This window comes from Manis javanica, chromosome 7, assembly GCF_040802235.1.
Source record: "Manis javanica isolate MJ-LG chromosome 7, MJ_LKY, whole genome shotgun sequence".
Lineage (NCBI taxonomy): Eukaryota > Metazoa > Chordata > Mammalia > Pholidota > Manidae > Manis > Manis javanica.
The window spans coordinates 96,626,707-96,915,064 of NC_133162.1; the positions used below are offsets into that span (position 1 = coordinate 96,626,707).

Below are 288,358 nucleotides of genomic sequence, written 5' to 3' on the forward strand. Positions count from 1 at the left end.
TGGCCTTCCCCCCAAGATGTCTGGTCCCTGATCTGCAGCACTGGTTGGTTCACAGGCACTGGTTCTTGGAACACTTTTGGTTTGGTGAGAACATCCTGGGGTACCCCACACTTACTTGCATGGTTGACTCCTGAATTACTGGAGCACTGCCAAAGTGGGGAGCAGCACTTTGTGACCCCAGGTCAGGACTTGTCCAGACGGTGGGGAGGGAAGTATTGAAGGTGAGGATGTGCACAGGGTAAGACCTCCAGGCTGCTAGCAAGTTCTATTTCTAGGCATCATGCAAAGCACTTTAACCATTTTATCAGCCCATTCATTAACAAGGAAGTGTGGCTCTAAGAAGATATGTGATCTAGCACCTACAGGACTGAAGTGCGATTTACAGGTAAGTCTGTCATCACAGCCAGGTGGGACTGCCTGCCTCTTTGCCCCAGCAGAGTGTGGAGAATGGTAAGCCAAACACTTCTAGACAAAATCTTTAGTAAAAAGAAGTGATGAAGAGAGACTGGAACACAGTAAAGTATTTAAAGAACCCAGGTTACCAAATGTTTAAGTAACAAATGCACTTTTAATTACCTACAGATAGAACTACTCAGCAAAGAGCAGTAGCTACTTCAGCCCCTAATGTGTTAGAGCCACATCCTGGACAGTCTTGAAGAACTGGGCTAACTGGTTATTTTCATTATTTCATTTCATCCATAGTATTAGAAAAACAAGGCATTATATCAGTTTAGATGAGTTGTGTGGCTGGCAGTCGAATCTAGTCCCTTATATTCCATATTTTTTCTTTAGGTCTTCTACTTTGTTGATGTAAGCTTTCATGGCATCTTCCTTGGAAGTCCCTGTGAGGAATCAACAGGATTATCTGTCAGAGAGGCAGCATGGTAGAAAAACAGCAGACTTCAGAGCCCCAGACAGCTTCTGTTTAATGCTCTGGGCTCAGTTTTTCACCTATGAAGTGGGGGTTCCACTACCTCTGCTTCCCAGACCTGGCCAGGATTTGACTTGAAATGCTCCAGAGCCTGCCCGTAGTGAATGCTCTAGGAAGCTTCATGTGTGTGCAGCTGTGCTGAGGCCCCTCCCTGGCCTCTGGCCATGTGAGTACCCCAGTGTCCATAGGAAGTGGTCACTTGAGCCTCAAGCAAAGGCTGGGCACCCCAGATAGGCAGGAAATCCTAACATGGGGAGCTGAGGTGACTTCTCCAGTTCTACTGACTTTCACCGTTGCCTCTGACCTGTCAAGTGTTTCTCTGTTGGGCTTTTATCTCCCAGAGCTGTTAAGTTGACACTGAAAAAGCAAAGCCAGGCAACCTCTTCTCCGTAGAAGGAAGCTATGAGAAAAGTTTCAAGCAACTCTAGGAAAAAGCATCTGGTTCTTGGAGGGGAATAAGGCAAATTTTTGCCTTCTTGCTGCAATACATAAGTTATTGCCTCTATCCCTCAGAGACAGTAACACCCAATTTCCTGGATTCCGTGGTGCAGGGGAGATACAAACTGGGAATCAGAGTGTGCTTTGTAGCATGGGAGAGTACACGGGCCTGAGGATGGTATGGAAATGCCCAGGGAAAACAGACAGACAGGCATTCCTGTTCCAGTTATTTGCAAATCATAGGAGTGTATTGATTCTATTCTGGCCCTCTTTGAATTCAAGGGTTTCTCATTTGCAGGAAGACAGAGGGCTTATTCAGAAACTAGCCAGTGAGAGACAAAAGCTGGCAGGCATTTTACTGCCAACTTTTGGGGCTTGCTGCCACAGGTGGCATGTGATTAAGTTAGAGCCAGGATATTTCTTGGCGGCTGTTGCCTAGCATATAATAGCTCCATTCACTGTGCCAGCAGCTTGCCATGCATTTATTACCTCATTGCTTCCTTTTACTGGCCTTTCTGACTGGAAGGGACCTGAGGAGGGCTGCTTGGATGAGGGGGTCACTGCCTGGCCTAGCTGGGGAAAGATGTGGGCAGGAAACCACCCCTTATTATGAATACATATAAAGCCCATGCCAACCACATCACCTCCCAATCTGTTTTTCAGTGGCCTTGTCCTTAGTCCGTCCTCTCCAGAGATGGTGCTTGTGGAAAAGCCATAAAAGGGATTAGGAGAAAAAGTAGGTGACTTGAGTTTTTTTCTATTCTGGCACAGGTCAAGCTGGTTTCCAGTATGTGCTCATCCACTTTGTCTTCTCTCCTCACCTCTTAATATGGTCCATCAGGAAGAGTATTTCATTACTGGGTTTCACAAACCAGGGAAAAGGATTAGAACAATTACCTTTCAGTGCGTTCCAGGCATCCCACTTGGCCTTGCCTCTGAGGTCCAACAGCCCAGGCCGCTCTTACACAAGGGAAGGAAAGACATCAGATCTGCTGCAATTCTAATGTACAACTTTATCAACTATTTTTTTTTGCCAGGAAAGGCACTTTTTATTACATCTATTTCTTCTAGGCTCTGTTATGGAGTTAAATGGGTCTAGCACAGTGAGTTCTGCCTTTAGAAACCCAGATGCACAGAAATCTAAACTTAAAATCTAGAGAAAACAGGAGGAAAACTGTTTTCTTTTCCAAACAGTCCTTGCCTCACAAGTTAAGTAACTCTAAAATTTCTCCTTTTAAAAACTGTGTTTACCTTCAGCATTTTATTAAAAATAAAAATAAAAATAATAATAATAAAGGGAGAAATGTGGGATCCATATATAAATCAAGTATAAAAATCAAACGAATATTCAAATTTGACCTGATTGTTTATAGTTCATAATGCGTGATCAAAACCGAAAGTTTCTGTGATGAATGCCCTTGTACTGTTCACCATGTAAGAATTTATTCACTATGTAAGAATTCGTTCACCATGTAAGAACTTGTTTGTTATGCTTCAGAAGATTGGAGACTGACGAGAATTAGGCTTGAGATGGATTAATGATTGTGCATTGAGCATTGACCCCCCTATACAGAATTTTATTGTTGTTAACAACCATTTGATCAATAAATATGAGATGCCCTCTCAAAAAAAAAAAACAAAACAAAACCGTGTTTACATTAAAAAAATAGTGTACTACATCACTCACATGGCTTAATTTTAAATACTACAAAAGTGGATACTATAAAGTTCCCCTCTAGCCCTGTTTTAGCCACTCAATTTCTCTCTCATACATTACAGTTACCAGTTTTCTGGGTAACTTTTCTTTGAACTCTGTTTATACTCTTGCCCCATTTTTCCACCAAATTGTTAATCTGTTTCTTGTTGATTTGTGGGAGTTTTTCCGGAGGGCAAGGACTCTTCAAGGGTAAGGTATTCATAAAATACCAGGATTTTATGCTTACAGACCTGTCATTAGTTGCACTTGGGAAACACATTCACTACCTTCCTGTCGACCCGTTTCAATGCCAGGCTGAGAACAAAGCCCAGGGGAGCAACTGCGGCCCTCAGAACCTGGACCGCTGTGTCTGAGAACATCACATTTCTCCACGTGCTCTCAGGAAGCATTCCCAGGGATACCTGAGAGGAACTGCACCTGCAGAGTCGTCATCAGAGCCCTAAGGCAGCACACCCCAACAACTCTGTGTGTGATGATGGTAATGAACATTTGTACTGTCCAGCTCAGGGAACTCTTGCCACCTGGGACAACTGGGCACCTAAAATGTGGCTTGTGTGACTGAGAACTTTTGATTTTATTTTAACTACTTTCAGCTTAAATTTAAATAGCCACACATGACTAGTGGCTACCATACTGGACAGTGTCATCCTAGAGTGAGATGATATACTTCCCTGATCAAGAGCTGACAGATTCCCAAGCCAGTCTACCTAGACTCATGGGGAAGTGGGGTGGAGGCCAGTCTTAGTGAAATCTGTTTGGCAGGATTTCAGACAAGCATCTCAGTCAGACAAGCATCTTAGCCCCTCTGGTGTCCCCCACTTTATCTCTCCTTTTCTTCCCTGGTAGTATACATACAGTTTATCAACCAAGAATAAACTCACCTTCACCACAAGACCTTTCTCAACCAAGCTCTCCCTGTGAACTTTGATTTCGCATTGCCCATGATCCTTAATTCTGGGCACTATTTCCTGCATCCAGCTGGCTGGCAGCCAGTCTACCTGTTTTCACCCTTTGCTCCAATTGCTGTAGAATTGGGAGCCATGCTCACCCTCTTAAAACAGGGGCGGGGTGACGTCCTTCTATGTTGTCATGGACATCACCTCTGAGTCCCTGCAGAGACTGTACAATGCTGTTGCCTCAGTATACACACCCGAGTTTCAGGGATTTAGGGGCAGAATGAAAACTGTCCAAGGCAGGAAAGACAGTATTACAGAATATTAGTCCAAACCATGGCCTCAAAATCTGAACCAAGATTTTTTGACAGGGAACAAATGGTTTTATCAGGAGCTGTTGTCAGCAAAAATGCTTCTGACCTGCTGCTCCAGGAAGCCAGCTGTTTCTTTGCTCCTGACATCAAGTTTGGCTCCACTGCTGAGTGCTGACTTTGATCCTGCCTTTCAAACATAGATAGCAGTCTAGTTCAACAAAACTACTACTAAGCTGAGGGCATGGAGCAAGTCTCTTCCAAAGAGGATCTTTGCTTCCTCTCAAGTAGATGGGAAATGCTGGTGATAACCAGTAAAGTCTTTCCAATTTGAATTCAGGATTTGAATATTACTACCTGAGCCACCAAGAAACCAAAACAGTGCAGGGTGTGTGAACCCCATCCAGGAACATTATCTCTAGGGAGCCTCTACAAGCTTGAACTCCAGGAATGCCATGAGCCACCCCCACGTTCTGCCAGCAGAGTAGGGAGTAGGGCCTCAGGTGGTTTTGCAAGTGTGGTTCCCACAGTGTAAGAGTTCCAGCAACAGTCAAGGTTGCTGAACCTGCTTTGATGAGTAGGCCCTCCCAACCTCATCTCAGCCTACCTGTATTTATGTCACCCACAGTTGCTTGCTTGTAGTGGCCGTAGATGAACAGCATCTCATCATCTGCTGGCTTGGTCTTGAGGTTCTTAACATCCTCAGCAGCTTTGTCAAACTCAGCCTAAAAGCCAGGGAGAGGAGAGGCCTGAACTGACTCCACAATGGGGATGGACGGGCTGAAAGGCAGCATTCCTCCTGCAGTGCAGGTGTGCAAGAGCAGTGTGTCTCCCCGCTATTTCCCCAACAGGGCAGCTAGAAAGACTCCGCAGAACAAGGAGGGGAAGCACATGGGCTCACTCATCTGGTGGAAAGCTATGTATTGGGTGCTCTCTCCACACCAGGTATCAGGTGGTGGTAATACAGAAGTGAAGGAGGCAGGCTAGGGCTGCCTGCAGTGGGCATGTATTTCATGGGAAAAGCAGTGTGGTCAATCGCCAGGCCATCACCAGACCAGGCTGGGGGCCCAGCAAAGCCCTGATTTGTGTGAAGGGCTGGCACAGCTTGCTTGAAACAGCTGAAACTGGCACAGGCTTGAGTGCAGCAATGTCAGCGGCCAGAGTCTGATGGCCCCCAAACCCTGGGGCCGGGCCGTCCAGGGTCAAACTCTATTCCAGTGATTCAACAAGAGAAAGGTGAGTTGAGCCAGAGGTCGGTCCACACAACTCAGTCTCAGAAGAGAATGCATATTGGAAGGTGGTTAAAGCTTCTGGGTCACCTCTCCCCAGGCCGTGACTCTCCCTTTCCTGCACTCCCAGCACTAGGCCCTACTTCCCTTGACCTCTAAGCTCTCAGCCACTGCCTCTCCGCTTCCCCACTCTACAGGGTGCCCTACTTCTGGCCTGTCCTTCCGGATGGGGCGTCGGTCCCCTTGCTCCTTCAATGCATGCAACCCTTCACGTCCCATCTTTCAATAGGGATAGAGCCCTCGCCTCCGATCCCTATTCCTACTTTACCGTGATCTTTACCCCGTGTGCAACTTTCCAGCAGTTGCACGGTGGGTAGTGGGGATGGGGGTCCCAAATGGAAAGTTCGCTTACAAGGGTCTTTCTTAACTGTCAGGGTCGGGCAGGAATCCAAGATAAACAGTGGAGCAGGGAGGGGAAAGACCCTGCGGGGTCCTGCCTGCCGGATAATCCCCGCATCGGGCTTCAGCCCCGCTGCACTTTCGCAGCCAGGCTGGGTACCTGAGACATGCTGCTGGCGTTGCAAGGAATCCCACGAGGCCACTAAGGCACCAAGGAACAGGAAGAAGTAGTACACGATAAGACTGGCAGCGCTTTCAGAGGCGCAGCCGCAGGCCTCCCTAACTCAGCGTGGGCGAGCGACCAGCAGCCAATCAGGAACCGCTCTCCTCTGGGGGCGTGCCCAGACTATGGGGCGCGGCGAGCTTGGCCGGAGTTCGGGTGGAATTGCTCGCGCACGCGCAGCAAGGAGACGAAGGGGACGCTGGGAGCAGGTGAGCACCGCGGAAGTAGGGTGTACTTGGTCGTGAGGGCGGGTAGGGTTAGGTTGGCCCGGCGTCACCCCCGACCACTCTGGGAAAGGCTCGTGAGGCGGGCGGTGGGGGGAAGCCAAAGAGGAGAGGCTTTTAAGTTTGTTTCATTAAATCATGTGCGCGGCGTGAGGCCGGTAGTTGCACCTCTGGACAAGCACGTCTCAGGCCGTATGGGGAGCGCGAATTGTCCCCGCTCCTCTCAGGGGTATAGGGGGGACCCTCTAGGGATGGTCTCTGGAGAACTGCACGACGGCAGGAAACTCGGCCTGTCCCCAGAAAGGCGAAGCCAAGGCCTCTTTCCTTGACCTGCCTCTTGAGTTTTGGGGCCCGCCCGTAGTTTTGGTTTGCAGTCTTGTATTGTGAATTTTTGTTAATGGTGAAGTTCTTAATATGGTGCATTAAAGGCAGGGACAGTGCCTTAATTGTTTTGGTTTATAAACTTGGCCTGGACCAGGTTTCTAGCAAACATTCGATAGTGAAGAACTCTTTCATGTTAATGTGCACTGTTCTAGATCTTGGGTATACAACAGTGAACAAAATAGATAACTCTCTGCATTTCTGGAACTTAAATTGGGGATAAGAGTTATGCGATAAATGGAAAGTTTGTTAGGGGATTGGGGAGTTGGAAATTTACAGTTTTATGTGTGGGGTGTGTGGAGGGTTAAGGGAAGACAACATTTGAGAAAGCCCCTCGAGAGGATTCTAGGCAAAAAAAGTGAGGGGAAGAGGATGGAGAGTTGACGGGGTAGGCTGGCTAGGTGATGAAGAGCTTTGCTTTTATAGGGACTTTGGCGTTTATTCTGAGTGAGAAGGGAAGTCGAGTCTTGAACAGAGGATGATGGGGGGTGGGGAGCATTCTTTGCAAGGTAGTACAGAAGCTGATGTTTCCATGGGAATAGAAAGGAGCAGCACAGGTGGATGGGAGATTTGAAGTGTAATGCCTGAAACACTGAAGGGAGAATTTTCTGGCAGTGGATTACACAGAAGCTGAGTGAAGGTGGGAAATTGATGGAGAAAGTTCTCTAGAGATCTTTAAAAAAGATCAGTCCTCTCCAATTCCTGTTTTGTCACAAGAGGACTGGACTACAAATCTCCACCTTCCCCACCTGTACAATTAACAGCTGTAGGTTTTAAAAAGAAAGGACAGGTGGAAGCTTTCAGACATGACTTCCTAACTTAAGGTAGGTCAGGCTTTATAAAACCTTTGGGAACAAGTGGAGATGAAATAGGGAGCAAATCTGGAGTCTTTGGTCTATAAATTTGTTTAATAAAGCAAAGCCAAACAAATGAACAGAAATCTTGGAGTTAAATTTGGGGAAATTACATTTGAGTTGTAAGAAATTGTCTTGCCAATGGATTTTACCCCAGACAAGCTCACTAGGGATGCCATGAGACCAAAAAATGACAATGGAACCTTCCTGGGGTGAAAGGGTTTATTATCCATTACTTCCACGGTGGCTGGTCAATTACTAGAATCCCATCCACTCAGAGCAAGTTTGCATGCAGCAAGGTGGTCTCGGCCTCTGGGCCTCTCTGTCCCCACAGCTGTCTCAGTCAGTATCCTCTGCGCTGCTACCACTCCAGCCTCAGCTCTCTTGCAGCCTTGCAGCCCTGCACCCGTGCAGCAGCCTAGAGCACCGGATAGAGGCTCTTTGTGTAGAGTCAGTAACAACATATTGCCCACATGTTTGTAGTGAGCAAGCCAACCAGGACCAGGTGAGAATCCTGGGCATAGGAACCTTTATTTTCTCCACAGAAATGTAGGTTCCTTGGAGGTAGAGGGTATTATGCTCAGTGAAATAAGCCAGACAGAGAAAGGTAAGTACCAAATGACTTCACTCATTTGTGGAGTAAAAAACAAAGCAAAACTGAAGGAACAAAATAGCAGACTCACAGACTCTGAGAAGAGACTAATGGTTACTGTGGATAAAATGAAGGTTCCTGTGGCCAGGATTCTCACCTGGTTCTGGTTGGCTAGGTCACTACACATATGTGGGCAATACGTTGTTATTGACTCGATATAAAGAGCTCCGCCAGTGCTCTGCGGGACACAGTAGCGCAGCTGCAGGGCTGCACAACAGCAGAGCAGAGACTGGAGTGGTGGCAGCGCCAAGCACAGGCCTATTGAGTGGTTGCGCGGGTAGAGGCCCAGAGGCAGAGGATGGGCTTGTTGCATGCAGACTAGCTCTGAGTGAACGGGATTTTAGTGATTGTCCTGCCATCTTGGGAATAAAGTTGGGTATAACCCTTTCACCCCAAGAATGTTCTACTGTCATTTCTTTGGTCACAGTGAATCCATAGTGAACTTGTCTGGGGCTGAAACCCATTGGCAAGACAGTTACTAAAGGGGAGGTGTTGAGGAGGGTGGGTGGAGGGGAGGGAGAAGGGGATTAAGGGGCACTATAATTTTCAATCACAATATAGGCAGGTCACGGGGAAGGCAGTTTAGCATGGAGAAGACAATGACTCTATAACATTTTACTATGCTGATGGACAGTGACTGCAATGGAGGACGGTGAGGACTTGATAATATGGGTGAATGTTGAAGACACAGTGTTGTTCATGTGAAACCTTCGTAAGATTGTATATCAGTAATTCTTTAATATAAGAAAATGTAGGTTCTTCCAAAGTGGCAATTTAGAGCTGTTTATTTTTTACCCCCTGAGGCCCAGATGAAGCCTGGATTCATTTGTGCTCCATCATTTGGTGTTTATAGCTTCCTTGATGGAAATTCAGATTATGCCTGTGTGGGTCAAATTTGCAGTCAAATGAATCTTTCAGTCAGTAGGTTTTAACATTAGGTTATTATGTTTGGCACATTTGAAAAGATTAGGTACCTCTGATAATGTAATTTTCTTTATATTTCTCAAAGGTTGGTTGGTGTGATTGGGTTTTGACTGGAGTTAAACAGTGTAGAAAGTGAGCCTAGGGTTTTAAATTAACTTGGAAGTCTCTAGTTACTGGGGTTGATTGTCAGTTGCTTGTTTGGAATTCCATGGTGCTTTTATGCCCAGGTGAGTTTACAGAAGTTGCTTAAAGCAACTGCAGTATGGGACTGGTAAGGATTATGGGTTCCAGGGAGGAGGGTACTAAATGATCTTGACGAGGAGGAGAAAGAAATTTTTTTCTAGTTACAGGGCCACTATAAGCCAGTTTTCAAAGTAGCTGAAGGCATGCCCTTTGGCCTACTTCCTGCTTCCTTGCCTCACTTCTCAGTGACCCATTTTTGGTAGTCTCCACCTATGGGAATGCTGCCTTAAGCCCTTGTTTTGCCAATGGATTCCAGTCCTGGACAAGTTCACTAGATTCAGTGTGACCAAAGAAATGACAGTAGAACATTCTTGGGGTGAAAGGGTTATACCCAACTGTATTTCCATGGTGGCAGGTCAGTCACTAGAATCCTGACCACACAGAGTGAGTCTGCATGCAGCAAGCCCATCTCTGCCTCTTGGCCTCTGGGCTCTCTGCCCATGCAGCCATCTCAGTCTCTGTCCTCAACACTGTCACTACTCCAGCCTCTGCTCTGCTGTCCTGCAGCCTTGCAGCCATGTCACCCAGAGCACTGGGTGGAGCTCTCTATATAGAGTCAATCACAAGTATTGCCTGCACATGTGTAGTGATCAAGCTGACCAGGGCCAGGTGAGAATTCTAGCCACAGGAACCTTCACCGTATCCACAGCCCTCCACCTACCACCTCTACTGTAGGGAATTAGAACAGCATTTAACTTTAAAATAAAGAGATGGTAATAAGCCAGCATCTGGGATTTGATTTTTTTAAAGTAAATTTTAGAATGTATTTGGGGGTCAGTTAATATATATGTATTCTTTATGTGGATAAAGTGAAGGTTCCCATGGCCAGGATCCTCACCTGAACCTTAACTACCTGATGATGTAACTGGCTTGCTGCTAGGCTACTGCTTCCACACCCTAGACAATAAGCTATTATTGACTGAGACCATATAAAGAGCTCTGCACAGTGCTCTGGGCAGAGGCAGAGACCAAGGAGGGTTACTTGCAGACTGTTGGATGTAGATGTAATTCTAGTGCTCGACCTATCACTGGGAAAACAAGCTGGGTAATAAACCCTTTCACCCCAAGAACGTTCCATTATCATTCCTCAGTCTCACTGAATCCATAGTGATCTTGCCCTGGGCTGAAACCCATTGGCAGGGTACTGTATTTCAACATATTGGAAAGGAAATTGCTCTTCATATCTTGAGAAAGAGCAAATCAGCTCTGTTTATATCCTTGCTAGCAACTGTCACACTTGTAATTATTTCATTTACAGTTATTTTTATTTACTCTTCCATTGTCTGAGCCCCCTTCCCTACATAAACCAGGGAGGAAAAGGTTCAGTGCTCTAATTCCAATGTGGGTGAATGAGTGGAGTACACTTCTTTCTGTGAAATGTATTTCTTCTGATTAACCATGAACTTGGAAACCAACAGGTTTATTAGAACTGAAACGATGGGCTTGAGTGAAATAGAGGAACTCTTGTGCAGGGACCATGTAGTAACCTCTGTACCATTCCCAGGATGGAAATGGAACACTTGAAATGTTAAGGGAAGATGGGGAGCCTGATGAGCCAGCTAGCCAGCCTAAGTGACCTCCTCACCTCATAAGAAGCTATTGTCAGTATTGCAGCTTGCCTTCACATCCTTAGGATACCAGTTTTGATGACTCAACAGACCTCACTTGAAAAAATACCCCACAGGGTTAATTCCAGCTGAACTCACAGGTTGAGGACACCAAAAGAATAATAGTAACAAAATGTGTTCAGCCTGTTTTTCAGAGCCCAGTAAGAATTCAAGGAGCTGTGAGAAATTGCAATTGTGCCTGGAACCAGCCTAAACCAGAAACAATTCCAGATGTCTTCAATTCACCTTTCCTCATTACCATTCTAATGGAGATTGGGTTAGATGCCATTTTTAGAGAATGCAATGTATACAGTAGCATGTTAACTTTGTACAGCATTGCAAGTGTGGGGAAAATGGAAGTTCCTGTGGCCAGGATCCTCACCTGACCCTAAACTCCTTGATTATGTAACTGGCCTACCACTAGACTACTGTTTCCACACTTGTAGGCAATAAGCTATTATTGACTGAGTCACTATATAAAGAACTCTGCCAAGTGCTCTGGGTGACACAGTGGCATGGCTGCTGCACAGCTACATGGCTGCAAGGCTGCAGGAGATCAGAGGCTGGAGTGGTGGCTACGCCAAGGACAGAGACTGAGATGGCTGCAGGGGTAGAGTGGCCCAGAGGCCGAGACTGGCTTGCTGCATGCAGACTTGCTCTGAGTGGACAGGATTCTAGTGACTGACCTGCCACCATGGGAATAAAGTTGGTTATAAACTTTTCACCCTAAGAACATTCCACTGTCATTTCTTTGGTCTCATTGAATGCATACTGAACTTGTCCAGGCCTGAGACCCGTTGGCAAGACACATTTGAATAAATTTTGCACACCCTCTGAGTTCAAGGAGACAGAGCTGAGGTTTGCCTCTTGTCTCCTTCCTGGCTGGCCTCGCTATAAACCTTTCTTTTGCAAAAGCTGGTGTGCCGTGTTTGGCTTGTGGTGCATTGTGCAGCAGACCCTTGTCCGGTAAAACACTTGCTGGGTCTCAGTGTAAAGCCAGAAGGGCAAGGTCTAGTGTTGACAGAAGTGAAAAGAGTTTTTTTTGCCCAGTAGCTGTGAATAGTAGTTTAATATTAGGTTTCTTGGTTTAAACTAAACCTCTAATTTCTAAAAGTAACTTGATCATTAAAAAAATGGAATACAGTTACAGTAAAGCTTTACTAGAAGTAAGGGTTATATTATTCACAAATGATGAATTATATTCGTTCAGTATCTGTTTTCCAGTTTCCTGTAATGTGACTCCGGAGGCACGGCTCCAGCAAAGCTGGGAGGAGACTGGTGTGTTTTAAAGGGAATGAGGCGTTTAAGAAATGCTTGTAGGATAGGAGTGGGAAGAGGTGGGCAGTGTTGGGGGCCTTTGTTTTGTGAAAGCTGGGAAAAGTAAGAGCTAAAGGGATGGAATAAGAATGAACAACAGCTTTTCTCTCCTTTCCCTCTTTTTTCTTTTTTTGCCCTTTCATTCTCCTTTGTCCCTTTCCTTTTCTCATGGTATAACTGGTGATAGGAGGCCTGGCAGCTGGAGGCTTTAGCCAGCCCTTCCCCTTTGCCATTCTTTTCTTCTTTTGGGTGTTCATATTCGGAGGACTTGCAGCAAGCTAGGCTTGAGAGAAGAGTGAGTCATTGTGTGTGGTGTGTGTGATGTGTATGATTTCTCTCCTTTCCCCCATCCTGTTTCCACCCAGCCAACAGGGCGGGGTGGGGATTTGGACTGAGGTTAGATGTGGAGACCAGGGCTTGGGAGCAGTGGTTCTGGTGGGGAAGTGTTCTGCACTGGCTGAGAGCAGGAAGGGAGGACGACTTGCTTTAGAATTATTTTAACAGGTTGGTCATACACTGGTCAGGTGCTGCCTGTATTCTGTTTAGAAATACTTAGATTATGGGCAGGAGTAACAAAGTACCTTATGAAGATATCTTGAGTGTAATTCTGTAGTTCTTGTTCATCTTCATTAGAAGTATAAACTCTCTACTCCATCTACATTGTCTTCATTTTTGCCTATTTCCCCAGCTCCTAGTTACACACAATAAACCCTTGGTAAATGCTTGGAACTAGGTTGTTAGAGATGAATTTTCTAGTGAACTCTTTTACTGCCTTTTAACAGGAAAATTAGAAATCCTAAAATCTGATGACAAATGCTTTGGCTGATAATTCCTTTGGAGACAATGCTATTTTTAAAAACTTTGTTATTTTGACATAATGTCATTTGAAAAAACTTCTGGTTTTTGAGGTAATTGTAGACTTAACCTATAGCTGTAAAATAACAGATCTCTTGCACCCTTCACCCATTTTCTTCCCATAGTAACACTGTGAAAAACTGTAATACATACCACAATCAGTATCTTGGCATTGATATATTCAAGATACCATTTTCATCATCAAGGATCCCTCATATTACCCTGTGATACACAAACCACTTCCCTACTGCGCCTACCCTTCCTTAGCTCCTGGCAATCAGGAATGTTCTGTCTTTCTATAATTTTGTCTTTGAAAAAATGATATGTAAGTGAAATCATGTAGTTGGCAACTTTGGGATTGGCTTTTTCATTCAGCATAATTCTCTAGTGATTCCTCCAGATTGTTGCATGTACCAATATTTTTTTGTCATTGAAGTATAATTGACATACACTATCCCATTAGTTTCAGGTGTACATCCTAGTGACTCGATATTTTTATACATTACAAAGTGATCCCCACAATGTGTAGTAACCATCTGTCACCATAGAAAGTTACCACAGTGCTATTGACTACATTATGCTGTACATTACATTGCTGTAACTTATTTATTTTTTAACTGGAAGTTTGTATCTTCTAATCTCCTTCACCTATTTCATACGTTACCCCAGTCCTTCCCACTCATATAACCAACAGTTTTTTTTTTCTATATCTATGAGTCTGTTTTTGTTTTGTTTTTTATATTCCTTATATAAGTAAAGTCATATGGTACTTGTCTTTCTTTGTCTGACTTTATTTAGTGTAACGCCTGCTAGGCTCATCCATGTTATCACAAATGACAAGATTTCATTCATTTCTTTTTTTTTTTTTACAGGTGAATAATATTCCATTGTGAATATTTACCACATCTTTATCCGTTCATCTATCAATGGACAATTAGATTCCTTCCATATCTTGGCTATTATGAATAATGCTGCAGTGAACATGGGGGTGCACATATCTCTTTGAATTGATGATTTGTTTTCTTTGGTTAACTACCTAAAAGTGGAATTGCTGGTTTGTAGGATAGGAGCCTCCATACATTTTTGTAGTGGCTGCATCAATTTACATTCCCACCAACTGTGTGTTAGGGTTTCCCTTTTCTCCACTCCTTGCCAACACTTGTTATTTCTTGTCTTTTTGATAATAGTCTGTCTTATAGGTATGAGGTTTTGATTTGCATTTCTTTGATAATTAGTGGTGTTGAGCATCTGTATGTCTTTGGAAAAATGTCTGTTCAAGTTGTCATTGAACCTATTTAATCAGGTTGGTTTTTTTAATATTAAATTGTGTTAATTTCTTTATATTAACTCCTTGTAGGATGTATGATTTGCAGATATCTTCTCCCATTCATTAAGTTGTCTGTTTTGTTTCTTTTTGTTTTGCTGTGCAAAAGCTTTTTAGTTTGACATATCCCCTTTGTTTTCTCTTTTCTTGTCCTTGCCTGAGGAGACTGGTCCAAAAAAAAATATTGCTAAGACTGATTGCTTTGGGTAGTATGGACATTGTACTAATATTAATTCTTCCAGTCCATGAGCATGGTATAGCTTTCCATTTATTTGTGTTGGTTTCAGTTTCTTTCATCAGTGTCTTATAGTTTTCAGAGTACAAGTCTTTCACCACCTTTTGTTCAGTTTATTCCTAAGTATTTTATTGTTGTTGATGCAATTGTAAATGAGATTATTTTCTTCTCTTCCTGAAATCTTGTTATTAATGTTATAGAAATGCAAGCAGTTTCTATATGTTAATTTTGTATCCTTCAACTTCACTGAATTAATTCAATAGTTTTTTGGTGGAATCCTTAGGTTTTTCTATAGGTAGTATCATGTTATCTGCACATAGTGACAGTTTTATTTCCTTCTTTCCAATTTTGATGCCTTTTCTTTCCTAGTTACTGTGGCTAGGACTTGCAATATTATGTTGGATAAAAGTGGGGAGAGTGACATCCTTGTCTTGTTCCTGATCTTAGAGGAAAAGCTCTCAGCTTTTCACCATTGAGTATGATGTAAGCAGTGGTTTTGTCACATATGGCCTTTATTATGTAGAGGTGCATTCCCCCATACCCACTTTATTGAGAATTTCATCATAAATGAATGTTGAATTTTGTCAAATGCTTTTTCTGCATTTGATTGATTGAGATGATAATAAGATTTTGATCATAAGAATTTAATCTTGTTCTTATGGTGTATCACATTGATTTGTGCTTGTTGAACCATTTCTGCATTCTTGGAATAAATCCCACTTGGTCCTGAGGTTATAATTCCTTTTAATGTATTGTTGAATTCAGTTCACTGATACTTTGTTGAGGATGTTTGCATCTGTGTTTATCAGGAACATTGACTTGTAATTTTCTTTTTTTGTGGTGCCCTTGGTTTGGTATCAAGGTAATGCTGGCCTTGGAAAATGAGTGTAGAAGCGTTTCTTCCTCTTCAGTATTTTTGGAATAATTTGAGTGGATAGGTACTAACTCATTTTTAAATGTTTGTAAAATTCGCCTACAGAGTGATGATTCAGTCCTGGACTTTTTTAAATTGGAAAATACTGATTCAGTTTTATTACTAGTAATCCATCAGTTCAGATTTTCTATTTTTTTTCCTGATTCTGTTTTGGGAGACTATGTTTCTAGGATCTTAATCCATTTCTTCTAGGTTGTCCAGTTTGTTGGCATATGATTGTTCATAGTAAAAGACTCTTATAATGCTTTGTATTTGGTGTTGGTTGTAACTTCTCTTTCATTTATGATTTTATTTATTTAGGCCTTTTTTCTTGATGAGTCTGTCTAAAGGTTTATCAGTTTTGTTTATCTTTTTAAAGAACCAGCTCTTAAGTTTCATTGATCTTTTCTATCGTTTTTCTTTTCTTTTTCTTTTTTTAGTGTCTATTTCATTTATTTCCACTCTGATCTTTATTATTTCTTTCCTTCTGCTAACTTTGGGCTTTATTTGTCCTTCTTCCAGTTCCTTTAGATGTAAATTTAGATTGTTTATTTGGGATTTTTCTTGTTTCTTGAGGTAAGCCTGTATCACTATGAACTTCCCTCTTATACCTGCTTTTCTTCATCCCATGGTGGATTTTGAAAAGTTGTGTTTCCAATTTTACTTGACTCAAGGTATTTTTTGATTTCCTGTTTGGTTTTTTCATTGAGTCATTGATTTTTTTTTAGTCTACACATGTTTGTGTTTTTTCTGTGATTGATTTCTAGTGTCATACCTTTGTGGTTGGAAAAGGTGCTTGATACGATTTCACTCTTACTGAATTTATTAAGACTTGTTTTGTGGCCTAATGTGATCTATCCTGGAGAATGTTTCATGTGCACTAGAAAAAACTGTTCTGCAGTTTTTAGATTAAATGTTCTGTATGAACTTGTTAAGGCCCTCTGGTCTAATTTATCATTTAAGACTACTTTCCTTATTGATCTTCTGTCTGGATAATCTGTCCATTGATGTGAGGTATTAAAGTCCTCTACTATTATTGTAATACTGTCAGTTTCTCCTTTTATTTCTGTTAATATTTGTTTTACACAGCTAGATGCTCCTCTGTTGCATACATAAATATTTATGATTGTTGTATCCTCTCCTTGCATTGACCCCTTTATCATTATCTTATGCCTTTGTCTTTTGTTACAGTCTTTGTTTCAATGTCTGTTTTTTCTGATATGAATATTATTACTCCAGCTTTCTTTTCATTTGCATTTGCATGGAAAAATCCCTTCAGTTTCAGTCTGTGTGTGTCTTTAGATCTGAAGTGGGTCTCTTATAGGCAGCACATAGGTGGGTCTTATTTTTTAACCCATTTAGCTACCCTGTGTCTTTTGATTGCTGCATTTAGTCCATTTACATTTCATATAACTATCAATAAATATGCACTTTTAATGCCATTTTGTTAATAGTATTTTGGTTGTTTTGTTGTTCTTCCCTGTTCTTTTTCCCTTGGCCTCTTCCCTTGTGGTTCAATGGGTTTCTTTAGTGTTATTGGTGAGTTCCTTTCTTTGTTTGTCTATTATATGTATTTGGTTTGTTGTTACCAGAAAATTAATGTGAATTTTAACATGATAGTCATTTAAGTTTGAATGTATTCTAAAAGTTTGTTCCTTTTTATTGTTGAGTAATATTCCATGATATGGATGAACTCCTTTGTTTAATTATTCACCTGTTGAAGGATAGATATATGTATTGTTTCCACTTTTTGGCTATTACCAGCAAAGCTACTGCTAGTCACTCATTTATAGATTCTTGTGTCTTCATTTTTTTCTAGGACAAATGCCCAGGAGTGCAGTTCTGAACCATATGGTCATTCCACGTTTAGTTTTTTAAGAAACTGTCATTGTGACTTTACCATTTTATATTCCTATAAGCAGTGAAAGATAGATCCAGTTTCTCCATGTTCTTGCCAGTATTTGGTGTTATTACTATTTTTTATTTTAGGTATTCTGACAGTTGCATAGTGGTATCTCATTGTGGTTTTAATTTGAATACCCTAATAGCTAATGACCCTAAACATGTTTTTATGTGCTTATTTGCTATCTGCATATTTCTTCTGTGAAATGTCTTTTTATGTCTTTTGCTCATGTTTTAGTTAGATTTTTTAATGTTTTGAGACTTCTTTTTATGTTCTAAATATTAGTCCTTTGTTGGATATGTGGTTTGCAAATATTTTCAGTTTTTATTTTGTCTTTTTGTCTTTTTAACAGAGTCTCTCACAGAGCATACATTTTTAATTATGGTGAAATCCAGTTTATCAGTTTTTCCTTATGTGTACTGGGCTTTTGGTGTCAAGTCTAATAATTCTTTGCCTACTCCTAGATCCTATTGTCTATTTTTTTTGTAAAAGTTTTATAGGTTTGTGTTTTACAGTCAACATAATCCATTTTGAGTTGATATATGCATTGTATTTTTAATTGTATCTACTGTTCATTGTTAGTATATACAGTTGGTTTTTGGATACTTATCTCATATCCTGTGACTTTGCTCAACTCACTTGTTCTAGAAAAATTGTTATTTTTGTAGATTTCTTGGGATTTTCTGTGTAATCATGTTATCTGCAAACATGTGCAATTTGTTTCTGATCTATGTATGTATCTTTTATTTCCTTTTCTTGTTTTACTGCACTGGCTAGAACTTCCAGTACTATGTTGAAAAAGAGTGATGTGAGTGGGTAAGCTTTATTCCTGATCTTAAGAGGAAGGCAGTTTTTCACAAGTATGTTAGGTCTAGGTTTTTTTGGTAGATGCCCTTTATCAAGTTGCAGTTTCCCTCTCTTCCTGTTTTTCTGCGAGTTCTTATCATGAATGTTGTTGAAAATTGTCATATGCTTTTCTGCATCGATTGATATTAATATGTGATTTTTCTTCTTTAGCCTCTTAACTTGGTAGATTACATTGATTGCTTTTTGAATATTGAACTAGCCTTGCTTCCTTGGAAGAAACCCCACTTGGTCATAGTGGACAATTCTTTGTATATGTTGCTGAATTACATTTGCTAATGTTTTAAAGATGTTTATGTCTATATTCGTAAGGGATATTAGGCTGTAGTGTTTTTTTCTTTTTGTAAAGTCTTTGTCTGGTTTATTATTGTGAAAGTGCTAGCTTCATAAAATGAATTAGGGAAATATTCCCTCATGTTTTTTGGAAGATATTGTATAGAACTGATGTCAATTCTTTAAATGTTTTATGGAATTCTTCAATGAAAGCTGAAACTAGAGATTTCTTTTTTGGGAGTTTTTAAATTATGAATTCAATTTCCTTCATAGTTGTAGGGCCATTCAAATTATTTATTTCATATTGGGTAAGTGGTAGTACTTTGTGTTTTTCAAGAAATTCATCCATTTTATATAAGTTGTGGAATTTACATACATATATGCATTCATAGTATTTCCTTATTCTCATGATGTGTGCAGAGTCTGTGATGATATCCTCTATTTCATTCCTGATATGGGTTAATTACATCTTCTCTTTTTTTTCTTGGCCAGGCTTGCTTGCATAAGATTTGTCAGTTTTTTTTTGACATTTCCAAAGAGTCAGCTCCTTTTTAATTTATTATCTCTCTATTGTCTATCTGTTTCCAATTTTATTAATATCTGCTCTTTATTATTTCTTTCCTTCTGCTTGGGTTTGTGTTTGTTTTGCTCTTCTTTTTCTACGTGCTTGAGATGGGAGCTTAGATGATTGATTTGAGACTTTTTATTTTATGTAGTGTATGCATTTAATGCTATATATTTACCTCTTACCCCTGCTTTAATTGTGTCCCACAGATTTTGTTATGTTGTATTTTCATTCAGTTTAATGTATTTTTTTAAATTTAAAAGTTTTATTTATCTACTTTTTAATTTTGGTATCATTAATGTACAATTACATGAGCAACATTATGGCTACTAGATTTCCTCCATTATCAAAGTTTAATGTTTTTTTCTATTTCCTTTGGGACTTCCTCTTTGACCCAGGGATTGTATAATAGTCTCTTGCCTAGTTTCCAAGTATTTAGAGGTTTTTGTGATATCTTTCTGATTTTGATTTCCAATTTGATTACACTAAGGTCAGAGAATATACTCTGTATGATTTCACTTCTTTGTCATATTTTCTTATGTTTTTCTTAAGGCCCATGATATGGTTTTACTGGTATGTGTTTTGGGAACGTTTGAAAAGAATGTGCATTCTGCTGTTATCAGGGGGATGTCCTATACATGTCCATTGAATCCTGTTTATTGATGGTATTGTTGAGTTTTTCTATGTCCCTACTGCATTTCTGTCTAGTTAAATTGCTGAGAAAGACATGTTGAGCTCGCCAACTATATTGTAGATTTGTCTATTTTTCCTTTCAGTTCTTTTAGCTTTTGCTTTACATATTTAACAGCTTTATTGTTTTCATACAGAGAATTGCTCTATCTTGTTGGTGGATTGACCTTGTTGGTCCAAGTTTTTCTTTTACCATTTTCTTCTGTTTAGACATCTCTTAGCCATTCTTATATGGCAGATGTGCTGCTAAGAAATTCTCTCAGTTTTCCTTCCTCTGAGAATGCCTTAATTTCCCATCCTTTTTGAAAATGTTTTCACTAGGCCTAAGATTCTGGGTTGATCTTTTCTTTCAGCACTTAAAAAATATTGTGCTGCTTCCTTTGGCTCCCATGATTTATGATGAAAACTTCACTGTCATTTGAACGTTTTCTTCCCTGTAAGTAATGTTTTTCCTCTCTCTGGCTCTTTTCAAGGTGTTTTCTTTGTCTTTAGTGCAAAAGTTTGATTGTGATGTGTTTTAGAATAGATTTCTTTAGGTCTGTCCTGTTTGCAGTTCACATAACTTCTTGAGTCTGTAGAATTTTATATATATATATATTTACCACAATTGGAAAGTTTTTAGCCATTACTTTTTTAGCCTTATCCTTTTACCCTTTCTTTTTTGAATTCTGATGACAGGAATATTACAGGTTCTGAGGCTCTGTTCACTTACTTATTTCTAAAGTCTGTTTTCTCTGTTGTTCAAATTGGTTAATTTCTGTTGTTTTATTTTCCAGTTCATGGATTTTTTCCTTTGTTCCCTCCATTCTGCGACTGAGCCAATTCACTCAGTTTTTAAAATTTCAGTTACTGTGTTTTTCAGTTCTGAAATTTTCATTTGGTTCTTTATAACTTCCATTTCTCTTATGAGACCTTTTACTTTTTCATTTGCTTCAAGAATATTTATAATTGCTTATTGAAACATTTTTATGATGTCTGATTAAAAACCTTTGTCATATTATTCTAACTTCTGTCATCTTGGTGTTGGCATTAGTTGATTGTCTTTTTTCATTCAGGTTGAGATCTTCCTGGTTCTTGGTATGCTGAGTGATTTTCAGTCGAATCTTGGATATTTTGGGTGTTGTTTGAGATTTTGAATCTTATTTAAATCTCCTGTTTTAGTGACTGTCTCTGACACCACTCTGACAGGAAAGGGGTTGGCACTGGCATATTACTAACAGGTAGGGTTAGAAATTCTGATTCCTGATTTGGTCCATGTTGACTGACACCTGAGGTGGGGGTGGGAGTTCTGACTCCCCATCAGGCCTCCAGAGGATCCCTCCCTCTTTAGAAGGGGTAGGGGTGCCTCATTACTGCTCCCCAAAGTATCTTCCATGGACGTTGGGGTGGAGGTGGGGGTGGCCTCATTATGGATGAGTGGTGAGAGTCCTGACTTCCCACCAGACCTCTTCTGATACCGCCTGTTAAGACTTTGTTAAATTAACATTTGTTAGGCAGAGCACAGGATGCTGTATGATGAGCTCAATAAAAGATCATAAGAGAAATTGAAATAGAGAAGTTTATTATTCACAGGTCCTGGAGGCTGTACATGCCACTCCTTGAGGGCACTCCATGGTGCTCCGTGGGGAGTTCAAGGCAGAGTGCAGACAGAGAGCAGTGGGATCTGGGGCACATGCCTTTATAGAGTCTGTGGGTGCCATACTTTGGGGTTCCCAGGCTAATGCTGGAATAGTTAATTCAAACCAAAAGCACAGGTTTTGGTAAGCCTCTTGGGGGTCTTATCTAAGGGGCATGCAAGGGGAAGGTACTGGGGGGACAGGGAAGACTTGATCAGTAGAACTACTGGGGAAGCCATATCAGGAACTTAATCTGCTTATTGCCCTTCAGGCTGTTACTTAGGGCATGTGCTTTCATGAGTGCTAGCATCAGTTTAACTTCCCTGTAGGCCATTCTGGAATGCCCAGGAAGCACCAATACTAATAGTTTGGTGGAGCAGAAGGGGCCTTACCTAATTGTGTTTGGCGGTAGAAGTCCGAGCTCCCCAGGTGGTCTCCACTGCCACTGGGATATGGGAGTCAGGTTCAGTATTCCCTAACTCCCTACTGTGCATTCTCTAACATCACCATGGTGGTGGTGGGTGGGGGAGCTCCTCATTGAAGCTTGGGAAAGTAGAGGTTTAGCCTCCATCTTGGCCTTTGCCAGTGAGGGTCGGGGTAAGGCTGCAATTTTTTCTCTGATTTCTTGCAGAAGTAGAGCATTTATCATCTACAAGTTTTGCTAGGCTGCCCCTTTCTTAGTCCTGTGACTAGAGAGAGCAAGCTTTTGTTCTGGCTTTTTTTTTCTTTCTTGCACCTCGTGGTATTTGCAGGTTTGCTGACTTCCTCAGCTTCACATCTGAAATATATAAAAACCCAGGGACCTCACCATTGTGTCATTTCTTGGGTTCCCAAGATACCTAGCTGGTCTGATGCCTTCTTGCCAACTTTCAGATCTTCTTGTGCCTGTTTTATAGATAATGTCCAGGGTTTTTAGTTGTACTTAGGAAGAAGCATAGGGAAAAGTTCATCTACTCCACCTTCCCAGATGCAGAAGTATAGGACAGTGCCATAAGATTTATTATTATTATTTCTCTGTGAATTATTAGATTTGGGGCCCACCATGCTCTAGTATGGCCTCACCTTAACTAATTACATTTTCAACAACCATATTTCCAAATAAGGTCACATTCTGAGGTACTGGGTGGGGGTTAACATATCTTTTTGGGAGACACAATTCAACTCAACAGTATTCATCTTAAAACTAGAAGTAAGTGAATTGGTATAAAAACACAATCCCTCCCCTTATGTGTCACTGTCTTGTGGTGGTGGGCAACAGGAAGCAAAGAAGTTGATATACAGGACTAAGCCAGCCAGGAAAGGATCTTCTGAGGAGGTGACATTTAAGCTGAGAACAGAGAAGATCCAGTTTTAGAAAAGCAAGAATGTTTCAAGCCAGGGAGCAACCTCTATAAAGGCCAGAAATAGAATGATGTACTGGAAAGAGGGCCAATGTAATTGTTGAGTGGTGACCCCAGGGAGACAGTGTTTGGGACTAAATCATTTAGGGACTTGCTGGCAATAATAAGGAGTTTGCACTTTGTCTTAGGGACCATTGGGGGGCCTTTGAAGAATTTTAAGCAGAAGAGAGATACTTAGATTTACATTTTTAGAAGATTACTCCTGTTGCTATGTGTGGTATGGATTGAGGGGACCAGAATGGTAGTGGGAAGACCAACTGGGAGGCTTTTCCATTGTTCCAAGAAAGACACAATCGTAACTTGGATTAAGGTGGCAGTAATGGAGGAGAGAAATGGGGAAATTCAACGTATATTCTGGGGAAAGAATTGATAAGATTTGCTAATTGATTAGCCAGAGGGTAAGGGAAAGGAAAAATCCTTTGCTGATGGCTTGAGCAACTCAGTGGGTGGTTGTGTAATTACTGAGATGGGGAAATCTAGATTGTTGGTAGGGGTCATATTTAAACTGCCAGGGTCAGTTTTGGATATGTTACTTGTTAAATGTCTGGTGATACCTAAGTTAGAGTAGTTAAGTAGCCAACTTAATGTATGAGTGTTAGGGTCCAGGCCTCCGAGGCTTCTCCAGAGAACAAACTACACAGGCATAGAGATGTAAATTCAAGCAAAGTCTTTATTCAGCCAGCTAGCTGGGGTCCAAGTCAGCCTGATGCAGCGGGTCTCAACAAGGACCCCGAGCACTCAGAGCCAAGGGTTTATATAGCATTTTCAAAGCACTTAACTCATAGTAATTTTCTACAACTATACATTATTCTTGCAAGACATATATCCTGGGGTTAAGCAAGGGCAGGGTAAGACTACTCCTCAATGGTTAGGGAGGTTCTGCACGATAAGCTTGGTATGTAAGATTAACTGACCAAGGTTAGCTGACCAAGGGTCACAGCTGTCCACCACCCGGTGCTCATGATTAACTTGTTTTTCAAGGCCTTACCCAGGCCCAGGTTTTTTTGTTTTTTTTTTTCTCTGAGTCACACTCTCAGAAAATGGTTTCTAGGTTTCTAAGATGGCTATGCTTATGCTAATTTACTAATCTTACTAATGCTTAGATTCTACATTTCCCCACTTTCCTTTGACCATTCCAGTCATGGAATGTTTGTTTCTTCCTGCTGTGTGAGTGAATGATACTGTGGTCTCAGCATTAGCACCTGAACAGCACTCACTCTTTCCCTAACAAAGGCTATTAGCTGGTTTAAGATACAGGGACCTAAAGTGAGAAGCAGTATAAAAATAAGCAAGGGCCCTGCCAGGGTGGATATCAGGGTTGTAAACCATGGGGATTTAGTAAACTAGGATTCAAATAGCCCTTGGCTGGCCTCTCACTCTCTCTTCCTTTGATCTGGCCTCTCTCTAAGTTTAGACATTGAATCTCTTACTATTCCGGAATGGTCTGCTGTTAAGGTTTAGCTAAGTTTTATTAGTTCTTTTTCCTGACTCTTAATGCTCTCTGCACTCCTTTACATTTCCCCCCTTTTCTTGATTAGACTGTGGAATCTTCCACAGCGGCATCTGGGTCCTGATACCTTTGACGAAGGACTAAGAGTTGGACAGTGTCAATTCTTTCCTGCACAAACTTAACAAGCCTGTTAATTATGCACGGGCCAATCGTAAACAGCAACAGCAGGATGACGAGCGGCCCCGCAACGGCCGAGAGAAGGGTAGCAAACCAAGGCTTGTATTTGAACCAAGACTCAAACCAGCCTTCGCTACTTTCATATTCTTTACGCCTCTTCTCTAAATCTTTTTTTAGTTTGGCCAAGGAATCTCTGACTGCACCTGTTTTGTCTACATAGAAATAGCACTCTTCTCTTAAGGCTGCGCATAACCCACCTTCCTTTAAGAACAAGAGGTCCAGGCCTCTTCGGTTCTGTAGGACCACCTCGGACAAGGAGGTGAGGGATTGATCTAGGTCTGATATTGTCTGTCGGAGTTGTTCTAGGTCTCTGTCGATTGCCAGCCTCAGGGCTGTGGGCCCCTTTTCTCGAGTTACAAGGGCTGCAACCCCCGTGCTTGCCTCTGCCATCCCTAGGGTGAAGAGGGTCCCAATGGTCAGGGCGGTAACAACCTCCCTCTTGCTCCGGTGGGGGCTCAGCCTTTCTTCCCAATAAGAAAGGAGAGATTCATGAGAATGATACATTAGGCGAGGTAGAAGGGCCACCAGCACACAAAACTCACTGTTAGCATTGAACACAGAGGTGGATAGGGCCAGAGTGAGGCCTGTCTTTGAGCAGAGCCACCAGCCCGAGGAGGGTATAATCCACTTTCCCTGCTCCCATGTAGTGTTATTATAGGAGGAGCATAACTGGCTCTGGGTCGTCGGGACTGTGCCTACACACGTACCAACGACTGAGACTTGAGCGATTGTAAGTCCCCATGGTCTCCCGTCCCAGTAAGTGGGATGGGAGTTGTTGATAGTATAGGAGCCATTTATCCCGATTGCCTCATAGGAAGGGGGGTGAACCTGGGTAGCATAGCCAACAGGGATCGGTGAGGGAGGAAGTGGTGTGCTTAAGAGTCTCTACAACTGCCTGCACCATTTCCCACATGGGATTATCTAACCCGGAGGGGGTGTGCTGGGCCCATAACCCAGAGGTAGATGGACTCGGTCCTCTCGTGGGCTCTGGAGCAAGTGTTCTGGTCGGCATTTTCTCATCCTTTTTGCTCAGGCCCTTGTCCTGGATTGAAGGTTTCTGGGGATTTATAACCGAGTTGGGACCTACGGCAGCGGTGGGAGTTGACACGGTTAATTTAATGATGAGGGTCGAGCCAGCATGCCCCCCATATTTATAATACACTATTCCCCACGCTAGTCCATTTATCCAGTGCGATACCTCAGTGGTTTTGCCCGTCTCGGTGAATTGAACTCTTACCCAATCCTGGTCCGTTTTGTCACAAGCCTTGGTTTTGTAAAGGGTCATAGGCTGGTGACGAGGGATGCCCTTGTTGACATAAGTAAATTTGACAGAATCGATTTTTGTAACTGTCCATCTCCAGTCCCCATCGTTCGAGGTTACACAGTCCCAGCTGGCACAAAAGAAGTCATGCCCCCCCCTCCCACAGTGCCTTCCTTTACCTGTTCCTGGGCAAGCATAAAACCCATGGGAGCGAGCCAAATTTGGAGGGATGGATCGGTAAACGGGGTTGATCTGTCGAAAGCAGAAATACAGGTCAGGCCACCAGGTTCCGATTGGCGCACTGTGTTGTGTGGAGTTGATGACTTCCCCATTGTCACTATCAGTCAGCATCCAGGTCAGGTTCCTTGGTTGATGGGGGTTGGTGCCTCTGATCCCCACAGATGGGGCTCCCGTGAAGATCCATACTAAGGAGCTTATTAGCAGGATCTCTTTCATCTTTGGCTTAAGTGTAGTTTTAGGGGATTGGCAGGATGCTGCCGCACCTTCCACTTTTCCTTACGGGCCCCTGGGTCTTTATGAGGCAGGACTTTCCAAACATGGGTGTGGTGTACCCAGGGAGTGATACCATCAACCTTGAGAGCAGTGGGGGTGGTAAACAATACAACATAAGGTCCTTTCCACCTGGGCTCGAGAGTCTTCACTTGATGTCTTTTGACCCATACTATATCCCCTGGGACTATGCCATGTTCCGGGCTCAGAATTTTCCCGCCCTCATAATATGCTCTGATCAGGGGCCAGATTTCTTGCTGCACTTTAGCAAGAACTTGCAACACATTCAGATAGTCAGGGGCTGGGTCCTCTGCATCGGGAAGCTGCACTCGTCGAGTTATAGGTGGAGGGGCCCCATACATTATCTCGAATGGAGTTAAACCATGTACATAGGGGGAGTTCTGAGCGCGGAAGATGGCTAAGGGAAGGAGAGTCACCCAGTCCCCACCAGTCTCCAATACCAATTTAGAAAGGGTCTCTTTTAAGGTCCGATTCATTCTCTCTACCTGCCCAGAGCTTTGTGGGTTATAAGCACAATGTAACTTTCAATCTACTCCCAAAGCTAGGGCTAGTCCTTGCAGGACTTTGCTAACGAAAGCCGGGCTGTTATCGGAACCTATTGCTTCAGGGACCCCATATCTGGGGATGATTTCTTCAATTAATCTTTTTGCTACTACCTGGCTAGTCTCATGCTTGGTTGGAAAGGCCTCCACCCACCCAGAGAAAGTATCTACCATAACTAGCAAATACCTGTATCCATACTTCCCTGGTTTTATTTCGGTGAAGTCTATTTCCCAATTCCTCCCTGGAGCCCTCCCCCTTTACCGGGTACCTGCTGGGTGCAGCCCTCTTGGGGCTGGTCTTAGCATTGCACAGCTACTGCATTCTTTCATGATCTGGCGAGTCACCTCATTCTGGTGGGGAAACACCAACTGTGCAGACTGGAAAAGGCTGAGCAGTTTTTTTCCACCTAGATGGGTGGACTTATGCAGATTAGCAAGCAGGTACTGTCCTAATGCTTCTGGCAAGATCAATCTATCCTCCTGGTCCCTACCCCAATGTCCCTCTCCAAGCACTTCCCCCAGGACTTGTTTCCTAATCCACTCAAGATCTTGAGGGGAATACTCAGGTTTGGGCGGCAGTGCGGGCAGTTCAGGTATGGGTATTTCGAGGGCCGCAAGCACAAGAGAGTCCGAGAGGGCTGCCCTCTTAGCTTCCGCATCTGCATGGCTGTTGCCGATGGCCTCGGGTGTCTTCTTTGATTGGTGGCCCGGTACATGTATAACTGCTTCCGCTTTAGGTTTTTCAACAGCAGCTAATAGTCTTTGGACTTCTTGCAGATTCCTCAGTCCCTTCCCTTCCGCGGAATGAAATCCTCTTTCTCGGTAGATGGCACCGTGGACATGGACAGTGCCAAAGGCGTATCTGCTATCTGTGTAAACGTTGGCCCGCTTTCCTTCTGCTCTTTCCAGGGCCTCAGCGAGAGCAATAAGTTCCGCCTTCTGTGCTGAGGTGCCAGGGGGCAGAGCTGTGCTCCAGACAACTTCCCCGTCGTGGGTTACTACTGCTGCCCCTGCTCTCCTGACCCCCTCCTGCACAAAGCTGCTCCCATCCATATACCAATTTAGCTCACAGTTCAGTAACGGTGTGTCTTTCAGGTCTGCTCGCACCTGGATAATTTCGGAAAGGATATCTCTACAGTCATGGATGGGGGTCGTCAGATCTGGGTCCGGCAGAAGGGTGGCAGGATTGAGGGTTACCGGGTCAGAGAAGGTGATTCGGGGAGAATCTAGTAGGAGCCTTGATAGTGGGTGAGTCTTGTGTTCGTCATCCATTTTCCCGGAGGATGCTTGAGGATCCCCTCCTCGGTATGTGGGGCTGTTATTCTCAGATTTTGGCCAAAAGTCAGCTTGTCTGCCTCTTTTACCAGTAGAGCGATGGCTGCTAGGATACGCAGACAAGGTGGCCACCTGGAGGCCATTGGGTCTAGCTGCTTGGACAAATAAGCCACAGGTCTCTTCCACGGGCCCAGCTGCTGAGCCAGAACTCCTTTAGCCACTCCCTTCTTTTCATCTACAAACAGGATAAAGGGTTTTTCTGGGTCTGGCAGAGATAGGGCGGGGGCCCGGAGGAGAGCTTCTTTTAGTCTGTCAAACGCCTCTTGTTCCTGCGTCCATTGCCAGCCCGGCCCTTCTTTGGTTGCTTCATATAGCGGTCGGGCTATTTCTGCGTACCCTGGAATCCAGAGCCTGCAAAACCCGGCTGAGCCAAGAAATTCTCTCACTCCCTGGGGTGAGGAAGGGACGGGGATAGCCAGGACAGTTTGCTTCACGGCCTGTGTTAGCCACCTGGCCCCATTAGATATTTTGTACCCCAAGTAGACTACTGACCTCTGACAGATGTGGGCTTTCTTGGCGCTGGCTCGGTATCCCAGTTCACCTAGTTCAGCCAGCAAGTTCCCCGTGGCTTCTTCGCACTCTTCATGGGTTTCTGTGGCCAGCAACAGGTCATCTACATACTGCAACAACGTCACGTTGGGGTGGCTCCTGCGAAAGGGCTCCAAGTCCTGGCTTAGGGCTTCATTGAATAAGGTGGGAGAGTTCTTGAAGCCCTGAGGCAGTCTAGTCCAGGTAAGCTGCCCTTTTCTTCCTCCCCCTGGCTCTTGCCACTCAAAGGCAAACAAAGGCTGACTAACTTCAGAGAGTGGAATACTAAAGAAGGCATCTTTCAGGTCCAGAGTAGTATACCACACATGCGTGGGTGGCAGGTGGCTGAGTAAGGTGTAAGGGTTAGGCACTGTAGGATGGATGTCTTCTACCCTCTCATTGACTTTCCGCAAGTCTTGCACTGGCCTATAATCTTTACTGCCAGGCTTCCTCACTGGAAGCAGAGGCGTATTCCATGCAGATTGGCAGGTCTTAAGGATTCCTGTCTCTAACAGTCTATGGATATGGGGTGCTATCCCTTTCCTAGCCTCTTCTGGCATTGGATATTGCCGGACCCGGATGGGTAGAGCTGCGGCTTTGAGTTGAACAACAACCAGGGATAGGTGTTTAGCGAGACCAATTCCTCCGGTCTCGGCCCATGCGGAAGGGAACTTCTGTACCCAAGAGTCTATCTCTCCCCGGCCCCCCTTTTCTTGATCCGCCTGAAACAGACGATGTTCATCGGCCAGGGAAAGAGTTAACACATGCGCCGGTTGTAGGGGCTGCCCTTCTTTGTCCATGATTTTTATCCCTTCGGGTTCAAAATGAATGCGAGCCCCAACCTTGGTTAATAAGTCTCTGCCCAGCAATGGTGCGGGGCTTTCGGGTACGACCAGGAATGAGTGAGAGACCTGATGCCTTCCTACGTCCACTTTTCTGTTAGTAGTCCAGGCACATTTCCTGGACCTTGTCACTCCCTGGACTATACTTGTGCGTCCTGGGTTTAGGGGGCCGTGGGCCTGGTTGAGAACTGAATACTGAGCCCCAGTATCTACCATAAACCCAATGGGAGTCCCCTCCACACACAGGGTTACCCAGGACTTGGGGAGGGGTGCCGAGCCCCGTCCCCATCAATCCTCCTCTCCTAGGTGCAGGGTCTTAACAGGGTTCCCTCTCCCTTGTTCCCTCCTTTGGGGGCACTCCCTCTCCCAATGTCCATATTTCTTACACAGGGCACACTGATCTTGTCCTAGTCGGGATTGACGGGGTCCTGTTCCTCGAGGTGGCCTAGGGCTCTCCTTCACCCCGGCCAGGAATATCCTGGCCATCTCTTCCCTCTGCTTCTTGTTCTCCCTTTTCTGAAATTCTCTGTCTTCCTTCCTATTTTTCTCCTGCATTACCCATTTCTCTTTCCTCAGCCTTTCTTCTCTATCTTCCGGAGTTTCTCTAGCATTGAAGACTTTCTCCGCCTGCTGCAGCAGTTCCCTAATAGAGATCTCCCCTAGGTCCTCCCGCTTGTGGAGTTTTCTCCGGATATCGGGGGCTGCCTGGTTGATGAATGAGAGGACTACAGCTGACCTATGTTCCTCTACTTCTGGGTTTATGGGGTGTACTGCTGGTAAGCATCAAACAGCCTTTCCAGATACGCGGCTGTGCTTTCCATTTCCCCCTGAACAATAGTTTTTACCTTAGCCAAGTTAGTGGGCCATCTGCCGGCCGCCCGGAGACCAGTCATCAGAGTCTGGCGGTAGACCCGGAGACGCTCCCTACCTTCTGCAGTTCCAAAGTCCCAATCTGGGCGCGTAAGTGGGAATGCCTTGTCGATGATGGGGTGGAGGGTAGTGGGTCTTCCATTTTCTCCGAGGACATTTTTCCTGGCTTCATTGAGGATACGCTCGCGTTCTTCCGTTGTGAAGAGAGTGCGGAGTAATTGCTGGCAGTCGTCCCATGTGGGACGATGGGTAAACATAATGGACTCCACTAAACCTATAAGACACTTGGGGTCCTCTGAGAAGGGAGGATTCTGTGTCCTCCAATTATAAAGGTCACTAGATGAAAAGGGCCAATATTGATATTGCTGAGCAATGCCGGTACCGATGGCACGCACAGGCAGAACCGGCACTGCTCCTTCTGAGGTGGAGGAGGGAGCCTCCCCTTCTTGTTCCCTGGCCCCTCCAGACCTTAGCTGCATTCCTCCAGTTCTACCTAGCGCCCAGCGTGGGGCCAGGGCGGGGGAGTGTGAAGAAGCTCTTTCCGGCCTCCCGCCTCCCTCTGCTGAAGAATCTGGGGAAGCTGCAGCTGCCTGGTTCCCGCTGGGTTCCCTAGCCGCATTTTCTATCCCCCCGGCAGCTTCACCCCTCTCCTCTGCATACGGGGGTGGCTGCTCAATCGGCGGGAGGGAGTAAAGAGGAGAACTGTCGGGGAGGACAGGCGGCGCACTTGGGTGCACAGGATTTCTGGCCCTGCGATCAGAGGGCTTTAATTTTTCCTGGGCAACTAGGATGGAGGTCTTTTGTGGGTCAGTATGAGGTTTCTCCACCAAAAAGGGCTCCAACCAGGAAGGGGGATTCTCGGCCAAATTTTCCCAGACAAGAATATAGGGAAGTTGGTCAGGGTGGCCCTCAGGACCTGGCCGGGAGATAATGGCTTTGATCTTGCCAATAAGGTCCAAAGAAAGAGACCCCTGGGCCGGCCAGCCTACTCCGAAGGAAGGCCACTCGACTGAGCAAAAGGTGTCGAGCTTACCCTTCTTGATGCCAAGGCTCATACTTAAGGCCTGTTCCTTGACCTTGGGGAAATGGGAGAGGATCAGACTCTTAGGAGTAGCCTGAGTCTGACCCATGGTGAGAAAGAAGAAGGAAAAAGAATATGAGGGAGACAAAGGCGAAGGATGAAGATGCCACTTCAAACAAAATGACTGTTGTATGTGCTTGTGAACGAGTGCCTGTCGTTGCACAGTTTTTCTTCCACGGGGGACGCGAATTTATCTGGGATTCGCGGCTGTGACCCCCTTATCCTGTCACGGGAGTCTTCTAGTGGCGGGCGCCCTAATGGCTCTTAATTGCCTGACCCGTGCCCGCGGGGAATGATGTAGTGGCAGAAAGGAGAAACGGAGAGAGCAGGAGAACCTTAGAACAAGGAAACTTAAAATGAGAAGTGCAAAAAGAAATATAAACCAAAACCAAAACACAGTAAAACAATCAATGATAACACCAAACACACACACCACATCTGATCGCACTCATTCGGACCGGTCCTTCTCTCACTCTGGTGCGCACCACACTCACCACTTTCAGGGTCCTCAAAAACTCCCGAAGGGCGTCCACTCGGACTGCCGCAGGGTGACGAGCTCGATCTTTTCCTCCTCGGGCGCCAGTTTTCTGCCGATCGGATTTGCCTTCCTAAGGCCGAGTCACTCGGACCCTAGGGCCAGGATTGGTTACCTGGACTTTTACCCAGGGTCGCTAACCTGGGGGCCGGGACTACCAGCCCAGACTTCCTCACTCGGGACCACTAACCCGAGACCATACACGGGATGGCGACTCCCGCTTTATAATGGATTTATGCAGACACGAGGGGGCGACCCTCGAATTACACTGCCCCGTCCGGACAGTTAGACCTTGCCTCCAGCCGTCCTTTGTTCTCAGGGAAGCTGCTTGTATCCCGGACGAGCCCCCAAATGTTAGGGTCCAGGCTTCCGAGGCTTCTCCAGAGAACAACTACACAGGCATAGAGATGTAAATTCAAGCAAAGTCTTTATTCAGCCAGCTAGCTGGGGTCCAAGTCAGCCCGACGCAGCGGGTCTCAACAAGGACCCTGAGCACTCAGAGCCAAGGGTTTATATAGCATTTTCAAAGCACTTAACTCATAGTAATTTTCTACAACTATACATTATTCTTGCAAGACATATATCCTGGGGTTAAGCAAGGGCAGGGTAAGACTACTCCTCAATGGTTAGGGAGGTTCTGCACGATAAGCTTGGTATGTAAGATTAACTGACCAAGGTTAGCTGACCAAGGGTCACAGCTGCCCACCACCCGGTGCTCATGATTAACTTGTTTTTCAAGGCCTTACCCAGGCCCAGGTTTTTTTGTTTTTTTTTTTTCTCTGAGTCACACTCTCAGAAAATGGTTTCTAGGTTTCTAAGATGGCTATGCTTATGCTAATTTACTAATCTTACTAATGCTTAGATGCTACAATGAGTTTTAACTCAGGGCTGAAAATATGTTTTAGAGAGTGGTCAGTATACAGATGACAAAGCCATGGATAGGAAAGAGATGGAAGAGATCTTCTAGGGAGAGAAGAGATGAGGTGCAATGCTGAATCTAGAAGCACTAATATTTCTAGGTGTCAAAGAGGAGTGGAGCCCAGAAAACATATAGAAAAGGAGCTGTAAAGTAAGAGACAGCTGGAGAGTCCACATGGTGTTACTGAGGCAGAAAAGAATGAGCAAATTCTTTAACCATGTCGAGTGTATCTGAGAAGTTAAGATCATCTTTTATTGACCTGATGTGAAGATAAGGTGTTTTCAACCTGATATGAAGATAAGGACTGAGACATGTCCAGTGGATTTGACCTCATGTTCTTTCATCTAAGGGGTGGGTGCAAAGTCTAATTTTTAGTAGATTGAAGAGAGAATGGGAGGTGAGGGATATAGGATCAGGCATGTGTAGACAGCAATATCTTTATTTTTCTGCAGTGTGAACACACTGGCCCTTTGCTTGGGGGAGACTGTCTTATAAGGCTGGAGGCTATGCAGACATCCTAGAAGAATCAGTCCAGAACAAAGGCCACCAGTGCTCTGCTTTCAAGATGTGCAGAAACTCAGACTCAAGGAGAATTGCTTCCCACTAAGAGCTACTCCTCATTTCTACACCAGGTTCTGGTGAATAGTTCTAGGAGTTTGCCAATCTGTCTGCCACTCATATTAATTGGACTGATGGGGGCTGGGATTAAATTGGTTCTGTTAGTCTCAGCATTTAATTAGGGCTGTTCTCAGCAAGACTCCAACCAGCAGTACAGGCCAACCTGCTGTGCAGACCTCAACCATGCCCCCAGGGTCCTGATCCCAGCCAGATGAAGAAATCTCAAAAACCAGCCATGGCCTTTAGAAAACTAGGGGCCTTTGTTCTTTGTTTTCTGTTGTGATCTTCCTTCTTGGTCTGAGGCATCATTCAGATGCAAGGGCATGTATTAGTTAACACAGGTTCACCCTGAGGCCTGAGGAAGCCTAGAGCATTTCTGTAATAATAACCCTGACCAGTGAGTTGACCTTCACCGGAATGTAGGGCAAGGTGGTGTTACTCATCATTTTAGCTAAAGTTAGGAACAGGTTTCTTACTACCTCTTCTAATTCAGAAGACTCATTGTAGGGAAAGCTGCCTATAGGGTGTGCTTAAGATACTGAATCACATAAGCCTCCTGGATGCTCCCCTGAGTAACCAAGGGCAGTTTTGGAGAGATTGCTACCATTAGTCTGGTTGCTGTTGTCTGACAGTTTGCTTATGGTGTTTTCTGAAACATCTGCAGGTCTAAGTTGCAAATAACAGTGTTTTTGTGGGGGGTAGGGGGCAAATTAATACTGGCTTCTACAAAAGAATCACAGACCTGGGGTGTACATGGTGTCCTTAGAAAGACTTTACAATTTACCTCTGGGACATACATGGTTCCAAGGGCACAGGTTGTCAGGGCCTCCAATGTGACCTTTGGCTAGCTGGTAGGCTTTAGGGTTTTACTTGAGTTCACAGCACTGCATTTAGAATTTGTTTTGTAGGGAATGCCTGAGGGCGGTTGTTCTGGTCCATCCTGTTTCTGTGAACCAGGTGAGAGGCCTTTGTGTGTCTCACACAGTGCGGGAGGGATGGCTGTGGGATTGGTGGAGAAGACATCTGGAAGTGTGGGCAGGTGTTTTGCCTGGGAGGTGCAGGAGCTGGGTTATATGTTTCTGATTAACTTATTGGTGATCATATCATTGGCAGAGCCATCTGACAGAGTTGGTAGATTCAGGAGCCAGTTACATTTAAGGAGCTTAAAACAGTTTGGGGGAAGCTCACCAGGGTGTTTTGCTTCATGAGGACTGCTCCAGGGACAGTTCTGAAGGACAAAAGATCTTTAATGAGTAATCCTACTCTCTTGTGTCTCCTGGGGTGTAAGTTCTCTCACTGTTTGCTGAGGTTGTTTTTCTTTTCCACCCCCACAAAATTTGTGTCATATTCCAGTAGCTCTAACTTCACCTTTTTCTAATCAACTCCTGTTCCCTGAAGGGAAATTTTATAAAACTTAAGAGACCCATTATGTCCCCCAGTTTGGCTTGTAGTGTACTTGAGTGGTTATTATCCTTGTGATCTAGGACCTTATCAATCCAGTAAGAGAATCCAGGTAGCTGAACCAGAATTACATTCAAACCCCCTGAACCTCCTTTTCGCCACCTGCCACATGGAGGATGTACCAGGCAGGCTGGCTAGGGGCTTCTGTAGGGTAAAGGAAGAAGCATTAGGCAAAAGGATGGTTAGTGTGGAATCCCAGGATTTCACATTGGTCTGCATAATTTACCGACCCCCTCTCTGTTGGTCCTGATCATTAACTAGGAAACAGCTGACAGTGGAGGCTCCCGTTTTGGGGACAGCCATGTTCAGTGAACAGACTGCTTATTAAGTTGTGTGCCCAGGAGGAGATGAGGGAGTTAGCATGAGAAATCTTTCTGAGTTGATTTTTTAGGAGGCGGTTCCAGTTCTTAACAACACCAGGTGCCTGTGGATAGTAGGGAGGTGTGGATGGTCTACTGAATACCTTGACTTTTAGCCCATTGTTTTAGTATTTGTGATAAAAGGTGTACCTTTGTAAGACTCCAGGTAGCATGGAAAACCAACATGTGGCACAGATTTGACGAGTGAACGTACTTGGTCCTTGCGCCCTGGTTAGTCACAGACTTGGAGTCAACTCACTCCCATATGGGAGTTTTAAGCTAAAGAGTCACAGCTGTGTCAGTATTGCTTATCAAATGGAAGTAATATATTTAAGAATTGGCAAGTTGGGCACTAGAAGCATATCAGGTTGATATGGAACAGTGGCAGCTCTCCCTTTGGGGAAAACTTTTTTCTCTGCTCCACCACGTGAAGCAAAAGTTGCTGGCTCAACAGAATGTTCAGTTCACCAGGGTTCTCCTAAATAATTGGGCCTAGTTCATGAATGGTTTGGCTAAAGTGAAACCCAGTGGTGGCTTGTCTTACCTGAGGGTTTCAGCTCTAGGAAAGTTCACTACGGATTTGGTGAGACAGAGAAATGACAATGGAATGTTCTTGGGGTAAAAGGGTTTTTACCCAGCTTTAGTCCCATGGTGGTAGGTTGAGCAGTAGAGTCATTTGCATCCAGCAGTCTGCAGGTCTCTAATCCACTTCTGTGTCTCTGTCTTCACCCAGAGCACTGGGCAGAACTCTTTATAAAGTGGTTCAGTCAGTCATAGCTCATTGCCTATGGGTGTGGAAGCAGTAACCTAGCAGTAGGCTACTAGTGAAGATCCAGGCCATAGGAACTTTCAATTTCCCCACAGGGCAAAATAACACATACTCACTCACTCACTCACCCACTCACCCACTCACTCACTCACTCACTCACTCACCCACCCACTCACTCACTCACTCACACTTGTGGGGACTGGCTAAGAAAGTGCAGCCCAGAGGCAGGCAGGCAGGAAGTGCCTATGAGGAGCAGGCTGGGCCTCACAGACACCAGCTGAAGCTCATGGGCCCAGGCAGGGTCAGGGGAAGGACCCAGCGGAAGGGTGAACAGTGTCAGACCCTACTGAGGTTTGGAGTCTCCCGGGTCAGGTCAGGCCTAAGTCAAGTCTTAAAGGGCTTCTCATTGATTCAGTTAGGCCCACCCAGGAAAATCTCCCTTTTGATTAAGATCATCTGATTGTGGACTTTAATTTCATCTGCAGAATGTATGTATTATAAAACAGTCACTCCTCTGTCCTCTCAGGAGAGAGTATCTCCTGGAGCCCATTGTAACCAGAAGCATACTGGAAAGGGCACTGTGGGGATTGTAGTCCAGCCTGGCCACGCTGAACCTTCACATACCCGTCCCAGACACACACTGTCTGCTACCCAAAGGGTTCAACAAGGTGCTAGCCTTTCTTTTTGGTGATAGGTGGCTGAGGAGACTGCTATTCCTTGATGACCAAAAGGATTGGGCATTGTGAATCCGTCTACATAGTCCCAAGAAACTTTACTTGGCAAGTAGGCCTCTGGATTTTGCTGGCTGAAGTGTGATAACAGCACAGCTACTGTGATTGAGGTTTCTGACTTGCTGACCAACAGGACATCTTCTATATATTGAAAACTTTGGACATTAGAGGGGCCCAGATTGCAGAAAGTTCTGACCCACCCATTCTTGATAAATGGGAAGGGAGCTTATCCTACCAGTATTTCTCTTCCTGTAGCTCTTCCTGATGGAGGAGAATACCCTCTGACACTATGGACAGGGAAGTATAAGTATGTATAATATTTCATTGATACATTCAGTTGTTGAAACAGTAATACTTAGAATTGGCCCAAAGGACCCCAGCCTGTAGATCATGTTAGTGTCCTTTCTCCACTGTGAATCCTGTCCAAACCCCATTAGCTGAATCTGAGAACCTCCTCCCTGAACATGGCCAAGTAGAATGGTGACTTGGGTGCCTGTATCCACAGAGCCATAAAAGTTTGAATGACTCCCCTCCCTAAAGTGCCTCAGCTTACTTGGGTGCATAAGGCCTTCAAGTCTTACTTGGGGACAGGGAGACCTCAGCCCACCGCTAATCATTCTTCTCCTTAAAGTAGATGTCAGGGTATAGGGTGAGGGGAGGGATCAGGTGGTATAGAGGGGAAGCAGCTTTGGGCCAGTAAGCAAGGCACACTTAGTTTCAGGTGGCCCAAGTGGCTATTCATGTCTCAAGTTAGTGAACTTGCCAGCCAGTCACCAAAGCTCTAGATCCTCATTACTGATGTCATTTGTTTCAGCTCTGATGACTCCTTTTCTCAACAGCTGCAGCCATATAGCCTCTCTTGTGGGGCCGTGGGGCTTGCTGCCTCATTGTCATGATAACATCCCTTCCTCCTCCCATCCCAGGGAGAGTGAATAACAACCAGAGCACCACTGGGCAGTTTGTTTGAATCCTGCCTCTTGCTGCTCATCCTCTACACGTTATCTTTAGATAACCCCACACATATCACTTGGACAAGAATATTTGCTGTGGGATCTCAGGGAATCTTCTTCTATCTCCTAATTCCTAACGTTTTTTCTGTTCCAGAAAGCCATGTCTCTGCCAGTATCCCATCCTTGTCATCAATAACTTCAAGATCGGTGAAGAGTCTGAGATTTTATCCTATTTGAAAGCTGATAAGTCAGACTGTCACTGGACACTGGCACAAGACATGGGACTTCTGGGTCAGGGACAAAATATTGTATTACAGCCGAGCCAGAGCATGAGCTTACTGTTTCTGATATGCCTCTTGCCCCCTAAGTCCATAGTTACAGAACCCAGAGTTTAGGTGATCTAAATATTTTGTAAAGGGCTGTTCAAACTTAGCTCAGAGGGAGACATTATATTTATTATACAGGATGGTAAACAACCCTGCCCTCTACTCTGGAGGGAGGTAATATTGCTGTTTCTCTGGGTTGTTGACTATACACACATCCTTGAAAAGATGGTTCAGAACCGAAGCAGCCAGTGCCTCTCCTCATAAGATATGCAGAAGCCTGAGAGACCCATGGAGAATTGTCTTCCCAACACAACATACAAGGACTGACATTCTCGCTGATGATTGTGATTAAGAAAAATAGAACTATTTTTGGTATACCATATTTAAGAAGGAATGTATGTGAAATATTCTTTCTAAATGGTTAAGTTTATAACCTTGTGGAAAACTCAACTCTCCAGAGAAGTTAGTTCTCTGAAAGTCTTATCTGCCTTGAGCAGAGAAAACACATTGTGTATTTTGTGAATTTGCTCCAAATTGACGGTCACAGGCAGGTCTGTGAAGTGGGTGGTGTACTCAGGGTGAACAGCAACTAAAGGTTTATTTACTATAATTGATGATGATCTTTCCTCAGGCCAGCTGCTGATGTCATGCAATAAAGGAGTTACAACATCAGGAAGCAGCTGTGCAGTCATCAGATTTAGCTAATATTTGTTTTACACTTCCTGCATTATCTAAACATTTAAGTTGGAAAGACTTTTTTTACACTAAAAAATGGTTGAGGTCAAAGACTTTAAAATCATAAGTTCATACATTGAAAATGTCTCAAGTTTTATGTCAGTGAAAAGTGAATAAACTTAATTTTCTAGTATTGCTTCAATTTGAATTATAGGCGCACCTCATTTTATTGAACTTCACTCTACTGTGCTTTGCGGATATTGTGTTTTTTGCAAATTGAAGGTTTGTGGTAGCCATGACTTGGGCAAATCTATTAGTGTCATTTTTCCAACAGCACTTGCTCATTCCCTGTCTCTGCTACATTTTGGTAATTTGCACAATATTTGAAACTTTTTTATTATTGTGTTTGTCATGGTGATCTGTGAGCAGCTGACTTTTGGTGTTCCCATTATAATTGTTTTGAGGTACCATGAACAAACTTAATCAGTAAGTGTTTTGTGTGTTCTGACTTATCCGCTGACCAGCCATTCCCTCATCTCTCTTCCTCTCCTCAGCCTCCCTATTCCCTGAAACACAATATTGAAATTAGGCCAATTAATAACCCTACAATGACTTCTAAGTGTTCAAGTGAAAGGAAGAATTGTACATCGGTCACTGCATCAAAAGCAAGAAATGATTAAGCTTAGCAAGGAGAGTATGTTGAAAGCTGAGAGAAGCTGAAAGCTAGGCCTCATGGGCCAAATTGTTAATGAATGCAAGTTGTAAATGCAAAGGAAAAGTTCTTGAAGGAAATTAAAAGTTCTACTCCAGTAAATACAGTAACGATAAGGTGAAATAGTCTTATTGCCGATATGGATGGAGACAGTTTTAGTGGTCTGGAGAGAAGGTCAAACCGCTACAAGATAAGTCAAAATCTAATCCAGAGCAAGGCACTAACTTTCTTTAATTCTGTGAAAGCTCAGAGAGGTGAGGAAGCTGCAGAAGGAAAAACTGAAGCTAGCAAAGGTTGGTTCATGAGTTTTAAGGAAGGAAAATATCTTTACAATCTAAAAATACAAAGTGAAGCCCCAAGTACTGCTGATGTTGAAGCTGCAGCATGTTATCCTGAAGGTCTAGCTCAGATCATTAATGAGGGTGACCACATTGAACAACAGGCTTCCAGTGGAGATGAAGCAGCTTTTTATTGGAAGAAGATGCCATCTAGGACTTTCATAGCTAGAGAGGAGAAGTCATGCCCAGGCTCAAAGCTTCAAAGGACAAACTGATTCTCTTTGGTGAGTTTAAGTTGAAGCCAGTGCTCATTTACCAATCAAAATATTTTAGGGTCCTTAAGAATTATGCTAAATCTACTCTCCCTGTGCTCTATAAATGGAAGAAGAAAGGCTGGATGGATGACAGTATCTATTTACATGGTTTACTGAATATTTTATGCCTCCTGAGAAGAAAAGATTCCTTTCAAAATGTTGTTGCTCATTGGTCACCCAAGAGCTGATCACTCAGCTCTGATGGAAATGTACAACAAGATGAGTCTTGTTTTCATGGCTGCTGATACAACATCCAGTCTGTAATGACTTTCAGGTCTTATTTTTGAAGAAGAACATTTCATAAGGCTATTGCAGCCATAGTGATTCCTTTGATGGATCTGGGCAGTCAATTGAAACCTTTCTGGAAAGGATTCACCATTCTTAGAGACCATTAAGAATATTTGTGATTAATAGGAAGAGGTCAAATATCAACATTAACAGGAGTTTGGAAAAAGTTGATTCAAATCTTCATTGATGACTTTCAGGGGTTCAAGACTTCAGTGGAGGAAGTTACTGCAGGTATGGTGGGGACAGCACGAGAACTAGAGTTAGAAGTGGAGCCTGAATATGTGACTGAGTTGCTGCAATCTCATGATCAAACTTGAATGGATGAGGAATTGCTTCTTAAGACTGAGCAAAGAGAGTGATTTCTTGAGATGGACTCTACTCCTGGTGAAGAGGCTGTGAAGATTGTTGACATGACAACAAAGGATTTATAATACACATAAACTTTGTTGATAACGCACCAGCAGGTTTCATATGGATAAGACAAATTGTAAAGCAATTGTCAAGTAAAAATACTTGATAATTTTGATTTTGCATTACTTAAATTTAGGGAGTAGACATAACCTTTCAAAGTATTTTAGTTTTTCAAGATAATTCGCCCCAGGAGTCTCAAAATTCAAGTCACAGACACCACTGCTGGGAAACCTGCCAGTTGCAGGAAGGAAGCCCAGCCGTGCATTCTGCCGGCTGGTCATTAGAGAATCTCCTCCATATTAACTGCCCAGGTGTTAGGTGCTTTTCTACACTTAAAGCTTCTCATATTTAGCTCATTTTGGATTCCATTCTCTTATAAAAAGGCCAAGAGCATGCCTTCTTCAGAAACTGGGAAGTATGTGGACTTTTTTGGGGCAATACAGTTAATCCTCTTTATTTGCAAATGCAATATTTGAATTTGTTACTTACTAAAATTTATGTGTAACACCAGAAGCAATACTCAGGGCACTTCCTTGGTCATTCCCTGATGTGCAGAGCAGTGACAGAAGTGTCACTGGTGTGCATTTTCCTAGCTGACATCAAACAAGATGACCCTCTGTCGCCTTGTTTCAGCTAATACTGTAAACAAGTGTCCAGTTTGTGCTTCATCCAGTGCCATGCTTGGCACATTTTTGTGCTTTTTGTTGGTGATTTTGTTGTGTAAAGTGGCCCCCAAGTGCAGTGCTGAAGTGCTAAATTTCCTAGTGCAAGAAGGCTGTGAGTTGCTTTAAGGAGAAATACCTGTATTAGAAAAGTTTCATTCAAGCTTGGGTTACAGAGCTGTTAGCCATGAGCTGAATGTTAATGAACCAACAATATATATTAAGGTGTGTTTGAGAAGCACAGATTAAACAAGGTTATATATTGATGCATCGATGAAAGTGTTGTGAACAGAGGTTGATGAGAACCTAACTCTCTATTTCCCCAGAAACAGTGGTTCAGTATCATTAATTCAGTGTACCGACCCCTTTATAGATCATAACCACAGTGAATAACCAGAATCGGCTGCAGTTACTTTTTTTTTTTCTTTTCTTTTTGAGCTGATAGAGATGAGTCTAAAGCCAACAATCAGATGTGTTGTGAATGTGCACATTTTGGGCTAATCATAATGCTGGGCTCTGTGCCCTTCTGCCCTGTTTCTTGTTTTGCACCCCAGAAGCCTGCCCCTGCTCAGCGCTTTGCCTCGTGGAGAGGTGCCGGCTCCAGAAGGAGAGCAGTGGGTCCGGCAGAGACCTGGCACTAGGCTTGGCTTTCCCTGGCCACTCCATGCTGAGCTTCCGCTTTCCCTGTTCATGCTGCTGGAGTGTGGGCCATGGAAAGCAGCCCTGACCTGACCTGTCAGGACCAGAGAACTTTCTCCACCAGGTGCTAGCTGACTCCCTCTGGGTTCCAGTGAGGCAGCGGTCACCTGTCAGGGGCCTGTCAGGGGGCTCCTACATGAACTTGGGTTTGTTTTATTTATTTGTTTCTTGTTTTTTAAGAGTTTGGCTTTGCTCTGGATATGGCTTTTTCTTCATTAACCCAAACCAGTTGGGTAAGGTGCCAGCCAGACAGGTTTTCTTAGGCAGGGCAGTTTAAAGACCTTCCTAAGCCCTAGGCACTGTCACTTTTCAAATCCCCCCCCTACATCATATAAGATGTGCACCCATATCCTATATTATATCTGGCATTACCCTGTATTAAATCTAACATATGTAATTATGAGTAGAATTAAGTTGATGTTGAAATGTTTTGTGTTGTAGGTATTTAATTAGATGTTAATACAGATTTTTAAAACTTTTCATCTTCTAGAGCAAGAAGGTTGTTTTCAGGTTGCAAACATTTCCATGGGCCCTGGAAAGCTCATAGACCCTAGCTACCATGGCATAGTGCAGGACTGAATAGGCCAGTGTGTCCTAGCTTAGCCCTTCAGTGCTCTTCACTTCTCCCAACATTCACAGGGGCTCTGATGGGCCCCTTGGTGCACACGTTGCTGGGCCCACAAAAGTAAATGAGATGGTGCTCTTTCCCGCAAGGAGCTCTCAGGCCAGACCCCTTAACAGGTGACTTTGATAACATGTGGTTAAGTGCTGGGAGCAGAGGGGCCTTAGCTGAGCCTGGGGCTTAGGAGGAGCTGGCTTCAAAGGTGTCCTGGGGCCCAGGCTGGAAGGATGCCCACACGGTGAGGTGGTGAGGCGAGGAGCAGAGGGAGTTTGGAGAAAGGCTGGGGTTGGAAATGTGTGGCAGAGGCATGGAAACATGGTGGTATATGTGGGAAACTCTGGGCTGGCACCACTGCTGAGTGCTGTGTGGAAGGTGGGTTGTGATGGTGACACCCTGAGAGAGGCCGGGGTAGCTGGGTGTGGAGGAGGCCTTTTGTGCATCTCAGGCAAGTGTAGACTTGTTCTGGGGGCACGTGACCTGCTTCGGTGCCTCTGACTGCTGAATATTCTTTAGATTTGTTTGGTATCCTGCAATACATGTCAGGCATGTAACCAAATTTCTAACCCTCTCTATCCTCTACAGTGTTTGATAAATGCTGTATTGTTTGCTATTGTTCAGTTATTTCTTCTTAAAAGAAACAAACCTGGAAATAGCTTAGTTTTAAAAATAATTTTTGTTGGCACATAACACATCACAAAAGTGCAAATATAAGTATACAGGGAAATAATTTTAAATGCATAATCATTAAAATATCAAGCAATGTTAAAAATATGTAAAACAAGTAAGACTCTCTTGGATTTTTACCATTCATTGATAGCCACTGTCAATATTTCGGTAAACATTGTTTTGGGCTTCACTGTATGTTTATGGATACACAATGTAACAGGTTTTCTAGTTTTTTTTTTATTCATGAGTACTTCATAGCCATCATTGAAAGTTAGTATCTATGGATTTATCACCCTTTAATGGCTTCAGGGATTTTATTTTATGGTATGATGCAGTTTACTTAACCAGTTTTTCATTGATAGACATTTAGATGGATTCCAATTTTTGTTAATTTTAGAAGTACTTCAGTAAAATGCTTCCTTAAATGTTTACCTTTGTGTACTTTCCTTAAAATGTTTTTATTATGAAAAATTCCAAGCATATTAAAAAGTAGTATAAACTACTGAAGCCCACATTTTACCAGCTTCAGTAGTTAACAGTGTTCTACCATTCTTATTTATTTTATTAATTTTATTATCATTAATCTACAATTACATGAAGAACATTATGGTTACTAGACTCCCCCCTTCACCAAGCCCCCCCCCCAAAACCCCATTACAGTCACTGTCCATCAGTGTAGTAAGATGCTTTAGACTCATTACTTGTCTTCTCAGTGTTGCACAGCCTTCCCTATGCCCCCCACCCACATTACACATGCTAATCTTAAGGCCCCCTTTCTTTTTCCCTGCCCTTATCTCTCCCTCCCCCCCCCCATCCTCCCCAACCTCATACCCTTTGGTAACCGTTAGTCCATTCTTGGGTTCTGTGATTCTGCTGCTGTTTCGTTCCTTCAGTTTTTCTTTGTTCTTATACTCCGCATATGAGTGAAATCATTTGGTACTTGTCTTCTCCGCCTGGCTTATTTCACTGAGCATAATACCCTCTAGCTCTATCCACATTGTTGCAAATGGTAGGATCTGTTTTTTTTTCTTATGACTGAGTAATATTCCATTGTGTATATGTACCACATCTTCTTTATCCATTCATCTACTGATGGACATTTAGGTTGCTTCCATTTCTTGGCTATTGTAAATAATGCTGCAATAAACATAGGGGTACACCTGTCTTTTTCAAACTGGAGTGCTGCATTCTTAGGGTAAATTCCTAGAAGTGGAATTCCTGGGTCAAATGGTATTTCTATTTTGAGCTTTTTGAGGAACCTCCATACTGCTTTCCACAATGGTTGAACTAATTTGTATTCCCACCAGCAGTGAAGGAGGGTTCCCTTTTCTCTGCAACCTCGCCAACATTTGTTGTTGTTTGTCTTTTGGATGGTGGCGATCCTTACTGGTGTGAGGTGTTATCTCATTGTGGTTTTAATTTGCATTTCTCTGATGACAAGCGATGTGGAGCATCTTTTCATGTGCCTGTTGGCCATCTGAATTTCTTTGGAGAAGTGTCTGTTCAGCTCCTCTGCCCATTTTTTAATTGGATTATTTGCTTTTTGTTTGTTGAGGGACGTGAGCTCTTTATTTATTTTGGATGTCAACCCTTTATTGGATCTGCCATTTATGAATATATTCCCCAAACTGTAGGGTACCTTTTTTTTCTAATGATGGTGTCCTTTGCTGTACAGAAGCTTTTCAGCTTGATATAGTTCCACTTGTTCATTTTTGCTTTTGTTTCCCTTGTCCGGCAAGATATGTTCATGAAGAAGTTGGTCATTTTTATGTCCAAGAGATTTTTGCCTATATTTTTTTCTAAGAGTTTTATGGTTTCATGACTTACATTCAGGTCTTCGATCCATTTTGATTTACTTTTGTGTATGGGGTTAGACTGTGATCCAGTTTCATTCTCTTACATGTAGCTGTCCAGTTTTGCCAGCACCATCTGTTGAAGAGACTGTCATTTCCCCATTGTATGTCCATGGCTCCTTTATCATATATTAATTGACCATAAATGTTTGGGTTAATGTCTGGGGTCTCTGTTCTGTTCCACTGGTCTGTGGCTCTGTTCTTGTGCCAGTACCAAACTGTCTTGATTACTGTGGCTTTGTAGTAGAGCTTGAAGTTGGGGAGTGAGATCCCCCGAACTTTTTCTTCCTTCTCAGGACTGCTTTGGCTATTCGGGGTCTTTGGTGTTTCCATATGAATTTTTGAACTATTTGATCCAGTTTGTTGAAGAATGTTGTTGGTAATTTGATAGGGATTGCATCAAATCTTTATATTGCTTTGGGAAGGATGGCCATTTTGACGATATTAATTCTTCCTAGCCAGGAGCATGGGATGAGTTTTCATTTGTTAGTGTCCTCTTTAATTTCTCTTAAGGGTGTCTTATAGTTTTCAGGGTATAGGTCTTTCACTTCCTTGGTAAGGTTTATTCCTAAGTATTTTAATCTTTTTGATGCAATTGTGAATGGAATTGTTTTCCTGATCTCTCTTTCTATTAGTTCATTGTTAGTGTATAGGAAAGCCACAGATTTCTGTGTGTTAATTTTGTATCCTGCCACTTTTCTGTATTCCAATATCAGTTCTAGTAGTTTTGGAGTGGAGTCTTTAGGGTTTTTTTATGTACAATGTGATGTCATCTGCAAATAGTGACAGTTTGACTTCTTCTTTACCAATTTGGATTCCTTGTATTTTTTTGTTTTGTCTAATTGCCATGGCAGGACCTCCAGCACTACGTTGAGTAACAGTGGGGAGAGTGGGCATCCCTGTCTTGTTCCCGATCTCAGAGGAAAAGCTTTCAGCTTCTCGCTGTTCAGTATGATATTGGCTGTGGGTTTATCATATATGGCCTTTATTATGTTGAGGTACCAGCCCTCTATATCCATTTTGTTGAGAGTTTTTATCATGAATGGATGTTGCATTTTGTCGAATGCTTTTTCAGCATCTATGGAGATGATCATGTGGTTTTTGTCCTTCTTTTTGTTTATGTGGTAGATGATGTTGATGGATTTTCGGATGTTGTAACATCCTTGCATCCCTGGGATGAATCCCACTTGGTTGTGGTGTATGATGCTTTTGATGTATTTTTGAATTTGGTTTGCTAATATTTTATTGAGTATTTTTGCATCTATGTTCATCAGGTATATTGGTCTGTAATTTTCTTTTTTGGTGTGGTCTTTGCCTGGTTTTGGTATTAGGGTGATGTTGGCTTCATAGAATGAGTTTGGGAGTATTCCTTCCTCTTCTTTTTTTGGAAAACTTTAAGGAGAATGGGAATTATATCTTCTCTGTATGTCTGATAAAATTCCGAGGTAAATCCATTTGGCCCAGGGGTTTTGTTCCTGGGTAGTTTTTTGATTACCACTTCAGTTTCTTTGCTGATAAGTGGTTTGTTTAGATTTTGTGTTTCTTCCTTGGTCAGTCTTGGAAGGTTGTATTTTTCTAGGAAGTTGTCCATTTCTTCTAGGTTTCCCAGCTTCTTAGCATATAGGTTTTCATAGTAGTCTCTAATAATTCTTTGTATTTCTGTTGGGTCCGTCATGATGTTTCCTTTCTCGTTTCTGATTCTGTTGATGTGTGTTGATTTTCTTTTTCTCTTAATAGGTCTGGCTAGAGGCTTATTTACTTTGTTTATTTTCTCAAAGAACCAGCTCTTGGTTTCATTGATTTTTTTCTATTGTTTTATTCTTCTCAATTTTATTTATTTCTTCTCTGATCTTATTATGTCCCTCCTTCTGCTGACTTTAGGCCTCATTTGTTCTTCTTTTTCCAATTTTGATAATTGTGACTTTAGACTATTCATTTGGGTTTGTTCTTCCTTCTTTAAATGTGCCTGGATTGCCATATACTTTCCTCTTAAGATTGCTTTCGCTGCATCCCACAGAAATTGGGGCTTTGTGTTGTTGTTGTCATTTATTTCCATATATTGCTGGATCCCTATTTTAATTTGGTCATTGATCCATTGAGTATTTAAGAGCGTGTTGTTAAGCCTCCATGTGTTTGTGAGCCTTTTTGCTTTCTTTGTACAATTTATTTCTAGTTTTATACCTTTGTGGTCTGAAAAGTTGCTTGATAGAATTTCAATGTTTTTGAATTTACTGAGGCTCTTTTTGTGGCCTAGTATGTGGTCTATTCTGGAGAATGTTCCATGTGCACTTGAGAAGAATCTGTATCCTGTTGGTTTTGGGTGTAGAGTTCTGTAGATGTCTATTAGGTCCATCTGTTCTATTGTGTTGTTCAGTGCCTCTGTGTCCTTACTTATTTTCTGTCTGGTGGATCTGTCCTTTGGAGTGAATGGTGTGTTGAAGTCTCCTAAAATGAATGCATTGCAGTCTATTTCCTCCTTAAGTTCTCTTAGTATTTGTTTCACATATGCTGGTGCTCTTGTGTTGTGTGCATATATATTTATAATGGTTATATCCTCTTGTTGGACTGAGCCCTTTATCATTATGTAATGTCCTTCTTTATCTCTTGTTACTTTCTTTGTTTTGAAGTCTATTTTGTCTGATACTAGTACTGTACCACTTTTTTCTCCCTGTTTTTTGCATGAAACATCTTTTTCCATCCCTTGATTTTTTGTCTCTGCATGTCTTTTGGTTTGAGGTGAGTCTCTTGTAAGCAGCATATAGATGGGTCCTGTTTTTTTATCCATTCAGTGACTCTATGTCTTTTGATTGGTGCATTCAGTCCATTTACATTTAGTGTGATTATTGATAGGTATGTACTTACTCCCATTTCAAGCTTTAGATTCCTGATTACCAAAGGTTCCAGGTTACTTTCCTTACTATCTGAGAGTCTAACTTAACTCACTTAGTATGCTGTTACAAACACAATCTAAAGGTTCTTTTCTATTTCTCCTTTTTCTTCTTCCTACTTCATTTTTTCTATATTAGGTATCAGATTCTATACTTTATGTCTATCCCTTGATTCACTTTGAGGGTAGTTAATTTAATTTTGCATTTGCTTCGTAATTAGGTGTTCTACTTTCTTTACTGTGGTTATTACCTCTGGTGACAGCCATTCAACATTAGGAACACTTCCATCTGTAGTAGTCCCTCCAAAATAGACTGTAGAGATGGTTTGTGGGAAGTAAATTCTTTCAGCTTTTGCTTATCTGGAAATTGGTTAATCCTTCCTTCAAATTTAAATGATAATCTTGCCAGATAAAGTAATCTTGGTTCCAGGCCCTTCTGCTTCATGGCATTAAATACATAATGCCACTCCCTTCTGGCCTGTAAGGTTTCTGCTGAGAAGTCTGATGTTAGCAGGATGGCTTTCCTTTGTATGTGATCTTATTTCTGCCTCTGGCTGCTTTTAGCAGTGTGTCCTTATCCTTGATCCTTCCCATTTCAATTAGTATGTGTCTTGGTGTTGTCCTCCTTGGGTCCCTTGTGTTGGGAGATCTGTGGATCTCCATGGCCTGAGAGACTATGTCCTTCCCCAGATTGGGGAAGTTTTCAGCAACTACCTCCTCAAAGACATTTTCCATTCCTTTCTCTCTTCTTCTGGTATCCCTATAAGGTGAATATTGTTCCACTTGGATTGTTCACACAGTTCTCTCAATATTCTTTCATTCTTCGAGATCCTTTTTTCTTTCTGTGCCTCAGCTTCTTTTTATTCCTCTTCTCTAGTTTCTATTTCATTTATTGTCTCCTCCCCTGTATCCAACCTGGTTGTAATACCTTCTATCGTGCTCTTCAATGATTGGATCTCTGACCAGAATTCATTCCTTAGTTCTAGGATGTCTTTCCGTAACTCCATTAGAATGTTGATTTTTATTTTGAACTCCCTTTCAGTAAGAGTCACGAGGTCCATATCATTTAAATCTTTCTCAGCAGTTATATTAATAATTTTACTGTGGGCAAGGTTCCTTTGGCATTTCATGTTTGTATATGGCGCCCTCTAGTGTCCATAATCTGTAGTCTCTGGAGCTGCTCAGCCCCTGAAGCAATGTCAGGGGTTGCAGGCGACGGGTACTGGTACCTGGCGGGGAAGACCTGTTCCTCACCTCCCGGCACTGTGCCTGTCTCCACTTCCTGAGCCAGTGGGCCAGGCACACAGGTATAAGTTTTGTCCCAGAGCAGCTCGATATGGATCCCTGCTTTCCACAAGCAGCCGGAATCCCAGTCTCCCCAGGAACTCTGCCTGCACCAACCTTCCAACCCGATAGTCATGTGAGTCTCATGAAAGTACCATGAAATGTAGGTTTGTGCTCCCAGAGCAAATCTCCGGAGCTAGGTATTCAGCAGTCCCAAGCCTTCCCCTCCTTCCCTGCTCCTTTTCTCTTCCTCCCCCCCATGAGCTGGGGTGGGGAAAGGGTTCGGGTCCCGTGGAGCCACAGCTCTGGTATGTTACCCCGTTCGGTGAGATCTGCTCTTTTCTCTAGGTATGTGTAGTCTGGTGCCGTCCTCTTTCCTGTTGCTCTCTCAGGATTAGTTTCACCAATTAAATTTTCTAATTGTATGCAGTTTTAGGAGGAAGTCTCTGTCTCTCCTCTCACGCCACCATATTTAATCCCTGCCTCTACCTTTCTTTTTTAATTTATACTTCCATAGTTATTTTTTCCTCTGCCAGGGTAATTGAAAGCAAATACCAGTGATCATGTCATTTCACCTGTCAGTACCTAGGTCTTTTAAGGTAGGGATTCAAAAATGTAATGATATTAAATAAACAGAATTAACATTAATTCCTATCTAATATTTTGCAAATCAGGAGCCATGCAAAGTGTAAATGTTGCATTGATATAGATAGATCTTTTGTAAGTCTCTTAATTTATAATCTTCCTTCCCTTCTTTATTTTTCATGGTATTTATTTGTTTAAGAAATGAAGTCATTTATTTGGTAGACTTCCATACCCTGAACTTGGCTGATGGCCTCCTTGAGATGTCATTTAACATGTTCTTCCACACACTGTTGTCACCTATAAACTGGGAGTTAGGTCTGGAGGCTTGATTCATTTGGTAAAGTTGATTAGTAAGTTCAAGTCAGCCCCTGATGTATCGACTCTAAAATTTCCCATCAATCCTTTTTTTTCTTTTGGTTTCATTAATATATGCTTCATGAGCATCATTGTGGCTACTAGATTCCCCCCATTATCAAGTCCCAACCACATACCCCATTACAGTTACTGTCCATCAGCATAGTAAGATGCTATAGAATCAGTATTAGTCTTCTCTGTGCTCTACTGCCTTCTGCCTGACCCCCCCCCCACATTATGTGTACTAATCGTAATGTCCTTTCCCCCCCTTATCCCACCCTTCCCACCCATCCTCTCTAGTCCCTTTCCCTTTGGTAACTGTTAGTCCATTCTTGGGTTCTGTGAGTCTGCTGCTGTTTGTTCCTTCTGTTTTTGCTTTGTTCTTATACTCCACAGATGAATGAAATCATTTGATACTTGTCTTTTTCCGCCTGGCTTATTTCACTGAGCATAATAGCCTCTAGCTACATCTATGTTGTTGAAAATGGTAGGATTTGTTTTCTTATGGCTGAATAATATTCCATTGTGTATATGTACCACATCTTCTTTTTCCTTTTATCTACTGATGGACACTTAGGTTGCTTCCATCTCTTGGCTATTGTAAATAGTGCTGCGATAAACATAGGGGTGCATATGTCTTTTTCAAACTGAACTGCTGTGTTCTTAGGGTAAATTCCTAGGAGTGGAATTCCTGGGTCAAATGGTATTTCTATTTTGAGCTTTTTGAGGAACCTCAATACTTCTTTCCACAATGGCTGAACTAGTTTACATCCCCACCAGCAGTGTAGGAGGGTTCCTCTTTGTCCACAACCTCACCAACATTTGTTGTTGTTTGTCTTTTGGATGGTGGCGATCCTTACTGGTGTGAGGTGATATCTCATTGTGGTTTTAATTTACATTTCTCTGATGATTAGTGATGTGGAGGATCTTTTCATGTGCCTGTTGGCCATCTGAACTTCTTCTTTGAAGAAGTTTCTGTTCAGATCCTCTGCCCATTTTTTAATTGGATTATTTGCTTTTTGTTTTTTTGAGGTGCGTGAGCTCTTTGTATATTTTGGATGTGAACCCCTTATCAGATAGGTCATTTATGAATATATTCTCCCATACTGTAGGGTACCTTTTTGTTCTGTTGATGGTGTCCTTTGCTGTACAGAAGCTATTTAGTTTGATATAGTCCCACTTGTTCATTTTTGCTTTTGTTTCCCTTGCCCGTGGAGATGTGTTCATGAAGAAGTTGGCCATTTTTATATTCAAGAAATTTTTGCCTGTGTTTTCTTCTAAGAGTTTTATGGTTTCATGACTTACATTCAGGTCTTTGATCCATTTTGAGTTCACTTTTGTGTATGGAGTTAGACAGTAATCCAGTTTCATTCTCTTACATGTAGCTGTCAAGTTTTGCCAACACCAGCTGTGGAAGAGGCTGTCATTTACCCATTGTATATTCATAGCTCCTTTATCGTATATTAATTGACTGTGTATGCTTGGGTTAATATCTTGACTCTATTCTGTCCCAGTGGTCTATGGGTCTGTTCTTGTGCCAGTACCAAATTGTCTTGATTACTGTGACTTTGTAGTAGAGCTAGAATTTGGGAAGCGAGATCCCCCCTGCTTTATTCTTCCTTCTCAGGGTTGCTTTCGCTATTTGGGGTCTTTGGTGTTTCCATATGAATTTTAGAACTATTTGTAGCAGTTTGTTGAAGAATGCTGTCAATATTTTGATAGGGATTGCATTGAATCTGTAGATTGCTTTAGGCATGATGGCCATTTTGACAATATTAATTCTTTGTAGCCAAGAGCATGGGATGAATTTCCATTTATTAGTGTCCACTTTAATTTCTCTTAAGAGTGTCTTGTAGTTTTTAGGGTATAGGTCTTTTACTTCCTTGGTTAGGTTTATTCCTAGGTATTTTATTCTTTTTGATGCGATTGTGAATGGAATTGTTTTCCTGATTTCTCTTTCTGCTAGTTCATCATTAGTGTATAGGAATGCAACTGATTTCTGTGCATTAATTTTGTATCTTGCAACTTTGCTAAATTCAGATATTAGTTCTAGTATTTTTGGACTGGATTCTTTAGGATTTGTTATGTACAACATCATGTCATCTGCAAGTACTGACAGTTTGACTTCCTCCTTACCAGTCTGGATGCCTTGTATTTCTTTGTGTTGTCTGATTGCCGTGGCTAGGACTTCCAGTACTATGTTGAATAAAAGTGGAGAGAATGGGCATCCTTGTCTTGTTCCTGATCTTAGGGGAAAAGCTTTCAGCTTCTCACTGTTAAGTATAATGTTCGCTGTGAGTTTGTTGTATATGTCCTTTATTATGTTGAGGTACTTGCCCTCTATACCCATTTTTTTGAGAGTTTTTATGATGAATGGATGTTGAGTTTTGTCTAATGCTTTTTCATCACCTGTGGAGATGATCATGTGGTTTTGTCCTTCTTTTTGTTGATGTGGTGGATAATGGTGGTGGATGTTTGAATGTTGTATCATCCTTGCATCCCTGAGATGAATCCCACTTGATCATGGTGTATGATCCTCTTGATGTATTTTTGAATTCGGTTTGCTAATATTTTGTTATTTTTCCATCTATGTTCATCAGGGATATTGGTTTGTAGTTTTCTTCTTTTATGGTGTCTTTGCCTGGTTTTGGTATTAGAGTTATGTTGGCTTCATAGAATGAGTTTGGAAGTATTCCTTTCTCTTCTGTTTTTTGGAAAACTTTAAGGAGAATAGGTATTATGTCTTCTCTGTATATCTGTTGACATTCAGTGGTGAATCCATCTGGCCTGGAAGTTTTGTTCTTGGGTAGTTTTTTGTTTACCAATTCAATTTCATTCTTGGTCATTGGTCTATTTAGATTTTCTGTTTTTTCCTTGGTCAGTCTTGAAAGGTTTTATTTTTCTAGAAAGTTGTCCATTTCTTCTAGATTATCCAGTTTGTTAACATATAGGTTTTGGTAATATTCTCTAATAATTCTTCGTATTTCTATTGTGTCCGTCATAATTTTTCCTTTCTCATTTATGATTCTGTTTATATGTGTAGATTCTCTTTTTTCTTAATAGTCTGGCCAGGGGTTATCTATTTTTGTTTATTTTCTCAAAGGACCAGCTCTTGGTTTCATTGATTCTTTCTATTATTATTCTCAATTTTATTTATTTATTCTCTGGTCTTTATTGTCTCTCTCCTTCTGCTGATTTTGGGCCTCATTTGTTCTTCTTTTTCCACTTTCAGTTATTATGATTTTAGCCTTTTCATTTGGGATTGATCTTCCTTCTTTAAATAGGCCTGGATTGCTATATTCTTTCCTCTTAGAACTGCCTTCGCTGCATCCCACAGTAGTTGGGGCATTGTGCTGTTGTTTTCATTTGTCTCTATATATTGCTTGATTTCTGTTTTAATTTGGTCATTGATCTATTGAATATTTAGGAGCATGTTGTTTAGCATCCATGTGTTGGTGAGCCATTTTGTTTTCTTTGTACAATTTATTTCTAGTTTTATACCTTTGTGATCTGAATAGTTGATTCGTAGAATTTCAATCTTTTTGAATTTACTGAAGCTCTTTTTGTGGCCTAGTATATGGTCTATTCTGGAAAATGTTTCATGTAAACTTGAGAAGAATGTGTATCCTGCTGCTTTTGGGTGTAGAGTTCTGTAGATGTTTCTGTTAGGTCCATCTGTTCTAATGTGTTGTTCGGTGCCTGTGTGTCCTTATTTTCTGTCTGGTTGATCTGTCCTTTTGAGTGAGTGGTGTGTTGAAATCTTCTAAAATGAATGCATTGTGTTCTATTTCTCCCTTTAATTCTTTTAATATTCATTTCACATATGTAGGTGCTCCTGTGTTCAATGCATACATATTTATAATGGTTATATCCTCTTGTTGGACTGATTCCTTTATCATTATGTATTATCCTTTGTTTCTTGTTACTTTCTTTGTTTTGCCATCTATTTTGTCTGATACAAGTATTGCAACACCTGCTTTTTTCTTCCTATTGTTTGCATGAAATATCTTTTTCTATCTCTTCACTTTTAGTCTGTGTATGTCTTTGGGTTTGACGTGTCTCTTTTAGGCAGCATATAGATGGCTATTGCTTTTTTATCCATTCTGTTACTCTGTGTCTTTTGATTGGTGCATTCAGTCCCATTACTTTTAGGGTGATTATCAAATATATGTACTTAGTGCCATTGCAGGCTTTGGTTTTGTGGTTACCAAAGGTTCAAGGGCAGCTTCTTTACTATCTAACCATCTAACTTAACTCACTTATTAAACTATTATAAACACAGTCTGATGATTCTTATTTCTCTCCATTCTTTTTCTTCTTACTCCCATCTTTATATGTTATGTGTTTTATTCTGTACTCTGTGTTTCCATTGACTGATTTTGTGGATAGCTGATTTTATTTTGCCTTTAGTTAGTATTTGTTTGGTCTACTTTCTTTGCTGTGGTTTTATTTTCTCTGGTGACAGCTATTTAGCTTTATGCATAGTTCCATCTAGAGCAGTCCCTTTAAAATGCATTGTAGAGATGGTTTGTGGGAAATAAATTCCCTGAAGTTTTGCTTATCTGGGAATTATTTAATCCCTCCTTCAAGTTTAAATGATAATCTTGCTGGATACAGTATTCTTGGTTCAAGGCCCTTCTGTTTCATTGCATTGAATATAACGTGCCATTCTCTTCTGGCCTGTAAGGTTTCTGCTGAGAAGTCTTCTGGGTTTTACTTTGTAGATGATCTTTTTTCTCTGTCTGGCTGCTTTTAATACTCTGTCCTTGTCTTTGATATTTGCTGTTTTAATTATTATATGTCTTGGTGTTGTCCTTGGTTCTCTTGTACTGGGAGATTTATGGACTTCCGTAGTCTGAGAGAGTATTTCCTTCTCCAGATTGGAGAAGTTTTCAGCAATTATTTCTTCTAAGGCACTTTCTGTCCCTTTTTATCTCTTCTTTTTCTGGTACCCCTATAATGCAAATATTGGTCACACAGTTTTTAAAATATTCTTTCATTCCTTGAGATTCTTTTATCTCTCTCTGCCTCAGCTTCTCTGTATTCCTGTTCTGATTTCTATTCCAGTAACAGTCTCTTCCACCTCATCTAGTCTGATCTTAGATCCTTCCATTGTTTGTTTCATTCCTCTTATCTCCCTCCTGAATTCATCCTTAGCTCTTGAATTTTTCTCTGTAGCTCCATCAGCAAGCTTACAACTTTTGTTTTGAATTCTTTTTCAGGAAGATTGATGATTTCATTCTCATTAAGCTCTCTCTCTGGTGTTTGAGGGATTTGGACTGAGCAAGTTTCTTCTGCCTTTTCATGGTCATGGGAGTGGTTTCTGTCAAGTGGTATATGTGTCACCTGGAAGAACAAAGTCCATTCCTGCTTGCTGGTCACCTTGCCTGTCTTTGCTGTTTGTGCCCATTAAACTCATACAGGAAGCAGCCTCTGGATTAATCCCCTAAGCTGCCATGTGTGGGGTGGCCTTCCAGATGGCCTATGGCAATCCCAGGGGTCATAGGTCACCAGCTTGTGCTGTGCCACAAGAGCAAAGCCCCTTTGTGCCTCATGGTCTCTGTGCCTGTCTTTTCTGTCTGTGCTTGTCAACTGCACACAGGGAGCAGCCTTTGGGTTAATCTCCTGAGGTGCCATCGGCAGGGCAGCCCTTGGAATGGGTTAGGCCACTGGCAGGGCTCACAGGCTAGCAGCAGGTGTTCTGCCACTAGAATAGAGCCTCTTCGTGCTTCTTCCACTCTGCACCCATCTCTGTTGTCTGTGCCAGTCACCCGCATGCAGGGAGCAGCCTCTGGGTTAATCCCCTAAACTCCATGGGTGGGGCGGCCCTCAGAATGCCCTAGGATACTGGTGGGAGTTGTAGGCAAGTAGTGCGTGTTTTGCCTTGAGAACAGAGCCCCTTTGTGCCTTCCAGACTCTGCACCCATCTCCACTGTCTGCACCAGTCCATTGCACACAGGGAGCAGCCTTTGAGTTAATCCCCTGAACTGCCATCGGCATGGAGGCTGTCAGATGGCCTAGGCCACTGGAGGGGCTGGCAGGTGAGTAGCCGTGTTCTACCATGAGAACAAAGCTCCTTCATGGTTCCTGGACTCTGTGCCTGTCTCCACTGTCTGTGGCAATCAGCCTTGCGCAGGGCACAGCCTCTGGGTCTGGGATGGTTAGCCAGGCACAGGGAGAAGCATCTGTGCTGTGCTATGTGGTTGCTGTAGGTGGGGCTGCTCCCTGGCTGTTCTGCAGCAATGGCGGGCCAGCCTGTTTGCTTGCAGTGTCACTGGGGGGGTTGGGGAGGTAAGAGCAGCAGGCTGCTTATTGCCTCAAGGGGCTTCGGAGCTGTGTTGCCACCCAGGGGTTTAGGGTGCCTGACATTCCTTTAAGTTCCCAGCCTACTGGGCTGAGTGTTCCAGGACAATTTTGTCCACCTGTTAAACCCTTGTTCCTTTAAGACTTTTAAAGCATCCACTTTTCTTTTGTCCCAGCGGAACCAGCTGTGGGAACCTGTTTGCAGTCTCAATCTCGGACCTTCTTTTTCTTCTCCTCCAATATCCAATGCACCATGGAATGTGGGTCTGTGCTCCCGGGGGCAGACCATCAGAGCTGGTTGTTTAGCAGTCCTATGCTTCCACTCCCTCCCCACTCTGATTCCCTTCTTCCCGCCAGTGAGCTGGGGTTGGGGTAGTGCTTGCATCCTGCCGGGTCACAGCTTTGTATTCTACCCTTTTCCATGAGATGTTGGGCTCTCGCAGATGTAGCCTGGCTCCTGTATCTTCTGGTCACTTTTTTAGAAATAGTTGTACTCACTGTATTTTCAAAATATATATGGTTTTGGTAGGAGATTTCCGTCACTCTACTCATGCTCCCATCTTGAGAGTCTCCTCTTCAATCTTTTACCTGATGGTTTTGGCACCTCCTTATGATCTTTGCCTGTATTCATTATGTCAATAGAGTTTTCAAAATGAGGAGTTTTAGCAACTTTTTATTTTGCGATAATTATAGATTTATGCATTTGTAAGAAATAATAGACATTTTTTATGCCCTTCACACAATTTCTCCCAATGGTAACATCTTGCTGGAGTGTAGTCTGGTATCACAACCTGGGAACTGGTATTGAGATAATCCAGGGACCATATCAAGATTGCACTAGTTTAACATGCACTTGTGTGTATATGCATGCACATGCATATATATATTTCTTATGCAATTTTATCACATGTGTAAATAAATATGGATAATATCACAGTCAAGAATCAGAACATTTCCATCATAAGAATTTCCCATGCTACCTTTTTATAGACATAGGCACACCCTTCCCTAACCCAGGCAACAGTAGTCTGTCCTTCATTTCTATCGTTTTATCATTATAAGAATGACATATAAATGGAGTTATACAGTATGTAAGTTTGAGACTGGCTTTTTTGTTCAGCTTAATTCCCTTGACATCCATCCGCCAAGATGGTTATGTATATCAATAGTTTATTCCTTTTATTGCTGAGCAGTATTGTGTGGTGTGGATATACCACAGTTTGTTTAACCATTCATGTGCTAAAAGACATTTCTTTTGTTTCCAGCTTTTGGATATTACTACAAGCATTCATATATAGGATTCTGTGTGAACATGAGTTTTCGTTTTTATGGCATAAATGCTTAAGCATGCAATTATTGGGTTGTATGATAAACACATCTTGTTCTGTAAGAAACTGCCATATTCTTTTCCAGGGTGGCTGTACCATTTTGCATTCCTACCAGCAGTAAATGAGGGATCTAGTTTCTCTGTATGTTCACCAACAGTTTGTGCCATTCTGGTAGGCATGTAAATCATGATTTTAAAATTCTGTCTTTCAGAGCTTTGTAGCTGTAATTCTTCTATAAAAAATAATTTTGCTTCATCAGCTGTTTGGTAAACTTTAAACAATGTGTGTAAGAAAGGCATAAAATATTTGATTATTTTTCTAATTTCTATGCCCCACTCCACCTGCATAAGCCAACTTTCAGAAAATTAAGTGCCCTTTTAGCTTCCAGAGTGACTAATTGGTGATTAGATATTTTTAAAGTTATCATTATGAACTTAAAGATTTTAAAAATATTTGATGTGATTATCTTCCCAGGTTAAATTGGTAGGATTTAATTGGTAGAATTTGCCGTGTCAAATGGTAGGCAACTTTAAAATTTTGATACAGATTACCTCACTACTCTCCAAATGGCAGGGTCATTTTATGTTTTTGACAGTAGTATATAAAAATATTTATTTCTCCACATTCTGGCCAACACTGGTTTGACCAGTTTTTATTTTAAAAAATTTTACAGATCTGATGGCAGCATTAATATCTTGCTGCTTCTATTTGCAGTGCTTTAGTTACTAGTCAAGTTGATCATCTTTTCACATTACTGACTTTTTAAAAATTTAGCCAATCACCTATTAGTTACCTTTTACCCATATTTCTACTAGGATATTGTTTGTCCTTATATTTTTATATTGTTATACCCATCAACCTTTTCCTTCACAGCTCCTGATTTTTATTTGCTTACAAAGGCCTTTCTTACCTTGAGGATATAAAAATATGTACCCATTTTTCTAGTGCCTCTCTATGATCTTACGGTTGAATTTAAATATTTGTTCCATGTACGATTTATTTTTGTACAGGAATGAGGTAAGAGGCATTACTTTTTTCCAAATGTCTGACCAGTTACCAGTGACCAGTTTTCCCAACCATTTCTTAGGTAAACTATCTTTTCTTTTCCCCACTAATGTGAAATGCCACTCTTATACTACATCCTCTAATTTTGACTCTATTTCTAAGTTTTCTGTTGTGTTCCACTGTTATGTCAGTCTATCCTTGCCTCAGCATCACAGCTTAAATTATTATAGCTTGATTGTCCTTTATATTTTTTATTAGATTTTATAAATGTGTGCAAATTATGCCAGCTTATTTATGTATTACTATTATATGTCTGACTATTGCTTTATAATGTGTTTTAATAATTGGTGTTGGTGGCCTCTTTTTTCTTCTTTTATGACTGAGCTCAAAAAATTAATTCTTCCAGATAGATTTTAGAAATATTTGTGACAAGTTTCCTAAACCACCCTTTTATATTTTGATTGGTATTTTATTCAATTTATAGATTAATTTAGGGAGAATTGGTTTCTTTACAACGTTCAGCCTTCATAGTTAGGATGATCTATCAATTCATTTATTCAAATCTTCTTTTACATCCTTGGGTACTTTTTTATTTAATTTATCTGTAGGTTTATTGTTTCTGGGTTCTCTGTCCCTTCAATTGAGAAGTGCCTTTTATACTTGATCAGATTCATTTTTTTAAACTAGGTTAAACCTTCTGGGAAAATGTCAGATTTTATAGTCTGTAATATTAGCTTTGTAAACTGTCTCTTGAGTATGTCTGCCTCCCTAAACTAATAAGTTGTATTTCCCACAGTCCTTGAGGCAAAGAAGACGATGGTTTCCTTCTGATACTTATATAATAGTAGCTTCTGATAGCTACTATTATAATTTATCATTGGGTATAAACCACAACAAATTTCTGATGAAGATAACAATACATTGTTGACCAAAATTAAATATTGATGTGAATTTGGAGTTTTAAATGGAAAATTTCAACTATTTAAGTATGATATTGGGGCAGCATTTTACTATGTGAAGAAACAAACCTACAATTATGAAACAATTTCATAAGGCGTGCATGTGCCAGCCTGCCTGGCTCTTGGTTAGACCATTTATATGATTTTTTTTCATTGCATCTGGGACTACAGTATATTTATCTGCTGAGTACATGAGCTGTCTTTATGCCCAAACCTGTTTTGTTCCAGGAAGACTATTGATAAAAGCAGCAGCTATTCATTGAGATCCAACTCTGTGTTGTGGCTAAGAGGTAGAGCTGATGTTTCAGTACATCTGTCCAGTTCTAAATTACTTGGGGACATTAACTGCAGAATAGGGCTTCCCAGCATGTCAGACTCTCTGTACATGGATATGTTTTGGAGAGCTTCTTTGTTGTTTTGGGGCCTAGGTGAGAAGAGGAGTGGTCGTAATTTTAACAAGCCTGTTAACACTGCTTTAAAGTTCAGAAGTGTTTTTAATATCTCTTTTCAGGAGATAACTATTCATTAAGTATTCAAGTATATTTTAAATTGTAATTTCCTATATGTCTGCTGAACTGCTATTAATCAGAATTTTGGGGGAGCATTTGTAAACCAGATTTAATAAGATATGGTGTGATAGCTAATATTGGAATTATCAAAAGATTTGTTAATTTAAGGTCATTAAACACTAACCGAGATTATAAGGTAAATCCTTACTTTATATTAGAAGGGAGAAAATTATTTTCAGTTTGTTAAGAATCACTCATTTAAGCATAAACTCTATACTACAAATTATTTTATATATTAAATCAGCTTGAACCTTTGCTTTTCATACATAATGTGCTATCTAGTCTCTCACACTTAGTTAATTATTTGTATAAGCATTCCATGACTCAGAGAGACCTTATAGGTCAAATTAGTGTGACTTGTTTGGGTATATTATGAAATATTCCCAACATGCTGTTTCCAGTTTTGCAGTTAACAATTTTACTGTTAATGTTCTTTTACAGTCCTCTTGCACATATTTGAGAGATTCTCTAGAGATATCTATGAATGAAATTGCTGGATGGAAAGGTATGTGTATCTTCAGCTTTACTGAATAGTTGCCAAATTGTTTCCAAAAGTATACCAATACCCATTTGGAGGCCCACCTTCACTGATTACATTTCCATCATTCTTGCCAACACTAGGTATTGTGAGACTTTCTAATTTGTCAGTTGATGAGTGATATATCTCATGGTTATCTTAAATTTCTCTGACTACTAGTAAGGTTGGACATCTTATGTTTATTAGTATTACATGTGTTTTTTCCTAGTACTTACTGTATTTATGGCTGACATGTGTATGCAGAGTTGAAAATAGTATGAAGTAGTACTAACTAGAGATATACCATAACTGTATCTTTAAAACATTGGCAACTTCACAAAATTTTTAGGGAAAGTAATTTGGGGTGATTTTCTGATAGCATAAGAGAGAGCATGAACTTTGGAATTAAATTGATGCTTAAACCCTGGCTCTGTTGTTTATAGCTTTATGACATTGGGCAATTTGTGCTATTTCTCTTTTTTCCTCATTCATAAAATGAATATAATATCTCATGGTTTGGTGACAGAATGAAATAAGCTAACATAAACACCTGGCATATAGCACTAGTACATTATTCTAGGATGAAGTAGACATAGTCAAACTAAACAATTGTGTGAAAGATGGGTAATACCATGGTACAAAATTAAATCAACACTGAAATCTGGTAGCATTTGTGAGATTAAAATGTGATCTTTTGATAGTTGACTCTAAGGCAAATGGATACCTCATCTCAGGGCCTATTTAAGAGATTACTGGCATAGAAAATCCAAAGCAGTCCTTTATATGCTATGTATCTGTGTTTAGCAACCGTGTTTTTCCTATATACACAGCCACACATGCCTGTGTCGTGGGTGTGCCTCTCCTCTGCCAGTCAGAATATCCGTGGCTGTTACAGAGATATCCGGAATCATAGTGGATAGGTGGGAGTAACCTTGGGACATTCTGGCCTGGGTGTGGGACTCTGTCACTAACTGTACGGTGTGGGAGAGGTGGGCTGGGTGCCAGAGAGGTGATGGTGGAAATGCCAGGCTCATGGCTGACTGTGGTTTGATGTTATTTAGGCTGTTCTCATGTCTCTTGCCACAGGAATTTCTCCACATGGATTCCGAGGAAGTGACCATTACAGTTCGCCTCATTCGTTCATTTGAGTATCATAATTTCAAACCTGTGGTATATCACGGAGTTAATTTGGACCAAACCGTAAAGGAATTTATCCTATTTCTAAAGAAAGGTATGTGGTATCTTGATCATTTTGTTTTGGGAGTATTTTGAAAAACTAGTGGACTATTACATTGATAGTGATCTTTTACAAACATTTAAAAAAAAATTAATCTAGGTTCTGTGCCAGGTCCTTCCTGTTCTGGGCCTTGGCACCAGCAGATTCTCCTTAGCACTCACTTAGCCTCGAGTGTGCCCTCATTAAAGGTTGTTACCTTCATGTATGGCTCCTCCCCTCCTGCCCTTTTTTTTTTTAATTAAAAAATCTTAAGGTTTAGCTTTGCTTGTAATGGGTTTACATATTTGGAAGTTGATTAATAAGGGAGTCTAGCATAACTAATTGTGTTACCTGGCTAAGCACACAGAGGACCTCTTTGGGGGCATGGCAGGGAGGTGGCAGGCCTGTGTCTATACAGCCAGGAAGTCATGAGAGCTGTTGGTCATTGTAGCCACAGAAATGATGGCCAGATGCCTGGTCAAGGGCACATTTATCTTTTTGAGCTTAAAATACGTTAGGCATGAAGTTAGTTTTCATAGGTCCTTGATGGGTGTCTAACCTGTTTTTAATCATTGAAATGTTCCAATCATCATTAGACAAAACATTTAGAATAAACTTATTATTTTAATGGAAGCATAATTGATGTATGGTATAATGTACAGATCTTAGTGTACACTTCCATGAGTATTAACAAATGTACACTTTATATCTAACTTAATTTTTTTTTACTTTGACATATTTGCAGACACAGAAAAATTGCAAAAACAGGACAAAGGGTTCCTGGATGCCTTCACATGATTTCCAAAATTTCAACATTCATTACATGTCTTTTATCCCTTCCCTACCCCTACCCCCAGTTCCACTCTCCTCTCACTCTCCTCCCCCTCCCCCATGTTTTTCTAATAAACCATTTTGAAGAATGTTGCTGACACTGTTCTCCTCTACCACTAAATATTTCAGTGTGTATTTCCTAAAAAACAAGGGGTTCTCTTATGTAATCACAGTACAATGATCAAAATCAGGAATTTAATATTGGAACAATACTGTTACCTAATTTACATATTTATTGAGATTTTAATTGTCTCAATATGGTCTTTTTGTAATAGAAGAAAATCCAAGGTTCTATGCTATGTTCAATTCCTTTAATCTGAAATTAATTTCTTTAATATAGAGTTTTTGTAGTTCATGACACTGGCAGTTTTAAATAGTATACAGGCCAGTTATTTTGTAGAAGGCTCCCCAGTTAGGTTTTTCTGATGTTTTCTCAGTTAGGTTTAGTCCATGCCATTTGGCAGGGCGGCAGTGCAGTGACCCCAGAGGTGTGTGCTGCTGACCAACCCCGTGACAAGCAGTGGTTAGCATGCTGTCTGCCCACTGTCTGCAGGGTTTCTCCACTGTAAATTTTCATTGTAATTGGAAAGTAACTTGTAGGAGTATATCCTGAGACTATGTAATAAATATCTCATTACTTCTAAAACCACTTGTTTAACTGTTTAACATTCCTTGGTGATTCTTGCCTGAACCAATTATTAATATGACAAATTGACAAGTTGCAATTTTTCAAATTCTGTCATTCCTTTTACAACTATGACTAAAATTAGTTGTTTTTTTACAATAAGGAAGGACGGTCAAATCTCATCCCTGTCCTATTTATTTGATCATTTGTTTATACCACTGTGGCTTCCTGAATTCTGACTTTATTCAAATGATTATAATTCTTTATTATCATTTATTTTGATGCTCTGATTAGCCCCATTTTGGGCAGTGGTAGACCCTTAAGTCTGGCTCTGTTTCCTTTTACTATGCCCCCCTGATTCTCTGAGTACTTCCTTACTTTTTGGTGTAATGAGATGGTCCAGACTTGTCCTGTTCTTCCTCTGTCCCAGCCCTGGAATCAGCCATTTCTCTGATGGGCTCTGATTCTGTTACTGGAGAATGGTTATTGGAAAACCAAGGTCTTGGTTCATATGCAATATAAGTGTATATAGCAAACTTTCAAGAATGTAGTGAATTCTTGGCATTTTACTTCCTGATTGACTTTGTAAGTTTTCTAACTCTACTCTCCCCACCCCCACCCCCCAATTTTGGGTAGTTTTACTGCTCACTATTACCTGAGGAGGGCTTAGGTGAGGTAATAGACTCATAAAGAGATAGACTCATCAGTCTACCCTGTAGTGACTATCAAAGATTTCTTAAGGAGAACATAATTATTCCTTACAGTAATTACAGGCTTACATACAGAGCATATATTTTTATTTCTGTGTTCATAATTGTTAGGGGGAGATTGAGAGTTGGTATTTAGTTATTGCCAATTCCAGAGTGTTCTGCTTTTGAAAGGGTATCACCAAAAGCATATTTGGATTTTGAAATACAAACAAAACCCTACATTTTTAACAATCTTTATGCATATTATGGGTCACAGTGTTTCTTGGTGTAGATACAGTTAAGTGTTATGATGGTCCTGGTTCAGTGCAGAATGGGTTTTTCTTGAAGTCCTTGAGAATAAGATAAAATCTTCAAGCTGTAACAGTGGCAGGGAAGAGGTCTTCCTCCCCATGTCCTTGTGCTCTTCTCCCCCAGGTGCTGAGGAATGCATCCCTCTTAGAGCAGTGGTGTGGCTCCCAGCCAGGGGCTCAGCCACGCCTCCCTCCTGTCCTCACTGTGTTGTAATAATACATCCACTACTTGTTTCAGTTGTGCTTGTGGGAAATGTGTTCCACAGACTAAAATAAAAAGTGAGCATTTGGGGTACAGACTCTTTTGAGTTGTGGACTTTGTACCTAAGCCTGTCTGTCATCTGATTTGAGGTACTGTAGAACTTTGAAAGTTTGGTGGGCCACATATTTACCTTTTATGAACTGTGTACATAAGAAAGACCAAGTAGTTTTTTACTAAGGAATCTTTGAAAACGTTAGTATGTATTGGGCATTGTTCTAATAAATTTAGCTAGATTATCTCATTTCATCCTCACAGAATCCCTCTAAATTAGGAGCTGCTATTATCCCCATTGTACAAGTGAAGAAACTAAGGGACAGAGAGGCTAAGAAACTTTCCTGAGATTCCGTGGCTTGTAACAGGCAAAGCTGACATCCAACCAGGCAGTTGAACTGTACAACGTGTACTCTTAAAACTACACTGTTTCCTCTTTATCTTCTTTACTACCTAACTTGCTTAAATGTATCTCTGGAATAAGTGGATTCACCCAGTGTAATAGTCTTTGACTTCAGTTCCTCTTGTCCTAGTGGTGTGAACACCGAAAGCCCAGAAGGGTGGTTTGAACTTGTGGCAGAGCGAATTTGGCACACAGCCAGAAATGGTCTTTGGGAGTGATCTTTTGGGGTTATTTAGATGCTTTCTTGCCTTGCTAACTCTTCTTTTCTTATCATAGTCATTTTTTTGCCATCCATAGCTTAACCTAGTCTCCTGCCATCATTGTATTTCTCCCTTGGCCAAGAAATTTTGGTTAAATTTGATTCATTCTCCATTGAGAATCACTGGACCACACATCATGTCATTTCCATTAAAACCTAATATGTATAAGTATAATAGGTACTAAAGTTGTATAAATATAGTATATATAAAAAGTATAAGCTCATATTTATAAATAAGATAAATGTGATTATGTTTATGTGTAATTATATAAATATAAATAATACAAACCTATTATTGATATGTAGGTATTGTTTGTTTATCAGATGTTCTGATCACAGAGGTACTATATCTATTGCCTTTTATATGACTAATTTTCTAGAGTCAGAATAATCATACAAACCAGTTATCTAGATAATAGAACACATTTTAATTACTCTTTTATTTGGAAGCATTTCAATACTTTGTAAGGCTTCAGATATTGTTTCTGATTATAAAATAATTTCACTGATAAGAAGAAGAAAGCTGTGGAGATTTTGTCCAACTGTCCAGTCAAAACTTCCTTATTTATACCTTATTACTCCTGGTGATATGTTTCTTTGCAAAGCTGTCTATTCTTCTGTTGGGTGAATATTAGAATATATTTTCTTTGTATCTTTTTTTTACCTTATATATTTTTTTATGTCTAATGCTCCTACCCACACTTTCTCCTATTAACATCTTGAATTAGTTTGCTACATGTATTGCAATTAGTGAGCCAAAATTGATGCATTATTAACTAAAGTCCATGGTTTCTTCAGGTTTCCTTAGTTTTTACCTAATGTCTTTTTTCTGTTCCAGGATCCCTTCTGGGGTTTCACGCTATATTTAGTTGTCATGTCTCCCTAGGCTCCTCTGGGCTGTGACAATTTCTCAGATTTTTCCTGTTTGATGACTTTGATAGTTTTGAGGGGTACTGGTCCAGCCTACTGTAGGATACCCCTCTGTTGGAATTTGCCTGATACTTTCCTCAGGATTAGATGAGGCTATGGGGTTTTGAGAGGAAAGTCACAAAGATAAAGCATCACCTTTATCAGATCATATCATGGGTACATATTTTCTACATGATTTATGACTGCTGATGCTGACCTTGATCACTTGGGTGAATTAGTGGTAGGTCTCTCCATTGCAAAGGTACTCTTTTCTGTCCCCTTTTTCATACCATACTCTTTCCAAGGAAGTCACTCTGCACAGTCCCAGCTAAAGTAGTGGAAAGTTATGTTCCCCTTCCTTTTGGGTATAACTTCTACATAATTTACTTGAAATTCTGCATGGAAGATTTTATTTTGTTGTACAAATTGTTCCAAGAGCTCTTTGGGGTGTCACTTTTTTAGGCTCTGTCAGATGATCAAAGAAATATAACAATCTGTGTGTATACACATCTCTATAAATATTTTCATGTTACCATCTGTATCTAGATGTTCAAAGTTCTTTCTCATGTTTCCAACTCTAGTCCATTACCACATGGATCATTACAGCTTCTTCCCCCTGGGAACCGTATTCCCTCTCCAGCAGTGAGAAACCTGGCTCCCATCGTGTGCCATCCCTTTATGTGTTTAATTCTAGTACCCAGGTTGCTCATCTTTGCCCTGTGGGCAGCAACTTGATATCAACTAGAACACAGTGCTTGGGTGCCCTTCCTTTTGCCTCAGTCTTACAAAATCTATTCATCACCACAGTTACTTGCATAACACCTTTTCTTCCACTCACTTAAGTACGGTTGTTTCATACATTAGCAGTACAACTGGGTTCTCTTGTCACCATCTGTGTTCTTTCCTGGGGTCCTCTGTCCTAAGTGGCTTTCTCTTTTATACTTTGAATACATTAAGGTAAACTCTTTGTGCTGTAAAGTTCTATGGGTTTTGATAAATGAATAATGCCACCATTACAGTGTCATACAGAGGAGTTTCATTACCCCAAAAAATCCCTGTGTTTCACCTACTCATCCTCCCCTGTCAGGCCCCTGGCAACCTCTGATCTTTTTACTGTTTCTAGTTTTGCTTTTTCCAAGGTATCATATACCTGGAAACATACAATATGTAGCCTTTTCAGGTCTGCTTCTTTCACTTAGACACGTGCTTTTGAGGTTCCTCTGTGTCTTTTCATGCTAAGTCTTGTCCTCTTAATCTCCTTTAATCTGTAATAGCTTCCTCACTTTTTGTCTGTTATTGTATTAATTATTTTTAAAGAAAAATCTAGGCGTGTGTTTTTTTTGGCGGAGGACCATAATATACTAAGTGGGTTTTATTTATTTATTTATTCATTTTATTATCATTAATCTACAATTACACGAAGAACATTATGGTTACTAGACTCCCCCCTTCACCAAGTCCCCCCCAAAAACCCCATTACAACCACTGTCCATCAGCGTAGTAAGATGCTGTAGACTCACTACTTGTCTTCTCTGTGTTGCACATCCCTCCCTGTGTCCGCCCCACATTATACATGCTAATCGTAAGGCCCCCTTTCTTTTTCCCTGCCCTTATCCCTCCCTTCCCACCCCTCCTGCCTAGTCCCTTTCCTGTTGGTAACCATTAGTCCATTCTTGGGTTCTGTGATTCTGCTGCTGTTTTGTTCCTTCAGTTTTCCTTTGTTCTTACACTCCACATATGAGTGAAATCATTTGGTACTTGTCTTTCTCTGCCTGGCTTATTTCACTGAGCATAATACTCTCTAGCTCCATCCATGTTGTTGTGAATGGTAGGATCTGTTTTTTTCTTATGGCTGAATAATATTCCATTGTGTATATGTACCACATCTTTATCCATTCATCTATTGATGGACACTTAGGTTGCTTCCATTTCTTGGCTATTGTAAATAGTGCAGCAATAGACATAGGGGTGCATCTGTCTTTTTCAAACTGGAGTGCTGCATTCTTAGGGTAAATTCCTAGAAGTGGAATTCCTGGGTCAAATGGTATTTCTATTTTGAGCATTTTGAGGAACCTCCATACTGCTTTCCACAATGGTTGAACTAATTTGTATTCCCACCAGCAGTGTAGGAGGGTTCCCCTTTCTCCACAACCTTGCCAAAATTCGTTGTTGTTTGTCTTTTGGATGGTAGCCATCCTTACTGGTGTGAGGTGTTATCTCATTGTGGTTTTAATTTGCATTTCTCTGATGACAAGCGATGTGGAGCATCTTTTCATGTGTCTGTTGGCCATCTGAATTTCTTCTTTAGAAAACTGCCTGTTCAGCTCCTCTGCCCATTTTTTAATTGGATTATTTGCTTTTTGGTTGTTGAGGTGTGTGAGCTCCTTATATATTTTTGATGTCAATCCTTTATCAGATCTGTCATTTATGAATATATTCTCCCATACTGTAGGGTACCATTTTGTTGTATTGATGGTGTCCTTTGCTGTACAGAAGCTTTCAGCTTGATATAGTCCCACTTGTTCATTTTTGCTCTTATTTCCCTTGCCTGGGGAGATATGTTCAAGAAGAGGTCACTCATGTTTATGTCCATGAGATTTTTGCCTATGTTTTTTTCCAAGAGATTTATGGTTTCATGACTTAAGTTCAAGTCTTTGATCCATTTCGAATTTACTTTTGTGTATGGGGTTAGACAGTGATCCAGTTTCACTCTCTTACGTGTAGCTGTCCAGTTTTGCCAGCACCATCTGTTGAAGAGACTGTCATTTCCCCATTGTATGTCCATGGCTCCTTTATCATATATTAATTGACCATAAATGTTTGGGTTAATGTCTGGGGTCTCTATTCTGTTCCACTCGTCTGTGGCTCTGTTCTTGTGCCAGTACCAAACTGTCTTGATTACTGTGGCTTTGTAGTAGAGCTTGAAGTTGGGGAGTGAGATCCCCCGAACTTTTTCTTCCTTCTCAGGACTGCTTTGGCTATTCCGGGTCTTTGGTGTTTCCATATGAAGTTTTGAACTATTTGATCCAGTTTGTTGAAGAATGTTGTTGGTAATTTGATAGGGATTGCATCAAATCTTTATATTGCTTTGGGAAGGATGGCCATTTTGACGATATTAATTCTTCCTAGCCAGGAGCATGGGATGAGTTTCCATTTGTTAGTGTCCTCTTTAATTTCTCTTAAGGGTGTCTTATAGTTTTCAGGGTATAGGTCTTTCACTTCCTTGGTAAGGTTTATTCCTAAGTATTTTAATCTTTTTGATGCAATTGTGAATGGAATTGTTTTCCTGATCTCTCTTTCTATTAGTTCATTGTTAGTGTATAGGAAAGCCACAGATTTCTGTGTGTTAATTTTGTATCCTACCACTTTTCTGTATTCCGATATCAGTTCTAGTAGTTTTGGAGTGGAGTCTTTAGGGTTTTTTATGTATAATATGATGTCATCTGCAAATAGTGACAGTTTGACTTCTTTTTACCAATTTGGATTCCTTGTATTTCTTTGTTTTGTCTAATTTCCATGGCAGGACCTCCAGTACTATGTTGAATAACAGTGGGGAGAGTGGGCATCCCTGTCTTGTTCCCGATCTCAGAGGAAAAGCTTTCAGCTTCTTGCTGTTCAGTATGATATTGGCTGTGGGTTTATCATATATGGCCTTTATTATGTTGAGGTACCAGCCCTCTATATCCGTTTTGTTGAGAGTTTTTATCATGAATGGATGTTGCATTTTGTCGAATGCTTTTTCAGCATCTATGGAGATGATCATGTAGTTTTTGTCCTTCTTTTTGTTTATGTGGTGGATGATGTTGATGGATTTTTAGATGTTGTAACATCCCTGCATCCCTGGGATGAATCCCACTTGGTTGTGGTATATGATCTTTTTGATATATTTTTGAATTTGGTTTGCTAATATTTTGTTGAGTAGTTTTGCATCTATGTTCATCAGGTATATTGGTCTGTAGTTTTCTTTTTTGATGGGGTCTTTGCCTGGTTTTGATATTAGGGTGATGTTGGCTTCATAGAATGAGTTTGGGAGTATTCCCTCCTCTTCTTTTATTGGAAAACTTTGAGAAGAATGGGAATTATATCTTCTCTGTATGTCTGATAAAATTCTGAGGTAAATCCATCTGGCCCGGGGTTTTGTTCTTGGTTAGTTTTTTGATTACCACTTCAATTTCTTTGCTGGTAATTGGTTTGTTTAGATTTTGTGTTTCTTCCTTGGTCAGCCTTGGAAGGTTGTATTTTTCTAGGAAGTTGTCCTTTTTTTCTAGGTTTTCCAGCTTGTTAGCATATAGGTTTTCATAGTAGTCTCTAATAATTCTTTGTATTTCTGTTGGGTCCGTCATGATGTTTCCTTTCTCGTTTCTGATTCTGTTGATGTGTGTTGATTTTCTTTTTCTCTTAATAGGTCTGGCTAGAGGCTTATTTACTTTGTTTATTTTCTCAAAGAACCAGCTCTTGGTTTCATTGATTTTTTTCTATTGTTTTATTCTTCTCAATTTTATTTATTTCTTCTCTGATCTTATTATGTCCCTCCTTCTGCTGACTTTAGGCCTCATTTGTTCTTCTTTTTCCAATTTTGATAATTGTGACTTTAGACTATTCATTTGGGTTTGTTCTTCCTTCTTTAAATGTGCCTGGATTGCCATATACTTTCCTCTTAAGATTGCTTTCGCTGCATCCCACAGAAATTGGGGCTTTGTGTTGTTGTTGTCATTTATTTCCATATATTGCTGGATCCCTATTTTAATTTGGTCATTGATCCATTGAGTATTTAAGAGCGTGTTGTTAAGCCTCCATGTGTTTGTGAGCCTTTTTGCTTTCTTTGTACAATTTATTTCTAGTTTTATACCTTTGTGGTCTGAAAAGTTGCTTGATAGAATTTCAATGTTTTTGAATTTACTGAGGCTCTTTTTGTGGCCTAGTATGTGGTCTATTCTGGAGAATGTTCCATGTGCACTTGAGAAGAATCTGTATCCTGTTGGTTTTGGGTGTAGAGTTCTGTAGATGTCTATTAGGTCCATCTGTTCTATTGTGTTGTTCAGTGCCTCTGTGTCCTTACTTATTTTCTGTCTGGTGGATCTGTCCTTTGGAGTGAATGGTGTGTTGAAGTCTCCTAAAATGAATGCATTGCAGTCTATTTCCTCCTTAAGTTCTCTTAGTATTTGTTTCACATATGCTGGTGCTCTTGTGTTGTGTGCATATATATTTATAATGGTTATATCCTCTTGTTGGACTGAGCCCTTTATCATTATGTAATGTCCTTCTTTATCTCTTGTTACTTTCTTTGTTTTGAAGTCTATTTTGTCTGATTCTAGTACTGCACCACCTGCTTTTTTCTCCCTGTTTTTTGCATGAAACATCTGTTTCCATCCCTTGATTTTTTGTCTCTGCATGTCTTTGGGTTTGAGGTGAGTCTCTTGTAAGCAGCATATAGATGGGTCCTGTTTTTTTGTCCATTCAGTGACTCTATGTCTTTTGATTGGTGCATTAAGTCCATTTACATTTAGGGTGATTATCGATAGGTATGTACATATTGCCATTTCAAGCTTTAGATTTGTAGTTACCAAAGTTTCCAGGTTACTTTCCTTACTATCTGAGAGTCTAACTTAACTCACTTAGTATGCTGTTACAAACACAATCTAAAGGTTCTTTTCTATTTCTCCCTCTTTTTCTTCCTCTTTCATTTTTTCTATATTAGGTATCAAATTCTATACTTTTTGTCTATCCCTTGATTGACTTTGAGGATAGTTAACTTAATTTTGCATTTGCCTCGCAATCAGCTGATCCACCCTCCCTACCGTGGTCTTACTACCTCTGGTGACAACTATCCAACCCCAGAAACACTTCCATCTCTAGCAGTCCCTCCAAAATAGACTGCAGAGATGGTTTGTGGGAGGTAAACTCTCTCAGCTTTCGCTTATCTGGAAATTATTTAATCCCTCCTTCAAATTTAAATGATATCTTGCCAGATAAAGTAATCTTGGTTCCAGGCCCTTCTGCTTCATGGCATTAAATACATCATGCCACTCCCTTCTCGCCTGTAAGGTTTCTGCTGAGAAGTCTGATGTTAACAGGATGGCTTTCCTTTGTATGTGATCTTATTTCTGCCTCTGGCTGCTTTTAGCAGTGTGTCCTTATCCTTGATCCTTCCCATTTCAATTAGTATGTGTCTTGGTGTTGTCTTCCTTGGGTCCCTTGTCTTGGGAGATCTGTGGATCTCCATGGCCTGAGAGACTATGTCCTTCCCCAGATTGGGGAAGTTTTCAGCAACTACCTGCTCAAAGACACTTTCCATCCCTTTCTCTCTCTCTTCTTCTTCTGGTATCCCTATAATGTGACTTTGTTCCACTTGAATTGTTCACACAGTTCTCTCAATATTCTTTCATTCTTCGAGATCCTTTTTTCTTTCTGTGCCTCAGCTTCTTTTTATTCCTCTTCTCTAGTTTCTATTTCATTTATTGTCTCCTCCCCTGTATCCAACCTGCTTGTAATACCCTCCATCGTGCTCTTTAACAATTTGATCTCCCACCTGAATTCATTCCTGAGTTCTTGGATATATTTCCGTACCTCCATTAAAATGTTGATGATTTTTATTTTGAACTCCCTTTCAGGAAGAGTCACAAGGTGTATATCATTTAAATCTTTCTTGGGAGTTGTATTAATAATTTTACTCTGGACAATATTCCTTTGGCATTTCATGTTTGTATATGGCACCCTCTAGTGTCCATAATCTGTAGTCTCTGGAGCTGCTCAGCCCTTGAAGCAGTGTTAGGGGTTGCAGGGGATTGGTACTGGTGCCTGGGGGAAGAAAGAGCTTTTCCTTGCCTCCCTGTTGTTGTGCCTGTCTGCACTGCCTGTGCCATTGGGCCAGGCACACAGGTGTGTTTTTGTCCCAGAGCAGCCGGATATGGATCCCTTCCTTCCCCAAGCGGCTGCATTCCCAGTCTCCCCAGGAACTCTGCCTGCACCAACCTTCCAACCTGATAGTCATGCGAGTCATGGAAGCACCCTGAAATGTAGATTTGTGCTCCCAGTGCAGATCTCCGGAGCTAGGTATTCAGCAGTCCCAAGCCTTCCACTCCCTCCCTGCTCCGTTTCTCTTCCTCCCCTCCGCCCCCGGTGTGCTGGCGTTGGGGAGGTGCTCGGGTCCCGCGGAGCCACAGCTCTGGTATGTTACCCCGTTCGGTGAGGTCTGCTCCAGGTTTTCTCCAGGTGTATGCAGTCTGATGCTGTCCTCTTTCCTGTTACTCTCTCAGGATTAGTTGCGCCAACTATGTTTTCTAACTGTCCAGTTTTAGGAGGAAGTCTCTGTCTCTCCTCTCACACTGCCATCTTTAATCCTCTTTTTTTCCTTGTTTCTAGGCGCGTTTCTAGGGACATTTTATAGAATTTCCCACAATCTGAGTTTATCTGATTTGTTTCCTCATAATTAGATTAAAGTTACACATTTTTGGCAGGATTGCTACGTAAGTTGTCAGTCGACAAAGTATGACCTTTGGGTCAGTCTGACCTGTCATCTGTTTTTATAAATGAAGTTAATTGGAACACAGCTGAACCCATTTGTTTACATACTATATGTACTATTTTGGTGTTTCAAGAAATGGCAGAATTACATAGCTGTCACAGAGACTACATAGCTTACAAATCCTTAAATTAACTGGCCTTTACAGTTCCTCCATACTATAGCACATCAAGAAGCTTGATGTCTTTTTGTCCCATTGTTGGTGATGCTACTTCTAATCAGTCAGTTAAGGTGCTATCTACCAGATTTCTGTCATAAAAGTATTTTTCTAATTAATAAGTAACATATGGGATAATAAATATTGAGACCATATACCTATCTTGTTTCCAATAGTTTTAGTATCTACTGATGATTCTCATCTGAATTATTGATGGTTACAAAAATCAGGGTGTTTTTCACTCTTTGTTTCTTTATCTGACATTCTTCTGTAAGTAGTCCCCAGGTGCCCCTCTTTTTTAAAAAGCAGCAGGGTAATTGTATAGTAACAGTCCTCTCCATTATCACATATTACAAAGGGACTATTCCTTCAACACAGTGTTGAGATAATGCTCTTATTTGTACTACAAAATGTACTGTAGATGCTTTAGTTTGGCAGTTATGACAATATGTTAACATTTGTTAAGTTTGGTTGGTGGGTTAAATGAATATTTTATTCTATTCTCCATGCTTTTTTAATGGTTTTGTTTATTTCATAATTGAGGTAAAAAGCATCTTGATATAGCTTGACCTTGGAATCTTACTATAATGTCTGATAGGCCTCTTGTCAGGGGGTGATGTTGGCACATTGTTCTGATTAGTCTTAGGTCTTTGGCATTCTGACCCATACAGAGTAGTTAGTCATTGAGTTACTGTCTGGACAGAGTCTGTAGGCCATAGGTCAGGGCAGGGGAATCCAGGCAGAGCTTGGTGAGTTCTATGAGTTTAAGAGTCAGAGGTGGCAGTTTGAAGTAGAGCCTGGAGAGTTCAAAGCATAGAGAACTGGAACAGAGAGAACTCTGAAGATTTTCAGAGCCTTTTGAAGATTTGCAGAGCATGAGTCTTCAGTTGAATACAATCAGCACAAGTATGTAAAGCAACTACAGGGGACTGGGTAAACAGCCACCGAAAGGTATCAGAAGGCAAAAATTGTAGAGCTCATACAGGGCTGGGTTTTTATTCTCACCAGCCAGAATGGAAAACCTTGTAATTCAGAGGTTATCAAGCATCTAGAAGGATCTTGCTGCAGTAGGCAAAATTGACCCTAGAGTATGTTCTGCTCTGCTCTCACTGAAGAAAGCTCAAAAGCAAGACTCAAAAAGGCCTAACTTTCCAAGTAATTTACAAAAGCTCAGGATGTTTTTAGAAATAGACATATCCATCACTCAACAAGACAAAATGCACAATGCAGCCAATCAGAACTTACCAGTTACATGCAAAGAAGCAAGAAAATATGAACCATAATGAAGAGAGAAATCAGTCAATTGAAATCAGCTTAGAAATGCTGCAGATGATAGAATTAGTAGACAAGGACAATTAAAACAGTTATTATAACCATACTGCAAATGTTCAAGAAGGTAGAAGAAAGATAGAACATGTTAAGAGATGGAAGATAATACTTCTTTTTTAAAAGACCCAAATTGAACTAGAGATAAAAAATTACAATGTCTGAGATGGGTACATGCTGGATAGGATTAATGTGTCGATTAGATGGATCAGAAGAAAAGATTAGTAAACTTAAAAACGCAATAAAAAAAATCTAAAATAAAGCACAGAGAGAAAGAAGACTAAAAGAAAAATAAATAGAGTAGAAAGAAGTTATGGGTCAACTTCCAAATATACATTTGGAGAGGAATTGGGACAGGGTGACAGAAGACATATTTGAAGAAATAATGGTTGAAAATTTTACAGATGTGATGAAAACTATAAACCCACATATTAAATCAGTTCAACAAATTCCAAGCAAAAGAAACATGAATGATATACAAGGCACATGTTGTGAGATTGCTTACAACTGGGGTAAACATAAAATCTTATAAACAGCGAGAAAAAAGGACACATTATATAAGGAAGAATAAAGATGAAGATGTCAACAGAGTTCTCAACAGAATCAATGCATAGCAGTGAAGTAATACCTTTAAAGTACTGCAAGAAGATCAAAAATAATTCTATTTCAGTCTTTCTGAAATGAAGGCATAATACTTGCCAGACATACAGAAGCTGAAAAAGTTGGTCACCAGGTGGCCTGAACTGTAAGAAATGATAAAGGACCCTCTTCCAACAGAAGGAAAGTGCTACCAGATAGAAATCTTGGTACACAAGAAATAAAGAGTAAAGGAAGTGGTAAATGTAAGAAAATATAAAATACTTATTTTAAAAATATTTAACAAAGGTATTTGAGCATTTAAAGAAAAACAAAAACAATGCACTGTAGAGTTTATGAAAAATATGTAACTGCTATAACACAAAGGCTGGGAGAGGAAAAGGGAAGCATACTGTTATAAGATTCTTTTACCTTATATGAAGTGTTTTAGTATCACTTGGAGGTAGACTATTAAGTTAAAAATGTTTACTACACATCTTAAAGCAACCATATGCACACATATATACACCCTAAGGGTCATAGCTAATAAGCCAACAAAAGTGATAAAATGGAATCAAAAAAATTGTCAAGCAGTCCAGAAAAAGGTAGAAGAGGAAATAAGAAACAGATGGAAAAATGAACAACAAATAATAAAGTGATAGATTTAAATTCAGTCTTACCAATAATCACATTAAATGTAAATGGCCTAAATACCCCAACTAAAAGACAGGCATAAAACAGAAAGTCCCAAATTATACATTGCTTACAAGAAATGCACTTTAAATATAAAGATAAAAATCAGTTAAAGGTAAAAGGATGAAAAAGTTATACTACTAATAATGAATATACCAAGTTATACTTATTAAACAAAGCTGGAGTAACTATATTAGTATCACATAAAGTAGACTTCAGAGTAAAGAATAGTAACTAGGGTTAAAGACTATCATTTTAGAATGATAAGGCATTAATTAAAGAAGAGGACACCATGATTCTAAATGTTTATGCATATAACAACAGAGCTTCAAAATACATGAAGTCAAAACTAATAGAACTGCAAGGAGAAATAGATGAATCTGCAGTTATTGTGGGAGATTTCATCACCACTCTCAATACCTGATAGAACAAGTAGACAGAAGATCAGTAAGGACATAGAAAATTCAACAGTACTATTAACCTAAATTGACCAAATTGACATTTATAGAACATTGAACAAAAACAGAATACACATCCTTTCAAGTGCACACAGAACATTACCAAGAGACAATATTCCAAGCCATAAAATAAGTCTTGATAAATTTTAAAAGGTTTGAATCAAACAATGTTTTCTGACTGCTTTTTGGAATTAGATTAGAAATCAATAACATATATTTCTGGACAATTCCTAACTATTTGGAAAGCAAATAGCACACTTCTAAGTAACTTATGGATGAAAGCAGAGATCAAAAGGCAAAGCATTTTGGACTAAATACAAGTAAATGATAACCTTTTCAAAATTTGTGGGAAACAGGTTAAATAATACTTTGAGGAAAATTTATAGTACTAAAAATTCCTAAATGTAAAAAGAAGTCTCAAAAACCAATTATTTCAGTCTTTATTTAAGAAACTAGAAAAAGAATAGCGAATTAAACCCAAAGTAAGCAGAATTAAGGAAATAATAAAGATCATGGCAGAAAACAGAAAAACCACAGAGGAGAATAAAATGCAGCCAAAGCTGATTCTTTGATCAAGTCTAGCCAGACTAATCAGGAAAAAAAGAGCAAGAGAGAAGGCATAAGTTATCAGTAACAGAAATGACAGTTGTTACATCACTACAGAATTTCTGCAGATATTGACAGAATAATAAAGGAATACTTTAAACAACTTCATGCCATAAATATGTTATCCTAGGTAAGTGGGCAAATTCCTTGAAAGACCACTAAGGAAGACCAAAGACCACTAAGGAAGAAACAAACAAGCTGAATAATTCTGTATTTTAAAGTAAACTGTAGTTAAAATACATTTCCACGAAGAAAACTCCAGTCCCAGATGACTTCACTGGTACATTCTGTCATACATTTAAGGAAGAAATAATCCCAGTTCTACAGAAACTCTTGCAGAAAATTAAAGAGGAGGGAGTTTATCAACTCATTCTCTGAGGACATCCTTATCCTGATACTAGAATCTGAGAAGGTAATTGGAAGAAAAAGAAAAAACTATCAACCAGTATCTTTCATCTATAGAGATGTAAAAATTCTTAACCAAATTTTAGCAAATAAAATCCAACAGTATTTAAAAAGGAATAATATGTTATGGTTATGCGGGGTTTGTCCTAGGAATGCAAAGATGGTTTACCATGCAGAAATCAATGTAATTAATTATGTTAAAAGATTCAGAAAAGAAACTCATATGATTATTTCAACAGATGACAAAATCCAGCATCCATTTCTGTTAGAAGCTCTCAGCAAAGTAGAAATAGAAGGCAACTTTCTTTACTTGATTAAGGATATTTATGAAAAACTGACACCCAACATCATACTTAATGGTGAAAGACTGAGTGCTTTCCTCCTAAGATTAGGCCCAGGCAGGGGCATCTGCTTGTGATTATTTTTATAAAACATTATGCTAGAGGGTCTAGCCAATTCATTAAGGCAAGAAGAGGAAATAAAAAACATTCATATTAGAAAGGAAAAAGTAAAATTATCATTATTCATGGTGACATGATTATGTAGATAATCCTACAGAATCTATAAAACGACAACTAGAACTAATAAGCTGAGCTTAAGCAAGGCAGGAGCTTTTAAGATCAATATACAAAAATCAATTGTGTTACTAGTAATATACAGTTGGAAAAATTTAAAAAGCATTTATAATAGCATCAGAAATATGAAATACTTAGGGTACATTTGATAGAGGTGTAAGACTTTTGCACCAAAAACTCTAAAACATTGCTGAGAGAGATTTAAAATTTCTAAACAAATGGAGATATACTGTGTACCAGAATTAGAAAACTCAATATAGTTCAGATGCTATGTCTCCTCTAATGATGTATAAATTCCAATTTCAATCAAAATCTCAGCAGGCTTTTAAAAAAATTAAAGTATCAATGATACACAATCTTAAGTTGGTTTCAAATATACAACACAGTGGTTCAACAGTTACCCATATTATTAAATCCTCACTCCCTCTAATGTGGTCACTTTCTATCAAGATTTTACAGAACCATTAACTGTATTTCTCCATGCTGTGCTGCCATCCAGTGACCAACCTATATTGTGACTGTGAACTATTGGGCCCCTTAATGCTTTCCCCCTGCCCCCTTCTTCTACTCCCACACCCTTAGTAACCATTAGTCCCTTCCTGGTGTCTGTGAGTCTACTGCTATTTTGTTCCTTCTGTTTCTCAGCAGGCTTTTTTCCCCCCTTTAGATATTATCAAATTATTCTAAAGCTTAGAAATAACTTATTCCAAAATTGATAAGGAAAGTTAAAAAGACTGGTAGTCAGTATAACTCACAAAAAGAAGAAAAAAATTTGGAGAAATTGATTTTATGACTTGTACTCTAAAGATACATCAATCAAGACAGTGTGTGTGATATTGGCATGTACATCTATATCAATGTAAAATAGTCCAAAAACAGATCTATTTGGGTATGTTCATTTGATTTTTGACCAACTCATATTTTGGGGAAGAGGTGATCTTTCCAAAAAAAGTGCCAGACCAATCCAATATCCATATGCAAGTAAATAAACCCCAACTCTTATCTCCTGTCATATACAAAAATAACTCAGAATTGGTCAAGACCTCCCTGTGAAAGCTGGAACTATAAAACTGCTGAAAGAAAACACAGACGAAAATCCTAGAGACTTTGATTTTGGTAAAAATTTTTCTTAGGTTTAGCACAATGAGCATGAACTATGAAAGAAAAATATTAATTGGGCTTCATCAAAATGAAAATCTTTTGCTTTTCAGAATTCTCTGTTAAGAAAATGAAAAAGGCAAACAATTGGAGAAAATATTTGTAAAACACTTATCCAACAGGAGACTTGTACCTCGAAAAAAATAAGTACCTCTCTCTCCACCGTGCCCAATTCTTCCATTTAAATGCTGGGCAAAAGATATGAACTGATTTTTCACCAAAGAAGGTATATAATACTTGTTATCATTGGTCTCTAGTGAAACGCTAATTAAAACCATGGTGATAGCACAACACACCCACTGAAATGCTAAAATCTGAATGTTTATTACTATTAAACCAAGTTTTGGCTAGGATATAAAAGAAACTAGAATTCATATGCTCCTAATGAGAGGTGCCACTTTGGAAGATGACCTGGCAATTTATTGAAAAGTTAAACATATGCCTACCATACAATGTAGCCATTCCACTTCTAAGTGAAATTACAGTGTCCACGTGTGAATATGTATGGCCTTATGGTGCAAGATGGCAAGCCACCTTTTTCGTAAGGAAGGTGTTCTTTTTCTCTTCAGGCATTTTTTTTTATTAAGGTATCATTGATAAACAATCACATGAGCAAGATTTGGTTTCTAGATTCCTCCCACAGTCAAGTCCCTACCACATACCCCATTACAGTCACTGTCCATCAGTGTAGTAAGATGCTATAGAGTCATTACTTGCCTTCTCTGTGCTACACTGCCTTGTCCATGCCCCTCTCTACATTATGTGTGCTAATCATAATGCCCCTTATTCCCCTGATCCTGCCCTAACCACGCACCCTCCCCAGTCCCTTTCCCTTTGGTAACTTAGTCTATTCTTGGGTTCTGTGAGTCTGCTGCTTCGTTCCTTCAGTTTTTGCTTTTTTGTTATACTCCACATATGAGTGAAATCATTTGGTACTTGACTTTCTCCGCCTGGCTTATTTCACTGAGCAAAATACCCTCTAGCTCCAACCATGTTGTTGCAAGTGGTAGGTTTTGTTTTCATCTTATAGCTGAATAATATTCCATTGTGTATATGTACCACCTCTTCTTTATCCATTCATCTACTGATGGACACTTAGGTTGCTTCCATTACTTGGCTATTATAAATAGTGCTGTGATAAACATAGGGGTGCATCTGTCTTTTTGAATCTGGGATCCTGTATTCTTAGGGTAAATTCCTAGGAGTGGAATTCCTGGGTCAAATGGTATTTCCTTTTTGAGTTTTTTGAGGAACCTCCATACTGCTTTCCACAGTGGTTAAACTAATTTATATTCCCACCGGCACTGTAGGAGGGTTCCCCTTTCTCCACATCCTTGCCAACATTCGTTGTTGTTTGTCTTTTGGATTGTGGCTGTCCTAACTGCTGTGAGGTGGTATCTCATTGTGGTTTTAATTTGCATTTCTCTGATGATTAGCAATGTGGAGCATCTTTTCCTGTGCCTGTTGGCCATCTGAATTTCTTCTTCGGAGAATTGTCTGTTCAGCTCCTCTGCACATTTTTTAATTGGCTAATTTGCTATTTGGGTATTGAGGCATGTGAGCTCCTTATATATTTTGGATGTCAACCCCTTATTGGATATGTCATTTATAAATATATTCTCCCATACTGTAGGATGCCTTTTTGTTCTACTGATGGTGTCCTTTGCTGTACAGAAGCTTTTTAGTTTGATATAGTCCCACTTGTTCATTTTTGCTTTTGTTCCCCTTGCCCAGGGAGATGTGCTCATGAAGAAGTTGCTCATGTTTATGTCCAAGAGATTTTTGCCTATGTTTTTTTCCTAAGAGTTATGGTTTCATGACTTACATTCAGGTCTTTGATTCATTTCGAGTTTACTTTTGTGTATGGGGTTAGACGATGATCCAGTTTCATTCTCTTACATGTAGCTGTCCAGTTTTGCCAACACTAGCTGTTGAAGAGGCTGTCATTTCCCTATTGTATGTCCATGGTTCCTTTATCATGTATTAATTGACTATATATGTTTGGCTTCATATCTGGACTTTCTATACTGTTCCATTGTTCTGTAGGTCTGTACTTGTGCCAGTACCAAATTGTCTTGATTACTGTGGCTTTGTAGTAGAGCTTGAAGTTGGGAAGCTAGATCGCCCCCATTTTATTCTTCTTTCTCAGGATTGCTTTGGCTATTCGGGGTCTTTTTTGGTTTCATATGATTTTTAGAACTATTTGTTCCAGTTTGTTGTAGAATGTTGTTGGTATTTTGATAGGGATTGCATCGAATCTGTAGATTGCTTTAGGTAAGATGGCCATTTTGACAATATTAATTCTTCCTACCCAAGAGCATGGGATGAGTTTCCATTTGTTAGTGTCCTCTTTAATTTCTCTTAAGAGTGTCTTGTAGTTTTCAGGGTATATAGGTCTTTCACTTACTTGGTTAGGTTTATTCCTAGATATGTTATTCTTTTTGATGCAATTGTGAATGGAATTGTTTTCCTGATTTCTCTTTCTGGTAGTTCATTATTAGTGTACAGGAAAGCAACAGATTTCTGTGTATTAGTTTTGTATCCTGCAACTTTGCTCAATTCATATATTAGTTCTAGTAGTCTTGGAGTGGAGTCTTTAGGGTATTTTATGTACAATATCATGTCATCTGCAAATAGTGACAGTTTAAGTTCTTCTTTACCAGTCGGGATGCCTTGTATTTCTTTGTTTTGTCTGGTTTCCATGGCTAGGACCTCCAGTACTTTGTTGAATAACAGTGGGGCATCCCTGTCTTGTTCCCGATATTAGGTGAAAAGCTTTCAGATTCTTGCTGTTAACTATGATGTTGGCTGTGGGTTTGTCCTATATGGCCTTCATTATGTTGAGGTACATTGCCTGTATACCCATTTTGTTGAGAGTTTTTATGATGAATGGGAGTTGAATTTTGTTGAATGATTTTTCAGCATCTTTGTCGATGATCATGTGGTTTTTGTCCTTCTTTTTGTTCATGTGGTGGATGATGGTGATGGATTTTTGAGTGTTGTACCATCCTTGCATCCCTGGGATAAATCCCACTTGATCATGGTGTATGATCCTCTTGATGTATTTTTGAATTTGGTTTGCTAATATTTTGTTGAGTATTTTTGCATCTATGTTCATCAGGGATATTGGTCTGTAATTTTCTTTTTGTTGTGGGGTCTTTATCTGGTTTTGGTATTAGAGTGATGCTGGCCTCATAGAATGAGTTTGGAAGTATTCCCTCCTCTTCTATTTTTTGGAAAACTTTAAGGAGAATGGGTGTTATATCTTCTCTACATGTCTGATAAAATTCAGCAGTGGATCCATCTAGCCCAGGATTTTTGTTCTTGGGTAGTTTTTTGATTACCTATTTAATTTTGTTGCTGGTTGTTGGTCCGTTGAGATTTTCTGTTTCTTCCTTGGTCAGTCTTGGAAGTCTAGGAAGTTGTCCATTTCTTCTAGGTTTTCCAGCTTGTGAGCATACAGATTTTCATAGTATTCTCTAATAATTCTTTGTATTTCTGTGGTGTCCATCATGATTTTTCCTTTCTCATTTCTGATTCTGTTTATGTGTGTAGGTTCTCTATTTCTCTTAATAAGTCTTGCTAGGGGTTTATCTATTTTGTTTATTTTCTCAAAGGACCAGCTCTTGGTTTCATTGATTTTTTTCTATTCCTTTATTCTTCTCAATTTTATTTCTTTCTTCTCTGATCTTTATTATGCCCCTCATTCTGCTGACTTTGGGCCTCATTTGGTCTTTTTTTTCCATTTTCTATAATTGTAACATTACAATATTCATTTGGGATTGTTATTCCATCTTTAAATAGGCCTGGATTGCCATGTACTTTCCTCTTAGAACTCCTTCGCTGCATCCCAGAGTAGCTGGGGCTTTTTGCTATTGTTGTCATTTGTCTCCATATGTTGCTTGATTTCTGTTTTAATTTGGTCATTGATCCATTGATTATTTAGGAGCATGTTGTTAAGCTCCATGTGTTTGTGAGCCTTTTGTTTTCTTTGTACAAACTGTTTCTAGTTTTACACCTTCGTGATCTGAGAAGTTCATTGGTACAATTTCAATCTTTTTGAATTTACTGAGGCTCTGTTTGTGGCCTAGTATATGGTCTATTCTGGAAAGTGTTCCATGTGCACTTGAGAAGAATGTGTATCCTGTTGCCTTAGGTGTAGAGTTCTGTACATGTCTGTTAGGTCCATCTATTCTAGTATGTTGTTCAGTGTCTCTGTGTCATTATTTTCTGTCTGGTTGATCTGTCCTTTGGAGTGAGTGGTGTGTTGAAGTCTTCTAAAATGAATGCATTCCATTCTATTTCCTACTTTAGTTCTGTTAGTGTTTGTTTCACATATGAAGGTGCTCCTCTGTTGGGTGCATAGATATTTATAATGGTTATATCCTCTTGTTGGACTGACCCCTTTATCATTGCGTAACATCTTTGTTTATCCCTTGTTAGTCTCTTTGTTTTGCAGTCTATTTTGTCTGATACAAGTACTGTAACACCTGCTTTTTCTCCCTATTGTTTGAATGAAATATATTTTTCCATCCCTTCACTTTTAGTCTGTGTATATCTTTGGGTTTGTGGTGAGTGTCTTGTAGGTAGCATATAGATGGGTCTTGCTTTTTTATACATTCTATTACTCTGTGTCTTTTGATTGCTGTATTAATTCCATTTACATTTACCATGATATGTACTTATTGCCATTGCAGGCTTTGTATTCATGGTTACCAAATGTTCAAGGGTAACTTCTTTATTATCTAACTGTCTAACTTTAACTCACTTATTATGCTATTATAAACACAGTCTGATGATTTCTTATTTCTCTCCCTTCTTTTTTTCTTTTTTTTGTATTTTATTTTGGTATCATTAATCTACAATTACATGAAGGACATTATGTTCACTAGGATCCCCCCCTCACCAAGTTCCCCACACATACCCGTTCACAGTCACTGTCCATCAACATAGTAAGATGCTGTAAAATCACTACTTGTCTTCTCTGTGTTGCACAGCCCTCCCCGTGCCCCCCTCACACTATGCATGTTAATCGTAATGCCCACTTTCTTTTGTCCCGCCCTTATCCCTCCCTTCCCACCAGTCCTCCCCAGTCCCTTTCCCTTTGGTAACTGTTAGTCCATTCTTGGAGTCTGTGCTTCTGCTGCTATTTTGTTCCTTCAGTTTTCTTTAGTTCTTATCTCCACATATGAGTGAAATCATTTGGTACTTGTCTTTCTCCGCCTGGCTTATTTCTCTGAGCATAATACCCTCTAGCTCCATCCATGTTGTTTGAATGGTAGGATCTGTTTTTTTCTTATGACTGAATAATATTCCATTGTGTATATGTACCACATCTTTATCCATTCATCTATTGATGGACACTTAGGTTGCTTCCATTTCTTGGCTATTGTAAATAGTGCAGCAATAGACATAGGGGTGCATCTGTCTTTTTCAATCTGGAGTGCTGCATTCTTAGGGTAAATTCCTAGAAGTGGAATTCCTGGGTCAAATGGTATTTCTATTTTGAGCATTTTGAGGAACCTCCATACTGCTTTCCACAATGGTTGAACTAATTTGTATTCCCACCAGCAGTGTAGGAGGGTTCCCCTTTCTCCACAACCTTGCCAAAATTCGTTGTTGTTTGTCTTTTGGATGGTAGCCATCCTTACTGGTGTGAGATGATATCTCATTGTGGTTTTAATTTGCATTTCTCTGATGACAAGCAATGTGGAGCATCTTTTCATGTGTCTGTTGGCCATCTGAATTTCTTCTTTAGAAAACTGTCTATTCAGCTCCTCTGCCCATTTTTTAATTGGATTATTTGCTTTTTGGTTGTTGAGGTGTGTGAGCTCTTTATATATTTTGAATGTCAACCATTTGTTGGATCAGTCATTTATGAATATATTCTCCCATACTGTAGGATACCTTTTTGTTGTATTGATGGTGTCCTTTGCTGTACAGAAGCTTTTCAGCTTGATATAGTCCCACTTGTTCATTTTTGCTTCTGTTTCCCTTGCCTGGGGAGATACATTCAAGAAGAGGTCACTCATGTTTATGTCTAAGAGATTTTTGCCTATGTTTTTTTCTAAGAGTTTTATGGTTTCATGACTTACATTCAGGTCTTTGATTCATTTGGAGTTTACTTTTGTGTATGGGGTTAAACAGTGATCCAGTTTCATTCTCTTACATGTAGCTGTCCAGTTTCGCCAGCACCATCTGTTGAAGAGACTGTCATTTCTTCATTGTATGTCCATGGCCCCTTTATCGAATATTAGTTGACCATATATGTTTGGGTTAATGTTTGGAGTCTCTATTCTGTTCCACTGGTCTGTGGCTCTATTCTTGTGCCAGTACCAAATTTTCTTGATTACTGTGGCTTTGTAGTAGAGCTTGAAGTTGGGGAGTGAGATCCCCTCCCCCACTTTATTCTTCCTTCTCAGGATTGCTTTAGCTATTCGGGGTCTTTTTTGGTTTCATATGAATTTTAGAACTATTTGTTCCAGTTCATTGAAGAATGCTGTTGGTAATTTGATAGGGATTGCATCAAATCTGTATATTGCTTTGGGCAGGATGGCCATTTTGACTATATTAATTCTTCCCAGCCAGGAGCATGAGATGAGTTTCCATTTGTTAGTGTCTTCTTTAATTTCTCTTAAGAGTGTCTTATAGTTTTCAGGGTATATAGGTCTTTCACTTCCTTGGTTAGGTTTATTCCTAGGTATTTTATTCTTTTTGATGCTATTGTGAATGGAATTGTCTTCCTGATTTCTCTTGCTATTAGTTTATTGTTAGTGTATAGGAAAGCCACAGATTTCTGTGTGTTAATTTTGTATCCTGCAACTTTGCTGAATTCCAATATTAGCTCTTGTAGTTTCAGAGTGGAGTCTTTAGGGTTTTTTATGTACAATATCATGTCATCTGCAAATCTTGACAGTTTAACTTCTTCTTTACCAATCTGGATTCCTTGTATTTCTTTGTTTTGTCTAATTGCCGTGGCTAGGACCTCCAGTACTATGTTGAATAACAGTGAGGAGAGTGAGCATCCCTGTCTTTTTCCCGATCGCAGAGGAAAAGCTTTCAGCTTCTTGCTGTTAACTATGATGTTGGCTGTGGGTTTATCATATATGGCCTTTATTATGTTGAGGTACTTGCCCTCTATACCCATTTTATTGAGAGTTTTTATCATGAATGGATGTTGAATTTTGTCGAATGCTTTTTCAGCATCTATGGAGATGATCATGTGGTTTTTGCCTTTCTTTTTGTTGATGTGGTGGATGATGTTGATGGATTTTCGAATGTTGTACCATCCTTGCATCCCTGGGATGAATCCCACTTGGTCATGGTGTATGATCCTTGTGATGTATTTTTGAATTTGGTTTGCTAATATTTTATTGAGTATTTTTGCATCTACGTTCATCAGGGATATTGGTCTGTAGTTTTCTTTTTTGGTAGGGTCTTTGCCTGGTTTTGGTATTAGGGTGATGTTGGCTTCATAGAATGAGTTTGGGAGTATTCCCTCCTCTTCTATTTTTTGGAAAACTTTAAGGAGATATGGGTATTATGTCTTTTGTGTATGTCTGATAAAATTCCGAGGTAAATCCATCTGGCCCAGGGGTTTTGTTCTTGGGTAGTTTTTTGATTACTGCTTCAGTTTCATTGCTGGTAATTGGTCTGTTTAGATTTTCTGTTTCTTTCTGGGTCAGTCTTGGAAGTTTGTATTTTTCTAGGAAGTTGTCCATTTCTCCTAGGTTTTCCAGCTTGTTAGCATATAGGTTTTCATAGTATTCTCTGGTAATTCTTTGTATTCTTTGGAGTCTCTCGTGATTTTTCCTTTCTCATTGCTGATTCTGTTGATGTGTGTTGACTCTCTTTTTTCTTAAAAAGTCTGGCTAGAGGCTTACCTATTTTGTTCATTTTCTCAAAGAACCAGCTCTTGGTTTCATTGATTTTTTCTATTGTTTTATTCTTCTCAATTTCATTTATTTATTCTCTGATCTTTATTGTGTCCCTCAGTCTGCTGACCTTACGCCTCATTTGTTCTTCTTTTTCCAATTTTGATAAGTGTGACATTCCACTATTCATTTGGGATTGTTCTTTCTTCTTTAGATATGCCTGGATTGCTATATACTTTACTCTTAAGACTGCTTTTGCTACATCCCACAGAAGTTGGGGCTTTGTGTTGTTGTTGTCATTTGTTTCCATATATAGCTGGATCTCCATTTTAATTTGGTCATTGATCCATTGACTATTTAGGAGCATGTTGTTAAGCCTCCATGCATTTGTGAGCCTTTTTGCTTTCTTTGTACAATTTATTTCTAGTTTTGTACCTTTTTGGGCTAAAATGTTGGTTGGTAGCATTTCAATCTTTTGGAATATACTGAGGCTCTTTTTGTGGCCTAGTATGTGGTCTATTCTGGAGAATGTTCCATGTGCACTTGAGAAGAATGTGTATCCTGTTGCTTTTGGATGTAGAGTTCTGTAGATGTCTATTAGGTCCATCTGTTCTAGTGTGTTGTTCAGTGCTCCTGTGTCCTTACTTATTTTCTGTCTGGTTGATCTGCCCTTTGGAGTGAGTGGTGTATTAAAGTCTCCCAAAATGAATGTATTGCATTCTATTTCTTCCTTTAATTCTGTTAGTATTTGTTTCACATATATTGGTGCTCCTGTATTGGGTGCATATATGTTTATAATGGTTATATCCTCTTGTGGGACTGAGCCCTTTATCATTATGTAGTGTCCTTCTTTATCTCTTGTTACTTTCTTTGTTTTGAAGTCTATTTTGTCTGATACTAGTATGCAACACTTGGTTTTTTCTCCCTGTTTTTTGCATGAAACATCTTTTTCCATCCCTTGACTTTTAATCTGTGCATGTCTTTGGGTTTGAGGTGAGTCTCTTGTTAGCAGCATATAGATGGGTCTTGCTTTTTTATCCATTCTATTACTCTGTATCTTTTGATTTGTGCATTCAGTCCATTTACATTTAGGGTGATTATTGAAAGGTATGTACTTATTGCCATTGAAGGCTTTAGATTCGTGCTTACCAAAGGTTCAAGGTTAGCTTCTTTACTACCTTACTGTCTAACTTAACTTGCTTATTGAGCTGTTATAAACACAGTCTGATGATTATTTTTCTCCCTTTTTATTCCTCCTCCTCCATTCTTCATATGTTGAGTGTTTTGTTCTGTGCTCTTTTTAGGAGTGCTCCCATCTAGAGCAGTCCCTCTAAGGAACCCTGTAGAGGTGGTTTGTGGGAGGCAAATTCCCTGAACTTTTGCTTGTCTGGGAATTGTTTAATCCCTCCTTCATAGTTAAATGATAATCGTGGTGGATACAGTATCCTTGGTTCAAGTCCCTTCTGTTTCATTGCATTAAATATATCATGCCATTCTCTTCTGGCCTGTAAGATTTCTGTTGAGAAGTCTGATGATAACCTGATGGGTTTTCCTTTGTAGGTGACCTTTTTTCTCTCTCTGGCTGCTTTTAATTGTCAGTCCTTGTCCTTGATCTTTGCCATTTTAATTATTATGTGTCTTGGTGTTGTCATCTTTGGTTCTCTTCTCTCAGGAGTTCTGTGTGCTTCCGTAGTCTGCGCAACTATTTCCTCCCCCAGTTTGGGGAAGTTCTCAGCAATTATTTCTTCAAAGACACTTTCTGTCCCTTTTTCTCTCTCTTCTTCTTTGGTAACCCTATAATGCGGATATTGTTCCTTTTCGATTGGTCACTCAGTTCTCTTAATATTGTTTCATTCCTGGAGATCCTTTTCTCTCTCTCTGCATCCGCTTCTTTGCGTTCCTGTTCTCTGGTTTCTATTTCATCAGTGGCCTCTTGAATCTTATCCATTTTGCTTATAAATCCTTTCAGAGATTGTTTCACTTCTGTAATCTCCCTCCAGATGTCATTCCTTAGCTCTTGTATATTTCTCTGGAGCTCTGTCAGCATGTTTATGATTTTTATTTTGAATTATTTTTCAGGGAGACTGTTTAGGTTTGTCTCTGCAGATCCTCTCTCAGGTGTTGTCTGAACTATCTTGGAGTGGACTAAATTTTTTTGTCTTTTCATGGTGATAGCAGTGGCTGCAGGCAGGTTACGGGTATGTCAGCTGGGTGAAGAAAGTCCTTTCTTGCCTGCTGGATGCCTTGCCCTTCTCTGCTTCCTGTGTCAGTTACCCGCACTCCTGGAGCAGCCACCGCATTAATCCCCTAAGCTGCTGTGGGCGAGGTTTCTGTCAGAGCAGCGGGGAGCCCTGCGGGGAGTGGCAGGCATGCCAGGTGCGCTCCTCCACAATAGTGGCACCCTGGCCAGGCAGCTGTGTGCCAGCAGCGGCCTGTGGGTCTGGCCTGGGTGGTTATGCATTGGACTGGGATTTTGGTTGGCTTCTGGGAGCATGACTGCTCCCTCTGGCACCACTGCATGTGTGTGTGGGACTCTGCTGCATGGACCTCTCCCAGGCTCCTCTGGCACCACTGCAGCCGGCGCGCGCAAGCCGCACCCGGGCTCTTTGGTCACCGCTGCTGCGGGCTCACACGAGTCTCTCCCATTCCCCTCTGGCACCACCAGTGCATGCGATCTGCTCCTGTTCCCTTCCGGTGCCACCGCCCCCGGCACGCACTGCCACTCTCCCACTACTTGGCCAGTGTGTTGTGGTCCACGCCAGTTGGAGGAACGACTGGTAAGCTGCTTAGTGCCATGAGGGGCTTCAGAGCTGCGCTGCCTCCCTGTGGTTTAGGGTGCCTAAAGTTCCCTGGAATTTCCCAGCTGCTGACTCAGTGTGCTGGGACCACTTTGTCCAGCTGTGGGGTCCCTGTCTCTTTAAGACTTGCAGAAAGCACTAGCTTTTCTTTTGTCTCAGGGGCGCCGGTTGTGGGGGCCTGCCCACAGGTTTTGCTTTTCTGTTTCTCTAATATCCAGCACCCCATGCACCTTGTGTCTGTGCTCCGGATGCGGATTTTTAGAGCTGGTTGTTTAGCAGTCCTGGGCTTTCACTACCTCCCTGTTCCAACTCCTTTCTTCCTCCCGGGTTCTGGGGTGGGAGAGCATTTGGGTCCTGCCTAGCCGCAGCTTGTATCTTACCCCCTTCATGTGATGTTGAGTTCTTGCAGATGTAGATGTATCCTGGCTGTTGTACTGCATCCACTGGTGTCTCTTTTATGAATAGTTGTATTTATTGTATTTTCATAAATATATGTTTTGGGGAGGAGATTTCCACTGAACTACTCACACTGCCATCTTCCTGTGATCTCTCTGTCTGCTTTTAATACTCTGTTCTTTTCCTTGATCTTTGCCATTTTAATTATTATATGTCTTAGTGTTGTCCTCCTTGGGTTCCTTGTGTTGGGAGATCTGTGGGCTTCCATGGCCTGAGAGACTATTTCCTTCCCCAGGTTGGGCAAGTTTTCATCAATCATTTCTTCAAAGACATTTTCTGTCCCCTTTTCTCTCTCTTCTTCTTCTGGTACCCCTATAATGCGAATATTGTTCTGTTTGGATTGGTCACACAGTTCTCTTAATAATCTTTCACTACTAAAGAGCCTTTTTTCTCTCTCTGCCTTATCTTCTCTGTATTCCTCTTCTCTGATTTCTTTTATATTCACTGTGTCTTCTACCTTAGCTAATCTGCTTTTCAATCTCTCCATTGTTTATTTCATTTCATCTATCTCCCTCCTGAATTCATCCCTTAGCTCCTGAATATTTTTCTATAGCTCCATTAGCATGCTTGTTACTTTTATTTTAAGTTAGTTTTCAGGAATATTCATGATTTCAGTCTCACCGAGTCCTCTTTCTGGTGTTTGAGGTATTTTGGATTGAACAAGGTTCTTCTGCCTTTTCATATGTCTGGAGTGATGGGAATGGTCACTGGCAAGTGGCATGGGTGTCAGCTGGGAGGACAAGGTCTCATCCTGCTTGCTGTTCACCATGCCTGTCTCTGCTGTCTGTGCCTAACCTTACACAGGGAGTGGCCTCTGGGTTAATCCCATAAACCTCTGTGCACAGGATGGCCCTTGGGATGGCCTTAGGTGGTGGCGGGAGTTGCAGGTGAGTGGTGTGGGTTCTGCCACAATAATAGAGTCCTTTCGTGGTTCCTGGTCACAGTGCCCATCTCTGCTGTCTAGCTGGTCAGTCATGCATAGCAAGCAGCCTCTGGGTCTGGGCTGGTAAGTTGCACACAGGGAAAAGTCTCTGACTTAAGCTGTGTAGTTGCTGTAGGTGGGGCTACCCTCTGGGTGGTCTGTAGCAATGGTGCAGACAGCTGTTTTTTGTGTTGGTGCCCACACTGATGAAGGAGCAGAAGACTGCTTATCATGGTCAGGGGCTTAGGGGCTGCATTGCTAACCAGGGGGATAGGGCGCCTGAAGCTCCTGAAAGTTCCCAACCTGCTGGGTTGAGTGTGCTATGATGATTTCATCCATCTATGCCTTTTCCTAAACCCTTGCCCCTTTAGCAGCCCTCTGACTGTTGGGAGGTCCTTTAAAGTACCTGCTTTTCTTTTGTCCCAGGGCAGCCAGTTGTGGGAAACTATTCTCAGTCTTAGTCTCAGACTTTGCTTTTCAACCCCTCTGATCTCCAGGGCTCCTGTGCTCCTCTGTGCGCCTGGGGTAGATTTCTAGTGCTGGGTATTTAGCAGTCCTGTGCTTCCACTCCCTCCCCACTCTGATTCTTTACCTATTGCTGCTTATCTGGGGTGGGGGAAGTGCTGGTATTCCACTGGGTTGTGGCTTTTTATTTTACCCTTTTCCGTGAGATGTTGGGTTCTCCCAGATGTAGACTGGCTGGGGTACTGTTACTTTTGGTCACTCTTTTAGGAATAGTTGTATTTGCTGTATTTTCAAAATATATATGTTTTTGGAAGGAGATTTCTGCCACATTACTCCATTACTCACGCTGTGATCTTTTCTCCCTCTCTTCAGGTATTTTTATATGTGTTTCTATGGAAGCGGTTATCTCACCATAATGCATGTAACCCCTGGTCTGCCTTTTTTCCTGCCAGTCTTGAAGATGATCTTATTCCTGCCTTCTCTGTCCAGCAGTTTCAGAGTCAGCACAGCTGGATTCTAGTCCCCTCGGCTGACCAGCTGTCTTCTTGGGACCCCAGTCTTCTTAACCACCAATTGAAGGGATTAAGTCATATTTATTCATTCATGAGTATTTTTGAGAACCAGCTGTGTTCCAGGCACTCTTTGGGGTACTGGCAGCACAATCAGGAACATAGGCTGTGGTGCCTGCCCTCATGGAACCAGTATTTGTTAAGCTGTTATGTGCCAGATGCTGCCCTAGGTTTTGGGAGACAGAGCATAGTGTTTTAATTTCACAGAATTTGTGAATTAGTGGGAAAAGAAGCCAAAATAAGTAAATAGACGAAATTATAATTGTATAAATGTCATGAAGGAAGCTCTTTGAGGAGGCCTTTCTTGAACCTGGGCTGTCAAGGGAACTCTGTGGCTGTGACACTTGTACTGACCTAAAGGAACAAATAGGAAAGGCACTCCTGTTTATTCCTGTTATTGTTTCTTCTTTTGGAAGTCTAAATTGAACGTAAGACAACAACTTGCTCTCATTGACTGCAGACATTTACAAGTGAGAGTGGCTTCACATAGCTACCTGCTCCTTACACACCCCTTTCTTCCAGGGGTCTCATTGCCTAGTGCAGGAAATATAAATGGAGTAAATTAAATGAATTTAATTATTTTTAATGTTTAATTAACACCTGGGTCCATAATTCATAAGTGAGTGAGAAACAAAAAGGATAAAATAAAGTGTTTGTGTAGGTAAACTCTGGTAAGCCTAAGCCAGAGGGGGCAGTCTGGCGGGTAAATCCTGATTGCAGTTTCCTTTGTCCTATGGTGTTTTAAAAGTCAGGAAATTTCACCTGAAACCACAGAATTTTAGTGTTTTTGTTTAAATATTCAGGCAACCCCTTGGAACTGAGTGGCAGTGGCTCTCTTTAATCGGGTATGTGCACTTGGTTCTCACAGCCCCTCCTGTCTAGGCTGTCTCACTTGTGTCAACTGTCTGGCCCCTGTGAATTTGTTTGACCAAGAATCATCTCAGTTTTTTATTTTGTGTTTCAAACATCTCTGCCTGGGACCAGCCTGCTGGGAGTCTGATCCACTAGTGCTGGGCTGGGTGATTCTAATATGTAGCATGTAGGAGCCACACTTATAAGGCACCAGCCCTGTCTGTGAGCATACCTGTGTTATGGATTCACATGGGAGTGTTTGCTCTCAAGAGTGGGGTCTTACCTTGGTAGATTCTTTCTCACACTGTCCTGGAATACCTGGTCATAGGTACTTTAAATACTTGTAACATAAATGAATAAATCATATCTGTTTTGGTATATATTTGTCCTTTAAAAGTTAAATGTACCTTAAAAAAAGTCCTGATTCAGATGTGTGGGGTTTTAAAAAAGTTCTCTTTAGTAATAACACATTCATGTTGTTTTAAGATAAAAATAGAAAAAGGAATGCAGTGAAATCTCCTTCCCATTTCTGTTCTTTATGTGACTACTGCACCATGCTCCTCCTGTCCATGGAAGTATAAATACTTTCAAATACAAACAGATATTCTTACTTTTTCCTCTTTTTACTCAAAAGGTGTTTTACTAAAAATCATATTCTGCCTTGTGCTTTCCTTACCTTTGACATAATTGAAGATCTTATCATGTTTTTAGAGAGCTTCTTCCTCTTCCTCTTCCCTTTTTTGAGTTGAAAAATATGTTTCATTGTGTGGGCATGGTAGAATTTATTTAACAAGCACTCATTGAAGGACATTTAGATTTTTTTAAGTATTTGCTGTTGCAAGCAATGCTACAGCTAGTACGTTTGTATGTATTTCATTTCACACACACACACATACAAGAGTGTGCAAACAATATTTCTATGATAAATTCTCCATGTGGGACTGCATGGCCAGAGGGTATATGCATATGTAATCTTGATATATATATTACCAAATTGCCTTCTGTAGGGATTGTAGCATCATAGTTATTAATTAAAACTAATTCTGATATTTGGAACATTGTTTTAAAAAGAATATTTACTCTGTCTTTTTTATTTTGGTTGTTTGTTTTGTTTTCTTCACCGAGTTAGAGTAAATTGTAGGTTATCTGAATTTTGGTAAGAGTAGTAGGTTGTTCTAGATCATTAGTTTCCACTACTGGCCAAAGATCCTCAAGGGGCTGGTTCTCAGATTCATATGCTTAATGAACATCAACTATATGGAAAATAATGTCTCAAGAATGTATACCATTATTTCAAGTGTATATAGATGCTACTGTGTTTTATAAAATGCCAATTCATTTAATAGTGTTACAGAATTCTTAGTTCAGCTAGCACTTTCAACATCTCATCAGTGGTTCCATTATTTTAGATTATCCTTGTATTTTCCTGGCATGTGAGCTTCATTTTGTGCTCTATCATTTTTTTCAAACTAGCTTAGTCTGGGATGGGAGGGCAGAGCCAAAAGACTGTGCATATACTGTAGTGTCTATTTGAGTATTTTGTAATAAAAATAATCTTTATCTTACAGATGTCCCTTTAAGGACCAGTCTGCTAGCACCATTCAGAAATTATAAATATGGTAAACAATTTTTCTTACTTTTTAAAAACATATTAATAAAATTTCAGTTTTATATTGATGGGAATTTGAATTTGTTTTTCAAAAATGAGTTTACTTTCCATAAATCAAAACCAATAGGGGAGATTTCTTGTAAGATTCTTAGACATGAGATTTGAGCTGGCGGCGTGAGAGGTGAGATGGAGAATTCCTCCCAAAACCACAAATAGTATAAAATATAGTTAATTGCTACAACTAACCCTAAAACAGCAACAAGAAAGGAGGCTGAACCAGACTGCATGCAGACTTCATGAACAGAGCAGACCTCACGAACACAGTGTAACGTATGAAAGCCTTTATCAGGCTGGACCCAAGCCCCTGCCCCACCCCAGCTCACCAACAGGAGGAAGTGAAACAGAGCTGGGGAGGGGATGGAAGCCTAGAACTGCTGAACACCAAGCCCTGGAGGTCTGCTTTGGGAGCAGAAACCTACACTGTGTGGTGCTCTGAACATTGGGGAGCACAGATAGGTGGAGTGCTTGAGAGACAGATTTGTGGAGGAGGGGATCCACACCCAGCTGCTCTGGGACAAGGGAAAGGCAGGCGGTCTGAGAAGCATCACAGCAGTGAGAGTGCTGCTGAAGGAGCGGGGTTTGCACAGAGCTTGCTGTGCAGGGGAGGGGAGAGCTAGACAAGGTTGTCTGGGCATGCTCTGCCCAGCTGGTTGGGAACTTTGAGGAGCTTCAGGTGCCCCATCCCCGTGGCTTCCTACTCAGCTCTGAGGACCCCCAATGTGACACAGAGGCTGTTGCGCCTTCCTTCTGGCCTGCCTGCACTGGTTCACAAACCAGCAATCACTGCACTGGCCTCAGGCCAGCCAGAAGGAGACTCAGCCTACAGCCACTGTAGACACAAAGCACAGAGGCTTGTGTCTTGGTCCACTGGCTCTGACACTTGAGATAGGCACTGCAGGCGGGAATCAAGAAACAGATATTTCCTCCTGCCAGGTACCAGCTCCACTCCCCTATGACCCCCAACCTCACTCTAGGGGCTGAGCAGCTCCAGAGACAGGAGCTTCTGGGCACTAGTGGGCACCACACAGAAATATGACATGTCAAAAGAACATGGTTCAGACCAAAATCTCACAAACCCCAGGAAAAGGGTCTAATGAAACTGAACTCACCAATCTTCCTGAAAGAGAGTTCAAAATAAAAATCATAAACATGCTTATGGAGGTATTGAAAAATACTCAAGAACTCAGGAACAAATTTAAGTTGGATATTCAATCATTAAGAAATTCCATATCTGAAATGAAACATACAATGGAGGGATTTAAAAGCAGATTAGAAGTAGTAAACGAGGCGATAAATGGAATAGAAATTAGAGAAGAGGAATACAAAGAAGCTGAGGCACAAAGAAAAAAAAGAATTCCCAAGAATGAAAGAATACTGAGAGAACTGTGTGACCAATCCAAATGGAACAATATTCATATTGTAGGGGTACCAGAAAAGAAGAGAGAGAAAAAGGGATAGAAAGTGTCATTGAGGAGGTAATTACTGAAAACTTCCCCAATCTGGGGAAGGAGATAGTCTCTCAGGCCATGGAGGTGCACAGATCTCCCAACAGAAGGGACCCAAGGAAGACGACATCAAGATATATAATAATTAAAATGGCAAAAATCAAGGATAAAGACCAACTTTTAAAAGCAGCTAGAGAGAGAAAAAAGATCACATACAAAGGAAAACCCATCAGGCTATTATCAGACTTCTCAACAGAAACCTTACAGGCCAGAAGGCAGTGGCATGATATATTTAATGCAATGAAGCAGAAGGGCCTTGATGCAAGAATACTTTACCCAGCAAGGTTATCATTTAAATTTGAAGGAGGGATTAAACAATTTTCAGATAAGAAAAAGTTGAGAGAATTTACATCCCACAGACCACCTCTACAGTGCATTTTGGAGAGACTCCTATAGATGGAAGTATTCCTAAGGCTAAATAAAGGTCATCCAAGGGATAGACAAAGAGCACAGAATATGATTCATAACATACAAAGAATGGAGGAGGAAGAAAAAGAAGAAAAAAAAAAGAAGAACCTTTAGGTTGTGTTTGTAATAGCACATGAAGTGAGTTAAAGTAGACTCCCAGATAGTGAGAGAATTACCCTTGAACCTTTGGTAAAGCTGGCATTGGCAATAAGTACATACCTGTTGATAACCACCCTAAATGTAAATGGTCTGAAGCACCAATCAAAAGACAAAGAGACACTGAATGGATTCAAAAACAAGACCCGTCTATATGCTGCCTACAAGAGACTCACTTCAAACCCAAACACATACACAGACTGAAAGTAAAGGGATGGAAAAAGATATTTCAGGCAACTAACAGGGAGAAAAAACAGGAGTTGCAGGACATGTATCAGAAAAAATAGATTTCAAAACAAAGAAAGTCACAAGAGACAAGGACATTACATAATGATACAGGGGTGAGTCCAACAAGAGGATATAACTATAATAAATATCTATGCACCCAACACAGGATAACCTACATATGTGAAACAAATACTAACAGAATTAAAGGGTGAAATAGAATGCAATACATTCATCTTAGGAGACTTCAACATACCACTCACTCCAAAGGACAGATCAACCAGACAAAAAATAAGGAGAGACAGAGGCACCGAACAATGTATTAGAACAGATGGACCTAATGAATATCTACAGAACACTCCATCCAAAAGCAACAAGATGCCATTCTTCTGAAGTGCACATGGAACATTTTCAAGAGTAGATCATATACTAGGCCACAAAAAGAGCCTCAGTAAATTCAAAAAGATTGAAATTGTACCAACCAGCTTCTCAGATCACAAAGGTATGAAACTAGAAATAAATTACACAAAGAAAATGAAAAAGCCCACAAACACATGGAGGCTTAATAACATGCTCCTCAATAATCAGTGGATCAATGACCAAATAAAAACAGAGACCAAGCAATATATGGAGACAAATGACAACAATAATTCAACATCACAAAATCTGTGGGATGCAGCGAAGGTCGTGCTATATTGCTATATATATTGCAATACAGGTGTACTTCAGGAAAGAAGAACAATCCCAAATGAACAGTATAAACTCACAATTAATGAAACTGGAAAAGGAAGAACAAATAAGGCCCAAAGTCAGTAGAAGGAGGGACATAATAAAGATTAAAGCAGAAATAAATGAAATTGAGAAGAATAAAACAATAGAAAGAATCAATGAAAGCAGGAGCTGGTTCTTTGAGAAAATAAACAAAATAGATAAACCCCTAGCCAGACTAATCAACAGAATCAGAAATGAGAAAGGAAAAATCACCATGGACACCACAGAAATACAAAGAATTATGAGAGAATACTATGAAAAATTATATGTTAACTAACTGGATAACCTAGAAGAAATGGACAACTCTCTTGAAAAATACAGCCTTCCAAGACTGACCCAGAAAGACACAAAATCTGAATAGACCAATTGCCAGCAAGGAAATTGAACTGGTAATAAAAAACTACCTAAGAACAAAACTCCCATACCAGATGTCTTCACCACTGAATTTTATCAACATTTAGTGAAGACATAATACCCATCCTCCTTAAAATTTTACAAAAAGTAGAAGAGGAGGGAATACTTCCAAACTTATGCTCTGAGGCCAGCATCAATCTAATACCTAAACCAGGCAAAGACACCACAGAAAAAGAAAATTACAGACCAATATCCCTGATAAGCATAGATGCAAAAATACTCAACAAAATATTAGCAAACCGAATTTAAAAATACATCGAAAAGATCATCCATCATGATCAATTGGGATTCATTGCAGGAATGCAAGGATGGTACAACATTCAAAAAACCATCACCATCATCTACCACATAAACAAAAAGAAGGTGAAAAACCACATGATCATCTCTATAGATGCTGAAAAGGCATTTGACAAAATTCAACATCCATTCATCATAAAAACTCTCAACAAAATGCGTATAAAGGGCAAGTACCTCAACATAAGAAAGGCCATATATAACAAACCCACAGCCAACATTATACTTAACAGGAGAAGCTGAAAGCTTTTCCTTTAAGATCGGGAATAAGACAGAGATGCCCACTCTCCCCACTTTTATTCAACATAGTTCTGGAGGTTCTAGCCTCAGCAATCAGACAACACAAAGAAATAAAAGACATCTGGATTGGCAAGGAAGAAGTCAAACTGTCCTGTTTGCAGATGACATGATATTGTACTTAAAAAACTCTAAAGAATCTACTCCAAACTACTAGATCTAATATCTGAATTCAGCAAAGTTGCAGGATACAAAATTAATACACAGAAATCTGTCGCATTCCTCTACACTAACAATGAACTAGCAGAAAGAGAAATCAGGAAAATAATACTATTCACAATTGCATCATAAAAAATAAAATACCTAGGAATAAACCTAATCAATTAAGTGAAAGACCTATACCCTGAAAACTACAGGACACTCTTAGAAGAAATTAAAGAGGACACTAACAAGTGGAAATTTATCCCATGCTCTTGGGTAGGAAGAATTAATGTTGTCAAAATGGCCATCCTGCCTAAAGTAATCTACATATTCAATGCAATCCCTATCAAAATACCAGCAGCATTCTTCAACGAACTGGAACAAATAGTTCTAAAATTCATATGGAACCACAAAAGACCCTGAATAGCCAAAGCAATCCTGAGAAGGAAGAATAAATAAGGGGGTGTCTCACTTCCCAAATCAAGCTCTACTAGAAAGCCACAGTGATCAAGATAATTTCGTACTGGCACAAGAACAGACCCATAGACCAGTGGGACAGACTAGAGAGTCTAGATATAAACCCAAGCATATATGGTCTATTAATATATGATAAAGGAACCATGGATATACAATAGGGAAATGACAGCCTCTTCAGCAGCTGGTGTTGGCAAAACTGGACAGCTACATGTAAGAGAATGAAACTGGATTATTGTCTAACCCCATACACAAAAGTAACTCAAAATGGATCAAAGACCTGAATGTAAGTCATGAAACCATAAAACTCTTAGAAAAAATTATAGGCAAAAATCTCTTGGACATAAACATAAGTAACTTCTTCATGAACATATCTCCCTGGGCAAGGGAAACAAAAGCAAAAAGGAACAAGTGGAACTATATCAAACTAAAAAGCTTCTCTACAGCAAAGCATACCATCAGTAGAACAAAAAGACATCCTACAGTATGGGAGAATATATTCTTGCATGACAGATCCAATAAAGGGTTGACATCCAAAATATATAAAGAGCTCACACACCTCAACAAACAAAATGCAAATAATCCAATAAAAAAATAGGCAGAGGAGCTGAACAGACACTTCTCCAAAGAAGAAATTCAGATGGCCAACAGACACATGAAAAGATGCTCCACATTGCTAATCATCAGAGAAATGCAAATTAAAACCACAATGAGATATCAGCTCACACCAGTTAGGATCGCCACCATCCAAAAGACAAACAACAACAAATGTTGGTGAGGATGTGGAGAAAGGGGAACCCTCCTACACTGCTGGTGGGAATGTAAACTAGTTCAACCATTGTGGAAAACAGTATGGAGGTTCCTCAAAAAACTCAAAATAGAAATACACCTTGACCCAGGAATTCCACTTCCAGGAATTTACCCTAAGAATGCAGCAGCCCGGTTTGAAAAAGACATATGCACTCCTATATTTATTGCAGCATTGTTTACAATAGCCAAGAAATGGAAGCAATCTAAGTGTCCATCAGTAGATGAATGGATAAAGAAGAGGTGGTACATATACACAATGGAATATTATTCAGCCATAAGAAGGAAACAAATCCTACCATTTGCAACAACATGGATGGAGCTAGAAGGTATTATGCTCAGTGAAATAAGCCAGGCAGAGACAAGTGTCAAATGATTTCACTCATCTGTGGAGTATAACAACAAAGAAAAAACTGAAGGAACAAAACAGCAGCAGACTTACAGAACGCAAGAATGGTCTAATAGTTATCAAAGGAAAAGGGACTGGGGAGAATGGGTGGGAAGGGCGGGATAAGGGGGAAAACAGGGCATTACGATTAGCACACATAATGTAGTGGGGTGAGGACATGGGGAAGGCAGTATATACAGAGAAGACAAGTAATGATTCTATAGCATCTTACTACGCTGATGGACTGTGACCGTAATGCTGTATGTGGGGGGGTCTTGATAATAGGGGGAGTCTAGTAACCATAATGTTGTTCAAGTAATTGTACATTAACTATGTAAAAAAAAACCAATAGGGAAGTTTCTTTAGAGATACAGGAATCCTAGTGTGTTGTTAAAGCAAATTGTAATAGTGTAGGGAAGTGGCATGTGAGAAATAGCATGTCTGGCAAACTATCTGAAGTGAATTTCTTTGCCAGGTAATCAGAAAAGGAGAAATGATTAAATGCTGGAAATAAGAGATAACATTTTAAATGCCAATCGTTTTATTTGTTGCAATTGTTGATTTTAAAATGCAGTAGTAAGGCAAGAAGCTGGGTTTTCTTATTTTGTTTCACAATGGTACAGTTACTGGCCTTCAGCATAGTGACATTCATCAAACTTTGAGACTTCCCTTGAAAATTATGATGCACCTGATAAACCTTTCTGTTAATTGCTACTGACATTTTGAAATATAAATTTTTTATTAACTTAGATCATTTTTTGGAGTGGCTTTAAATTCTGTTCCCATTTGGTGGAGCAACTTATGACCTAAAATACTTTGAAATCACAACGTTCACCGTCTGTGTGCATCTTAATATCCAGAGACTAATTGGGAGGTCGTGAGGGGTAGTCCGGAGAAGTTGAAAGCACTGACTGGAAAGTACTTTGAGTTATTGGATTTACAGAATTTACATGCTAACTATTGAATAAGAGAAAGGAACAGAAAGCATGATTAAGTAAATGTGAAACTCCTCAATTTTGACTTTCATGGCTTTCAAAGTGTAATGCTGTGAAATATAACCTTACATTAAGTCCACCTGCAGGTGCCATTTCAAACCAGAAGTTACATACAGTTTTCCTTTTTGCGTGTGGGTGTATGTGTTTAAACCTGTATTCCATGTAAGTTGTTTTGAAAGGTAAATTTTAGAAATTGAAAGCATCAGAGTATTTGCTGCTAATCATCATGGAGGTAATGATCTTTTATATTATTTTACCTTATTAATACCATTTCATCCTAGTATTTCTATACTAATCAGATGAATAGCAGGAAAAATGAATACATTTATCTGTGAAGAAATTAGAGAATCACTAGGCTTTGATAGACTTCAAGTGACTGAGTTTGGCTCTTTAACAATCTGCTGCTTTGTGTTCTTCAATAAGAAAAGCTGAAGTGTTACTTTCTCATCTGTCACCGTCCTCCGGTATTGCTGCATGTTCTGTGGGAATAGAACTCACAGTGTGTTTGGGAGTGGAAAAGACACACCCAGTTTCAGTTTTGCTATTTGCTTCTCTGAGTACTTTAGCGAGGGCTGGGTCTCTTGGCCAGACCACTGAGAGTTTGAGATTTGTCATAGCCTCTTCCCGCTTTTAATTGGCACCTTACATGTATTATTGATTCACCTTGACCAGACTGTGCTTGTAAAGCACAGAGGATGTTGCCTTAATTTTAAATCCATATTACCTAGACATTATACATGTGTGTAAGAAGTAAGTATTGGTTGTTGTGCCGTGCAGAGCTGCTAATATTGTTGTTTCATAAGGCTGTGTGAGATTAAACAATACTGGTGCAAACATCTTAAATACTCCACAAACATATTATTCATATTTTCATGAGGTTACTCTCCTCAAGCAGTTTGCATTTAAGTAAACAATACCCACAGATGTTGTTTCTGTTCATAATGAAGACTTATTTTTGTTCAAAGCATTTCTTCTGCTGCTCAAAGATGTGTTTTTTTTATTTTTGTGGGTTTGCAGAATGCATTAGAGCAAAGATATTTCTAATTTAAGGCTCATTAGCAAAAGATAGAGAACATGATTAATATTTGGTAAGGTCAAACTACATTTTTGCAGGTTGATTGTAAGGCTGTTACAATGTGTCTGTTACAGACTTTAAGCAGTAGAAAAGCTGCTACTGTCTTCTCTAACTGGTGTCCAATAATAAACCAGTATTTATTTACAGTGAGAAATACGGTATAATACATAACTCAGAATAATAGATAATCTAAAAGTAACATTTGTTTATTTTCTTTTGTATATTGTAAGCTTATTTTTAGCAATTGTGGTATATTTAGAATCCTAATGTTATTTCTATTTCACTTGGGTTGGATTTATTTTTTTTTCCTAACAATACATGGTTATAGCCCCAGGATTAGGTTGACCTTGTATTAAAAATTTCAATAGGTAACTGAAAGTTAACTATTTAACATAATGGGTAATTCAGAGTGCTAGTTCTTAACTGGATAGGTACCCTATTCTTCTGAATTATTAAAACATAGTTAAATCAAGAACTATTTTAAAATAGATGTTTTAGTTTCATTTCACTGTTGGAGTTCCTCATTGAATTAAACAGCATGATTGATAGAAATTAATGTTAATTTAAGGTTAAGAGTTTATTCGGATACAATAATACAATGGAATCTAATACATTAATTAAATGATTAAATAAAACCAAGTGAGCAGTCGAAACTTTGAATTTAAACTTGTTGAATGCTAAGTCTATTATATAATTAATAGTGATTGTGGCAGAGTTAGAATATTACAGAATGTGGAGAAATGACATATTGGAAAAGCTGTGTGTAGCCTGACTTCAGGATAAACAGATTAAGGAGTGAAGGAGGGATACAATAAAGCAGATTAGATGGTGTGAGCCTGTGCAGTGTTTGAATACTGGAAGGCAGATTGTGGTATTCTTTGGCATTAGCAGCCTTTTTCAGATTATCAGTGGTCTTTGATAGTGTTTGAATTCTGAGAGTGATAAACTCATAGTATAATCATTTGACTTGTCACTGTATCTACTGTGAGAGATTAGTAGGTTTTCTTGAACTGTTTTTGTGAATTTCTGTCTTCATTTAAGATATTAAAAAACATTATTTGCTAATCCTAGTCTTTAGCAGCTCCCCAAACCAGATACAGTAGTATGGTTCACCTGTCTCCTATTCTAAGGGAAAATGTGCTGAGCTGACTTCAGGTTATAGCACAAACATAGTTGTGTGTGTCAGAGACAAGGCTTTAAGATATCTTTATACAGTGTTCTTTAATTTTGATAATATGTGAAAGTAATTATTCTTTTATTGTGTACTTTATTATTAAGGCAAGGACTTAAATTTCACAGCTTATTTAATTTTAAATGAAAATTTCATTTATTTCATTTTTAATAATTTGAAATGAAGTTTTAGAGTGATTGTTGTAAAAAGACAACTTGTTTTTTTCTTTCAGATAAACTAAAGATTATTCATCGAGCACATAAATCAAAGGTTTGTCTCATATGTGTGGTATCTGACACATAGCAACTAATCAGTGTTGGTTGACTTAGTGAAAAAAATGATTCAACACGTACTTCTAAAATATTTTCTATTATAATAGCATTTTTTATTTTGTAAATATCCTTTCTACAGCCTTACTTTTCCATTAAAAACAAAGCAAAACAAAAAAACTGTAAGTCATATCCATGTTAGCAGTAGGTCCTTTGAAAAAATGTATTAACTAGAAAAAAAGCATACATGGTACAGTTGACTCTGGAACAACAGAGGTTTGAACTGTGTGGGTCCACTTACATGTAGATTTCTTTTAAGAAATATAATGGAAAATTTTTTGGAGATTTGCAGCCATTTGAAAAAACATTTTCTTTTCTCTAGTTTCTTTTATTATAAGAACACAGTGTATAATACATATACAAAATATGTGTTAATTGACTGTTTATGTTATTGGTAAGGTTTCTGGTTAACAATAGGCTATTATTAGTAGTTGAGATTTTGGGGAGTCAAAAAATTATTTGTGGATTTTTGACTGCATGGCGGGGGGTCAAGGCCCTAACTGTTATGTTATTCAAGAGACCACAATATATCAAGCAAATTTTTAAAATAAAAAAGCATAAAACTTGGTAAATTCATGTTTCATGCAAAGGAAGCCCTTGTTATCTGGCACTCCAGTCTCTTTGATTTTCTTAGTTCTGTATCAGAAGAAAAGAGCCAAAAGCAGATACAAATAATTTGCTGTTTCTAACTTGACTCTTTCTGTATGTAAGGCCCAGGACAGTGGCTCTTGGGAATAAACCTCCTATTTCTACAGAGGGCATGACCTGCAATCCTAACTTTGTTTTATCTGCCCCAAAGAGAACTGTTTAGGTATGTGTTTATTGTGTTTACATTTCTGTTTTCTTACTTTTTTAGAGTAATGTTTATATGAAGCCACAACCAAAGGTTTTTTTCTCATACAGACAGACTAGCATGATCTTTTTTCTTGAATCTCCATGACCTTGAAGTGACTATATATTAAAGCAATAATCTTACGCCATTACACAAATGGAGTACTACCTGCTTTAGGATAAGGGACCCTATCTTACTCTTCATGTCTCTAATACCTAATCCAATGCCTCATTCATATGAATGTTTCTATAAAAACTTTTGAATTAAGAATTTATGAATTTGCTTAATTTCATTCTTTTCTAGTCATAGATGCCTTTCATAAGCTCAATCGGCTTTCAAATAAATGTATACCAGAGATCACAAAGAAAATGGCATGAAGATATATCTGTTGACTATGAGTTAGTGACGTAAATTTTTATTTTGCCCTGTAGCTTAAAACAACACACATCTACTCTGTTATAGTTTTGGAGGCCAGAAGTCCAAAGTCATTTTCACTGGGCTAAAAGCAAGGTGTTGGCAGGGCTATTTTTTTCCAGTAACTTTTTTTTATACCAAGGGTTATAGATACAAATTTGATAATATTCATTGTCAATGCTTTAAAATTGAGTGCTCACATGTGGCTGGGGCTGTGGTTTGGAGTCTGTACTTGGTATGGATATTAGAATGTCTCTCTACTGTATCTGGCCTCAGATGCTTCCATTTTCTCTCCTCTGAGCCAGGAGTATTTCTTACTTTGTCCCTAAAATGTGGAGAATAGGAAACTTGGTCTTATTGTAGAGGGGGAAAAAAGATATAATATAAAGTAAAGTTAAAGCAACATACTCTTTGAAACTGATGTTAAATAATGTGTCATGTCATTTTTTTATTCAGTGTTGCATTTTTACATTGCTGGGCTTGTTTATATGTACATGTTTTCTAAAAGGAATAATTAGCAAGTTATTCCTTTATCCTAGTGAAGACCTAGTTGCTAATATTCAAATTATCAATATCATGACATTTTAAAAAATCAGGAAGTTTTCCTCTGTAGTTGGAAATGTATTAGAACTGTTTCTTTTCTCTATTTTTTATTAAACTATCATTAATATACAATCTTATGTTCATTTCAAATATACCACACAGTGGTTCAATAGTTACCCATAATATTAAATCCTCACTACCTCTAGTGTGGTTACTACCTGTCAGCATAGTAAGGTGTTACAGAATCATTAACTGTTCTCCATGCTGTACTACCATCCCTGTGACCAACTTATATTGTGATTGCGAATTATTGTGCCCTAGAAGTGTTTATTATATTTAAAATGCATGTTACATCCTGGCACATTAGAATTGTAAAATAAGGGCTTATCTTTCCAGTTGTTATATAAAGTATTTATTTAAAGAGGGACTCCCAAAACAAATTAACTCACTTAGCATTTTTCTGGAATCTGGCTTTATAAACTTTCATCTAAACTGTAACAATTCTAGTTATGTACGTACTATATATCTTCGAGATGGTTCTTTGAGTTTCCTCTTCAACTTTTATAAGGAAAGGGGTCATTATATTTTTATGGATACAGTCTTAAAGCTTCAGATAAACTTTACCCACCTGTCCTCATTTTTGCTTTATCTGACTCCCCATCTGCAGGGCCTGCAGACATCCCTTGCCCAGCCTGTTAGTTTTCCAAACCAGCAGTATTTTATCTCCTTCCTCAGCCAAAGGAGAGACTTCCAAATAACTCCTGTATCATAGTGAATTTGTCCCAAAAGGTATTTTTCCCATTTCCCCTATTTTCTAGGTTTAGAGATTTGCTTAATTATAATTACCAGGTGTCCACAGAAATTTCTTCCCATCACAATAGAAGGCTGTCTGGATATCTTTCCACCAGAGCCTTCCATTTGGACTATGAGCTCAGTGTTTATTGAATGAATGAATGAATAGTATAGTGCAAATAATTACTGGAACATGATTTATGGTTAATAAGAAAATGTATATGTGTGTGTGCTATGGATTATATTCACTAGGCTATTTATAAAGTCAGAATAATTCCTACTAAAAACATTAGGAATAAAAACTCTTAATTTATATTTTGTATTTTGTAAGTTTGGAAACAAGATAACTATATGTGTTCAGAACTTATGAAAGGAAGAAGTCATGCCCTGGAATAAACTTTATAAGAAATGTGTAAGATATTTTAGAAGAAAACTTTGAAATGCAAGTGAGGGTGTTCATTTGTTCAGAGTCACTGAACTGAACTCTTAAGATCTGTGCATTTTACATATGTGGAATTCTACCTCAATTTAACAAAAAAGTAAAACATGCCAAGGATCCAAGTAAGACTTAAATGGAAATGCTTAGGATATTTTGGATGGGATGCAACAGCATGAAAATGTCAGTTTTCTCTTAATTTACAAATTTAATGCCACTCAAATAAAATACTAACAGTTATGTACATATATAAACTAAAGCTGATTATAAAATTACTATGCAAAAAATAAATGATGAAGACTAGTAGGAAGAAGGAAAGAAATGAGCATGACTAGCTCTAGCCGAATTTATCTAAATTATAAAATGATAGCAATGAAAACAGTGTGGTACTGTCACATGAACTGTTAGTTCAGTGGCAGAGAATTTTAAGTCCAAAAATAGACCCAAATGTATTTGGGAATTTAGTGCATAGTAAATATGACATTCAAATCTATGGAGAAAATATGAAGGATTCAATAAATGTTATTAGAACAATTGGGTAGACATCTAGGAAACAGTTTTAAGTTGAATCCATATCCTTTCTTTATGCCAAAATAAATACCCATTGGGTTAATGACTTAAATATGAAAATAAAACCCATAGATAAGGGTAGAGATGAAACAGATTGAGGATCATTTGTTCAAGCCAGGTGATAGGTACATAGAGGGTTCTTTATATTATTCTATATATATTTGAAATTTTCCATTAAATTTTTAAAATTTAATAAAAATATTTGAAGAAAACATGAAATTTTAAAAGTGATCTTAGAGTGAAGGTCTTTATGATAGGAAACAGAAAAATTAATGATAGAAAACCATTAAAAATGGAAACATTTTACTTTTAATTTGTTCAACATTCAGTACTTTCTATTAAAAACACTCTAAGAAAATTCAAGGAACAAATGAAATCTGGGGGAAATTTTTCTAACTTATATACAGAAAAGACCTAATTTTCTTAGTATATAATGATATTCTACAAATCCATTAAAAAATTATCCTACAAGTCCATTAAAAAGTAATATTCATGACTTTACTCAAAATAAATACAAATTAAGACTACACTTAATCTACATCTATTAGGTTGGCAAAGATCAGAAGGTATTGAAAATACATGTTGGTGAGGTTGTGGGGAACAGGTTCTCTCAGTGATTGGTGGCATTAGTGTAAATTGATACCACTTCTCTGGAGAGTAATTTGGCAATATCTGTTGCAATAAAAATTGCATATATTCCCTGGCCCAACAATTCTATGAATTTATCTTACAGATAAAATTGATATGTATACAAAATAATATATGTACAAGGATATTCATTGCAGGATTGTTTATGGTAGTAAGAGATTGGAAACAACCTAAATGTCCATCAATAGGGGCGGAGACAGAGAGAGAGAGAGGGACAGAGAGAGTGTGTGTGTGTGTGTGTGTGTGTATGTATGTGTGTATCCCTTTAATGGAATACTCAGTAGCCTTGATAAATTATGGGGCAGCTTGTATACTGATTTTGAATTATTTAAAACTATATTTTATGAGCAAAAATAAGGTGTTAAAACATTATTTATTTGGGTGAAAAAGTTTACATGCACATCTCTACCTGCATTTTATATATACAGAGATGATCTCTGGAAGGATATGCAGGAATTGGTACAAATTCTCTGGAGGAGATCTAGGTAGATAGTGGATAGGGGTTGGAAGGAGACTTATTTTTCATTCTCTATCCATATGTACTTGAAGAATTTTGCAATCATGAGTATATATTACCTATTCTAAAATGATTTCTTTAATGAAGTTTTATCTCACCTTTTAATCTGTGTGCTCTGGAATGAATAAAATTGTGAACCATGTTGTATAGCTTCTGGGCCTTCTATTTTGACTGCTGTGTGGCCTTTCTGCTGACTGTCCCTCTCAGCCATATTCTAGAGATAAAACCCAATGCTGAACAGTTGCATTCTGGTTGGCAAGTGGTACTGCCTGCACAGCTGCTGGTCACCTCTGTGTGCTATGTAGGCGCAGGTATCAACCCTCAATTTTCTCCTATATTTATAATGTTTAACTGAATTTGTAAATATCTTTAGAGAGAAAACTCATCTACTTCTACCCCCAAATCAGATAGAAAATGTTCCATTTAATATGATATGGGGTCAAGTGTTTATTAGCTAGGGCAAGGTTTTTAGATATGTGGACTTTACATCAAAGTAAATTTGCTTCTCTCAGAAGTCAGACTGGTCAGAGCTTAAACAGTTCCATGACTAATCAGCCATGTACTTTGGGCCTGTGTCTTAGCCTCTGATTCCTCCTGGAGTTCTGAGATGAGACAACTGTAATAAATCAGCAGCAGCTGACAGAGAGTGCCTGCCATGTGATGGACATCATGCTGAGGGTTTTATGGGCTCTATTCATTCCATCCTCACTGTAAGGTGGTAGAGAAGATGCATTCTTTTCTTTTCCCCTTTTCTTCCAGATGAGAAAACTGAGTCTAAGGAGGCTATATAGTTTGTTGAAAGCACACATCTGGTCATTGGTGGACCCTGAATTTTAACCCAGATCAAGCTCCAAAGTACCATTGTATAGCGCTGTCTCCCCAGTGCTTTACAGTGTGCATGCTTAGTAGGCATGCACTGATTACTTCTCCCCTTACAACACTGGGAGTAGAATGTGACTTAGATTATTGCTATGACCCAAAGGAGCAGTACTGTCTTTGAGAAATCTTACCAAACATGAAACACATAGTCGTACTGCTAAAATGCAGGTTTTCTTTCTTTCTAGACAAATGAACTCGTGTTGAGTTTGGAAGATGATGACAGACTACTCTTGAAAGAAGACAGCACTCTGAAAGCAGCTGGAATTGGTGAGAAAGAGTCCTTAGATAGTGCTGGAGGGGGCACTCACTTCCCAGGCCTGTATGGTGATGGCTGGCTGATTATATTTGGATAACTCACCACAAAGTAAATGCTACCCTCAGTGCTCTTTACATTGCCTGGTAATTATTCAGCAAAGGAGGAAAAGAATGATGTACATTCAGTTCATTTGACTGAGGGCAGTAGCTATCTGCTTTCCAAGTGTTCAGAATGCAAATAGTTCTTCTCAGAAGGTATGCTCAGAATTATGCTGAAGGTTATTTTAAGTGATTGACAGGTTATCACTTCATAACCTACTTACTCTTATCAGCATCATTTGAACTGATGGTTTGAGAGAAATGGAGCTGGTAGATATAATGTGGGATAATGAAGTGAGATGTTGTTTGGTAACAAGCAGTCTGGTTTCCGACAGTCATCCAGGTCACTCGGGCCGACCACGTCATGGAATTCCAAATAGGAGCCTTGTGTGTGCAGCTGAAAAATTGCCTGATTTAGCTTTTCAGCCTGGAGTATGAATGTAGTTCTATTTGAAAGAAATGCTGTGTGACAATTTTGTGACCATTAGATGTCACTCTTATTCTGTGTATAGACACCTAAAGGTTATCTGGCGGTAGGAGTGAAGATTTTAAGAGAGATGTGAGCAGTCAAAGAGGTTATGCCTCTGACATAGTTCTGTGCCCAGTGATTCTAATGAAACAGCACATATCCCACTTAGTTTATAATTATTTACAGGTACTGGTTAATAGAATTCCTGTCAAAAAAATTCTAAGTTCACTTTTGAATTACACATGTGGCTAAAGAAAGTTCCTGATGTATCTCCCAATTTAAATAAGGTTTTTAAATAACATCTAATTAAATCTTAACACTTGTTTCTGCATATGTCTACACTATTTGCTAGATTTAGTGTCTTTCCATATTATGGAGAGACATATATAAGATTGGTTGCTATTATTTGAAAAATAATTTTTATTTTGGCATTTATTTCTTCAAAAGCTGTTGCATTATTATAGCAGGTGGCAACTGTGTTACTGAGGCATGTGGCACTTAGACACAAGCTCTGCTTGTTGTTAAAGCATAAAGCTGTAATGAATATAACAGACTGGTATTGATGAAGGAATTGACAGCTCCTTGGAAAAGACCAGAGACTCCAAAAAGAAACTGAGAAATGTAAGATTTTATAATATGATAAAATTTTGATATATCAAGTAAGTGGGGGAAAGAATGAATTAGCCAGAAAAATGATATTGGGCCCATTGCCAAAGCATTTAGGAAAATAAAATTTAAATCCTTATCTCAAACTTTATTCCAAAATAAATTCTAGATCTATTAAATGTCATAATGTTAAGAAAAACTTATGAAAAATGAAGTGTAGCTCCATAGTTTTATAATCCTGGTGGGGGGCAAAGAACTCTCTAAGCATGACCTTGAAGGAAGAGCCGTAAAGAGGAGAAGTGATAGATTGACCACATAAAGACTAAAATATGTAAACAGAGTTGAAGGAGAAGCAATAAACAATGAAAAAATATTTGCATCTATGGTAAATAAAAAGTTATTTGTCTGACTTTATATAAAGAGCTCTTGTAGTCAGTATGAGAAAGACAAACAAGAAATTCTGATAGGAATAGCTAACATGTGCAAAATGGTTCAGTCCTATTAGTAATGAGAAAAATGCACATGAAAATAGATTGATGTAGTATACTAACCTAGTGGTTAAGAATTAGAGACCAGAGCTGAAGTGCTTGTGTTCACAACCTGATTCTGCCAGTTACTGTGGGTGACCTTGGACAAACAGTGACTATAAGACTAGTGGACATAGGACAAGTAGTAATATCCAAGCCAGTGTTGGGATATTACTCTTGTACTACTCTTGGGAGAGTTTATTACTTCTAACTTTCTATAGGTGAGTTTGACCAATAAGATTTTCTGAAAGCTTTCCATCTTAGCTGTTACCAAGCCAACAGGAGTGCCCTCAAGCTCTGTGAGGTCGGTATACACATTGAAGAGGTGGCCGGGTTCTCTCTCTCCTTCTTTTTGTGAATTACTGATGTAGAGCTTTGTTTTTTGGATGGACATAGAATATATTTTGTGATACCATTAAAATGCATATATTTACACATCTGTATGTGTCTGAAGAAAAACATCATACACCAAAATTATAAAAATGGTTTCTCTAGGTGGTGGTATGGCCAGCAATTTCTTTTCCATATTGTCTAGTTACTCTTGTAATTTAAAATTTTTTCTACAGTTTACATGCATTAGTTGTAAATTGAGGAGCCACTTTTAAAAAATAACCCCTGAAGTTGGAGAAAATTGATTTGAATGAAGGCTCTGCCTTAAATTGCTTTGTGACCTTCTTTAAGCCATTTAGTCTCTCTGAGCTTCTATTTTGATTTCTGTAAGACAAAACAAATAATTAAATCTGTTGCAGAGTTTGAGTAAAAGAATGTGTGTGAAACCATCTGGAACAATACATGTAAAAGGCCCTCAAAATACTTATTTGGAAACCAGTTTAGAGAAGGCAATTAGCAAATGTTTTGAATTTAATAAATAATGAGTTGGTTTAACTGTCATTAATTTCAGACTTACATACTGAATCAATTATAAAAGTGAGACTCACATCCATCTTTTTGTCATCCCTGTTTTAAGGCCCAGGATCTTTGATCAGCAGCAGAGCCTTTTCATAAGTTCTCCGCCAGTTTCATGATATTACCAGAGCTGACTACCCTCCTGCCCTGGCAAGCCCACAGCCCTGGCCAAGGGCAGCTTCATTCCCTGCTGGGAGTGATTTCCTTTCCTGCCTGTTGCTTTTCGTTCCCTAGAGCAGCGTTGCTGTGCTCCGGAGCACAAGCCAGTCATGCACAGGGAAGCACGTGTTAGTCCCTGGAGAGCAACACAAAATCCTAAGTGGGAGTAGAGTTGTAAAAATGATACTTGAAGTGTGTGATTTTTCTAGGGAATTCTCTCTCCCTTGGCTGTGTCTGGTTAGGTTTCTAAGAGGTTTAAGAGAAAAATTCTAAGTCATCATTCTCTCCCTTTTTACCACTTGATCTTGCTGTAGACTTGTTACTGCTATCCCAGCCAGTTGCCATGGAAATAATGCCAGTGTAACAAATTTATCATTATGACTTTTCTGCACAATTTATGAAAGAAAGTAAAGGCTGTGAGGGGGGGAAAAATTGGGGGAACAAACTTGTTTGAAGATTTCTTTTCTCACAGAGAAATTCTCTGGTTCCTACTCTGGTCTTTTATCTGCATTGCAGATCCCAATTGTATATTCTGTTCCTGATATCAGGGGAAGTTTTTGCTTTTGCACTTAGAGCTAAAATACATAAGTAAAAAGGTTTGCCTTATGGAAGGAAGCAGAAAGCTTTCCCTAGAAATTCCTTTGTAATTCAAAGATTTTTTTACCTTGTTATTAACAATTGTAGTTTTATGGACTAATCCCCTGAGTGATAAATTTGCATGTTAAGTATTTTGTGGGTGCTTTTTTACCTCTCTTCATTTTGTTACATTCTACTACTATTATCATTTGAATTATCTTTGGTTTAGGAAAGAAATTATGGCAGGGTAACTCTTCTAAAGCTAGTTGTGTTTTATTGGGAATATTTGTGTTTTATTGAAACAAGATACAGTGGGCCAAACCGTGCTTATCTCAGGGAAGAGTGCATGTCAAGCCAGATCCTATAATGATTCCAAAACTCCCTTGTGGTTTTCATTTTGTTTGTACTCCTGTTGTCTACCCACTGCCGGAACCTTGCCTTTGTGCCTAGCACCTTTGGTTATCTCTGATGTACAGCACTATTGCAGCATTCTTTCACTCCCACTTTTTTTTATCAGGATCATATTTGATCATGTTTGTGTTTCCTTAAGGCTTGGATCCCTCTCCCATTCTTTCTTGGGTAGTAGTTTCTTAGGGCATACATGCTTTCCTCCTTAGACATCCTGTTCTTCATGTTAACATCAAAGGACCTATAGTCTGTTATTGGGTAAAGCAGGTGGTGGGCTCAGGGAATTTGGATTCCAGAGCAAGCTGTCAGAAGGAACCTCCCATGATTGTTCCTCCCTTTTTACCCTCGCCTCGCCACTGTGCAATCACAGGCATGTGTCCAGGTCTGATTTATTTTACTCTTTGCTTTCTTCAAACTGTAGTTTGAGATCTTCTCTGGCAGCTGATCTAAAACAGATGCTTGAAGTAAATATGAAATGAAAAGCATAGTGATTGGGACCTCCTCTCCAGACTGCGGACCTTCTTCCCTGAAAACTTAGAAATATAACTGTGCTATGAGCCCAGTTTTGAATGATTTGTAGATTAGGATTTTGTGACACCTGGAAAGACAGGATGTATTCCTGGGCCAAGAGAGAGGGTGAAACTATATCCTTTTGGTCTCAAATTGCTGCAGATACATTGCAAATATATGGCCCTGACTATATATTTTTTTCACTAATAATCTGCAGTTATTACCACATTACTGCAGCCCCATTACAGCCTGTCCTGACGGTTATCTGTACTACAAAGTCAGTGCATGTGTCTCATCTCTTTTCCAGACAACAGTTGCTATGCCTTCTACTACTTTGGGCCAACTAATATGAGGTTAGGGACTTAGAAATTGTGCAATAAGCCCTCACCCAATGGTGAGTTTACTTAAACTGAAGAGTTTAAGTATGTTGCATTTAATTTTCCTTAAGAATTTACATTTAAAACTGGCTTTCTTATATTTTTTTACTTAAGGTCATTATTATTATTTTCCTGCTAAAGGTATATGTGTGTGTCTGATTTGTTTGGAAGCATTACAGAGTTTTTAATTGCATATCTAAAATTTGAATGTCGTAGCTTGTGTCTGTTACATTAACCTTGAAAGTCAGTATTAAGATGATCCACAAATATTTTTGGAGGGTTCTTTGTTGGTTTCATTTGGTAGTAAAACAAAGGGATAAACTGACAATGCACTTACTGGATTTTAGATTTTAGATTCATTTCAGATTCACATGCCAAGGCACTCTGCACCTGAGCACACTGCCCCTGCAGCACATTTAATTTAAAATCAGGTGCCCTAGGGGATTGGCACACGGGAGACTTCTTGAGGGTTCTTCTGGAGCAATTTTAAGTAGAATTTGGGAAACAAGAATTTAAGTGATAATGGTGGAAAGGATGATTTTATAGAGGTCTTGAAAATCTTCTATAATTCACTTTCGGTTTTTACTTTAATTGGCAAGTATATTTGCAGTATGATACGTGAAGTCATTCTCTCAACATTTTCAACAGATTTTACTGATTTAAAAAAACATCATATTCTATATCTGTTTGAGGGCCACATTACTAAAGTTTAAAATCCGTTTTATGTCTTTTGAATAATCAGAATAATTAACTTTTAGTTTGTGTGTTGTTTCCTAGTTTGTTGAGGGTGAAAAATGTCTTCAATCTGGAGTATTTGGATTTAACACATTGCCAGTCTAGTTTCCTGAAAAAATGCATTCAGCTGAAAACAAAATCTGTACCTTAGATGGTTTCATTTTGGGCTTGTGTTATGAGAGATGGCATGAATACTTTAAATAAACAGTGGGTTGATCTGTAAGTTACTTAGACACAAGAGAACCAATGTCAAAACAAAAATGCTTTGTCAGTCCTTTATTTACACTAGCTTATTCTGAACCTCTTAGTACTGTACTGAAGAGCTGTACCATGTATTAGTTTCTCAAAAGGGGTACAGCTAAGTGTCAACTGCAGCACGTGAAAATTGTAATTACAGTTAGCGTGTATTGAGTGCAGAGCTGTGTAGGCAAAGCACTATGTAAAATTCTGTGTGTAAACAGCACATTGCAGGTAAAACCTTGCTTTGCGATGATTAGGGCAGGGTGCTTTTGCTCATTCTCCATTAGAAGGATAATTTGAATCACTGGCAAATTATATAGGTCTACTTGGGGCTTGCTTCTTTTTAAAAGAGGAAATGCTGGGAGCTTTTCATATAAAGGATAGACCTCAAAATATCTTCCCCCTCAATACTGAAAGTTTTGAAGTTCCCTTTTCACCATTTTACTGATTCCAAATGTGGAGCCTCTTAGCCATTTTTTCACAGGCTATTTTCTTGTAATATTTAATGTCACATGAAGTTCCTGTTTGCGCAGAATGCATTTGTTTAGAGCCCTTCCTCATTGATTCCCAGTTTCTCTCTACTTTCTCACCCCTATCCCAGGCTCACTGTGACAAGAGTTTGCAATCTGAGTTTCATCAAGATTAATCTTCATTTAATCTTGAAGATGTAGTAGGACTGGAATGAGGATCTGAGACCATGGTGATTTTTTTCTTCTTTCTGTATTTTCTGTAATGAGCACAGGTAACTTAAGATTGAGAAACATTGAATTTGATACTCTTAAAACCAGCAAAACATTTTAAATGAAATGTCATGCTAAGTTCTTTAATTTCATTCTTTTGTGATAAATTCTAATGAGGTAGTGACAGTTGTAAACTAAGAGGATGGTGATAATCCTTGGCATCCTTCCTTATTATCCTATTTATTTGGCTTGAAGAGTTTTACTTGTCAGTTTTTAGAGGATATGTTAATTGAGTGATCAGTATTCATTACAAATAATCTTGCCTGTTTTGTTGTCAAGATTCTGAAGGCCCTTTTGCTCTTTCTGTAAAAGCTAAGCAGACTGTATTAACTTCTGGTTTAATTTAAAAAGCGAATGTGGAACTTGTTGGCGCATCACCTTAAAGAATTGCATGTTTAATAATTGGAAGGCTTTCCATCAGATTTGTCTCCAGTCTGAATTAATAATGTTGCTGATTTATTGTTTTGGAAGACAGAGTCCTTGACCTGCTAGGTTGAAAGAATTGTGACTGCTCAGAACCTTTCTGGGTCCTTTAGCTGTGCCATATCCCCTGTGAATAATTAGAGGTATTTGAAGGTATTGCGGTAGAAGCCAATTTGTGTCTTTCACTTTGCATATTGTTGAAGCCTCATGAATTAATCATAAGCAGACAAAAAAATTAACTTCTTCAGACACATATTTTGATGGGTCATGAGGGAGAATGTAAAGTGATCTGTAGAGTATTCTACTGATCCTCTAAGTATTAAATTATTATACCTACAGGCTAATTTCAGAGAGGAAAAAAAGAGTTTTTCCTCCTCCTTGAGTAACTGAGCAGCAAATTTGAAAAAATAAAGGTTTGTTATTTTCCAGGACTGTGAAGAGAACTGTAAATGAAAACTGTATGATTTCCTGAAAACCAGATTCATGTGTTAATTCTTGTTTTTAATTTTTTTTACTTTTAAGTAACTTGAATTCTTGATTCTGATAACTACAACTTAGACTTCTAGTTGATTTAGTGTAATGTGAAAAACAACTTACACTTCTCATTTTAGGCTTCTAAAGCACTTAATATGGATTTCTGTACTTCTTTAAAATCTAGTTTCACTTTAATTTTTTTTCCATTTTCTGTTTTTCTATTTTTCAGCCAATGAAACTGAAATTGCATTCTTCTGTGAAGAAGATTATAGGAACTACAAAGCTAATCCCATTTCATCCTGGTGAAAACCTCACGGGGGCTTCCTTTTTGTATACCTGCATTAAGCTCTTTATTCCACTAGTGAGTTTTGAAATTGGCAAATAAATGTAAAAAGTGAATACCCGGCTCTGCTATTGGAGCTAAAATCTGAGGTGTTTTCTCTCTCTGCAGATTTTATTTTCTCCTTCTGTCTTGTAGTAAAATAATGTATTTATGAGAAAACCATTTGATTTTTTGGGTAGTGAAGGAGATAGTTATTTAAAAATCAGCATGGAATATTGATTCCTTAGTCATAATTCGTTTTCCTGAAATTAGGGGTTATTTTGATGACTTGCATAGTAAGTTCTTTAAAAAGATGATAAGACTGAAATCATTCTGCTTATTTTGTATTTTTCCCATAGTTTCTAATTTTAGCCACTGTTACCATCCTTGTCTAGCAGAGATTGTAAGAGTCTCTTATCAGTGCCATCTTTTCACTCACGGTGATGCACACCAGCATACATGAAATTGTATATTATGCATTTGAGGGAGGTTTTCTGATGTAAGAGCGTTTCTTTTCTTCTTTTCGTATTTCAGCCTACACAAACAACATTGCTGAAATATTTTTTTCTGAGCTTGTTTCATGAGCAAGCTATAATAGAACCAAACTCATTTATTTGGAGAGAGAAGGCAGCAGGAGTTTTGCTCTTTTGGAAGAAAATTGTTCATTGAGAACAAGTCTAAGTCATGGAAGATATATTCTTTCACAATAATATAATATTTCTGTTCCTGATAATGGCTGAGGTGTAGTGGTTTCAAAGGGGCCTCTCAGCCAGCACGTATCTAATCAGAACTCCTACAAAGTCTAGTTGGCTTTAGAATTACTCCATGAACCTTTAAAATTTATAGTCAGGAAAACTGGTGTCATTTAGGGAGAGGTTAACTTAAGAAAACCTCTTCTTTTTTAAAAATCAACTTTGAAAGTCTGGTTAACATAATCAGAAGATGCTTTGTTGAAAGATTTAATAGAGCTTTACTTAAAACAAATTTTACTTATTTTTTATTCATTGTGTCATCCATTAAAGTGCTGAATGGACAGATGACTTAGGCTTCTGGGGGTATTAATAGAAAATAAGACAGTTTTTGCCTCAGTGAGTGGGGAAAGATATATAAGCAAGTGATGTAAATATAATAGCACTGAAAATTATGGAAACATTGATGATGGGGTAGTTAATTTTCTGTGGGATTTTTATTTTAAAAGAAGTACAGTTGAGCTTTGTCTGAAAAGATTGAATAGGAATTTTTGCTTGGTAGAAATAGGGGAAGGCTTTTAGGAAGAGGGAACAGCATACAAAAAGGCAAATAATTGTGAAAGAGCTTGTGGTTTGCGATAGAAAGGACAAATGTCAGGGTGCTGGAGTGTAAAGCACTTGAAATAGAGTGTAGGAAGGTAAGGCCAGAAAGTAGGTTGAGCTGGGCCTTATAAGGCATGCTAAGGAGTTGTAACTTTATCTAGTGGGTAATTGGGAGCCATGGAAGGGTTTAAACAGATAGATCAAGTGACTAGATTTGTATTTTAGAGCCTAAGTTTTAGTGGCAGTGTTCAGATGGTAGAAGGACTAGAAGATGATTCTCATAGACAGGTGAAGGCTGGAAGGCCTGATGAGGGCCCAACAGGCGAGGAAAGGAGAGGAGACATTCTGGAGATAACCATTTGGTCATGCAGGAGATGGCCGTCATTGTGCTAGGAACTTTACATATAGTATCTCACTTAATTCTTACCACAGCTCTTCAGTTGTGATAGTATCATATCTATTTATAGATGAGGAATCAGGGCTCAGAGAGGTAAAGTAATTTACCCAAGGCAACACAGGAATGTCCACTGGATTGGAGCCTGATCTGCCTTAAAATCCTGACCTTGGCCAATCCATCCTGTGGTCTCCCACTAGATGTATGAGGTAGAGTGACCAGTAGAATCTTTGGGACTTGGTGAATGGCTGGGTGTGGAAGGGATAGAAGAACGTAAGTATAGGCATGGAGAGAGACTTCAGTGATTCTTGCTGTAATGTGTAACTGGGTTGATAGTGTCAGCATTAACTCAAATAGGGAATTTAGTAAGTAAAACAGGTTAAAGCATATTCCATTTGTTCATTTTGCCAAACATTCAGTTTTCACATGTTTTTCTTTTTTACTCATATCTCTACCTGTATATATTTTCACAAATAATGCAAAAACATATACATAATCCTTTGTCTTGGTGTGTATTTATTTTTCTTATTAGGAAGTTACATTGAGGCTTTTTTATAACTTATAAATGCAGATGTAAAAATAAAAAATAGAAATTATGACAAACAAGGGCTTTTACCAGGAACAAAAGATTGGTTCAAAACTATAGATGCCAAAAAATTATTTGATGATATGCAACCCCATGCACGAATAAAAACTAAGACTAGAACAGAATGCCCTTAACTTGATGAAGGCCCCCCACCCCCCAACAGAAAACCTACTTAGTGGAGAAGTGTTTTAAGCAAACTCATTAGATATGAACAAAGCAAGGTTGACCACTATTACTAGTATTACTCAGAATTGTTCTGCAGGTGTTACTGTAGTCAGTACATTAGAAAAGTAATAATAATCACAGATACTACAAAGAAGGAGACAAAACATTCATTTGCAGACAATATGATTATAAGAAAATCAACTGACAAGTTACGAGAACTAATAAGAGACTTCAGTAGTGTTTGACAATGAACCTAAAATGAAATATGGACAAAACCTATAATGTGACTGGAGGATGTAAAAGCCCTAGGAAAGATTATATATATATATATATATTCATATATGGAAACTTTGGTATAGTAAACATGTAGATTTATACCTAATCTGTAATGTAGTACAGCCTCAGTCAAAATCCCAAAAGATTTATATTGAATTTGACAAACTGATTTTAAGATTCTTTGGCAAAGCAAATGTACAAGGATAATGAAGATCAATCTGGAAAAACAAAAATGAGGGAGGGTTGCCTACCAGATGTAAAAGTAAGTTTTGAAGCTATTTTTGAACTTGTAATTGAAGCTTTAGTAATTATAACAGCTTGGTAGTGATTCAGGAATAGACAAAAAAATATCAATGAAATAGAGTACAGAAACTGACTAATATATATGGAAACTTAGTATATAATAAAGGTAGTATTCCTTACTGGTGGAAAAAAGGATAGTTAGAACATGGCTAGGCATTGCAAAAATGATTGAGGGCACTACTTTCTACCATTCACAACATTTCAGATGGATTAAATAATTAAACATGAAAAATAAGATGAATAACTTATTAGAAAAAATATGGAGTGTAAGTATGACCTTTGGGTAGAGAAGGCCTTCTTAAAACACAAAATGCAAATGCTGTAGTTTGTTAAGTTTGATGTAGCTGTATGAAAAACTAGATTTCCCCCCAAAAAATCACAAATGTTGAAAGACAAGTAAGGACTGGTAGAAACTATTTAGAAAGTGGACAAAGGATTAGTTTATAGAATATATGAATACTCATACAAGTCAATGTGAAAAGAACAAATATGCAACAGGAAAATGGACACATTTTATAAATTTCATAAAAGGAAATACATATGGCTTATGAACATGTGAAAAGATGCACATTGTTTTTTAAGGAAATTCAAATTAAAACAACAGGGTACCATTTTAGTTCGTCAGGTTCGCAAAAAGTCAAGGGTTTGGTAGTAAGTACTGGCAGTGATGTGTGCCTATACTGCCAATGGGAATATAAACTCATGTACAGTCACTTAGGCAAGCAATTTGGTGTGGTAACTACTAAAATAACAAATATGCAAATACTATTGACCCCGCAGTTCCACTTCTTAGAATCTGTCCCAAAGAAACTGTCTCATGTCTGTAGGAGGTGGCATTTATAAGGGAATTCACTATAGTATTATTTTTAATAGAAAAACACTGTAAACAACCTAAGTGATGTCAACAGGAGAGTAGCTAAATAAGCTCTGGTATATTTATATTCTGGGTTACTAGTTAATCTAAAACAATGAAGTACTTCCATATTATTTGCTGACATGGGATGATCTTTGAGACACCTTGATGGATGATTTGCAGAGGGATTTACAAACTGTGATATCATTTGTTTAAAAACAATATGATATTTATAATGTGTATATATATATGTATATGTGTGTATATGAATATACACATTGTATACACATATATGCATATACACAGAAGAGTATGCACCAAATTTGTAACACTGATTACCTCTGGGGAGAGAGGAATAGAAGAATTTGGAGGTGAAGATTTCAAAAAGCTTTATCTGTGATGTTTAACTTTACAAGGAAGAGGTATTGTGTTAAGAATTAATAAAAATTAATACATGTATGAAAACAGGAAAAAATCTATCAGGCAGTTGTCATCAACATTTTGGTATATTCCACCTGGGTTATTTTTTCTAAGTATATTTTTTAATGTTTCTGATCTCTCTGGTATGTTTTCAGTTACACAAGTAGTACTTATTAAAAACAACCAACTCTAAGGTACAAGAGCAAAAATCCCCTTCTTCAACGGTCACTCCTTTGCATTCCTGGATGTTCATACTTTCAGAGTTCTTTTTTTTTCTGCACATGTCATTATTTGAACATGCCTTTGAAGCATTATCATTTGATGTATTTTAAAACATTATAATTCTCTTTAATATGGTTGGGAATCCTCATTTTTCTTTTGAATCCTCACTATGTGCTAGACACTTCTTGTGTTTTATATATTATCTTATTTAAGTCCTTAAGTTAGATAGAACTTTGAGTGCCCCCATCTGTGAAATGGAGAAGAATATGCCCACCTCCCAGAGTCTGGGGCTGCGACATTGCCCACAGAGCACGTAGTAGGCAGGGCCTAGTGGAAAGTAAGTGCTCATTAAGTGTCTTACCATGCTTAATATGAGCAGTTCAGCAGTGTCCATATGAACCTCATTTTGGAGCCAGGAACCCTGATGCTCTTAGATATTGAGCCACTTCCCCAAGGCCTAAAGTCTAATAAGTCAAACAAGACAGTGGGTCTTGGGTCTCTGCAGGCCTGGTGAGTACTCATCTCCTGCTGAACCCACAGCATAAAATTCATGGCCACTCTCGACCTTTCACTCTGCATTTCCAGCATTTATGGGAGGGGAGGACACGGTGGAACTTTTATCATTTCTTTCAATCAAAGGAGATATATTTATTCAGTGAATCAGACCTGAGACCACTTTCCTGGCCCCAAATGTGCATTTTTGGTTATAATACTAACATTGACTTTGGATAATGGCCTTTGGAGACTCATTTTGTGATCATTAGTCAGTGAAAGGATCATATAATATGTAATGATTTAAAAGAGATGTACAGGATGTGTGTCATGCTGCTTGACAATGTGATTTTTCAGAGAGCAATGGCCCTGCTCTATTCTATGCTTCTGGCATTTCACCTTAGTATTCAGTAAATAATGTCATTCATAGGCAGTGAGATTTAAGAAGGAGAAAATCCATTTCAGGTCTCAGATGATGTCACACAACTCTTGAGATAAGGGAAGGCAAGCCGTTTGGGGAATGCTGCAGAGTGACTCAGACTTTTGGTTTTAGCCTTGTTCCTGATAAGTCCAATCAATATATAGGAAAAACTGTCACCACCAAGAACAATCTTCCTGTGATCAGTTGAAGCAGTGACCAGAGTATTCTGAAGGTTTGGATTCTTTAACCAGGACGAAGGCAAGAAAGTGGTGAGGATGAGGGCCATGATGGCTTCTTGCCTTCCGTTTCTCACTTGGTGCGAAATGACAGAAAGATCAAGAGCTGTCATCTTCCATCCTTTCCGTGTTAAATTCTGTTTAGCAAAATCCAAAACTCATTTAATGTCCTGATCATTGCCCTTCCTCCTCCCTGTAACGCCCAGTTGTGTGCCTTACACCATCAGGCTATACACCGCCTGTCTCCCCACCCGTCATTGCAGATGCCTGCACGCCTCTGTGCCGCAGCCCCTCGTTCCTTGATGACTTTAGCTCCTGGCTCACTGTTACTCTTTCCAGTCCCACTCCTGTCAACATCCAGTATAGACAAGCCTTCCAGTACCACGGGGCCTCTCAGTCCTTGACTAGCCCAACTGCAGTGTCCTTACCATCTACTGTCTTCTCTGTCTCAGCCACTATGCCTACAATAACCCCTCAGCCACAGCCATCAGTGCCACACCCTAGCCCACAACACCATCTGATTATCGTGCCCCCCATTCTCCAACCACTGCCTCCTGTCTTTGTGTTTCTCTTCCTTTGGTGCCCCCTCCAGCAGCTCTTCAACCTTGCCAGACCTCAGTCCGTGGACCCTACCATCTTGTCACCGTCTCTCCCCCAACCTAACAGGTTCTCTGGTCCTCACTTATCACTGCTTTGTACAGACCCTCACTTTGTTTACCACCCCTGCCACCCCAGCCCTCCCACATCCAGCCTCAATTGCACTCTCTGCCTTCTCCACACCTGCCCTGGAATAGTGTGGCACATGGCTGGATAAAAGAGGGTTGGCCCACAGAGCTTAAGTTCAGGCCTGCTGAGCTCCCGTGAGCTCCTGCACCGCCCTGCAGGCCTGTGCATGCCTAGTTCCTTCCCGCTGCCAGGTTCCCCGAGGCCCCGGTCCTAACCCCTCTCCTCACTGAGATGCTCTCCTTGCTTCCCTGGGAGGCTAGTGGCCATGAAAAGTGTGCAGAAGCTCCACCCCGTGGCCCCCTCTTGTGAGGCTGGTGAACTAGGCGTGCCCCTCCCACCGTCTCTCGAGGACCCGTGAGCTACACAGCACTGCCCCCTCTCATGGGCATCTTCACCCCGACCCTCTCCAGACCACCCCCACCAGCTCATCAACATGCTGCCACGTGTCCCATCCTGAACCTCCCATTTTCCCCTTACAGCAAAATTCCTTCACAGACTTACCTACACCCTCTTTCCCCTACTGTTTCTCCTCTCATTTTCTTTGGAACTTCTCTCCAGTGGGCTTCTGGCCTCCTGGCTCTACTGATACAGCTCTGGCCAGAGTCACCAATGGTTTTCCTGTTGCGAAAGGAGTATGTTTCTCTGTCTTCAAATTACTGACAACCTATCAGAAGCATCCGACGCTGAGAGCCAGTTGGCACCCTCCTTGCAACACTTTCCTCAGCTGGCTGCGCAGTGCAGCCCTTCAGCCTCATTCCCTCTGCTGCTCCTTCTTCATCTCCTTGACCTTTCAGCGTTGGAATGCCTGGGGCTTTGTCCTCTGATTTCTCTAATTACATCAACTCCCTTGATGACCTGCATCTCGTGACTTTAACAACTAGATGCTACAGATTCTCATTTTATACCACAGCCCAGACCTCTTCCATGAATCCCACACTTGTACATCCAACTGGCTACTGTACATCTCCATGAAGGTGGCTAACAGGTTATCAACTAACAGATATTTCAGATTTAACATGTCAAAAATTGAGCTGCTGAGCTTCTTTCCAAACCTTGTCTCTCCCCTAGTCTTTCCCAATTCATCAAAGGAAAGAATGCTAGCTGTCCATTTGTTCAGGCCAAGCAGTTGGAGTAATTTCTCCATTTCCTCTCATCCCCCACATCCATCAGCCAGTCCTGTTTGCTCCACCTTCAAAGTATATTCAGTGTCCAGCCTTGTCTCATTGTTTTCCCAGCCATCACTTGGTCAAAGGCACCATCATCCCTCCCCTGCACTCTGGAGTAGCCTTCTAACTAGGCTCCCCGCTCCTGCTCCTATCCCACTACAATTTTCCACATAGTAGTCAGTGATTCTTCTAGAACATAAGTCAAATCCTGTCATGCTTCACCTTAAAATCTTCAGTCCGAGAAAATACCAATTTCCTGCTGAGGCTTACCAGGTCCTAGGTGATCAGCCCCTACTATCCTATGACTTCATCTAGCATCTCCTCTCACTCTGCGTAGCTGCTTTGGCCTTGGTTCTCTTCATGGTGCATGCCAGGCACATGCCTCAGGGCCTTTGTGCCTGCTCTTCCCTCTGCTTGCAATGCCTTTTCCCCCAGTTATTTTTGTGGGTTATCCCCTCATTTCTGTGAAGTGTCTGCTCTAAAGACTTCCCTACTCCCCTTATATAAAATAGAAAATGCCTGTCCTTCTAACTCTACTTTGAAAAAACCTTTCTGGTCTGTCTCCTGGTATTAGAATGTCCCCAGTATATAGAATAGTCCCTGATACTTAATAGGCTAGCATAAATATTTCTTGAATGAGTTTGTCTTTGAATTTTAAAGCAAAACTTTACAGATTCTTCAAGTTCATATAGCAAAGTAGACTCATGTAGACTTGATAAACTCTAGAAAATTCTGTGGTTGAAGAATTGTCATTCAGATTTATATACTGGTATAGACTGTTCTGGAGTAATTGAGCTGAATGGGTATGTGTTTCAAATGGAACTGAGGAAATGAGATTTAAAACCTTGTTTCTAGGTTTTCTTTATTGGTCTGAGTCTGCTTGCTGTACATCATGCAGCTGCTGGTTCTTTTCTGCAGTGCAGTTCCTACATATGCCTGGAGGCAATCCGCGTCCTATGTAGGGGGCCTTTTTACCAGCTGGAAATAATGCTGTAGTGGTTATTCACAATAGGCTAGGTAAGTGCCCTAGATTCTCATTTGTTTCTGTTTGAAATGTCCCTGGAAAGCTGAGCAGGAAACGGAACAATGGATTCTACAACTGTACAAATTACAGCAGGATTTTTTTTCCCACTTGCCTTAAAGCAAAGTTGCTTGTTTTAAAAGTCACCTAGAAGTGAACTTGTGGTGACATTTAAAATTATACAAATTGAAAGAGGTAAGTGGTGCCTTTTGCATATATTGGAATTATTTATCTTTCAGTGTTTGGTTTAGGCAAGCATTGGTTTTTCAGTCAGGCAGCCCTGGGTTGTAAGGTTGCAGGCATTGTGGCTAGCCTGGAGGTGTGACCTGGGGCAAACTGCTCAGCCTATCTGCATCTCAGTTCCTTCCCCTCTCAAATGGGGATAATAATGCTGACTTCACAGAACTGCTCTGAGGTTGTGGTAAGATGACCTACCTTGGTGCCTAGTACACACATACTCTTTTGGGGAGAACTGTCACATTGCAATTTCATGAAAAAGACTGTTCATCGCAGACGGAAAAAATTTAACTAGAATGAGAGGTTATCCCACATCAAACATTGGGCAATAGAGCCAGGCCTTTCCCTACAAATCCAGTATTTCCTAGTACTTGCTGATTCTTTCTCCTGGACCTGTCAGCCCCAACACCACTACCAAGCAAAATTCCTGGGACCTGGGGAAGGACTCATTTGTCATGTTCCAAGAATCCTCCCCTGCCCGGAATTCTCCTTCCTTAGGAGCCCTGCCCTTGGGTAACCTTAGCACATTACCTGTCTGCTGTTTCTTGTGCATGTTCTCATTCTGTAAAGGAGGGCAGAGGGCTTCAAGAGTCAGGAAAAAGAACTAATAACATTTAACCTAACTGCCTAAAGCATGGGCCACCCAATTTTGAATAAACAACCCGAGGCTAAGCTTAGAAATGCGCCTGCTTTAAGTTAGATAACTAGAAGTGGGCAACAGCCTGGGGGCGTGATCCATGATAAGTCACATAGACATGCTTGGGTAAGCAAGAGATAACAATTGAAGCGGTCAGGCAACTGGAGTGTTCCCTAAAAGGTTACAATATAGAATGTGTTTTAAAATTATTGGTTGTAGAAATGCGTGGGCTTCGGTGTAACGGCTGTGAAAATCCTATATAAGCAATACCTAAAGTTGCCTGGAGGTCGGCAGCTTGGACTCGGCCTGCCTGTCAGGGGAGGTGCTGTCGACCCCAGCTTGCTGGCTGAATAAAGACTTTGCCTGTACTTACATCTCCATGCCTGTGTGCTTTGTTCTCTCGGGAAAACCCTGAGTTCCTGGACCCTAACATTTGGGGGCTTGTCCGGGATCCGTGCAGCTTCCCTGAGAACAAAGGACGGCTGGAGGCAAGGTCTAATTGTCCGGACGGGGCAGTGCAATTCGAGGGTCGCCCCCTCGTATCTGCATAAATCCATTATAAAGTGGGAGTCGCCATCCCGTGTATGGTCTCGGGTTAGTGACCCCGAGTGAGAGAGTCCGGGTTGGTAGTCCCAGCCCCCAGGTTAGCGACCCTGGGTGAAGCCCAGGTAACCAATCCTGGCCCTAAGGTCCGAGTGACTCGGCCTTAGGAAGGCAAGTCTGATCGGCAGAAAACTGGCGCCCGAGGAGGAAAAGATTGAGCTCGTCACCCTGTGGCGGTCCGAGTGGATGCCTTTCGGGAGAATAACGAGAGTTTTTGAGGATCCTGAAAGTGGTGAGTGTGGTGCGCACCAGAGTAAGAGAAGGACCGGTCCGAACGAGTGTGATCAGATGTGGTGTGTGTGCTTGGTGTTTATTTTACTGTGTTTTGGTTTCGGTTTATATTTTTTTGTGCGCTTCTTATTTTAAGTTTCCTTGTTCTAAGGCTCTCCTGCTCTCTCCGTTCCTCCTTTCTGCCACTACATCATTCCCCACGGGCACGGGTTGGGCAATTAAGAGCCATTAGGGCGCCCACCGCTAGAAGACTCCCGTGACAGGATAAGGGGGTCACAGCCGCGAATCCCAGATAAATTCGCGTACCCGCAGAAGGAAAACTGTGCAACGACAGGCACCCGTTCAGAAGCACATATAACAGTCATCTTGTTTGAAGTGGCATCTTCATCCTTCGCCTTTGTCTCCCTCATATCCTTTTTCTTCTTCTTTTTCACTATGGGTCAGGCTCAGGCTACTCCTAAGAGTCTGATCCTTTCCCATTTCCCGGAGGTCAAGAAACAGGCCTTAAATATGAGCCTTGGCATCAAGAAGGGTAAGCTTGACACCTTTTGCTCAGTCGAGTGGCCTTCCTTTGGAGTAGGCTGGACGACCCAGAGATCTCTTTCCCTGGACCTTATCGGCAAAGTCAAAGCCATTATCTCCCGACCAGGCCCTGAGGGCCACCCTGACCAACCCCCCCATTATCTTGGTCTGGGAAAATCTAGCTGAAAATTCTCCATCCTGGCTGAGGCCCTTTTTAGTGGGGAAACCTCATACTGACCCCCTAAAGACCTCCGTCCCAGTTGCTCAGGAAAAATTAGAGCCCTCTGATTGCAGGGCCAGAAATCCTGTGCGCCCGAGTGCGCCGCCTGTCCTCCCCGACAGTTCTCTCTACCCCCTTCTGCCGATTGAGCAGCCACCCCCGTATGCGGAGGAGGGGGGTGAAGCTGCCGGGAGGATAGAAAATGAGGCTGGGGAACCCAGTGGGAACCAGGCGGCCACAGCTTCCCCAGACTCTTCAGCAGAGGGAGGCAAGAGGCCGGAAAGAGCTTCCCCACACTCCCCCGCCCTGGCCCCACACTGGACGCCAGGTAGAACAGGAGGAATGAAATTAAGGCCTCAGGGGGCCAGGGAACAAGAAGGGGAAGCTCCCTCCTCCACCTCAGAAGGAGCAGTGCCGGTTCTGCCTGTGCACGCCATCGGTACAGGCATCGCTCAACAATATCAATACTGGCCCTTTTCATCTAGTGACCTCTATAATTGGAGGACTCAGAACCCTCCCTTCTCAGAGGACCCCAAGTGTCTTATAGGTCTAGTGGAGTCCATTATGTTTACCCATCATCCCACATGGGACGACTGCCAGCAATTGCTCCGCACTCTCTTCACAACGGAAGAGCAAGAGCGTATCCTCAATGAGGCCAGGAGAGATGTCCTCGGAGAGAATGGAAGACCCACTATCCTCCAGCCCATCATCGACGAGGCGTTCTCACTTACGCGCCCGGATTGGGACTTCGGGACTGCAGAAGGTAGGGAGCGTCTCCGGGTCTACCGCCAGACTCTGATGACCAGTCTCCGGGCAGCCGCCAGATGGCCCACTAACCTGGCTAAGGTAAAAACTATTGTTCAGGGGGAAATGGAAAGCCCAGCCGCGTATCTGGAAAGGCAGTACACCCCCATAAACCCAGAAGCAGAGGAACACAGATCAACTGTAGTCCTCTCATTCATCAACCAGGCAGCCCCCGATATCCGGAGAAAACTCCACAAGTGGGAGGACCTGGGGGAGATCTCTATTAGAGAGCTGCTGCAGCAGGCAGAGAAGATCTTCAATGCTAGGGAAACTCCGTAAGATAGAGAAGAAAGGCTGAGGAAAGAGAAATGGGTAATATAGGAGAAAAATAGGAAGGAAGACAGAATTTCAGAAGATGGAAAACAAGAGGCAGAGGGAAGAGATGGCCAGGATATTCCTGGCCAGGGTGAAGGAGGGCCCTAGGCCACCTCGAGGAACAGGACCCCGCCAATCCCGACTAGGACAAGATCAATGCGCCCTGTGCAAGAGATATGGACATTGGAAGAGGGAGTGCCCCCAAAGGAGGGAACAAGGAGGAGGGAACCCTGTTAAAACCCTGCACCTAGGAGAGGAGGATTGATGGGGATGGGGCTTGGCACCCCTCCCCGAGTCCTGGGTAACCCTGTGCGTGGAGGGGACTCCCATTGGGTTCATGGTAGACACTGGAGCCCAATATTCAGTTCTCAACCAGGCCCACGGTCCCCTGAACCCAAGACGCACAAGTATAGTCCAGGAGTGACAGGGTCCAAGAAATCTGCCTGGACCACTAGCAGAAAAGTGGACCTAGGAAGGCATCAGGTCTCTCACTCATTTCTGGTCGTACCTGAGAGCCCCGCACCGCTGTTAGGTAGAGACTGACTAACCAAGGTTGGGGCGTGCATTCATTTTAAACCAGAAGAGATAAAAATCATGGACAAAGAAGGGCAGCCCCTACAACCGGCGCATGTGTTAACTCTGTCCCTGGCTGATGAACATCGTCTGTTTCAGGCGGATCAAGAAAAGGGGGGCCGGGAGAAATGGACTCTTGGTTACAGAGGTTCCCTTCCGCATGGGCCAAGACCGGAGGAATTGGTCTCACTAAACACCTATCCCCAGTCATTGTTCAACTCAAAGCTGCGGCTCTACCCATCCGGGACCGGCAATATCCAGTGCGGAAAGAGGCTAGGAAAGGAATAGCACCCCATATCCATAGACTATTGGAGACAGGAATCTTAAAACCTGCCAATCTGCATGGAATACGCCCCTGCTTCCAGTAAGGAAGCCTGGCAATGGAGATTACAGACCAGTGCAGGACTTGCAAAAGGTCAATGAGAGGGTAGAAGACATCCATCCTACAGTACCCAGCCCTTACACCCTACTCAGCCACCTGCCACCCGCACATGTGTGGTATACTACTATAGACCTGAAAGACGCCTTCTTCAGTATCCCACTCTCTGAAGTTAGTCAGCCTTTGTTTGCCTTTGAGAGGCAGGAACCTGGGTGAGGAAGAAAAGGGCAGCTTACTTGGACCAGACTGCCACAGGGCTTCAAGAACTCTCCCACCTTATTCAATGAAGCCCTAAGCCAGGACCTGGAGCCCTTTCGCAGGAGCCACCCCCGTGTGACACTGCTGCAGTATGTGGATGACCTGTTTCTGGCTACAGAAACCCGTGAGGAGTATGAAGAAGCCACAGGGAACTTGCTGGCTGAACTAGGCGAACTGGGATATCGGGCCAGTGCCAAGAAAGCCCACATCTGTCAGAGGTCAGTAGTCTACCTGGGGTACAAAATATCTAATGGGGCCAGGTGGCTAACGCAGGCTATGAAACAAACTATCCTGACTATCCCCATCCCCTCCTCACCCCGGGGAGTGAGAGAATTTCTTGGCTCAGCGGGGTTTTGCAGGCTTTGGATTCCAGGGTACGCAGAAATAGCCCGACCGCTATATGAAGCGACCAAAGAAGGGCCGGGCTGGCAATGGATTCAGGAACGACAAGAGGCTTTTGACAGACTAAAAGAAGCTCTCCTCCGGGCCCCCGCCCTATCTCTGCCAGACCCAGAAAAACCCTTTATCCTGTTTATAGATGAAAAGAAGGGAGTGGCCAAAGGAGTCCTGGCTCAGCAGCTGGGTCCATGGAAGAGACCTGTGGCCTATTTGTCCAAGTGGCTAGACCCAGTGGCCTCTGGGTGGCCACCTTGTCTGCGTATCCTAGTAGCCATCACTCTACTGGTAAAGGAGGCAGACAAGCTGACTTTTGGCCAGAAGCTAAGAATAACAGCCCCACATACCATAGAGGGGATCCTCAGGCATCCTCCAGGAAAATGGATGACGAACGCAAGACTCACCCACTACCAAGGGCTCCTACTAGACTCTCCACGAATTGCCTTCTCTGACCTGGTAACCCTAAATCCTGCCACCCTTCTGCTGGATCCAGATCTGAAGACCCCATCCATGACTGTGGAGACATCCTTTCTGAAATTATCCAGGTGCGAGCAGACCTGAAAGACACACCGTTTCCAAGCTGTGAGCTGAACTGGTATATGGATGGGAGCAGTTTTGTGCAGGAGGGGGTCAGGAGAGCAGGGGCAGCTGTAGTAACCCACGAAGGGGAAGTTGTCTGGAGCGCAGCTCTGCCCCCTGGCACCTCAGCACAGAAGGCGGAACTTATTGCTCTTGCTGAGGCCCTGGAAAGAGCAGAAGGCAAGAGGGCCAACATATACACAGATAGCAGATATGCCTTTGGCACTGTCCATGTCCACGGTGCCATCTACCGAGAAAGAGGATTCTGTTCCGTGGAAGGGAAGGGACTGAGGAATCTGCAAGAAGTCCAAAGACTACTAGCTGCTATTGAAAAACCCAAAGCAGTAGCAGTTATACATGTACCGGGCCACCAATCAAAGAAGACACCTGAGGCCGTCGGCAACAGCCATGCTGATGCGGAAGCTAAAAGGGCAGCCCTCTCGGACTCCCTTGTACTTGCAGCCCTCGAAATACCCATACCTGAACTGCCCGCCTTGCCACCCAAACCTGAGTATTCCCCCCAGGATCTTGAGTGGATTAAGAAACAAGTCTCAGGGAAAGTGTTTAGGGAGGGAAATTGGAGTAGGGACCAAGAAGGTAGGTTGATCCTGCCTGAAGCATTGGGGCAGTACATGTTTGCTAATCTGCACAAGTCCACCCATCTACACTGGAAAAAGCTGCTCAGCCTTTTCCAGTCTGCGCAGTTGGTGTTTCCCCACCAGAATGAGGCAGTTCGTCAGATCACAAATGAATGCAGTAGCTGTGCAAGGCTAAGACCAGCCCCAAGAGGGCTGCACCCGGCAGGTACCCGGGAAAGGGGAAGGGCTCCAGGGAGGAATTGGAAAATAGACTTCACCGAAATAAAACCAGGGAAGTATGGATACAAGTATTTGCTGGTTATGGTAGATACTTTCTCTGGGTGGGTGGAGGCCTTTCCAACCAAGCATGAAACTAGCCAGGTAGTAGCAAAAAGATTAATTGAGGAAATCATCCCCAGATATAGGGTCCCTGAAGCAATAGGTTCCGATAACGGCCCGGCTTTCATTAGCAAAGTCCTGCAAGGACTAGCCCTAGCTTTGGGAGTAGATTGGAAGTTACATTGTGCTTATAACCCACCAAGCTCTGGGCAGGTAGAAAGAATGAATCAGACCCTAAAGGAGACCCTTTCTAAATTGGTATTGGAGACTGGCGGGGACTGGGTGACCCTCCTTCCCTTAACCATCTTCCGTGCTCGGAACTCCCCCTATGTACATAGTTTAACTCCATTTGAGATAATGTATGGGGCTCCTCCACCCATAATCCGGCGAGTGCAGCTTCCCAGTGTAGAGGACCCGTCCCCTGACTATCTGAAGGTGTTGCAAGCTCTTGCTAAAGTGCGGCAGGAAATCTGGCCCCTGAGCAGAGCGTATTACGAGGGCGGGAAAATTCTGAGCCCAGAACATGGCATAGTCTGAGGGGATATGGTGTGGGTCAAGAGACACCAAGTGAAGACTCTCGAGCCCAGGTGGAAAGGACCTTACATTGTATTGTTTACCACCCCCACTGCTCTCAAGGTTGATGGTATCGCTCCTTGGGTGCACCACACCCACGTTCGAAAGATCCTGCCTCATCAGGATCCAGGGGCCCGCAATGAGGAGTGGAAGGTGCAGCAGCATCCTGCGAATCCCCTGAAACTACACCCAAGCCGAAGATGAAGGGGATCCTGCTGATGAGTGCCTTAGTATGGACCTTAAAGGGAACCACATCTGTGACCAGCCCCTCCCAGCCATGGGGCCTGACCTGGGTGCTAGTCAACAGCGCAACTGGGGAAGTCATCAGCACCACAGAACACAGTGCGCCACTCGGAACCTGGTGGCCTGACCTGTTTTTCTGCCTTCGACGGATCAACCAAGGTTACCGGACCCTTTGGGGGATCGCCCCTTCAGCTGGCACCCAGGCCCAGGGATTTTATGCCTGCCCAAAAGCAGGTAAAGGAGAGTCATGTGGGTGGGGGCCCTTCTGGTGTGCCAAATTGACCTGTGTAACCTCGAATGATGGGGGTCAGAAATGGCCGGTTACAAAAGGGGATGCTGTCAAATTTTCTTATGTCAACCAGGGCCTCCCACATCACGTGCAAAGGGACAGGGCTTGTGACCGGGACTGGGATTGGGTATAAATTCAATTCACTGAGATGGGCAAAAAGACTGAGGTATCACGTTGGATAAGAGGGCTAACATGGGGGATAAAGTACTATAAATCTTCGGGACATGAGGAAGAAGGCTCAACCCTCACCATTAAATTAACCGTGTTAGCTCCCACCGCCGCCGTAGGTCCCAACTCGGTTATAAATCCCCAGAAACCTTCAATCCAAGATAAGGGCCTGAGCAAAAAAGATGAGAAAATGCTGACCAGGACGCTTGCTCCAGAACCCATGAGAGGACCGGGTCCATCGACCTCTGGGTTATGGGCCCAGCACACTCCCTCCGGGTTAGATAATCCCATGTGGGAAATGGTGCAGGCAGTAGTAGAGACTCTTAACCACACCACTTCCTCCCTCACCGATCCCTGTTGGCTATGCTACCCAGGTTCACCCCCCTTCTATGAGGCAATCAAGATAAATGGCTCCTACACTATCAACAACTCCCATCCCACTTACTGGGACGGGAGACTGTGGAGACTTACAATCGCTCAAGTCTCTATCACTGGTACATGTGTAGGCACAGTCCCGACGGCCCAGAGCCAGTTATGCTCCTCCTATAATAGCACCCCGTGGGAGCAAGGAAAGTGGATTATACCCTCCTTGGGTTGGTGGCTCTGTTCAAAGACAGGCCTCACCCCAGCCCTATCCACCTCTGTGTTCAATACTAATAATGAGTTTTGTGTGCTGGTGGCCATTCTACCTCGCCTAATATATCGTTCTCATGACTCTCTCCTTTCTTATTGGGAAGAAAGGCCGAATCCCCACCGGAGCAAGAGGGAGGCTGTTACTGCCCTGACCATTGGGATCCTCGTCTCCCTAGGGATAGCAGGGGCAGGCACTGGGGTCGCAGCCCTCGTGACACAGGAAAAAGGGCTCACAACCCTGAGGCTGGCAGTCGACAGGGACCTAGAACAGCTCCGACAGTCAGTATCAAACCTGGAGCAATCCCTCACCTCCTTGGCAGAGGTGGTCCTACAGAACCGAAGAGTCCTGGACCTCTTGTTCTTAAAAGAAGGTGGGCTATGCACAGCCCTAAAAGAAGAATGCTGTTTCTATGTAGATAAGACAGGTGCAGTTAGAGATTCCTTAGCCAAACTAAAAAAAGATCTTGGCAGGCGTAAAGAATATGAAAGCAGCAGCAACGAAGGCTGGTTTGAATCATGGTTTAAGCACAAGCCATGGTTTGCTACCCTCCTCTCGGCCGTTGCAGGGCCACTGGTCATCCTGCTGCTTTTGCTTACCATCAGCCCGTGTATAATAAATAGGCTGCTTAAGTTTGTGCAAGAGAAGTTTGACACCGTCCAACTCCTGGTCCTTCGCCAAAAATATCAGGCCCTAGATACCGCTGTGGAAGATTCCTTAGTCTGATCAAGAAAAGGGGGGAAATGTAAAGGAGGGCAGAGGGCATCAAGAGTCAGGAAAAAGGACTAATAACATTTAACCTAACTGCCTAAAGCATGGGCCACCCAGTTTTGAATAAACAACCCGAGACTAAACTTAGAAATGCCCCTGCTTTAAGTTAGATAACTAGAAGTGGGCAACAGCCTGGGGGCGTGATCCGTGATAAGTCACATAGACATGCTTGGGTAAGCAAGAGACAACAATTGAAGCGGTCAGGCAACTGGAGTGTTCCCTAAAAGGTTACAATATAGAATGTGTTTTAAAATTATTGGTTGTAGAAATGCGCGGGCTTCGGTGTAACGGCTGTGAAAATCCTATATAAGCAATACCTAAAGTTGCCTGGGGGTTGGCAGCTTGGACTCGGCCTGCGTGTCAGGGGAGGTGCTGTCGACCCCAGCTTGCTGGCTGAATAAAGACTTTGCCTGTACTTACATCTCCATGCCTGTGTGCTTTGTTCTCTCGGGAAAACCCTGAGTTCCTGGACCCTAACAATTCCTCTGGTGGGAATTTTTCCCAATTAAAACTGAGTTGACAATAGCAGAACAATTTAAATTTCCTTTTTGCAAGAATAAGGCCATTCCCTTCTCAATTGTCTCTTTGGACATAATTTGGGAGTAGGGCGGGGTGGTAGAATGAGTGGATACAGAGGTGGATACAGAGGTTGTTAAACTAGTAGCCTCTTCGGAAAGAACAGTCTTGCAAAGGCAGGTTGTGCAATCTGAATTTCCTAGATACCCACCTAGACTTCTTTACTGGTGCTAATGCCAGCCCATTAATCTGTACATGTTGTAGAGCAGCTTGTCCTCTTTGCAGTTTTCTTCTGTATGCATTACTCAGGCTAAAGTCCAGGCAAGTCAGGTGGAGGGAAATCTGCTTTGGACTAGACCCCGTCTGCTTGCTGCCTGCCACCAGGTGGCAGCAGAGTCTGCCTGGGTCCCAAAGGTTGCTGGCAGAGAGGCCTGGACGCTTGTCAGTGACTGCTTAGTGGGCTATCCATCTGTCAAGTCGGCCTTGGAGTACTTCTGCTGAAAGTCAAAGGCTGAGGCCTGTAAACGTCATGGAATATTGTACTAATGTTCAAAAGCAACCATGTGATTGCTAGTGCCTAAAAGTTTGATTTTTTTTCAAAGGTCAATGCCAAAGCTAATCTCTATATTTAATCAGTTAGACCTCTTTAATCTTACTTATTTCTAAAATGAATACAGTAACATGTCACACTTTGGAAAATACCCCTGCTTATTTCTTGAGGATTTTTTTTTAAAGCTAAGGATTGAAAGGTGGCAAAGAAGTTTTAATAGATCTTTTGACAGCTTCCAAGTATATTGCAGTTCTATACAACTTCTTTTGTTTGGCTGAGGTAAGGTACTTAGATAAATTCCTTCCCAAACGAATGACATTAGAGGAGACATTCTGCTCTGTGGAAGGGCTTGGAAGCTATCCTTTTGCATGTGCAAAGGTGAGCCTTAAAGCAGGGTCGAGAGCTTTGGGAGGACAAGTGACTCCTAGGATCTCAGGGACATGGGAATTACTTCACAGGAGGTAGTGTCTCTCTTCCCTTCTGAAGGCTGGAAGTTCTTGCAGAATGCAATGCCGCTCTCTCTTTGACTAGTTATGAAAAACCTTGTGTTTGTTTCTAAATTATTTTAAAAGTTAAGAAGTATAACTTTATGGTAGTGAGCAGAATTAAAAACCAATCTGCCATGGTGTGGAACTGCCTTGGTGGGCTGTCCTCACAGTTCAGCTCGGGTCTGGCTAACGGAAGGAGACTGTCTGGGCAGAGGGTGAGTTGTGCTAGGAGCAGGGCCTGAGAGTAGGTCTGAGGAAGGGTCTCTTTATAGCTTTGGATTCTGTTGGTGTCTAATTTCAGTCCTCAGTCCTGTCAACGCCACTCATCTCCTTCTTGCACGCACCACAGCTTCATGCATGCACCACAGCTGGCAGACACTTCCAGGCTGAATGCTGAAGAGAGACTTGGTCAAGTGTCGGATAGAAGATGGGAGCCAGAGAGGAGAGGGGAGAACCTTAAGGAAGCCTGCTGGAGGTAAGAGCTACTGCAGCTCCTCCCCATCTCTCCCTTTTCCAAATTCTTGCAGCTCTGGGCTGAATGGGACTCACCCGGCCCAGTGAGCATTCTGTGGTCCTAGGTCTCCCATATTTGATAGAAATGTGTTGGGACCTGTTATGCAAAAGTCCTGGTAAATCGCCTTCCTCAGTCTGCACATCAAGGGGACAGACTAGGTTATTGAAACAGAAGTTTATATGTGGTTCCCTGTATTCTTTCCTCCTTTCATTCCAAGGTAGTTGGACTTTTTGGTGTCCTGGCCCAGTGGTGCTTGAAGGGATGAAAGCAGAATCAGCCTGAAGACAGATGCTTTTCAGTAGTCTTTCCTAAAGTCTTAGCTGATCAGGCAGAATTTGCTAATGGCTTTAGGTGGAGTAGAAAGAAAGGACAGCTTCAGGGCTGGAGTGATTCCCCAAGGTGGGGTTCTACCACTCTGTCTGCATTCTGGGGAGGTGGCCTGACCTCAGAAGGAAATAGCTACCCTGAATTAGGTGAGCTCTCCTGCTCCATGCAAGACACCAGGCCTCCGCTCTGTATCGGAGCTACCAGGTTGCTCAGCTTCTGAGGGCCTCATGGATAGAGACAACGGGCATCTCTGGAAAAGCCAGTGTGAACTAAAGACTAAAAGGGACTCTAGCAATACTTTGCCCCAGGACCTTTGCAAATAACCTGAAGGAGGAGGATAAGATAGGTCAATAATGACTGAGATTTAATTTCAAGCAAGAATGGGGGACTTGGAACTAGACTTAAGAAAATAAAGAAATAGGAAATTTCTTTCACACATATGTTTATAATCACAAATGTGTACACATTGTACTATGCTGGCCTGACTTAATATTTAAGGAAGAGCAATTTAACCTCTTGGTTTCAGTTACTAACCAAAACAATAGTTTAATAAAAGAGAACAGAATGAAATCCTACTCCCAATTAATGAAAAGAACCCAGTTCTCTTTCTTAGAGAATTAAAAAATACATCTAATTTTTACCAAATTAAAAAGAAATCCAACAGTACTAAAAGATTTCTACTATAGTTTCTGGACCTAACTCCTCTCCCTACCCTCAGTCCCCCGAAGCAGCTATTTTAGTGTTTTTTTTTCCCTGCTATCTATTTACATATTTCACCTAAAATGCTCCTGTAGCTTTCCTTGACGTGTCCATTTCAGGAAGGATCTGTTGACTTCCATTAGGGCAAATGAAGATTTGGCTTTTTCCTACACTTTCACCTCTCTGGCTTCTTATTTGACATTCTAACAGCTTTTAGTGAACATTCAGTGTTTACACTGTTGTGATTGTATACCACAGTAGTGCCTTTCCATGGGCATTTAAAATACGCTTTTCCTTTACACATGCAGAGTTGTCTATGTAGTTATACATCCTTTTTCCCACCAGGTTGGTCATAAGCCTTTTATTAGTTTTTTTTCCCTGTTGAGGCATATCAGATAGCCTCTTATTCCCCGCCCCCCAGCGTGTGTGCGCGCGCGCACACACACACGCATGCACACTTTTTGAGACCTCTGTGCTGCTCCACTTGGGGTGGGTTGTTCCTTAGGTCTGCTATAGAAATACTAAGTATTACAGTGGGCTTCCCATTGCCATCATCTGAGGCTTCCCTGCTTTGCTTTCCTATATTCTTGTTGTCCTGATCCTTTATCTTTTTCTTTCCTGTTTTACTTTTTCTATTGTTCTGCAGCATAGCCTCTAGTACTTGCCTGAGAATGGTCACATAGAAGTACATGTTTTGAAATGTTTGCAAATGTCTTTGTGTTTCTCTCAGATGCTGTCAGTGGGTATTAAATTCTGGGTTGAAAATACCTTGGCTCAGAATTTTGAAGGCATTGTCCCATTGTTTCTTAGCTTATAGAAAGCTGTAGAAGACCAATACCATCCTGTTTTCTATTTTTTTTTGTATGTAAACTACTTGGTCTCTCTAAAACTCTTTTAGGATATTCTTTTTATCCCAGATGTGCTGAAATCTCACAGCTATGTGCTTTGCTAAGGGTGTTTTAAATCTTTGGACTGGGCATTTGATGGAAACTTTTAATCTGGAAACTCATGTCTTTCAGTACTGGGATATTTTATTTTATAAGTTCTTTGATGATGTCTTTCTTCTCTGTTTTCTCTGGCATTCCTGTTAGCCATGTATAGGACTTTCTGGGTTGTTCCTCTTAGACTTTATCTTTTGTCTTCTGGCTTTCCTTCCTGGGAAATTAACTAAGTTTTATCTTCCTATTTTTCTCTTGATTTTTAAATATCTCTTGCTAACATAGTTTCAATTTTCAATTTCTTTCTCTTTTTTTTTCTAATGTATCCTCTTTTTTATGGGGTGTAAGATCTTCCTTTTTATCCCCTAAAGATATTATTAATTGTAGTTTTATTTAAATGTTTTTTTCTTCTTCTCACATTGTTTCCTCCAGGTTCCTTTACCCAAATTATTTACTTTGGTTTCTCTCTTGCATGATAGAGGCATTCCTCAAATGTCTGTCCATTTATATTCAAGCCTGAGGTGCTGAAAAGTCTGTACGGGCACTCTGTGTTTGGGTGGGACCTGTTTCCCCAGGGTACTCCAGGTCCCAGAGTCCACAGGATCCATCTCCAGTCTCTTTCCTGGGAATGGGCTGAGGATCCCAGGATTCAGAAGGGTGAGTATTCCAGCTTCTTAGGCATATCATTTTTTATCAGCATTTCATTTGGAACTTCCTCAGCTTTACTTAGACAGTCCCTTCTCTGTGTGCCTTCCATCTTCAGAACTGGACAGACTCTTTGTTCACTGGCGTCTTCTCTCCTGTCTCTCTGTCTTCATGGGATTATACCTGTATTATTCTTTTCCTCTCATTTTAGTGGGGTTTCCAGAAGAGATGATATAATGAGCATGGTCATTCTGTCATGTTCAATGGAAATCCCCCTCTTTCCTTCCCTCCTTCCTTTCAAGAAATTGAAGTATAATTCCATACAGTAATACTCAAAAATTTTACAGTTCTGTGACTTGTTACAAATGTGTAACGTACAAGTGTTTACAGAAAACGTCCATCATTCCATAACTTCCTTCCTGTCCCTGTTCAGTTTCCTCCCTGCCTGTCCACCATCAACAGCTACTGTTCTGATTTCTGTCACCATAGATGAGTTTGGGGCCCTCATTTTTGAATGTTTGAGGGAAATATACATACAGTCCAAATCACTCTCCCAACTTAACTAATAGAACTAATAACTGTATTATTATAAAAAATTGGAATTTAAGTGAGAGCAATGCTATTTTATTTTTTAAAAATCCCAGAATCTTGTACAAATCTAATGTCCTTCCTTCTTTAGTAGTGAAAAGAGGTTTATTGTTTCTTAGAAAGGCTTTTGGGGTAATCAGTTTCTTCTGTAACCAGCAATGTCATATCACATATTTAATTTAAAACTCAAGTAAACAAATGGATCCTTAATGCCTTTGAACAAATGTCATATCCCTTTTACAGATATTTAATGTCAGACTCCCCTTTGTTCTGCTGAATAAAACCTGAAATTTCCTGTTTCAAATGTATATCTGACTTCTTATCAAAAAGTATATGACTGACCATCTTTTCAATACCTCCTTAAGTGCGTGCACTTGGGGGCCAAGGTGGTGAGGGCAAATCTGGGTGGTGCCAAGCGTGTAGAGATCCCGTGATAGCCACACATTAAGAACTGGAGGGGCTCCTGCTTGGCTTCTTGCTGGTGGTTTCTCCCTTCAGGTAGACCTTCCATGAAAAACAGAGCCATGTTATAAAGACCCAAGAATGAGTACCTTTCCCACAGCAAGGCTCAGAACTTCTGCAGGATGAGCCACAGGAGAGTACCTGTCAGGCGTGATGACAGCTAGTGGTCGGTGCGCATGCTCCCTGGGCAGGGTCTCGCTGAGGCACCTGACGTGGTTGCCCCTCTCGTGAGTGATGGAGTGGGGCTGTAGAGACCTTGCATAACCAGCAACCACACTGTCTTTGGCAGGAGGGCAGGAGGGACTCCGAGGGTTAAAGGGAGGTTTCTTTCATCCACCAGGTGTGCTAGAAAGATTTCTTAATTGTAGCTGGAGTGAGTGAGATCCTTCTTTGTCTTTCACTCCTCTGATATTGATACCTTCTAAGATGAGTCTGCTCAGAATTCCTGGAATTAACATTTCAAGAATGTCCTTTGTTCTCTTTTCCCTGCCACTGCCCCAGTTTGCAGGCTCATCATTACTTATTCTGGCCATTGAGACTGTAGAGGAATGCAGGGAACAGGGCAGAGCCACCCAGTTTTCGTAGAAACTACGTGAGGCTAACATTCCTGGACCCTGCCCTAAGTTAGATAACTAGAAGTAAACGACCACCCTGGGGTCGAAACTCGTGATAAGTCACATAGGAATGCTTGTGCAAAGGTCAGGCACCTGGTGTGTCCCTGTTCCAGTTTTATTGGCCAAAGTATAGAATGTGTTTCAAATTCATTGGTTAGGGTAATGTGCAGGCTCTGGCGCAATGACTGTAAAAATCCCATATAAACCATACCTAAAGTTGCTTGGGGGTCGGCAGCTCGGACTTGGCCTGCGTGTCAGGGGAGGTGCTGTTGACCCCAGCTTGCTGGCTGAATAAAGACTTTGCTTGGATTTTCATCTCCATGTCCGTGTGGCTTGTTCTCTGAGAAACCCCGGAGTCCTAGACCCTAATATTTGGGGGTTCGTCCGGGATCTGCGCGGCTTCCCTGAGAACAAAGGACGGCTGGAGGCAAGGTCTAATTGTTCGGACGGGGCGGTGTAATTCGAGGGTCGCCCCCTCGTGTCTGCATAAATCCATTATAAAGTGGGAGTCGCCATCCCGTGTATGGTCTCAGGTTAGTGACCCCGACTGAGAAAGTCCGGGTTGGTAGTCCCGGCTCCCAGGTTAGTGATCCAGGGTGAAGTCCAGGTGACCAATCCTGGCCCTAGGGTCTGAATGACTCGGCCTTAGGAAAGCAAGTCCGATCAGCAGGAACCTGGCACCCGAGGAGGAAGGAATCGAGCTCGTCACCCTGCGGCAGTCCGAGTGGACGCCTTTCGGGAGAATCACGAGAGTTTTTGCGGATCCTGAAAGTGGTGAGTGTGGTGCGCACCAGAGTGAAAGAAGAACCGGTCTGAACGAGTGTGATCAGATGTGTTGTGTGTGCTTAGTGTTATCATTGATTGTTTTATTGTGTTTTGGTTTCGGTTTATATTTCTTTCTGCGTTTTTTATTTTAAGTCTCCCTGCTCTAAGGTTCTCCTGTTCTTTCTGTTCCTCCTCTCTGCCACTAAATCATTCCCTGCGGGCACGGGTCGGGCAATTAAGAGCCATTAGGGCGCCCGGCGCTAGAAGACTCCCGTGACAGGATAAGGGGGTCACAGCTGCGAATCCCAGATAAATTCACGTCCACCGCAGAAGAAAAAACTGTGCAACAACAGGCACCCGTTCACAAGCACATACACCAGTCATCTTGTTAGAGTGGCATCTCTACCTTTTACCCTTGTCTTCCTCGTATTTTTCACTATGGGCCAGACTCAGGCTACTCCTAAAGGTCTGATCCTTTCCTGTTTTCCGAAGGTTAGGAAACAGGCCCTGAATATGGGTTTTAGCATCGAGAAAAGTAAGCTCAATGCCTTTTGCTTGGCCGAGTGGCCTTCCTTTGGAATAGGCTGGCCGACCCAGGGGTCTCTTTCCATAGACCTTATTGACAAGGTCAAACTGTTATCTCCCGGCCAAACCCTGAGGGCCACGCTGACCAACTTCCCTATATCCTTGTTTGGGAAAATTTGGCTAAGAATCCCCCTTCCTGGCTGAGGCCCTTTTTGGTGGAGAAACCTCACACCGACCCACCAAGAGCCTCCGTCCTAGTTGCCCAGGAAGATTTAAAGTCCCCTAATCGCAGGGCCAAAAACCAGGGTATGCTGCCTGTCCTCCCTGACAGTTCTCCTCTTTACCCCCTTCTGCCAATTGAGTGGCCACCCCCGTATGCGGAGGAAAGGGGTGAAGCTGCCGGGAGGATAGAAAACGAGGCTGGGGAACCCAGCGGGAACCAGGCGGTCGCAGCTTCCCCAGACTCTTCAGCAGAGGGAGGCAAGAGGCCGGAAAGAGCTTCCCCACACTCCCCCGCCCTGGCCCCATGCTGGGCGCCAGGTAGAGTGGGAGGAATGCAGTTAAGGCCTCGGGGGGCCAGGGAACAAGAAGGGGAGGCTCCCTCCTCCACCTCAGAAGGAGCAGTGCCGGTTCTGCCTGTGCGAGCCATTGTTACAGGCATCGCTCAACAATATCAATACTGGCCCTTTTCATCTAGTGACCTCTATAATTGGAGGACTCAGAACCCTCCCTTCTTGGAGGACCCCAAGTGTCTTATAGGTCTGGTGGAGTTCATTATGTTTACCCATCGTCCCACATGGGACGACTGCAAGCAATTGCTCCGCACTCTCTTCATGACGAAGGAGCGAGAGCGTATCCTCAATGAAGCCAGGAGAAATGTCCTCAGAGAGAATGGAAGACCCACTATCCTCCAGCCCATTATTGATGAGGTGTTCCCACTTATGCGCCCGGATTGGAACTTCGGGACTGTAGAATGTAGAGAGCGTCTCCGGGTCTACCGCCAGACTCTGATGACCGGTCTCCAGGCGGCCGCCAGACGGCCCACTAACCTGGCTAAGGTAAAAACTATTGTTCAGGGGGAAATGGAAAGCCCAGCCGCGTATCTGGAAACGCTGTTTGACACTTACAGGTAGTATACCCCCATAAACCCAGAAGCAGAGGAACATAGATCAGCTGTAGTCCTTTCATTCATCAACCAGGCAGCCCCCGATATCTGGAGGAAACTCCACAAGCAGGAGGACCTGGGGGATATCTCTATTAGGGAAATGATGCAGCAGGCGGAGAAGGTCTTCAATGCTAGAGAAACTCCGGAAGATAGAGAAGAAAGGCTGAGGAAAGAGAAATGGGTAATGCAGGAGAAAAATAGGAGAGAAGACAGAGAATTTCAGAAGAGAGAAAACAAGAAGCAGAGGGAGGAGATGGCCAGGATATTCCTGGCCGGGGTGAAGGAGAGCCCTAGGCCACCTTGAGGAACAGGACCCCACCAATCCCAACTAGGACAAGATCAATGCGCCCTGTGTAAGAGATATGGACATTAGAAGAGGGAATGCCCCAAAAGGAGAGAACAAGGAGGAGGGAACCCCATTAAGACTCTGCACCTAGGAGAGGAGGATTGACGGGGACAGGGCTCGGAACCCCTCCCTGAGTCCTGGGTAACCCTGTGCGTGGAGGGGACTCCCATTGGGTTCATGGTAGATACTGGGGCACAATATTCAGTTCTCAACCAGGCCCACGGTCCCCTGAACCCAGGATGCACAAGTATAGTCCAGGGAGCAACAGGGTCCAAGATATGTGCCTGGACCACTAACAGAAAAGTGGACCTAGGAAGGCATCAGATCTCTCACTTGTTTCTGGTTGTACCCGAGAGCCCCGCACCATTGTTAGGCAGAGACTTACTAACTAAGGTCGGGGCGCGCATCCATTTTGAACCCAAAGGGATAAAGATCATTGACAAAGAAGGGCAGCCCATACCACCAGTGCATGTGTTGACTCTGTCCCTGGCCTATGAACATAGTCTGTTTCAGGCGGATCAAGAAAAGGGGGGCCAGAGAGAAATGGACTCTTGGTTGCAGAGGTTCCCTTCCGCATGGGCCAAGACCGGAGGAATTGGTCTCGCTAAACATCTACCCCCGGTCATTGTTCAACTCAAAGCCACGGCTCTACCCATCCGGGTCTGGCAGTATCCAATCCTGGAAGAAGCTAAGAAAGGGATAGCACCCCATATCCACAGGCTGTTGGAGACAGGAATTCTTAGAACCTGCCAATCTGCATGGAATACGCCCCTGCTTCCAGTAAGGAAGCCTGGCAGTAGAGATTACAGACCGGTGCAGGACTTGCGAAAAGTCAATGAGAGTGTAGAAGACATCCATCTTACAGTACCCAACTCTTACACCCTACTCAGCCACCTGCCACCCGCACATGTGTGGTATACTACTATAGACCTGAAAGACGCCTTCTTCAGTATCCCACTCTCTGAAGTTAGCCAGCCTTTGTTTGCCTTTGAGTGGCAGGAGCCTGGGGGAGAAGAAAAGGGCAGCTTACTTGGACCAGACTGCCACAGGGCTTCAAGAACTCTCCCACCTTATTCAATGAAGCCCTAAGCCAGGACCTGGAGCCCTTTCGCAGGAGCCACCCCCGCGTGACACTGCTGCAGTATGTGGATGACCTGTTGCTGGCCACAGAAACACGTGAGGAGTGCGAAGAAGCCACGGGGAACTTGCTGGCTGAACTAGGCGAACTGGGATATCAGGCCAGCGCCAAGAAAGCCCACATCTGTCAGAGGTCAGTGGTATACCTGGGGTACAAAATATCTAATGGAGCCAAATGGCTAACGCAGGCCATGAAACAAACTATCCTGACTATCCCCGTCCCTTCCTCACCCCGGAGAGTGAGAGAATTTCTTGGCTCAGCTGGGTTTTGCAGGCTCTGGATTCCAGGGTATGCAGAAATAGCCCGACCGCTATATGAGGCTACCAGAGAAGGGCCCGACTGGCAATGGACTCAGGAACAACAAGAAGCTTTTGACAGACTAAAAGAAGCTCTCCTCCGAGCTCCCACCCTATCCCTACCAGACCCAGAAAAACCCTTCATCCTGTTTGTAGATGAGAAAAAAGGAGTGGCTAAAGGAGTCCTGGCTCAGCAGCTGGGCCCGTGGAAAAGACCTGTGGCCCATTTTTCCAAGCGACTAGACCCAGTGGCTTCTGGGTGGCCACCTTGTCTACGTATCCTAGCAGCCATCACTCTACTAGTAAAAGAGGCAGACAAGCTGACTTTTAGCCAGAACTTGAGAGTAACAGCCCCACATATGGTAGAGGGGATCCTCAGGCATCCTCCAGGAAAATGGATGACAAATGCAAGACTCACCCACTACCAAGGGCTCCTACTAGATTCTCCATGAATTGCCTTCTCTGACTCGGTGACCCTAAATCCTCCCACCCTTCTGCCAGACCCAGATCTGTTAACCCCCATCCACGATTGTAGAGACATCCTTTCCGAAATTATCCAGGTGCGAGCAGACTTGAAAGACACACTGTTACCAAACTGTGAGCTGAATTGGTATACGGATGGAAGCAGCTTTGTGCAGGAGGGGGTCAGGAGAGCAGGGGCAGCAGTAGTAGCCCATGAAGGGGAAGTTGTTTGGAGCACAGCTCTGCCCCCTGGCACCTCAGCACAGAAGGCAGAACTAATTGCTCTCTCTGAGGCCCTGGAAAGAGCAGAAGGCAAGTGGGTCAACATCTACACAAATAGCAGGTATGCCTTTGGCACTGTCCATGTCCATGGTGCCATCTGCTGAGAAAGAGGATTCCGTTCTGTGGAAGGGAAGGGACTGAGGAATCTGCAAGAAGTCCAAAGACTACTAGCTGCTATTGAAAAACCCAAAGCAGTAGCAGTTATACATGTACCGGGCCACCAATCAAGGAAGACACCTGAGGCCATTGACAATGACCATGCTGATGCAGAAGCTAAGAAGGCAGCCCTCTCGGACTCCCTTGTACTTGCAGCCCTCGAAATACCCATACCTGAACTGCCCACCTTGCCACCCAAGCCTGAGTATTCCCCCCAGGATCTTGAGTCGATTAGAAAACAAGTATCGGGAAAAGTGTCTGGGGAGGGAAATTGGAGTAGAGACCAAGAGGGTAAGTTGGTCCTGTCAGAAGCATTAGGGCAGTATATGCTTGCTAATCTGCGTAAGTCCACCCATCTAGGCCGGAAAAAGCTGCTCAGCCTTTTTCAGACTGTGCAGTTAGTGTTTCCCCACCAGAATGAGCAGCTCGTCAGATCACAAAAGAATGCGGTAGCTGTGCAATGCTAAGACCAGCCCCAAGAGGGCTGCACCTGGCAGGTACCCAGGAAAGGGGGAGGGCTCCAGGGAGGAACTGGGAAATAGACTTCACCAAAGTAAAACCAGGAAAGTATGGATATAAGTATTTACTGGTTATAGTAGATACCTTCTCTGGGTGGGTGAAGGCTTTTCCAACCAAGCATGAGACTAGCCAGGTAGTATCAAAAAAATTAATTGAGGAAATCATCCCCAGGTATGGGGTCCCTGAAGCTGTAAGTTCCAATAATGGCCTGGCTTTCATTAGCAAAATCCTGCAAGGATTAGCCTGAGCTTTGGGAATAGATTGGAAGTTACACTGTGCTTATAACCCACAAAGCTCTGGGCAAGTAGAAAGAATGAATCGGACCCTAAAGGAGACCCTTTCTATATTGGTATTAGAGACTGGTGAGGACTGGGTGACCCTCCTTCCCTTAGCCATCTTCCATGCTCGGAACTCCCCCTATGTACATGGTTTAACTCCATTTGAGAAAATGTACGGGGCTCCTCCACCCATAATTCGGCGAGTGCCGCTTCCTGGTGCAGAGGACCCATCCCCTGACTATCTGAATGTGTTGCAAGCTCTTGCCAAAGTACAGCAGGAAATCTGGCCCCTGATCAGAGCATATTACGAGGGCGGGAAAATTCCGAGCCCAGAACATGGCATAGTCCCAGGGGATATAGTATGGGTCAAAAGACACCAAGTAAGGACTCTTGGACCCAGGTTGAAGGGACCTTACGTTGTATTGTTTACCACCCCCACTGCTCTCAAGGTTGATGGTATCGCTCCTTGGGTGCATCACACCCACGTTCGGAAAATCCTGCCTCACAAGAACCCGGGTGATCATGAGGAAGAGTGGAAAGTGCGGCAGCATCCTGCGAATCCCCTGAAACTACATCTAAGTCGAAGATGAAGAGGATCCTGCTGATAAGTGCCTTCATATGGACTCTCAAGGAAGCTACATCAGTGAAGCTGATTCCAGGGCCCACAAGAAAACCAGGTTCGAGTCTCTCCAGGTTGGGTAACCCCTTATGGGAAATGGTGCAAGCATTCGCAGAGACTCTGAACCGCACCACCCCATCCTTCACCGATCCCTGTTGGTTATGCTATCCAGGTTCACCCCCCTTCTATGAGGCAATTGGGATAAATGGCTCCTACACTATTAGTGACTCCTATCCCACTTATTGGGACAGGGGGCCAAGGGGAGTTACAATTGCTCAGGTCTCAGTTGCTGGAACGTGTGTCGACACGTTCGGAGCCAGTTATGTCGGAACAGTCCCGACAGCCCGGAGCCAGTTATGCTCGTCCTACATGTACAATACATGGAAGCAGGACAAGTAGATTATACCCTCCTCGGGTTGGTGGCTCTGTTCAAAGACAGGCCTCACCCAGGCCATATCCACCTCTGTGTTTAATGCTAACAGTGAGTTTTGTGTACTTGTGGCCATTCTACCACGCCTAGTATATCGTTCTCATGAGTCCCTCCTTTCTTATTGGGAAGAATGGCCAAATCCCCACTGGCAAAAAAGGGAAGTTATTACCGCCTTGACCATTAAGGCCCTTTTTGCCCTAGGGATGGCAGGGGCTAGCACAGGGATCACAGCCCTTGTAACTCGAGAACAGGGGCTCACAGCTCTGAGGCGGGCTGTCGACAGAGACCTAGAACAACTTCGACAGACAATATCAGACTTAGAACAATATCTTACCTCCTTAGCTGAAGTGGTCCTACAAAACAGAAGGAGCCTAGACCTCCTGTTCTTAAGAGAAAGTGGACTGTGCACTGCCTTAAAGGAAGAGTGTTGCTTCTATGTAGACAAAACAGGTGCGGTCAGAGATTCCCTGGCCAAACTAAAGAAAGATCTAGAGAAGAGGCGTAAAGAATATGACAGTAGCGAAAGCTGGTTTGACTCTTGGTTCAAATACAAACCTTGGTTCGCTACCCTTCTCTCGGCTGTTACAGGGCCACTAGTCATCTTGCTGTTATTGCTTATGATTAGTCCATGCATAGTAAATAGGCTGCTTAGATTTGTGAGAGAAAGGGTTAATGCCGTTCAACTTCTGGTCCTTCGACAGAGATATCAGGCCCTAGATGCCGCTGTGGAAGATTCCTCAGTCTAATCAAGAAAAGGGGGAATGTAGAGGAATGCAGGGAACAGGGCAGAGCCACCCAGTTTCCGTAGAAGCTACGTGAGGTTAACATTCCTGGACCCTGCCCTAAGTTAGATAACTAGAAGTAAACGACCACCCTGGGGTCGAAACTCGTGATAAGTCACATAGGAATGCTTGTGCAAAGGTCAGGCACCTGGTGTGTCCCTGTTTCAATTTTATTGGCCAAAGTATAGAATGTGTTTCAAATTCATTGGTTAGGGTAATGTGCAGGCTCTGGCGCAATGACTGTAAAAATCCCATATAAACCATACCTAAAGTTGCTTGGGGGTCGGCAGCTTGGACTTGGCCTGCATGTCAGGGGAGGTGCTGTTGACCCCAGCTTGCTGGCTGAATAAAGACTTTGCTTGGATTTTCATCTCTGTGTCTGTGTGGCTTGTTCTCTGAGAAACCCCGGAGTCCTAGACCCTAACAAGACATTCTCCCGTCTGTCCTTACCTGCAGGATCTTATCCATCCAGTCCCTCTGTCATGCTTATTGCCAGAGTGATCTTTTAAAAATCTAAGTCTGGCTATGTCCCTCCTTGTTTAAAACCACCTGTTGGATACCTGTCACCTTCAGGATAAAGTGCATGTTGTGGCATGGCACTGGCGATTTCTTGGTTTAATATAGAGGAACATCTGCAACCTTTCCTCCTGCCATGTGATTGGCACCCCCTGTTCTCTCCCACAGCCCACCTCTGATGTGCCACCTGTTCTCTCAAGACACACTTGGCTCCCACATACCTAAGGTTCTTCACACTGATCTTGGAAGGCACCGCCCCTCTCCACCAGACATTCATTCATCTTGGGAGACTCTGTCCAGGATTGCCTGTCTTTAAGGTCTTTTTGGACCCCACCTCCCACCACCTGAGGACTAGTAGGCTCAACTGTCCTGGTTCCTCATCTGTCCTGGACAGTCTGCTACCACCATGACAATGTGCTGTGACCCTGCTTTTCTCTATGTTGACCTTCACCACAAGATATGGCTCTCTGGGATTCATCTTCCACTGATGCAGCTCCACTGTTTGGCCCAGATCAGGACTAAAATAACAGGTCTATTTATTTATATATGAACGAATGCATTCGCTTTCCCTATTGCATCATGTACTCTTCTAAAATTAACTTGGCTTTCTGGAACTTCTATTAAGAAATTCAGATACCAGCAATAATATCCACATAACTCAACTTGTTCCAAAATTGTCTGATGAGATTGTGTGGCACTGTTGGGACCACAGTTTCTTTTCCTTTTACCTTTCATCCCTGCCCTGACACAGTGTTGGATATTGCACTATCTGTTAAAATGTGTTTGTTGATTTGAGTTGGCAAGGTTTTGGGAGTGACATACAAAAGATGGAGAAAATGTGGTCCTGTCATTGAGGACTGGACACATAAAAAGAGAAACAGGACAGACCCTGTGGGAAACCCTTCCCCCCCATTAAAACCAGTATGAGACATTCTTCCTAAGTTGCCAAAGGTGCCTGTCCATATCCCCAAAGAAGTCCTTTGGAGTTGTGTGACCCTGTGAAGGTCTTCTTTCATGATAGGATTTGTTGCAATAAAAATAAGGAAGGAGACTCACCTGGATGCAGAGCCAACATGGCGGCATGAGTAGGACAGTGGGAATCTCCTCCCAAAAACATATATATTTTTGAAAATACAACAAATACAACTAATCCTTAAAGAGAGACCAGAAGACACAAGACAACAGCCAGACTACATCCACACATGCAAGAGCCCAGTGCCTGGTGAAAGGGGTAAGATACAACCCCCGGCCGAGTGGGACCCGAGCATGCCTCCCCCCAGCCCAGCTCCCGGTGGGAGGGAGAGGGAGCCCAGGACTGCTAAACACCCAGCCCAGGCCACCTGCACAAGAGCGCACACACAGTGCATGCGTGGAGGGCTGGAAACTAGGGAAACAGGGCAGCAAGACCTCTGAGCGGGTTCCGAAGCTGATGCCCCTGTGACAAAGAAAAGAGAGTGCTTTTTGAAAGTCTTAAAGGGACAGGGACGTAACAGCTGGATGGAAACAACACAGGTCACAGCCCAGTGGCTGGAAATTACAGGGAAAACTGGGTACACTAACCCCCTGGGCAACAGCTCTGAGACCCCTCACAGAGGTAAACAGCCAAACAGTCCCCCAGTCCATTACCCCTCTGGGCACTGCGAAAGCAGAGAAGCAGCCTAAGGCAGACCACACCCTCAGAAAGGGAGATTCCTCCACACCGGCTGGGCAAGACACAAAGACCCAGTCTACACGCAATTACCCAACACAAGCCACTAGGGGTCGCAGTTGTCCCAGTAAAGAAAGGCCAATAGCAAGTGAAAAGTTTGGCCCTCCCAGCTGACAGTCAATAGCACCTGTCAACATGAAAAGGCAAAAAAATATGATCCAGACAAGACTAACCCAGACAGCTTCGGCATCTGCTACATCTTCCCAAGAGAAGGAGCCTGAGAGGATAGATTTAACCAGTCTTCCTGAAAAAGAATTCAAAACAAAAGTCATAACCATGCTGATGGACTTGCAGAGAAATATGCAAGAACTAAGGAAGGAGAATACAGAAATAAAACAAGCTCTGGAAGGACTTCAAAACAGAATGGACGAGAGGCAAGAGAGCATTAATGGACTAGAAAACAGAGAACAGAAATGCAGAGAAGCTGATGCAGAGAGAGATCAAAGGATCTCCAGGAATAAAAGAATTCTAAGAGAGTTGAGTGACCAAACAAAAAGGAACAATATACGCATTATAGGAATACCAGAAGAAGAATAGAGAGAAAAAGGGATAGAAAGTGTCTTTGAAGAAATAATTGCTGAAAACTTCCCCAAACTAGGGGAAGAAATGGCCTCTCAGACCACAGAGGTACACAGAACTCCCATGACAAGGGATCCAATGAGGGCAACACCAAGACACATAATAAGTAAAATGGCAAAGATCAAAGACAAGGACAAAGTATTAAAGGCAGACAGAGAGGAAAAAAAAGGTTACCTTCAAAGGAAAACTCATCAGGCTATCATCAGACTTCTCAACAGAAACCCTACAGGCCAGAAGAGAATGGCATGATATACTTAATGCAATGAAACAGAAGGGCCTCGAGCCAAGACTACTGTATCCAGCACAAATATCATTTAAATATGAAGGGGGGATTAAACAATTCCCAGACAAGCAAAAGTTGAGGGAATTTGCCTCCCACAAACCACCTCTACAGGGCATCCTACAGGGACTGATCTAGATGGGAGCACTCCTAAAAAGGGCACAGAACAAAACACCCAATATATGAAGAAGGGAGGAGGAGGAATAAGAAGGGAGAGAAATAAAAAATCATCAGACCGTGTTTATAATAGCTCAACAAGCGAGTTAAGTTAGACAGTAAGATAGTAAAGAAGCTAACCCTGAACCTTTGGTAACCACAAACTTAAAGCCTGAAATGGCAATAAGTACATACCTTTCAATAATTACCCTAAATGTAAATGGACTGAATGCACCAATCAAAAGACACAGAGTAATAGAATGGATAAAAAAGCAAGATCCATCCATATGCTGCTTACAAGAGACTCACCTCAAACCCAAAGACATGCACAGACTTAAAGTCAAGGGATGGAAAAAGATATTTCATGCAAACCACAGAGAGAAAAAAGCAGGTGTTGCAATTCTGGTATCAGACAAAACAGACTTCAAAATAAAGAAAGTAACAAAAGATAAAGAAGGACATTACATAATGATAAAGGGCTCAGTACAACAAGAAAATATAACCATTATAAATATATATGCACCCGATACAGGAGCACCAACATACCTGAAACAAATATTAACAGAACTAAAGGAGGAAATAGAATGCAATGCATTCATTCTAGGAGACTTCAACACACCACTCACTCCAAAGGACAGATCCACCAGACAGAAAATAAGTAAGGACACAGAGGCACTGAACAACACACTAGAACAGATGGACCTAATAGACATCTACAGAACTCTACATCCAAAAGCAACAGGATACACATTCTTCTCAAGTGCACATGGAACGTTCTCCAGAATAGACCAGATACTAGGCCACAAAAAGAGCCTCCGTAAATTCCAAAAGATTGAAATCCTACCAACCAACTTTTCAGACCACAAAGGCATAAAACTAGAAATAATCTGTACAAAGAAAGCAAAAAGGCTCACAGACACATGGAGGCTTAACAACATGCTCCTAAATAATCAATGGGTCAATGACCAAATCAAAATGGAGATCCAGCAATATATGGAAACAAACGACAACAAGAACACAAAGCCCCAACTACTGTGGGACACAGCAAAAGCAATCTTAAGAGGAAAGTATATAGCAATCCAGGCATATTTTAAAAAGGAAGAACAATCCCAAATGAATGGTCTACTGTTAGAATTATCAAAATTGGAAAAAGAAGAACAAATGAGGCCTAAGGTCAGTAGAAGGAGGGGCATAATAAAGATCAGAGAAGAAATAAATAAAATTGAGAAGAATAAAACAATAGCAAAAATCAATGAAACCAAGAGCTGGTTCTTCGAGAAAATAAACAAAATAGATAATCCTCTAGCCAGACTTATTAAGAGGAAAAGAGAGTCAACACAAATCAACAGTATCAGAAACGAGAAAGGAAAAATCACGACGGACCCCACAGGAATACAAAGAATTATTAGAGAGTACTATGAAAACCTATATGCTAACAAGCTGGGAAACCTAGGAGAAATGGACAACTTCCTAGAAAAATACAACCTTCCAAGACTGATCCAGAAAGAAACAAAATCTAAACAGACTAATTATCAGCAACGAAGTTGAAGCGGTAATCAAAAAACTACAAAAGAACAAAACCCCCGGGCCAAATGGATTCACCTTGGAATTTTATCAGACATACAGGGAAGACATAATACCCATTCTCCTTAAAGTTTTCTAAAAAATAGAAGAGGAGGGAATACTCCCAAACTCATTCTATGAAGCTAACATCACCCTAATACCAAAACCAGGCAAAGACCCCACCAAAAAAGAAAACTACAGACCAATATCCCTGATGAACGTGGATGCAAAAATACTCAAAATATTAGCAAACCAAATTCAAAAATACATCAAAAGGATCGTACACCATGACCAAGTGGGATTCATCCCAGGGATGCAAGGATGGTACAACATTCGAAAGTCCATCAACATCATCCACCACATCAACAAAAAGAAAGACAAAAACCACATGATCATCTCCATAGATGCTGAAAAAGCATTCGACAAAATTCAACATCCATTCATGATAAAAACTCTCAGCAAAATGGGAATAGAGGGCAAGTACCTCCACATAATACAGGCCATTTATGATAAACCCACAGCCAACATTATATTGAACAGCGAGAAGCTGAAAGCTTTTCCTCTGAGATCGGGAACTAGACAGGGATGCCCACTCTCCCCACTGTTATTTAGCATAGTACTGGAGGTCCTAGCCACGGCAATTAGACAAAACAAAGAAATACAAGGAATCCAGATTGGTAAAGAAGAAGTTAAACTGTCACTATTTGCAGATGACATGATACTGTACATAAAAAACCCTAAAGACTCCACCCCAAAACTACTAGAACTGATATCGGAATACAGCAAAGCTGCAGGATATGAAAGTAACACACACAAACCTGTGGCTTTCCTATACACTAACAATGAACCAAAAGAAAGAGAAATCAGGAAAACAACTCCATTCACAATTGCATCAAAAAGAATAAAATACCTAGGAATAAACCTAAGCAAAGAAGTGAAAGACTTATACTCTGAAAACTACAAGTCACTCTTAAGAGAAATTAAAGGAGACACTAATAGATGGAAACTCATCCCATACTCGTGGCTAGGAAGAATTAATATCGTCAAAATGGCCATCCTGCCCAAAGCAATGTACATATTTGATGCAATCCCTATGAAATTACCAGCAACATTCTTCAATGAACTGGAACAAATAATTCAAAAATTCATATGGAAACACCAAAGACCCTGAATAGCCAAAACAATCCTGAGAAAGAAGAATAAAGTAGGGGGGGATCTCACTCCCCAACTTCAAGGTCTAGTATAAAGACATAGTAATCAAGACAATTTGGTACTGGCACAGGAACAGAGCCACAGACCAATGGAACAGACTAGAGAATCCAGACATTAACCCAGACATATATGGTCAATTAATATTTGATAAAGGAGCCATGGACATACAATGGCGAAATGACAGTCTCTTCAACAGATGGTGCTGGTAAAACTGGACAGCTACATGTAGGAGAATGAAATTGGACCATTGTCTCACCCCATATACAAAGGTAAACTCAAAATGGATCAAAGACCTGAATGTAAATCATGAAACCATTAAACTCTTGGAAAAAAACATAGGAAAAACCTCTTAGACATAAACATGAGTGACCTCTTCTTGAACATATCTCCCCGGGCAAGGAAAACAACAGTAAAAATGAACAAGTGGGACTATATTAAGCTGAAAAGCCTCTGTATAGCAAAAGACACCATCAATAGAACAAAAAGGAACCCTACAATATGGGAGAATATATTTGAAAACGACAGATCCGATAAAGGCTTGATGTCCAGAATATATAAAGAGCTCACATACCTCAACAAAGAAAAAACAAATAATCCAATTAAAAAATGGACAGAGGAACTGAACAGACACTTCTCCAAAAAAGAAATATAGATGGCCAACAGACACATGAAAAGATGCTCCAGATCGCTAATTATCAGAGAAATGCAAATTAAAACTACAATGAGGTATCACCTCACACCAGTAAGGATGGCTGCCATCCAAAAGACAAACAACAGCAAATGTTGGTGAGGCTGTGGAGAAAGGGGAACCCTCCTACACTGCTGGTGGGAATGTAAATTAGTTCAACCATTGTGGAAAGCAGTATGGAGGTACATCAAAATGCTCAAAACAGACTTACCATTTGACCCAGGAATTCCACTCCTAGGAATTTACCTAAGAATGGAGCAATCAAGTTTGAGAAAGACAGATGCACCCCTATGTTTATCGCAGCACTATTTACAATAGCCAAGAATTGGAAGCAACCTAAATGTCCGTCGATAGATGAATGGATAAAGAAGATGTAGTACATATACACAATGGAATACTACTCAGCCATAAGAAGAGGGCAAATCCTACCATTTAAAGCAACATGGATGGAGCTGGAGGGTATTATGCTCATTGAAATAAGCCAAGCGGAGAAAGAGAAATACCAAATGATTTCACTCATCTGTGGAGTATAAGAACAAAGAATAAACTGAAGGAACAAAACAGCAGCAGAATCACAGAACCCAAGAATGGACTAACAGGTACCAAAGGGAAAGGGACTGGGGAGGATGGGTGAGTAGGGAGGGATAAGGGCGGGGAAAAAGAAAGGGGGCATTATTATTAGCATGCATGGGGGGGGAAGAAAGGGGAGGGCTGTACAACACAGAGAAGACAAGTAGTGATTCTACAACATTTTGCTATGCTGGTGGACAGTGACTGTAAAGGGGTTTATAGGGGGGACCTGGTATAGGGGAGAGCCTAGTAAACATAATATTCGTCATGTAAGTGTAGATTAATGATAACAAAAAAAAAGAAAGAAAAGGGGGATTACTCCCTGATAGGATAAAACTAACTGTAAATCAACGATTAATGCATGCTTTAAATATCCTTAATTTTGACCACTTAAAGGGTGTCAGATGATTGGCTATGGAGGTACATTTTTCTGATAATATTCCTGTCTCTTAAAAAAAAAAAGCAGTTCCTGTGTGGTGACCTCCAATGAGTTCTACACAATGGTATAAAGGGCATATAAAAGTGTAGGCAAAGGGTCTGTTTGTGTTTATACAGAGGATCAAAGCCTAATTTGGCTACCCAGAAAATGAACTTAGATACAATATGAAAAAAACTTCCAACATCAGCACTCTCTGGAAGACTAATAACAGAAGATGATCATCAAAAAACTCCAACAAAGATCCACGTGCTGCTACAGCTGTAGATGCACTCATTCCACCGGTTCCTGGACTTACCATGGGAATGAAGAAGGACATATCTAAGCTGGCCTGTGCATACAGTAAAACAACAAATTTGACTGGATCTATACTGTTGGAACTCAGCCAAGAATTAGGAGAAGTGCTAATTGTAGCGCTCCAAAATCTTACAACTACAGACTATCTACTGTTAAAAGAACATATGGGATGTGAACAGTCCCCAGGAATGGGTTGTTTTAATTTGTCTGATTTCTCTCAGACTGTTCAAGTTCAGTTGGACAATAGCCACCATATCATAGATAAGTTTTCACAAATGCCTAAGGTGCCTAACTGGTTTTCTTGGTTTCACTGGAGATGGCTGGTAATTATAGGTTTGCTTTGGTTATGTAACTGTACTCCTATTATGTTAATGTGTGTGCACAATTTAATTAGTAGTTTAAAACCTATACATGCTGAAGTTACTCTACAAGAAGATATGTCAAAGAAATAATCAATCTTCCCATGTTTTCTTCCGCCTGCTACTTCTATAGCTTTTCTTCTTCCTTCCTAATTACAACCCTTTAATAGAATTCGTGCCTCATATCGAATTTACCGAGTATCATAATTCTTCCAAATGGTAAAGATACCTCAAGACAAATGCTGGGCATAGAAGCTACAGGGCATAAATATGCAAAGAAGTAAAAAGCTAACCTTTTCAAACAATAAGGCTTCTCTCTCACTTACCAACTTTACATTTCCCTGTATGGCCCCGGAAGATGACTGGTTAGCCAGAGACGGGTAAGATTCCTCAAGGGAAGAACAACCTAAGACAGGCACAGTCACAAGGGGGCCATCAGGTGAGAAATTGGGGATCAACAGAGGTGAGGCTTAGAACCTCACCCCCCCTGTTTTGAGAGAAATCTTCTGCATCCGTGGATGTTTTATTGCCCTTGTCTAGCTTGGATTAACACTTAGTCTACAGGCACATACCTAATCATCTACATTTGCTCTCTTACAACACTAAACTGTTTTCTACCTTTATCTTGCATCTACCTACCACTTCAGCATGTTATTAAAAATAATAATTATAAAGAGAGAAATGTGGTATCCACATATAAATCAAGTATAAAAATCAAACGAATATTCATATTTGAACTGATTGTTTATAGTTTATAATGCATGATCAAAACTGAAAGTTTCTGTGATGACTGCCCTTGTACTGTTCACCATGTAACTTATTCACTATGTAAGAATTTGTTCTCCACATAAGAACTTGTTCATTATGCTTCAGAAGATTGGAGACTGACGACAATTAGGCTTGGGGTGGATTAATGATGGTGCATTGAGCATTGACTCCCCTATACAGAATTTTATTGTTGTTAACAACCATTTGATCAATAAATATGAGAGATGCCCTCTCAAAAAAAAAAGTACAGACTTCCAATTGTAAAATAAGTAACTGGGATGTAATGTATAGCATAAGGAATATAGTCAAAATATTGAAACAACTTTGTATGGTGATAGCTGGTAGCTAGAATTATCATTGTATATAAATGTTGAATCACTTGTTGTACACCTGAAACTAATGTAATACTGTGTGTCAACTACCCTTCAATAAAAAAAAATAAATAAATAAAAAATAAAAAATAAAAATAAGGAAGGAATTTAGAAGCAGTTAAGGTCACTTTATACTGAGACTATGGCACTCTATCATGTTAAATAAAATGTCAGTTGATAGTTATTGTGTCATTCTTTTCCAATGATTTTATGCACAGTAGATAATTTTATATATAATATGAATTGGATTTGACTAAATTATTGATTGTTAAGAATATAGTAAACAAATGTGAACATCTTATTGATGGAAACCTGAGAAAGAAATTACAAGATACTAGTGTTAATGAGCATTGTGGCAGGCTTCTTGCATATGAAAGCCTTTATCTGATCTTCTGCACAACCCTGGGGCAGAGATACTGCATCCTCTTCAAATAGATGAGAAAACTGTATTCAGACACATTAGTTTGCCTGAAGTCTCTACAGCCAATATGACACAAGCATAGGCTCAAAATTTTAGAGGTTTTCCACATGATGCTATCTACAGATATTCAAATCTAAATTCATTCATGCAAAATTCTAGGTTAAATCCTTTAGAAAATTGTCAACCATAAGATTCTGTTAGCAAACACCCATAGTATATTTCTATTTTTTGTTGTTGTTGTTGTCATTAATATACAATTACACGAGCAATATGAGGGGTTACTAGATTCCCCCCATTATCAAGTTCCTATCACAAACCCCATTACAGTCACTTTCCATCAGCGCAGTAAGATGCTATAGAATCTATGTGTCTTCTCTGTGTTATACTGCCTTCCACATTCCCCCCCCCACACACTACATTATGTGTGCTGAAGGTAATGCCCCTTATTCCCCTTATGCCTCCCTTCCCACCCATCCTCCCCAGTCCCTTTCCCTTTGGTAACTGTTAGTCCATTCTTGGGTTCTGTGAGTCTGCTGCTGTTTTGTTCCTTCAGTTTTTTCTTTGCTCTTATACTCCACAGATGAGTGAAATCATTTGATACTTGTCTTTCTCCACCTGGCTTATTTCACTGAGCATAATACCCTCTAACTCCATCCTTGTTGTTGCAAATGGTAGGATTTGTTTTCTTCTTATGGCTGAATAATATTCCATTGTGTATGTGTACCACATCTTTATCCAATCATCTATTGATGGACACTTAGTTTACTTCCATTTCTTGGCTATTGTAAATAGTGCTGTGATAAACATAGGGGTACATATGTCTTTTTCAAACTGGGCTGCTGCATTCTTAGGGTAAATTGCTAGGAGTGGAATCCCTGGGTCAAAATGGTATTTCCATTTTTAGTTTTTTGAGGAACCTCCATACTACTTTCCACAATGGTTGAGCTAATTTACATTCCCACCAGCAGTGCAGTAGGGTTCTCCTTTCTCCACATCCTCACCAACATATGTTGTTGTTTGTCTTTTGGATGGTGGCCATCCTAACTGGTGTGAGGTGGTATCTCATTGTGGTTTTAATTTACATTTCTCTGATGATTAGTGATGTGGAGCATCTTTTCATGTGCCTGTTGGCCATCTGAATTTCTTCTTTGGAGAAGTGTCTGTCCAGATCCCCTGTCCATTTTTAACTGGATTATTTGATTTTTGTTTATTGAGGTACATGAGCTCCTTATAAATTTTGATGTCAACCCCTTATCGGATAGGTCATTTATGAATATATTCTCTCATACTGTAGGATGCCTTTTTGTTCTTCTGATGGTGTCCTTTGCTGTACAGAAGCTTTTTAGTTTGACATAGTCCCAGTTGTTCATTTTTGCATTTGTTTTCCTTGCCTGGGGAGATATGTTCATGAAGAAGTTGCTCATGTTTATGTCCAATAGAGTTTTGCCTATGTTTTCTTCTAAGAATTTTATAGTTTCATAACTTACATTCAGGTCTTTGATCCATTTTGAGTTTACTTTTGTGTATGGAGTTAGACAGTAATCCAGTTTCATTCTCTTACATGTAGCTGTCCAGTTTTGCCAACACTTCTTTTTCTTTTTAAAAAAAATCTGTGTACCTATATTTGAGTTTTCAACATGAAATATTTTAACTATTAGATTGCAAAAAAATGAAAGATGTATAGTGTACAAGTGAGTACAGGCTGATGTACATCAGTATTTGCATACCAACAGCTTGAGGATACCTGGAATAGTATTTTCAGGGTGGAGGTATTTGAACATATATACCTAAATCAGTATTACACAAACCCAATGACCCATTGAGGCCTCTTCGGGGATTCTATGAGCACAGTTGATACACTATTTAAGAGTAGAGTCTCTGGCATCTGTTTGACTCAGGGTAATTTACTTCAAGCCCCATTTTCTTCATCTGTAAAATTAGGCTAACAGCGCCTACTGCATGGAGTATGTCAGGATTAAATGTCAGGATGTCTTTCAAGTGCTTAGCATGTAGTGTGGCTCAATGACAGGCAGATAGCTCTTGACGTTGACTGGATATTCCTTTGTATTGGTTAGCAAGATGTGCTCTCCTGGTTATGAGGTTAAGAGGACATGGAGAAACTGAAGTTGGATGCTGCTGAATCATGGAAGGCTTTTAGGAACCCAGTGCTTATGGGGGAGAAATGGGGGAGAAAGGGCATGCATGGCTCAGAGGAAAAGGGAGCCTGATGTCTGAAACTGTTTTCAGAGCATAAGGGAGCAGGGTGAAAAGCCAGATTCTACCAAGAAGCTAACACTGACTCATGGTTATACGCCTGAAAGTTTGTGGGCATTTCATCGTGCAGTTAAATAAAACTTGTATCCTGGACTTTCTTGAAAGTCTCAGCTTCCAAGATCAGTCCCATTGTCAAAGCCCAATTTCTGGTTTTTGAATTTGATAACATGGCATCTAGAAGTGGAAGCATCCTCTAATTTCAGTCTTTAAAGATTATTAAGGCAGAAATGGGACACGATTGTAAAATGGAAAGGAGACATAGAGGAGAGAAAGGGGAGGAGCATCAAGAGGAAGGAGAAAGTCAGACCATCAAACCCATGTGGGAGAGGTGGATGCACAGTTGGGTTGGCCAAGCACATCCCCAAAACCAAAGAATGAGAGGGCTGGGAGGATGCAGCAGAGGCCGCTGAGTGCTAAGCCCCTGCAGACCCTTCCCCACCTCGCCCATGCTGCCCTGTGGTGCCACTGCTGGCATCCAGCCTGAAGCCTTGAGGGAGATGGTCACCAGCATCTCTCGGGGCCCCTGGGCCTCCAAGAAGGGCCTGTAGAGGGACTTCCTAGGTTGGAAGGAGGCCTTAACTTCATGCTTCACTGAGAGTGGCCTGGTTAATGGCTCCCGATCCTCACTAAGGGGCCAGCTTTCACAACTTCTGTGCTCATCTACAAAGAGGACATCGAAAGTGGATGCTTTTTCTGAGGGACTGTGAAGGAGTCTCCCAGGCACAAGAATGGTGTTTCCTCAGCCTTCAGTTTTATGAGTGAACTCAGAGTGTGTTGTTATTCTGGGCTTAATGCTTTCACCCTGTTCCTCATTCTGTCACACCCCTTAGCACTGTGACCTTGAGATTATTTTTTAATCTCCCTTTCCCACTTTTGTTGTTCTGGTATCAAACCAATTGTGCAGAACTGTGTTGATATCTCTGTGGCACTTTTTCTCCAGGGATGGAATTCTGCTTTCTAAATATCATCCTTACTCCTCTTACGGAGGGAGGCTGTGCCAGGGTGCTCACCCCATCTATCAGGGCCTGCTGAGACTGACACTCTACAGGCACTTGTAAACTGGGCCACACAAAACAGGAGGTTCAGCGGTGCCAAGATCCCAGGCCTATTGCCCACCCCCTTTAGCTATCCATCTCAGGTGACACTGGTAGTTAAAAGAATAAATACGTGGAAATTAAACCAGCCAGCTCTGCCTGCAAGAGAAACTTGAAGGCAAGTTGGCTGTGGGCTGTCACCTGGAATTATCTATTGGGAAGTGCTGAGTCATCCCAGGACAAGGACAGAGAGGAGGCTTGGTGAGTGACAGTTCCCCCCTCCCTCCAACCCCCGCCCCAGTCACCACAGTGCCTTGTACAACAAAACTTCAATTCAAAGTGAAAACAGGTTCTCTGCATTGGAGCCAAAACCATCAGTGTAAGGCATTTCACTCCAACTCAGGGATGTTTGTGACAAACAGATGGGCACAGGAATGCCTGGTTCCGTTTTTCATTTACATGTGCCACTTGGAACACCTCTCACTTTCCTGAATTTTTACATCTTATAAGCCTTTCCAGAACTTTCCAGAGCATGTACAGCCTACCCAAGACTGATCAGAAGGTCAGTAGTAGTCTAACACTGTGTCATAATGCCTGTATCGTTTACCTCACTTGATCTTATTACATAGCTATTTTACCATCCACATCAATACAGGAAGAAGGGTGAGTATAGTCCAGTAAGACATTTTGAGAGAGTGAGAGACCACACTCACATAACTTTTATTACAGTGTATTATGTAATTGTCCTATTATATTATTGTTCTTGGTCTCATTGTTCCTAAGTTATAAATTAAACTTTATCATAGGCATGTATGTATAGGAAAAATCACAGAACACAGAGGGTTCAGTATGACTGTGGTGTCGCATTCAGTGGGGGTCTTGGAAGGCATCCTTCATGGATAGGGGAGGACTGTGGGACTCCTGACTCACTTCTCTCCCAGGTCTTCTGGTTGGGTGGAGTAGGGGCCTTGGTTTGGTGTTGGTGTGTCCTCAAGATTTCCTTAGCCTCATTCCCTCCTCTCTGTTTTATGTTTTTAAAGAGAGACCAGGGCCACTCCACTAAGTATTTCAGCAGGTAAGTATCTGGCTAGAATTATAACACGACTTTGTTTTCATTTATTTAAGATTTTATTTGTTTTAAGATTTTAGGGCAGGAATACTGGTTTTCCACTGACATGAGAGGTTTTTATTTAGCATTTATGTGTCACTTACTTTGTGGAAGGCTGGTTTTAAATGGAGAAATTCCTGTGATTTTTATAATCTAGTTTTAAACCTCTGTCATAAGAACTAAAATCACCCTCATTTTATAAATAGGGAAACTGAGGCATGGGGGTGTTAAATCAGATTTGGAAGTTAACCCAGGTAGAAGCAGTGTTGAAACCCTGGCAGCTGGGTTCAGACTTCATGTTCTTAACCTCTGTTCTATGCTGACTCTCCAAGGAACACTAAAAATTAATGTATTTCAAGGAAAAAAGTAAGTTGATTTGAAGGAAACGATATAAAAAAATAGGGCTCACAGACTATTTGGAAATGGCAGAAATTGAACTAGAAGATGAACTAGAGTGCAGTTGGTGGCTACCCTGACCTACAGAATGAAGAAATGATTAGCCAATTAAGCATTTGACTTTGGACACAGCACATCCCACCTAAAGGATCCCTGGAGCTTCAGATAAAAGTTCTTGCAGTTTGATTCTGTAATAGAGACATCTTATAGGGGTAGATATATTTGTAGTAATATGTACATGCATGTGCAAATACACACATGCACACATACATACACACACCGATGCCTTTACTGCTATGTGGTGCCAGGAATTGAGCTCCACAGCATTATCATTACCATGCATTATCTTCTTGAACGTGAATTATGTCCTTCAATCCTCATGACAGTCTGTGTGGTAGTTTTCATCCTACTCCTGAATGAAGAAGCTGAGCCCAGGATGAGCTCCGGTACTTATTTGGGCCCATTCTGCAGTGGGTGGAGTGGAGCTGGGAGGCGAGCCTGTGGTTGCTGGTTACTGAAAAGTGAGCTCAGTGTTCCTACATTCTCTTTCAAAAAAAAGAAAGGACTAGGTTCGAATGTGACCCTAGGCAACGATTCTCAGACTCTGGGATATAAATAAATAATTTACATCTTGCTGACATAAAGAGCTGGCAAATCAAAATCACTAAGACATTAAAAAGAAAACCATATTTCCCTAAACAGTAACAAAGTCAAACAGCCACCTATCATTACTATCAATGCATAAATGAGGAGATGCTAACACAGAAATCTAGGGAGGACAGAAGCTAAGGGTAATCTGTGTGTCTTATGTATGTGTGTGTGTGTGCATGTATATGTATATTATATTTCTTAAAAAAATTAAAAAAAACTTCTTCATGGAACTGAGTTGCAGTGTTGGGGAACCACTGTCTTGGAGCACTGGTCTGCTCTTTCTGCTGTCTTTTCAAATTACCTCCTTCAGTTGACACCAGGAAGTTTCCCCACCCCCAGTTGTCCTGACAATGCTGAATTTTTGTGGATTGTCCTGTCTCTTATTTACTAGAGATTTTAAAAAATACACATCCCACTCAGTACCACCTGCAGTAACTTAAATCCTAGGAGGTTGTGAGCTACAAGAGGTAGCTGCAGAGTCTGTTTTGTTCACTGCTTTGTCCTGGAACCTACTAGCACAGTGCGTGGCATTATAGTAGGCACACAGCAATGCACTGAGTAACCGAATGAATGAACAAATGGCTGATAAAAGGGAGAATTACATTTTCAATTTCTTATTATTTCTGTGTAGGTAGATCGGATAAACTCAACTTTTTACTGAAATATAGTTAATACACAATATTACATTGGTTTCAGCTGTACAAGTAGTGATTTGACAATTACGTACATTAGTTCACACTCACCACCTTAAATGTAGTTAGCATCAGTCAACATACAAAGAAATTACAATATTATTGACTATATTCCCTATGCTGTACTTTTATCTCAGTGACTAATTTATTTTATAATTGGAAGTTTGTCCCTCTTTATCTGCTTCATCTATTTCACCATCCTCCCACCCCCTGCCTCATGGCAACCACCAGTCTCTTCTCTGAGTTTATGAGTATATTTCTGTTTTGTTTGTTTTGTTTTTTGGATTCCACATATATATGAAATCATATGGTATTTGTCCTTCTCTGTCTGACTTATTTCACTTAGCATAATACCCTTTAGGTTATCACGCATGGCAAGATTTCATTTTTATAGTAGTATTCCGTTGTACATGTATATATGTGTGTGTATATACATCTTAACTCTTAATATAAAACATTTGTAAATTATGAAACATAGTAATGACAAGTACAGTATTAACCCACCACACAACTTAAGAAAAAGCTTGTGTGCACCTCATCTGTGCTTTGTTGCTTCCCTAGAAATGAAAACCATCCTGAATTTTGGATTAATCATTCTCTTTTTAGAAGTGTAGTTTTTTTTTTTTGAGAGGGCATCTCTCGTATTTATTGATCAAATGGTTGTTAACAACAATAAAATTCAGTATAGGGGGGGTCAGTGCTCAATGTACAATCATTAATCCATCTCAAGCCTAATTCTCGTCAGTCTCCAATCTTCTGAAGCATAACGAACAAGTTCTTACATGGTGAACGAATTCTTACATAGTGAATAAATTCTTACATGGTGAACAGTACAAGGGCATTCATCACAGAAACATTCGGTTTTGATCACGCATTATGAACTATAAACAATCAGGTCAAATATGAATATTCGTTTGATTTTTATACTTGATTTATATGTTGATCCCACATTTCTCCCTTTATTATTATTATTATTTTTATTTTTAATAAAATGCTGAAGTGGTAGGTAGATGCAAGATAAAGGTAGAAAACATAGTTCAGTGCTGTAAGAGGGCAAATGTAGATGATCAGGTGTGTGCCTATGGACTAAGTATTAATCCAAGCTAGACAAGGGCAGCAAAACATCCAGGGATGCAGAAGATTTCTCTCAAAGCAGGGGGGATGAGGTTCTGAGCCTCACCTCTGTTGATCCCCAATTTCTCACCTGATGGCCCCCCTGCGACTGTGCCTGTCTTAGGTTGTTCCTCCCTTGAGGAATCTTACCCGTCTCTGGCTAACCAGTCATCTTCCGGGGCCATACAGGGAAATGTTAAGTTGATAAGTGAGAGAGAAGCCATATTGTTTGAAAAGGTTAGCTTTTTACTTCTTTGCAGATTTATGCCCTGTGGCTAGAAGTGTAGTTTTAAAAACCACATATGTATGTATGCCATCCTAAATTTGTGTTTACCACCCTTGCTTCCTTAAAATAGTCTTAAAAATATCGTATGTATATATCTGTAAACATGCTTTGCTTGGTTTTTGCTTGGTTTCTGAGTTTATAAAAAAGGTGTCATACAGTTTCTTTTTTCTGCTTGCTTTTTTCACTCCATTTGATGTTTATGAGTTACACTGGAGGAATAGGTAGTTTATTTTCATTGTTGAATAATAGGCCATCATGTGAGCAGTACAATTTATTCATGTATTGCTCTGTTGATGGAATTTGGGTTGTTTCCAGTTTGGGGCAATTATGAACAATACTAATGTGAACATTCTTTTAAAAATGTTTAGTTAAAATAACATTATATATGCACATACATGTATATGTAGCATAAAACAAAATGAAAGTTTAATGAATTAAAAAGTGAACACCCTTAAACATCCCCACAAAAAGGAGATTGACTTTAACCCATCAGCCTGACACGCTCTTTCCCAAACACAGTGCCCTCCCTCCTGCAGCCTGACTGTGTGCAAATCACCTCTACTTTTCTTTGCTGTAGTGTCACCCATTCCTAAATGCTATAGTTTAGTTTTTCTTTTTTTTAAATGTCTTTTAGGTCTCCTTTAATCTATAGACCCACTTCATCTCCTCTCCCTCCTCTTGTCATTTTGAAATTTTAAGTGATCATTTAAATCTTTGTGTTCCTCTGGCATGCTATTATTTTCCACAGGGATGTTACTCTGCTCATTTTTCCTTTGAATAACAGTATGGGATTTGACTGCAATCCTTTTCTGTTACTTAGGTTTACATAATATTATATTGCTTGAATTTTTAGCAAGGAGCTATCAGAGTTCTAACTGCACAGTTAGAGCACATTCTTGTTTTGTTTTGTTAAGTAGTAAAGAACCTTGACATCTCACTTCCTGAGATCTTGTGACTTCTCTTCCCCTACTTTTATCTGTATCCTCTTTTTCCCTTTTCTCTCTTTTCCTGACCTGCTCCCTTGAGATTCTGTTCCTAGCAGTTACTCCTTCGTTGGGGTTTGTCCTGGATGGTAGCCTGGATGAGTCAACTCCGAGGGTTTCTTAGACCTGGTCTGCCCTGGTGCCTTCAGCCTCTGCCCCACGCAGGCGCCCTCTAGTTGTCTGCGGGCTTCCTGGGGCTGCCGGTTGGTTATTGTGAAGTGCCTAGGTGTGCCACATGCTCTGTCGCTACATCTGGTGAGGCTGCTGAGCCCTGTAGGTCCTGTCCGTGTGTCTCCATCTGTCCGGGTCTCACAGTTTGGGGATCTGTGATCTGTGTCATCTAGTTTGTTGCAGTTATGGCCACAGGTTTTAGTTCTGCAATTGTGACTGCTCTGTGTCTCTTTATGGGGCATTGGTAAAAATTAAACAATTACACCACCAACTTTGCTGCCTTCCCACAATCCCCGTGTATGTTTTTATACACGTTTACTGTTATATACTTGCAAGAATTTGTCTAAGTACCTAGGGGAGAAATTACAGGTTCTAAGGTCAAATATTTGACATTCTAAGATAGTGCTAAATTGTTTTCTACAGTTATATCAATTTATGTTGTCATCAGCAGAACATGAAAGTCCCCACTGATCCACACGCTTGCCAGTGCTTGGTATTGTCAGACTTCTTAATTTTCCATATTGCTCTTTATTGTCTTCTTTTGTATTTTCCTGAATCCTAATGAGGTCAAACATCTTTTCATATTTTTATTTTTCCCCCATATATCTTTTTCTATGAATTATCTTTTCATAGTTTTCAATTGCCTAGCTTTCTTCTGGGTTGCCATTTTTAAAATTAATTCTAGGTCTTGCAAAATATATTTTCTCTGGTTTTAATCTGGTACCTTTTGATAAATGAGTTCTTACTATATTTACTGAGGCAAAATTCATATAACATAAAAATCACCATTTTAACATGTACAGTTCAGTGATTTTAAAAATTTTACTAGAGTTGAAGGTATTATTATTTTCTGTTATGCTTAGTGCCATTTGTGTCTTGCCCCTTTGTCATAAAGATGCTCTATACTTTCTCTTACATAAGTGAACATTTTACCTTTGAAACTTGAATCTTATCTGGAACTTTTTTTAGTAAATGGATAAGGTAGAATTCGATTTTTTCCCCATATGTGTGACCAATTATCCAAGAGCCATTTAGGGACTAATATCTTCTTTTCCTCAGTAATCTGCAATGCCACTTCTGTTATACCATATTTCACTGACTATGAGAGGCCATCTGTGTAAGATGTGATGTTACTTTAGTGCAGCTAAAAAAGAACTGCTGTCAATTAAATGATGACATAATGCTTTCTTATCACTTAACATGTTTGTATTATTTAAAAAGCATTTTTATCATAAAGCACTCCTATGAATCCACATAAGGAAATATATGTAAATTAAATTGGTTAAGGCATTCCTAAAATTTCTTCACATTTAATAATGAATCTCTTTCTTTTAATTGGGATATAAATCAATGCCATGAAATTTACACTTTAAGAGTATAATCCAGTGGTCTTTAGCACATTACAAGGTTGTGTGACTATCATTAACATCCAATTCCAGAACATTTTCATGTGGAAATGAAAAGTAACTTTGTACCTATTAGCAGTCATTCCCTGTTCCTACTCCCATCAGCCTGTGACAACTACTAATCTGCTTTCTGTCTATGGATTGCCCTGTTCCAGACATTTAATATAAAAGGAATCACAGTGTGTGGCTTTTTGTGTATGGCTGCTTTCACTCCATGTGATATTTTTAAGATTCATCCATGTTGTAGCATCTATCAGTATTTCATTCCTTTTTATGGCTGAGTAATATTCCACTGTATGCATAGACCCCATTTTGCTTATTCAGCCATCAGTTGATGGGCAGTTTAGGTGACCCACTTTTTTGCTATTATGAATAATGCTACTATGAACATTCATGTACAAATTTTTGTATAAACATGTTTTGGAATCTGTTGGGTATACATCTAGTAGTGGAATTGCTGAATCATATTCAGATGGTTACTCTATTTAACTTTTTGAGGTACTGCCAAACTATTTCTAAAGTGATTATACCATTTTTACATTCCAGCAATGTATGAGGGTTCCAATTTCTTCACACCTTTGCCAACATTTTTTATTCATTTGATTGTAGCTGTCCTAATAGGTGTGAAATGGTATCTTTTTGACTGTGCTTTTTCCTAGTAACTAAGGATGTTGAACATCTTTTCATGTACTTCTTGGCTATTTGCATATCTTCTTTGGGTAAATACCTATTCAGATCCCTTCTTTGCCTATTCAAAAAAAATTGGGTTGTCTTTACAGTTGGGTTGTAAGAGTTCTTTATATATTCTGGATACAAGTTCCTCATCAGATAAATGATTTGCAAATATTTTCTCTGATTTTACAGATGGTCTTTTTACCTCTTGGCAGTATCCTATGAAGTGCAAAAGTTTTACCTTTTAATGAAGTCCAGTCCTTCTATTTTGTCTTTTGTTGCCTGTGCTTTATGTGCCACATTTAAGAAACCATTGACTACTCCATGGTAATGAAGGTTCACAGCTATGCTTTGTTTTAAAAGTGTTGTAAGTTTTAGATCTTACACTTAGGTCTTTAATCCATTTGAGTTAATTTTTATATATGGTGTGAGCTAGAGGCCAAACTTCTTTCTTTTTTGTGTGACTATCCAGTTGTTCTATCACCATTTGTTGAAAGTCAATTAACCGTAGGTGTATGGGTTGATTTCTGGACTCTAAATTTGATTTCATTGATCTATATGTTTGTCCTAATGCCAGTCCTGTTTACTGTAGCTTTGTAGTAAGTTTTGAAATTGCAAAGTGTGAGTCCTCCAATTTTGTTCTTTTTCCAAATTGTTTTGGCTATTTTGTGTCCTTTGCATTTCCTTTTGAATTTTAGGATCTGCTTGTCAATTTCCTAAAAAATTCCAGATGGAATTTTGATAGAGTTTGCATTGCTTCTGTTGATCAATTTGGGTATTATTATAATCTTAATAATATTAATCTTCTAGTCCATTAAGACAGGTGTATTTCTGCTTATTTAGGTCTTCTTTAATCTCTTTCCATGATGTTTTATAATTTTTAGTGTATTTCTGTGTACTTACACCTTTCTGTTAAGTTTGTTCTTAGGTATTTTAGTCTTGATTTTAATGGAATTGTTCTACTTTCATTTTTGTATTGTTCATTGCTAGGATACAGAAGTACAGCTGATTTTTATATATTGACCATTTATCTTGAAACCTTGCTGAATTCTAGTTTTTTAGTGGATTCTGTAGAATTTTCTCTATGCAAGATCATGTCATCTGTAAATAATTTCACTTCTTTCTTTTCAATCTGGATGCCTTCTATTTCTTTTCTTGCCTAATTGCCCTGGATAGGACTCTAGTGCAGTGTTGGTGAGAGCAGATACCCTTATCTAGCATCCCCTTGATCTTTAGAGAGAAGCACCCAGTCTTTCATCACTAATGATAATGTTAGCTATGGGCTTTTTTCATGATGCCTTTGTCAGTTTGAGGAAGGTCCCTTCTATTCCTAATTTGTTTTATCTTTATTATGAAAGGGCATTGGGGTTTTTAATATTCTTTTTTTATATCTAGTGAGATTATTATGTGATTTTTGTCCTTTATTCTTTTAATAGGGTTTTACAATGATTGTCTACTTGGTTGTAATATACAACTTTTTTTTTTCAAATGTTACTGGATTCAATATTCTAATATTTTATGGAGGATTTTTCATGTTTATATTTGTAAAGGATATTGGTCTGTAGTTTTCTTTTCTTTTGATGTCTGTCTGGCTTGTTATCAGGATGATGCTGACTGTATGCAGTCAGTTGGGAAATGTCTTAGTCTGCTAGGGCTGCTGTAACAAAGCACTACAAACTGAGTGGCTTAAAAGATAGAAACTTAGTGTCTGGTTTAGGAGGCTAGAAGTCTAAAAGAAAGGTGGTAGCAGGGTTGGTTCCTTCTGAGGACTGTGTGGGAAGGCTCTATCTAAGCCTCCCTCTGTGGCTTGTAGATGACCTTCTTCTCCGTGTGTCTCTTCACATCATCTTCTTTCTATGTGTCTATCAGTGTCCACATTTCCCTGTCTTACTAGGACACAAGTCATATTGGATCAGGGCCTACCCTAATGACCTCACCTCAGCTTCTTTCTTTAAGACTCTCTAAATAAGGTCACATTGTGAGGTCCTGGGGTCTACTACTTCAGTATATGAAGTTTGAGGGCACACAATTCAACCCGTAACAGGAAGTGTTCCCGTATTTTCTATATCTTCAAAGAATTTGTGAAGATTATTTTTAATTTTTCTTTAAAATTAGGTAGAACCCACCAGTGAAGCCTCCTTCTCTGTGGCTTCTCTTTGTGGGAAGATTTATTGATCACCAGTTCAATGTTTTTACTTGTTACAGATCTGTCCAGATTTTCTGTTTTCTTCTTAACCTGGTGTCAGTACTTTGTGACTTTCTGGAATTTTTCTTGGAAAGCTATCTGATTTTTTGGCTTACAGTTGTTCATAGTTTTCCCTTATAATCCTTTTTGTTTCTGCAAGATAGGTAGTAATGTCTCCACTTTCATTTCTGATTTTAGCAGTGTAAGTCTCCCCTCTGTTTTTCTTGGTCAGTTTAGGTTTGTCAATTTTGTTGATCTTTTCAAAGACCCAATTTTTTTTCCTCTGTATTTTCTCTTTTATTTCATATATTTCCACTATAGTTTTTATTACTTCCTTCTTTTTTTGTGGGTGGGGGGGAGTGGGTTTCACTTGCTCTGGCTTTTCTAGTTTCTTCAGGTTATTGATTTGAGATCTTTCTTCTTTTTAATACAAGTGTTTACAGCTTTAGGTGTACTCTGTAAGCTTTGATATATTGTATTTTTGTTTCCATTCATCTCAAAAATATTATTTAATTTCCTTTGTTATTTCTTCTTTGACCCACTGGTGTGTTGTTTAATTTCCACATTATTAATTAATTCCCATAATTTATTTCTGTTATTAAGTTCTAATTTCATAGCATTGTGGTCAGAGAACATACTTTGTATGATTTCAATCTTTTAAAATTTACTGGGGCTGTTTTTATAACCTAATATATGGTTTGTCTTGGAGAATATTTTATGTGTACTTGAGAAAAACATGTATTCTGGTGCTGGTGGATGGAGTGTTCTACAGATGCATGTAATGTTTAAGTTGATTTAAATTGTTGTTCAAATCTTTGATTTCCTGTTGGTCTTTTGTCAAGCTTTTCTACCCATCATTGAAAATGGGCTATTGAAATCTGCAGCAATTATTGTTGAATCGTCTATTTCTCTCTTCACTTCTGACAGTGTGTACTTCATGTATTTTTAGGGACACTTGTTAGGTGCACACATGTTTATAACTGTTTTATATTTGTGATAGATCAGCTCTTTTACTGTTATAAAATATTGTCCCCAGTAACAAATTTTGTCTTAATGTCTATTTGTCTTTTATTATGTAGTCATTCAAGTTCTCTTTTGGTTACTATTTGCCTAGTATAGCTTTTTCTATCCTTTTACTTTCAATGTATTTGTGACTTTGAATGTAAAGTGTGTCTTACAGCCAACAGACAGTTGGGTCATGTAAAAAAAATTCATTCTGCCAATTTCTGCCTTTTAATTGGGGTGTTAAATCTTTCCACATTTAATGTCATTACCGACAAGGCAGGATTTATGTCTGCTATCTTGCTATTTGTTTTCTATGTGTCATCCTTTTTGTTCCTCAATTTCTCCATTATTTCTTTCTTCTGTGTTAAATAGACATTTTCTATTGTACCATTTCAATTCTCTTGTCATCTCTTTTACTATATATTTTAAGTTATTTTCTTACTGGTTGCCTTGGGAATTATAATTAGCATATTAAGTTATAACAATTTTGTTTGGGTTAATACCAACTTTATTTCATAGTACACAAAAATTTTGCTCCTATATCCTCCATTCATGCCCCCTCCTTTGTGGAGTTATTGTACAAATTACATCATTATACACTGTGTGACCATCAATACAGATATATAATTATTGCTTTATGTGTTGTCTTTTAAATCAGATGGGTGAGTTAAAATTAAAAATGTTTACATATTTACATGTGCAGTTACCTTTACTGGTGTTCTTTTTTTCTTCACGTGGATTTGAGTTACTGTCTAGTGTCCTTTAATTCAACCTGAATAACTCCCTTTAGTATATCTCACAGGGCAGGTCTGCTGGTGATGAATTATCTCATTTTTTTGTTTACCCATAAATCTTTATTTTTTCCTTCATATTTGAACATATTTTTAATGGGTATTTTGAAGTCTTTTTCAGTGAAATCTGATGTTTGCTTATATCCATGGGCAGTTTTTATTGCCTTCCCCACCCCAAACATGATATATGGGTTATATATTCCTGTTTATTGCATGCCTCATAATTTTTTGTTGGAAAGTGGACATTTTAAGTAATACATTGTAGTGACTCTGGGCACTGGTCCTCCCTGCCCCCAACCAGGGTTTGTTATTTTTTTCGTTAGTTTGTTTTTTAGTGACTGGAATACTTTAGTGACATCTGTTCCCTCCTCCCATACAGTGTTAGGTCTCTGATCTTGCTTCTCAGGGAGTGTTACCAGCTGAGATGCTGTTTTTCCCAGAATCGTGTCTTGGAGGCAATGAAGAATGGAGCCAATGGACAAGAGTACAGAGCAACCAGCAAAGCTTTTAATGAAGAGTGAAAAGAAAATGGATCCTGCCTAATCAGGAAGGGCTCCAAGGGAGGAGCCAATTTGGGCTGCAGTGTCCAGGGTTTTATAAATAAGCACTGGAAAGGAGGAAGTCCACCTGGTTGCCTAGGACCTGTTACTAGGGCCAGACTAGGGTATCAGAAAACCCCCTTGTTTCTCAGGTTGGCCATTTCAGGGAGTGGTTTCTTATGTGTCCCGCTTGGCTGGTTGACCACAATGCCTGGTGTTAGCGTCTGCTTGGCCGATCTCTACCAAGGCAACGTGTCTTGTTCTACCTAGCCCACCAGGTACCTCCTGCTTCAGGAGGACCAACTTGTAAAAACACATAGTCACTGAGTATTGGTGAAGTTTATCTTTCTCTCTTTTCCTGACCATACCCAGCTGTTAAACTCCACTAAATGCTAGCTGATTTGCTCTATTGTCTCCCATAATACCCTGGGGTATAAATTGTTATTCAAACTAATCCAGTTAGAGTGTGGCTCTTTTGAAGGATTAGTTTCTGAGGACTGTGATTGATATTTGTCTTGACACCAGGATTCCTCTCAGCCATCTGATTTCAAGGTTCTCTCATAAACTAGCCAGCCTACAAGTTAGGCTGTGTTTTCTTAAAAGTCTCATTGTGCTGCCCATTGCCTCTCACCAAAACCTTTACTTTTCTTGACAGAGTCCTTAGGTATGAACTTCTCCATGCTCCATGTTGAAAATGCAGTCATTTCTTTTGGGAAGAGATTAGGAGCTGTTTTATAGTCTGCTTCTCTACCCTGGCAAAATCTTTGAGACAGGGCTCTAGACCTCCAGGAGGGGACAAAGACAAGCTTCTCTCTGTCGTACTCCTGCTCTAGGAGCTGAGTGATCACTGGAGGTGGTGGCAGCAGCTTGAAGTCCCTTTGGCTTGTCTCTCCTGGTGCGGAACCACCACCTCATGGGCTGGGGCAAGGATGATTGGAGCCCTGGTATTCTCAGCATGCCATACACAAGATAGAGCCTCTATTCTACAAGTGAGGACTGTGCAGAAGAAGGGACCCACCACCTTTCAACAATATTTGTTCGTTATTAGCCTTAGCAACAGGCAGCTGGGGGTAGGATGAAACACTGAAGTTCTGCTTCTCCCAGGAAGAAAGCCTGTCAGCTGCTAGGTTGAGGAGAGGGAGCCCTGTGCTCTTGGCTGCAGCAGTCTGCAGTCTTTACCTCACTAAGCTGGTAGAGGGAGGACAGGTATGGTCTTGGTTTAAATACTGTCCACTCTTGCCTTTCTTAACAGTTCTTGGGGGGAGGTTTTCTTAAATATATGTTTCTTTGCTATTTGCCTTTAGGACCATTTCAAGAGGCTTTAAATGCATGTTTTAAAAAATAATTTTGATCAGTTTCACTAGGGAGTGGGTCAGTGGAGTCCCTTATATTGTCATGATGGAAGGTGACCCCTGCAGTCTTTCATTTTTCAAGGATAGTTTCATTGGATTTAGAAATCTTGGTTGATTGTCTTTATCTTTCAGCATTTTAAACATGTCATCTTTCTGCCTTCTGGCCTCCATGGTTGTTGCAGTCAGCTCAGACTTCCTTAACAAATACCGGATGGCATAAGCAAAAGAAATTAATTACTTCATAGTTTTGGAAAGCCCAAGATCAAGGTAGAGCATTGTTGGTTTCTGTCTCTTTACTGATAGTCTCTATTTGGTGATACATTGTTCTCAGGCTTTCCTTATTTATTTAGGCATGGCTTCCTTTAGTTCTATTTTTTTAATTTTTAAAATTTTGTTATTAATCTACGACTACATGAAGAACATTATGTTTACTAGGCTCTCCCCTACCCCAAGCCCCCCCACAAACCCCATTACAGTCACTGTCTGTAGCATAGTAAGATGTTGTATAATCACTACTTGTGTTGCACAGCCCTCCCCTTTCCCCCACCCCCCATATTATACATGCTAATCATAATACCCCCTTTCTTCTTCACTGTCCTTATCCCTCCCCACCCTCCCATTCTCCCCAGTCTCTTTCCCTTTGGTAACTGATAGTCCATTCCTGGGTTCAGTGATTCTGCTGCTGTTTCGTTCCTTCAGTTTTTCTTTGTTCTTATACTCCACAGATGCGTGAAATCATTTGGTATTTGTCTTTCTCAGCTTGGCTTATTTCACTGAGCATGATACCCTCTAGGTCCATACATGTTGTTGCAAATGGTAGGATTTGTTTTCTTCTTATGGCTGAATAATATTCCATTGTGTATATGTACCACATCTTCTTTATCCATTCATCTACTGATGGACACTTAGGTTGCTTTCATTTCTTGGCTATTGTAAATAGTGCTGCGATAAACATAGGGGTGCATCTGTCTTTTTCAAACTGGAGTGCTGCATCCTTAGGGTAAATTCCTAGAAGTGGAATTCCTGGGTCAAATGGTAAGTATATTTTGAGCATTTTGAGGAACCTCCATACTGCTTTCCACAATGGTTGAACTAATTTACATTCTCACCAGCAGTGTAGGAGGGTTCTCCTTTCTCCACAACCTCGCCAACATTTGTTGTTGTTTGTCTTTTGGATGGTAGCCATCCTTACTGGTGTGAGGTGATATCTCATTGTGGTTTTAATTTGCATTTCTCTGATAACTAGCAATGTGGAGCATCTTTTCATGTGTCAGTTGGCCATCTGAATTTCTTCTTTGGAGAAGTGTCTGTTCTGCTCCTCTACCCATTTTTTAATTGGATTATTTGCTTTTTGTTTGTTGAGGTGCATGAGCTCTTTATATATTTTGGATGTCAAGCCTTTATAGGATCTGTGATTTATGAATATATTCTCCCATACTGTAGGGTACCTTTTTGTTCTATTGATGGTGTCCTTTGCTGTGCAGAAGCTTTTCAGCTTGATATAATCCCACTTGTTCATTTTTGCTTTTGTTTTCCTTGCCCGGGGAGATATGTTCATGAAGAAGTTGCTAATGTTTATGTCCAAGAGATTTTTGCCTATGTTTTTTTCTAAGAGTCTTATGGTTTCATGACATACATTCAGGTCTTCGATCCATTTTGAATTTACTTTTGTGTATGGGGTTAGACAGTGATCCAGTTTCATTCTCTTACATGTAGCTGTCCAGTTTTGCCAGCACCATCTGTTGAAGAGACTGTCATTTCCCCATTGTATGTCCATGGCTCCTTTATTGAATATTAATTGACCACATATGTTTGGGTTAATGTCTGGAGTCTCTAATCTGTTCCACTGGTCTGTGGCTCTGTTCTTGTGCCAGTACCAATTTGTCTTGATTACTATGGCTTTGTAGTAGAGCTTGAAGTTGGGGAGTGAGATCCCCCCAACTTTATTCTTCTTTCTCAGGATTGCTTTGGCTATTCGGGGTCTTTGGTGTTTCCATATGAATTTTTGAACTATTTGATCCAGTTTGTTGAAGAATGTTGTTGGTAATTTGATAGGGATTGCATCAAATCTGTATATTGCTTTGGGCAGGATGGCCATTTTGACTATATTAATTCTTCCTAGCCAAGAGCACGGGATGAGTTTCCATTTGTTAGTGTCCTCTTTAATTTCTCTTAAGAGTGTCTTGTGGTTTTCAGGGTATGGATCTTTCACTTCTTTGGTTAGGTTTATTCCTAGGTATTTTATTCTTTTTGATGCAATTGTGAATGGAATTGTTTTCCTGATTTCTCTTTCTATTAGTTCATTGTTAGTGTATAGGAAAGCTACAGATTTCTGTGTGTTAATTTTGTATCCTGCAACTTTGCTGTATTCCGATATCAGTTCTAGTAGTTTTGGGGTGGAGTCCTTAGGGTTTTTTATGTACAATATCATGTCATCTGCAAATAGTGACAGTTTGACTTCTTCTTTACCAATCTGGATTCCTTGTATTTCTTTGTTTTGTCTGATTGCTGTGGCTAGGACCTCCAGTACTATGTTGAATAACAGTGGGGATAGTGGGCATCCTTGTCTTGTTCCCGATCTCAGAGGAAAAGCTTTCAGCTTCTCGCTGTTCAGTATGATGCTGGCTGTAGGTTTGTTATATATGGCCTTTGTTATGTTGAGGTACTTGCCCATTATACCCATTTTGTTGAGAGTTTTTATGATGAATGGATGTTGAATTTTGTCAAATGCTTTTTCAGCACCTATGGAGATGATGATGTGGTTTTTGTCTTTCTTTTTGTTTATGTGCTGGATGATGTTGATGGATTTTTGAATGTTGTATTATCCTTGCATTCCTGGGATGAATCCCACTTGGTTGTGGTGTATGATCCTTTTGATATATTTGTGAATTTGGTTTGCTAATATTTTGTTGAGTATTTTTGCTTCTATGTTCAACAGGGATATTGGTCTCTAATTTTCTTTTATGGTGAGGTCTTTGCCTGTTTTTGGTATTAGGGTGATGTTGGCTTCATAGAATGAGTTTGGGAGTATTCCCTCCTCTTCTGTTTTTTGGAAAACTTTAAGGAGAATGGGTATTATGTCTTCTCTGTATGTCTGATAAAATTCTGAGGTAAATCCATCTGGCCCAGGGGTTTTTTTCTTGGGTAGTTTTTTGATTACTGCTTCAATTTCTTTGCTGGTAATTGGTTTGTTTAGATTTTGTGTTTCTTCCTTGTTCAGTCTCAGAAGGTTGTATTTTTCTAGGAAGTTGTCTATTTCTTCTAGGTTTTCCAGTTTCTTAACATATAAGTTTTCATAGTAGTCTCTAATAATTCTTTGTATTCCTGTTGGGTCCATTGTGATGTTTCCTTTCTCGTTTCTGATTCTGTTGATGTGTCTTGACTCTCTTTTTCTCTTAATAAGTCTGGCTAGAGGCCTATCTATTTTGTTTATTTTCTCAAAGAACCAGCTTTTGGTTTCATTCATTTTTTTTCTATTGTTTTATTCTTCTACAATTTTGTTTATTTCTTCTCTGATCTTTATTATGTCCCTCCTTCTGCTGACCTTAGCCCTCATTTGTTCTTCTTTTTCCAATTTTGATAATTGTGATGTTAGACTATTCGTTTGGGTTTGTTCTTCCTTCTTTAAATATGCCTGGATTGCTATATACTTTCCTCTTAAGACTGCTTTCGCTGCATCCCACAGAAGTTGGGGCTTTGCGTTGTTGTTGTCATTTATTTCCATATATTGCTGTATCACCATTTTAATCTGCTCATTGATCCATTGACTATTTAGAAGTGTGTTTTTAAGCCCCCATGTGTTTGTGAGCCTTTTTGCTTTCTTTGTACAATTTATTTCTAGTTTTATACCTTTGTGGTCTGAAAAGTTGGTTGGTAGAATTTCAATCTTTTTGAATTTACTGAGGCTCTTTTTGTAGCCTAGTATGTGGTCTATTCTGGAGAATGTATCCTGTTGCATTTGGGTGTAGAGTTCTATAGATGTCTATTAGGTCCATCTGTTCTAGAGTGTTGTTCAGTGCCTCTGTGTCCTAACTTATTTTCTGTCTGGTGGATCTGTCCTTTGGAGTGAACAGTGTGTTGAAGTCTCCTAAAATGAATGCATTGCAGTCTATTTCCTCCTTTAGTTCTCTTAGTATTTGTTTCACATATGCTGGTGCTCCTGTGTTGGGTGCATATATATTTATAATGGTTATATCCTCTTGTTGGACTGAGCCCTTTATCATTATGTAATGTTCTTCTTTATCTCTTGTGACTTTCTTTGTTTTGAAGTCTATTTGTCTGATACTAGTACTAGAACACCTGCTTTTTTCTCCTGATTGTTTGCATGAAATATCTTTTTCCATCCCTTGACTTTTAGTGTGTGCATGTCTTTGGGTTTGAGGTGAGTCTCTTGTAAGCAGGATATAGATGGATCTTGTTTTTTTATCCATTCAGTGACTCTATGTCTTTGGATTGGTGCATTCAGTCCATTTACATTTAGGGTGATTATTGATAGGTATGTACTTATTGCCATTTCAGGCTTTAGATTTGTGGTTACCAAAGGTTCCAGGTTACTTTCCTTACTATCTAAGAGTCTAACTTATCTCACTTAGTATGCTGTTACAGACACAATCTAAAGGTTCTTTTCTATTTCTCCTCCTTTTTCTTCCTCCTTCATTCTTTATATATTAGGTATCAAATTCTGTTGTTTTGTCTATCCCTTGATTGACTTTGGGGATAGTCAATTTAATTTTGCATTTGCCTCGCAATCAGCTGATCCACCCTCCCTACCATGGTCTTACTACCTCTGGTGACAGCTATCCAACCCTAGGAACACTTCCATCTCTAGCAGTCCCTCCAAAATAGACTGCAGAGATGGTTTGTGGGAGGTAAACTCTCTCAGCTTTTGCTTATCTGGAAATTGTTTAGTCCCTCCTTCAAATTTAAATGATAATCTTGCCGGATAAAGTAATCTTGGTTCCAGGCCCTTCTGCTTCATGGCATTAAATACATCATGCCACTCCCTTCTGGCCTGTAAGGTTTCTGCTGAGAAGTCTGATGTTAGCAGGATGGCTTTCCTTTGTATGTGATCTTATTTCTGCCTCTGGCTGCTTTTAGCAGTGTGTCTTTATCCTTGATCCTTCCCATTTCAATAGTATGTGTCTTGGTGTTGTCCTCCTTGGGTCCCTTGTGTTGGGAGATCTGTGGATCTCCATGGCCTGAGAGACTATGTCCTTCCCCAGATTGGGGAAGTTTTCAGTAACTACCTCCTCAAAGACACTTTCCATCCCTTTCTCTCTCTCTTCTTCTTCTGGTATCCCTATAATGTGAATATTGTTCCACTTGGATTGTTCACACAGTTCTCTCAATATTCTTTCATTCTTAGAGATCCTTTTCTCTCTCTTTGCCTCAGCTTCTTTTTATTCCTCTTCTCTAGTTTCTATTTCATTTATTGTCTCCTCCACCATATCCAACCTGCTTTTAATACCCTCCATTGTGCTCTTCAACATTTGGATCTCCAACCTGAATTCATTCCTGAGTTCTTGTATGTCTTTCTGTACCTCCATTTGGATGTTGATTATTTTTATTTTGAACTCCCTTTCAAGAAGAGTCATGAGGTCCATATCATTTAAATCTTTCTCTGGAGTTGTATTGATAATTTTACTCTGGACAAGGTTCCTTTGGCGTTTCATGTTTGTATATGGCGCCCTCTAGTATCCAGAAGCTCTATTCTGGAGCTGGTCAGCCCCTGAAGCAATGTTGGGGGTTGCAGGGGAGCAGTACTGGTGCCTGGGGCTAGGAAAGAGCTGTTCCCCACCTCCTGGCTCCTGTGCCTGTCTCCATTGCCTGAGCCAGTGGGCTGGGCACACAGGTATGCTTTTGTCCCAGAGCAGCGGATATGGATCCCTGCTTTCCACAAGCAGTCGGAATCCCAGTCTCCCCAGGAACACTGCTTGTATTAACTTTCCAACTCGGTAGTCATGCGAGTCTCATGAAAGCACCATGAAATATAGGTTTGTGCTCCCAGAGCAGATCTCCAGAGCTAGGTATTCAGCAGTCCCAAACCTTCCGTTCCCTCCCTGTTCCATTTCTCTTCCTCCTGTGGGTGAGCTGGGGTGAGGGAGGGGCTTGGTTCCCAGGGAGTCACAGCTCTGGTACATTACCGCGTTGGGTGAGGTCTGCTCTTTTCTCCAGGTGTGTGCAGTCTGACGCCGTCCTCTTAAGTGTTGCTCTCTCATGATTAGTTACGCCAATTAAATTTTCTAATTGTATCCAGTTTTAGGAGGAAGCCTCTGTCTCTCCTCTCATGCCGCTGTCTTTAATCCCATTCCTTTAGTTCTTTAAACATATTTAAAAATAGCTAAACATTCTTATTAGTTGATTTGTAGATATTTTTTGGTTACCAGTATACGCAGTTCTATTGTCAGTAAATAATGACAGTTTTGTGTCTTCCTCTCCTGTTTTATATATACTGTTTATTCCTTTTATTATTTTCTTCTTTTGCATTGGCTGGTACTTCTGGTGCAGTCTTTAATAGGTAATAGTGGGCATCCTTGTTCCTAATATTAAATGGACTACTAGTAACATTTCATCATTAAGAATAATATTTGCTGTAAGTTTTTGATAGATAACAGGTTAAGGAAGTTCCCTTCTATTCCTACTTTGCTAAGAGATTTTTTTAAAAGTTAAATCACTAACAGGTATTGAATTTTATCATTTATCTTTTTCTGTTATCTATTGATAATTTGTTTAATGTGGTGAATGATATTTATAGAATTTATGTTAAACTACATTTGTATTCCTGGAATAAGCCAAATTTAGTCATGATGTATAATCCTTTGATGTATCACAAGATTAAGTGGTAATATCCTCATTTAGGAGTTTTGCATTTGTGTTCAGAAATGAGAGTGGTTTGTAATTTTCCTTTGTTATATAGTTCTTGTCTGTTTTTATTATTGCTCATTGCCTTCTAGATTAAGTTGGAGAATGGCTTATCTTTTTATAATTTTGGAAGAGTTTATTTAAGATGGAAATATTTTTTTCCTTGAAAATTTGATAGAATCTTGCTGTTAAGCCATCTGGGCTTTGTTTCTTTGTGTGTTTTTTTCTATTTTGTTTTGTTTTTTGTGGGAAAATTTTAAACTATTGATAATTTCTTTACTGACTTAGGAAATTCAGACTTCTTTTTCTTAATCAGTTTTGGTAAGTTATATTTTTGTCCATTCTAAGTTTTCTAATTTAATAACATAAACTCATATGTAGTAGTATTCTCTTATCTTTTAAATTTGTTTTATGTGTAGTTTTGTCTTTTTTTATACCTAAAATTATTTCTCTGAGGCTTTTCTTTTTTCTTCCTATGACCAGCCTTATCAAAGATTTATCCATTGATTAGTCTTACCAAAAAACCAAGTTTTGGCTCTGTCATTCCTTTCTACTGATCTTTGTTTCCTATTTCACCAATTTCTGCTCTTTTATTTAGTATACTTTTTCTTTTTACTTTATGGATTAGTCTCTAAGTGCATTAGTTCCTATTGAGACTACTGATTTCGTTTTAAGGACTATTTTTGTTGCACCTTTAATTTTTTGACATGGAGATTAATTACCAGTTCTAGATTTAAAAAAAATTCATTATAATTTCCTCTTTGATTAATGATTTATTTGGAAATGTATATTTTAAATTTCAAAATCTATGGACACTTAGAAGATAGCCTTTTGTTACTGTTTTCTAACATTTTTTTACTCAATTTTAAGAATGTATTCTGTATATTTATTCTTTGAAATTTGTTGAGATTTGCTCAGGTCTAATGTTTTGTTTTCTTGAGAAGAATATGATTTCCCTATTTCTTATGATATTAAGCTTGCTGTGTCATTATACACACACATATATACAGAAATGTTTTGTTTGTTGCAATCTTCCAGTATGATGATGGATTTGTTCATATTTCTTTTAATTTTTTATGCATGTATTTTGAAGTTATATTATTCAATGAATACAGTTCTAAAATTTTTAAATCTTTCTTTTCTTATTATATAGTGACTCCTTTAACCTAAATAATGTCCTTTGTGATATACTTTATGTGATGATATTCGTTACCTAAACTTGTTTGTTTTTGCCTAACACATCTTTTACTATACTTTTATCCTTAATCTTTAGGTATGCCACTTATAAATAGCATATAACTATATTGAAAAATCTAATCTGGCAATCTCTATCTTTCAACTGAAGAATTTAACCCATTTTATTGTGATTATTGATATATGTGGATTTGTTTCTAACATCTACTTTTTGCTTTTGTTATGTCTTGCCTTTTCTATGATATTTTTCTCTTTTCAAGGAATGAAACTTTTGTTTGCTTTCTTATTTCATTTTTTCCCTCCTAAAGATTTGGATATTGTATTTTTAGCTTTTTAGTGGTTACTCTTGCCATTTTTCCAGGCTTAGTTAACAAAATCCAAATTAGTCTAAATTTGACCCTTTCACCAAAACAAGGGTCTCAGGACATTTTAACTCAATCCCTTACTTAATTTACATGTCATTGTTGTCCAGTCTTTTAGTGTGTCCTTTAAAGAAACCCCATACAATATAACATTATTATTAATAGATAAGGCTTGTTTGTATTTACATTCACGGTTACCATTTTTTTGCTCATCATTCCTTCTTGTTTTTTGGATCTCCCTTTGGGATAATTTTCCTGCTATCTGAAGTATACTTTTTTAGAATTTCTTTAGATAAGAACTATTGGTAAACACTCTAAATATTTGTATATATGAAATGTTCTTATTTTTCCTTCTTTCTTAAAAATGTTTTGCTAGGTTTACAATTCTAAGTTGACAATTACTTCCACTCTGTACTTTAAAGATATTAGATCATTATTTCAGATTTCTACTGATTTGTTAAGAAGCCTGTTATAATTTTGCAATTGTAAATTAACTCTCATTTTTCTCTGGCTGCTTTCAAGAGCTTCTTAGTTTGCCTAAGTGTGGTTTCATTTTTAAAATGTGCTTTCCTACCTGGTGATATACTTTGTACATTGTTCTCTTTTTTTTTATTCCAGTCTTTCATTACTTTTGGAAAATCCACAGCCTTACTTTTTAAGATTTGCCTTTCTACCATTCTTTCTTTCTGTAACTTCAATTATTTGTATGTTAGTTCATTTTAACTTAATTCTTATAACCTCTCTTTTATATTTTCTATCCATTTGTCTCTTTTCTATCCATTTTTCAGTAGTTCACATAAGAAATGATGTGAATTTATTACCATTCTAGGTAATTTCTTCAGCTCTATTTTAGAATTCACCCATTTTCTCCAAGCTGCCGTTGAATCTTTCAAATTAGTTTTGTTTCTAACAATTTTTCATTTCCAAAGTTTCTATTTTTCATCAGGCATGGTCCTTTCATAGCAACTTATTGCTTACTTATTTTTGTGACTCTGTTTTTAATTATTATTTAGATCATAATTCTAATTTTGATAATTCTATTCTTTGAAGTTCTTGGGGGTTGTCTTTTTGCTGATTCTCACCTATAGTTTGTTGATCTTAGATACAGAGCTCCTATTTGATTTAACTGAAATTGCTTTCTCCAGCAAAGACTTAAATTTGCTTCTGACAGGAGCCAATGACGACATTGTTCTATTTATTTGTATATGCAATGGTGTTCCCATTTGTTTTATGCCAGTGACTTCCTTTACCTCCTGAGAGTTTGGCAGTGCACTAACAAAATGTATCCTTTGTCCAGGAACTGTTGGATTAAATTTTATTTTTAAGAGTAGGCTCTCTGTATGATGAAAATGACAGAAATAAGCTAGGTTTCTGGTCCAATAGATGAAATCAACACTCAGTAAACAAATGGTTGATTATTCACATTATGGGAGGTTTGGCAGTGGAGGCTTTTTGGTTGCTAAGTGCATCAAAGGTTCCATTTGTGACCGTTCATTTCTGAATTGAGAAGACAAAAATGAAGCCAGAACATTTTTAGTAACTATTAGAGTTCAAAGTGAACTAAGATAAACTATCTGGAATTATTACAGAGACTGGTGGGAGAGAACAGAACTTAACTGACCAAAAACTCTACTTTGTACACTCCCCAGGAGACACTATTAATATGTTTCACCTTAGACAAAAATATTATAAACAATTTGGTTAACCCTACCACAGTTCTCTGGTCGGCTCCCATTGTGCTTTCTCCAACAATTATTTTTAACCTTTTCTTCCCTCTTCAACCCTGAGAGCCAAATCCTCATCCCTGCCTGTCACTCTCAGCAGGTGGCATTGATTACTTCTTACAGAGGATAGAGATATTGTCAGAGAACGTCCACAACTACATCATCAGGCTAGACCATCCCCTCATTGATACCTTTTTTTCCAAATTTTAAAAGACAAGATACCCCTCCTCTGGACCTAATTTCTTCCCATATCCTCTAGAACTTTGATTCCAGTTTTCTCCCTGTCTGTCTGTCTCTGTCATCTTCAGCCACTTCTGTTTATCTTGTTCTTTTCTAGAAACATTTAAAACATATTTAAAATCTTGGAAAAAATCGGCCAACTCTCCCTTACCCGATCCCCCAGTTACCAGTCCTCTCTTCACAGCCAAATCTCAAAAGAGTTGTCCATAATTAGTCTCTATTTCCTTACTTCTTACTCATTCCTAATCTTGATTTTACCTCCAACACTCCACTGAAATTCTTAATTTTTCATATATCCAAATCCAATGGACATTTATTGGTCATCACCTTACAGGAGTTTTCCATTGCATTCATCCTCATTTCAGACACATGCAGCATATATGCACATACTTACACTTCTTTAGCCCTTATTTTAAAATGTCAGTTATAAAGAAGGTCAACAGTGTTTAGCTGAATATCACTGTATGTCTCTTAAAATCAACTTATTTAAGATTATCACTTAAAATAATTACTATTCATTGTTAGTATTAAGTATATATATTTTATTGCCAGTTACTTTATACTTAGTTCTACTTTATATTTCAACTAAGACCTTATATTGATTTTAAAAAAGTATATGTATAGGTAGATTATATTATTTCTGAATTTCATTTTAGGTTAGTTAAAGGGATTTTCAACCTAGTTGTTAGGAAATGTTAGTGCTGTTCTGGTGGGACTGAGAGTTTCTGCTCTAGTGTTGCCAAGCTCCCCTTTGTAACGTGACCAGGGCAGTGACCCAGAACGGGTGAGCTTCTGCACATCAAGGGCCCACTTCATTGCTTTTGGAAAAGATTCAGCTTGTCAAATAGCTGACTTATAATTCTTCTCTTTAACTAATGAGAGTTTTTTTTGGTTGCTCCTTATTTCTTATGTGAACTACTGAAAAACTGATATTTTTCATCTATTTTATCACTTCTTTGTAAACCTAATTCTCCCAGTGTTGTGTGTGGGAGGACACAGAGTAGAAAATCAAATCTCCAAGCCCAAGATTTTTCTTTTCCTATTGAAAATTATTTGTAGTGAAGTTGTTTTCTGGCTGTGGTTCTTTCTTTGGAAAACTATTTTCATGAGCTCAAGGACACCTTTTGATTATTTTTAAGAAATGTTTTTTAACCACTGGACTGCTTTCTGCACATGGGTTTCTTTTTTTCTTCCCTATGTGATAAGATAATTCTGGTTGCTTCAGCAGAAAAGCTTAACTACAGGATAGGTGGGTGTTCTCTGGAGAGAGTTTCTATGGTGTTGATGGACCTGGGCCAATGTCTGGCCCCCCTGGGGGCACCCTACATGGAGCACACAAAGTGCAAGGCTGTGGTCTGGTGGTGTGTCTCCTCTCTCTGCCTTTTAGAGAACATAAGGGCTGTAGCAGCACTGTGCAGTGGTGTATTCTGCCAGGGCAGCAAGGGAACCAACCAGAGTCTTGGGGAAATTACTGGGGCAGAGATGCATTCATGTGTGGGCTGTAGATTACAGTACAGAAGAGATGAATTCATCTAAGCCTTTGTCACTTACAGTGTTTGAAGATCAATACCATCTGTGTTACTGAGAGCTTATTAGAAATGCAGTCTCAGGTCTCATCCCAGACTCATGAATCAGAAGCTGTTTGAACAAGATCACTACGCCACTCCTGTGCACATTAGTTTGAAAAGTACTGCTGCTCCAGCATACATTCAAGGCCATAGCTTTCAGACCCAGTGTGGACACTGCGCCCTCCAGGAAGCCTCCCTGCCCCCACCCCACACTGGCTTTGAGTACTCCTTTCACATCTCTGCACTTTGTCACTTGCCTGTCTTCCATGTCCTCAATGGCCTGTCACTGTAGGTCTCCATGTCTGACCTACCTTAGAGGGGAGCTCTAGCTCAGATCATTCTTTGCGCACCTTGCAAAATGTCCAACTGAGAACAAGCTCCAACCAGATGGCTTGTTGAGCCAATGAATGAAAGAGTTGGCAGGTGCTGGACATGGCAGAAATAAAAGCCTACAGTTCAGGTGAGCTTAGGTGTTTATTTTCACTGTTTCTTAGACAAGCTTTACAAGGTAAACACAAAAGACTGTTTCAAAGACACAGATTTTAAATGTCAACCTCAGACCATGGCATGTAGGGTTTCTGGAGCACACTGGTTCAGGCATTCTTGTACCCAGAGGCACAGAATTTACCAGGCTGTAAGGGAGTGGCTTGCTTTCACGGGGATGCCATTGCCAGCCACCTGGAAAGGTCGCCAAAAGCAGCAGCAAACACCAAGCTGAGGCCGAGTGCACAGCCCCCTGCCTTTCATGAGCTAACTGTCCAACTGGTGGGTGGTCAGCAACTCTGTTCCCTCCTGCCGCCACATCCTGGGGTCAGTCCCCTTCCTGAGGAGCACCTGCAGCAGGAGGTGGGCAGGAAGGGGCAGGAGCATCCTGAACTTTAATCTGTGTCAGCATCTTTGGTATAAGGAATCATCCCCAGGCTCAGTGAGGCAGGAGAAGGAAGGCAGCCCATGCTGAGAAGGCCTGACGATCCTTGGTGGGGCCCAGTTGCCCATATTCTCCCTGGTTCCTATCCCGGGAAATCTGTGGGCCCTCATTCTGTTAAGCAAATGCTGACCTCTTTACTTATCTGCCTCCTGTTCAGTGAGCCTCTCTGAGGACCACGGCTGCTCCATCAGGGTCCATTGGAGTAGCAGGCAGAAACACAGGCAGGAAGATCGTGTAGCCTGCACTGCCTTCCCTCCATCAGTCACTGGCCTAATGAGATACTCTTGATTTGTTCTTTTTTTTCCTTTCACTAAAGGACCCTAACACCCTTCAAGACAGATGAGCCCCTGAGGGCTCCCTGGGGGGAGGCAAGGGCATCATCCTCTGGCAGCAGTGTCTGGTCAGCCTTTGCTGGCTACACTATGTCCATCCTAAGATGCCCTCCGGCCTGGAAGACCTAAGACTATTAGTGTGACCAACATTCCCACTTCAGAGTGGAGTCCAGTGCGCATCTCCCTGATTCCTCGGGAAGTCACCCCTTTGGCTTCAAAGTTTCTTCTGTGGATAGGATAGATCATCCTGGTTCTGCCAGGGGTTGTGGGCTCAGCCAACAACTGCTTTTTCTTCATGGAGAAATAAAAACTGGGCAGGAATCAGTGAGGGATGGCCTATGACCTGAGCACACATGTCTGGTGGCCCTGGCTGAGGTCCAGCCTCTTGTGCTTTGGGGCAGCAGCATTTCAGGTTTGCAACTTTGGTGGGAAAGACGCTGCCAGCTATATTGAAATATTGGAGGTCCTTGGTGGGTCCAGCTGCCCACATTCTCCCTATTCCTCAGAGCAGTGTGGGGCTGGGTGCTTGGAGGGCAGGTTCTTTGCCCAGAGGTAGCAGAGACATTTGAACAGGGCCCTAGTGCTTTTCCACAGGCCCAAAGCAATAAAGACAACCAGCCCACAGCCCCCTGGGCACGTCCCCCTCCTGAGAAAGGCTGAGCTGTGGTGCCAAGCCTCTCTCTCTGCCTTTCCTTTTCTCTGGAACTGACTGAAGAGGGTCTGCTCCAGGCCTTCCAGGGAGACATTCAAACTAATGATCTAAAAGGTGAGAAGGCACAGTGGTTTAAAGAACGGTCATCACCAACTCAAAGGAGGGAAATAAATTACACTTATTCTCAAGACAGGGTTCATTAGTGGCTCTGCACTCCTGAAGGTAGCTTCACACTCCTGTGGGAAGATCAATTTGCACCCACTGTGGTGGCTTCAGACCTTCAAGAAGAAAATCTCCCCAGCTCAGGAAGGATTAGGGGAACAGCTTCAGCCCAACCCCCTTCCTTACCTGCACAGCTGGCAAAGGATGGACCTTTGATTGGCTCCTACGGCACAGACACCAAGTTCCCCACCAGCACCCTTGCTCCAGCCCGGCCTCCTTCCACTAAAGGTGACAAAGGGGGAGCTGCACCCCTGCTCACTGGCAACCCCTCACCACCACCACCTCACCCCAGTGCATATAAACAGCTCCAGGCAGAGGTCACGTGTGCTCTGCCACCACACAGCCCCAGCTCTGCAAAAGCCTTGAAAAGTAGTGAAAAGGAAGTGGGGGCATGGATTGAATCCACTGAGGAGCAAGCCTCTCACTGCCTTTTCTGTGCAAAAAGTGTGTATCTGTCACAATAATACATGAGCTGCAGATCTGACATCTGGCACTCGCTTTTCAATCTACCAGTTGGACTTTCAGGGACTCAACTTTTTAGCTAAGTAAGTATAATTGCAAATCCTGTGATATATCTGAAATATATATGAACATATATTACACACACATGTGTGTGTCATTTTGATTACTGCATAAATTTGCATTCTGGGAATTCAGGCCTCAAACCACCAAATTGTGCATGATTATGCCATACTGCTTGATCAAGAAAAGAAGCCTTGACAGGCTCAGGGCACTGTCCTGCTGTATTTGGTTTCCTGGGCCAGGCGCTGGCACCTCACACATGGCTAGTCTTCTGGGCCAGGGCATGGTCCACTGGCAGCATGAACTTGATGGCACCATCCTTCTCCCAACCCCTTCGGATCTTGGAGAGTCTGCGGCTGAAGCAGGGCAGAAGAAACAGGCCTTTGGCCAGGATGACCACACAGGGCACCAGCAGCGTGAGTGTGAAGGTGGGAGGCAGGTAGAACTTGTAGCAGCTCTCCTCAAAGGCACGGGTCCAGCCATAGGTGAGTGTGTGCAGCGTGCTCAGCACCAGGGCCACAAAGCCCAGTGTAGACTGCAGAAGAAAAGAGGGTTGGAGTGAGGGCCTGGGTGATGATGGACACCATGATTCCACCCATGGCTCAGCTGCTTGCCTAGCAGATGGGAAGGAAGGAAGCTGACTTTAGTAGTCAAGGCTCTGGGTTCAAATCCCAGCCCTGTCACTCTGCATGATCTTTTTACTACCTAAATGCCCTGAGCCTCAGTTTCTCCAAGAAAAAAGAAATAATGCTTCTGTCCTCAGAGTGTATTAAGGATTAATTCATGAGCATTCAATAAAATAATGCTTTCTCCCAAACTGTGTTATTAAGTTTGAAGATGTTTGAAAACATCTGACTGCTTTCATGTATATTTTAACATATATGATATATTTTAACATATATGAGAGTAACAAATGTCTGCCAGTTTGCCAAAGTCATGATTTCATAGGTAATATATGGCCTAAGAAAAGGCCAGATAAAAAAGTAAACTGACTTTGATTTAAAGATAAACACAAACCAAAAAGCTTGGCATGTGGTTTTGGCACCAACAGTAAAGGTGGCTCCAGGGGCCTGATGCTGTGAGCAAGGCCCATGGCACCATATGGGTGCTCTCTGTGGGTGTGGCACCCTCACCTCCTGCCCATGTACTGAGTTATGATCAATATCCCACTTGGAAATGCTACCAGGATCATTCTCCTGCTAGGATGGAGATGAGTGACTGTGGGGAGGCCAACACCATCACAAATCCAAGCGGAAATGGTCAGGCCTCCTAAGGGGAGCCTTAAGCCATGTGGAGGCTTCTGTGGGTCACCTCCAGGCAAAAGCAGCACTTCATCACCCCAAACGCAATACAGACGTGACTCTCTTTGGGAACTTTGATTGTAGAAATAGCTGAGAAGTGCTGAGCTCTAACTCCAACCTCTGGAATCTTTTGCATGTAAGGTTTCTTGCAGGCTACAAATGAGGCATTCCAGACCCTGCTGCTGGAGCTAATCTTGACTGATACTGTGATGCTGGGCAAGCCTTTCATCAGCCTCAGTGAGAAGTGTGTGATTTCAAAAGCTATAGTCTGAGGTGTGGTGGTGGTGGTGGTGGGGGCGCTGTGTAGATGAGCATCCCCCAGCCCGCAGGGAGGCAGACAGTGATGGAGAGCAGAGGGCCCTAGGGGTTGGGGCTTGATGGGGGCAGGGAGGAGAGGCACGGGGCAGTTCTGATGGAATTCTGGAAGCACTGAGGAGCACCTGAGAGATTTGGGGCAGGAGAGCCCTGTGTTTGTTACATAAGGAATGAAAACAGCAGTGACCCATCAAGAAGCGAAAACATACGCATTTTCTCCAAGGAGACACTGAACCAGCTTAAGGGAAATGGCAGCATGACGGTACCTCAGGGTGCTCTTTACAGGTTGGTTTTGAGCTTTCCACAGAGAGGCTATGGCTGGACCTCCTGGCTTTCCTGCCAGCCAGCTCATCAGCTTGATGCAGGGGCTCGGCTGAGAGGTGCTGCCCTGTTTGCTCCCCGCAGCCATAGTTCTCAGTGGGTCTGCTTTCCTCCCGTGCCTCGTTCTCACTCCTCCCTAGTGTGGGGACACTTTGCTTGGACCCACTCCAGAACAAACACCAGGAGGGTGAACCTCAGTAAGTGGAAGAACATGGTTCAGAAGAATTGCTGCTAAAGCTTTTACTAAAAACAGTTATAAATGTTTTCTCATGGCTATGCACTATAAGCTCATAGGTAGGTTTCCAGGTATATATTTGACCCCAAATAAAATACTAGCTGCCAAAAAATCCCCAGTTTCTATGCTTCCTGGCCAACTCTGGTTCTCATTGGCTTTGTGACCACTTCAAGGATCTTTTTATCCCATCCTTAACAACTTCTTGGCTCATGGGAAAGGCCATTACTGGCTCTGTGCTAATACCCACTGTTACTTCATATATCATAGTGAAATGGTCAATTCCCAGATGGAAGCCTCCTTGACTGTGAGTCACATGTAAGCAAATCCATGCCACTTACCTATCAAGAATTCCAAATCTCTTAGCAACTTCTGAACCACACCAACATTTTCTGAGTTCTGATATTGAAGACTGCAGTTAAAAATCCCAGCACTGAGAAAGTATTTGGTATTAACATCCAGAATATGTAGAAAACTTGTAAACTCAACAAAAACAAAAAACCAATTCAAAATAGACAATGGAGTTGAATAGAAATTTCTCCAGAGATGGGCAACAAGCCCATGAAGAGTTGCTCAATAATACCAATCATTAGGGAAATGCAAATAAACCACAAGGAGGCACTGCTTTACACATGGCTACTTTAAAAAAAAAACAGAAAACAAGTGTTGAGAAGATGTGGAGATATTGGAACCTTTGTGTGCTGTTAGTGGGAATAAATCAAAACTAGAACTGTCAAATGATCTAGCAATCCCACTTTTGGTATATACCCCAAAGAATTGAAAGCACAGTCTCAAGGAGATTATCTGCATACCCATGTTCAATAGCAGTATTCATAATAGCTAAAAAATAGAAGCAACCAAGTGTCCACCAACAGATGAATGGATAGGCAAATGTGATATTTCTATACAATGGAATATTATTCAGCTTTAAAAAGGAAGGAAATTGGGACACATGCTGTAACATGGACAAATCTTTAGGACATAATGTTAGGTGAAATACCAGTTACAAAAAGACAAATACCATATGATTCTACTTATATGAGGTAGTCAAAATCATAGAGATAGAAAATAGAAAGGTAGTTGCTAGAATCTAGGCGGCAGGGGAATGGGAATTCTTGTTTAATGGGGACAGAGTTTCAGTTTTACAAGATGAAGACTCTCAAGATGGTTGGTAGTGATGGACACATAACAATGTGCATGTACTTAATGCCACTAAACTGCAAAAATGGCTAAGATGGCAAATTTTGTGTTGTCGTTTTACCACACACACACAAAAAAAAAACTGAAGAAGGGGAGGAAAGGTCCCCAACACTGACCATCAGGGATAAATCTTGAACGAGCCTGACAACCACCCTGATGTTCCCCCACCAGCTGCCTAGTCGCAAACTGTTGCTCCCCTAACTCATGTGGATTTCCTGGGCTTTGCTGAGAAGGCTGGGAAGTGCCTTTTATCCCATAGAGTTTATCAGTCTGAGACTGTTGTTTTCAAATTTGGCTGCATGGTAAAATCACCTGGGGAGCTTGAGAAAAGTATTCATGCCCAAGCCCCAGTTCCAGACATGAAGACTAAATTGTTATAGGGTGGTAACTTGGAGAAGTTTGGGGATGATGAAAATGTGCAGCAGGGGTAAGAACCACTCAATTAGGTGACTGTTGTCACCCAGGCCTTTCTGGCTTCAGGCTGAGAGACCCTCATGGGTCCTCTGCCCAGGCTGTTTGATTGGGATGGACCTGGTCTTATCTGTCCTTCTCATAAAGGCCACTGAGGGCCTTGATGGGCCCATGCTGCACCACGGGCCTTTCCCAGACCCTGCAGTGGTGAGAAGCCTCCCAGGGCTAGTAACCTAACCCTGGGGTCCCAGTGAAGCCTCACCATCTCCCTTGGTGACATGCCTTGGAACTCTGGCGTTTGACTCATATGGGCCACCATGCTCAGCCCCTAATTTGGAGAGTGGACTGTGTTGGGCATTTGGGACATGCAGTGGGACAGTATAGAGATGCTGCTCCCAATCGTACACCCCTCGTTCTTTTGCCATCCAGAATCCCATGGTGACAGATGGCAGGAAGCCCCAGCCTTAGGCTAATGGTTCACAGGGCGTGCTCACAGCCAAAGGCCAGCCAATAACAATGGTCCTTTTGGCAGTCCAGACCCAGTGGGAAGCCTGGATGATTCCAGCAAGTTTGTTTCCCTAAAATTTGCTTCCCTTTGGAATACTTTACAGCCAAAGGAAGTCAAAGAAAGGGGGACATTGTCATGAGGCAATTAAGCCCCACCACTACCGCCATCCCCTTCCAAGCTAAGGCCATTTTTATTACATGTAATCTTGTTAGCAGAAAAGAAATAGCCAGGTTGTGGGCTCCAGCTGGTGCTCAAATACAATGCTGTGAAGGGGCTCTGAGTGTCGCTCACAAAGCTGGGCTCAGAGCTGGTCTCTGTCATTATTTCAGGCAGTCACAGGAAGTGCCTCTAACTCTAGGGCAGAACTGAGCTGCTAAGAGCAGAAACCTAAGTCCTCTGTGAGCTGCACAGGGCTTGTATTTTGCAATCTAACAATGCTTAACTGGCTTAATTAGCAGCAGTCAGCACTGCCAAAACCCAACCAAAACAATAACAAGAACCAAAATCAAAACCTTTGAAAACAGCCTCAGGAACAAAAGGATACACATAAGCACAAGTCACCTCTGTGGGATTAACATGCTGTTTTGATGACTTTTAGCTAAAGTCACTATAGACTCAGGGGTCATGCCAGGTTCATTGAGAACCACAGTGTCCCCACAGCCAGTTTCTAAGCCTTAGTGCCCTGCTGTGGGCACCTGTGGCTAGGGAAGGAAGTGGGGTCTGGGGAGAGCCTCACTGGCAGTGCTAACTTTACAGGAAAAGGTTGCAAGCTTACATGAAAAATCATATAGCACTACTGGGTGCAGGTGTTGTGCATTCTGTATGTCCGCAGAGCACATCCTCCTGATGATCACAGGAGGTAGACACAGACACAAGCGAGGACACAGACCCTCTTGGAGCCTAAGAAACTGTCTAATGGTGCAGGGCTGGTAAGTGGTGGCCTTGGGATGGAATGCCAGGTCTGCTGGCTCCACAGACCATGTCCCCCCACTCCCCCCTTAGAGGTTGCCACATATTGCATCATGCATGCCTAACACCCAAGGAGCTTGCCAAAACAGACTTCCCTCGCATCCCTGGGCATCTCTGTGTATAAGTCAGGGCTGGGCCTGGTATCTGTAGTTCTCCAAGACAATTCGGTGACTTCGACCTTCTGGGTGGCGGCTTTCAACCTTTTGGGCACATTTTTCATTACTGCACAGTACACAACCAGGTACGCCACATATGTAAAGATAACTATGGAATCAATACAACTGAAAAAATATCTGTCCTTAGAACATGTAAAGCACTCTGACTTTTTTTTTTGACATTCTATTATACTATTTCATTTTTAAAAATCTGGTTGTGACCCACTAGACTGATTACATGACCCACCAGTGAATGTCAACCACAATTTGCAAATGCTGCCCTGGAACATTCTGAGGCTCAGGGTTGGAGTCTCTCAGCCTTTCTTTGCTGCCTCCTACTGAACTCAGAAGCAGGCAGTTGGTAGCTTAGTCAGAGATAATGGAAATGTCACACGCCTCAGGAATAATAGCAAAATGCTCTTTATTTTTCTTTCACACCTCATCCTCACAGTGGATCACAGCATTTCTGTAGGGCATTAACTCCATTTTTTAAGAGTGTAAAGTGAGGCTCAGGGAGCAGACGTGACCTGCCCATCGTTACAGAGCTAGGATGCGGGGAGGTAGAGCTAGAACGCCCACTCCTAGGTGCGGACAGTTCCTCCTCCATGTCAGGCCTATTTTTTTGTGTACAGAATGCAGACATTTAATTTCCATGAGCAAAACCCTGCCTTTCTATCCATCTCTTCACTTTCCAACTTCCCTGCTCTTGCAGGGGCAGAAGGACTTCTATATTTGTATTTCAACTCTTCAGTATGTAAAGCAGAGCATGCTGGAGAGGTCCCAGGCAGCTATTGCTAACAAAATCAAATCCCCCGGCTTTCTCTGGTAGCCAGAGCTGGGACTTATAATCTACAGCTGCTTAAGGGAGCAACTTTCTGGTGAGGGGAGCAACCTGAAGTCTGTTTTTTTTGTGGATAAAACATGCACCCCAGGATACTCCAGGCAGGGACAGGAAAATCCTAGATTTGAGTGTACAACACATGAGGATTAGTGTCAGATAAATAAAATTCTTTTTCCCCCTCTTATGCTGGCATGTGTCAACCCTAAGCACTCCTCCAGAGACCTTCTGAGATGAGCAGAGCCAGTGAGATTCAGAAACTGACATGCTTTTAAAAAACAACCACAACAGTGTTTTGTTCTAGGATATGTGAGCATCTCCAATCAGGGACAATTAATTTGGATTACATAAGAGCACTGCACTGTCAGTGTCCCTCTTTGAATCCTCCACTGTGTCCTCACGGCACAGAGAAAATACATGACAGATTTCTGTCGACAGCGGGGCTGGATACGATAGCTATTCTCTCCTCTAATACAATTTCAAAGGCAGAACCAGTATTAGTCAGCGCCCATCCATGAGAGGGGATGAGTTAATCTGCCAGCACTCAGGAGTTGACCATGTACTCTGCACGGGGAATAGTGTGAGATGCCTTGCTTGCCTGTATAAGCAAAACGGCTCTGTCTGTCTTGCTCCCAATTGCACCCCAGGTCTAGCACCATGCCTGGCATGCAGAAAGTGCTGGATACACATTTACTGAATGAATAAATGCAGTGAACCTTTTGCCACAAGTGGCATCCCCCCAAATGTGTTCTGTGGAGTGCAGATAGTTGTTTTCTGAAAAAGGTGGGGGTGGGAGGGCACTAATGTTCTAATAGGTTATCAGGGCTTGCTTGTTGTAGACATTACTAGAGTCTTTGACATGCCAAGGTACACTGTGAATCTCCTAGGGGGAAGCAAATCTTTCCTCAAATTCATTTTACTAGAGACCTGTTCTCTAGATTTTTCATAGTAATGGTGTTTTTTGGGAAGCGCTGTGTTTTATCCCTTATAAACTGGTGATCCTAAAGCTCACCTCCCATCCACCCTGCATGAATCAAGGGCTTAACGAAACAACAGGGCAGGGTTGAGATGAGGGTGCTGAGTGGTTGGCTAGGCTCATTCCCTCCCTGCTAGGCCAGCTACATGCCCAGTGACTGCATGTCATGGAATTCTGGTTGGGAAGCTCAAGAACGTAGAAACAATGCATAGTCTGGAAGTCGGGCTTCTGTCGTCCAATTTTTTCATGTGTCTATACCTGGGCTTCCCCAGATGTCATGAGGACGAGCTTGCCCCAGGCAGCCATTTGGGAGATCTGGCCGAGCCCTTAGGCTCTAGAAGTCTCTGGCATCTGATTGAGCGGTCCTGTCATACAGACTATGAAAGCCAGAGCTGCTATGCAGAGGGGGAGGTGCTTGCACACAAGGGCAGAGCCAAGGCCCGACTGAGGCTCACTAGCAGAGGCAGAGCCACTTTACCTGAACGAAGCCGAACTCTACTTTACCTGAACGAAGCCGAACTCTCTCCAGTTGAGTGAGTTTGCAATGGACGGCAGTGAGGTGATGGCCAGCAGGGACAGCGTGCCGAGGGCCAGTACTCCCATAGAGAGGTAGATCTCCATCCTCCAGACGTCCTCCTCAACCCAGAGGTGACTCTTGTTAGCCAAGACCTGATGTGGATGGAGGGAAACCCATGAGCACCACGGCAAGGCTGAGCCCTGGGATGTGGGCGAGCTGGCACCTTAGGACGGGAGACACACACACCCTGTGCCTGGCTTTGTTCTCAGTGCTTTTCAGGTATCAGCTCCATACAGTGGAGGTTACTGTTACCCCCATTCCACCAATGAACGAAATGAGGCACAAAGATCAAGCAAATTCCCCATGATTACTCGGCTTAGTAGATGGCAGAGCTGGAATTAGGACCCAGGCAGTCTGGCTCCGAAGACGTGGGCTCCCTCCCCATGGCTTTCACAGATGTGCCTGGGGCCAGCCAACCAGCACATTCCCATGAGCCTAGAGTAAGCAGTCAGAGATGTCAATAAGACCCTTCATCCACCACCAGTTTTCTGGTTCCCAGACCCTTAAAAGGAGGGAATTGCTTTCCTAGCTCAGAATCCCTTCATCCCAGTGGGTTCATGCCTCTGCTGCCTGCTGCCCCTTCCAGCCTGTCTCACCCTGGACCCTTTGCCCTCCTGGTGCCCCAAGCTGTCCCCAGCACTGACTTGCACTCAGGACACACACAGACACACACCAACACTAAACTCCTTAATATTCCCTGGCTCAAAGCCTCAGCTGCCATCTTCCCACACAGCTCCCCATTGCTCTCTGAGGAATATAGCTTTAGCTCAACCACTGCCAGGAAACAAAGACTGACATCCATTCACCAAGCTGACCAGTGAGCACTCATGAAGTACCTACTGTGTGCCAGGCCCTGGGCTGCCGAGAAGGATACCTGCCCACACAGAGCTCTGGGATCCCCCACTGAGCTCCAGGGACACACAGTTCAGGGAACCCCTGCAGACCTGGAGAATTTTACACTCTCTTTCCCCACTCGGAGCTTCCTTACAGCTGAGCAACTCCCATCCCTGCTCACACACACAAGGAAGCACTTGGATCAAGGTCCTTCCATCAGAAACCACCATTTCTAGACTAGACCAGATAGCAAAGTTCTTGGAAGTCAAGAACTCTGACTCTGAGAGTAAGGAGTCAGAGAAGTCATGAAATGCTGGTACTTTACTTCTACCAGCAGAACAAGGAACATACTTGCATTAGGAAATGAGACTATATTTAAGTAGACAAGTCTGTGCCTCACAAAACAGAATGACTCAAACAGGTTTTTGGGAAAGTATTTTAGCAGGAAAAAAATAACCCAAGCTCAGTTACCAGATACAATAATATTAAAAATGAATCTAGTGGGCTGAGCAAAAATTATTGAAAAGCTTATGAGAAAATGCCATCCATTGGGTACTTGTCCTTCAATTTGAAAAAAATGATTGCTTCTGTTCAATTTTAGGACAGAATGGCTCATGGTGGTATCTTTAAGCCATAAACCCAGGGGTCCAGGGACCCAGGTTCTCATTCTGACCACTAGTCATGTGTAACTCTGGGCAGCTCCAGCCCTGGGCCCATTTCTTTACTGGGAGAGTTGAAAGAGGATGGTCTAGAACCCTATGATTTTGCTTATGTCCCAAGAATATGTCAATATTAGTTAGAAAAGTATGGCCTGCAGAGGGCCAGAGGTCTCCTGTGTAACTGAGTCCAAAGAGGGCTTACTCACATCTTCACAGTGTTAACTGCTGCTAAATAAGTCATCTCCTTGTTGCAAGTTTCTTCTTCAAATAAACTTCATTAGTCATTCCTTTCTGCATTTTGGTAAGATCAGGCAGTTAATGTCACAAGTCACTTTGGATGATTACACACACATACCACATTAGCTTGCAAAATGTCTTGTTTTTTTCCTCTAATGTTTCTACTCTGCAGTGACACCAGAAAGGGGTGGGGTGAGGTGGGCAAGAGAGGAATGAATGGGGGGAACCTGCACGAGGACCTGGATCCTGGCCACCTTCAGTAGCCCGTGGGATTCTTACCCAGCTGACAGAGCCACAGTACTGTACTGAGGGCTCCCCCAGTGACCAGTCACACATGGTAACTGGGGCACAGATGTAACAGCTCTCCATCTCCCTACTAATCCTCCCACATCCAGAGCTGATTAAGTCAGCCACCTTGAGGATGACAAGGATAGGGTGTTGATCAATAAGATGGCATGGCGGCATTCCTGTGTGGGACAGTCCTTTCTTGTGGTTAGACCCTGTAGGACCCAGGGGCAGGAGGACAGTGAGGCTGTAGCTTTAGCCCCTCTCCAAGTCCCAAGGGAGGGTGATAGGTGGGGCTGACCACCAGCTAAACCCAGAGAAGAGGAGGGCAGGATGCTGAAGAGGCAGCCTCCTCTCGTGGGAGAATGGCTTTGCAGTCCCAAGGCCTTGACTGCAATGTTGGCACTGCCACTGGAGAGCAATCATGAAACCCCGGAAAATCCCTTCCAGATAATAGCACTACTGCCTCTTTCTCACAGCGTTATTGCCAAGGACTAAAAGGATGTTTGTGAAATGAGTAGCATGTGACTGGCACACAGTAGGTGATTAATACAATAAATGTCTACTGCTGTTGTTTTAATGGCAGCTGGGAAGTTAGACTGGTTCTTGCCCCAAGCCCTACATGTGCTCCTTTTAAGTGATGCCTGGTATTGGCTTCATGGTGGCCAATTTAACAATCAGTCACTCAGCAAACATGCACTGGAAATCTGTGTTAGAAACCATGGACCTCAAGGGGTGCCAGACGCAGTCGTGGAACTCTGAGTTGGGCAGAAGACAGACATGTAAATAAATCACTACAAAGAGATGCATAAGAAGAATCACAGGGCTGTGGACAAAATATAGCAGATTGCAGAGGTGGGTATGGGAAATGGGGGAGATAGACTGGAGATAGAGTCTTTGAAGGAGGAACAGGAGTTTGTCAGACTGTCAAGATATTCCAAGCTAGGGGGTCTGGGACTAGAGGAATGAGCTCTGCCCATTCAGAGGACAGTATGGGACCCAAGTGTGACATGTCACAGGGAGATGAGGCTGGGAGAGAGCACAGCTGCATCATGAAAGGTCTTTCATTACCCCAAGGACAGTGGGGAATCAGTGCTTTTTCACAGTGACATGGTCAAATGACAGTGTTAGGCAGTTCTCTCCAATAGCCTAGAGTAGATCTGTGGTCAGGGGGAGAAGACAACAATGTGTGGGTTAAACATTTACTTTGATCTCGACCTTGATCTTTGTGATCTTGAAATGCATTTCTATGGGGGCCACACAAGTGAATCACAAAGCACCGCACAAATATTAGTCCTTGTAGGTAATGATACTGTCAATATATAGGGCCTCAGAGGTTCTCCATACAGCTGGGATACAGCTCTGCCTTGAAATCTGTAGCCTCAGGGGTGGAAGGAGACCGGGAGGGTGTCTCAAGTCTAGGCTAAGGGCATCCCTTTCCCCAAAGGCCCAGTAGGGTAGCAGGGTGGTGAGTGCCTGCCCTCCTGGACACCCTGGGAGGGCAGCCAGGGCAGGCTGGGAAAGTCACACATCAGGCATGAACTGCTGTTGTTAGTTCTGAATGCAGAACAGCCTCAGATGCCCAGTCTCAGAGCCCAAGGGCGTGGCTGACCTGCAGACTCCACACAGGCTCACCTTCAGGTCCTGGTAACTCGCTACTTCTGGTCTGCTTGTTCTGTGTTACTCCCCCTCCCTCTACCATTCCCCTTCCCAGGCACACCCTCCAAAATCTGTGGCACAAGGTTAAGCCCCTTTGCATGGCAGGCCTTTGTTCTTCCTGAGAGCGATCCTATTCTGTGGGACTGACAGTGGCCTGGCAGCCTGCACTGGGGTCCAGAAGGATGGGGAACTGGGGGATTGCCTTGCATGCACCCCTCTGCACCCTGGGACTTGCAGCACTGCAAAACTTAGCTAAGACATCATTGAGGAAAGACTCGGCAGGCAGAAGAATTTAGAGAATGGCAGTTGGGGGGTGGGTAGGGGAAGAGAGGGTGCAGGGGTTTGCCTATGTCCAAGGGGTGGAGGCATTACCTCCTTCCCCACTCACTGCCTGAAACATGTGTCCCCTTATCTGCTGCCACCTGGGGAGCAGGCATTGTGCCAGTCCCTGAGGAGCCATGCAGAGCCTCCTGATGAGCAGGCTGGCTCTTTTTAGAAGTAAGAAAATATTATCAAAGAGCATCAAAAACATTAGCATTCAGAGAGACCTCTGTCAGCATCAAGGTCCTGAGGACAAAAGAGGGGCTGTGACTTGCTCAAGGTCAAGGTCTCTCTTTGATCCAATCAGTGATGCTGAAGGACAGGAGTCTAGTCTCCTGCCTTCAGGCCTGCATGCCATGCCTTGCCACCTAAAGCAGGGGACAAGATTCTATGTCTTATTCCATTCTGTGGCCCTTGGGCCTGGTAGAGTGGATGCTCAGTGAATGAGTGAGTGAATGGCCCAAGTTCTGGGGTCATTTACTCAAATGTTAACTTGGACTTGTTTTTCCTGCAGAAAGCAGGATGTCCTGCCTAGTACTAGGATTCTTCCCTTCTCTTAGGAGCTTAAGCCCACAGGGGCGCTGATGCTAGGAGTCGTTGGGTGCAGAAGGACAAGAGCATTAGAGAAGCTGCCAGAGGGAGCGGGCCCAGGAGTGAGTAGGGGATTAGGTCTGTGGTTTCCAGGAAGCAGCCCACCTTTGCTGGCCAGTCCTGCTCTGGAAGGCAGCTTGGCCTCTGAGAGGATGGCTGGATGGTGGGTGTGCCTGGGGAGGGCCCTGCCTCAGTAAGATGCCAGCTTCCCAACAAGAACAGAAACTGCAGGGCCTACCTGGGCTGGATGAGGGCAGTGGATGAGAAGTGCCTCACTGGTACCTAGGCCAAACTCTATTGGGTAACTAGTATCCTGGGTGGGCGGGACCCTGTGCCGTGCTAGGGGCTGGGGGCTGGAGGGGGAATTAAGCAGGTTGCAGAAAATAAAGAAAGGCAGTGTTGCTTACAGATGTGAGCTTGGACACAGAATCAGGCCCTGTGAACTTGTGAACTAGGAGGGAGCATCAGGGGGCCATTTCTATGGGTGTACATGCCAGCTGATGGTGCCTGGGTTGCTACCTGGCTTGCCCTGAAGGCCCCCATTTCCCAGGAATTCTGCTGGCAAAAGAGCACAATACGGGTTTCCTAAATGAACAATTACCACCACCACCACCCCAAAAGCCCCTGCAGCCTTCCCTATCTTAACTGATGGCACCTCCACCCCTTGGGTGCTCAGGTCAAAAACCTGGAGTAATCCTTGACCACCCGCATACCCTGTGGATTTTTCTGCAATGCTGTGCCCTCTTGCTTCAAAAATATGCCTTTAATACCTTCTTGCCCACTCCCTGGCCTCTCATCTAGGTTCCTTCACAGCCTCCTACCAGTCTCCCACATCTGCCCTGCAACATCCTAATGTCTGTTCTCTGCTCAGCAGCCAGGAAGAGCCAGTTAAAACATCAGGCAGATCACCACCCCTTTACTGGCTCCTGAGGGTCCAAGGCCTCCCTGGTCTGGCTTCACCTCTCAGGCCTCCCCTATCGCCCTCCCACTGGGCCCCCCACAGGGTCCCCTGATCACTCCTCAGTGTGCCAGCCAGCTCCCACCGAGGGCTCTCCCTCCTCCCTGGGCTGTTGCTGGCTCAGTCCCCTCCTTGCCACCTTCGCTTACCTGTCATCCACTCAGCAGGACCTCCCCTCATCCCTCTATAACTGCACCCCACTGCTCTCCCCTGCTTGATTGTCCTTAGCACTCACCACCTTCTAAATACCCTGTAACTCACAGCTGGATTTGTCTGTCTCCCCTCCTGGCTGCACCTATGGGCATAGCAATTTCATGTTTTGTTCACCGATACACAAAATCTTGGATAGCAGGGTGTGGGCACTATCAGAATCAGCAGATAGCAGTTGGCAGGCTGCTCCCCAGTCACTGCCGCTCCCGTACTTGGGCGCTGTACCTGTTTGATGGCGAGGTTGACCAGTTCATAGCGGTGGGAGCAGCGCAGCGGCAGGCCTAAGCTGTAGAGCGCGTGCAGGGCGGCACAGAAACAGCTGAGCAGGCCTATCTGCTTGCGGTGCTGCAGCCAGTGGTCCAGCCAGTCGGGGAAGCGTCGGTACTTGGTGCCGCGGTGCAGCTGCAGGGCAGCTGCTAGCACGCCAGGCAGGTACACCAGTGACAGCAGGACGTAGGCCACGCACGGCAGCGTTGTGTTGACCACGGACAGAGGCAGCTTGTAGAACTTGTTCTTGCCCTCCTGCATGTAGGGTTGCAGCACATCCCGGATGAAGTTGTAGGCATAGAAGAAGATGAAGAGCCCCAAGGCCAGTAGGGCCGGCACCTTCCACCCCGGGAGGAGGTGCAGGGGCATGGCCTCCACCTCCCGGGCTGAGGCCAGGGATCCCATGTCCACAGGCGTGAAGCCCATGGTGCGTGCCATCTCTGAGACAGTGCGCTTGGCTTCTGGCTGGTCACTGCAGATGGGCACCTGTGGGGAGGAGCAAAGGGGGATCCAAATGGGGTCACAGGCCGTAGGGGCAGGTGGGGCCTCAGAGAGCAGCTGGCCAAACTCCTCACTGAGCAGCAGCCCAGTGAGCTGCCATGGAAGGGCACAGTGGAAGCAGAAGGGGACTGATTCCCAGACCAGGGGTCTTTCCTCCACCCCCTGTGGCTTCCCAGTCTGTGACCCAGCTGCCCATTACTCAAGAAGGGCACCTGGACTTACCTAATAGTGAGCATTTTGACAGTTCATAGGCATCAGCATCCGTAAGCAAAACGCACCTCTAGGCACCACCGGAGGACTTGGAATAGGTACACTGAGGACTGTGGCCAGCCCTGGAAGTTGCTAAGCAGTTAGGCTCTGCATATGGCCCAGAACATACCGCTGTGGTGGCAGCCCCACCCGTCAGTCCAGAAGTATCCCCTTTGACAATGTCCCCCTGTCCCCTATGGCCCTTGGGCAAACACTAGGCCTCCTCAAGCCAGGCCTAGCCTCAGAGCTCAATGCCCCAGGAAGTTCCCATGCAGGACACTGGTGTCCTCAGACCCCTGAACGCTCCATGGGCCTTGATGACACTGCTCTGATCAGTCCGGTCTCCCAGCACTGACTCTGCACCTGCTATGTGCCAGGCTTTACACATGTGACCCCTCAGCCTCGCCATAACCTGCAGGTCTGTACCATGGTCCCCATTTTTCAGGTGAGGAAACAGGTCCAGGAGCATCATTTCTCACCACTGTGCCTTTGTCCCATCCACCTGGAATGCCTCCCTGCCCCTGTGCCTGACAACATGTGGTAGCATCAGGCCAAGAAAGTTTTCCTTAACTGCTACTGCTCTGTTCCCTCCAGGCCCTGCTGCCCAACACTCAACTACTCTTCTTGCCTCTTCACACATGGGGGTTCCATGATGAAGGCTGAACACAGGGCCTCCCAATCAGCTGGGGCCGGGCACAGTCTGGCATGGAGCTGGGCAGAGGAGGCATCTGGGATGGACTCATTAGTCAAAGTTTTTATGCACATGGGGAGCCTGGTATTCTTCCTCCAGGAAAACAGGTGGCCTCTTGGCATTAAAAATCACCTTGTCTTGGGAAGAGCTCCTTCTGCCAAGAACTGTCACGCAGCTCTGGCTGTGCCCTGGAGCCATTTTTCACTCCTACAAAAACCTGCTGCTGGCTATTCTGAGAAATCAGCTTAGTTCCTGGAAGCCTTTGGGATAAAGGAGGTAAAGGTTGGGACAAGCCTGCTTCCTTAGGACCTAGAACATAAGTGTGTTACTTTCTTCTTTCTAATTCTAGTTCTAAAGCAATGTCTTGTCTCCTTTTTGTATCCCAATAATAAATATCCCAAATTTCCTCTTTGCTCCCCAGGAAATCAAGTTACCATAAATGAAAGAACATGGATTTCAGATTCATATGAACTGGATGCAAATCCCAGCTCATCAGATGTAGGACTTGGTGTAAGTGCATTAAGGTCTCTGAACCTCAGTTTCTTGCTCTGAAAAATGGAACTTTGAAGTGATGTGAGATAAGTTGAGATAATATACACATAAGAGCCTTGCACACTGAGGGTCCTCAGTGGAACTTAGTCATTTATATTTATTATTATGGTGGTTGGTAGCCCCCCAGCACCTACCTGCCTGTTCCCATCCCTTGGCCCAGCCTGCAGGGTCCAGGCAGAGATGACATTGAAGGCCTTGACCACTGTGCAAGTGGGGAAGAGGGAGGCCAGGTACTCAGCATTGGACTCACGGTACTGAAGGTGCTCCTGCTCTGTGGGGTTGCTCACATCCACTAGGATCTTGCTGGCTAGCTGGTCGCTGAGTCCACATAGTGAAGAGTAGTGCTCCCGGAACATGGCCACAAAGATGACCTCAGGGAAGACCACTGCCTCTGCCTGGGAAGTTACTTGTGTGGCTGAGGGGAATAGCCCAGCTATGCGTTTGGGGTTGCGGCTCCCCACTGCAACACTGAAGCCAGAGCCCACCAGGCGTGTGGCCAGGGAACGTGCAAAGTCCCCACTGCCCAGGATGCCCACATTGGGGGCCCCACTGGGAGCCTCAGCAAGGCTGCCATTACTGTCTACTAGGCGACGGCTGATCAGTGGTTTGTCCATCTTTCTGAGTATTTCAGTGGCTGGAAGAGAAAACAGGAGCTTGGTTAGTGGAGGGCTCCTGGAATACCCCTCCTGCCACCTCCCTTTCTTGTCTATTGTAACTGCATTCATTCAGCAGGCCTTCATGAGCATTACCGTGTTCTAGATGGGGGACAAACTGAGTGAGACCTAGCCCCTTCCCAAGGAGGACAACCATTCAGGAAGAGGAGTGGCCTCCTCTTTGTCCTTTGCCCTGGCCTCCGCTCTTTGTCCTTTGCCCTGAATTATTTCTTCGGGACAAATTCACAAGAGTGAGAATGCTGAGAAAGAGGAGTATGGCATTTTCACGATCAATGCTATGCAATGCCATACTTCTTTTCAAAAGGATTATGTGATAACAGTGTTACTGCCCAGAAGTGACCCCGACCTCACCTTCACTGGGTGTTATTTATCAGGAAGGTAGACGTATTCCTGTGCTTGCTTACATTCTGCATTTTGGATGCTCTTTCTTAAGTAGATGATGAGCAGCTTGAAGTAGGAACTTCATCTTATTTGACTTTGGATCTCACCATTTGTCACAGTTGGTGTTTAATGTTTGCTGAATGAAAGAATGAACACTGAAATACTATTCTCTGAGGGTGGGATTTGAGTGGGACATGACAGTGAATGGGACCTTGAGATTGGGTGGGTGCCCTGGCATCTCCTTTACTGAACCTGAGATACAAGTTAACATGGAAGAAGGGCCCATGACTTGGGCCAGGAGTTTATAGTAAACTTGGATGGGAAAAATTTTGTTTTAATTGTAACCAGCTTCTAACTGAAATTTGTTATTTCCTTCAAATATGAATGTAAGTAACAAACCACAGTAGTGTTAGCAGTTGTGAGTTTGTTACCAATACTGACCAATGTCATATCATAAATTTAATTATAAATGAGTTCCCTAAGTACTACTTAAACTACTTTAAAATTATGGTAGATAGGACCACCTAGATTTAAAAAGCAAATATTAATAGATGTGAAGGGGGAAAAAGACAGCAATACAATAAGAACAAGAGACTTCACTGTCAACAATGGATAGATCATACAGACAGAAAATAAGTATATAAACATTGGATTTGAACTATACTTTAGACTAAATGGACCTAACAGAGTATACAGACATTCTATCTGACAGCAGCAGAATACACATTCTCCTCACATATACAGAAACTCCTCAAGAACAGATATTTGGTCATAAAACAAGTCTTAACAAATTTATGATTGAAATCATATCAAGTATCTTTTCCAATCACAATGGTATGAAACTAGAAATTAATAACAGGAGGAAAACTAGAAAATTCACAATTATGTGGAATTCAACGACACATTCCTAAACAACCAGTGAGCCAAAGAAGAAATCAAAAGGGTAATCAAAGAATATCTTGAGACAAATGAAAATGAAAATGCAATATATTAAAACTTGTGGGATGCAGCAAGAGCAGCTATAAGAGGGACATATATAGCTTAATGCCTACATTAAGAAAAAAGAGAGATCTCAAACAACCTAACATTACACTTTTCAAGGAACTCGAAAAAGAACAAATGAAGTCTAAAGTTAGTAGAGGGATGTAAACAACAAAGATCAGAGTGCAAATAAATGAAAAAGAGGCTAGGAAAACCAAAGAAAAAAATCAGATTAAGAAAAAAAAATTAGGATCTGTTTTTTAAAAGAATAAACTAACTGACAAGCTAGACTAAGAAAAGAAAAAGACTCAAATAAATAAAATAAAAAATGAAAGAGACATTACAACTGATACTCCAGAAACACAAAAGATCCTAAGAGACTATTATGAACAATTATATGACAAGTTGGACAACCCAGAAGAAATGGATAAATTCCTAAAAACATAAAATCTATAAAGACTGAATCATGAAGAAATAGAAAATCTGACAGGCCAATAATGAATAAGGGAATTGAATCAGTAATAAAAAAGTCTCCCAGTAAAGAAAATCCCACGACTGGATAGCTTCACTGGTGAGTTCTACCAAACATTTCAAGAACAATTAAGCATTCTACCAACATTTTCAAAAAATTGAAGAGGAGGGAAGATTTCCCAGTTCATTTTATAGGCCAGCATTACCCTGATACCAAAGCCAGATGAAGACATGACCAGAAAAAGAAATTATAGGTTGATATTCCTAATGAATATAGATGCCAAAATCCTCAACAAAATACCAGCAAACTAAATTCAACAGCATGTTCAAAGGATCCTACACCATGATCTAGTGGCATTTACCCCTGGGATGAAGGCTGGTTCAACATATGCAAACTAATACATAATATACCACATTACAAAATAAGGGATAAAATTATATGATCATCTCAATCCAGAAAAGGCATTTGACAAAATTAAACATACTTTCACAATAAAAACTCTCAACAAATTAGGTATAGAAGGAATGTACCTCAACATAATCCAGACCACATATGACAAGCCCACAGCTAACTCTATACTCAATGGTGAGAAGCTGAAAGTTCTTCCTTTAAGAACAGAAACAAGACAAGAAAGCCCACCCTCGCCTCTTCTATACAATATAGTGCTGGAAATCCTAGTGAGTGCAATCAGGCAAGAAAAAGAAATAAAAGACATCCAAATTGGAAAAGAAGAATGAAAATTATCTGTTTGCAGGTGACATGATCTTATATATAGAAAACTCCAAAGACTCCACCAAAAAAAAAACAACCTGTTAAACCTAAGAAACTAATTTAGTAAAATTGCAGGATACAAAAATCAGTTATGTTTGTATAAATTAACAATGAATAAAAAGGAAATTACAAAAAAATCCTATTTACCTATTTACAATACCATCAAAAAGAATAAAATACTTAGGAATAAATTTAACCAAAGAGGTAAAAGATCTGCACATGGAAAATTAAAAAACATTGATGAAAGAAACTGACAGAAGAATTAATGTTGTTAAAATGAACAATCTACAGATTCAAAGCAATGTCTATCAAAATTCCAATGGCATTTTTCACAGATATAGAATAAACAATCCTAAGATTTACATGGAAACACAAAAGACCCCAAGTAGCTAAAGCAATCTTGAGCAAGAAAAACAAAGCTGGAGACATCATACTTCCTGATTTCAGTTATATTACAAAACTATACTAATCAAAAACAATATGGTACTGTGTTCCATAAGGATTAGTGGAACACAATAGAGAGCCCAGACATAAACCCACACATATGTAATCAACCAATCTTTGACACAGATGCCAAAAATATACAATGGGAAAATGACAGTATCTTCAATAAATGGTACTGGGAAAACTGGACATCCTCATGCAAAAAAATGATATTGGACCCTTATTTTACAGCACACACACAGATAAATTCAAAATGGCTAAAGACTCACTCAAAAAGGAAGTATGACCTGAAACCATGTAATTCCTAGAAGAAAACATGGAAAAAAGCTCCCTAACATTGGTCTTGGCAGGGAGTTTTTGGATTTGACACCAAAAGCACAGGCAGTAAAAATTAAAATAAACAAGTGGAACTACATCAAACTAAGAAGTTTTTGCACAGCAAAGGAAACAATCAATAAAATTCAAAGGCAATCTACAGCATTGGAGAAAATATTTGTAAACCATATATCCAATAAGAAGTTAATTATCACAGTATATAAGGAACTCATACAACTCAATAGTTAAAAAAAACCTCAAATAATCCAATTAAAAAATGGGCAAAGAGCCTGAATAGATATTTTTCCAAAGAAACCATACAATCAATAATTATATGAAAAGATGCTCATCATCACTAATCATTAGGGAAATGTAAATGAAAACCACAATGAGCTACTCCCTCACACCTGTTAGGATGGCTATTATCAAAAAGTCAAAAGATAATAAATGTTGGTGGAGATAGAGAAAAGGGAACCCTTGTACACTGCTGGTAGGAATATAAATTGGTACAGTCATTATGGAAAAAAGCTCCTCAAAATATTAAGAATAGAATTACCATATGATCCTTCTTCTGGGTATTGATCCAAGGAAATACAATCTCAAGTTCAAAGAGATAGCTGCACCTATGTTCACTGCAGCTTTATCCACAGTAGACAAGATATGGAAGTATCCTGAGTGTCCACTGATGGATAAATGGATGAAGATGTGGTTCTCTATACAGTGGAATATTATTCAACCTTAAAAAAGGAAATCCTGATATTTGTGTCAACATGGAGAATCTGGAGGACATTATGCTAAATGAAATAAGCCAGACATGGAAAGACAAATACTGCATGATCTCACTATATGAGAATCCAAAACTTAAACTTAGAAGCAGAGAGTAAAATGGTTACCAGGGACTGGGAGGTAGAGAAATGGGAGACATTGTTCAAAAGGCACAAACTTCCAGTTTTAAGATGAACAAATTTGGGAAATCTAAAGTACACCATGGTGACTATAATTAATAATACTGTAGTATGTACTTGAAATTTGCTACGAGAGTAGCCCTAAAGTGTTCCCAACATACAAAAAATGGTAACTATGTAAGGTGGTGGATATGTTAATTAACTGATAGTGGTAATTATTTCAGGATGCACACATATATTGAAATATCACATTGTCTACCCTAATTGTATGTAATTTTATTTGCCAATCATACTTCAATAAGGGGGAGGAGAATGAAAAAAATAAATAGTAAATATTAGAACTGCCACTAGATCTTATTTAATGTATTAATACAGAAACATGCAAATTACTATTGCATTAAAAATATTTTAGGAACTGTGCTTAAATACACTTGTCTTCCTTTTTAACCCTATGTTAATTCATTCATGTGAGAGCATTATTCTGAGCAGAAATTCGGAGGCTTCACCATCCTATGGGCTCATGGGGTCCTCAGGATAGAAGGGTTAAGAACCCCGGCCCGGAACCAGTGAAGCAGCAGGGATGGCTTTTAACCCCCTCTTCCTGCTTTCCACAGCAGTCTCCTGGGACCAGCTCAACACTGGGTGAGGGGTGTAGTTGTGGGGAGTCCAGTATCTAAGGAGAGGTTGTGTCCCTTTTCTGCCATGGGCCAGTTGTGTGTCCTTGGACAAGCCCCTGTATCTCTCTGGGCTCCAGCTTCCACCTTTGTAAATGGAGGTCACAAAGTCTGCTTCAAGATGACAGACAATGCAATCTTAAAAGGTTTTGAAAACCGTGACCTGGACATTTTACAAGGTGGCCACAGTAAAAGCTCCTATTTATGAGGTGCCCTACTGTGTGCTGAACATTGCTCTAAGGCCTCTCCATCTAGTCCTCACTGAACCCACAAAGTGGGTGCATTATTCCCAACTCAAGTGGAGGGAACTGAGGCTCAGAGAGGTGGAGGAACTTGTTCCAGGTGACCCAGAGCATGGAAAGAAGAGTAGACGTAGGTCTGCTGGCCTGGGCAGCCTGAGCTTCCCCAAGAGTCCTCTTGCCAAGACAGAGCCCAGTGACTATTAAGGGATGCCCCAGTGAATGGCAGGGCTGAGCCCACACTGGCTGAGCAGAGGGCCTCTGCCAGGCACAGCAACTCTCTCTACTCGTCCCACCTGTGAAGTGGTTTTGACACATTTCCCTGTCTCACAGAATACCAAGGGCCTGCTAAGCCCTCCCACAAATGGATAGGTCACACTCATAGACATGGAAGTACCAGCTGGGACACCCCCTCCCACACCCCACCACTCAGGCTGGCCTGAAGGGGACAGCCCCTTCCTGAAAAATGGGGAAGAGTTTTCTGTCTGGTTCTGGGGAGGAGGATGTTATTCCAAATGGTGATGAGCTACTGTTGGACACAAACAGCCCTGAGTCCATGGACAGGGAGGGCTGCCCTGGGCGCCCAGGCTCTGAAGCCAGACTGCCTGGGTCTAATTCTGACTCTACCATTCACTGGGATCTCAGGCCTGTTAGTGTCTCCATTTCCCTAGCTAAAAAAGGGAGACAGTACCTTCCTTATGAGGAGGTTGTAGGAATACAACGTATGTAAATCACAGAACAGTGTTCGCTCACTGCATGATAAGCACTCAGGTAGATGTCGGGCAGTAATTATTAAGCAAACACCAGTTGCCATTACTGTACCAGCAGCAGGGACGAGGCAGGGGAAGGATGCAGAGACTCTGCCAGTACCTCTTTGGCCTTGAGGAGGAGGGGCCACGACGGGGCCTTGCAAGGGGGCCTTAAGGCCCCCAGACCAGCCTCGCAATTTCGACCAAGGTGAATGCAGATCCCTCTCCCAGGCCTCCCATGTCCCCTGTGGTCAGTCAGGGTTGGGACAGATACACCCTGGCTCTTCCTGGTGGCTGCCTCAGCCACCCAGGGACAGCCCTAGGTGAGTTTTGTCTGTTTTGTCTTTATGGGGTGGGACAGTAACTAACTACACTGAGGCCTCTCCCTGGCTTTGCTCTATCTCCTCATTCTCTCCCATCTCCAAGGAACTGCCATGTGCTGAACACTCTTCTGAGTGTAAGGATGAATAAGACATGGCCCCTACTCTTGGGTGGTTCACAATTGTGTGTGTCTATGTGTGCTGGGGGGGGGGTGTCCACCCACGACAAAGGGCCCTAAGGGGCACAGCCCAGGAGTGGCTGGGCACACAGGGCTTCTTGACCAGGTGTCTGCTTAGACACCACTGCCAAAGGTGAAGAAGTCAGGGGGCCTTCATGGCACACATGGCATCTGCTGGCTCTTGAAGGGCCCGAAATGGTTTACAGCCTCACAGCAAAATTGAGTCAGCCCAGAGGGAAAAAGTCAGTGAGACCTAGACTTTGAATCTGGTCAATGTTTGACTGCAGACTTACCTTGAGGAGGTGGGAAGAAACCATGTGGGGCTGGCTCTTGAGGCTCATTACTCAGAACCTGGCTCCTATTTGCTTCCTTTTGAGGAGTTGAGGGGGCAGCTGCAACAGAGGGCAGCCACCTGCAGCGGCCCCGGGACACAGAAGCATCTGTAGGTCTCTCTGGGTGCCCTCTCTAGCAGCCAGGGCACCAGAGCGGCTCCAGCCTCCCACAGACTCAGCAGTCTAGGGATCTATAAAGGGCCCAGACTTAAGTTGGAAGGTGCCCTGCTTTCAATCATAGGATGAATGGAAATGAAGCATAAAGCACCTCTCAAGTGTTTCTTGCCACCAAAATTCAGTCCCTGGGACAGGAAAACGGCCTCCTTGTGGAGCCTTCCACCCCTGGGCTTCTTCCTCTATGGCTCTGATGCAGGAACAGAGCCACCTGGGCCCAGGTGCTGGGGCACAATCAGAGCTGCACCCACCACTTATGAGTCGGGTACATTTGGCCCTAGTCTCCTCACCTTCAGAATGGGGATATGAACTGTCCCTTCCTCCAAGGGTTTCTGTGAGGTTGCAATGAGGTAATGTGTGTCCGAGCTCAGAGCCTGCTTTTCTGACTGGTGCTTGTGCCCATGTGCACATACCCATGCAGGTGGGCAGGTGTGTGTCCTATTCTGAGCCATGGTCACCTCTCAAAAATTCTGCCCTCCCAGTGCCCAGACCAGGCCTGCTGCAGGTGTGCAGGCTGGTGAGGTAGGACAGGTGGTACAATTCCCGGGGGCCCCAGAGGCCTACTGGAGCCCCTGTTGCCAGTCCATGTGGCCTAAAGTTGAGAGAAAAACCCCTCCTGGCTGGGCCCTGGCTCCCTGGTTCTATTTACAGGTCCAGAGGAGGGAGAGGGGATCAAATTTCAGTGAGGTGGAGGGGGTTGGAGCCTGCAGCCCTCACACAGATCTGCTCACCTCTCCCCCAAGCTGTTGACAACCCAGCATTGAGGCTTGGGTGTGAGCTGGCAAAAACCATGGTCCCTGTCTCCTGTGGGGCTCTGTCTAGGCTTCCCACTCCCTGGCACGGCCATGACATGGATTGTATTTGGGGCTGAGAGCCATGTGGGGCCCACAGGCCCACCTGCCAGCTCTTGCCTGCTCCAGAGCAGGCCACTCATAGTGGGCAGTCATGACATAAATAGCCTGGCAGCCTCTTCTACCTGGGCAGCAACCAACACTTTAGAATCAAGTGACTGGGCCTGGCTGCAGCCACAAAGGGGTTACCACAGGGTCAGACGTGGGAGTGGCTGGCTATGGCACCTGCAGTTGGATGGAGGAGTGATGGCCTGCAGGCCATCTGGGGTGCCTTCTACCTCTTCCATTCGGAGAGTGACTGAGTTAACTTTTCCTGCTCAGGTCAGTCTTGGCACTAAGAGAAATATGGCATAATTCTTGTACTCTGGTGGCCCACAGCATTCTTTTTTAAATTGTATCTGGCCAGTAAAATTAAATGGGGGTTGAGGGGCAGAGCACACTCCTATTACTGCTATATATATAAATTAAATATATTTACAATATAATTTGTGTACTATAATATTATCCACATTATAAACCATATATAGACAAATGTAAATTCACAGTGCTAAGGTTATAATTTACAAATGGAAATTCTAAATTTTCTTCCTGTCCCTCGGGAATGATCCTTTACAGTCCTGGGGAAGTCCATACCTGTTCTGGAGACGAGCCCAAAGGGAGTGACAGGCACAGGATGAACCTGATCAAGGTCTCCTGAGAACCAGGCACTGATTTCAGACAGGAGCTGGGTAGTAGGAGGCAGGCCTAAGCTGAGCCTTGAAAGATGTGTGAGTGGTGGTGGTGGGGAAAAGGATTCCAGAAAGAGAGGGCTGCATGAGCATAGGCTGGTGGGTTGAATCTTAGTTTGCAGGGACCCTCCAATAGCTCTTGTCCCTTGGGCAACCTGGTGTGTGCCCACAGCCTGACCAGGGATTACCAAGCCATAAATAAAAACAAACTCTTGCATAGAACTTTTTTCTTAAACCTAAAAACTGTAGAGACGGACAGTACAGGTCTGACAGGCTGAAAATCCATTCTATCCTGATGATTTCCCACCAGGAGACCCTGGACAAGTCCTATCTTCTCTCTAGCCTCAGTTTCCCCATCTGTAAAGTGGGAATACCAGCAGCCACCCAACTTCCCTCAGTGGGCACGGAGTAGTGGAAGGCCATACACACCTGGGCATTGCTTTGTGGATGGGGACTTCTCCGACATCCTTGCCTGGCGACTCCTGTGCACAGGCCCTTTCCTACCTTCCTGTCAGCTCAGGAGGGTAGAGGTTACCATGTTTGTTCCATGGCTGTACATGGTAGAGGTCCCATGCATGTTTCTGACTGAAGGCACACATCACCAGAGCTTACAGCTTCACAGTGTGCTCTTTTATTGTCTGGGGGCAGTAATCCTTCCCCAGTGAAGGGTATATTTCAAGCCAAGGCAGTCAGATCCTCACCCAGAACCCAGGGATCACCCTGTGCTGCAAGAGGGAATGTTCTTAGGTCTTGCCCTATTTTTACAGAACCATTGCATAGGATTGTTTATAGGCTCATATCCTCCCTCAGTGTCAGGACATTTCTCACAGCTGGCTGGCTGCCTGCCTGCCTCCTAAAGCCCTCACAGGTCACGCTAATTGGCGGTGAACAAGAAATACCAAACCAACGCATCACATAAAAAGTGAAAAGATAACCCACGCAATAGGAGAAAAATTTTGCAAATCATGTATCTAAGGGGCTTGTTTCTAAATATACAAAGAACTCTTACAACTCAATATTCAAAAGGCAACCTATATAAAAATGGGCAAAGGATTTGAGTAAACATTTCTCCAAAGAAGATACACAAATTGTCAATAAGCACACAAAAACATTCCCAGTATCATTAACCCTCAGGGAAATGCAAATTAAAGTGTAAAATGAAATACCACTTTACACCCACTAGAATGGCTTAATAAAAAAAGACAGAGATAATAGTGTCGGTGAGGATATAGAGAAATCATCCCTCATTCACTGCTAGTGGGAGTGGAAAATGGTGCAGCCACTGTGGAAAGACTGGCAGGTTCTCAAAAGGCTTAACATAGAGTTTCTATATGACCAGCAATTCCACTCCTAGGTATACACCCAAGGGAAATGAAAACAAATGCCTACACAAAAATGTGTACACCAATGTTCCTAGTAGCATTATTTATAATACCCCAAAAGTGGAAAGAACCCAATGTCCATCAACTGATGAATGGATAAAGGGTAATACGTCCATATAATGGGACAGTATTCAGCAATAAAAAGAAATGAAGTGCAGATACATGCTGCAAGCCAGAAGAACCTTGAAAACATTATGTTAAATGAAAGAAGCCAGTTGCAAAAGGCTATGTATTGTATGATTCCATTTATGAAATGCCTAGAATAGGCAAATCCATTGAGGCAGAAAATAGATTAGTGGTTGCCAGGGACCGGACGGGCGGTGGGAGTGAGGGGGAGGCTGGGGGAAAACAGGGGGAATGACTGCTCATTGGTATAGGTTTCTTCTCTTTGGGGTGCTGAACATTGTTCTAAAACTGACTGTGGTGATAGTTGTACAACTCTCTGTGAATATACTAAAAACCACTGGATTGTATACTTTAAATGGGCGAACTGCATGGCATATGAGTTATGCTCAGCTAAGTTGTTGTAAAAAAAATGGAAATTGAGCTCCCACAGACTGTTATTAATGTGTGGAAACTAAGAGTAAGCACACTTTGGGTGAGAGCTTAGGGGCTCTGTATGGGCTAAACGCACAGCTTTTGTGACATGTTGGTGTTTCTACAATATTCCAGAGTTACTTCCAGGTTGTTTTCCACATATTTTAATAGGTGCTGCAACTTTTGCTAACACAGTTAGTTCTCTGCCCTCCCCCCATGCAAACAGACATCTATTCCAGGGCCACACTGGAAGGCATGCAAGAAAGGGAGCTGAAGTCTGAGGTCTGCCTTACCAGCTCTGGGGCTGGGGCAGTAAACAAGGCAGATGTGTTCCAGTGTGAGGGGGTGGGAGGCATTACCTGATACTCACTCAAAAGGCTGAGTGCTTACATAAGGACCTGTGGCTGGAAAATAGCACACAGTGGCAAATCTCCTAGTATTAAGTCTGATTCCTTCCCTTTCCCCACCAAACTCATCCCCTGCTTCATTAGGCAGAAGATCAGACCCTGAGAGCCTCTGTTGGTCATTGGGAGCTTGTCCAGCCAGGCCAGGCTGGCTCCCTTGAGTGCAGCCTTCAGAACAAGGGTTCAGGAAAACTTCTGGATGTATGCAGGATCAGTTGCCTTAGTAAACCACAAGGAAGGCCTGCAAAACACAGGCTTGGAGGGAACTGGGGTCCTATTTCAGACCTGCCACTTATTAGCTGGGTGGCCTTAGCAAAACACTTTACCTCTCTGAGCCTGTTTCCTCATCTGTACAATGGAGTGGTGTTACTTACTTTAATGCTTATGCTAAGGATTATATGAGATGAACAATGTGCCAGGGTCTGAGCCCGTTAAATTCACTCATTTTTTCATTTTGTTCCTCTCTGTCTAGGATTAAAAAAAACCTTTGTGTAAAGCTGAAATAGATGCACCTAAATCTATATATGGTGTTCTCTGCTGAATGAAAAAATTTACTCTTAAAATTTTCTAAAAATGCACTCTGAGGTAATAGCCTGGAGATACACACACAGTTCCTCCCAAGACAACTGGATGGAAAGACTAGCTGCTCTTTGGGACTTGCAGCAGGAAGAACAGGGGCAGTGGGATGAGGAGGGAGGAGCTGTAGGGAGAGGCAGGGGGCGGGGTACTGGGGCAGTTTGGGACCCTGCAGTGGGCTTTCTGAGCCCTCTAGGGGCTGTTGTTTCAACATGTGGCTCCCTGCCAAGGATGATCCTCATGCCATTGGGGTCCCCGACCTCCCTTCCCAGGACCCCCAGCTCCTTAATCAAATGCACACCAGCTGCCTCTGCCTCCACAACCCTTGAGAACAGCCCCTTTTCCACTGACAGTATTTCTTTTCCCTGTTTTTTCCCTAGATTCTAAGTTCCTGAAAGGCAGGAACTGGGACCCACTCACTTTTGTAACTCCAGCACTTAATCCAGTACTGGGCATGTACTAAGTCAAACCCAAACTGCCGTGTCGGGCTCATTAAGACATACTGCTGGGTTCCATCCCTAGACCTTCCATTGCTGCCGGGCCCAGGCCCCCACTAAAAACCACTGCAGTAGATGCTCACAGAATTTATGTGCGGGGATGAATGAATCAACAGATCACTGGCATATGAGAAGCACTCCAGATTTGACTTTTTTCCTGGGCTCCTATTCAGGCCCAGCTTAGCCTGCTGCCTCCGTAAGTCCTCCCCTGGCCTCTGGAACTCACTGGTACCAGTGTTCCCTCTCTGTGTTCCTCTTCGACTGGAAAGTCAGGTGCACATGCCCCATCTCTGCACACCCGTTGGCCTCCCAAAGCTGGCTCTTTATGGTGAGGAGAAGGTGGTCAGGCCCATGGTGGCATGGCTCACTGAGCCACTGAGGCAAACTCTCCATAAAGATGGCTGCCACGGTCCCTCCCTTCCTGCATGTCAGGCCCACTGCAGGCTGAGGGAAAAGTGAGAGGTGGTTCTGGGGACCACATAGATCCTGAGGCCCTAGGAGCTCCCAACCCAACACCCTGACTGGGGAGCCCTTCCCAGAGGACCAAGTTTCCTGGGTGACCAAGAATTCTCATGGCCTGACTCCACATCCAGGACTCTTTCACTATCACTATTTGAAAGCCAGGCCTGGAGGAAGGGCTTGCTGACCCGTTCATTATTACCATTGCTAGTACAGAGGCAGGGGGGTCAGTGCTGGTTGGGAGGGGGAAGGAGGAAGGTCTTCACCAAGGCCAGAGGCTCAAGGCAGGGAAGATGCTCAAGCCCGAAAGTCCCAGTTCTGTACAACCCCGGTGGAGGGGTGGGGGGAGCACCATTTACACTGCAATCCATGTAAACAGTACCCCTGGAGTTGTGTAGTACATAGCCTGTGCAGGTTTATGCATTAGTTGCTCCTCCCAATCCTGGTTGGAAAAATGTCCTACTTTGTTCCCAGTAGGTATTCTGGCAGATGGCAGAAGATGGCCTGTCATCCCAGGGCTCTTAGAGGAAAGGCCAGCTACATCTTAAAGCAAGGAGAAAAGTGCTTGAATGAGGGCATGCCCAGGTGCTGTGGGAGCCAGGAGGAGTGGCTTATCTCTACCCAGTGAGGTCAGGATGCTGGCATGTGGGGGCAGCCAGCTCCCTATGGGCCAGTTAATCCAGCCAGGCTGGAGGCTATCAAGCAGCAGTAGCTAAATTGCAGCCTCAGCATCTGGGGTGGGATGGTTTCTTGCTTTCCAGGGACATCTGGAGCTGCAAACTCTGGGCCAGCAGGGTACTGTGGGCTGCAGTTGCCTCACACGCCCTGCCCTTACAATGCAGTAGGTTTGCAGAATCAGGGATCAGACCTCCCTACTCCTGGACAGGGGCAGAGGCAAAGGCAGCCAAAACACACAGAGGTAGCTCCCCTGGCTCCTACTAAGGAGCACAGCCTGCATCACGTGGCCAGATTCCTGGGCTCGGGATGTACGCTTCTCCTGCTCTGCCGAGCTGATGGGCAATCTTTTCCAGGAAGCCTCTGAGGGACCCTCCCCTGATCCTCAGCAGCTCTTCCTCTGGAAAATCTTTCCTCTGGACTTCTAGGGACACTGGAAGTCAGCCTCCTCTCCCCAACTGCTTTGTGTGGAGAGGGTCATGCAATTACTTCCCAACCACTTGCATGGGCCAGCTCCAAGCAGAGCTAAAAAGGCTGCTCCAGGCAGCCCTCGGAGACCTCCTGGCTTCCTCCTGGGTCTTTAAGGATAGAGGATACCTCATACTTTGGGACTCCTCTGCATTTGTCTCATTACCACTGACTGCACACACTGGTCCACTCATTTGTCACCCATCAGACTAGGAGTCCACTTCTTATTCACTTCTGTGTCTCTAGCACCTAACCTGGGGCCTGGTGCCAATCAAGTGCTCAATTAATTAGTGTGGCTTGAATGACTTAACTGTTAGTTTGTGCCCAAGAGCAGAGTGTGCTTCTAAGTCCTGGCTATTTTCCCCAGCACCTAGGTGGGACCCTCCTGTACCCAGTGGCGATTGAATTATACCATGAATTTCTGATCCCTATGCCATCTTGGTCATACTGTTGGACCTGGCCAGGCATGTCACTACTTGATAAATTTAATAATACAGAAGATTCATACATCGATGAGTTTGAACTCTGAAAATACATAGAAAAACACAAATAGACTCATGCAGCTCTGGCCAAAGTGGAAAATCAAGCTCCAGATCTGAAGCACGTCACAGTGCAGCCTTGTACATGGGTACCTGTGGAAGGAGGCTTCAGGGATGCTGGGCCCACAGCTCCAGGGCCTGTGGGCTTCTGAAGCAGGGGGCAGCAACCATGCAGAGTGGCCTGCCCACCCATCGGGCAGGGACGTTCAGGGGCAGGTGAGACCCAGCTCTGCTGCTGGCAGATGGCTTTGCTGGCTTCTCCCAACTAGGCCTGCCTGGTCTATAAGCTCATCTCTGGCCACCCCACACAGGCCTCATACTTTTTCCTGCTCAGCTCATAGGTTTAGTGTCTGGAAATTTCCTTCCCTCCAGTTGATGAAATTCAAGGTCCAGAAGAAAGGCCATTTTCTCTGTAAGCTCTTATCCTACCTCCTCTTCCAGACAGGACTGATCTTCCCTCTTCCAGTCCCCTGGGCTCTCTGTAGCACAAATAGCAGGATGGAACTGGCATACAATGGTAGGTCCAATCAACACCTCAGAGGTCCAAGAGGTAGAGAGTGATGGGGGTCCCTAGTCCCCATAATCTCCATCACTTTTCCCCATGTGCTAATTTTAGTATTAAAAATAAGACCCTTTAATAAGAATCATTCACATTTTCCAGTCAGATAAAATGAATAACAGCTTTTGCAAAATCTTTTCCATTTTATGGATCTGAAACAATCTAAGTAAAAAGCTGGCTACCTGCTAAGCAAATAGCAGCAGCTTTGGGGAAGTCCCCTTGTTCTCCCCTCCACATCACTGCCCCTAAAGCCGCGACCTGAAGAAATCCTGGACCTTCTCTGGCCTGTGAACTCTGCCCTCCCTGACAGTGACAGGTTGGCAGTCTCATCCCAGCAACCAGCAAGGGCCTGGCACGTGGCACTTCCACAATCATCAGGAGGCAGATGAGAAGCTTCTGTGAGGCGAGGCCAGACTCTCTCTGGGGAGAGATCCTGACTGTGGGCTTGCACACTTAGGGTTTCGTGTGTGGAAGGCTATTATTACTTCCATCTTGCAGGTGAGAAAACTGAGGCTCAGTTAGGCTTCCTTAAGGTTCCAGAGTTGACTTTTGCTCTAGTCCCATCCAGTCCTGCAGGCCAGCTGCCTCCAGGGTGGTGAGGGCCAGCATGAACAATAGCCGGTCACCTGGTCCCCATGGGACTCTGAAGTGGTCTGCTCCCCTCCTCTGTGCCTTCCCTCTGTCCTGTGGAGCTGCCTGAACACATACTTTCCAACCTCATTCTCATGCTGTTTTCGCGAACCCAGGGCCGCCTTCTATCCTAGATTCCAAACCATGACAGCATGGTCCTGCCCCCCTCTCAGGCTCCCAGGGCCAGGAGGCAAGAAGGAGGCTCCTCCTGAGTCCAAGTTCTTCACTCCCCGACCCCCCACCCTCCACCACTGACCTAAGAAGAAACAGGATAGAGGAGGCCAGTCTCAAATCAGGACTTAAAAGCTGGGTTATAGCCACACACATCTTAATTGGTGCATTTCTATTTTCTCTGTGGGCACTCTCCCTTTCTGATGGACTCTTACAAACATTTTACTGTTACATTTCTTGTAATACTGCCTGGAATCATTATTTAGAGATCATAAAAGAAATCATTATATTTTTAAAAGGAAGACTGAGAAGTTCCTACAAAAGGAAGTACAAAAAGCTCGGACACACACATCCCCCATCACACAAGCTGATCCACACAAAAATACAAACACATGCAAGTTTGGTCTGAAAACAGTTCGTCACTGCATAACACTTTGCAAAACAGAAGTGAATGAATAATTTATAGGGCTTTTTACAAATATCTAGATTTTCAAATCATTCTAGAAAAATCTGTTTCGATTACTTACAGCTCGGTGATAAATTAAAACAACCAGAAATGGTTACCAATAAGTAAAATTTACAATCCCAATGGGCCTGCCTTCCACAGAATTGCATCACAAACATTAACATCTTTTATTTTAAAACACACCAAAACCCACAAAACTGTTGCTCTCACTAACTGAAGGCACTGTATGTGATAAATCCCTGAACTCTTTACTTTGAAAAGGCTCCTGACTTATTGTGCAGATGCTGCTTCCCATCTTATTCTGGCAAGAACTTCATTATACTAGGCTGTGCTGCCAGTTCCAAAAGAGCGGCACCTAAACTGAGATCATACACGCCTAGTTGTTTGGACACCCAGAGATGCCGGAGCGTGCTTAAGGAGGCTGGGGGTTGGAGGAGCTGGTTGGAAGGGCCCACATACCACCCCACCACCTTGGATCTGTCCCCTAACCATACTTACCAATGACAGGCTGATGTGACACCTGGCTGATGCTAGGGTCTATAGCACGAGTCCCTTGACAAACAAACATAATGGCTGCAGAAAGTGGCAATTTATCAGTTGCTGTGGGGGTAATTTATCTCAATCACCATGCCTGTTGTTGGCTTAGTGGTAATTGGCTCAGCATTTTGTGCCAACAAAGGCTCCACGGTCCTCTTTTCTTGCCAGTCAGCACTCACAGTGGGGAGAAAGACAGAAGACAGCACTGGCACCAGGGCAAGCATGGGTTGCCGTGGGCCTGCTGGCTGTCAGCGGCTCTTCCAGGGATCTTGGAGGCCACAACAATGGCAAGAAGGGAGGTGCGGGGGCTTTTCTATCACTGAAGTAAAGTATGTCAAATCCTGTCTTAGGACAAGTATATTCAATTGTTTTTAACTTGCTTGAAAACTGGTTATCTTGGGAAACTCTGTCTCTGAGTAACTCTGGGCATTTGATAACCAGAATACACAGCACCAGGCTGTCAGGTTTATGACCAACTACAGAACAAGGCCCACTTGGTTCTCTGACTGCTGTGGCCCCTATGTCTGGTTTCTTCTACTGGAGAGAAACCTCCTGTGGAGAGGGGTATTCCTGAATCTCTCTGAAGTCCAGCATGCAGGTGCCACCTGTGCACACAGACCTCCTACTCAGCTCATTTCCCTCCCCCTCCAGCCAGTCCCTGCTGCTCCCCACTTCTGCCAAAGCCTGAACCTCCACCTTCTGTCTTGACATCCTCCCAGCCACCCAAATCTCCCTTCCCTGAAGATCCAGTCAGAGCCCTTGGGCACTTAAGACACCTTTCAGCCCCACAGCCATCTTTCCCCACTCTGAATGTACTGGCAGCTGTGCTCGCGGGTGGATGTGGTCGGGCAGACCCGGATATGGATTCAGGTTCAGCCACGTACCAGCAGTGTGACCTTGGGCAGGTTACTTTCTTCTCTGTTCTGATGACTGAGTAAAACAGTAAACACAAAATCACCGCAAAACACATCTTAGAACTACTCTTGTTTATCCATTTCCTGTAACTCACTGCATGTGCCTAGACTCCCACCCTGGCCCCAAAGCCCCACGCTGGTGGAAGGTGCTTTGTATGGTCACTCAGCTTCCTGGTTAGACTGTAAACTCCCTGAGAGCAAGGGCCTGCATGCCTTTCTGCCGTGTACCCACACACCCCACACAGTGCACTCTGCTCGCCCATGAGGCCAGGACATGCCTCTTGGGCACTGGGGCTGGGCAGCTCTCCCAAACATTAGTGAGCACGGGGTCAGTGGGAGCTTAGGTGGCAGATTTCTGGGCAGCCCTAGGCCCCGAGTCCCTGATTTAGTAGTTGGGGTGGCTGAGCACTCTCGATCCTATTGAAGCTTCTGGGTGGTCTCTGGTTCCTGTGGAAAAGCTACGCCATCAGGACACCACCCTTCCTTATGAAAGCAAATCCCCCAGACTGAGGGAGGGAGCTCCAGGAGCACCCCACAGCTCTAGAGGGGCCCAGGGCAGCTGTGATTCCCTGTCCCCTGGGGTCCTCAGAGCCCTCCTCTGAGCTACCCCCAATCATGGGAACCTCCTCTCCCCTCACCCATACAGCCAGGTTGGATCAGAACATTCAAGAAGAGTTATAGCAAAGCTTATGTGAGGACAAACAGGCCCAAGAGGTAACTCACGAGAGCAGAGCACTGTCAGGTCTTGAGCTCCAGTGTTCCAATCCAGGAACTCCAGGAACGCAGGTCTTTCCTGGATGGAAGTCCCCAAACCCCATCACAATCCTTGGCTGCCCAGCTCAGCATGTCTGGTTGCCTTTCCTTCCAGTTCTGGGCTCCACCTTATTGCTGGCCGGTCTGGAGCCATCTTCACAGACGAGCCACAAGGTGCCTGGTCACACTTTCTGCAGCCACTCAGCCCTGCGACCAGGTTGTGGCCGATTTGCTGGATGGTGGTGACTGACACACACCCCCTCCTCAGCCCACCTCAGTGTCCAATCCACTCCTGTCCCAGGTACAAGCCTGGATGGTCAGTCACCCAGCCTCCACATAGGCCCTTCAGATTCCAAAAGGCTGGCCAGTGTTTCTGCAGGCTCTGTATTTGGTCTTCCGGGCTTTGCAGATCCCACCTGAGGGGCCCAGCTTACAGGCAACTGGCCCTCGACATCCTTCAACTATGTGCTCCAAGCCATTCACCTTCACAGCGCCCACATCCAAGCCTCAGGACATGCTGCCACCCTCCTGAGCCCCCTGGGAAGGTCACCCTGAACACAACCTGACAGCCACACCACAAGCGTTCAAGGCCACAGTAATCAAAGAAGGGGTCATTCCAGCATGCAGCCCAGCACATGGGCTGTGGGAAACCGGCTGCCCACATGTGAGCTGACGGGGCCCACTCTACCATGCAAAGCTTGGCAGGCTCATTCATCCTAGTCTCCAAATTCCCCTGCATTTACCTGTGACTGGTTTATAACCTTGGAGATGTAGTTTTTACAATTTAATCTCCTGATAGTCCCAGACGATTTAAAGATGTGCTATTTGCTTAGATCCCACCTGGCTCTCCTTAGTGGGAGGGGGAGGCAGGAACAAGTTACTGCCTGATTGCAGGACAATTAGTGCTCACCTGTTGCATATTCTGTCAGGGGACTATGGTGATTGATGAGGACAGAGTGGGAAGAGTTGAGCATCAGGAAGTTCTCCAGTGACAGTGTTCCATATCTGAGGAGGGAAGTATTCTGTCCCTGAGGCAGTGACAATACAGGACTTTATGATCCCACACAAATTAGCAGTTGCCTACTGGCCCTAACAGCAGGCACAGGGGTCAATTCCTCCAGTTCCAGGGAGAGCTGCCTCTGGTTTTGAGTCCAGGCTTGCATGAACTATGGGACCTAGGCCTTAGTGGTGCCAAATTCTGTCATTTGTATTAAAAAATAAGTGTATGTTTGCAGGGTTATAAATGACAACACTCATCTTGCAAGAAGTCAGACACAGCCAGGATTTGAGTCCTGGCACCAAACTAAGTGCTCAGTAAATGTTTGCTGAATGAATAAATCATGAGGCAGAATTTGGACAAGCCTATATAGTTAGAGGTTAGGAGCCTCAAGTTTGAGGTAGAAAGAATGGATTGGAGTCTTGTGTTTTCTTAGGATAGTTACATGGTTGAGAGAATATTACCTACCTCATAAGAGAGTTGGAAGGTTCAAATGTGCTCACACATACCACATGCTTGGCCCAAGTCCTGGCACTTGGGCAGCTGCGTGCTGAGTGATAACTGTCATTTCAAGTGTGGTGGGAGTGGAGCCCACGGCCCACTGAGATGCGAAGGCCTGGCCACTGCATGTGGTGGGGCGGGCAGGAAGGGTTGGATCTAGGCTCAGCTGGGGCCCAGACAGCTCAGACATCCCTGCATAGTCTGCTCCCCTGCCCCAGCCTGCTGAGATTTAGGTTTGCAGGATGTGCAGGGAATGAAGCAGGAGGTACAGACTTTTCATTTCAGTCTGTGAGGCATGGGTCAGGACACTGAGCAGGAAGCCCTGAGGCTGAGGCCCAAGGCCAGCTCTGCAACAGAGAAGGGGGCTTTGGAGGCCATTCTCTGGTTCTTCATTATGTTCTCCAGTGAACTGAGGGGTTCAGACAAGGAACACTTGGAAGGTCCCCAGCTGATTAATACTTAGACCCTGCAAGAAGGGGGAGAGAGCTGATATTTATTGCAACTCCTAAAACTCAACACTTCACAATAATTAACGTCCAGACACTCATTCCTGCCCTTGTTTTATAGGGTTATCGGGTGGGTGCAAATCCTTACCAGCGTCTCATAAATGAAGGAACAGGTTCAGAGAGCTCAGGACATGGCCAAGGTTACATGGTGAAGAGCTGAGATTGACTCGGTTCCATCTGCCTGCAAAGCCAAGTGTGCTCTCCCTCAGTCAGTCAGCTTCAGCTGCCTTTCTCCCTCCACAGCCCAGGTGCGTTAGCTTTGGACTTTAGCGAGTACCTTTCACTTCTTAATTACCTGAAGCCCTGCCCAATACTCATATAAGTCCGAGGAGGGAAGGGCCATGGGGCAAGGACAAGAAACATGAAAGGGACAGGAATTTACCTGTTTGGCATCTCTAGGCTGGAGAGGGCACACCTGTGGTCCCAAGTGTGACCAGGCCCACTTTTGGGCAGTTCAGCAGGTTCGGGGCTGGCTGTCCAACCTTCTAGTGAACAGGGGGCCCAGCCTGAGCTCCCTGCCAGCTCTGAGGCCAGTGTCACCCCACACCATCTCCAGGTTGCCTGGCTGAGGTCACCTGTCCAGCCTCCTTCAGGAAACCTTCTCTGTCCCAGTGACACTCCCTGTCCCACTACATCCATTCACCCATTAGACACTGATTAAGCACCTGCACAAAGCTGGCCGCTCTACAGGCCTGGCGTGGGGGTCGGATAGAAATGGGCACAGAGATGACTAAGACACAGACTTCACCCTCCCCATGCCCGGGAGGGTACATTCTGCAGATTTGGATTCAATCAGCTGTGGGTGTGGCCTAGGCATCTGAGTTTTTAGCAAACTGTGCAGGTAACTGAAAAGACACATCCAGGTGAGAACCTTTGGTCTTGTGGATATTCTGGCCCCCAGCACTGCATTCTTTGGACTGTTACCATCCCCTGAGAACGTGGCCTGTCTCTCACTAGTAGGCTCTTCTAGGCCCCAAGTCAGAAAAGTCTGTATAAATCCTACTTCTGCAACTTGCTACTTGTGCATCCTTGTAAAATACCCATGCTGTCTGAGGCTCAGTTTTCCAGCTTTAAGGAGATAATAATGGTGCCTTCTTGTCCTTAAGATTAGCTGTGATACTGTGTGTAAAGCAAGTTGCTTGGTACAGACAAATGCACAATAAATGTGTGCTATTAATTGTATTACTGCACTCTGATGGACAGAAATATTTCCCTGGGGTGTTGCCAGAACCCCCACTTCTGAAGCCTGTCTCCGAGGCGGCCCTGGACACTGGGAGGCCTGTGGTGCCCTCCACCCGGGCTCTGGCTGGACCTGCCTGAGTTTTCCCCTCGGATCCTGCCGCCTGCACCCCAAACGACATACTAGCTGGGTGTACCTAACCCTTCATCTACCCAGAGTGATCAAACTTCCAACCACACCTCTCTGCGCGGCCTGCCCCCAAATTTCGGGGAAACGGGTGGGCGGGGCAAGTTTGCCAGCCAGAGCTACGAGGGCAGAGGCGGGCCCTGGTCGGCCCAGCCTCTTCCTGACCAAGGTCGTGCGCTCCTGCTCCGCCTGCCGGGGCTGCGAAGGGGCCTGGAGGCCTGGCGGGGAAGATCTTTCCGGCCGCGCCTGGACCTCCCCTGAAACCGGCCGGCTAGATCTGCGGGGCACTCAGGACCCGTGGACTCTGCGGGTCCGCAGGGGGCGCGCAGAGCTGCATCCCCACGTCGGGCGCCGGCACTCCACAGCCCCGCCCCCGGAGCCCCCGGCCCTGCCCACCCCGCTTGGCGCACGCGGCTTGCTTCCCCGCGGAAGGAAGGAGTTCGCGGGTTGGGACCCGGGACCCCGGTTCTCTGCCACGGGGCGCACGTGGCTTGATCCCAGCGGCCGCAGTCGCCTGCAGACCTGTGGCGGTGCCAGCCTCCGGGCGGCGACAGCTCAGGTGCAAGCCGGCACTACCGAGGCGCGGGTCCCCGGACAGAGCGCAATCCACTGCCCCGTGGCGACCCTGGAGGAGGTCACTTACCTTTCGGGCTAGCTGCTCAGAGCAGCGGCGGCGGCTGAAGATCCACAGCGAGGGCGGTGGCTCATGCCCGAGGCTCCTCCTCTCTCTGCGCCCCGCCTGCCCGCCCGCGGGGACGGACTTTCGGTGGGGAGGTGACCACCGCCTGCCTGTGGCTGCTTATCCTGCTCGGCCACCCCCTCCCCCACCCCGCCCCGGGTGGCAGTCGGGAAGCTGCAGGTCCTGTAGCTCTGGCGACGGCGGCTACCGATAATCTTCCGTCCTGGCCCGAGGTTCGCAGACAGCCCTACTCCTTCCTGATATGTATGTGCCCCCGCCCCGTCTCCCACCCCGGTTAGAGTGCGGAACCCTAACCAGGACAAGGAGGACATGAAGGCCAGAGTGACTTCTGAATCTTGCTTTCTTAACATGAGGAACACCCCAAACCCACATATATTTAATGACCAAGGGTAGGGACAGGCCAAATTGCCCAGATGCTAAGAGGCCAAGGCCTTGGGTGGGGTCCTTTTTCTTTCTGTCCTGCAATGGAAGCAGGCAGCAGAGACCCTCTCCGGCAAGGTTGCATTCAGGCTTCTGTGGCCCTGCCACATATCTGTCCCTTGTCCACCTATAGGGTGGACCTTTGACCCTTCCCAATAGCCCCCAGGTTTCAAGGCCTGAGAGCAGACAGAAGGCCTTTGGGCCTCCTGGAGCTGCTGGGGACACTGGGGCTTGCCTCCATGTCTACACTTCCTGGGCTCCAGAACAACCCCTGCTCTGAGAAAGGTGGCCCCAGCACTGCCTGCTGCTTTTCCTCCTCTGTGTGGATGGCATCAGAACACAGCAGTGAAGTAGGCTTATGTGAGACTATCTTTTGGGTACCTTTCTAGAGGTGTGTATGTGCTCATCTGAAGCCCTTTCTCACCTGTGACCTCACAACACATACTGCTGACACCCAATCCCCTCCCTTTACCAGTGAGGTCATGGGGACTGATACTTAAGTAGGGTACTGTTGGCACCAATGTCATTCATCTCCTGGGAGGCTGACTGAGGGTTTCTTGACCTCTAGAACTCTGTTAAGAATATTCCTGGAGACATATTCCTGAGGACCAACACCTGATAAGGAACTTCAAATTACTCCAGGAGGCCAACTTGTGCTGGGGAGATAAGCCCTAGGAGTGACTATCTGAATCCTTTGGCCAGAGGCAGGCAGCTGGGCCTTGAGGATGGTCCCACAGCTAGACCCCAAAGAGCACAATGGGGATGAAGAGACACCTCCAGGTGGTGGCAATGCTGTTGTGAGAGGCCTCTCCCCTGCTCCACCCTGCTAAGAACCCTCTAGGAGCACCCTGGGTTCTGTCCCATGTATAGGTTTCCTTCTGACTAAAAGATCCTTCCTCCCCAGCATTCTGTTCTGCCACGCCCCTAGGCAATACCCTCTCTGAGCTTCTTCCATTCAACATTCAGGGAGTCCCACCATGCTATGCAATGTTCTGGGTGTTGACACAGGTGCCAATGCCTGGTCCCTGCCCTTGGATATTTAGTTGCTTCTGCAATGGGTTGTAAACTGGGAAGACAGGAACCAATTCCTAATTCCATACACAGTAGGTGCTCTTTAAGTATCTGTTCTGCCTGATGGGGATCTCTGAGCATCCTTCTTTTGACTACAGTGGGCAGCCCAAGGAGATTGAGCTTGAGCAATGGAGGGGCTGACAGGTCTTCCAGCATCCTGGGAAGGGCCATTTGATCCATCCAGCATCCTTCTAAAGAAAGGTGGGCCTCTTTGAGGGGCTTCCCATGAGTTGGAGAGAGAGAGATAAGGCTGGCCTGGCAGATGTCTACAAAAGGAAAAATGACCTAAGAGGAGTTTGAGCTTCTGCAAGAGAAAATGGAGAGGCCTGGAAGGCATGGGGATGTGGGAGGTAAATGCCCAGCTCAAGCACCTAAGTGGGCAGAGCACCACCCAGACTGCTGGTTGTTGGTGTTTTGCTTTGTCTGGGCTGGGAGTGCCTTGAGCAGAAAGGTGTCTCACCTGGCAGGGGGGCTGGTGGGGTGAGTGCTCAGTAAACATTCCTGAACACTTTTGAGGCCAAGCTCCCTAGCAGATGAGCTATTTCCTGACCCAGGAGGGAGGATGGTGCATGGACATGGGGCACTTCCCCTGTGCCAGAACTTTGTCCACAGCCAGGCCGAGGGCAAAGCAGGCAGAGCCATCCTGCCTTCAGGACATTTGGCAGATCAGGGTGCTCCTCTGCCCAAAACCCTCCCCTGGCTCCCTAACCCCACCCCCAATCCTGCCCTGCTGGCTGGTCCCCTCCCTTTCTTTAACTAGATCTGACAAGGTGCTCAGGCAGGCCTGGGCCCAAGCCGTTGGTCTGCCTGAACCTTGGGCCCTCCCTCCCTCCTTCAGATCCTTACTGAAATAGCCTCGTCTCTGTGGTACCCATCTATCTGATCATCCCCCATCCTTCGTCCACCTACTGTGCCCTATTCCTTTCTTTCTTTTTTTACATTGTCTTTATTTCCTTCTAACACACTGTAAAACACACTTCCTGTTTGTTGTTTATTACCTATCTGCTCCCACAGAAATGTGGGCCCCCCCCAGGGCAGGGAGTTTCACCTGCCTCACTCCCTGGATGTGCCTAGAGCATGCCTGGCATGCAGTTGGTGCTCAGTACATAGTTGTTGAATGGATGTGCCCTACTCTCCCCCTTCTTTATTTCCTTCAGCATCTCTGGATAGCTTTTCCTGTGGCTCCTCTGGCCCCAAAACTCCCACCTCTTCCCTGCTGCCCCAGAGCTAGTGCGGTGCTGGTACAGAGGAGTGCTCCATATACACACTGATGGATGTCTGAACCTGGAGCTACTGCATATTCTCTTTACAGAGCCCCTTGGTGCCCGCCTTCTGAGATTGCCCTTTTCCATGAAGACAAGGCCGGCCCTTTGGCTAAGAGGACTAGAGCATCCAGGAAGAGAATCTATATTCATCTCCTACTTGGGCCAGAGAGGAGAGACGTGTTCAATTTCAGCTTCCTGGATTCATCCAGCATTTATAGGCTGGGACAGAGTACATCCATTTCATGAAATAAATACTCTCATTGACTATTAAAATGAGATGGTCACAAGAAGCCATATTCTCTGACAGCCCTGGTGGGGAGTCAGGCCACCTGGATTTAGTCCTGCTGGGGCTGGGGCTGGGCCCAGAAAGTGGGCTCCAGAAAAGGTGCTCCTCACCCTTGCTCTCCTCCAAGCCTCTGGAGCTGCTCCCCCATGTGAGGGAGGGAGTGTGGTTGCACTTTATGGTGGGAGATCCTGAGGGTGATTCGGGCAAATGGATGAATTGCCTCTGCCACTGTGATGACCCAGCCGGTAAAGCCATGTCAGAACCACCCAGAGCTGATGGGAGTGGTTTGTGAGAGGGAGGCACTGAATGGGGATACAAGCTGGCAAAGCATGCTTGGAAACTTGGATTTGAGCATTCAGGCATGTGGCCAATGTTGTAGAGCATTATAAGGTACAGCGTGTGGGGCACTCGGATCCCGGCCCTGCACCCCAGAGCTTGGTACTGTTCTCTGGCATAAGACTGCCTCCTTCAGTCCTCTACTGAAACATGATCTTCGCAAGAGGAAAAGCTCTCTGAGTCAGTGGAATGAGAAGCAGTATATCCATAAGAAATTTTACTCTGGCCAGCACAAGAATGTGAAGGGGGTTCTAAAAGCAGGTGCTAAAAGGGAGGGTGGATAAGGGACTGGGGGCGGGGTGAGCAGGAGCTGCCATTTTTCTAAGGAAGCTCCCCAGCACATAGTAGGTACTTAATAAACTTTGTGTAAGATCAAGAGCTCTGGCTTGTGACTAGAACATCAGTGGCCAATGGGAATGTAGGAAGCTGGCCCAGTAGCTCCATAGGGCATTTAGTGAGCCCAGGAGCAGGTCCTTGTCTATGGTAGCATTGCATTGCCTTTCAGCTGGGGGAGATTGCAAAAGTGCACAACTAGGGAAGTCTGACCTTTAGACCCTTGCTCCAAATGGGGTGCACATGATGGCCTGCAGGGTGGGGGGTGGGGGGTTAGAATTGCAGTCTCAGGCCCACCCCAGACCTCCTGAATCAGAATTGCATTTACAAGACCTGCTGGAGACTGTGTGCACCTTGAAGCTTGAGAAGCACTGGTCTGCAGTTCAAAAGAGACCACCTGAACACGTGGGCCAAGGCAGATGGTCAGAAACCTTTTGTGGACCACTTCCAACCTCAGTAGGTGGCACTTTAACGTTGTGCCCTGAGCTTTCTCAAAGGTCCTTGTGAGCCAAATAGACTGATACAATCTGCTTTTTTATAAAAACGGAGTGACTCTGTCCTTCACAACACTCAGTGCCTATTATACAAAGCTTCAAGAGAAAAATGTGTAAAACTAATATCACTCCTTTCTAAATTCTTATTTCTTTTTTTACCATGGTGACTAGGATACTCACCCATATTCATGGCTATATTATCCTTATTATTTTCCCCTAGTCCATGATTTCTGTGTCTAGTTTACAATTAGCTTTATTAAGCTTTTCATTGTAAGCTGTCTTAAGCTGATTTTGGAAAAAGCCAATTGTGTAAGCAAAGTAATTAGGAAGCATCTGTGTGCTGACCCCTGTCTTTCTCCTTAGTGGCCATCACCCTTTCATGGCAAAGGGAGGGGCATGGCTCATGCTTTCCTGGATTTCTGAGAGGCAAGGGGTTGGGACAAGGATGTGTCATTGCACTTCTGCGAGAAACTGAGAAAAGAAACCCCAACCATCTAAGGGTCCCCTGAAGGGAAATTATGACAGGATACTCACATTGAGACCCTGTCTGCTTCCTCTTGGCCCATCAGTACCCACCTCACCTGATGGGGGGGCAGGGTACTGTCCTCCATGCCAGGGAACTCTCCGCAGCCAGGGGCAGGGGCCATGTTCACCAGGGGCCCAGCTGCCATCTCCCCATGTACTGCTCCTTCTGTCATGGGCCCCCCAGGCTGGGTGGCTGACACTCAAGTGGGTGGCTAGGAGAGTCAGTTGAAGCAGCTTAAGGGTAGCAAGGTCAGAGCCCACCCCAGCAGAGATGGGACCACTGGCCTCAGGGTCAACTGCAAACATTCCATGGTCAGCAGCTGAGATATGCCCTCCCTCCAGATCTGGAGATGTATTTTAACATGCTCAGTTCTGTTTCCTGGGTCTGGGCTTCTAAGGAGAGGGACATGACATTTTTTGAAGTTCCACTGTAGAGAAAATGAAAGTTCCTATGGGCAGGATTCTCACCTGACCCTGGTTGGCTTGCTCACTGCACATGTGTTGGCAATATGTTATTATAGAGTCTATATAAAGAGCTCTGCCCAGGGCTCTGGGCTACCCAGCTGCAGGGGAGTAGAGGCTGGAGTAGTGGCAGCACCCAGGACAGAAACAGATGGTTTGTGGGGCAGAGAGGCCCAGAGGCAGAGACCTGCTTGCTGCATGTGGACTTATCCTGAGGCACCTGGTATTCTAGAGCTTGACTTACCACCATGGGAATAAAGCCGGGTATAAACCCTTTCAAACCAAGAACTTTCCACTGTCATTTTTTGGTCTCACTGAATCAAGAGTGAACTTGCCCGGGGCTGAAACCCATTGGCCAATAAGATCAGTAGGAAATAAGATCAGTTATTGGCCAATGGGTTTCAGCCCCGGGCAAGTTTGCTATGGATTCAATATGACCAAAGAAATTGACAGCAAAACGTTCTTTGGGGTGAAAGGGTTTATTACCCAGCTTGTTCTCCCAGCAGTAGGTTGAGCACTAGCGTCTCTGCCTTTGCCCAGAGCACTGGGCCAGCTCTCTATATAGCACAATAATAGCTTATGGCCTAAAGGTGTGGAAGTGGTAGCCTAGCAACAGGCCAGTTACATCATCAGGTGGTTTTAAGTTCAGTGAGGATCCTGGACATAGGAACCCCAACTTCCCCATACACCGACCTTGAGGCAAGCACTGTGCCACATTTAAATCACCCTGCAAGGTGAATGGGATCAGCCTCATTTTTCAGATGAGGAAAGTGCCTTGCTTAGCATCATGAAGCAAGGAAATGGCAGAAATGGGATTTGAACCAGGTCTGAATGACTCCCAGGTCTTTCTGCTACCTCTGCACCACTAGGTAGAAGGGTCCTGGGGGCAGTGGCCAACACACCTTGGTTACCCCCTGACTTACCAGTGAGTTTCAGCCCCAAGCAAATTTACTATGGATTCAGTGAGATCGAGAAATGACAATGGAATGTTCTTGGGGGTCAAAGGATTTATTACCCAGCTTGTTCTCCTGGTGATATGTCAAGCACTAGAATCACATCTGCATTCAACAATCTACAGGTCTGTAATCCTCCCAGTCTCTGTCTTCCCTCAGAGCATTGGGTAGAGATCTTTATATAGTGATTCAGCCAATAATAGCTTATTGTGTACAAGTGTGGAAGCAATAGCCTAGCAGTAGGCCAATTACATCACATAGTTTATGGTCAGGTGAGGATCCTAGCCAAAGGAACTTCCATTTTACCCACATCCTCCTTAGTGCCAAGGACTGGGACCAGGTGAGGTGAGGGCAGAGCAGGGGCATCCTGTGTATGAACAGAGGGAACATGAATGGGGTTTGGGGCCTCTCTCCCAAATTCTCCTCACCATGCACCACTGCCTCAGTAAGTAAGATCCCACCTACCACCCATAGCCTCTCAGATGGGTGACAGCTCCACAGGGCTGAGATTTGCACAGCCTGAAAGGAGACCTGTAGAACACCAGTGTGGAAAAAGTGAAGGTTCCTATGGCCAGGATCCTCACCTGAACCTAAACTACTTGGTGATGTAACTGACCTACTGCTAGGCTACTGCTTCCATACCTGTAGGCAATTAGGTATTGACTGAGTCACTATATAAAGAGCTCTGCCCAGTGCTCTAGGTGGAGGTAAAGATGAAGGAAGATTACAGGCCTACAGACTGTTGGATGCAGATGTAATTCTAGTGCTTGACATATCACCAGGAGAACAAGCTGGGTAATAAATCCTTTGACCCCCAAGAATGTTCCATTGTCATTCCTTGATCTCACTGAATACATAGTGAACTTGCCTGGGGCTGAAACCCATTTGAAAGACAATTGGCAACATCTGCAGGATTCATTGTTGACCAAGGAAAAAGACAGGTTGCCCGTTATAGGAGGGGTCCTCCAGTGAGCTGCCCCTATGAATGCAGAGACAGTCTATTGTCCAATAATGGGTATGTGGTCTGAGGTGGCTTGCCTCCTAGAGGGCTGGGCCCCACCCCAGAACTGGAGGCAGGTGGAGGTGATACCAGAGGCAGTAGGGGTGGCCCTTGGCATAGTCAGTAGGTCCTTTGAGAAACAGAGTGCCCGTGAAGCAGTGGGGAATGTGGGTTGGCTGCTTCTCACAGTATTAAAACGTCTACAGATGAGAAGAACATGCTTCTGAAAGAGATACAAAAAATTGAAGCACGAGAATGCGAGCTGTGAACTGCTGTGGATTCACTGAAGAATGAAATGGCAATGATATGAGAGGAAGCAGCACAAGAACGCTGGCTGTGAGGTGCTGTTGAGGAGGTAAAAAATTTGTTGGTGACTGAAATGGCATCAGTACAAGGTACTGTGGAAGAGGTAAAGGCCATGAAGGAAAAGGACAAACCCATGCAGACCACAAGAAGAGGCAGTGTGAGGTCCAGTGAAGGAGGTAGAAGATCCCTTACAGAATGAGACAGCAGCGCTGCCAGGTGCTCTGAGAGGCAAAGGCCATAGAGGAAAAGGACATATTCCTGAGGGAAGCACAGGAACAGGCAGCATGAGAACGCCAGCTGTGAGGCATTGAGGTGAAGGTAAGAGACCTTCTGAAGACTGAGCTAGTATTGCTTCGAGGCACAGTAGAAAAGGTAAAGGATGTAGCAGAGGAGGCACTCTGGGAGTGGGGAGAAAGGCGCCATCAGCCCAGGAAATCAAGGAGCTGGGGAAGGATGAAGGGGCACTGACTCCTCTACTGAAAGCACACCCAGTGGTTGTAAAAAAAATGAAGACACGGCAACCAAGCGTTCCCCCAGGAGAGGTTGCAGCCCCCTCCCCAGGTGGTGGAGCACTCTATGCTCCACCCATATACTCAGGCTGAGCTGGTAGATTTGGGCTCCCTGTTTTGGCAGAAGCCCTCGGAGTCAGTATCAGCTTGGCTCCTGCGTCTGTGGGATTTAGGGGTGGATGGAATTGTTCTGTCTGGATCAGAGATGAGAAAGCTGGCTTCCCTGACAGTGCAGCCTGCCTTGAGGCAGTGATTACAAAATGCACATCAGACCCCAAGAAATCACTCCCTCCTTGATTGTCTTATGGCTGCACTTCATGCTGTGTGGCCCAATCAGTGTGATTTACCATCCTCACTTGCTAGATGGCAGACATATGCTGAGCTCCAACAGGTGTTATGGGAGCTAGGCATAAAAAATGCCATCTACAGTCCAGAGAATTATGGCCCAGATGAGGAGTCTTTTATTGCAGGGATGAGAAATGTGCTTCAAACAGCTCCCACATCCACATCCCTCTTTGGGTGTCTATTGGCCATTCTTGCCCCTCACTTAGGGCAGCCCATAAGTGAGGTTACCTGTACAGTAGCAGACTTGGGTGAGGCTAAAGCAATAAGAGCACAGAAAGAAATAAGGTCTGCTACTCACAAGAAGAATTTAAAGGCCCCAGTGAAGGTTATGAGGACCTAGATGTGGGTTGACTTAATATGGGCAGGAACAGACAGAAGAAATTAGATGGAAAATTAAATAGAACCTTACTGGAGCTGTGGCAACAACTGAAACCAGACCAGCAGTTCCAGCTATTAAGAACACAGAGGCAGAGGCCAGAGACAGAGCCACAAGTCTGGCCTATGTGTTTGAAAGACTTCGTGCTGGAGATTGTGCCAACCTCACTTGAACCCACCCAGGAAGATGACTGGGGAATACAGCTTAATTGAAGGGAAGGTCGAAGTATTTTCCCTGAGGGACGAGGGTGGGACCGGAGGTCACATGTTGAAATAGCTATCCATTGGTCCCCAGTGAACGTACAGCATGTCCATATGAATCTTGCTAATGCCTTCTTTTCCATTGACATTGAGCAGGAATGTCAGGAACAGTTTGCCTTCACATGGGAAGGATGGCAATGGACTTTCACTGTCCTTCCACAGGGATACCGTCACAGCTCCACCATCTGTCATGGACTTGTAGCCCAGGACTTGGCTACGTGGGAGAAACTGCCAATGGTGCAGCTGTACCATTCTATTGATGATACTGTGCTCATATCTGATTCTCTTTCAAATCTAGAAGGTGCAGCATGTAGACTGCTGCAACATCTACAGGAGAAAGGATGGGCTGTAAACAGCACCAAGGTTCTGGGACATGGTTTGTCCATCAAATTCTTGGGGGTTGTCTGGTAGGGTAAGACTAAAGTTATACCACAAGCAGTCATAGATAAAGTCCAGGCCTTTCCTATGCCTACAACTGTGGCATTGTTACAGGAGCTTTTGGGTCTTCTAGGCTACTAGAGAGTGTTTATCCTGCAGTTGGCAAAAATTCTGAAGCCGTTATACTGGTTGGTATGAAAGGGTGTCGGATGAGACATGTGCACTTGCCTTTACTGCAGCAAAATGGGCAGTCATGGCCATGCAGGCCTTGAGTGTGATAGACCTATCAAGGCCCTGTGAGCTGGATGTTCATGGGACTGAAGACAGTTATGGCTGGGGTCTCTGGCAGCAGCTTGAATGAACTCGCCAACCTATTGGATTCTGGTCACAACTCTGGAAAGGGGCAGAGGTATGATACACTTTGATAGAAAAACAATTGGTTGCCATGTATCATGCCTTGCTGACTACAGAACCCATCACTGGAATGGCCCCAATAAAGGTAATAACCACCTATCCCATCCTGGGGTGGGTACGAAACTGGACCCAAAAGCCAAGGAGTGGTGTGGCAGAAATGCTCACACTGGCCAAGTAGGGTGCCTACCTACAGCAGTGTAGTGCCCTCTCTAGTAGCCTCTCAAGTAAAGAACTCCCATGCTTATCGGGGCTGGTGACATATACTACTGAAAAGCAGGAAGAACTTGCTTTTGAACCATTAGTAGCAGAGAGTCCCTGTTGGGAGGGAAGAGCCCCTATACCTGAAGATGCATGGTACACAGAAGGCTCCAGCCACGGGCAGCCCCTAAAATGGAGAGCCATAGCTTTCCATCCTAAGACTGAGACAATATGGATGGAAGATGGTGAGGGGAAGAGCAGCCAATGGGCAGAGTTGTGGGCCATGTGGCTTGTGATCAGCCAGGAGTCCTCCCCTGTAGTTGTCTGTACTGACAGCTGGGCTGTCTATCAGGGCTTGACCCTGTGACTACCAACCTGGTACCATGCCAACTAGCTGGTTGGTCACTGACCCCTATGGGGGCAAGAATTGTGGCAAGACTAATGGGGCCTGTGGTCAGACTAAAATAATTACAGTACACCATGTGACAGGTCATTTGCCACTGGCATCCCAAGGAAATGATGAAGCAGATAAATTGGCCCAGATCCATTGGTTAGAAGGAAAGCCTGCCTCTGAGGTAGTGCAATGGTTACATCAGTATTTGTTGCATGTGGGGCAAAAGACAACGTGCCCTTTAGCCTGTCAGTAGGGCTTGCCTTTGACCTTTGAGGAAGTTTGTAGAGCTCGGCAGGAGTGTGTTGTGTGCTCCAAAAGGGACTTACACTGAGTTCCACAGCAACATGGAACAATAGCTAAGGGGCCAATATCCCTCATCAGGTGGCAGATAGACTATGTTGGGCCTCTACCTGTGTCAGAAGGATATCAGTGTGCTATGACTTGTGTGGATGCAGCTACTGGACTTCTGGTTGCTTTTCCCTACATGTTGTGCAGACCAACAGACAACTAAAAGAGGCCTGGAGCATGTATTTGCAGCCTGTGGCTGACCACAGGTAATTGAGAGTGATCAAGGCACTCATTTTACTGGACATGCACTATAAGAATGGATGCAACAGTTAGGAATCAAATGGAAGTCATGTGCCATACAATCCTACTGCAGCAGGCATGATAGAGAGGCACAATGGCTTGTTAAAATCCAGATTAAAGTCAGATACCAATAGTCTGTGGGGATGGTCAGTCCACTTATGGACTGTGCTAGGACATTTGATGAGAAACCCTGAAAGGGAGCCCTAAGCCCCATAGACATGCTGCCTCCCCTATACGACTGCAAGTACAAAATAAGGAAGAATCATTGAAGCCAAGGTTCAGCTGCCAGAATAATATCTTGCTGCACTAAACCCTGGAGACTCCATTCAGTGGATGTGGCCTTGGTCATTTTGACACATGGATCAACAATGGCTGGCCCTCCTGGCATCTTGGGGACAAGGCCTGGAAGCTGGCCTCCTGAGTATTCCTAAAGTAACAGCAGAGTGGCCCCCAAACCACAGTAGTATATCTTGAACAGCTCAAAGGTAGGAGAATTTTACCAGGAAGTTTTGTTTTATCATTATGGCCAGTGCATCCACCTCCAGTAGCACTCTATATAGACCCCTCAGTAACCCCCACAGGCAGAGGGGTAAAGGTGTGGAGTACTAGACCTAGATGGGACCCCCTTCCTGCCATAGTCCTATCACTCTCCTATCACATAGTCCTATCACTCTCTTGCATGCATTCTACCTGATGGACAAGATTTGCCTATGTCAGTGTCATTAAAACATGTCTTATCACCCTTCAGGTCTTTGTGGATTGGACACAAACCCTAGCAAAAAGACTGATCCTTGTTGGGGTGCATGGAGCTCCTTATCTATACCACTACTAAGTGTGAGTCATGAACTCATCTGAGTAGAACTGATTTTGAATAGCTGAAATAACCTCCTTTGGTGTGAGGATTATTATAATTTTTTTTACCTTATCAAAATCTTGTTGTATCTTAATTTTTGTTATTATTTTTTATTAAGGTATCATTGATATATGCTCTTATGAAGGTTTCACATGAAAAACGATGTGGTTACTACACTTACCCATATTATCAAGTCCCCCTGATAACCCACTGAAGGCACTGTCCATCAGTGTTGTAAAATGCCAGAGAGTCACTAGTCTTCTCTGTGCTAAACTGTCTTCCACATGACCCCCGCATACCACATGTACTAATCATCATACCCCTTAATCCTGTTCTCTCTCCCTCCCACCCACCCTCCCTCACCTCTCCCCTTTAGTAACCATTAGTCCATTCTTGGACTCTGTGAGTCTCCTGCTGTTTTGTTCCTTCAGTTTTGTTTCATTGTTATACTCCAGAAATGAGGGAAGTCATTTGGTATTTGTCGTTCTCTGCCTGGATTATTTCACTGAGCAAAATACCCTCTAGCTCCATCCATATTGTTATTTTTTTCTTATGGCTGAATAGTATTCCATTGTGCATATGTACCACCTCTTCTTTATTCATTCATCTACTGATGGACACTTAGGTTGCTTCCATGTCTTGGCTATTGTAAATAGTGCTGCAATAAACATAGGGGTGCATATGTCTTTTTGAATCTGAGAACTTGTTTTCTTTGGGTAATTCCTAGGAGTGGAATTCCCAGGTCAAATGGTATTCCTATTTTTAGTTTTTTGAGGAACCTCCATACTGCTTTCCACAATGGTTGAACTAATTTACATTCCCACCAGCAGTGTAGGAGGGTTCCCCTTTCTCCACATCCTCACCAGCATTTGTTGTTCGTAGTCTTTTCAATGTTGGCCATCCTAACTGGTGTGAGGTGATAGCTCATTGTGGTTTTAATTTGCATTTTCCTGATAACTAGTGATGTGGAGCATCTTTTCATGTGCCTGTTGGACATCTGACTTCCTTCTTTGGAGAAGTGTCTGTTCATATCCTCTGCCCATTTTTATAGGATTATTTACTTTTTGAGTGTTGAGTTTATTTGCATTTTGCCTGAGTTCTTTATACATTTGGATTCCCTTGTCAGATATGTCATTTACCAATATATTTTCCCATACTGTAGGATGCCTTTTTGTGTCCTTTTCTGTACAGAAGCTTTTTAGCTTTATGTACTCCCACTTGTTCATTTACTCTTTTATTTCCCTTGCCTGAGGAGATGCATTCAGGAAAAAGTTGCTTACGTTTATATTCAAGAGATTTTGCCTATCTTTTCTTCTAAGAGTTTTATGGGTACATGACTTACATACAGGTCTTTGATCCATTTTGATATACTTTTGTGTATGGGGTTAGACAGTAATCCAGTTTCATTCGCTTACATGTAGCTGTCCAGTTTTGCCAACACCAGTTGTTGAAGAGGCTGTTTTCCCCCATTGTATGTCCATAGCTCCTTTATCGTATATTAGTTGACCACATATGCTTGGGTTTATATCTGGGCTCTCTATTCTGTTCCATTGACCTATGAGTGTGTTCTTGTGCCAGTACCAAATTATCTTAATTCCTGTGGCTTTGTAGTAGAGCTTGAAGTCAGAGGGCATGATCCCCCCAGCTTTATTCTTCCTCCTCAGGATTGCTTTGACTATTCGGGGTCTTTTGTGGTTCCATGTGAATTTTAGAAGTATTTGCTCTAGTTTGTTGAAGAATGCTGTTGGTATTTTGATAGGGATTGCATTGAATCTGTAGATTGCTTTAGGCAAAATGGCCATTTTGATAATATTAATTCTTCTTATCCATGAGCATGGGATGTATTTCCATTTATTGGTATCTTCTTTAATTTCTCTCATGAATGTCTTGTAGTTTTCAGGGTATAGGTCTGTCATTTCCTTGGTTAGGTTTATTCCTAGGTGTTTTCTTCTTTTTGATGAAATTGTGAATGAAATTGTTTTCCTGATTTCTCTTTCTGCTAGTTCATCATTAGTGTATAGGAATGTAACAGATTTATGTGTATTAATTTTGTATCCTGCAACCTTGCTGAATTCAGATATTAGATCTAGTAGTTTTGGAGTGGATTCTTTAGGGTTTTTTATATACAATATCATGTCATCTGCATACAGTAACAGTTTGACTTCTTCTTTACCAATCTGGATGCCTTGCATTTCTTTGTGTTGTCTGATTGCCATGGCTAGGACCTCCAGTACTATGTTGAACAAAAGTGGAGAGAGTGAGCATCTTTGTCTTGTTCCCAATCATAAAGGAAAAGCTTTCAGCTTCTCACTGTTAAGTATGATGTTGGTTGTGGGTTTGTCATATATGGCCTTTATTATGTCAAGATACTTGCCCTCTATGCCCATTTTGTTGAGAGTTTTTATCATGAATGGATGTTGAATTCTGTCTAATGCTTTTTCAGCATCTATGGATACGATCATGTGGTTTTTGTCCTTTTTATTGATGTGGTGTATGATGTTGATGGATTTTTGAATATTGTATCATCCTTGCATCCTTGGAATAAATACTACTTGATCATGATGGATGATCTTTTTTATGTATTTTTGAATTCAGTTTGCTAATATTTTGTTGGGTATTTTTGCATTTATGGTCATCAGGGATATTGGTCTGTAATTTTCTTTTTTTGTGATGTCTTTGCCTGGTTTTGATATTAGAGTGATGTTGGCCTCATAGAAGGGGTTTGGAAGTATTCCCTCCTCTTCTACTTTTTGTTAATTTTGTTATTATCTCTACATTGTTGTTATCCTCTGTTGCTGTTGTGGAATCTGGTTACAGTGCTTCAGCTTTCTCACACAGGGATCATTGTGAAAGACTGAGAGCATGAAGATTGTGAGGCGAGAATCCTGGAGGGGTGGAGTAGAGATAAAGTGAAGGCTTCTATGGCCAGGATCCTCACCTGAACCTAAACTACTTGATGATGTAACTGGCCTGCCCCTAGGCTACTGCTTCCACACCTGTAGGCTACTAGCTATTATTGACAGAGTCACTCTACAAAGACCTCTGCCCAGAGCTCTGGGTGGAGGCAGAGACGAAGGAGGTTACAGACTATTGGATGCAGACCTAATTCTAGTGCTCAACCTATTGCCAGGAAAACAAGGTTGGTAATAAACCTTTTCACCCCAAGAATGTTCCATTGTCATTCCTCAGTCTCACTGAATCCATTGTGAACTTGCCTGGGGCTGAAACCCACTGGCAAGACAGCCAGGCAAGTCTTCAAGAGTCTGCATGTATCTGGCATGCTGCCTGACCTCACTGACATGGCCCATGTGGGCCGTCATCTTCAGAGCTGCAGCAGAAGCCAGGTCCCTGCAGGAAATGATAAGGGAGACCATGACCCAGGACTGGCTATATGTACTAAGGGACACTGGTTGCAGGCAGCCAGGGAAGGGAGGGCCCAGGGTTTAGTCTCTGGAAGCATCTGGAGGGCAATCAAAGACACCTACCTGGGCTCTTCTGTGGCTTCCCCGCTGAGCCTTGGTCTCCTCAGCTATAGAGGAGAGTATACATCTCCTCAGGTGATTGTGAGAATTGAGTGATAAATTGCCAGGGAAGGCCCTGGTGCTCAGCAGGTGTTCATTAAGGGGAGTTAGCTAGCCTGAGAGGGTAAAGGAAGGGTGTTCCAGAAGAGAAAGGCAGACTGCTGAAAAAGCCAGTTTCTGAAGTAATGCACCTGCTGGAAGGCCGTGCTCCTCCCCTTTGGGAGAAGCTCCCTCCTTATCCTGAGTCCTGATGTAAATTCTCCCCTTGTCTGAGAAGTGCTCAGGGAACTAGTTCTCCTCTGACATCCTGGCTGGGAACCCCAGGTAGGCAATCAGAGCCAGCCACCCCACCCATTTTGCCTCCTCTGTCCTGGAGCCAGCAGGTGCTGAGGAGACTGTTCTGGGAATCAGGAGCCCTGGCCATGCCTGGTCCTGGGCTGCCCATGGCATCTCTTCTTGCCATGCCCCCTGCTGCTGCCTGCTCAGTGAGTCTGAGATCCTAGTGCTAAAACTGCTCCCCTGCTTTGAGAGTGCTGGGAACAGCCTGTCCCACCACAGTTGGGGCGGGGGCTGGGGCGCTGATCAAGAGAGGCCTGGTTTGCATCTGAGGTGGGGAAGTGAGGCTTTATCCTGCTGGCAGTGGGGGCCCAGGAAGGTTTTAAGAGGCATGAGTGTGTGTGATAATAATAGCTAATATTTTCCTGAGGCTTGCTATATACCAGGCACTATTCTAAGCTTTTATAGTGTATTAATGAATTTACATTTACCCCATATTCAAATAAACACAGAGGCATGAGGTAAAATCACCCACTCAATGTGACAAAACTCAGAAAGTGGTAGAGCCAGGACTGACACCCCATGGGTCTGTTCTGTGTCCACCCCCTACTGCTATATTCCTGTTGCCTAGATGCTGTTCATTTCTGCAACATCACTCTCTCTGCCCAGTTGAGTGGGGGTCACAGACAAAAAAGACACATGGGAGGCTGGTATGTGCTATTTTTGGAAGTTTATCTTTTCAGGTGAAGCAAAAAGTTTTCTAAGTCTTGTGTGTCGAGGGATTTCACCCAGGCCCAGGAGCTGTACATATAATCACAATTCAAAGCAACTGCTGGCAGCAGGCCTCTGGCCCATGGTGAAAAGCTTCAGAAAGGCCATTTAGCTAATGTTGGATCCCTTGCCTGTGATGGCTGAGGAAAGGAAGTGGCTACAGGACCCTTGGCCAACCTGCTGACTGACGCTGGGGAAGAATGAGGCTCTAAGTCACGAGGACCTAGGTTTGAATCCCAAACGTCAGTTTTCTTATCTGTGCAATGGGCATGATGACAGCAGGAGGTGTAAACTAAGTGTAGAAGGTTCAAGAGGACCCTTGACCCCTTGTCCTTTGCCATAGTCAGTCCCATGGACTCCAGAGCATTGAGAGAAGGAAGGAGAGTGCTTGGCTTCAGGGCATTCTCAGTCCCTGGGCCCCAGACCTGACTGGAGGGCCTGACTGGGAACTTCCCCTCAGATCCCCATTTGACCTCATAATCTTATCTGACGTCCCAGAAGCCCTTATCCTCCCAGGGTTGGAGAGGAGGACAGGACCCTTCTCTCCCCTTGCTGCTCCAGGCCCACCTGTCTACTTTGATTCTGGAAGCTGCTATGTGAAGCCTGTGGGCTCCTGGGCATGTTCTCCACCCCTCCTGGGTCCAGCTCCTCTGGGTTCTGGTTCCAGCTGTGCTGCAGCTGCTGTGACCTCAGAATCCCCACCTTGAGCCTCTGTTCCCCCAGATGTCAAATGAAGGGAGTTTCAAATGCTCTAAGGAGCCTGAGGTGGCTACACCTGCCTTAGTGGGCTCAGGGCCTAGACCAAGGGTGAGACTCCAGCCCCACCCATCCCTTACCTAGAGCAGGACCCCCTTACTATTTATACATAGGATCAGGTTGAATACACCCCTGGGTTAGACATTGTAAAAATCTCCTTCATATCTAAAGTTCTAATCTGGTTAAATTATATTGATCTGCATTATGGTTACATGAGTATAAATATATGGCAAAATTAATCAAGCTGTACACTTAAGATTTGTGTATTTTATTTTATTGTATGTACCTCAATATAAAAAAAACCAATAATCTGCTAAATTAGGGCTGCTGAGGAATGGGGGAGGGTTGGAGGTACCAATACTCTGCCTTCTCCAGGTCACTGGAACTTCTGATGGTCACAGCCAAAGCAATTGACAGTAGCCCCTGAGGGGGATTCTTGGGGGCAGCAGTGGGGAAGGGAGGCACAGACCCAGGAAAGACATTTTGTGCTGGGGGTGGGGCAGAGGTTCTGGGTGCCCTCTTGACATGAAGCCCAAGGGCCACATCTCTGCTGCAGCTCATTAATGGAAGGCAGAGATGCCTGAATGAAATTATTAGCTTCAAGACAAATGAATGCAGGGCTCATGTAAATTAATGCAAATAGCATGCAAATGTAGCTGGCCCTAGACTGGGTGCCCTGGGATGGCAGCTGGTCAGGATGGGGTACCCTCCCTTTCACTTCTGACTTTGTCTTAGGCCTCTGAAGGCTTCACAGAGAGAGGCCCATGAGATTCCCTCTGCAGGTCCCTCTTCCAGGGGGCTTTAACAGGAGACAAGCAGCTATGGAATGCCTACTGTGGATAGGTCCTACTGTGCAGGAGGGCACCAGGGGAACCCAGGGGACACCAGAGAGGAAGATTCAAACAGACTGTCTGCTTCAGTATAACATCCTCATTCCATAGGAAAGGACACTGAGGCTTGGAGAGGTCCTGTGCATTGCCCCGTCACATAGCTAGAGGCAACAGCACTGGAATTCAGTTCAAGGCTGTCTGACCCTGATCCCATGCACCTTCATTGTGACTGACATCTCTAATGCCCTGATAACTGGATACCATGCAACATGGTGCATGTGGAATCTCCAGACCCCTGCAGTGGAACTTAGGCCTACCTGATGTGGTAGCCCTGGGCCTCTTCCCCATTCCCAGAGTGGATGCCTGGCCCTTGGTAGGTGCTCAGCAAATGTTTCATGGATGCATGAAAATGCATCTTTAAGGTAAGTATTTAAAGCCCATTGTAGCTACTAGTGGTATTTGTTGCTCTTTTCTGATTTATTTATTTATTTATTGGAATATAGTTGATATATAATATATTGTTTTCAGATATATGACATAGTGACTTGATAATTACATACATTACTAAATGCTCACCGTGGTAAGTGTAGTTACATATATTGGCCATTTCTTCCATTCCTATGACTAATTTATTTTATATTTTGTACTTTGTACCTCTTTATCCCTTTTACCCATTTAACCCATTCCCACCCCTACCCACTGCCCTCCACCCTATGGTAATCAACCAGTAGTCTGTTGTCAGTACTTATGGATCTATTTCTTTTTTGTTTGTTAGCTTTTTTAGTGAAATCATATGGTATTTGTCTTTCTCTATCTGACATTTCACTTAGCATGATACCCTCTAGGTCCATCCACATTGTCTCAAATAGCAAGAGTTCCTTCTTTTTTATGTTTGAGCAATATGCCATTGTGTGTATGTACCACCTCTTCTTTATCCATTCATCTATCAATGGGCAATTGGGTTGCTTCCATATCTTGGCTATTGTAAATAGTGCTGCAGTTAACATAGGGGTATATCCTTGTTCTTCTCTTAAGTCAGCATCATCCAGGCCAGACCACACCCTATGGGTATCTGCGGGTGGAGGTTTCTGCTGCAGAAATGGATGTTCTATTAGGCAGTCTCAGGGAAGGAAGCTAACCTTGGGGTAGAAAATTATGGGGCACAGGGCTCCCCTCTGGGCCTGGAGAGTGTTGACCTGAAGGCTCAGATATAGGGGGACAGGGTTCCTGCTGGTGGGGGTTGAGCAACTTCTTTCCTGCCTTCTCTGCCCCACCCCATGCTAGTCCCCCAGTTCCAGGGAATTGTGTGGGCACGGGCAGGAACTGAGCAGAATTGAAAAGTCAGGCTGAGGTCTGTGTGAGCTAAAAGTGCTGGACTTGGCTTAACCCCGAGCTTGAAGGGGTATTTTGTCAGAGCCACAGTTGGGCCTAGTTGTACTGTGGGGTGATCAGGGATCCCATTCCTCTTCCAAAACAAGTGGGGACATCAGTAGTCACCGTGGAGAGAGCTGTGCCCACACAGGTGGGCACATGACCATCTCATGTGGTCATTGGTCTGGTGGCCAGACCAGAGGCTGGAGGAAGGGCTTTACTTGGGAGAGTTTCAAGGCAATTTTCTGGAAAATATTCGGAAATAAACATGGTGGGGGTAGGCAGATATACTTTGAGAGGGCATTACTTTCTGGGTAGATGGTATTAGTAGATTGTGCAAAAATGACTTTGACCTAAGAAGCAAGGGCACTCTCTTTTTAGGGTCACAGGCCAATGAACTCTGAGACCCACATATCCCAGCCCACTCTCTGGCCTGCAGATGGGCCAGGCACAGTGTGTAGGAACAATATCCATGGAGGTTGAAGTGATGGTGACAGAAGAAGAAATGGCCAGAGCTGGCAGGGGCTGGAGAATCCTGGTGGCACTGTTGACAGTGCAGAGTTTCTCGGCCCAGCAGCCAGTCTCCTTTTACATTAGCCTAGGAGCGCTGGGGTTTCTTCCCAAGCAGTGTTTACTTCGGGATTTGACTGGTTCACCAAATGAAATAAGACACAACTTTTCATCTTCTTAGGCTTATCACTCAGGGGGCAGGTAAAATTATGGATAAAATAATACGCCAAACCTCACAGCAGAGGCCCAAGCCCTTGGCAGAGGGCAAATGGGAGCTGATGGCGGAGTGGTGAGCCTGGCTATGGGGGCAGCACTGGGCTTTTTGCCCAAGCAGGGCAGAAGTGGGGAAGGCCTGAGCACTTAAGCTGGGATGGAGGCCTAGGCTGTTTCCCAGACCATTAGCAAGGCAAGTAGCTGCTGAAAAATTAACCACAGGCCTCAGTAATGCACTTTGAAGAGGAGCCCCTGATGGGATGTGTGATGAGGACCTGAAAAGTGGGCCAGAGGCAGGCAGAGTTGCCTGCCTTTGGAAAGGGAGAAAGAGAGGAGAGACATGGAGCCTGCCCTGCACTGATCCCTCCAGAATGCATCTGAGGCAATGACCCCAAGGTATGGGGCATCTCTTGCATGGTCCTGACTTGAATCTCAGGTCTGGGAAACCATCCTTGACTCCAGGGCTCCATCCTCTCAACTCAAGGGCATCCCACCATTGCACATGTTCTGAAGACAGGCCCACAACCCCCAGTTGACCCCCAGAGGCACTTTCTTGAGGCAGAGCCTGGTCTTTAACACTGCACATGGTGGGGGGCCCTATGTGCATGAGGACAGGACAGTACCCTGGGCATGCGGCCAGAGACTCTGGCATCCCTCTGCCCTAATGGACCTCCTTGCCTGCTGCCTGGCCATCCTGCTGCTACTGAACGGCTCCCTGGTGCCGGGTGCTCCTCTAATGCCTTCAGCATCCTTCTAGGAAGGCTCTCCATCTGCCCATTTCTCAGATGAAAACACTGATCCTCCAGCAGGGAGAATCAAATGAAGTCATGTGGTGGACGGTGCTTTAGGGATAGTCAAGCTTAATGCAGTGTGAGTGTTAGCTTGGTCTCAACTCCTTTCTTGCTGTGGGAGATGGCCTCCAAGTCATGGAGTTTCTTCCAGGCTCAAGGTCTCTCCTTTCAGTTGGCAAATACTCATATTTGAAAGCTTTTGTTGGTGGTTGTCAAATGGGTATAAGGCAATGGCTTTCAAGCTTTTTCCTGGGGTAGTACAACCTGACCAAACGCATATATACTCAAATATAGATTACAGATCCCTAACCAGAACAACTGTTATGAGACAAAACTTACTCTTAGGAGGTGTGGTAAGATCTGATGTTTTTAATTTAATTCTATTCTGTTTCATTAAAGAAAAAGCTGTTAACCCAACCCTCTAACAAGGCTGGTAACTAACTGAAACATGCAAATGCTAGCTGGGCCAGGTGCCACCACCAATGTGTCACGGTTGCTGTGGTGGCAGCTTGTGGACTATTGGGATCTGCAAACTAGAACCCATGTAAGTGAGAAACAGATGGAAGACTGTCCCAGCCACATACCCTGGAGTGTGGTGGGGGCCAGAGGTATTCACTGCATCCTGCAGGGACCCAGGCTTCCCTAACTGTCACCCTCTCCATTCCCTGTTCATTTTCTGAGCACTGAGAAGATTGTAGCTGATAACATCCATGTGCCTTTCGAGTTTGGACATTCTGGGATTGCACCAACTTCAACTTGACTTCCTAGCCTTTAAAATCCTGCCTGGTTAGAGAACAGAGCCATGGAGGGATGAGCCACAAGAGGTTAAGCGGGGGTGGCAGCATTGTGGGGGAGTTGGGCAAGAAAGGAGGGTGGTGGGGAGGGAAGGGCAGGTAGGCAGAAGCACGCAGGGGTGGAGCCTCGCTGCCAGACCAGGTCTCCACGCAGCGTGTAGTGCTGCTCTTCACTGCCCTTCCCCAACCCTTCAGATGCGGCATCCGGAACGCAGGAGTCTACAGTCCCGCCTCAGACCAGTTCACCCTGCCCTTCTCAGAGCATTTCTCCTCTGAGTGGGTGATCCCATCTCTTTCATATTGGTACATGTGGATTTTTCTTTAATAAGGAGGCAAATAGTGTTATTTTCAAGGACAGGCTACAGTTTGAGCCCCCGGACTAAGAGAAAATGAGAATTCCTCCCAGAGAAGAAAAGAAAGAGAGGTCTGCTCTTTTGGGACACCACCTTTAAGGATCCAGTTGGCCATGAAAGGCAAACACCCCTCTAATCCCTCACTCTACCCTGAGGGCAGGAGGAACAAACTCACAGGAGGTAAGTTGTCCTACCCTGGAAGGAAAAGGAATTTTGAATTTCAGGCAACTAGGGAGAGAAGGGTGAGGAGCCGGAGCTCCAAGAGATGGAAGACTTGGAGAGAAAGGGGTCTCTGAAACAGGGAGGGATCCAGGAATTTCTGCCTAGAAATTGTGCAGTGGGACATTCTGCTGGAAGTTATTGCAGGCCCACCTGTCAATCGGGCCAGTGTTTGCAGAGTCCAGCGAGCGCCTGTGTCGAGCCTGGCTGCAGCCTGCAGCCCTCCTGCCTTCTCCAGGCACCGGTTCTGCTCCCTGGGATGTGGGGCACATGTCTCAGCCTGGAGCCTACCAAGGGTCGAGCCTCAGATGGGGCGCGTGTGCAGCAGTTCATTTGGGAGGAGAGCTCAGGAGCAAAGCAGGGACAGGGGCGCTACACGGAGAAGGAGGAATCACCAAATCAACGGTTCATTGTTGACTTGAACTCTATCCTGCTGGTAGCTTCTGGGGAGTGCATGTGCCCCCACTCCGTGGCTGAGGGCTGCTCAGAGGACCCTTACCATCCTGCACTGCCAGCTGCTTATGCCTATTTGTGCTGCAGTCTCTCCAGGTGACTCCTGTCACAGTGCTGGAGTTGCCCCAGGACAGAGAGGGAGTGAAAACCTGCAGGGGGCAGGCCTGCCTAGCTGTGGTCAGAGGGCTGAGATGGGGCACTGGAGGCACAGCAGGGGCAGACCCAGTGGGCCAGCACAGAGACCCCATGGCACAATCCACAGCCCTTGCTGTTTGTACAGCTGGTGAGCGTGGGCACAATTCCTGCCCTCAGGCACAATCCAGCTGGGGGAAAAGACAGGATGGTTCCAAACAGTTGGTGAGGTGGGAGGACTTTCCAAAATCCAGCTTCCCAACCACTTAGCAAAGGTTGTGATGTCAGAGCTGGGAGGAGTGTTAAGAAGCCTTTTGTTAATTCTAGTCCAATCTTCTCACTTAATGAAGAGAAAATTGTGGTTCATTTATTCATTTGCTCAACAACTGTGATCATTTGATTGAGAGAATTTCAGTGACTTCTGAAGATTGCTCATGTGTTGAGTGATTCACCAGCAGGTCGTGGGGGCACTTGGTGAGGGTCTGGGAGGACTGGACAAGGTAGGGCTGTGGCCAGCTTCAAACAATGCTGCTGCCTTACAGTATTGTCTGGTGCGTGATTTGGGTTATTTTGGTTATTTCTAGGGAGACCTAGGGCCTTTGCTAGAGCTTTGCCCATCTCCTCCAATTGTTAATGGGTATTGACCTGCAAACAAATGCTTAAATGTAAGAGATGTGGGCTCCATTCAAAGACTGGGCATTGATTCTTACTGCAGAACTTGGAGTCCTACAGTACTATGTATACTTCTCCTCTTGTCTGCACTTCTGGCTCTGTTTAACCATGGGTGATTCAACTTTCCTCTCTCTGGGCCTTAGTTTTCTCACGTTTTTAACCCAGCTGGAGCCTTTCATGAAGGCATGCTTGATGACTGACTGGTGTAGTGCAAGAACAAACCCATAAAACGATCAGTGGAAGCAGCCTTGGGGAGATCATCTTATCCCATCTCTTGCTTAAAGGGGAAACTGAGGCACAGAGAGGAAGAATGAATTGTCCTCCAAACACACACAAGCAAATGAAGGAGGCAGATGTTTAACCAATACAAGGTGGCATGTGTGAGAGCAGAGGTGTGTGCCAGGAACACAAGCATAATGAGGGAAGCATGGTAGAGTCTGTCCAGTCAGATATAGTGAGACTAGAGACCAAAGGCACTGGGCTGAAAGCAGCTTTAAATTCCCCCAGATGACACTGAGGGATCAGTCAGTGCCATAGTTCCTTCTTCCCTCCCTCCCTCCCCTTCCATGACCATCAGCCCATAACAGACCTGGGCTCTGACTGACTGTCTGCAGCAGAACATGGGCCCTCACAGAATCTAAGGAAGCTGAGGCTGAAGGGAAATGGGCAGGAACCACAGGATCCCTGAAATGACAGCTGAGGTCATGTGACAGGACACTGCAACCTTGAATGTGGTATCAGATACCACCACTGGCCCGGCTGCTTTGTTGCTGGGACAGCAAGGGCACCTCAGCCAGCAGGACTTCTGTCCTGCCTGTACTTCTGGTTGTCACTCACTCTATATTGAAAGCCCTGGGGGAAGGGTCCCATCACCTGAACTGAGGGCACCTGCTGCCTTCAACCACCCAGGCTAAGGAGAGCAAGTCAGGGCCTTTTAAGCTTTCCTGGAGGAGGCAGGGCTACCTGTCTCCAGGACTCACCTAATGGCCCATTCCTGATGCATGGAGAGGTGGTCCAGATACTGGGTCTGTCCTACTATGGGCCCTGTACTCTCCTGACCTCCCATACACACCCCATGTAGGACATGGTCCAGCCTCAAATAGCTCACAGCCCATGAAAAGGCAGCTGGAGACTGAGTCCTCAGGAACCCCCAGCCAGTGCTTAGGATTGGCCTCTTTCTTTCCAGGAATGCTGAGGAGGTGAGGGTGGCCCCCAGTGCCACCCAGCATCTCCAGAGAGCATTCTAGCAGGCATTCTGGCCTTTGTGCACTGAGGCATTCCAGGAGACCAGGACCAAAGAGAACTTCCTCAGGAGAGAGGGACACTGCTGCAAAGTGTCTGGGTGCTAACATCACTCAAACTGCAGTGAGTGGCTAAGGACCATGAGGGGACCTGAATAATAGTGCAGTCCCCTCCTGTCCTCTCCCTCTGTAAGTTGCACTCAGTGACATACAAGGCAGCCCTCCCTTCCCTCCTTGCTAGATAAAACCATCATACACCTTAGCAAGTGATGCACATGGACCTGCACTTTGCTTTCCCCTTAGATGTAGGTCCTGGAGATTGCTCCATGTCAGAGTGCAAAGAACTCTCTGTATGGCTGCAGAATATGCCTTTTTTGTCTAGTTCTGTTAGGAAGGAAAGGACTCAGCTCCATCTTGCAGGGAAGTCAGATATAGTGAGACTAGAGACCAAAGTCAAGAAAGCAAGGGAGGTTTTAATGCACTCTGCAGAGAGTCACAGAGCAGGCCTGCCTGCTCATTCTGAGGCTTCTTTTATGTCGTTTTGGCAGGGCAGAGGGGTCATTGATAGACAGCTGTCAGCTCTCTAGGCTTTTCCTGATTGGTGAAATGAGGACAGGGACTGTGCTGTGCCTGGGCTTCTGATGTTTCTTATCTGGGGAAACCCTGGACATTTCCCGAGTCATTCTTGGACCCTGTGGTTTTATCTGATTAACTTTCTGAGTCACTTCTGGCTTTCTGGCTCTATTTGATCAACTTCCTGGGTCATCTTTGGGACCCCTACCTCCTTTCATCCTGCTCATTTGTCTTTCTACCTAACAGTTCATCTTTTGATGGATGGTTTCTATGCTTTGTTTTCACAAACAGTGCTTATGGTTTTTTAAAATACATATATGTGACTATTTGCACGATAAATTCTTAGCAGTAGACTAGCAGGACCAAAGAGTATGCACATTTAAAATGTCATCCAATGGTGCTAAACTGAGTAGAGGTTCAGTCAGCGTGCTCTCCCACGAGCAGCTCAGGAGCATGGGAGCATTGGGTCCCTGCCTCAGGGTGCGCATCATGTGGTGGAAAAAGGAAAGGTTGAGTGAGGTTGCCAGTGGTCATCAGCTCACCCAGTGCTTTGCCAGGGAGATATTTTCATACTTCTCTGGCTGTTATAAATGTTAATTTTCTGAGTGCAAAGTGTTTCGTTAGGCTTTTCCTTCCTTGTGACAGAATTGGTCTGGAGGGCCTCTGTCGGCTGCTGGGCCCATGGCTGTCTGGGTGAAGGAGAGACAGCAGGGCCTTTGCTCTGGACACACGTCCCTTTGCATTTAAAGCTGATTGGCCCTGTGGCATGCTCACTGCTCAGCTAACAGGACATGGCAGTGGGTCAAACAGATCACTCTGGAGCAAGCTTTCCTGCATTTGCTCACTAGCCCTATCTGTTAGTCCTTCTGTCCATCTGTCTTGCCAATGGGTTTCGGCCCAGGGAAGTTTACTATGGATTCAGTGTGACCAAAGAAATGACAGTAGAACGTTCTTGGGGTGAAAGGGTTATACCCAACTTTATTCCCACAGTGGAAGGTCAGTCACTGGAATCCTGTCCACTCAGAGCAAGTCTTCATGCAGCAAGTCAGTCTCTGCCTCTGGGCCTCTCTACCCACACAGCTGTCTCAGTCTCTGTCCTTAGAGCTGCTACCACTATAGTCTCTGCTCTCCTGCAGCCTTGCAGATGTTCAACCATGTTGCACAGAGCACTGGGCAGAGCTCTTCATTTGGAGTCAATAGCAACGTGTTGTTCATGTGTAGTGAGCTAGCTGACCAGGGCCAGGTGAGAATCCTGGCCATAGGAACCGTCACTTAATCCACACTCACCCAAGGCAAATGTTTAGCAAATAGCTCTCTGGTCTCCTGCTCTTGTTGGTGATTCTGAGAAGTTCCAGTGCCAGCTGGTGTGGGCCCTTTGCTTCCATGCAGGCTGTAGCTGGAGGTCTTTACTACGTTGGGAGCCTCAGGATTTCAGGTCAGCCTCCCTAGGCATCTCCTGTGTGAGGTTTGCTAACTGCTTGGGAAGGGTTCAGATGGAGGCACAGGCTCCTATTATCCCAGAGACACCTACCCCCAACATCTCTAAATTTCAGTTTCTCATCTCTGGGGAAGAAAAAATCCTTTCCTCCCTGGATTCCAACCTTTCCAAACACTGGTGTCCATTCATCCTAGAGAACTCAGCTCTATCAACTTCTTGAGCCCAGACTTTGAAAACAAAAGCCTTAATGGGCATTGTCTCCCTGGGTGCTTGGGTAGCTACTGATTTTATCTGACTGAGCAACACAGAACAGTTAACTATCCAGGGAATAAAAGGCTTGGTATCTTCTTCATAACTAGGAAACAAAAATACCTATAGTATGTAGAGGACAATGCTCTGAACCCTCAGATCAGTTCCACTGTGTCTGTGCATCTGTCCCCTGGTTTTTGAGTCCTTGGAATCTAATGGCCTGCACCTGTGACTCTCCAGCCACTGCCTCTGGGCTGCTGGAGCCACCTTTCCTCTGTGTGCAGCTGGCCGAGTGCCAGGGATTGGCACCTTTCTGGGGCAGCCCTTAGACAGTGGCCACTCCTGGGTGTGGAAGGCCAGCTGCCTTGCCTCAAGTGGTGTAATTTCTATCGCTGGGACTTTGCCTGAAGCACAATCTTCTTAGGTTCTTTCTTTTCTGGGTCCTGCCTCCCCAGTCCTTCATTGGTTTCTCCTGGGAGCATTTCTTTAATCAAATCCTCATCTCAGGGTCTGCTTCTGAGGAATGTGACCTACGATTACTGGGGAGGACAAAACACAAATCATGGTCCATTCCTGATGTTCCCCTGAAGCAGACAATGAATATTTTCCTTCAAAGCCAAGTTTCACAGCAGAAGGGACCCCTGAACCTATCCAGTCTCCTTTGTCTGAATTGGGTAGACCAAATCACCAGCTCAGGTGGAAGACAGGTGACTTTCTAGGGCACAGGGGAGACTGACATATCATGTGCAGCTCAGCTGCCCTAGATCAATGAAGGCCATCATGGGGGTGCCAGCAAAGCCAGCGTCGGAATACGGGAAGTGAAATCCCACTGCAACCAGCAAGGCCATGTGTCTCTGAAGGTGTGGGCTCAGATGGAGGCAGTTAAAGAGGGACATTTACCATCTGGACGGAGCTTCCTGGATGACCTTGTCTTGGATGGTGTGGTGGGTAGGAACTAAGCTTTGTGACCCAGGACAGCTGCTCTCTGGAGACCACAGTGTGGACTGTAGACTTGATCTTCCTAAGAGGAATGAAGAAGGCTTAATAGAGCAAATGGGGTTTGAGCTCTGAAGGATGAGAGGAAGTCACTAGTGAGAAAGGACAGACATTTGAGGCAAAGGGAAGATGGAAGTTCCTATGGCCAGGATCCTCACCTGACCCTAAACTACTTGATGACATAATTGGCCTACTGCTAGGCTATTGCTTCCACACCCATTAGCAATTAATTATTACTGACTGACTCACTATATAAAGCGCTTCACCCAGTGCTCTGGGTTGAGGTAGAGATGTAGGTGGATTATGGACCTGCAGACTGCTGGATGCAGACATAATTCTAGTGCTTGACTTAACTGCTGTGACAATAAAGCCAGGTATAAACCCTTTTACCCCAACAATGTTCCATTGTCATTTCTTGGTCTCACCAAATTCATAGTGAACTTTTCCAGGGCCAAAAACCTCAGGCAAGACAGGGAGCCTGCCTCTTACTGTGTGACCCTGGGTGAGTTATTTTACCTCTCTGAGACTTCTTTTCCTTTTGTGTAAGATGTGGGCAATAACAGTACTTAATTCCTAGGTTTTGTCAAGATTAAGTAAGCTATGCAAGTGAACAGTTTTGTGTAGGGCCTGACATGTAGCAAATGCAGAGAAAACATCAGCCATCGCTGTTACATTTATATGAGAAGGAATTGATGGAGCTGAAGGGGTTGGGATGATCTATTTGACAATGAGCTACATGTGTATTTCAGGATCCAAACCAAATGGGAAGATCTGTACAGTTCTCTTACTTCTTTTCCCTTCAATATAAGATCGGCCAACCCCTCTTTATGAATCTCTGTGTGTACCCTGGAGTGGATGCCGTGGTCTGCCGCCCAGACCCCCTTTTGGACAGAGGTGCTTATTTCCCTGGCTGCCTCAAGTTTTGGCTGCAGTGGCCCAGTGGCTGCAGCCCTTTCTGGGAATTGCTTTCAGCTGGAGGCAGGTGCTGTGTCCAAGCTCATGCCCTTGCTGGAGCAGCCCACATTCCAGGGGAAGGGAGAGGCCTAATGGTCAGCCCTCTTGCCTCAACTTGAGACAACTCTGAAGGGCCATCCAGCTCAGAGCTCCTCGTAGGGTTGGCTGAGGACTCTGTTGGGACTGCATCTCAGTTTAACTTTGCCCTCTGCCTAGTCTTGCTTCTCTTACTCTCCATAAGAGTGTTAAGGTCCTGCACGCAAACCCAACTTAAGACTCACCTTATGCATTTTCTCCATATGTGTTTGTTTCTACCAATAAAACTGAGAAACTTCAGGAGGGCAGGGGCCATATAGTCTCCTCCCTGGTGTCCCCAGCACCTAGCATAGAGCCATGCAGTATATTAAGGCTATTCCAGGGACTGTTGGAATCTAGAGGAGCAAGTGCTCAGATAAAAGGAATGGCTTCCAGGTGGCTTCTTAGCTGAGTCCAGTGCTAGCCCTTTGGTTGCCAACTTGATGGCCAGCTAAGCATAGAGGGCTCGGCTTGGGTGAGGGGCTCCAGATACCTATTAGGAGGCTGCAGGTTCCTGAAGAGGGTAGTGATCATGAGCTCCCAATGTCCTCGAAGGGGCATGTGGGGTGCAGCCTAAAGGATGAGAATACACAGGGAGAGGAGTGTGAACAGCTGATACCTGCAGTGAGGGTACAGCAAGGCGGAAGGAGGCAAAGCTGACCCTGAAATCTCTAGCTTGAAGTTGCTGGAAGATTAGGCATAGTTTTCTCTGATGCAGCTCTGGTGGAGGCAGTGTGGGGAGGATTGGTAAAGCCTTTGCAAAGACATGTGTGGCATTGAGGAGAAGTTTGAGGAGAGCTGTGTACACAGATTTGTTAGGTATAGGGGTAGAGGTAAGAGTTGAAACTATAGAAAGCTAACTGGATAAAGGCAACCGAGAGGAGAAGAAGGCTGAAGATCCAGCCGGGAGCAGGAAAGGGGTGGGGACAGGCCCTGAGAGCCAAGGAGAAGAGAGACCATGGGCACTAGCCCAGGGGTCCCAGAAACAGGAGGGTAGAATGTTGCTTGGATGTCAGGGAGGCTAAGGCCAAGGAGAGCCATAGCTTGGTTTAGGGAAGCCCCTGGTGCATTTGGTAGCCTGGCTGGGGCAGTGATTGAGAGCTGGGTTCAGGTTGTAGCTCTTTTACTTGCTGCCTGTGTGACCGGGGTGAATCACTTAACCTCTCTGGTTTCCATATATAGATCTGTTAAATGTGGTTGTCACAGGGACTAAAGGACACAGTAGTTAGGAGAATGCTTTGCACAGCATCTTGCTGTGGGGAGTGCTAGTTACTGGCAGTTGGCTTTCCTGCCAGTAGAGCAGCTTCTGTGGAGGGTGGAGGTGAGGAGGTGAAGATACCTAGTAGGGAGCCAGGGTGAAAAGAGCCCTGTAAGGCTGAGGCTGGGATTCACTGCTGAGAAGGGCTCAGGACTGGGAAGAGCTGAAGATTTAAATGTGGGAAGGAAGGGGTAGCTGTTCCTGAAGCCATGGCAGGTGCACAGGTCCAGAGAGGGGAGAGCCTGGAAGCATCCTTGGGTGTCCCCAGTGTTGGAGAAGACAGGGCCCTTCATTGGCAGTGGTGTGAAGCCATTTCCCCTAATCATGAGTCTGCTCATGGCCATAACATATGGGATGACACTGGATTTGCTCATTAAGTAAATGGGATAAAAATATAATTGGAAAATGGATCCATACCCGGAAGGAGTGGAATTGTTCCTTGTGCTATTGTTGTCCATGCCCTGCTCTCTGAGTAAGCTGCCGAGCCCGGCAGTAAGAACATCAGGCTTAGGTGTGATGAGAAACTCTGTCTTGAAAAGAGCCTGAAATTACCTATGACAATGGAAGAGCCTTTATCTCCTGCACAGAAGGAAGAATAAAGATTCTGACTATTCCCTGAGGGTGGGAGGAGACAGTCACTGAGCCCTGGAATGTTAAACCCAAACCCCATTGCCTTTCCCAGTCTTGGCAATTCTCACCACCTAACTTGGGGAGTTGCCAGTGGGTTAGGATGGGGGCCACTCAGGCTTCTGGGAAGCGGTGTGAGGAACACGTGCTTTTGCCTGCAAGTCAGTGCATCTTCTCTTGACCCCTGCAAGTTACATCCCCACGCTCAACCCTCAGCAAACTCAGCACACCAGAGCTCCTCCTTGGGCCCCATGGGCAGAAAACTGGGGTTATGATTCTCTAAGACATAGCCCCTTGAGGAAAAACTGGTTTTCTGGTGGAGAGGATGAATGAGAACCCCTCTTTCCAATACCCCCAAGTCTTTTGCAAAGAACCCATATCGTATCAAAGGGCCTCTCTGCTGCTTCAGACCTGAACCAAGAACCCAGCCCCACTTCTCACACAGTGGGTACAGTCAATTGTTCTATTCTGTACCCCTCCCACGTTCCACTGTGAAGGGCACCAAAGGGGACACTGCTATCTCCTTCTGCTATGCCTTCATGTCCTCACGCATTGGATTAGGTACCCCTTGGTGTTTAAAACGTTTTATCTTCCTCCCTCTAAAAAAAAATCAGGGGAAGCCCCAAATGGAGCTTCCCAGCTTCAGTCAAACACATGGGACTGCACCTCAGTTTTTCCATCTCTGATTAGAACCTGTGTCCCATGGGCTTGTGGGCACCTGGAGCATTGTGCTCACTTGTTCAAAATATAGATTCCTGGGCCTCACCCCAGGGCCACAGAACCAGAAACCCAGAAACAGAATTGTCTTTAAATGACTGGATGCTTGAGTTGAAGGAAAAAGTCTTTACTTGCAGTGCCTTATCCCCACCTAAGGACAGGTTGTCCTACATGAAACAGTGACATGCACAGAAGTTACACAGTGTTGCTTGGCTTTAGGAAAAATGGGAAACATTGAAATTCTCCAAATAAGATATGCAAGGATTTGTTGTTAAACAGAGAGAGAAAAACAATTTACTGGAAAATAAAGATGAAAGTGGAATGAGTAGGCCAGTAATGGCGAAAGGGAGGCTTTTACCAAATGGGTTCTTCCTCACCCCACCTCCATTTGATGTCCATCAGAACAAATCATTAGTTGTGTAGCAAAAAACAAAAAACACAATATGCTTGTGCACATGCATTAGTGCCTTTTGTTCAATAAAGGAAATTAAAGGATAGAGAAAACTACAGTAGGGTCATCAGGATGCAGTGGACGCTTCCCGCCTGCTGCTGGAATGCAGAGAGTTTATGTTCATCCTCCATCAATACCAGAGTGAGTGGCCTTGCAGATCCAGTCTGAACCTGGGCTCACTAAAGGCTTTGGCGAGTAACGCATGCCTCTTAACTGAAAACCTCAGCATAGCACCATCCTGCCCTCCTGTACACATTATTATGAAGTTGTCCTCTGATCTGAGCCCATAAAGGGATTCTTAGGGGTCATGGTCAGTGCTGGGACCTCTTCCGGTTCCCGCACAAAGGAAGTCCCTGCTCTGCATGTGGGAGCACCTGAGCAGTGCCAGGAGGAGTTTGTCTTTCAAGTGATTCTGAGACACACCAAGGTGGGGGGACCGTGGATGAGATATCTGAGATCTGTTGCAGTCTTTCGTGTATCTATTGCCTTTCTGGTTGGATTCCTTCTGGGTCCTTCCACCATTCCTTGCCCATCCCCAACCCCCTCCCCAGGGCTCCTGTTGTAGCTGCTCTGTTCCTTAACATTAACCATCACTCTAACCTCATCCTAAGCCCAGCTATAACCCTGACCCAGCTCCTTCCCCTTTGCACCCAGATTTTATATTTCTTTTGTTCACTTCTAAAAATGTACCTACATCCAAGAAAATTTACACTTTTTTGGTGTATGAATTTTGACAAATGTATATAGTCATGTAATCATTCCCATAACCAAGATGCAGAACATTCCAATTCCCCCAAAATGACCTCTTGCTGTCTTTTTGTAGTCATTTCCTTCCTGAGCCATTAGCCCTAACAACTGCTAACTTGTTCCTATAATTTTGCCTTGTCCAGAATGTCTTAAAATGTCTATGACATTTCCCAGAATGTCATAGAATCACACAGTATGTAGCCCTTTAAGTCTGGCTTCTTTTACTTAATATAATGCAGTTGAGATCCAGCATGTTGTTGCATATGTATCAATAGTTCATTTCTTGTTATTGCTGAGTAATATTTCATTGTATGGATGTACCACAGTTTGGTTATTCCTTCACCAGTTGAAAGACATGTTGGGTTGTTTCCAGTTTTGGAGTCATTATGAATAAAGTCACTGTAAACCCTTGGGTATAGGGTTTTATGTGAACATATGTTTTATTTCTCCTGGGTAAGAAGCTAGGAGTGGGGTTACTGGGTCATGTGTCAAGTTTATGTTTAACTTCATAAGAAACTGCCAAATGTTTTATCAAAGTGGCTGAACCATTTTGTGTGTATTAACAGATTTTTCCCTAAAACAGAAAATTTAATTAAGAAGAGTTTTGGGGCTAAAAACAATTTGCAAACTGCACTTATGGAGGCATAGCCCTTAGCTATGATTCAAAAGTGTACTGGGGGGAACAAACAAAGGGGTTTGTTTTTATAGATAATGTCTCTGCTCAGGTTTTCATATCTGACTGCTTATGCAAATGAGAAATGCAAGTTTGTGTAGTCCTGAGTGATGGGTTGACTTCCCTGCTATTGTCTGTTATGGGCTTGTTCTGCATTAGGGAGATGTCAATTTGTGGTTCTTCCCAGGATACAGTGGCGTCTCGTCAGTACATGATCATTGGATTCCCCTCTGTTTTTGGCCTTGCCCTGACAGAGTCCATTTTGTTTCCTGGCCTACCTGAATTCTGAGGGAGGCAGAGCTCACTTGGTTTTGTCTTATTTTCATGGTATGCATACACAAGCAATGTAGGAGAGTTCCAGTTCCTCCCCATCCTCCCCATCACTTGTTTGCTTGGCTCCTTTAAAAAGTCATTCAGTCAGGGTATAGTCATATTCTGCTGTGGTCTTAGCTTGCCTCTCCCTAAGGATCAATGATGTTAATTAAGCTTCTTTTCATGTGCTTATTTGCCATCCATCTATTTTCTTTGATGAAGTGTCCAAATCTTCTGCCCATTTTTAATTGGATTATTTGTTTTCTTACATTAAGTTTTGAGAATTCTTTTTATATTCTGATATAAATAATTGTTTGGAAATGTGTTCTGCAAACATTTTCTCACATTCTGTCATTTGTCTTTTCATTCTCTGAATAACATCTTTCACTGAGCAGAAGTTCTTAGTGTTAACGAAGAACAGTTCACCAAAATTCTTTTTTGTGTGTGAATCCGTGTTAACGAAGAACAATTCACCAAAATTCTTTTTTGTGTGTGAATCCTGTTGTGGTCTTCATATTAAGAAATCTCTGCCTAACTCAAGATCAAGGGTATTTCTCCTGGAAAATTTATAGTTTTAGATTTTATATTTAGTTCTCTGTTCCATTTTCCTTGGGACTTTCTACATAGACAATCATGGCATCTGACAATAAGACAGTTTTATTTCAACTTTTCCAATCCCTACACCTTTTATTTCTTTTTCTCACCTTTTTGCACTGGCTAGGATCTCCAAAACAATTTTAATAGAACTGGTGAGAGTTCCTCCACATCCTCCCCATCACTTATCTGCCTGGCTTTTTAAAAAAGTCATATAGTCATATTCTGCTGTGATCTTATTGTTCTTGATCTCAGCGGAAGGCATTCAGTCTTTCACCATTAAGCATGATGTTACTTGTTTGCTTTCCATAGATCCTCCTTAATCAGTTTAAAGATGTCCTTTTCTGTGCCTGGTTTGCTGAAAGTGTTCTTTTTATCATGAACAAATATTGAAATTTATTACATGCTTGTCCTGCATCTATTTTGATTATCATATGCATTTTCTTCTTTAGTCTCTTGATCTGGTGAATTTCTTGGATTGATTTTTGAAAGTTGAACAAACCTTGCATTCTTGGGATAAATCCCAAGGGGTTGTGATGTAGTATCCTTTTTCCATTGTGCCAGTTTTGATTTGCTAATATTTCATGGAGGATTTTTGCATCTACATTCATTTTTCATTTCTGATATTGGAAACTTGTATCTTCTCTCTTTTTCTCTTAGAGATTTATCAATTTTATTCTTCTTGTCAAGGAAATAATCTTGTCAAGATTATTGGTTTGAGAACTCTTTTTTCCTAATATAACCACTTAATGCTATAAATTCCTTAGAGGTGTTATCTTAGCTACATCTCAGAAGTTTTGATATGTTATCATTCAATTCAAAATATTTTCAAATTTTCCTAGTGATATCATCTGTGGCCAGTGAATCACTCTAGAAGTCTGTTGTTTAATTTCCAAATACTTGGAGGATTTCCCAGATATTTTTCTCTTATTGATTTCCAATTTAATTTTGGTAGGCCAGAGAAGAAACTTTGTATTATTTCAATTCCTTCAAGTTTTTAAGGCTTTCCTCCCAACCCTCCAAAATGGTACAGAATATGTTTTCTGGTGGTAAGTGTTCTGCGTGCACACAAAAATAATGTGTATTCTGCTGTTGTTGAATCAGTTTGATCAAGATTGTTAACAGTGTTATTCAGGCATTGTACATCCTACTAATATTCTTTCATTACTGATTTTCTTTTTACTTTTCTATTGATTATTGGGAGAGCAGTGTGAAGTCTCCAAGTTTAATTATGTATTTGTATATTTCTCTGTTCAGTTCAATCATTTTTCCTTTCGTGTGTTTTGAAGCTTTACTGTTAGGTATACATATTTAATATTGAATTGATGTTTTTGTTATTGTATGTCATGCATGGTATTGACGTACCTTATTCTGAAGACTACTTTGATATTAATATAGCCACTCCAGTTTTCTTTTGATTATTGTTTCCATGGTGTGTCTTTTTCTCTCCTTTTACTTTCAACAATTTATGTGTTTATATCTAAAGTGTTTTTTCTTTTCCTTGAAGACAGTATATGGTTGGGTCTTAAAAAAAAAGCCAATCTAACAATATCTGCTATTTAATTGTGGTTTGGATAATTTTCTGTCAATCTCATTATTGATATGGTTAGATTTAGCTTGACTATTTTAAATATTTGTTTTCTTTCCTCTGATTTTCCTTTGCTTTCCATTTTTTTAGTCTTCTTTTGATTATTTGAATATTTTTTAGTATTCAATTTAAATTCATTGGCTTTTTACCCATGTCTCATTGCACTTTTTTTTTTTAGTGGATACTCTAAAGAATATAATATATATATAAATGTTTCCTGGGATTACTGTTACAAAATTCCACAAACTGAGTAGCTCTAAAAACAGAAATTAATTTTCTCACAGTTCTGGAGGCTAGATCCAAGATCAAGGTATTGGCAGGGCCATGCCTGCCCTGAAAGCAGTAGGGGAGGATCTGCTCTAGACTTCTCTCCTAGCTTCTGGTAGGTCCTCAGCTCATGGCAGCACAACTCCAGTCTTCTCATGGCATGCTCCCTGTCTGGGTCTCTGTGTCAAAATTTCCCCATTTTACAAGGACATAGGCATATTGGATTAGGGCCTACCCTATTGACTTCATTTTAACTTGATGACCTTTATAAAGACCCTATCTTTAAATAAGGAAATATTCTGAGGGTTTCAACATGAATTTGGGGACACAGTTCAACCCATGCCAAGTTTGCATCTATTTAGAGTTAATATTTCATCACTTCAAATCAAACGTGGAAGTAACTATATAGATCCTTTTACCCTCCCCCACTGGCCTTTATGAGGTGGCCTTTATTTAACTGTACATGGTATAGGTATCATGTATTACATGTCTTACATGAAGACTACTCCAGACACAATACTTTTTGCTTTGAATAGTCATAAACACTTTAAAGAACTTAATTGAGGAAAAAAATCTTTTTATATTTATACAGATTATCTATATTTGTATCTTTACTGTTCCTTCATTCCCCATGCTCCCTTTCTCTTCGGCCTGAGTAACTTCCTTTATTGTTTCTTTTAAAGAAGGTGTGTTTATATTTAATTCTCTTAGTTTTCCATTTTCTTGAGAATATCTTTATCTTTTGTTTATTCCTAAAGGACACAGAAGTTTTGCTGGATATAAAATTCTGAGTGGGTTGGAAGGTCTTTGCACTTAAAATATATTTCACTGTCTTTCGACTTCTGAGAACATTCAAATCATTGTTCTCCTATAATTAATGTCATTTTTTAAATGGCTGCTTTCATGATTTTCCTTAATCTTTGGCTTTCGGTACTTTTAGTTTGATGTATCTGGGATAGTTTTCTTTGAGTTTATCCAGTTTATGGTTCTATGAACTTGTTGAATCTGTACATTTATGTATTTTCCCAATTTAGGATATTTTTGGCTATTATTTCTTTACATTTCTTCTGTGTGTGTATCAATATCTTTCTCCTCTCCTTCTGGGACTGCAATGATATAAACATTAGATCTTCAACATTGTGTCCCACAGGTCCTGAAGTTCTGTTTATCTTTTCAATCTTTCCCCTTCCATTTCTTCAGATAGTATTTTTATTGACTTGTTTTCAAATTCACTGATTTCTTCCTCTGTCACCTCCAACCTGTGAATTGAGATTTGTCCAGTGTATTTTTTTATGTCTGATGTAATAGTTCTCTATAGTCTATTTCTCTGATGAGAGTCTTTCTATTAATTTCAAATGTGTTTACCACTTGGAATATAGTTTTTGTAGTTGCATTAACATCTTTGATAATTCCGATATGTACGTCATCTATTACCTAATCCCAAATAGGGCACAGTGGACTCACGTCATTGTCCTCACTATCCTCAATTCCAGAAGCTCTTTAGTCTCCATGGAAGGTTTGCAGCCCAAGTACCAACCGCAGTTAAAAAGGTCCTGGCAATAGCTTCCTGCAGAGCAGACTCAAAGCACCAGAACCTACAAAAACCCTTAAAGCCATTGTCTGGCCCCTTCAGTCTGTTAATGTTGTTGTCCAGGAAAGCCTTGTTTTTGTTCTGAAGATCCTATTCCAATTCTCCATATTCTACACCTCCTTCAAGCTCTGAAATAGCCTAACCAAGGTGGCCAGTGACCTTGCTGAAAACAGTTTCAAAAGGTTTCAGGGAGCCCAAGCCCTGTCCAGACCCCTTTGCTTTCTGAGAGTCCAGCCTCCTAAATCCAGGTTCCACTTGGTCCAAGCCCATTTTCTGCTGCTCCATGTCATCCTCAACCTCTTCCCTGCAGCTTCTGTTCCTCTCAGGTCCTGGTGTTCATCAGCCATCTCTCCAGAAGAAGAAAGAACACCATTTTTAGCATGCAGAGAGACAAAAACCCCTGTCCTCTGTGAGGCCAGGGGACCTGGCTTTCTGCAGAGACTAGCCTCATCTCATGGCCTTGGTTTATAACTCAGCAGTGGAGGAGAAAATGGGAACCTTTCTGCCTCAGAGCCCCTGACAGCTCAGTAGAGATGGAGAAGGGGCTGATAGAGAATGAGGCATCTGGGTCTAGTGGGCTTGGCTCTGGGCGTGAGAGTCTGCTCACCTTCATCTTTGATGGTAACTGTGCTCTCATGGACATTGAGCCATTTGCTGGCCTTTGTCACCTGAGAAGCTGACCTCTGCACATCTATGAAGAAGGCTGAGTGAGTCATGTGCCCTTAACCACAGTGCCCTTGGCTTTCTCAAGACCCGAGGGCCCTCACCTTCTGAATCACTCTTCTGCTTCTGTTTGCCTTCCTCTAGGTTAAGGTAGAGGGTAGCACTGGATTGGCTTCTTTTTTGAGCTGCTTTCTGAAGCTTGGACTATTTGTCAGATTTTTTTAGGTAGTCAGAACAATGTATTGTGAGTGCTATGTAGAGGTCACCCACATGGGACCTTCTCCCTCCTGGCACTGTCCCCAGCCTTTCATTGCCCATCTGTTGCTTATTTCTCATACAATTCACTCCCAGATTCACTGGGCAGCTTCAGGTCAGGTTCTAGGCATAGAAGGGGCATTGCACTTGGTCCCTGCTCTCAGGGAGTACATACCCACTCACAGGTGAGGCCCCAGGGCTTGCTGTCCTCCAGGCTTCCATCTGGTTCAGTGGCTCTCAGAGTGCACTTCTGGGACCAGCAGCATTGTCATGATCTGGAATCTTGTCAGACATGCAAATTCTTGGGCCCTATCCCAGATCTAGGAATGAGGAACTCAGGGGGTGGGGCTGAGCAAGCTGTGTTTAAAAGGCCTTCCTGGTGATTCAGGAGACTTGCTCTAGAATCGAAAAAGACATGGGGGACAGCACAGGAGATTGCTGGGGCTGGGCAGGGGCCTCAGGGCAGTGTCTCACCTGGAAGGGCTCCATCTCATAGTGCGTGCTCTCAGTGCCTAACTGAAGGTGCCTTCACTGCAGGTCCCCTCTGGGGCCACAGCACCTTGTCCCCTTGCCTGTATCATGGGTCTGGGGAAAATCAGGACTCCTCTGCTCTGGGTATGCACTTCCCACCCTTGAACCCTGATCTCTTCCCTATAGTCTGTCAGGTAGGAGAGACCTAGACTTTCTGGTCCTAATATCCAGGGAAGGAAAATTGGTTAGTCCAGGCTTCACTGCAGTTTTCTGATTCAGCTGGCTAGAGAGTCTTACTCTCCCTTCTTGTCTCAGACTTGCTCCCTTAAATGTGGACATCCTAGAGCCTCTGCATCCAGTCCTTCTCATAACCTGGGTGTTGAGAATCTGGGCAAGAAGAATACATGTTGGTGGGGAGGGACCTTGAGAAGAAAAACAGGGAGGTTACATGTTGGAACAGGTTACAATCACTTGGCTGGTCCCCACTAGGACCATCTCAGTCTGTGTGGATATTCTATTCTTGCCTTGAGGTTCATAGATCAGGTTAAGGTGAAATTAGATGGAATTTGGAATCCAGAGCCTGCCAGGGATTCTCAGCAGCTTAGGCGATGTCTGGATTCTGTCCTGGTGAAACGTAGGCAGTAAAGGTTAGAACTCACAAAGTCCTGGGAGAATCATTTGCTCTGAGCACAGGGAACTGAAGGGCAGACCCCACAGAGTGGAAATGCAGGAGGTGGGGAGGAGGGGTTCCTGGCTCCGTAATCCCAGAGCTGACCTGGTGGGAGCTAAGTAGCTTGCTGAAGGCAGTGAGCTTGAAACTCGCCTTCCTGTCTTGTCCCAGATCCATGGTACCCTCCACGCTAATCAGGTGCATAGTCATCTACACAGGCAGCTGGGAGCAATGCTTGGAATTTGATTCAAATGCAGCCATCAGGGCTCTGACCGTCATTACATGGCTAGGGTCACCTCCCAGAACTGACACCTTACCAGACAACAGCAAGTGACCCGACCTTCAGTAACTTTGAGACCTTATTGTGGGTATGGTTTCCACTTAGTTTCCTGAAATATTGAAAATAACCTGTGGAGACTCCATTACTGTTACCTTGGAGACATAAGTATTTGGAACTACTACAATAAGGAATGAGTTAAGGATGACTCTGAGATCACTAGTCTGGAAGATGGAGGTTCTGCTGGGAGACTGGCATAAGGCACAGGTTGGACCAGGGAAGAGTTGAGTTTGGTTTAGACATGGAAAGGTTGTGGTGTAGGAGAACCTTCAGAATAAAGCATACATGAAGCAATTGGGGAAGATTTTCTTCTTCTAAATTCTAAGTGGCTAGATTTGCAAGATAGTTTAGATGTGGAAATAGAGATTGTAGAGTCATTACACACAGGTGGAGATCTTAAAAACAGGTAATTTCTCAAGGGAGTTTGGGAAGCCTTCCAGGAATTGATGGTGGCATTAAGGGATGTCAAAGTGGGAGAAGAAAGTTGGTTAACTTTTCAGTCCAGGCCCACATCTAAATTCACCTGGTTATTACAATTTGGGTGCCAAGATGAATATCAAAAAGTTGGAGGGTGTTATGGGTTGAGTGTATCCCCCAGAAGGATATGCTGAAGCCCTAAACCCTGGTATCTGTTAATATGACTTTATTTGAAAACAGGGTCTTTGCAGATGTAATCAAGTTATGATAAAGTCATTAGGATGGGTCCTACTCCAATGGGACTTGTGTCCTAAGAAGAGAGGAATTGGGACACAGACAGTCAAGGGGAAGGCCATGTGATGACAGAGACAGAGATTGAGATGATGCTGCTGGGAGCCAAGAAACACCAAAGATTGATGAGCACCACTGGAAACTGGGAAAGAGTCTACCCTACCCGTTTCAGAGGGAACATGTCCTTGCCAGTACTGTGATTTCGGACTTCCAGCCTCTATCTGTGAAACAATACATTTCTGTTGGTTTAAGCCACCCAATTTGTTGTACTTTGTTATGACAGCCCTAGAAAAATAATACAGAGGGGATACTTCCTTTTTCTGAGACATGTTTTAGTCTCCTCTGTGTAGAGTGAAATCACAATGGCTAACACTTTTTGATCACTTACAATATACCAGGCACTGTTCGGAGCATTTCACATGATTAACTTAATCATATAATGAAATTTTTCCTATTGTTCCAATTTTACAGATGACATATTTGTAAGTAAGTGGATTGCTTAGAGTCCCCCAGCTAGTACCTGGTAAAGCTGGAGTTTGAACCCATTTTCTTGTGGTCCCCAAACCCTTGCTATTTTTAGACCACATTGGCATTCCTTTAGTCCCAATTTGCTTTTAATCCCTGGACTTTCTGCTTGACCCCATACCAGCTCAGCCCTGCTCTAGGAACACTCCTGGGTAAGCAGGACAGTAAAAGCCAGAGGGGAGATGGGATAAGATAGCAGTGAGGGGAAGATGAAGAAGAAAGAGAAGGGGAAACAGAACCTGCACCAAGTTTCCTCTGAATGAGAGTGATACACATCGAGGAGTGGTAGGAGACTGTATCAGGGAAGCAGAACTTCAGGAAGGAGTGGTGGAGTATGCCTGTAAATTCTGCAGCAGGAGCATGGAGAGTTGCTGAGCAGAGGAGGAGTAGCTCAGCAGGAGTGCTTAGGAAGAAGAAAAATCCTAGATGATACAGAGAGGGGCTAGGACTGCCCCCAAATCCTCATTTTCTCTGTATATCTTGAATCTCTTTCAGTCTTTATGGGCAGCTAGCCATCTTCTCCACAATATTCACTGGTACTCAACAAATATCTGCATTTGTTGTTCCTGAGACCACACTGGTCCGTGAAGTAAGAACAGTTCCTCACCTTGATCCCCTCAAGCTTCTCCAGAGAGGAATCTCCAAGGGGTGGATTGTCCATGACAGCTCTCCCATGTGCCTGTTCCTTCTTTCCTTTTTAGATACAGGCTGCTGAGTCAATGGCCCCAGTGTTGTTAATGCTCAGAGTGCATCATTGCTTCCTGGTCCACTGAAGGCACCTCTTGAGGGAGGAGCACTGTTGGCACTAGGGACTCTGGTGGCCAAGTTGAAGGACTCAGTTCTCCACTGTCTGGACCCAGTGGTTCAGCTAACGCTGGCAAGCATTGGCCACACTGCCAATGCCTTGTACTTTTGTAGTCCTTACCAATTATGGAGAAACAGCTCACCTGGTGTTTATACACTGTTTATATCAATTCCACTGAAATTGAATGCCTTCTACACCAGTCCCTGTGTTAGGCATTGGTAATTCCTCATGGAGGACAGGGGGATTAGATGAGGAAAGAAATTCCAGAATTTTTAAAGCTGTGTTCTGAACAATTAACATGTGGACTGTAAGGCCTGATGACAAACTGTGATATGGGTTGTAATGTCCCCATTTTCTAATAGAGGAAGTCCAGAGGGTTGGAATGGTTTGCCCAAGGTCACATGGCTTGTGAGTGGCAGAGAAGATGTATCTGTCCCCAGGACATGCAGTCACTCTATAAAGGCAATCAGTACTCAGCTGATGTCATTCTATTCCTGCAGAATTGAGCAAGTGGCTTGTGCCTTTACCTTTTCTTTCTTAGAAAAGTTAGCTTATATTTTGTCTTCAGACTCACTGATGGCAGAGGTAGCTTGACTGATTTTTATTTTTCCATTTCCTGCCTCCTACCACCACCCTAAAAGCAGAAGCTCTGCGACCCTTTGTGCCTTCCTGAGGTACTGTCACCCTTTCACCCCTCACTTCCCCTCCAAGCATGCCCTGGAGGGCAGCAGCTGATGCAGTCTGCCTCCACCCTGCATCTTCCATGTGCCAGACATGCCTCCCCCAAGTGGTTATTGGAGCAGAGTGGATGGGACAGCTGTGGGCCCAAATGCCTCCATGCCTTCTAGGATTGGCAGGAGAGCTTGGTCCTTGAGCTAAAGTCTGAAACTCAATCGTTTCAAGATGGTAGAGTCAGCATGAGCAAGAATCTTCCCTTTTGGGGATGTAATCAGAAAAAAATGGCAAAAAAATATAAAGGATAATAACTATATAACTAGGAAGAAGAGAGGGTCTTCTTGGTTCAGATTGTCTCCAGTATCCCTAAGGACGATGTAGATGGGAGGCCTTGGGTAGTGTTTATAATTGGATAGTGTTTATAATTATCTCTGATTTGGGGATATGTGTGTAAAACAAATACACATTTTTTCAAATACATATGGAATATTTACTAGAATGGACTATAGAAAAGGTTCTAAATCTAGTTACCCCAAACATGCAAATGAACCTTAACATCACTAACATAAAAAACATGTTTCTTACTACAAGAAAATTGAAAACTTAACATCAGTAACAAAAATTCCACTATCCTCCCTCTTTCCCATGCAAGTAAGAAACAAAATTCTAATCTCAATTAGAAATAATGGGATTTTAGAGTTAAAGAGGAAAAATATAATTTTGAAGTTGAAGAGCAATAAAAATCCTACATTGTAAAACCCATGGGTTGTACTCAAAGAAATACAGACTTAAACACATTTATTAAAAAAACAAGAAAAATTGAACATTGACTTAAACTTTCAGATGAAGAATCTGGAATTTCACTGTTCAATACAGCACACCACCAGCCCCATGAAACTATTTAAATTAGAATGAAACAAAATTGAAAATTCAATTTCTTGGTCACACTAGCCAGACTTTGAGAGCTCAATAAACATTGTCTAGAGGTAGATATAGAACATTTTCATTATGGCAGAAAGTTCTGTTGGACAGATGGTCTAGAAAAATCAAAATAAAATAATGAAAGAAGAGAAAGTAACATATTAAAAGTAAAATTTGACATAAAAACAAAAAATATACAATTGGTTAATAAACCCAAAGACTTGAAACCCCAAATAGAAAAACTTGGAGAAAATATTAATAGAAACAGAAAGAAGTCATAAATAAACCAAAGGAATGGAAAAGAAGACAAAACTACAAATACAGAAGAGATTTGAACACGAGACTACTATGAATTACTTTATGACAAGATTGAAAATCTAAATGTAATATTTTTAACAGGAATAAAAATTACTAGAACTGTTCTAAAAAGAAAAGGAAACTGAAAGCATACTGATAACAATGAGAGAAATTTTGATTAGTCAGCCCTACCCTGCAAAGACATTAGGTTAATATCATTTATGGATAATTTCTATTAAATGTTCAAAGGATAGATAATGTTCATTTATACAAAGTTTCTAAAAGTATACAGAATGTAGGGAAAGCTACTCAACTCATTTCAGCCTATAAATATATCAAACTTGATCAGGATAGTATAAGAGGAGAAAAAATTATGGATTAAGTTTTGATCATTGATGTAAAAATCGAAAACAAAAATATTTCCACATTGAAATAAACAGTTTACTGAAATATTAATACATCACAATCAAGTAGGGTTTATCCCAGTAATACAAAAATTGTTCAATATTAACATGTCTGTCAAAGAAATTCACCACATGAACAGATTCAAAGTCAAGATAATGATATCCTCTATCACTACTACTACTGAATATTGTGCTAAACAATGCAATAAGGCAAGAAAAAGACATATAAGACTTAAAAAGTGGGAAAAAAGACAAAGTATCATAACTTAGAGTGATATCACCAGAATTTACAACAAATGAACTGACAAACTATAATCTTAAACCCTGTATTTTAAATATAGGGTAAAGATTAAAAAAGTGGCCAGATACAAAACCAATATAAAAGGCAATAGCAATAATCAGTTAGCAATACAATAAGAAAAAAGGTAATCAAAACTATAATGTGCGTTAAAAAAAAGCGAACAGCAAAAAACGAACAAAAATCTTTAATGTGTCTTGGAACTAATCTAGCCAAAAATATATAATAACTCTATTGCAAAAAATTATAAAATTTTATTGAAGAAATTGAAAGAAGACTCAAACAAGTGAATAACAAAATTTAATAAAAAGAATAATTCTTTCTAAATTAATCTATAAATTTAATGTAATTCTAATGAGATTGCCAATAAAACCTTTAATGCAACTTGGCAAACTGATTTTAAAATTAACCTGGAAAGCTGAATGGGCAAGAACTATTAAGATATTTCTGAAAAGGAATAATAATGAGGAAAAGTAACTGTATCAGATAAGAAGACATGTTATAAAGCTGTAGTAACTCAAATAGTGTAGTATTGAACAGGTTTAGGTAAATAGGTAAATGGAACAGAACAGAGAGTCTACGTATATATGGGAACTTGTTATATGTTAGGACTTGGCATCATAAAACAATGAGGTAAAGGTAGACTATTTAATAGGTGGCATTGGGATAATTGGCAAGCCATACAGAAAAATCCAATTAGATCTTTACTTTACACTGTAAAACAGACAAACAAAAAATCCAAGTAGATTGAATATGTAATTGTAGAGTAACAATATTAAAAAGTATTAAAAGATAATGTGGGGACTATTTTTATGATTTAGGGATAGGAAAGACTTTTCCAACAAAAAATGGTGAAAAAATATACAGAAATATGGAGATGGCTGGTAATTATAGATTTGCTTTGTTTATGTCACCGTATTCCTATTATGTCAATATGTGTGTGCAAATTAGTTAGTAGTTTAAAACCTATACATACTTAAGGTACTATACAAGAAGATATGTCAAAGAAATAATCAATCCTCCCAAGTTTCCTTCATATGCTACATCTATAGCTTTTCTTCTTCCTTCGTAATTACAAACTTTAAATAGAATTCGTGCCTCATATCGAATTTACCGAGTATCATAATTCCTCCAGGTGGTAAAGATACCTCGAGACAAGTGCTGGGCATAGAAGCCACAGGGCATAAATCTGCAAAGAAGTAAAAAGCTAACCTTTGCAAACAATATGGCTTCTCTCTCACTTACCAACTTTACATTTCCCTGTATGGCCCCGGAAGATGACTGGTTAGCCAGAGACGGGTAAGATTCCTCAAGGGAGGAACAACCTAAGACAGGCACAGTCGCAGGGGGGCCATCAGGTGAGAATTTGGGGATCAACAGAGGTGAGGCTCAGAACCTCACCCCCCCTGCTTTGAGAGAAATCTTCTGCATCCGTGGATGTCTTGCTGCCCTTGTCTAGCCTGGATTAATACTTAGTCCATAGGCACACACCTGATCATCTGATCATCTACATTTGCCTTCTTACAGCACTAAACTATGTTTTCTACCTTTATCTTGCATCTACCTACCACTTCAGCATTTTATTAAAAATAAAAATAATAATAATAATAGGAGAAATGTGGGATCAACATATAAATCAAGTACAAAAATCAAATGAATATTCATATTTGACCTGATGGTTTATAGGTCATATTGCATGATCAAAACCGAAAGTTTCTGTGATGACTGCCCTTGTACTGTTCACCATGTAAGAATTTATTCACTCTGTAAGAATTCGTTCACCATGTAAGAACTTGTTCGTTATGCTTCAGAAGATTGGAGACTGACGAGAATTAGGCTTGAGATGGATTAATGATTGTACATTGAGCATTGACCCCCCTATACTGAATTTTATTGTTGTTAACAACCATTTGATCAATAAATATGAGAGATGCCCTCTCAAAAAAAAAAAAAAAAAAAAAAAAAAAAAAAAAAAAAAAAAAAAATATACAGAAATAAATTGACAAATCTGACACCAAAATGAATAGCTTTGACATACAAAAGAAAACAAAGCATGCAATGGAGTGAAAGACCATATAGGCAACAGATAATAACAAAGGTTTAATATATGGAGTATATGCAGGGCTTCCACCAGTCAAGAAGAAAAAGGCACAATCCAGTAGAAAAACAGGCATATGATATAAACAAGCAATCATAAAATGGAAAGGTCAATGATTATGTAAAAACATGACCAACCTCACTGATAATCAGGGAAATACAAAGAAAAATAGTAGTGAGAGCGATTCCATTTGCAACCATCACATTGGTTAGAATCAAAGTTGGACAATATAAAGTGTTGGTGAGACAGGGTATGAAGAAATGGGTACTTTGTATACTGGTAAAGGGAACATAAATTGTATAGGCAAATACACAGGACAGTTTTGCTTCTATAATGAAAATGCTTATACCCTGTGACCCAGCATTCCATTTCTAGGAATCAATCATAAACACCTATGCCACACCCAAGGAGCAGGTACAGGGCTGTTTATGCAGCATCTTTTGTGATGGAAGAAAATTGAAATAGTCTAGGAAGAGAATGGATAAAATCAATAGGCACCTACACTGATAGAATGCATTCACTGGACTCAGAAGTCAAAAGCAATGAACTAGACCAGTAGCTTTCAAACTTTTTGGTCTCAGTATGCCTCTGGCTTTAAAACTTTTTGGTCTCAGGACCCCTTTGCCATCTTAAAAATTATTGAGGACTTCAAAAAGCTTTTGTTAATGTGGGTTATATCTACTAATATTTACAGCATTAGAAATTGCAAGGATGAAAAAATAATTTGCTTATTAATTCATTAAAAATAAACCTACATGTTAACATAATATTTATATTAGTATAAACTGTATTTAATGAAAAGTAGCTACATTTTTCAAAGCAAAATAATTTAGTGAGAAGAGTGGTATCAATTTACATTTCTTTGCAAATTTCTTTAACTTCTAGCTTACTAGAAGAAAGCTGGATTCTTATATCTATACTTTTACATATAATATACTTTCTTGAGAAGTCCCCTTTAGACTTGAGAGAGAGTAAGAAAGAAAAAGACAGAGACTCTTAGTGTGATTCTGAAAATGGCTTTGACATTGTGGATCCCCAGAAACAGTCCTAGGGACTGAGTCCCAAGACTATATTTTATTTGATCTATATATTTATTATTTTTATAATAAATGTGTATATATGTATTTACATATTTATAAATGATTTATATATTTATTATATTTGATCTATATTAATAGATTCATATAGATTTATTTTAATGACATTTTATATTCAGTGCTTTAACTTGGATACCCCAAAAAACCTGAGACAAGGGATTGCATTCTGGTAATTTTTTGGGGGGAAGTGATTTCTGGGATCAGGAGTTGGGGGACTGAGAAGAATAAAATAGAAATTAGGGAAAGCCAATGGAGGGGTGTGTTTTTAAGCCAATGACTGCTTTGGGCAATTGGGATCCAGTTTAATTGGGGGCCCCTGGGAAACCACGTAGTCTATGCCATAGGACCTCATGCCTGACACCTTAAAGTGTGGAATATTGATTCACTGGTCCCCATCTCCCATTGGTCAAGGATTGCCCCAGGGAGGGTTAAGCCCTTGGCACTTGCAGGTTTATCAGCACACCAGAATGCCTGGGGCAGGGAGGAAGACATGAGGTGCAGCTGAGGCTAAGCTGTCAGACTACACCTGGGAGCGGCTGGTTGCCACAGCAACTGTTGTGCAAAAGGCAGGCCAAGAGAATGCGAAATGGGGCCTAAAAGATGTCCAACACATTCTGTGGGAAAACCAAATTGCAGAACAATACATACAGCAAGACACCATTTATGTAAATAGAACCACCATTAGAATTTATTTTCTGAGTGCACACACACATACATACATGTAAATCTGTTAAAAACTGTTGGATTTGTACACACCAGATTCCAAGGAAAGAGCTTTGGATGACAGTGGGGGTCACTTAAAAGAATATTAGTATTTTCTGTAATTTTCTCACCTTTCTTTCTTCCCCAAACTTTAAAAACCAAAGATTAGAAATTTAAAAAGAGAGTCACTGAAGTTAATTTATAGTTTGTTTGTCCCCTTTTTTCGTGTGGGACAAGATTGGAGTTTATGCCCTCAAGCAAAGAGGCTTCCAGGGAACAGCTTGGAGTGTGGGGTATGCCAGGAAGGAGAGAATGACCTTCACCCCCTGAATGAATGCTTGCCCCAGGGCACCAGTGTGACTGGCAAGTGAGGAAATTTGCAGGTCTGTGTGGCAAGGGCCCCTGAGAAGTGGGGATTGAAGATGAGTTGAGAAGAGCTTTTGCTTCCTCTATGGGGGGCTCAAGGTGGAGACAGACTTGAAGCAGCGGTGATGTGGCGTGAGCAAGTCAGCCAATTGGCGGGGAGCTGCCTTCCATTCCTGGCAAGGCGAAGTTGCCTGCATTTGCTGGGAGCCAGAAAGACTTTCCAGAAGCTGGGCTTCAGTTGTCTTTGAGGAAGCCCACTCAAGAGCCACTGGGGGTCGGGAGGGGTCACAAAGATCAGCCAGAGAGCACACTACTCACATCAAGGAATTTTCTGTGAAGTGCAAACACCCTGGGGGCATAAGGCTCCTCAAAATCCAGGATGGAGGTCCAAGACAGAACTGATCTGCCTGCGGATTACCCACCACCTGCTCCAAGACTGCCCTCCCCACATCTGCCTTCTCCACCCTGGACTTGGTGGTGTCACGAGCAGGAAGAGAGGAAGAGGAGAGGGACCAAGAGACCAGGTTCACCCCTCCTCGGGTCACCGGGTGGGTCTGAGCCTTGGGGAGCAAGAAGCTTATGCGAGACTGAGTCTAGATATAGACAAGCCCAGGCTTTCCATGCTTGAAATTACTGCTCCATTTTGATAGCCCAAAATGACTGAAAAGCTGTGGGTCTGCCCAAGCTGTCACCGTGCACTAGGAAAGCAACACTGACAGAGCAGAGCCAAAAACTGTCGAGAGGGAAAATAAAGCCATTTCTTGTCTGTGCCCATTGAGCTCTGCCCATTCAGTAAATCAGATATTCTTGTTCATATTTAAAAGTATGTATACCTAGTAAAAACTAAAACTAAATATATCCAAGTTACCTGTGATTAGCAGATTGCTAGTTATCCATTTAAACTCCAGTCTCTTCTGCCTCTCCCCAGTTTTGTTTCGGCATCTGCCCACCTCTATGAAGTCACATGGGTCAGGAGGACTAGGTGGACTAAGCCACTGGTTCTCAAAGGGGTGGAGCCATTCCTTAAGTGCATTCTGGAAATTGCTGGGAGCTTTGCTTTTGTGGGGATGGCTTCTGCTATAGGCATTGAATGAGTGGGGTCCAGGAGCGCTAAACATCCTGCAGTGGGTGGGACAGTCCTTGAGAGAATAGCCCCATACCCTAGGTGACTTTTTAATGTCCCATGAAACATTCTTGCAGGTGAGAAACCCATTTCTAAGCTTAAAACTTCATTTCATTTGACATACAAATTTCAAGTACTTTTTTGCACGTTTTAAATATACCCTGACTTTCCTAGGAATGTAACTACTGTATTCATTAAGAGACAATCTCACAGAGTTTTGTTTGAAACTTTATTGAGAGTTCTTCACCATTTTGGAAAATCATGCTGTCAATGGCAATGGCCTTGGGCTAGCTGAGTCGTCCTGCAGGCGTTGGTACTTGTGGCTGAGCAGCCTTGGCAAGTAATACATGGGGCTGCAAGCATCTCACTACCTCATTCTACCCTGTACAGTGTACTGTCTGCACATTTGCTTATTAAAAGAGATATTCATTTACTGTAATTACTTTTAATGTCTCCTTTATAATACTGCTAATGCATCATTTAGATTCTTTTTTGAAATGCATATTTATAGATATTATGTTATCTATGACTTGTTTCTGGATTGAAGGAGGGTTGTTATAAAAATAACTGTTTTCAAGATGGTTAGTTGAGTCTGATGGGTTGAGGAGACTAGCTCTAAGATGTTCAAGGTGTTCCCTTTCCCTTGCCAGTGACTGGCTTGGGCATGGACATGTCACCTAATTATGGCCAGTGAGATTATGCATTACTCAGAAAAATAGACTCAAGGAAGAGATGGTCCTTTTTCTACCTCTGGGTATTGTCCTATTTTGTCATTTGCCTGAATCTCATAGCCATGAGGTTAGGAAGCCTGAGGACCAGGTCCATGAACTGCGGAGACAGAACAGAAGGATGGAAAAAGGACTTGGTCTTAGGTCACTTTGGCGAGCTGCTAAATAGCCCACCCTAGGGCCACCCCTCATCTGCATTTAATTTACGTGTAAACCAGTTGATATGATGTGGGACTTTGACCACATGTCACTGCCATTTTATTGGAAAAAATTTGCTTCCCCAGAAAAAACAAAACAAACAAAAACAAAGTCCCTTCCAAAGGAAAAAAAAAAAAACTCACAAGATGGAAAATGAAAACAGTAGGAAAGTGTTTACAATGAAAAGTCAGCCTCCTTCTACCAGACTTCTCCCTCCTCCAGCAGTCTGCTCATCTCTTTCCCAGAGGGGACAAGTGTTATCAGTTCTTGTGCATTCTTCTAGAAATATTCTGTGCGTCTAGGAGCACATATGTACATATCCATGCTTCATTTCCAAGTGTATCTGCATGTATTGTGGGTTCTTCTTTCCCTCTTCTTTTTTCTTGTTAAGTGATTTTAATATTAGGAAAGTAATTATTTTTGGTATTTCCCTACATGGAGGCTAATTAGAGACGTTTTCTTCTTGGCATGGTAAATGGAAAACGGTGTAAATTTTTCTTTCAACCCATTTTGACTTTTGCTTATTTTCTTATGCTGTCATTTTACTTTCAAAATTTAAGTGTATAATGCCCTTTATAGGCATAGAATTCAGGTCTTTAAGAATGTAAGTTACGTTTCTTGGCAGAGGCGGAATTGGGGAGCACGAGGCAGCCTGGAACCAATGTTCTCCTGAGTGTATCTTCACCTAAGCTGAGGCACCAGAGCTTCTACAGGGAGGTGGTAGTAGGGGGGCCCTGGGCAGGGAGCTGCTTTGCCCGCAGAGCCTCAGTTTCCCGCCGGGTGGATCTCTTCAGCCATCTCCTTCGCTCCACTGCTCTCCTGTCTTAAATGCCCCAAGAACGACACATTTGGCTTTGGTTATTGCACCTGCACCCTCTCCTTCCTTAACTCGCCAAGTTTCTTGAAACATTGCATCTTCACTTCTCTCTTTCTATTCATTGGGATGTCTGCTAGGAGACTGCCCTTGCCTCCTCTCTGGGGCTCTGAGCAGGCCTGCTTACCACATGGGGCCATAGTTGGGCTGGCAGCAAGGACTTCAAATACCTGCGTAGAACCTAGGGAGCATTGGTCAGTGAGGGTTGGGCCGTGCGGCAGCAGCCTGTGGGGGCACAGTTGCATGCTGGCAGGCCCCCAGGGAAAGGGTGTGGTATGCAGAGAATGCAGAGGTGATCCTGTGGTGGAGAGAGTTCAGCTTTTGTTGTGGTGGTAAAAAATCACCGTAACCTTAAGTTCACCATCAAAACTATTTTTAAGTTTGTGTTGCTGTGCAACAGATCTCCAGAAATCTTTTCATCTCCCAACAGTGAAACTCTGTGCCCATTAAATAATAACCCCACTTCCCCTCCCTCCAGCCTCCGGCTACAACCACTCTGCTCTCCGTTTCCACCAGTTTGATGATTCCAGACACCTCGTGTAAGAGGGACCACGCGGTGCTTAGTTCCCTTATGTCCTGAAGCTTATTCTGTGTTGTCACATATATATGGCAGGATCTCCTTTTATAAGGTTGAATACTATTCTATCATATATATACATAAATCTATGTATCTCACATTTTCTTTATCCATTTATTCATTGGTAGACACTTAGGTTGTTTCCATATCTTGGCTATTGTGAATAATACTCTGGTGAATGTGGGAGGGCAGATATTTCTTTGAGGTACTCATTTCATTTCCTTTAAATGTATACCCAGAAGTGGGGTGCTGGATCATGGGGTAGGTAGTGCTGTTTTGCATTTCTTGAGAAACTCCATACTGTGTTCCAGAGTGGCTCTATCAATTTACCTTCCCACCAACAGTGTACAAGGGCTCCTTTTTCTCCACATCCTCACCAACAGTTACTATCTCACGTCTTTTTTGTAGTAGACATCCTAACAGTTGTGGAATGCTATCTCTCTGTGGTTTGGATTTGTACTTCCCTGATGCTCAGTGATGGGGAGCACTTTTCATGTGCCTATTGGCCATTTGCATGACTCCTTTGGAAAAAGAAGTCTATTCAGATCCTCTGCCCTTGTTAAATCAGACTTTTTTTTTTTTGCTATTGAGTTGTATGAATTCTGTATATATTGATTACTATCACTTTGTAGTGTAGGAAGTATGAGGTCTCCAACCTTGTTCTTCTTTTTCAGGTTTTTTTTTTTTTTGACTATTTGGTGTCCTTTGAAATTCTATATGAATTTTAGGATTTAAAAAAATTTCTATTAAAAATGTCATTGGAATTTTGAGAGGGATTGAATCAAGAGATCACTTTGGTTGTTTGGGCCTTTTAACAATATTAAATATTTTAATTCAGGAGAGAGTGCTCAGCTGTTTAATCTAGTCTTTCAAGTGTGGTTTGGGTGGTGTCATGGGTTATTGACAGTGTGGGTGCTGCTGCTGATGTGTCTTTTCTCAAAAGTGGACTTGGAGGGAATGGGCAGCCTCGCTGGTTGGGCCAGGAGGGTTTCACAGAACTGCCTGCACCCTCCAGGTGGACCAAGACTGGGGCTCAGGCTAGGTGTGAGAACAATTCTCTGGAGTGTCAGCAACTATCCTGACAAAGGGTGCCTGCCTCCTGTAGCACTGGTTAGCTGTCCTGCTTGAAGGTGCTCTTGGTGGGAAGCAAGTACAGGCTACCACTTCTACGGGGCTCCCACCCCACCCCACCCATTGCCCAACAGTGTCCCCAGCACACGTCAGAATGCATGCTACATGATGGGCGCTCAGGAGGTTTTTGACTGACTGGCTGGGGTGGGAGCCTACAGGAGGTAGAAATTTGGAGCAGATGTCAAATCCACCTCTGGTATCTCTATTCAGGGAGATTCAAAGCGTCCATTGCTCTGATGAAGCCTGCAGCTATGGCTTATGTGCTACCTGGGGAGGAGCAAGATTTGGCGATGTGCTGACTTACAGACCTCTCCTCACCCCCTGCCAAGGTGGTGAATCCAGATGGTGATCACACCCTGGCAGGCAAGGCCACTTGGCCTAACTTTTCTCAAGGCTTGAGAACGCTCCCAGTTACGTGAGCAGGCTCCTGCTGCCTCAGTCCCCCTCTCTGCCAGTGGTCCTCTGGCAGCCTTGAGAAGAGAAATGGCTTGTTCAGTTTCCTCCTTGGAAGAGTAGGTCAGCCTCTTCTGGGTACATTCCTGTCCCAGAAGAAAGCTGGGCAAGGCCAGTGACTCCCCTGCAGAGGAGCAGGACAGAGAAGGAAAGATGACAGTTAGGTGTGGTCAGGGCATTTGGGCAATGGTGGCCAGATACGACACTTAAATGGTATCAAAGATCAGGGTCAGGCTGCACCACTGAGTGGCAGCCTAGTTCCCAGAGAGATGAGAGCCGGACCCAACCAGGGTAAGGAAGAGGGCACAGAAGCTAGTAGCCAAGGAGACCCCAATGGGGGCAGCTGCAGAGAGAGCAGAGGCCCCAAAGCAGGATCAAGGGGAGTCAAGGTTGGGCAGCCGTGGAGGTATGTCAGCAGCTGGGGGATGGGTGTAGCTGGCATTTGTGTGAGGAGCAGAATGAAGGCTGATGGCGGCCCAAGAGACAGTGAGATGGGAAGACCTATAGTTGGGGGTGGGGAGTAGGGGCAAGAATTTGGAGGAAGGGAAGAGTGGAGGGCCAGCCTCTTGGCATGTGGGGCCCAATAATTCAGTGGACTTAGGAAATCTCTGTTCCAGGTTTGATAATACAAGCCTACTATGGGGTATAGGAAGTGGGGGCTGGGAAGTCTGAGAAATTCTGAGTGGTCCATGTTCCAGTGCAGGACTCTCCCCTATGCTCTACCTCAGTGAGGTGGATAAATGTGATGTACTAAATATTTAGATGTCTAGAGAGAGATGTAGGGGCCATCACTGATCTTTGTGGTGGTTATGAAAGAGGGCTGGGGGCCTGGAACATCTTGTCATATCAAAAAACAAGTGCATTTTCAAACACAACCAGGATCCTGTCACAAGGATTCAGGAGCCAGCTCTAGGAGGCTCTCTGTGGCCAAAGATGGAATTAATTGGAGCGTAATTAATCTTAATAAGCACATGAATTGAAACTCACCAGATACACCTAAATCCCCAAGTTCAAAGTGATACTGAAGAAACAAAAAACTCAAATACTGCAGAAACAACAGAACTCCCAAACCTTGTTGATCAATGGGGAGGGTGCTAGTAAATGAACACACGGTTTTGAAAACTGGTAAATAAAGGGAAGGAGTGGAACATCTAGCCTCTCTTACACAAATCTACCACTGGGTTTCCAAATAGTAGACGAGAGGAAGGGTGTCTTTATAGAAGTAAATGAAGAGGGAACTATCATCTTGGAATGGCACCTTACTGCAACCTCTAGTGAATTAGGGACCTAAGCACTCCCCACCAGCCATGGCTATCATCACAAAGAGAGAGGCATTAGATGCAAGATGCCTCCCCATGGAAGAAAACCTCACCGTCTTAGAAAGAGTCTTGCCAAGAATTCTAACCCAAATCTGATTAAGATCCAACTACTAATTTACAGAAATACAGAGGACAGAGGAATAAGTAATCTACACCATGGGGTTGCAATCAACAAATTCAAGACTTGGAAATTTAAGAGGAAAATCAATCCAGTTGCTTCAGCAATTAAATCATAGGGCCGAGACTGAGAGAGAGAAAGAAAATTGAGAACCCATAGACTACAATTGAGGGAACCCTTAATCTAAAAGAAGCTGAAAAATATAGATCCAAGAGTAGTGCCCAGATCTTATTTCTGTTTTGATTCAGGGATAATAATATGGCATTTGTGAGTCAATTGGAAATTTGAACAGCAACTAAATATTTGATGATGTTAAGCAATGATTGTTAGTTTTTTAAGACAAGATAATGATATTGTAGCTGTATTTTTTAAAAAATTTTTTTCTTTTAGGAAATTTTCCTGAAATATTCATAAATGAAATAATATAATATCTGGGATTTACTTCAAAATAATAGAAGTGGAGTGAAGTGGGTGGCAGGACATTGGCTATGAGTTGATAATTGTTGAAGCTGAGGGAAGGGCACAGGAGGTTTTTATTGTATTAGCCTATTTTTGCACAATTTGAATTTTTCCATTAAAAAGTTAAAAAATTAAAAAGTGAGAGCTTGGGACCAGATTGACTGGGTTCATATTCTGGTTCTGCCACACCAGTCATATGGCATCAGGCATGTTCCTTAACCTTTCTGAGCCTCAGTTTCCTCATCTATAAAATGGTGAAAATTAGTGTCCATCTCATAGTGTTAGTGAAAATTAACTAAGTTAATATTCAGAAAGCATGTAGAAGTGTGTGCATCATAGTGAGCACTTAATAAGCATTATTTGTATTATTATTACTGTCATTTCATTACTCCCCTTCCCCAGCAGCTTTCAGCAGACTCCTTGAATGCTCCAACCTTCCTTACCTGTGTTGTGGGTATGGTGGGAAGGTTGTGGCATCCTGCTGTGGGTCACTGTGTCAGAGGAAAGCACCCCCCCCAACCCAGTGGTGAGGTCCCTTCAGCAGGAGTCACCAGGGGTGGGGAAGGCAAATTCAGTGACAGTTGGGTTACCAGATCTGCTGCCCTCCTTTCCAGGGGCCTCTCCTTACCCATCCACAGAGCCACGGGACTGTGGGGCAGAGCAGTGCTGGGGCCATGCTGGTCTGGAGAGCAGGAGTGGGCATGGCAGAAGGGGTACACGTGGGGATCACTCAGGTGAGGGAGTTCTGCAGCCACACAGCTCCTACCGGTTCCTCTTTCTTACACTCTGGTGGGTCTTGTGCATACTCTGTGTTTGCATCATTGAACTGCGTCCTCTACCTTTTAGAGTCTTCAACTAACCTGAAGCATCCTGGGGTGGGGCCCAGTGTCCTCTGTGGCCCTGTACCCACACCTGTGCTAAGTGCTGTACTGCAGCTGTGCTTGAATCCTCAGGCATACAGCGGAGGAAACACGGGGCTGCAGGTTATAGGGGCAGTGTGGGAGGAAATGGGTGTCCACTCGAAAGGAGCAGCACGGCCTGAGCAGTTCCTGGGGCTGGAGGGCGCTGGGCTGTGTGAGTCCTTGCATGGAGAGGAGGTGAAAGAGAGTGCTGGCTCGAGGAGACAGCACCAGGAGATGAGCTGAGGGCTGGGGTGAATCACGGCCAGGGCCGGAGGGGGGTCCTCTTAGGGTTAGGGGAGGTGTGCCCAGGCCCCCTGCAGCTGTACTCACAACAGAGCTGGGCTCCTGGAGAGCGGCCCCAGCCCCTGGGGCTCCCCTTTCAGGCCAGTGGAGACCACACCCCAGGGTGGGTGCCCCTCCAGTCCCAGCTAGCTCTGGCCTGGCAACCAGGGGAAACTTCAGGCTGGTGGGTAGCCGACCCTGTCCTCGGCCCACACATGGAGGACCTTCAAGCCCATTCTGAGGAATTTGCTCTTAACCCAAGGGACTCCATTGTAAGCACAAGAGTGTCAGTGTCAGGTCTCTGTGGTATAGAGTCACTCTGGAAGACAGATGTGAGTCAGACAGTGAGGGCATGGAGCAGGAGGGGTGACAACTGTGTGGGGCGGGAGGAGCACAGGGGCTGCAGGGGCAGCACCGTCAAACTGCCATGGGGATGGGAGTTTCCTGTCGCCAGCACCGTGATGGGCAGGCAGCACTAGGCTGAAGGGA

The 288,358-nt window shown here is 42.7% G+C and overlaps 4 protein-coding genes and 1 long non-coding RNA gene across 15 annotated transcripts; 2 read left to right on the top strand and 3 right to left on the bottom strand.

Annotated features, from left to right (window-relative positions):
* Nucleotides 1-548: 548 nt before the first annotated feature.
* Nucleotides 549-6,235, bottom strand: DBI (diazepam binding inhibitor, acyl-CoA binding protein). 2 transcript variants are annotated; one of them, XM_017664111.3, is made up of 4 exons: nucleotides 6,079-6,235; nucleotides 4,898-5,015; nucleotides 2,267-2,329; nucleotides 549-842 (listed from the first exon to the last, which is right to left on the bottom strand). In XM_017664111.3, exons 1-4 carry the CDS (start codon nucleotides 6,085-6,087, stop codon nucleotides 769-771), a joined length of 264 nt encoding a protein of 87 aa, XP_017519600.1. In that variant the 5' UTR covers nucleotides 6,088-6,235; the 3' UTR covers nucleotides 549-768. The 2 variants fall into 2 exon arrangements, with proteins under 2 accessions (XP_017519600.1, XP_036856942.1); XM_037001047.2 differs by having other exon boundaries at nucleotides 5,932-6,119.
* A 29-nt stretch (nucleotides 6,236-6,264) lies between these two features.
* On the top strand, nucleotides 6,265-118,890 carry C7H2orf76 (chromosome 7 C2orf76 homolog). 6 transcript variants are annotated; one of them, XR_005056687.2, is made up of 7 exons: nucleotides 6,265-6,350; nucleotides 62,384-62,528; nucleotides 95,774-95,824; nucleotides 105,228-105,265; nucleotides 111,141-111,222; nucleotides 117,424-117,522; nucleotides 118,689-118,858. XR_005056687.2 is itself a non-coding variant. In XM_037001046.2 (7 exons), the coding sequence occupies exons 2-7, from the start codon at nucleotides 61,265-61,267 to the stop codon at nucleotides 118,763-118,765; spliced, it is 414 nt and encodes a 137-aa protein (XP_036856941.1). In that variant the 5' UTR covers nucleotides 6,276-6,350; nucleotides 61,222-61,264; the 3' UTR covers nucleotides 118,766-118,890. The 6 variants fall into 6 exon arrangements, 5 of the variants coding, with proteins under 5 accessions (XP_036856940.1, XP_073097433.1, XP_036856941.1 ...); XM_037001046.2 differs by lacking the exon at nucleotides 117,424-117,522 and adding an exon at nucleotides 61,222-61,285 and having other exon boundaries at nucleotides 6,276-6,350; nucleotides 118,689-118,890; XM_017680167.3 differs by lacking the exons at nucleotides 6,265-6,350; nucleotides 117,424-117,522 and adding exons at nucleotides 55,903-56,657; nucleotides 61,222-61,285 and having other exon boundaries at nucleotides 118,689-118,890.
* On the bottom strand, nucleotides 26,407-28,274 carry LOC140850470 (uncharacterized). Its single transcript, XM_073241331.1, has 2 exons — nucleotides 27,272-28,274; nucleotides 26,407-26,522 (listed from the first exon to the last, which is right to left on the bottom strand). The coding sequence occupies exons 1-2, from the start codon at nucleotides 28,272-28,274 to the stop codon at nucleotides 26,518-26,520; spliced, it is 1,008 nt and encodes a 335-aa protein (XP_073097432.1). The 3' UTR covers nucleotides 26,407-26,517.
* Nucleotides 118,891-189,790: 70,900 nt separating the features above from the next.
* STEAP3 (STEAP3 metalloreductase) lies at nucleotides 189,791-230,730 on the bottom strand. 4 transcript variants are annotated; one of them, XM_017641774.3, is made up of 7 exons: nucleotides 230,578-230,730; nucleotides 228,657-228,749; nucleotides 208,834-208,999; nucleotides 207,943-208,442; nucleotides 205,774-206,301; nucleotides 199,722-199,886; nucleotides 189,791-192,526 (listed from the first exon to the last, which is right to left on the bottom strand). In XM_017641774.3, the coding sequence occupies exons 4-7, from the start codon at nucleotides 208,420-208,422 to the stop codon at nucleotides 192,245-192,247; spliced, it is 1,455 nt and encodes a 484-aa protein (XP_017497263.2). In that variant the 5' UTR covers nucleotides 208,423-208,442; nucleotides 208,834-208,999; nucleotides 228,657-228,749; nucleotides 230,578-230,730; the 3' UTR covers nucleotides 189,791-192,244. The 4 variants fall into 4 exon arrangements, with proteins under 4 accessions (XP_017497263.2, XP_017497260.2, XP_017497262.2 ...); XM_017641771.3 differs by lacking the exon at nucleotides 208,834-208,999 and adding an exon at nucleotides 227,475-227,569; XM_017641773.3 differs by lacking the exon at nucleotides 208,834-208,999.
* A 39-nt stretch (nucleotides 230,731-230,769) lies between these two features.
* LOC118968853 (uncharacterized) lies at nucleotides 230,770-234,262 on the top strand. Of its 2 annotated transcripts, none has more exons than XR_005056695.2 (3): nucleotides 230,770-230,877; nucleotides 232,224-232,326; nucleotides 233,438-234,262. It is a non-coding gene; the product is annotated as an uncharacterized lncRNA (long non-coding RNA). The 2 variants fall into 2 exon arrangements; XR_012133352.1 differs by lacking the exon at nucleotides 230,770-230,877 and adding an exon at nucleotides 230,888-231,834.
* The last annotated feature ends 54,096 nt before the right edge of the window (nucleotides 234,263-288,358 follow it).

Bases quoted from the DNA above. Each gene is read 5' to 3' on its own strand.
- DBI (XM_017664111.3), bottom strand. The intron at 2,330-4,897 runs GTAGGCTGAGAT...CCCTTGTGTAAG, and splicing joins TGTGGGTGACATAAATACAG to AGCGGCCTGGGCTGTTGGAC. The intron at 843-2,266 runs GTAATTGTTCTA...GATTCCTCACAG, and splicing joins TGCCTGGAACGCACTGAAAG to GGACTTCCAAGGAAGATGCC.
- C7H2orf76 (XM_037001045.2), top strand. From the start codon at position 6,267: ATGGGGCGCGGCGAGCTTGGCCGGAGTTCGGGTGGAATTGCTCGCGCA. The intron at 6,351-62,383 runs GTGAGCACCGCG...CTCTTGCCACAG, and splicing joins GAAGGGGACGCTGGGAGCAG to GAATTTCTCCACATGGATTC. The intron at 105,266-111,140 runs GTTTGTCTCATA...CTTTCTTTCTAG, and splicing joins ATCGAGCACATAAATCAAAG to ACAAATGAACTCGTGTTGAG.
- LOC140850470 (XM_073241331.1), bottom strand. From the start codon at position 28,274: ATGGATGACGAACACAAGACTCACCCACTATCAAGGCTCCTACTAGAT.
- STEAP3 (XM_017641771.3), bottom strand. From the start codon at position 227,538: ATGCTCAACTCTTCCCACTCTGTCCTCATCAATCACCATAGTCCCCTG. The intron at 208,443-227,474 runs GTGAGCACTAAT...TTTCTCTTCCAG, and splicing joins CCTGACAGAATATGCAACAG to CCACTGAAATACTCAGAAAG. The intron at 206,302-207,942 runs GTAGGTGCTGGG...TCCTCCCCACAG, and splicing joins CAAGGGATGGGAACAGGCAG to GTGCCCATCTGCAGTGACCA.